Source organism: Gallinula chloropus, assembly GCF_964237585.1.
Source record: "Gallinula chloropus genome assembly, chromosome: 15".
Classification (NCBI taxonomy): domain Eukaryota; kingdom Metazoa; phylum Chordata; class Aves; order Gruiformes; family Rallidae; genus Gallinula; species Gallinula chloropus.
In genome coordinates, this window is record NC_140100.1 from 10,355,399 (window position 1) to 10,581,054 (window position 225,656).

The following is a 225,656-nucleotide window of genomic DNA, read 5'->3' on the forward strand; positions in this document are numbered from 1 at the left end:
GGAAGGAACTCAAGGTTCCCCCTCAGCATTATCTAAGGGGTGAAAAGAACAGAACCTTGCCAAGTATGCACAGCATAGCTAAGTGACACATTAAAGATATCATGTACTTATGTGAAACCCTTCATTCATTCCAGTGCAAAGGATAGCAAAAGGACACTGGATTTTGCTTGCCTGCAGAAGAAAGAAAATTCTGAAATTAAAAGACCAGATGGAATAGCTTTCCAAGGGCAAGATCTTCTAAGCCATAGAAAAGAAGCAGCACATACTTTTTACCTTGAGGCATTTGTTATTTCTCTTGATAAAGTGTAGTATATTACACAGAATTACACAAGTCGGGTGGGAAAGGGTCTGGATGGTCCCATCACTAATTACAACAACAGTGCAATTCAGTTCTGATCGAGCCAAGCATACAGGCAATGATGGTAGCAATTAAAAACCAAACTTTAGTTTTAAACAACTGCAAGATGACAAAACTTCAGGCAAGCAAGCTTTAACAGATTTTCACTGAGTCTTCAGCAGACTGACATTATGCTGCCTAACACAAAACTATTATCCAGTTCAAATCCAGACCAGAAGATTGGCAGAGAACATCCATCCTTGCGAGTTACGTTACATTCCCCTTTCATGTAAAATGGGAAATGGTTAGCACTGGCCCAATTCCAACAGCACAGAAGCTGTCCCGTATCTACTCTTCAGCTGACCAACATGGAAGAGTGAACAGCACCTACAGTTGATGGAAAATGGGTTGGACAAGTGGACTCTGGATAGCTTGAACTAGTGCTGCTGCTGACCAGGATGTGGCTCTGCTCACTGCATAGAGTCAGGATGATTCCCCACGCTCTGCAGAATGACAGGCAACATTTAAACTACTGACAGGAAAGCAAATTCCCCTCTGTCAAGTCCTTTTCCTTTTCAACCAGGACAGGACTCTCTCTCAATAATCCCACTAAGTGTGGAGGAAAAGGAAAGCAGGAATATTCCACCTCCTGCTGGCACACAGCTCCCAGTAGTCCCTGTGAACAACTGGACTAACCACAGATGTCCTGCTGCCAATTTAGGCAGCTTTCAGCCCCAGGATCCTGGCTTCTTGGACCAAGGACCGGACAGCTTCTGAAAGTAGAGAACTTCTTCATCTCTTGGGTGAGGAAGAGCAAAAAGAACATGCTGATCCCTTCAGTTCTCAAAATGTTATGAAAAGGAAAACACAAAGTTGTAGTAATGTGTTTCAGCTTTGGCCATATGAAGCAGCTGTGCTTCCCACAGCACCCCCGTTACTGGGAAATGGTTGGCTGGCGTGTACCTACATTTTTTCCTAGGATAGACCCTGGAAAAAAGACTCAAAAAGCAAACAGAGTAGTAGCAGACATGCCTGTCAGATCCATTTCAAGTAGCAGCATGGAAAATAGAGAGGAATGTCACTGAGCAGCTGCAGGGGGGGTCCCAGAGCCCAGCCCCTGCAGCCACCAGCCCGCAATACCTTCAAATCCTGCTCAAGATTCAGACACAGGTCATCAGACCTACTGTGTTTCCAGAAAACATTTGGGGCTCAGACAGTCTTTCTGTCAGAAATTTCCAGTAACATCTACTCCTGGCAATCAGGGAGATGCTTGCTGTGTACTTCACTCATTAGTGGAAAGCATTAGCCCGTTACTTAGGACTGCTGGCTGTTTCTAAAGCACACAAATCCAATTTTCAGAAAAAGCAAGGCAAAGTTCATCTTTCCCCTTCCCCCATCCCTGCCTGACACAGCTCTAGAGTTAGATTTCAGAAGCAGTATTTATTGCAGAAGCTTTCTATTTATTCTTTTCCAAGATCAGTTGCACACTGAAGGAAGTGGATGGAGCAACTGCTGGATTTGAAAGCAATCTTCATCCTCCAAAGAATGTCTCCAAAAGGCAGCTACAGGACTGCTCACCTATCAAATAACTACTCAAGTAGCATTTACCTTCCCCCAGAACAAGACCAATTCCAGGATGCACAACGTTGTGCACAATGTGATGCCCAACACTGTGAAAGCCTTCCAGTCTCGGCCAAAAAAGTAACCCCGTAACCCCTGTCCCTTCTCTGGAAAGCACTGAGCTTGCAGTACAGTACTTGGGAGAGAAATGCACGATAGGTAATACTGTATTTTGCTTCTTGGCCATCTCAGGCTTGAAATTCTCCAGCTTCTTGTTATTACATCAACAGGGCCACTGGCCATGCTCCCTGGAGACAGAGGAGATGACACTAAGAGAGGTCATGAATTTATTCATAGATTTGTTCGTGAAGGAATAGCAAGGTTTAGTTTAAGACTGTAAAGTGTTTTCAGATTCCTCAGAAAAGCATATATTTAGCTTTTGTGAAGTGTCTGTTGCCATCACACCATGAAACAATTTGCCTGACAGGTCACTAATCCAGATATAAAAGAGCTTTTTATCTGGCCCACTGATAAGTTTACTGGATGGATCCACTTACTGTAAGGTCAAACCCCTGTCTCCCAATCTTTGCTTGGCAAAAGACCATTGGCAGTTCATAGCAAATCTGTCTCACCATACTTCCAAAGCAGGGCACATTCAGCATATGCTTAAATCCCTGTAAGTGCAGACATAAGTTCTAAGTTACAGAAAGAAAGATTTTTCATACTCCACGCAGACCTTCTGGCATTCTGATCAAAAACTCATTTGAATAAATACTTTCTTCCTATTTAAACTTTCCCTGACAGTTTCAGCCAGATTTGCTACAATATTACATTGCCCTTTCTAAGCTGTTTTTTCTGTCCAATACTGGCAAAATCACAGCATTCCTTCCAGAGATCAGTGAAAAATAAGCTGAACACATAATCTTTTGTACTTTATTTTCAAATAATCTTTTTTTCTCAACTAAATACTTAACAAAAAAAAAAATCATATCCGTACAACTTCAAAGATCTAAGCAATTTAGTTCCATTCCTCTCAATGTCTCTCACTTGGAGTATATTGAATTGAGCATTTTCCCTGAAATAAGATTTTAAAACTGTAAGCAACGAACTGGCAATTGACCCTCAACCTCTTTTTAAATCCCCCAGCTTGTGCTGCTCCTAGTAACAAACATTCTTTCTCAGACTTCCACGTCACCCTGCCATGTTCAAATAGGAAACATTTTTGTGGATTGGGAAACAACTTAGTGGGATCAAATGCTTTAGTTCTACTACCCCTCAACATTACAGAAAAGGTAACAATAAAAGATACCACTTTGTGAGTAAAATCTACAGCAAATGATGATTTTTTTTTACCTGCAGATACCAGCTTCATAAATAATACATAGCCTCTGCTAAGCCATTTCCAAGCAGTTAAGTCTCTTCAGAGCAGCACGCTCTACCTGGCATGAGTTTTCACTATGCAAAGACAAACTTTGTATAAGGCTGAAAACACATCTGACTCATATGAATATACTTGCAACAATCCTAAATTTGCCTTAGGGCAACCAGAAACGAAAGCGGACAATACAGCAGTGAGTACAAAACACCTGGAGAACATCATCACAGATAAACACTTCATTGTTTTAAGTAGTTCTCGACCACTGAGAAAATGGCTCATGATAAAAGTGGTGGCACTATTAAGCACAGACTGTTCTCACCAACAGTCGTCTAATCCTGACAGCATACATCTAGACAGGAAGCAGTCTACAGTCCACCTAGAAATTACACAAAAACTAGTTTTAAAAGATCTTTCAATACAGCACCTGTGGTGCCACCTCTGCAACATTTAGTGAACTGGGCCTTAAAACTTTGCTGGGGTATTTGAAGTTTGACCACAACACCCAAGCGCCATACCCAACTGAAGCTGCAAGGATCTCTAAACAGCCAGAAACTGGTCCCCAGAGACTACATTTTGATCCTTTAAAGAAAAAAGGGTCAACAAAAAAAATCACTGCTATACAAGTTCTTAATCAGGCCGTTAGCGTCCATTAGTATTTTGCAAGCATTTTATCACTAAGGTTTCCAACCACTCAAACAAATGGAAGCATCTAATTTTTTCTTTTTCTCTGAATTCTTCCACCTTAAAAAAAACCTCATCATAGGTGAAGAGCCTCAAAGCATAATTAACTACAAATTATCGATGGAAGTCTAGCCATCCTGCATTGTCCTGCCTCCGAACTGCAAATAAAACCTTACCATGAATTTTCCATTTTCAATGCCAGTGTGGTCACTAATGAAACTGAGAAATATTTTCTCCTGATTGAATGATGAAGTACGAGTTTTCACGAAACACACAGCAAGCAACTTTGTATGGCACACATAATGTGCTCATACTACATAGACGACATAGTTTCCATAAGAATTAGTAGCGATGGAAAATGACAACTTATATGGGCCCACAGAATATAATCACAACATTGTTCATTAATGCCTGCCACCACTGCTAGCTCTATTCCAGAAAGTCTCAAGAGGAAGCTAGATATAGTAGCAGAAGCTCATGAACGTCCAGCTGCAAGGGGGTGGGAGGGAAAGGAAGCGGACTGATTAGTTGAATAGATTTATTGTATGCACATATTCTATGTTAAAACCCTGTATCTACTATAACATAAATTTTTTTTGAGTCATTTGACTGTTCACAATTCAAATACAGGAAAATGCTATCAGGCTAACATGTGTTTGTTCAGCAGGAAACTCTTTCTTCAAAATGTAAAACAAGGTAGTGAAAAGCCAAAAGTTTGCTAGATTTGTCATACAATTATTTGTATCAAAAGGACCTTTTGATATTCCCCCGTTACATTAGAAAAAAATCAAAGTCCATATGAGCTCCAGAGAAAAACACAATGCAGTACCAGTTGAAATGCAATGTTGTCTCTCTCAAATATGCAAGACATTATCATACTTTGGTTTTTTTCCAGCCATGAATATTTTCTTCATTTTCCTTATATCATGAATACAGCCAAAGCATTTAAAATCTGTAAGCAAAGTTTCTTATTCCAGTTGCCCTATTTTAAGGGTCTTTGACATTGGCAGAGTCTACATACAGGCAATTTGCAAAATGCACCACAAGCTGATCTGTATTTGAAGATCACAACCCTTAAAAATTGGGAGAAAAGAACTCTGACTACCACTCTCTTGGAGAGAGCCCAGAGGAGGGCTAAGAGGATGATTAAAGGCCTGGAGCATCTCTCCTACGAGGAAAGGCTGAATGAACTGTGGCTGTTCAGCCTTGAGAAGACTAAGAGGGGATCTTATTAATGATTATAAGTATCTTAAATGTGGGAGACAGAGGGAAATAGCCAGCCTCTTTTCAGTTGTCTGTGGAGAGAGGACAAGGGGCGATGGCCTCAAGTTGGAGCACACAAAGTTCCGCACCAACACGCACAACTTTTTCACAATGAGGGTGAGGGAGCCCTGGGACAGGCTGCCCAGGGATGTGTGGAGTCTTCTTCTCTGGAGATATTCCAGACCCGTCTGGACACCGACCTGTGCAATCTGTTCTAGGAAACCTGCTTTGTCAGGGGGGTTTGGCTCAATGTTTTCTGGAGGTCCCTTCCAACCCCTACAGTTCTGTGAATATATGAAAACAAGGCTAAAAAAAAAAAATAGTACTGCTTATTTAATCCCTGCAACCTAAAAAAAAAAAAAACCCAACAAAAAACCAACAAAAAAGGCAAAGCAAATTATTTACCTTGTACTAGTTTATAACACTGTAGTAAAACCCGTAAAATTCAAAAAAATAAAATACACAGAGGAAACAATCCGACCGAAGCTCCAACATAGGTACAAAATACGTATCACCCAGTGCAGTAATAGAGCAAAATAAAGTGCCATCATCTGCTTAATTAAAAAGGAGAAACACACTAATTAAAAATAAATAAATAACTGGTAGCAGGTTTACAACTTTGTCAATTAATTCGGTCACCATGCAAATACTATCAACTGTTATTATCGTAGGCTGCAGCAGTCCTGCCACTGAAACAAGCCTTCCTCGTTCTCACAGCTGGCACTGGTGGCCACGGTCAAGAACTCCAAAAATTATTACATTTTACATTGCTATATGGCCATCACTGACATATTTACATTCTAACTGACTTGTATTGGAAGCGTTCTGTCTTTAAAGCACACTGGTGTCTACATTTCACTTCTACTTTAAAGTCAGAGATCAGCTCCTACAAGCTCAGGAAGGAAAATAAATTGTTGTTGCTGCTCTGTTCTAGCACTGTGGGGCACAATGCCAGACTGTCCCGCAGCCAACAGACCAGCCACAAACCTCCAGTTTCTTTTTTTTTTTTTCCCCCCAATAAAAAACAATTAGGGCACATTAATACTGCCCAGGATTACGCTTAAGACAGTAGTTAAGTTTTAAAATTCCTTTCAGTGTCACTAGTAATGGAAATGACTTATAATATTTCAATTTAGCTCTTCCAGTCAATTAGGATTTGTAACTTGTATATTATTTTTATGAAACTTATTAACTAGACTCACATAATTGCAAAATGATTGAGTAATGACATTCAGAATTAAAGATTCAGAATAATAGTAAAAATTTCTGAAATTCAAGTAGCTATTTGAGGGTCTCCATTGGCAAATTAAGTTTGGAAGGAAGATTTGGAAAGGAAGTGAGTATCTAAAGGACACTGGCATCACTGGTCTCAAGTAAGAAACAAACAGGATGACTGGTACAACTGAAAGTAACTTGGCTTTTTTTAAAAGAAAAAGCCTAAACTGCTTTGAAAGAAAAAAGGATACATTATTTTGATCACCATTCCATATACCTGCTGTATCGCTCACTTATTTTATTTAATCTCAATCCATGGCATCATTTACAGAGTTGGAAGCAGGTAAACCAAACTATTAGTCTTCTCCCCTCCTTACATACTTAGGCTCTGGAAAACAAAGACTAGCAAAACACAGCATAAATGAAGTTAATAAAGTAAAAAACAGTTTGCTATGCTCCACATTGTAGCATTATATACCATACCAATATTTTAAAGAGAGTAAAGAATTTTGTTTCAACTAAAACCTCATACACTGAATGCGAAATTGGTGTCTTCCATAAGGAATGTAAAAGAAGGGCCACTTTCCCACTCGAGTGGGTTAACTTCATTTCTCTTTAAAAAAAAAAAAAAGACAAACTCAGAACTCTTAGATGACTTGAAGTCTACAGCAAAATCCGAAGGCGTTTAAGTATTTCAGGATGGGATTTATGGCTGAGCTCTGAAATGGATACTCCTAGTTCCTGTTGCTTTTACTGGAATATTTTTATAGAGAGTCACTTTTTTCCCACCCTACCCTTTTCCTTTACTGAATTTCCACACAATAACTTAGATTTGACCATCACCGGACATCTGAACAACAATAAAACACGTTACAGCTGGATCCTGTATTAGTCCCAGCTGCACAGGATCTCTGGCTGCCTTCGGAGAACAAGGGAGCCAATAGGAAAACAGTAGGAGAGTTTCTTTTAGCAGCTTACCTTTGAATAAATTGTTTTTCCATATGCTACTACAACAAACTATTTTACTACTCAATGCAAACTGAAGTTATTCTTCCTACTTTTCATCCCTTTTTTTAAAAAAGGAAAAAAAAATCCTTCTTCAAAAACCTTTACTACAAAATGCCAGAAAATAATCATCTCCATATGGTCTTTCAAGTCTAACATACCACAATGGATGTATCTGCCAAGTCCACCCACCCACAGGCTCCATAAACTTTAGAGTATTATTTGTATTTAATTTGGATTACCAATTTTGCCCAACCTTTCCCCTTCGTAACACACGTTACTTTTTCAGTCTTACAAGCCAGGTAGAAGATACAGAAGGAAAACAAGTTTCCAGAAAAATAAGAACATAATATGTATTCTCTTTGCTTTTGATATTGATGAATTCACAGTAGACAGACTTAAGCTAGTCTTTTTATGTTTGCTCTTATAAAATATCACCTAATCTTTTAAAACATTCATGTGATACTATGTCATTTATTGGTACAAGATGAAGACTAAACACTGCAGTCTTTCCAACTTACACTGCACAAAGTGAGAGTGAAGTTACATGTATTTTGATTTAAAAAAATAATTGGGGTGGAGAAGCTTCCTCACAGATTTTTAAAAAAGAAAGTTACTATATTTAATGCACAAAAATCCCCTTCCTATAGCCAAAAAATAATCAACTCCATATGCTCCATTTATCTACCCTCACTAAAACATCTATGGCAATGAAATGTCACAAGCTGCCTAGAAAGGTTGACCTCACGTAGAAGGTAGGCATGCTTAAATCCCAGTCCAAGGTTCCCAGATTACAGAATTAATCAGCAACACCTACATGCAGAACTAACTAGTCACATACCTGAAACCTTTTAATCTCTCCCTTCTGTGACTGCAAACGACACAACAGTCATTTCTCTAAACTTTGCCTCTGACTAACCTTGGCTACCAGTTTCAACTTCCACTTAGGAAACAGTTTCTATACAAACTGCAATTCAGGATTAACAGCCCAGATGATAAGAGATGGTGGGAAAGCAAGCATAGATACTCTCCTTGTCCGCAGATGAATGCTGCATACCACTTAGAAATGTTGCAAGTACGCGAGATATGATTATTTTAACTACTGAAATGGCAGTACAGTAGGACAAAACTGACTTGCAGAACAGCAAGGTAGTAACAGTACAGTTCTATAAAATAAAAAAAAAAGTTACTTTTGAGACTACAAAACATACACTTCCATGATAGGGACTACGCATTTAGGCATTTATGTCACAGATACCACATGCAAAATGAGTATTCCACAATAAGTATATATTGGGGTTACAAAATGCAAGACTTAACCAAGGACTACTTCAGCCTCTTGCAGGTATACACCTGAAATACTACTCGGTTGGGGTGGATCCCAAGCAGACCTCTTTCAGTTAAAGGAAAAAAAAAAACCAACAATGATGTTAGAACCAAAAATAAGAAAAAAGTTAAGTGAGAACCAAAGAGCAACAGATAGATGATGCACATTCACCTACCCCATGCAGTGGCAGTCCACAGACCTACTCTAATGGAACCTCAGCCTGCAGGGTAATACCCAGCAGCTCCTGGATAGGCAATAAGAAAGAGCTGAATGCTTTATATGTACAAAAAAGGCTCAAGTCCATTTAATCTTCTCAAGGAGGACTCAGACCAAGCCCCTGTCCAATACACATTAAGAGTTTCATGACCAGAGAGTGCATTTAACTTCCAAGGTTATTCTCAAGGAAGGGAATTTCTCTGTAACAGCCACCATCTCTTCTGCAGCCACCCGGTTTCTGTCTCAGCCCTTAGCTGCCAGTTATGAGTTACTGAAACAAAAATGTGCAGTTCAAAAACTGCATTTGCAAGTGGTCTGAGTTGTACCCAGACAGAATACAGAGCCTGGTGGGAAAATTCCTCCTCCATGTAGTAGAATGACTGGGCAGGAAGTTCATTAGTCCAAACTTACATGAGCAAGGGAAAAAAAAACCCCAAGAAATGTATTTGGAGTCTGATTACCGAATACAAGAAATACTGCTTCAAGCAACAATAACTCCTTATAATATTCAATGCAATCACAAGTGTCCCTTTAGACAATTCCCCCTCTCTTGTAGTAAGGCAACAGGATCTGTTATGTCAGACTTTGACCCTACAAACACTGCTTATGACATAAACAAGGACTTTATTAAGGAACACGGTATCTACAGTACATGAAAGCAAAAATGTAACAGCAAATAAAGACTCTTGAATACTTGGAATCAAACAAGAAAACAAAACCCTGAATGATAGTTTGTAATATGATTTGGATAGTAATAAATAAATAAATAAAAATAGACGTTTCCATGCTAGAAGTTACACCAACTACTAATGAGGCGGTTGTACAAGAACATAGAGGTGACTCATTAAATGATTACATCTCACAGTTCCTCTTTGGGAAAACAGTAAGAGGCAGTTCCCCTACTTGCACATGCCAATTTTTTCAGCCTTTTTTTGTGCATGCCTGTGTGTGAGAACAGAGAGAGCACAAGAGACACTGGATGCTTTTCTTTTCCTACTCATCAACTCCTTCTGCCAAAGTATGCCTAGTGTAGCACTTGATTTCAATCTGATTTGACTGAGGAGCAGATATTCCTACAGGCTGTGTGAGAACTGGTAGCTGGGTAGAACAGTCACTAAAATTAATTCCCACAGCTATTGTTCAGCCTCTTCCATACCCTGAGAGTCAGCAGACTTGCACTTCATCTTTTTCACACAGTTCTTTTTTTTAAGAAACTCAAAGGTATTTAATCTAAAAGTCAACAACAGTTTCTGCATCTGCAAAGAACAGCAGCAGCTTCTCAAAACCCAACCGAGACCCTGGACATGACCGTGAAAGCCAGACTTTAAATCAGATTCAACTTTCATAAGCGAACAAATAGTCAAATCTTGTTTAAGCATTTTCTTAGGGAGTTCAGAAGACTCAATAAATAGTCTTGCAATAAAATCTATCCTTATTGGTACCATCTCCATTGGGCTGCTAAATAACAGTAGCAGGTCTACGGTTCTTTCACATACCTGGCCTAATAAAACTTTCTCTTTATATAATAAAGAGAACAACTGAAAGTGAGCTTCTTTAGTAAAACCACACCAAGAAATCTGACCTGTTGAAAAATTACATCAAAGATCTTCAGTACTCCATATCCTGCGTAAGATTCCAATATAGATTTCACAGGCTTCCCTCCAGCACACAACATTTCCTGTTAACTCCATGAGATCCTACTGAATTTGTCAAATACTTTTTTTCCCCTAGGAAATACTATCCAATGTTTGTGTTTGCCTTTTACCATGTCAACTTTCACTGGAAAACCTATCCACTTCTATCATACCTACGTGTAAGCAGATACCAAAACTTCAATGAAACTGTGGAAGCAGCTATGCATCACTTTATTTTCCTTAAATAAAACTTTGTATTACCAAATAATGTGTTTAAAGAACCTCAGAAAGTAATGAAATAAATGTGACACAGATGTTAAAAAAAAAAACCCCAACCCCAAGAATGTTTTTACTTCATAGCAACCAAATAGGTCAAGCCATTTCCTTCTTCAGGCAAATCCCAGAGGACTACAAAGCACATGGTTTTCTAGTGGATTTTGTGTGTCTATCCCACTAAGAGGAAACACTGCTGTCCAAAAAATTTGCAATACTAAGTTTTCCCATGAAATCGTTGGAATTAAAAGAAGGAAGTCATATGCAATTAAAAATAATTAGCTAGATGTTAGAGTTATACAAATGACATAATTAAATACACTTTTACTACCTAAGTCACATACCTTTCCTATACTACACGTTGCTATAAATAACAGGCAGTGAAGTCAGAAATGCCAACATTTCAATTTTTCACATTATTTTTCCTTTGTTTCACTAAATCTTGAAGTAAAATATCACATGTTCTTCATGTCCATGGGATTCCTGCCTTACAGTGCTGTAAGTTGACAGGTTTTTCTAATAAACCAGCTGCTAAGAAGTTATTTTTATCCTCAGCAGATGAAGCACATGGTCAATGTGTCCAAACTCTTTACTAAAATAAAAGCAATCCTTCTGTACATACTTAAGTGCTCATGAACTACACGGAGACAAAGTGAAGCAGACATCATTAACTATCACTTTACTTTTTAAAGTAGGGAAAATTTCATATAGATTCATTCAGTCTTCACAAAACACTATCCTGCTGACTAGCTCCATGCAAACTCCACAGAAAAGGTCATGTGTGGCCCCATAACCAGATTAAATCTATTTGTGCATCCAAACAGGATAATTAATATTGCATAGGGAGGACATTACTTATTTCATAACACTGAGATCACAGAAGTGTTCCCATACTTTGGCACTGCCCTTTTACTGCCATTTTTATTACAATTTTTCTCCAGACTACTTGTTAATAAGACTAAATGGCAACGTGGAACTATTTACTTGTCAATAACTACTCAGGATGTCAGCATGTGTCCACAAACATCAAAAAAAGACAGTGGGTGGAAACAACATTAAGGGCTCTGTTTGAGACTCATTAAGCTTAAGATGACAATTACGCAATCTTCAGATGTCAAACAAGCCAACATTTTAGCTGGGACAGATGGTACTGGATCCAGAGCACACAGTATATGCTGTGAGTCATCAGTTTAAATACGATAGTTCAATTTTTATTTGCAAATTTGATTAGCCAGAGAAAAAGACCTGGAGAAGATGAGAGCATTAAACCAAGGTCCTGCAAATCTTCACAAAAAGTTGGAAGCAGAAAGATCACCTTCCAAATGAAAAAATGATTACCAAGACTGGAGGAGAACATGAAGAGAACAGTCAAAGAAGCCAAGAAAGAGCAAGATTTCAAAAGCAAAGCACAGTAAACAGTACTAGATGCAGCTGGCAGGAAAAAGAGGAGGAAGGGAATGTACTGAGTACAAGGGGTCAGGACAAGTGTGGAAAGGACCTAGGATGAACCTGGAGAAGATACTCTTCAGACAGTGACTGCAAACAGCTCGCTCAATGACTTTCAGCATGAGAAAGAGACAGAGTGGCAGTTCAAGAAGTAAATGGGGACGAATATGGAGTGTAAAAAGAAACAGACTAAAGCATGTTTGCATTGGGAAGGAAAGGACAGGAAGAGATAGCAGCAGGTAAGATGGAGCTACAGTGTCAGTGAAACAACTCAAAGCTTTTAAAGCCTTTCTGTTTTAAAAGGAGAGACTTATAGGACAGAGTCGGCAAGCAGAAGAAACCAGGACATCCATGACATTATTTCATTAGTTTTCCCTTGAAAAAGTGTTCAAAACCCTATAAAGAAAGAAGGGGAATTGATAAATGTGATGGGATCAAGAAATTCAATGTGAACTGCAGAATGTATCTGGGAAAACAATGTCTTGCCTCAAGATCTGCAGCCCCTCAACTGGTAAAAGCTCTTAATATTCCATTGATATTAAAACATTGCAATATCCATCCAGCAACAGTAGCACATGGGGAGCCCACTTGCACGTGGGCTCATTACTATGATTCCCAGACACTGTTCTGCAGAGTACACTCTGTTCCCGTAAGTAAATCCTACGGCTTTCTTTCCCAGACCTAACAGCACACACATATGCTATATCACAGGCATACTGTTCCCCTAAACCCATGGCATGCTCACACTGCTGAGTGCAGGTCACTCAATACCATTATATAACAATACAGCAAGTTGGGCAACCGACAACCTCTGGAAAATTTCTCAGCAAAAATGGCATGTTTTCTTTCAAGTCACAGCTAAAAATATTGAACATCAGGCTAAGAAAATCTTAAAGTGTTACTGCAATTAACAAGCTTATTTTTGGTACCACCCAAAAGCTAACATTTACTTAATGATTCTTATGGGGCCCATCCAACTCTGTATATTCAACGATTCTATGATAATTATAAATACTTATGCAATGGCATTTTTTATTATAGTGATAACAGATTAAATGTGGTTTGGGCTAAATTAACATACTACTGAGCTGACAGGTAATCTGTACAAATGTGAGATTAGTTTAGCATGAAGAACTATTTATTCAGCAAAAAGAGACTTAGCATGAAGCTCTGCTGGCTGTTAGCAGTCACATTTATGTCATTTTGGGTTTTGTGTTCTCTGTATCTGCTCTTTGTCTCTCCTTAGAATCAATCTGGGTGGTTAGCCCAACACTCAGATGCATTTTTGTGTTCTTGGCATTTCTTTGGAGCGTTGGTTAAAAGCTACAAGCCCTCCTCTGAAGAGCTTTTGCGACTTTTTAAAACTACCAGTCCAAGTTACCCACTTTGATGAGTATAGAATGAAACACATTTAACATTCTTCAGTGTTAAAATATATTTCTTATGAGGTTCTTTTATTGTAAATAAAACGTGCAGGGTTACTCTTAAATGCAGAGTAAACATCTATACCCACAAGGAGACCACATAGACTCTCCTGTCCTTGAACATCTACCTTTGAAAGTCACTACACTGTGAAAAGAACAGATCAGGTTGCTCACGTCTAAAAGCAATATATGTGTATGTATTTCATCAATTTAAAAACTTTTTTTCTATGAAAATCTGTGGGTTTTGTTATACTTAACAGCTTTTACCTATAAATGGATAACTGCTTTGCCCTGCAAAAGAACAGAAGTCATCTTGCTAAATCTGGTTTGGCAGCAAATCCATTCTTCCAAGCCCTCTGCGAGACGATCTGGTCTCTCAGTCTAGTTTGTCGTGAACGGCTGTCTACATAACAGAATCAACGTGCTACCTGGCACCATCACTTGCAAGTACGGCCAACAACTAACACAGCCTGGCAACTGAACTACTCCCTCACCTTCCAAAAGAGCTTCAAAATTCAGAAATAAAGCCCAGAGTTTGGGGAGCAGTAGGGAAACCTCACTGTCATAATTAGTGCTGTAATTTTGCCTACTTGTCAAGCAGGAGCAGGATTTAAACCTTGTGGCGTGAACTTGGTAAGTACTCAGTCTCACCATCTTTTCTAAGAGACACAGAGCTGACTTTGAGGGACTAGGAAGTCGCTGCATGACTAGACTCAAATTCAGAAAAAAACAAAGAGAAGGATTATTCAATGTTTCTAACACAGAGTGACCCATGCCGACTGTTCATTTATTTCAACGTTATACAGAAAACCGCCTTCTGTTTAGCAGTATGCAACCATACCACCTGCTGCCAACAGCACTACTCAACGTGAGGATCTCAGTTCACTGGCATCACCACCATGTAGTAGTCAGCACGTAAGAAAAGCCTCAGTCAAATGATAAAGGATGCGGCTTTAAACCAAGTGAGGAGAGGGAGGAGGAGAAATTTCCTGGATTAAGCGAACCACGGAGATATTTTAATCAGAACACAAAAGAAGGTTTGAGGCAAACACCAACTGATTTGGATCATATCGCATCAATAATCCAGCCACAGAGCCTTGGCTGGAATCAATGGGAGGCTTGTGCGTAAGTGGATAGTATAATACGAACGCGTGCCCCTATTCAGGGCTCCACATACAAGAGAGAAAGCAGTAGTAAGAACAATTCCCTTAATTAACATTTCTCTTCCATCAAGCGCTTCTAAAATAATAAATCTTAGCCTTACATAGCTCTGTTTTCATTCACAGCTTTTACCAGAGGTGGTAAAACAACTGACCTCATTTAACAAATAAGGGAACTGAAGCATAGGATGCAAATTAAGCCGAAGAGCAGGGCAGCAGGCAGAACTGAGCTGGGAATAGCAGTTTGCCTTCTGAATCACAGTTTAGTGTCCTAGATATTTAGACGCTTATCTAGTTCAAGTCTCTAATTAGGGTGATTCTCTGCAGTCCTCAACTTTGCATACTTCCTTAAGTACCTGTGCACAGCAATATGCTTATCTCTATGAGTTTCCCACTCAAGGATGTCAATTTTTTGAGGCTTGCAAATGCCCTACCAAGGTTCCAAACACTGGACTGTGCTGGTCAGATTCCCTTCATGTCCTACAAGTCTCACTACTCAGTGGCACCAAAGGATTTTAAAACTGACTCTCAAATCCACACTTTCCACATGTTTTCTATTGCTAAAAAAACCCCTCCCACACACACAAAACCCCCCCAAACTACACAAACTTTAAATTAGAAACACCAATTCATTAGCTGGAAATGACCTAACTAATCCACCAATCCTTTCTTCCAAGCTAAGAGTGGTCTATAAGAAAAACTTAGGCTACATCTCTATTCAAGAAAAAAAAGTACAATGCTCACAAGAATCAGTGTAAAGCATCAAGTACACTGAGAGGAAAAAAAAGTATCCAGTCTTGCTAGTCTACAGTTGTTTTACAATGAAACCAAGTAAGGAGGCACACAGACCCCCCCAAAAAAAGCAGTATGTTTATTAATGTGATAGGAAATCATAAATACAAGAATAGTTTCACTTGCATGCTAGGTGAAAATCTGACTTCCCCTGTGCAACCAACCTTTAGCTAAACACAAACCATCTTCTCCTGAGGTCCTGAAAACCCTCCCATGAAAATCCAACCTTGAAATGCTTAACACGTTATGAAAGATTGATTCAGCAAGATGTCCAGTTTACATCTTGCATGTGATCAAGTACAGGAGTTACACTGAGTTAGTGCCAATAACAAGTACGTTCATTTCCCTTTACTACAGATCCAAGTCCATAATACTGTGAAAATAAGCTATTTTGAGTTGAACAAGCTTTCTGCTCTTTCCAAGTAGTCTTCAACTGCTTTGAAAAAGAACTTTTCAGGACCAGCTTGTTTTGTCTTCTGTTTTCCCTTTTCAGACCTGTTTTTTAAAGAGTGAAGCCTGTCACAGATAGAGAAATGCCTGCTGAGAAATGGCCACATTTCCAGACGACTCCTTGAAGAATTATTTTTCTGATTCATCATAGCTATTTTTTTTTCCTTTTCCCAAGTTGTCAAAACAAACACCACACCCACTTGATTTCCGAGTTCTGGGTAATTATATTTAGAATTAGCAAGCACCGTGCAACTACTAATCACACAAGCTCTAGCCCTTACTTTACCTATTTAGAAATAAGCCGGCACATTCAAACGCAGCCTGTTTAGCATTTTATTTAAGAGATAACCTCATCCCTTCTCTCGGTACCAGCACCACAGGCACAGAGAATATAGGGCAGTCCATTCAGTCGATCCCTCTTGCCCCAAGGCAGGATCAGCTGCTCCCCAGCCACCATTATCGCTGATGATACACAAGAACTGGTTATTTCAGGCAGCGTTACACACGCACTCACAAAACACGGTACAAATTAAAGGAGGGACGAGTGTTGCAGTGCCTTAAACCGGGGACGGGTGTACAAGCCGGTCTCACAAAGGCAGGAATTACAAATAAAAGCTCGTCCAAGAAGCGAGTCCGGATTTTCTAAAAGTAGGACCTGGCAACATTAACGCCGCTGCCTTTAAGAACAGTTCACCTTGTTTAAACTGGATAAACCGCCCCGCGATTATCACCGAGCCTCCATTAAGATGACACACACAAACAAGAGCCCTCGCACAGCTTAATTATTCTTTTCACCGCTCGTACACTGCAAGACAAGAGAGTTTCCCCCCCCACCCCCCTTCCCCTCTCCCCAGCCGACGAGCAGCTGCACTCAGGGAGCGCAGCGACGTCGCGGGGCTGTCACCGCAGCGGGGGGACGGGGACCCACCGCCTACCCTGCCCTGCCACCCCCCTTTTGTGCCCAAACCCCGCCGAGCCGGCGCAAACCCGCCTCACACCCCCACACCCCACCTCGCCTGACCCTTTTCCCGGGCGCGGGGGCGCCCGCCGCGGGGCACAGAGCCCCCATTGTGGCCGCCGGCGAAGGGGCCAGCCCCCGCCGCGGCGCTCCCCCGCTCCCGGTACTCGCTGTTACAGTCGCTCCGCTCGGGTTTGCCCCTCAGCACCCGGGGAGACACCGGGCAGGACGGGGGGACGGCACCGGCGGGCAGCTCCGCGCGGCGGGGAAGGGCGCGGCGCGGAGCGACCGCAAGTACCACGGCCTCTGAGGCGGAGGAGCCGCGGGACGGCCCGACCGAGAGCGCGTCTTCCTCACGCCCACGGGAGCCAGGTGAGGGGCCGCGTGTGTCGTGTCCCCCCCTGCGCCGCCCCCGCACAAGCCCCGCCACTCACCGCCGCCACCTCCACCGCCGTCTTCGTCCATGTTGGGGCCGCAGGCAGGGCGCTCCGCAACGGCCGCGGCTCAGGGAGGCCTGGGGATCGCTCCACTCGCTCGGCGTCCTCTGCTCAGCGCCTGGCGCCCGCTTCGCTTTCTCCACCACCGCAGCGCTCTACTGGCGCTCTCCTCTTGCCTCGTCCCTTCCCAACCAGCTCTGCCTCAGCGCAGCACCGGCCTCCGCCTCGGCCCAGCCGCCCGCCCCTTCTCATGTGACCCGCAGAGGGGCGGAGGGGGGAAGGCAGGGCCGCCCGGCCCTGCGCCACCACCCCCGCCGCCACAGGGTCGCCGGACTCCACCGTGCTGCCTCCTCCCCTCAGGGGGCGGCAGCTCTCCGGCCGTGTCCTGAGGCAGAACAGGAGTCCCCCTCCCACTTCTCCTTCCCTTCCTGGCACGTTTCGCACGGCGCGGCCTTGCAGCGTTGAAGCCCCTGAAATGACTTCCCTGTGGGTTGTCAGGAGCCGATAGGGTGGGCAGGGGGTGGCCGTGGCGGGAAATGGGCGAGGGCGGCGGGCTGGGAGCGGGAGGAGCCTCGCCTTCGGGGCACGCGCTGGGGAGCCGCCTGAGGGCGATGGTGGAGGGGCTGAGGCGAGCCGTGAAGTCAGTTGGGTCTCATGTTGGTTGGGCTTGTCTTTTGGGGTCTGCGGTATCCAGAAAACATATGCAGAGCCGCTGACTCTTTTGGAAGGGCTCTAAAGGGAGGTGACAGGAGGACCAGAGTCAACTGGCCTGAAGCCGTATTGTGAAGGGGAACGAGGTGGGTTGAAGTCTCAGAAAAGGGGCCTGAATCATATGGTGTTTATACATGTTTTATGTGGCTGCTTGGTTGCTCCTTGTTCTTGGGTCTGGTCTGGTGCTAGAGAGGTGCTGGGTGCTTCTCCTGTGCAGGGGTCATAAAGACCCTTGAATATAAATGGCACTGTTGCCCATATGCAGTGTAGGGTTTTGCATTGGTGTGTGTTGACTGTGTTGGTGACAGAAGGGATTTGCCTGCTTGCTTCCATAGGAATCAAAGTATCTGTGGGATTTCTTAAATTCTCGGTAAAGATCTTCAGTGAGATATGACGGGAGCTGGGATATCAGCAGCCTCCAAAGTCTGTAAAGGTAAGCAGAAGTGTGCTGGCGCAGACTGCTCTTCCTTCCTTCCTTCCTTCCTTCCTTGGCACCACCCCTCTTTATTTTTTTAAAATGTTTGGTGTCAAAATTTTATTCAGATAGGAAGCTGTGGGAGGAAAGGGTCAGCCAACAGGAAAATATCGGGTTTTTCATTTTCCTCTTCTAAGCTGGCATGGGACAGAGCATCATCAAGGAATCTGTGTTGGGAGTGCTCACCTCCTGACACCACTGTTAGTAGGTGGTCATTACAGCCCATTTTGCTGAGAGCTGAGGTTTGGCTCTGACAGCCGCTCTGGTGATAAAGTGTTTTACCTCATCTAGAAACATAAAAATACTAAACCTTTAAAATACTCCTCTGTATTTGGTACTTTTAAATTAAACATTGTTATAAGTTTAGTAAGTCAGTGTGTAAAAAGGGTATGATTACATAAAACAAACAGAAGCATTACCTTGGTAAGAGATTTCTTTTTAAATGTGTGTCTGTAAAGTATAATTGCAGAGTGGTTTTAAGATAAGTCTGATTGCAGATGAACTGACAGTGGGCTTTGAATATTTTTGCTCACTGAGCAAGCTGTTAATTTACATTAGAGAGGAATCTGGTTCATGAGAAAAATTCTAATTGTGTAATTGGTCACATTGTTTGCTTTCATCTGTGCTGTTTTACACTTTTATATAAAATGTGTACCTTTTGCTGTTTTTGTTTGTCGGTATCCTTTTGCCTTTCCTCCTATATTTCAGTATAACTTCATATACTTTTTATGTAAGGAAAGTTTCAATCGCTAACCTTAATAGCGGTGAAGAGTGACCCATGGAGAACAGCCCTCTTCCCACCAATTTGGGCAGAATTCTCATTGACTTCATGGAAGCCACACTAGGTTTTAAAATTCTTCACATGAATAGCAAAGATTTTGCATATTTGCACTTTTGTGATGCAAGCACGATAGGAAAAAAGTTCTGCCTTAATTATGAGTGATCAGAGGGGATATTTTACATAAACTTTGTGGTGACATCAGACAATTCCAAACTTTTGAGACAAGAAAAATGTTCTTTAGCATAACTTCATTGCCAACTTGAGCAAACAGTTATGTTTTCAGTATTTTGCATTATTGAATATGTAGCTTACTCTGCTCTAGCTGTGAAATAGATGTCATTCCATACCCTCTCAAGGAAAATCTGTTCTTTCCAGTCCCATTTTAGTAGGATGATTTAACTTATTAATGATATATAGTACAAACTACTATTGAAATTCTAGTGTCTTCTTCAAAGCTGTGTATCTCTGAAATTATGACAGATACTCCTTAAAACTCGAATTTTCATACACATTGTGTTTATTATAAACAGACTTATGTTTGCATAGACCTGATTCAAGAAGCTTTCCAGGCATAAAACTTAGTTCTGTGTACAAGGTGCTTACAGGACAAAGCTGTTTAATCTTCAGATGTGATGTGTGATAGCAGCTTTTAAGATGAAACCTTTTACCTCTTTGTCTCTCTAAACCTCACTGGGTCAGGAATAGATTGTTTGAAAATGAACAAAATCAATTAAAAAATTACAGGCATGGTTCTACATCATAGCTGTAAGTACTTCTACCACAGTAGAACTGCTACATAGCTTTGGGCAATTCAGTGATGAACTATTTTCTACTCATGTGAATAATTCTCTTTTGATCATTCCTTTTTGAAATACATACTAATTTTATTTTTCTCTCCATATTAATAAGGGTTTCAATCAACAGTTTTCTAAAGATTGCTTGATCTTTGTTGCAGTCCCTTCTGTAGTCATAGCTCTATTTTTATAACAAGTGTGTTTTGCCAGTTTTATATCCACAAGTCTAACCTTCTGTGTTGGAAGAACTTCATAGTCTGTCATTCATGTAAATAATAGTCTAATAGCTGATCTGTTGAAATTATTTTAGGGGAAAATTGGGCTTTCTCCAAAACCGACTCTTGGCAGCATTGATTCCTTAATGATAAATGAGGTTATTTGCTGAATTTTCAGGTAATACACTTCATCTTTTCTCTTTTTTTTCCCTCTTTGGATAAGTTAGTATCTATTTTAATTCAGTTTCCACTAACTAGTCATTTATCATGCAGTTTTTCATTTAAGGGGTCAGGAGCACATCTCTTACGACCTTTGTCCCTACACAGAGAGTCAGTAAAGACAGCTGAGTCCCTGACATCATTTTTTTGTGGTCTAAATGGCTCATTAAATATTAATCCACTTCTATGGATTTCAGTTTGAACCAGATTCCAAGCAGTAGTGAATGAAAATGAAAATTACTCTTTACCCCCCCTCCTTTTATTTTTTAAATAATCAAATAATTCAGGAGTAGGAAAGCCCTGTTGTTTATCACATCCTTTCCTCAACAAGAGTGGATTCCCTTTTTTGTCTGAAAAACGTTATCATTATTCATCTTAAATTTACTTATAGAGTGAAATACCTTAATCTTACTTTGGTTTCCTCTTTCAGTAATGCAAATGTTTCAGTGATGCAAATTCCCTTTTTATGATGATAGATTTCACAAACTTTTTATTTCTAATTAAAAGCATGAGCTATGATGATGTTCATTACATGGATAGTAATTAGAAAGTAGATAGTAACATTGTATTCCAAGATAAGAAATACAAACCTGAATTTTCTCAATGCAGAAAGAAGTAACTGCCATTGTGCCATCAGACTAGACAGACGTCAGTATCAGACACAGGGAGATGAAATAATGCACCTCACTGCTGGCAGGAAGAAGGGATCTTTGAAATCTTAGTTAGGGAAGTAGTCATCCTGCGTGTGCCAGTATTCCCATTTCATGTCTTCAGTCAGGACCACTAATTTGTAAGTCTGGCTTACTGTGGCTTCTGTTAGATTTGATTAGAAGGATTTTATAGTTACCTTTAAAGAGAACAGTTCATCTTAAAGACACAAATATCTGTACAGTCTAAAGAATGCATTCTTAAAGAATATAAAGAATATAGATACATGTGGAGTGTTGACCCTGACTGCATGCAAACCCAATACAATATATCTTGAAGAATATAGATGTATCTTAAATAGGTGTGCAGCATTTTGTAAACTAGAATTACTTGGTTGATTTTACTACTTGCTCACTTGGATGCTCACATTTTTAGAAAAGTGGTGCAGACAATACATTTCCTAAGGCAATATCTTGTTGGTAGTAAGAATCGTCAGCAATACTCAGCCATTGTATTGGAGAATACTTCTGTTTCAAATCTAAACAATGAAACATTTTTTATTTCTTAAGAAGCATTGCCTAGTAGTTTCCAGACAGGAAGGTCTTAGTCCATCATAATCTCTCCCCCCCCCTCTTTTTTTTCAAATTTATCAGTACTTGAGTAATCTGGTATTCTTAAAACCCTAAGGCAAAATCTTTGACTTCCTCTGTCTGGCAGATGGGTTTTAGCCATGTATTGTTCATTAAAATGTTTATTCTGTCACACATACTGTGTTTGTCTCAGCTGGAAAAATATATTTATTGAAAATCCTGTTTGCTGGTTGGCTTAACCGTTTCAAAAGTGTTTGCACCTTTCATTTAGTCCAAAAAATTTTACATGTATGTATTTTCTATTACTTTGGGGAACATCAAAGCTGAAGCTTGGCAAGTCAGACATTTTGTGTGAACAATGCTTTTTTTTTTATGGGTAGGAAGCTCCTTCCCTTAAAATAGTCAAATCCCTAAGAATTTTGCATGGGCTCTTCTCTAGATGAACTTTCAGGACATATCCTGAATTGTATTTGCAGCTTATTTCGGATTCCAATTCTTGACATATTTGGAGATGGTTGGGATTTTTAAGACTTAAATGATCTTAATCAACGCCCAGTGTCAAATATTACTGGTTTTGGAAGTCAGTGCTTGTTTCCATTGTGTAACACTGATAGGACCACTGGTGAGTCATTGAGTAAAGAACACCAGAATATCCTAGTGAGGATAACCAAATGCATTAAAAATTGTGGAGGTCCACCAACTCTGCAATGCTTATGATCTGAAATATACTTTGCATTAGAACTTGTTCTACCTGTATTAATTATGCACAGGACTAGACACAAACGGGATGCTCTCTAGCATGAAAGCTATGCCTAAAATAACAGGAAAAAAAAGAGTACTTGGATTCAAAGAACATGGGCTGAATCAGATCACAAGTGGAATTTTGCATGAAGCTGGAGAGAGGGCTTTTCTATCTCTGTAAAATGAAAGAGCTTAATGTAAAGTAATTCTCCAAAAGAGAGTGCACTGCTGAAGGCCAGACTCTGTTCCCACCCTGAGAAGTAGCCACAGTCTGTGAATTCACCTCTGCTGGCTAACTCCAGCTTGGGACGGTTAAATGTGTTACTACGTACCTGCTCCAGCCTCACCAAGGTCTGGGAATTTGAAATTCCTAATTCATCCTACACTGGGAGCTGTGGCTGGGCTGCAGAGTATATATGAGTCCTGCTCTAGCTGCGTATGTATGGCAGCAGTTGAAAGATTTATTGTAGTAGTGCTAACGGGGAATGTCCCTGCAGTTCCTTCCTCCTCCCAGCCCAGAGAAGCCTTAAACAGCTCCGCAGTGTAACAGGGCTGGCATCCCACAGCCCATATGGCAGCCAAGTGACAAGCTGGACTCGCTCATGACATACAGTGCTAGAAGGGTTAGACCAGGTGCTCTTGTTGATTCACCCGTGAGCATCTGAAATGCAATTGCATATCTCCACGTGAGCTGGCTGAAACTTTGCTGCTGGCTAGTCAGCAGTGCACAAATCTGGGTTTAATAAATATGGAACCATAAATTTAGACAGGAGCGGGAACTGGCAACTAATGATTGTGACTTTTAGTGCCCTCTCAGCTGTTCATGCAACTGTTTGTAAAGCCATATTGCAAATCAGATCACTCAGCCCAGACTTTAAAAGCTCTGTCTAAAACAATAATTTTTAACCAGAATTATTCCATTTATTAAATTCACATTCTGGTCCCACAAAGAGTCACATTGGCACAATTACAGCATTGGTAGACTGTGCCACACAGATGGTGTGGAAACAAGGAGGGCACGTTGCTGGGTAGTTATTTTGTCAGTGGGGACAATATCCCTGCATAAATCTAACCTTATTCTGAACCACAGACTCTTTGTAATGCCACTTCATGATCCCTCATGCTCAGCCTGTCACCAACTGTGCCCGTAGTCAGACTTACATGCTTGTTAATGTCTGGTCTGTTTAATGCTAGATCATCTAGTGGTAATAAGTTGATCAAGATCAAATATGAGCATGTAGTTGCATTCCTGTCAAGATGAGCCAGCTGTTGAGTTATAGTGTTTAGACAAAGCTTTATCCAGGATTTATACCAGCAGCAGGAAGACAAACGATACCAACTCCATGTAAAATCATCAAGACTAAAACCACTCTCCACTCCTTGTTCTGTGAGGGGTTTGGTTTTTAAATAACTTTTTACTGGTGGGTTGAATTTGTACAAAGAATTTTGTGTTGTGTGACCATCCAAAACCTAAATTTATTGTATCATGAAATTGCAGTTGTGTTCTGGTGAGAGTATGCCTTTAGCTGCTTTGGTAGGTTATTTTCTAATACATCGTTCCATGTTGGAAACCCACAAGGTCTGAGGCAGAAAAATGTCACTTAAATCATTTCCCTCTCATGGATATACATGCTATTTTATTCCCTTCATATCCTCGTGGATGTAAGAGTAATCCCTTCCACTTCTATACCAAACCAAAAAGGTTTTGGTATTGTCTTACAGTAAGAAGTCTACTTTCAATTTAAAAAGCAGATCTTCACCTTAATTGTCTTTCTCCTGCTGTATTTCTCTTTATAGTCTTAAAGAAAGAAAAACCCTCTCCAAGTACAAGGAGATGTTAAGGGAGAGCCAAAGTTAAAACTTGGCAAGCACTAAAACAAGGAATTTTTTCCAAGGAAATGGAGAAGACTGGTCAAATTAATTCCTTATGTAACTCTGTTTACCTCAGTGGAGTTACATGAAAGATGAATTTGGTACCTTATACCTCTGTGGTCAGACCAGATTTTATGCAATTTCAGTCAGCACAGTGTAATAGAATAATTTTTAAAAAACCTGCAATTTAAGTATGATAGAATTGCCCTTGTTATTTTTAGTCTGTTAATATAATTGTAAAAGAACAATAGATCTACAGAACAACAACAAAAATGGATTCATAAAAAGATTAGCACATGATGATTTGCAGCTTACATCCTCAGTAACAGGTTTTTTTGTGGAAAAGAGGAATTCATGATGGATTGCTAAATTGGGCAGTGACATCAGGGATAGTGTCTCTTTCTTCTAAGTCCCAAAAGCTTCTTCCCACTGATCTCATTCTTCTCCCCTGACCACCTCTGATTCAATTCTCCTTTCTCTCAAGTTTCATTGGGTTCTAGTGTGTGTGCAGGGATCTCTGTGGCTTCTTACTGCTGCATTTTCTAGATTTTTCTCTTCAGGCAGAAACATTCAGCAGATAAAGGAGAGATATTTGGCCTCCACCATAATTTCTTCTGAGATTCTAAATTCCAATATGCTTAAATTTGAGCTGCTTTCAAGTAATGCGTTTTCACTGTGAGAACCCAGCCTCCATGTGTCAATCTGTAGTACTCAAATATAGCTGTACCCAGAGATTATTTCCATTTTAAAACCTTGTTATGAAACATCAACCCTTGCCTTCTCACCCCACTCTGAAATTCAGGAAGTGCTTTTAATATCAATATGTTAACATCTTGAAATAGTATAATATAAAAGTACCCGTGTAGTATATCACTGCAGTGAAATGGAAGTCAGCAGTCTGTCTTCTTTATCGTTACCAACTTGCAACTATCAGTTTTAATACAGAGGAAAGGATCTGTGTATACATACATATAAAAGATGTGAAAATACAAAGGCATTTATTGAAAACAGACAAAACCAGGAAGATGATAAAATAGCAGAAGGAAGTGGCCTCAGATATAAAAACTTGCTTTGTATAACAAAATTTATCACTAAAAGCTAAGGTTGGAAAATTGCCATGCTTCAGATAAAACCAGCAATGTAATGTAAAAGAAAAAAATTGACTTAATGTGCAAAATAGACACATTTTGAAAACTAACATATTGCAAAGTAATTCAATGGGACTTTATTAGTGTCCTTTTAAAAAAACTTGGTTATAATTTCAAATACCAGAAATTTCTTGCGGTTGTACAGATGCATGCTCTTTTCTAAGGATGCCTGATCAGATGTGCCATTCAGTTTCCAAATATCCAAAATTAAGGATGGTGGAGATATGTTTTGAACTTTTTTTTTTGCTTCAAAATAGCAGAACTATTGATTAGAAAAGTTATTCACGTATTTAAAATATCTACTGCACAGTTTTAATACTCAGTTAAATATGTATTGCTCAACATCCTTCAAAACAGAGAATATTTTTTAAGCAGAATCTCTTCTCCATTTCTTCACGTGTTTTGGGGGGAAAATCAAAAGCTTTAGGAAGAAACAGTGCATTTATACCTGAAAGACTTTTTACATAAAAGTGAATCCTTCAAGAGCATGAGAATATAGGATATTCCCTTCAGTTACTGTACCAGCTCAGAAGAAATTCATTCTTTTGTGGTGGGACATTTCCCCCTCCCTGGCCTGGTAGGACATGTGTCCTGGTATTCCTGCTAGAACAGAAGCCATTTCAGTAGAAGGTGCATCATGAGCACATCTAAAGTCTCACAACTAAGAAAATCACAGCCCTTGTTCTTAATTCCCATCTGTAAGGCTTTTCCAGAACTCGGTATGTATGGAAGTCTCCTAACCTGAAAAACAAGCTGGCAGGCAATTAATATGGAATTTTTTTTTCAACAACTTCATCACATTTTCAAGATAAATAGATCTGAATACTATGTATATTCCTAAATAATGTCTCATTGTCTCACAGTTAAAAATCTTTTTCAACTTGTTGACAGGAATGGTTTTCTCCTTCATTGATTAAATGATCCCATCAAGTATTTTTAGTAATTTCTTAAATTTTAATCTTTGGTGTCCTGATTGCTTCCATGGAATTTCCTGTTCTTCTTTATGAAGAAGACTAGCCTGGCAGGGTTGGGTTTTTTTCTAGCTGTTGCTTTTTCATTAAATGTTCTGGACTTTCTGCACCATTTGCACAATACAACTTTCTGCACCATTTGTACATATTTCCTTTCTATAAATGTTGCATTTCATTCTGGTCTGGTAAAGCAGAGCTACACAGATAAGTGTTAAAGAGAGATCATTTTTTCTTCAGCTAAAATAATGAAGGGCTATCTTGAAACTATTAGAAAGGAGATAATACAGTTTTTATTAGATTATGAAACTGCAAGTAATGACAGATAAACAGAGATAAAGCAGTCTTCTCAGAAATCTAAACTGCTAATCGGTTAAAGATGTTCCTCCAGAATACTGACCATAGGCAATAGGAGTGAGTAAAGCAGCATCTTTATTACACTGGGATTTCAGAAGACCCATATTAATTCCAGAATAATCTAACAGAAAAGAAAGGTATGCTTTTACCATGCTTAATGTAGCACTTAGAGATATGTTTCCATTCTTAGCTACTGGGCTTCTTGTCATTTATGGAAAGCACATAAGCAGAAATTTATTCTTGAGCTAAAGCAGCAAAGATACTCATGCATGTGTTTGTTTATATGTAAATATTTATATATGGTTATATACATGCAGTCAGAAAACTTCAATTTCATATTTTATGCTAAAGAAATGGTCTTTTATCTCTAGATCACAAGATGAGAGGTATGCTGGGAGTGTGATGAGTAAAAGACTCTCGTAAGGCTCCTACAATGCTGGTACAGATATACGACATTGGTCTTGGTGCAGTTTTGAACAGAGGCATGTCCATGCACATTCAGTAATTAGTTGGATAATGGGAACTCTTTTCTGATTTTCTTACAGAGCCCATTACCAGAAGTTTAGCTGTAGACTGCACCTCTGAGTTTGTCGTCTGCCTCATTAAAATAAACTTCTCCTCCCCTCCTGCTAAAAACCAGAAATTTTTTAACATATCTGTAGCACTTCTTTACTAAAACCACCACTGACAGCATCAGATTAAAAAAAAATCCATATAAAACTATCCATGAATTAATGAATTTACAATTAGTTGTGGTGTCTTCTGTTGTAAGTGGAAATTGCAGGGAGACACTCTACTACTGTGCTGATGCCCGTGTCAGTCCCAACAGCCTATAAAATAGCTGGGAGAAAATGACTGTGGATATTTTATTACAATAATAAGATATTACTACAACATAGCAATGTTTGTCAGATTAATTTGGAAGTGGAATTTGTTGTGTTTCAAACTGTGAAATGAAAAAGAGCTCTGAAGATATTTTTTTCAGATCCCTTTCTTCTAACAACCTGATTTCTTGTAAGGACTTTCTAATTTACTGTGACTTCATTAACTCACCATTTTGAGAAGAAAGTCATATCACAGGTGAAAAATGTACAGTTGAGAAACAAAAAAATTGAACATTTTATACTCTGGGGAAAAAAAAGAATAGTTACTATGCATAAAAAGCTGTAGTAACCTTGATAACTATGACTGTGCGGTTTTTATGAGAATATCTAGATTAAAAAGCAATAGTGAATCAAGTTAGGTAAAAATTCTTAGCAAAAGCTGTTATCAATTTAGTAACTCAAATAAAGTAGCAAATTATATCATTTTATAAACTCGAATTCCTCAGAGTTTCCTCTGTTTCAGAAGGCCATCCAGTATGCTGTAACTTTAGACATTTTATAATTCTCAGCTGGTAAATGCTGACTTTGTTTAAAAATAATACTCTTAGATTTTAAGATTGTTTTTCTACAAGGAGTACATGCAAAGCATGCAATGAATTTCAAAGCACTTCAGGAATATGCTGTTGTCTCCATCCGAATTCCTCTGCGGATTCTCCTTGCTCTACTGTCAGTGGCCTGTACTTTTAACCCGGCTAAAATTTGAGGGCATTCCCATAAAAAACACAAGTCCAGACCTTGCAGTTTGGTTCACGTGAGGAAATCCTCATGCTTACAGAGCTGTGATTAAGTCAACAAGGCTAGACATCAATACTGATCTGGTGTGATTGGATTACAGGATTGGAGCTGTGATTTGTCCTACTAAAACCACTTTAAGTTACTTAAATAGATATATCCGATTTCTTTTCTTATTGATTACACTTTCTGAAATGCAAACCAGACCCAACCCAAACCCTTGCTTACTTTCTCCACGTGTTAAAGGGACTATTTCACCTCCTAGTTCCGCATTACCATAAGCTGTATGTAAGACTGGAAGGACAACAGAAATAACGACTCTGGGAGAAAACAGGAAATATGTGATTTTCCTTTACAGAAAATGCATGGGAAATAGTTGTTCTTTTTTCCTTCTTCTGAGCCCATTTCCAGTCCTTATTTAACCTCACCCCCTCCATGGGATCTGACCTATTCACAGATTTCCTGTTACAAAGAAAAATCAGATGGTGTCTGTGTTGCTCCTCATTTTATGTTGTTATTCACAACTTTTCATCCCATGTTTCTGGCAAAATGACCTGTTGAAATTAAACCACGAATTTGTCCAAAGCATCTTTTTCCCTTGGCTGTTCCCCCACCCAAGTTTATTTGTTGCCTCTCAGGTTTTGAATGTTAGGTGGAGAAGAGTCACTTTGCCGTTACCTGTCACCGCTAGAGTATCTGATAGGAGGCATGAGCGCAGTTCCTTCCCAGGCAGATCAGCTGCTGGATTTAACAAGCACATGCGAGTAACAAAAGTTCACCAGAGGTGTTTTCAGTGATGGAGGTATTCTTTTATAGTGTCTATAGTAGCAAAATATAAAATGGAATCAGTCTTTTGAACAATGCTGTTTCAGTAGGGTCCTTCAGGAAAAAACACTTCCTATGTGGAGGAAAAAGAAACTCCTAAATAATCCCTCCAGGAACACCTAAGATATCTTGTTTGTCACCTTATGAAAATATCTTAGAAATAGTTGTAAATTGAGCAAGTTGCAAAGTAGCTTGATGAGCTGACCACAATAAATCATCCAGTGATTAAAATCTCTACAGACTTGTACTTTGCTGGCACTGACAAATAGTTTAGCTAAATAGAAAAAATCAGAAGGTATAGTTATCAACTGCAAATGAATTATTATAAACCACAAAGAAAATGTGAGGAAGAGCTCTGAAAATCATGTCTGAGTGACAACACAGACCAGACGGCTTTTATTTTAACCAACAGGCTGTTGGGAACACACACTATATATCAAAGCGAAGGACTTCAAACCTGCTGTTGTCTATACAGATGTTCTCACTCAGAAAGCAGCTGGAGGGAACAGAGAAAAAAAAGTCTGTCCAACTCTAAAACAAGTTAAAATTTTCAGTCTGACTTGACAAGTAAATCTAGTTTTTGTGGTAAGGCTCTGATTTACAGCCTGATAGAAAATTCAACATTTACAAACCTGACCTAACATGACAGGCACCTGAAAGTGTACCAGCAAGCCCTTAGAAGGGTGCTATTCAGTATCATTAAAGTATTTTGGGGTGTTTTTGTTTAATCTTAAGTGCTTTTTTATTGAAGGAGGGGAGCAGAGCCCAGAAATTGGACATGTTTTAACTGTTCTAACTCTGGAACAGGTCATACATGCTTGCAGTCAGCGGGCACTCCTTGGAATGCAAGGCTAAAATCTGAAAGGCAATTGAGGAACCTCAATTGTAGAAAAGGGTTTTTTATGATATGAGGCACAACAGGATTCCTGAACTCAGGAGGGTTATTTGTGAATAACTTCCAGCTGAAGGGATTAAGGACTAGCCCAAAAGAAAGAGCCACTCAAAACATCCTGCTTGTCATTGCTGCTGGCTTTTTGTTTAATGAACAAGAGGTGAGCCTTCTGACTTCTGTGTTGGTTTTGGTCCTTTGCCCTTGGGGATATTTTTAACAATGCATAATACTTGAAAGAATTCCAAAATGTGTGGGTTTTTTTTTTCGTTTTCTTTGAACTAAGAAGTTCAAGATAAAGGAGTGTTTTGATATGCCTAGAAAATATTTGTGATAACAAATAGGAATAGAGCTTCCTAACACTCAAGAGACTTCTAACATGCCTTTTACAAGCATACCACAGTTCTTGATAACAACCCCCTTCCGATACTCCCTTTCTTACTGGAAGGTAAGACAGCCCATCCACTTTTTAAAAAAAACAGTCTTTGGTATTTGTGTTTGGTTTGAGGTTTTATTTTAAGTTGCTGTTGTATCTGCCAGAAAAGGGAAGAGCTAAGAATCATACTGAAGGGGTTAATGTTGTGATGGGTCTAAACGGCTAAAAGGTTCCACTGGCAGTCTCAGATTGGCATGGAGCAAAGCTGAGCTCCTCTACAGATAAGCTGCTCTTGCAGAATTCTAGAGTACCAGATGAACAGAGACATGTGAATGTGATAACATCATAATTAAGGCAGATCACATCACTGTCACAGTGGGGTGGCTGGAACATTGTGGGCAGCCAGAAGTTAGAAACTATTACTTGAGTATGTACCATGCTCATTGCAGAAGCAACAAGGAATCTACGCTGAAGCGCAGAAAGCACAGTGATGGCACTTTCTGAACTGATGGGATGTCTGACCACATCCCAACCCTTATTGGATGATTACATTAATTTTCCATTCCCCTCCCTTTCTTCCTCAAAACATACCACTTGTAGCATCAAGGGACCTTCAGATCAAACAAAAACTGCAAGCTAGCAATGGCTTTTGAGTGTAGAACCAAAGTGTCATCTGATACCAGCTTTCAGAAGAGATCTGGAAAGTGAGGGGGTAATGGCTTTGGGCGCTTTTGGTTTTTAATATTCAGCATTAAGTAGATTTATGTTTATTCTACTCCTGTAATGTGAATACTTGATTCAGCAAAAACAAGAGGTCTTATGTACATGAGTACTTAGATGATTTTTAACCCTGAGGAGAAACATCCAGCAAGAGTCACTATGGCTCTTCTAGGTATTTAGTTTCTAAAACTAGACTAGATTGCAAGATTAGAGCTGCTGAGTTAGGCAAGACCTTGGAATTACACAGAATGTAACTGGAGCGTTAAGGTGTGTCATTAAAGGGGAAAAAAAAAGCATGTAAAAAGAATGCCTGTGAATGAGTATTGGTGGTAACATGATTAAGTTAGCCTGGAGCTCAGATACCAGATTTCCAAGGCATAACTGCCCTTTTATTCTCCCACAGGTTTTAAAGTTGTTTGGCATTCAGTAAACACACATATCCAGTTTATCTCTGAAGAAGATACTCGCTGTCTGCCTTCACATTGTCTGGAACATGATCATAGAATCATAGAATTGTAGGGGTTGGAAGGGACCTCGAGAGATCATCGGGTCCAACCCCCCTGCCAAAGCAGCTCCCTAGGACATATCACTCAGATGGGTGTCCAGACGGGTCTTGAATATCTCCAGTGAAGGAGACTCCACCACCTCCCTGGGCAGCCTGTCCCAGGGCTCTGTCACCCTCACTGTGAAAAAGTTCTTCCGCATGTTGGTGTGGAACTTCCTATGCTCCAACTTGCAGCCATTGCCCCTTGTCCTGTCCCCACAGACCACTGAAAGGGGCTGGCTGATTCCCCCTGCATCCCCTGCTTAAGATAACTATAGACTTGAATTAGGTCCCCCCTTAGTCTTCTCTTTTCAAGGCTGAACAGTCCCAACTTACTACTTACTCAGCCTATCCTCATAGGGGAGATGCTCCAGGCCCTTAATCATCTTTGTAGCCCTTCTTTGGACTCTGTCCAGGAGATCCCTGTCCTTTTTATACCAAGGAACCCGGAATTGGACACAATAATCCAGGTGGAGCCTGAGCAGGGCAGAGTAGAGGGGGAGGATCACCTCCTTTGACCTGCTGGCTACACTCCTCCAGATGCAACCCACGATCCCATTGGCTCTCTTAGCCACCGACGCACACTGCTGGCTCATGGCCAACCTGTCATCAACCAGGACCCCCAGGTCCTTCTCCACTGAGTTCTTCTCCAGCAGGTCATGCCCCAGCCTGTACTGATACAAATGGTTGTTCCTTCCCAGGTGCAAGACTTTACACTTGCTTTTGTTGAACTTCATCCGGTTTCTAACTGCCCAGCTCTCCAGCCTGTCCAGGTCTCACTGGATGGCAGCACAGTGTTCCTGCGTGTCAGCCACCCCTCCCAGCTTTGTATCATCGGGTACTTGCTGAGGGTCGATGCTATTCCCTCATCAAGGTCGTCAATGAAGATATTAAACAGGACTGGACCCAACACTGAGCCCTGGGGAACACCACTAGTAACAGGCCTCCAGTCAGATCTAGCTCTTTAAGTACTGTTTTATAAAGAACTAGATGCTGCTAGCCAGGGATGTTTCAGAACAATGGCTGCAGTTGTGGTGTTGATTGCTGAAACCCAGAAAATGACTTTGGGTCAGAAATCAACTGTATATCCTCCCCATCCCTGGAAGAGTTTAAGGCCAGGTTGGATAAGGCTTTGGACAACCTGGTGTGTAGTGAAGGGTGTCCATAACGGGGTTGGAACTAGATGATCTTTGTGTTCCCTTCCAACCCAAAGCATTCTACGATCCCTACAATTTATACAGTGGAAAGGTGGAAGGATCACCAAAGCTAGCCCTTCTGTTGAGCAGAGACAAAGATCATTTTTTAAAAGACTTTTATTTCTGTTTTTAAATAGCTTGATAAAACCCATCAATTGGTATTGAGTTCAGTTGTAAACAGTTACAATGTTACCGCTGTGTATTGGTATTGTACATTAACCTATTTGTAGTGACAATCCATAAGACAAGTCAAAGCATATTTATAAACCAAAAATGCATTGTACTAAAAAAACGATGCCGTAACTGAAAGTATTTAAAAGACTGCTGTTTAACTCCCTCCTGTGGTGTAGGCAAGCAGCATCACAATCAACAGCTTCTGAAGCTTAGATAGCACTCTGTATTATTCAAAGAAAATCTGTATTCACCTCATTAGGACAACAGGTTTCAAGTTTACTATGGAAACTCCTCTCACAAGTTAAAAAGTGTTAAAATAGATTTCTAAAATACATACAAAGTTGTAAACATCTTTCTGTGGAACAAACAGAAGTGGTTTGTGCCAGCTTTCTCTATCTCCCACATGGCAATAAAAAAAAACCCAAAAACCAAACATAAGCCCTAGGACCAAGGCCACAGACTAAAACTGTTCCTCATGGATAACTTCACAGTTAACAGGAAGTGTTGTGTCAGCATTTAAAGTCAGCGTTAGTCACCAGCAGGTAGCAGAACCCATATTCAATAGAATTCCTGGGACACTCGTCAAGTGATGAATCAGGCACTAAGCATCAGAGTTGCCTACCTTTAAGAACAGAAGCTTAAATTACTTCTTGGTATTTTTATATTTGATAATAGGTAAATTGACAACAAGCAGAAACTTACCCGATACAAGTTTGGGTTTTGACCATGTTTGCTATCAGATTTACACAGATCTTCCACAAAGAAGAGAAATTTGCGAAGCAGCCTGTAAATACCTTGTGAGCACAGAAATAAACTGGACTTTTCCAAGGCAGATTTTCTTTCCAGAAATCCTTCAGGCCGCATTCTAAAGTGGTTTTGTTTTAAAATTTATTTCATTATTAATAATCAAATAACCAACTACTCGGTCTGAATCTCATATCACCAGTTCCAAAAAGAAGACAATTAGGATTTTGGAATGCCATGCAGGTATTAATTTCAAAGTACACACCAACAGGATTTCCTTAGTGCAGAGCAGTAAGGGATAGCATCGTTTTAGTACTTCCATATTATTCTTGTTTTCACACCATCTGCAGATTGATCTGTGTCCTATTTACGTATCTGAGTTGATCATAACTATTAATAATTCTGTTGGCAAGAAGTTGCTTATTTGAAAGTTCTGTGGAGTGCAGCTCTTCCTTGGGGATTAGAAGCTTTGTGGTCTGAGACAGCAAAAGAGAATTCATCACAAAGATTTTTGTTTTTAAACCCTAGTTTTTTCCCCTAGTTTTTGTCTCTGCATCACAGAAGCAAGTGTCAGAGCACAGTTTATTCTATACACTCTCAGAAAACAAAAGAACATTTCCAAACAGCAATAGTACGTTCATGATTTTTTCAGAAAGTTAGACTAATGACTTCAAAACCTGAAGAGTAGTAAACCTAGGACATAACTTCAAGTTTTTACTTCAATGTATTTGACAAGCCCCAAACTCTAGCTGACAGAGGTACTACAAATTTAATTAGATACTAATCAAAGCATTCCTTTTGAAGAAATGTCACATTGGCTAGCTGTCAGATACACCCATTTGTCATACACCCTAATGACAGACAGTGAATGCTTACAGCTCTAGATAGTTACTGTCAATTTGTTAAACACAATAAATTAGAGAGAAGTGTTTCTGAAATGTAACAGAAAATCAGCTTACGCTGAGAACTGATGGAGAGAGAAGGAAAATACAGAAAAGACCAGGCCATAAAAACGAAAGGAAGAACCTGACAGTAAGATGATAGATTAGGAGAGTGCATACAGGCTTGCTTCTTCCAGCAATCAAAAGTGTTTATACCTGGGAGGAAAGGAAAGGGAGGAGGAAAGGAGAAGGAAAGCAAACTTTGGCAAAGTTGAAGAAAGTGCAGTCTTTACAGTCCTTAAAAAAAAAAAGAAAAACCAAAAAAACCCCAACAACAAAAAACCCCTTAACATCACCACACTAAACCTCAAACAAACAATGCCCCCCCCCAAACAAAAAAACACACTGAAAACCCCAAAACCCAACACTGAAAAAGCAAAAGGCTAAAAAATGCCTACAGATCAAACTGTCTCACGGTGCGTGGTGATGCACATGGATGAGTTCTAAGATTGCACCAGCTAATACCACACTGAGAAAGAAGTACACAACCACCTCTACTGCATTTTGCACTGTAAGGTCAGAAAGTAAGTAAGCATTTGCATAAGCATTCCAACATCATACCGTGATAAAACACTTTGTATCTACATGCAGAACTCTGTGCACACACATTTAGACGTATATTGTCTTTTTCAAAGCTGTACACTGTATAGTAAATTCCCACTCAAGTGTACGTTTATGGGAAACTACCAGGCAAGTCTCTAAATATTCAATATATTCTTAATTTGTTTTTCTAACAGCAGAAATGGAACTCTCTGCTATGTAGCACAGGAAGGATCTGGACACTGATCAGTCACATTTTAGAAAGCATGAGCTGGTTAGTAGAACCCTGGCATTTTGCTTAGAAATGTATCTTTCCAACACCAACAGAACAGCAAGATGAGAGAGGAACTGGAAATAAGAAGGCAACTCCCGGTTCAGTATAAAGGTCCCTTACCCCTGCTGGAAGGGTTAGTCTCCTGTACTCCAACAACCATCTGTCTCAGCCCCAACAGCACGTTTACTCCAACAAAACTCCATACAAAGCAGTTCTTGTCTGAGACCCTTTCCATCTTTTGAGATGAGTTAATATCAAAACATTTGTAGGCAGAGAACAGTGGCCTAAACCATGTAGCCTTTGATTTGTATATATGGGATCAAAGGATCACCATCTTTCTGGGTCCCCATTCTCCCCTGACAATAAAAGCCACTTGGGCGTTGTCGCTGCCAGTTGAACAGTTCTGTTAGTGCAAGAACAGTGCTTTCAATTTATGGCAAACTTAAAGTGCAGTATATCAGGTGAGATTTTAACATACCAAACTATCCTTTATTTCAATTTCAGAAGGAATGTTCACATAGAAATTTACCTTTTGGGTTTCAAGCAACAAAGTCCAAGGCCAAGTATATAAACTATCTTAAAATGGATTAAATCCACTCACTTAAAACATATTCTTCATACCTTACATTCAATATACATATAATATACAAAGAAATCCATCACTGTATTGTATATGTATTTAAAGTGATCCTGTACCAAGTGATTAAAGGCCACTCAGAGCAAATTTTGCTTAAGATGGAACTGTATTTGCTGGACTGTGATACATAATGACTTCAAGTTCCCCCCTCCTGCACAGGCCTGTCATCAGTAGGGAGACAATGCTTAGCTCTCTACTGTACACACATTTGCACTCTTGATTTACAGCTGGCTTCTCTCATGCTTCATCCCCCCTTACCCCCATTTAAAAATCACCTCAAAGAACTGGAACACTAAAAGCTGGACTAATGCTTTTACCCCTTTAGCTACTCTTCTTCCCCATTCACTGGACACGATCACCTGTGAGTTTCTGTGGTTTGTAAATGGTTCCCTAAAGCCACGGGTCTCCAGTGATGTAGAGCACAGAATCTTCCAGCCAAACTGTTGGGCTGAACAGGGAGGTCTCAAGTAACAGCTACAGGTTTATCTGCGCCAATCGATTCTTCATCTAGAAAGTTCAAGCACTGAGTTGTGGATGCAGGACCATGTGTATGTGCAACTTAACCAAAAAAGCTCACCATAGAGGAAAAGAATATTTCTTTACCTATAAAGCTAGCTAGAGAGATTAAGATGCAGTTACACAATGCTTTCTTTAGCAATCAACCCAGCTTAAACAGGTTCCAACCCCTCCCCACCCCCAGCTCTACCAAATGGCTTTTTGGGTCAAGCTGTATGCAGACAGCAGCCTAACACCATAACTCACAAGCTACAGACTTTGGAAGAAGTGTCTTTTTTTTCTGCTGTTTTGGGGTTTCAGATCCGTATCAGCAATCTTGATCTACACACACTTGTGTTAAGACCACTGCAAGAGTGATAGATTGCAGCAGTGGAGATTGGACTGAAGTATGAGTAAGACATAGCTGTTGCTGTCAAAATAATTACTTGCAATACATAATCCATTCTTATTCTGAGGTAATTTTGTGACAGGTAATCATGTGGTCAAAAGTAGAAGTTAAACGATTATTGAAAGTACACACCAGGGGAACAGTTATTTTCTAATTAAAGTAAATGGCCTTTTCTCTCTTCTAACATCCAGAGGAAATAGCCAACCAATGAGGATAATAAAACACAGCATATATTTTAAACATAAAAAGCGTATCTTACTTCTAGCACTCAAATAGGGTTGCAAAATTCTAAGATTTCTCCCTGTAACACTGATAACCAGCATCTCATCTTCATAACCAAGGACTTCTCCACACAAGTGTGCCAACACCCAAACTCCACTGGCTTTCCAGGTGAATTGGGTTCAAACTAAATGCAACACTTGCTCTGTCTCCAAAATGAGGTAAGCTAGCTGCAAACAGGATGCCTGCTGTGTGAATCACTGGCCTGACGTAACACTGTGCGAAGTCCTCACTTTTAACTTGGAACAAGCTGGAAACGCATCCTACCCAACCACATCAACACCTCCCTCTTCAGGGAAGCCCCCCAAGCTCCCCCCACCTACACCACCTCCCTCGCTGAGAATTTTGGACACCAAGTTCAAACTTTGACTTACTGCACAATGAGTTTCTCCATCCAGATGCCCATGGGAGCATATTCCTGCAAATTCATATCCACAAGCAGCTCCAGCCATTCCAACATGCTCGCTCCATTGCCTGCCCAGCCCTGTTGTCAGGAGTCTGTCCCAAAGCCAAAGGCAACAGGCACAGAAATTGTTACTACGCTTCAGTGATAGTAATCACTTTTTCAAGGAAAGAAAACATTCTTTTAGAAAACTGTTTATAGTGTCTATTGTAGAGCAATAAAGCTCACAAGATACTGTTTAAATTAGAGCAGTACCATCCTTGAAAAAGAAAAATGCTGAGAATTACGCTGTATATTGAAGACCAACCTCCCAACAGCATTCCAGTTCAAAGTGTTTTAAGGCCCAATACATGAGTTACTGTTGGATTTGGAGCAGGAATTCAGTTCTACAGGAAATAGTTTCATTGGAAGTGGTTGTAAACAGTAGCCAGAACACTCACCTAACACAAACCCTAAAGAAAACAAAGGATCTGTCCTAAACAATCAAACTGGACTCTAGTCTAGTGTTAATGGCAGACCTGCAGAAGTCCCAAAGAGTTTCGAGATTAGGAAGTTCCTTCCACTCAGATATTCCTTACAAAAAAAAAAAAGTCCTTCGTATTCCGACAGCCAGTTTTACTAGCAATCACACAAGTATAATCTTTACATTAGCCATCTACGTCTCTCTAAAACCCGAACTGTAACCTTCCCTCCGTTATTTAGTTGTTTCTGTTAGTGTTAAAAATGGTAATTGTTACAATCTTAGTACCCTTTTACTCTCACTACTGCATACCAGAGACCTGTTAGTGCAAAAGCTAGCACAGAAATTACCAGCTGTACGATGTGAAAATTGTTAGTCACACCTTGTATGTTTGAAAGCGTTTTCTCCTCTCCAAGTGTTTGCTCTGAAGATACGAGATTTAAGCAACAAGGAAAAAACCATGGTATCTGGTTGTTTAAGAGTCCCATAGCATATTCATTCAGTGAGGCAGCTGGAACAGAACAGAGATCAGGAAGTCCACCATGCTCCAACTCTTTCAGAAACTCAAGCTGCGATTCACACTCTTTACTCCTGCTCATTTCTAACTCCAGAATCCCAGGGGTTTGATTATATGGGAAATTTCCCTGCCAGATGTGTGCAAAACATAGAGAGCTGTCTTCTAGACAGCATGAACTAAAGTCTCCAGCAAAACTACAAGCTTTCTCCAGCCAGCCCATCACTGCGACACTATTAATGCAGCAAGAAACTTTATCACGACTGTCCTTCCCAGAAGAAAAATGCAGATGAAATGAATCCTTCCTGGGAGCAGCTGCACTTGAGTTCCTCCCTGCTGATTCACTCAAACTCGGAGGCATTTCCTTGCCGACAGAAGGCAGATGTATTACACTATTAAAGAGAGAACAATTCCTCCTGCTAAAAGAAACTAAATCTTGTAAACAGCTACTATGATTTTGAGATCTGTTCAACATGGAATGTACGTGCGCCAGGTGAGCCGCTGCCTTGCGATGATCTGGACCACTGCCACATCTCTGGTTTAACTCTTCTTTCTTCATAGTCCTCACAAAGACCAGCATAGCTTTGCTGTTTCACACCAAGCTGAGTTCGAAGGATGTGATTGACTTGAATTGCAGCACACAGCGCAAGCAGCACACCAAACCACAAGTCAGTGGATCTCAATATGGACCTAGAGAGAAAGAATGCAGAAAAGTTACCACACTAATATGTCACAGCTCCTTTTTCTTAAAGGGGGAAAAAAATTATAAGTACATCTTTAACATAGAGAATAATCCAAGACCAGTATGTAAGAATAGTCCAGGCAGACAGGGGTCCTTCCAGGCACATCTGAAGGGGCAGGAAGTATACCCGAATATAAACTTTATTCTGTAGCTTCAGTTTAACTTGCTACAAACTCTCTTTTGGTAACAGGCATCAAAGTGAGTCAGCAAATGAGCAGCTAGATAGATTTGCTGTGGAACAGCACTGTTTCCCTTAGCCTACACAAATGCACACCATAACTGAGAGAGTCTTAACAGAGAGAAAAATACTAATCTTCCTGTAAACAGGAGTGCATGTGGAAATCAGCCACACAGCGCTGACAGTAACAATGTACTGTGCACAGCCTCCAAAGGGAACTGGTCAGACTGGCTGCACCACTGCTTAGAGGGTATTCCTGATACTGTAGTCAAATGACAAGCTGATGTTGTTACAAGAGAACAATTAGGTACCAACACAGATAATGAGCAAAGGCAAAGCCTTTTTAGCCACCAAAGTTACCAAGCTACGTGTGCAGTGACTCCTGGCTGTGTGGCTCAACTTCAAACTTCAGAACCGTATGACGAGTCCCAAAAATAAAAATGGAAGATGCCACATTTTGACCTTTTCCCATTTCAACTTACCTTGAAGGAGTCACAGCCAGACTTGTCTTTCAGCACCTGGCTGCTAGCCAGATGCTGTGTCTGTGAGAAGCTATGTCTATGAGGAGAAGGTAAGCGTCCCACGCCAGGCTGCAGCAGATGTCCACTGTGACAGCCCACAGCCCGCTTCTGGTGCCAGTTAAGAGCAAAGCTTGCCTTTCATCACAAAACCAGTGAAACGTCAGCCTTACAAAGCCCGAGAGCTCCTACTGTCTTAGTTTAGGGAGCATCAGGCTTTGCAGGAACAGGCTCAAGGCGGGAGAGATGCAAATGACATCTGAGCTGTCATTTCCATGCGATGACGTCATAGCTTAAGCCTACCCCTACATTTTCCCTGCTACAATCGCTCCTAACGTAGGAAAAACAACCCACACCAAACACAGAGCAGAGGAAATGGTTTCGCCGGCTCCTTGCAGAGTGGCAGCACGCAGCGCCAGCCGGCACGGTCACAGCTCACGCCTGTCTCCGAGTTAGCTGCGGCTTCGCAGCACCAACGGACTTGAGGCGAGGAAGTAGCACGTCTGCCATTCGAACCCCGAGCAAGCGGGACTGCGGGCACCGACCCGGGCAGGCAAAGCCGAGCCCGCGAGGAACCGAGCGGCGCTTCCTCCGGCGGCACAAGAGAGCGCGGCGGCCTCCCCTCCCCACCCAGCTCAGCCCAGGAGACGCGTCCGACGGCGCTCACAGCTCGGCTGAGACAGCGACCGCCGAGCCTCCTCCAGCTGCGGGGCCGCCCGGCTGCCACCCGGGAGACAAGCCCTCCCCGAGCCCCGCCCCGCCGCCCACCTGCAGCCGCACGTTGAGCATCATCGAGGCGACGATGTAGAGGTAGGGGAAGTTGATGCGGAGCTTCCAGGCCAGGTCGAAGAAGATGAGGAGGGTCCTGGTCAGCCCCTTGCAGAACACCCCGTAGGACCTGGCCGCGGCCGACTGGGAAAGCCTGGCAGCCAGGGCAGACAGAACCGCCGCCATATACCCTCCGCCCGCGGCCCTGCCGCGCCGCCCGGGCCCCGCAGCCGCCCCCTCCCCGCGCCCGGCGGTGGGTGTCGCCAGCGGGGAGGAGCCCTCACCCGGCGACGTGCGGGCGCGCGTAGCCCTGACGCTGTTACGTCACAGCGGCTCGCGCTGACGCGCAGAACCGCCCCCCCGGGCGCTCCCCCGCTGCGCATGCTCGCGACAAGGGCGGGGCGGCGGGCTCCGCCCCTCCCTATCGGGTGGGGCCGTCCCGGGGCGGGGTGAGGGCGGGAATCAGGTCAGGGATGGGCTGTTACTGCCTCTCACGTCCCTTGGCCCTGCCGCACCCCGGCCCACGGCTGTATCTCGTAGGAGTCCGTGTTGAAACCGCGCCGGGAGCCCCTGGAGAGCCGCTATGGTTCCTAACGCCCGTTTCCGGGCGAGCTAGGCGCTCCCAGCCGGGGAGGAGAAGCCCGAGGGCCCGATCCGGGAGCGCGCTCTGACCCTCGCAGTAAAAGCTGCACAGGCCATCGGTACCGAGACTTGCTTTGCCGGTACGGGAAAGGTACGGAGCCACAGAAGGGTCTGGATTGGAAGGGCCCTCAGAGCCCCCAGTGCCCCTCTGTCATGGGCGGATACACCACCCTCCCAGCCCCGGGTGCTCCAAGCCCCATCCAGCCTGGCCTAGAACCCTGCCAGGGATCCAGGGGCAGACCCAACTTCTCTGAGCACCCTGTGCCAGGGCCTCCCCACCCTCACAGAGAAGTTACTCCTATCTGATACCAATCTCCCCTCCTTCAGGTTAAAGCCATTCCTCTTGTGCTGTCACTACGTGCACAGGACATGGGTGGCTTTCTGGGCTGTAAGCACAGGTTGCTGTGTCATGTTCAGCTCATTAGCCAACACCCCGAACTCGTCCTCAGGGCTGGTCTCAATCCAAAATGCCGCAGAGGATGAACAGATGACCAATACCATTTATAAAGAGGGCCCTTCCTCTTCCCCCCCTCCCCTCCTGAACTCAGTTTCCATTCAAACAACTTCTAATAACTGTAAAATGAAACAGAAAAATCAGTACCTTGGTCTAAACTCCTTGTCAAATTCTATTGTATTGCTACAGAATCACACTGGTGCACAGAGAAAGAGTAATTCCAGAACAGAACCAGACATCTTCCCAGCTTTATCTGCAATCTCTGTCGGTAAGCCATTAGGTACACAACAGAGCGGAAAACCCCTAGAAAACCCTGGTTGTGCCTGGAAACCACTAACAGTTTGATTAAGGAAACAACAGCCACTACCTTGTGTTCTCAGGATTGGGACTGTTTTACAGATACAGGGTGTTTGGAGGGGTTGTTGGTGTTAGGGGTGAGGAGGTACCACAGGCCGCAGCATGATTCCACCACAGTTCCAGTGGCAGAACCAGTGAGTGGAGCTGTCTTTAATGTGATTTTTAACCCTGCCCAGCATCTGAGCACATCTGAAGAACCCATTTTGATCTCAGGCCTTTAGCTACCCCTTCTTGAGAGGAAAACCCTGATTTACTTCCCTCAGACCCAGCTCTCCACCTCCAGACAGCTGCAGGTCACCGCTGTCTCTAAGCAGGTCTGACTGAATTTCAGGCTATGGATTTAAATGATGTCCTAGATCAAAAAGGTCTCAGAGAAAATGTGTCTTAAAACCTAACCTCGGGAACTTGTCTCTTCCAGGGGGCATCCTAGCAGATTCAAAGCTCTTCTGATCCCACTTTAGCCCAGATTTCTGTCAGTTCTCTAATCAAAAATGAACGATCCTCTCTGAGGCCAGAATTGAGCTATGATTTCCTATCTTCTCTGTGCCTGGATAGCTTGATCCTACCTGTACTATTCTGAAGAGAGAAAACTTCAAATGTCTTGTTATCCGCACTGTTTTGATTTTGGAGAACTTGAGATAAAAGCCCTCGCTCTCCCCATCAGCTCAATAAAAGGTACTGTTTGGGTTCATACTGCAGGTCATAAAAAAAACCGCAAGCAGGGGCCTGAAGTTGAGCATGTTACAAAGTTCATGCAATAGCTTCTGATTCCAAAGAGTCTTAACCTCTGTCCTGAAGTCTTCCAAAGACTGGCACGGTGCTTCTGCAAGCAGGAGAGTAATGCACGGAGCAGTGGTTTTATGGCTGCGTGGTGTGGGATACCCCATCCTCCTCCCTTCTATGTCAGCTCAGCACGTCTGGTTAGACAAACCAGTGGTTTATTTTTTTTCCTGCCCCTCTGAAGTTTTGAATAACCTTAGTAGTACTGGCAGCACAAGAACTGGGTTGTGTCCGGCCTTACTCTGGAGTTTCAAGGTAACTCCAATTCCTTTGCCATTGCATGTACTGAGACCACCTTCTCCACAGCTGAGCACAAATGATTTAGCTGCCACAGGATATTTAGCAGTTTTCCGTGATCAAACTGGAACACGATGTGGTACACAAAGGTTAAATCAGGAAGCTGATTAACTTTTATATTTAACAGTTGATATCTGCTGGATTCTCATTAGTTCTAGCTCATATTGCTCACTGAAACATTATTGACTAAAAAATCTTGATTAACTGTAAATTACTTTTTACACTAAAATAGGCAATGCAATTAATAAATTTGTTCATAATAGCAAGTTAACATCAGTATTGATTTGGATCTAATCATTTAATTAATAGTGAGATTGATAAAACACTCTAGCTTTCCAACAAAGAAATGCAGCTGAATACCAATTGAAGAGATTCACAGGATTTTGTCACGTCGAGATTTGGAAATCAGCTAATTATTTTGACAGTGAAACTAAACCTCAAAACCATCCTACACTTCCTCCTTTGATTTCAGTTCTGTCACAGTGGTAAAATCCTTCTCAATTTAGCTCGACCACTGATTCCGTTAATATGCAGAAGTTCAAAACTACTGACATGCAATTTGTGGCTGATGGCTGCATAGATCACTTGCCATCACTGTAATGCCATCCTTTTTGCTTTTTAACTTGTCTTTCTTTCATCTTTCTCTGTTGCATCAGACAAGCACGTCAAGTTTTTTTTCAAGTTTTTTTATCTTTTATTTCATTTTACCTCATATTTTTTCACAGGTATTAAAATACTCCTTTATTCAAAGAAAATTTGTTGTTAGTCAGCATTACTGATTTGTTAATTTTGCAGAATGTCCTGCTATGCTTTCTTAACCTATATCCTTTTTATTTAGAAGTAGTTCCTCATAGGTTTATGCAGAGATTCCTCCATTCTCCTTCAGGGCTTTGAAGTACCCCTATTTCCAAAAGGATGAAAAATCAAGCCCTTGATGTACCTGCCACACAGATCAGTGTTTTCTAATTGCACTCCCCTGGTTAGCTCTGCCTGTCTGCCCCTTGCCTGGGACAGGCTTCTTTTGGGAAGGGACTTCTCTCCACCCTGGAGCGTGATACAGAGCAATCCTCAGGCTTGAGATGAGGCCTCCAGGGCTCTCTATAAGAGCTGATAACAACACAGATAAATGACAGATGCTTAGTACTGAATGAGACAGAATTTGGGGTTATGTATTCTTGCAGTTGGTTCTTTCTGGTGCCTTGTTATATCCATTGCAACATATGCAAAGATTCCATAAAATGATTGATAAAATGACTGCAGAGATCATAATAGAAACTTGAAAGAAAGGGGAAAAGTCAAATATTTTCAACAATAAACTATTTTGTTCTCTTCAGTTCCTGCGATCTTCTGTACTTTTTTGGACTGAAAGTTCAGTTTAAAAAAGCCAGATGGTTCCTAACAAACCCCCTCTTGTGAGTGGGATTTTCAGGACTGCAAGGAAACTTGTCATCAGCTATGGTAGCCTGTCTGCTGACGCCGTGCTTTCCTTCCCCAGCAGTCATCTGCCTTGGCATTCTGGAATCCCAGGGGCCCCTCAGAGAGTTTATTGTCCCTGGTGACAAAAGCGTTCAGTTTACCCTTTTCGTTTGTGATGACATTGAGTTCACTGCCCCCTCTCTCCAAAACCTTTCAGAAAATTAAGTGTACAACACACTGGATTCTAACAACCCAAGTTATAGTTAGACGTGTGGGCGGCTACCGACAATACGAACAACTCTTGCAGAAGCTGTTGTGCTGCAGACAGCTTGCACTGAGGAACACTGGAACTCCACCACAGGCAATACTAAAAAGACAAGACCTCATTGGAATAGGTATTTTCCATCAGTTTAATAAAGGCAGATTCCAAAAGTAAATCAAAATACCCAGCTGCCCAAAGCAAGTAGAGCTACCAGTCACCCAACTGTGCCTCCTGGTAAAGCAGAAAGGTGATTGCCCTATGTCACCATTAACCTTGTTTTGGAAACAGGGCAATATTGTAATTTTTATGTTTAGGAAATGGAGAACAAATGAAACATCATATTTTGGGAAGACTTCCTCTTCACAGGAATTGCTACTTAGCAACTTATGAGTACACAGTCATAGAGGGAAAAAACCTGTAGCTTTTCCATACATTTTTAATGTTCTGTTTATGCTAAAATAAACTATTTTGTACTTAGTTTCATTTTTGGCTTTGCTGTATCTTTGAATCTATCTATTGGTTTGGTTTCCATTCCAAGAGAAGCTGTGCGTTGGGATGTGAGTCATGGCTGTGCGGCACGACAGAGGGAAGTAGGCTTCGCACCACTCCATCTGCCCTCAGGCAAAGTGACCGCAGAATACTTGGTCCTTTTAGGTTCCACCTCTACTAAAGTCTGTAAGAACATCTTCAAGCATGGAGCAGAAAAACACTAAATATTTCTAAGCAAATAAGTGGCCAGGTCAAAGCTTGTAGCCTTTGGTCTTTTATTCATGTGAAAAAGAGCCGGTCAGTGGAAGGCAGGAAAACTAGGAATAGTGAATGGGCTTATGTAACAGTTAAACCTTTATGCTTCTTCTTAGTGTTTTAAGGCTCACTTCTGTGAAATGCTTGATAGCAAGATAGGTGGAGGTTGAGAGGAACTTACAGCTTATACATCTGTGTACTTGAAGGATGCCTCGCCTCCACATGATGTGGTGCTCACAGTTATAAAACGGCCGCTTCCCATCTTTCTGCTAAGGGAGCTGCAGTGATAAAACCTCAAGTGACACAGAGGAGTCTCGGGTCTTTGCTTATAAATATATAATGATGTCTCTATTCCAAAAAGCTTGCAGCCGTACACAAGGGTTACTGTATAGAGTCCCGCTGCCTTCAACAACAGTTCTCACTGTAGCGAGCCCTGTCTGTTACTGCCTGCTAAACCTGAGGGTAGGCATAAGTGAATGCAAAGCCTTATGTGGGTTTTATAACTGAAATTCTTGACAGAAGAGATATTTATCAGAAGCTACCTAAAGAAAATACAGGACTTGTTTCTGTTGTATACATACACCAGCCAAGTCATCTATGCGAACACTGCATGAATGCAATGCATTCATTTTACAATGCTTTGTTATTAATGTAGAGGGTTTTATTCTAACATTTTATTTTCCTGCTCCTTTCATCTGTTCTCTCTGTTGCAGCAAATGCTGACATTTAAAAGTTGTGGTTCCTTTTTTATTTCTGGCTTTAGTTCCTCTAGAGCAGACTGAGTACTATATTTGAACAGTGTACATATCACATGTTAGTACATGGGGTTTTTTTCCAACATTCTGGCAACTAATGATGCCAACAATGTTTGCCTAGAATATGTAGAAATTGTGGACCACTACTTGTGGATTATATTATTTTCTAACATTAATTTTACGTCATGGTATCTCCCCAACTTCAGCGAAGACACTCGGATTTCCCTCTACAGCATCAGTGTCACTTTCCTAATTAAAACTGTGGCTCTGTTAGGGTGAAGATGCACAACTGAAGAATTCAAAGATCATTATTATGCAAAACAAGTCAGGATCTCAGGCAACTGGATGAGGTGTGAATCTTTAAGTGTCTTCAGTATCCATGTCTGTGCATTAAGATGTCTTTCTACCAGTTGCCGTATCCCTAATACTGTATCATCAATCACCTGACTTTTACCACCAACTCAAATTAGGATAGAATCAAGCCTTAAGTACATTTTTAAAAGATAATTATTTTGCTATTTTATGATGAAAGAAGCATCTGGAAATCATGTTTTTCTCCCATAAGAGAACTCTCCCTTCAGTTGGGCGGGGTCTTTACTTCTGCTTTTAATACAAGTGCCTAAAGAGAGGAGAGTGCAATATGATGAAAACCTTATTCTGCCCTCTGAAAATTGGTTCTTGCACATCAGTCCCACCCTTAATTTCAAGTGGCTGTGAACTCCCATTAGAGCTTTTAGCCCCTAAAGCTGTTTTTTAGCTATGGGTAAGGAAGGACAGACTTTGACCTAGGTATTGAAGCGTGCTGTTTCCTGAGGGCAGCCGCACAGCACTGGTGTCAGCAAGAAGTGTCACCCAGGAATAAGAGAATACATTTAAGAATCGCTCTTAGGTGTTCTGTTTGCTTCCCTGGTGTCTTTTCCAGTATGTACAATGTGTATACTGGTGCTTCTCTACTTGTCTGAGCATTTGTTTGTGGCTTTATTAATGAACTAACATGTTAGAGAACACAGTTTGGGATGAAAGATACTACAAAAGTGCAAATAATTATTGTCTCTGTAATGCTGATAGTCTGTGTCATGGTGAGTAGAACTTTCCAGTATTGCATCAGCATGATTATCCTGCCACTCCCCATCCACAAAGGAGAATAATCCTCCTTCAGTGCCAGCACATACACAATACTCACATTCAGAGTATCCGAAACAATTTTAAACAATGATTTCCTCTTGATGTCTAAGAAAAAAAGACTTTTAACAACTGTAATGGATGAGAGAAGATAAGGTGATAGATTGTGGAACAATTTTAGGACTGACCTAAGCCTCAGCTTTATGATTCATGATCTTATCAGAACTATGGAAATATTAATAATTGTTTATTGTTACTGTCATTATTTTCTTTTTAGATGCTCCTCTGTGTAGTGCAGTTGTTACTAGTCTATATACAACTCAGCACTGCAGTCACATATATCCAACTGGTAATTTTTCTGTGAAGTTTGTTGTTACTAACCTCTCAATCTGTTCCCTGTCTTTCATACTGCTCTGTAAGGTTTTTTTTTCTTTTCTTCCCTGGGTTGGTCTCATTCTCAGGGGAAAAAACATGCCTGCAAACAGCATTAAGCATTTGTAGTACCACATTAAGTTACTTGTTCCTCTTTAAAGAGAAATCCACTCATGCTAGTTAAACAAAAAGGATGCATGAGTGAAGTAAAATGTAGCTGTCATGTAGTAAAGTTTAATAATAGAATAATTAACAAATCATGTATTCTAAGGAGCAAACACACAATGATTTGTCTTCCGTGGCAGATAAGGAAAGTTACCTGAAGGGAGATCTCAACTAGGATTTCAAAGGCAAAAGTTTGAACAATTCCAAAAGGCTCCTTTTCATCTTATTTGAGGAAATACAGACTTACAAATGTTTGGGGGAGGGGGTGAGGGGATGTGTCATCCTCTATCCAAACTGTAATATCATTTTAATGACTACCAGTAAATATTTATCTAGGTATTTTCTGATGTTGGCAATTAGATACCCCGTTGGGTATAAAATTGTCAATTTAAAACATATTCAGAGCATCCTCTGTGTTTTAACTTAAGTATTTTTTTGACAGTGCAAAACAATTGATCCCAAAAGAATAGGATGGAGGAGCACCGAAAAGAACACGCATAAAAAGATATTGCTTGTCTCATGACAGGATCATAAAAGCAATTTGTGCTAATGTGTTTTCTCTATTATAGCCTTGATCCTTGTCTTTAAAAGCTATTTTGTAATAATATTGTAAATTTTGTTGTACCTCTTTTTCATGTAAAAACCTCTAATCATCCATCTGTTTTACACTGGATAAAAAAGAACCAGTGGAGGAATAGGTAGGTGGTGGGAAAAGCAGAAGCAGTTTTACATGTCACTTGAATCTTCTCATATTCTGGGCGTCCTCAGGACCATGACATAAATTAGATCATCTTCATGCCTGCTCTATTTCTGTGCGGTATGTCAGCGGTCCCAAAACCTCTTGTAGCAGCCAAGAACAGCAGGAGCACTGCGATACAGCCCACACCTCTCTTCCGCAGCTCCCGGCTGCTGGGTAGAGAACAGTTGCCAGGTCATTGGCAGCAGCAGAGCCTTGGCTCTCAGGGTATCGAGCTCCAGTGACAAGTCATTTCAGCTTCCATCTGTATGAGGGAACATGGACATACAAGTGTCACAAAAATAGCCTTCACAGCAACAGTTCTGATGTCCTCCTCACTCATGTGGGAAGTATCTTTGCTCAGCAAAAGAAAAGTGGAAGAGAGTAAGTACCATGGCTCTGGCCACTGATGAAGTTGCTTTGTGCAGTATCAAAATAATTTAGAAATGTTCCAGAATTAATAGGAAGATCCAATCACTGGAAAACCCATGGTGGTGCACTGCACAGGCTTCAGTGCAGTCATCATCCCTTTGCAGAAGCAGCATGTGCATGAGCCCTTTCCCCGTACTGTGAGGAATGGACGGCGAGGCTAAGGGAGTAGCAGTTGTGTGCATCAGTCCAGCCAGAAGCTTCTCTGCCAAGTAGAATTATGGCAAGAGCCAACTGTAGAAATTGAAAGATTCCCAGGGTCATCAGACCTGCTCCACTTGAATTTTACTTCAGCAGTGCCAAAAAACAACTGGTTTACTTGAGGATGAAAGGGGCCCAGGGACCTGTGGCAGAAGGGACATGTTCTAGGTGTGCACTGCAGAGGTTGCCTGGGGAAAACGGGCACCTACCCTTAGCAGCACATCGGGAAGGTTGTGCGCTGCCTGGTGACTTGCGTTACATCTGCTCAATCAATCTACAGGGCAAACAGTGCTTCTCAATTAACATGCCTCATGAGATGCACAAAATGGGGTTGCTGTGTGTGTGATGTCGTGGTAGCGGATGGCTGCCAGGGCTGTGCTAAGGCTGTCAGGAGTCAAAGACAGGATCCCAAGTGGTGTCCGAAGACAGCTCTTTGTTTGGCAGGGCCTCGTCGGGACGGGACAGCTTGCTACCGGGTCGCTGTGTCACCAAAGAGGCGGTGGACAGGGCTGGTGTGGGATGATGGCCTGACTCGCATCCAGGACTGGTGCTGGCTGGAGAGAGCAGCGCGGCCTCCCCGCAGGGGAGCTGCTCTCTGCGGCCCGCATACCACTGCCAGGCCCCTTGCCTGTCTCAGCAGCGCCAACGCACGGCATCGCGCTTCAATCGGGACCTGACTGATCAAGGGGAAAAAACAAGGATCACCCTGAAGGCTTCCCCGATCCCGAGGCGGGGGGAGCGGGAGAGAGCAGCAGGAGGGCGGGCCCCCTCCCCTGACTGGGTTAGTAGCACAAGCATGGCGGCCGCTCCTGCTCCGAAGTGAGCGAGGCCGAGCGCACCCGAAGCCATCCCGCCGCGACGGAGAAAGCCGAGCGCTGCCGAAGCGGCCCGAAACCCGTTCGGTGCCGCGCGCCGCCCGGCCGAAGAGCCCCGAAGCGGCAGAGCCGAAGCGGCTCCCCGCGAGGGCGGGCTGCTTCCGAGCGGGCTCGAAGGCGGGGCCGCGGGGCCAGGCGCAGCCCGGCCGGATGTGAGCGGGCCCTTTCCTGTTCCCCGCAGTCCTCCTCCTCCTCTCCGCCTTGGGTGGTGGCTGCAGCCTCGTCCCCGCTCCCAGGCACAGGGCGGAGGCGGCCGCGACCCGGTGCGGAGAGCGCCGCCGGCTCCCTTCTTGCGCGGCCCTCCCCACCCCGCTCAGCAGCAGGACCCGCCGCCGCGGCGCAGCCCCGATGCAGGCCATCAAGTGTGTGGTGGTGGGTGACGGGTAAGTCTGAGGAACCCCGCGGCCGGGCCCTCGCTGCAGGGAGCTCCGCCGGCTCCCCGGGGCGGGGGGGAGAGGGAAGGGTGTCCGCCCGCGGGGCGGGGGAACAGCGCGGGCCTCACGGGCCCCGTCGCGAGTTGCGGGCGCCGTCGCCGCCCGGGCGCGGCCCTGCGGCCGCTGCGGGATATGGGGCTTCGCCGGGCCCGGGGGCGTCCCCGCCGAGGCGGCGGGGCGGGCGGGTGGGTGGGTGGCGGCCGCGGCTTCCTGGCGGCGGCGGGGGAGGGGAGGCAAGCGTGGGGCAAGGCGGTGGCTGCTGCGAGCAAATGGTGGCCGCCTCGGGAGCGGGGAGCGAGGTTCCTGCGGGCTGTTCCTCGGCGGTGGGGCTCTCCGGTGCTGCCTTCCTTCCGAGCCGAGCCCCGCGCGGGAAGGCGCTCCGGGGGTCGCTCGCTGCCCGGGTAGGGGAGGGCGTGCGCCAGGCCGCTTCTCCAGGCGCTCTGTGGGGTTCTTGGCATTGCTGCCAGTCGCTCGGCACGCCGAAGTGTACTGAGGGAAAAACACGGTGCTTTTACCTGCCGAGGAATTCAATAGAGGTTTAAAATGCCCCTTGTGAAAGCGGCGCGGTTGTTACTGTGGATGGCTTGAGGTCTGACATCGGGTTCTCACAGTAAAGCTAAGCCAGACGTGCTGAGCTGCGAGCGGCTCGAAGATGCCTGTGAGCAGAGACTCCCTCCGCATGCATGTGTCTGGCCGTGTAACCTCCCGTCTGAAGGAGGCTGACCAACCACTTAAAATACAAATCCTTAAAGAAGGCCTTGCCAGTAAGGAACTGGTACCCCTACAGCATTCTAATATGGTGTTAGTTGTGGGTGGAACAACTCGAGGCCGCTGTTCAGAATTAACTCCCTGAGCTGGGCTGTTGGGTTTCAATTCAGGAATGCTGGAACTGTGGTGGGGAAAGAGTTTGTGCCTTCGCCGCTTGAAAGCAGCGAGCTCTCCATGAGGCTCTTCCCACCGACTCGGAGGCATTCTTTCTTTTACTGGATGTCAGAGCTCAGGGGAGCATCACAGGCCAGCTGGAAAACAAGACTTGTCTTATACAGCTCGAGAGGGCTTTTTTCCCCTTAGGAGAAACAAAAATCCCAGTGTAGGCTGAGCATAATTGGTATCATGGATAACTCCTCTTGATGACAGGGAAGCGAAGTGGAGCTGCATGGTCTTGCCACTGTCTGTAGTATCACGTGGTAGCTTAATTTTCAAGTTATTTGTGTGGTGGGGGTTTTAAAATTTATTTTTAAGATGTAGAATTCTTAAAAAGGCAGATAAGTAGGGCTTAAAGATAAGCTTACTCTGTGTAACAAGTTTCTTTTGACTCGCTGTGTAAGATTTTGAGCAGTTCGAACATAAAAGTGGCATCATAACAAAGGGAGACTTTTCCTACTAATTAGAAGTAATTCTTTGGATAACTATGGACTGTTAATATTGATTGTGAAACCAACAAATACGAGTTTATAGCCGTTTTTTTAAATTCAGCTGAACTGTGTTGTCTGTGTCTGCCATAAAGATGCATCATGTTTGGTTGGAGAGATAATTTCAGCCTGCTTCCTCCACTGGACCTGAGCTCAGCACGAGCTGCATACACTGTTCAGTAATTCATTCCATTAGACTTCCTTTTCCTTATTTGCTTTGTAGACCAGGCAGCTTCTGAGTGTTGCTCTCTATGTGGACAACGAAAGTGGTGTAACTCTACCGCAGTTTTGTACTTACATGTGAACAAGATGCAGTAGCTTGTTTTCCTTCCTCCTTAGCTAGAAACAAATCCCTTCAGCTGCCATTGCTCGGTTTTGGTGGCTTTGCATCCTTCTCCTCTTGGTGTTTTAAAAAGAATGAGCTCCTGTGATTTCTCCATGCTGCTGCTTCAAAGGTTCAGGCAATATAGGTGTGCTAGGAAGCTTGGCTGAGGTAAGGGTAAAGCCTCATGTTTTTATAAAGCAATATAAGTTAAAGATTTGCTTGTGTAATATAAAACTTGGCTATTGTTTTATGTAACCCCTGCAAAGATCTACTGGGAGCAAAACAAATCTCCAGGAATAAGTCAGCTTATTTTTTTTCTTAGTGTGTAAATGAATAGGCTATTCCTCATACCTGACTCACATTTGTTCTTAAAGCTTTGACTAGGCTCTGTTTGGACAGCTAATTTGTCAAGAAAAACACAGCACAACTAGTACATGCCATCGTATTTCCCCTCCCCTTTTATTTTCCTTCACTGTGAGGATTAGGGTTTTTTTAATAAACAACAACTGTTGCTTTGACAACTTGATGATACAGAGCAGGAGGAACGTGCAGGACAGATGAAGAGCCCTCCACTTGAATAACTGCAAGAATGGCTGTTGATTGACACTTGAGGAAAAGCATTGGTGTTGGTTATTTTTAGCAGCTTTTGTTTTCATGCTGAAAAGGCAGCTGTTAAGTGGTATGAAATCTCCAGTGATGTCGGGTGGCGTTAGGGGAAGCTCTGTGTTTGAGAGAAACGATGGCTTAGACACTGCAGGAATGGTCCAACTTGATGTTCTTCTGTAGGCATTCTTAAACTGTAGAAATACTGTTCAGAACAGTAGTAAATTAAGAGGCCCTGTTCAGAATTCTGCTTAATTAGAGACTTTGTCTGCTGAAACCACACTGGATTTGATAGCTTGTTGAGAAGGGGGGTGTAACTGGCTTCTTACTGAGTGTAATGCAATGGTTGTAAGATACTGCACACCTTGGATCTCTCCAGTGGGACCTGTAGGGAGCAAAGTGACTTGGAATGTAGTAACTTGTGCTGAACTTAAAGTTTAAAATATGTGGAAGTATTGTAGGTGCTGAACAGAGTATTTGGGAGAGGGTGTGTCATGGTGAGTAAAACAGCTTATCTGCCGGAGATTTCTGTGACTAAACTGGCTACAGTGAAAATACTGAACTTTAGATCTGAGGATGGTACTAGAGGAATCTCAGCTGCTGTTTCGTGTTTGAGTGAAGCCCTGGGCTGTTGTGCTTCACGTCTGCCAGGGAGGTCCTTCATGTGGATCAGAGGGAGCAAGAAATGGTACAATGAAAGCTTTTTGCGAGGGCTGCCACCTGTTTGAAGATATCAGTGTTTCTGGAACCAAACCAGCCAGTACTTCTGCTGGCCTCTGTTATCATGCCTGCAAATGGGAACTAAATTCTCACAGTTAGTTTTTAGCTGTAGGAAAGCAGGAGACCCTCAACCATCTGTGCAGCTCCAGTGCCTTTGGAGCGAAAGAAAGGCCAGTGCAAGGCCTCCCAATGGGTTTGTCAGCGCGTGCGGCCTGACGTGGCTCCCAGCAGCCCCAGCACGGTGTGGAAACATCACACAACTTGTCAGTGCGAGTAAGACAGGAAGGAGAGGACGTGGTTGGCTTTCAGGAATTAATAAGTGCGTGGTTATTTAAATCCATTGATTCCTGGATGGCACCTGGAAGCAGTAAGGGACTCGGTGCTGTCTTTGCACATATCCACTTATTGTTAAGTGGTTAAAAAGCAGGATTTCTGTAGGCCGTGCTTTTAATTGCAGTCAAATGTTAGTAGTTTCATTTATGTAATAGTGGGTGGACAGAGCTATGATTAAGTAGTTGCTAGAAATCTTGTTATGACTAATCTTGGTTTGGTGTTATTTTAGTTTCTTAGTCTCAGCCTTTATGTGCAAGGATTTATATTTTGCCAAGCAGTCGGAATTCTCTTTAGGGGACTTGCTTTAATACAGAAGTTAGAAGTCGAAAAGAAAAAAGAAAGAATAATGGATAAAGTACTTAGAGGTTGTACTTTATAAATAAAGTGCACATTAGTGTTTATTTTTAAAACTGGGGACCATAAAGACCTGATTCATAGGGCAGTGAGCCAAAAGGCGAGGAAAGCAGGAAACCTGGATGGAGCAAGCCTGAGACAGGGCTGTGGAACATGTTTTTTCGTGTTTCAATGACTCTGGTGGTGCAGAAACACACTGCAGGCACTTGGAAGCCTGGAATGGAAGCTCTCCCCACCTCCTCCCTGCGCTGGGCTGGTTAGCCAGAGCAGACTCACCAGTTTCAGTGCAGAGTGAGCAGAGGAGCTTGGGTGCAGAGACAAGTTCTTGGTGGCCACTGAAATTGTTGAGTTTAATACTAATTTGTTAGAAGCTTAAATTACCTGTTGTGAACTTCCTGGAAAAGGAAGCATCAGACCAAACAGGTTCTAGAAGCGTGCGAACACATGGTGTCTGCACCCCAAGAAGTTCCCCAAGGAATCTGGCTTTTGCTCCTCTCAATACTTTGAAGGTTTGCCTGTTTCTCCTTTATAAACTGGACCTGTGTGATCACCGTATGAGCACCCTGCAGACTGATCTGCCTGATGGCTTGGGGAGCTGAAATAGCAAGTGGCCCTTATGGGTGAGGCAGAACCAAGAGCTTTCCTTGGCTCCTCGTTCTGGCTCATTACAGAGTGAGTGCCAGGGCAAGAGATAAGATGGAATCTCTCCTTTTGACAGCTGTTAAATTAGCTTAGTGGTGTTGTCATACTGCTCCCTGATTCTCTCCCACAGAAGCTTCTGAGTGGTAAATCCCTTTCCTACTTTTGGGTGTATCTCGAGCCTGTTGCTACAGGAAGATGTTCAGAGATTGTGCCTATGAAGAATAGAATTAAATGTCGCCTTTGTTGTTGTAGATTGGTAAGAGAGTGTGTGCTGGAAAAAACCCCAACCCACCCCACCCAACCTTCAGATGGGGCAAGGAGTCTTGTTTCCTTAGAAGCAGGTGTGAAAAGCAGTGTGGGAAACAGCATGATGTGACTGGAGAGTCGTAGCACATGGGGTGTTGTGCTAGGTTAAAAAATGGGCATGTAGGATAAAATCCTCAGTAGTTTTGAACACTGAAGCAACTCTGCCAAAGCTCAGGTGTTTGAGGTAGTGCCAGGTGCTGCTGTCACAAAACTTCTTGTGCTACAGCAGCATGGAGCCACTTAGTGTAATGGAGAGAGTGTTATGGGTTGTACACTGGAGCTTCTGGTTGCAACAAAGCTCACATCTACTTAACCTGCCTTAAACAGTGAGTCACTGGGTAAGGCTGTTTGGTCAGTGCTGAGCGTTAAAGCATCCAAAGTAACATTTTGAATATGGCCTCTGTTAAGTGGGGAGACAGCCCATGTGCTTTCCAATCAAGAGAAGAAATGCAGTGGTTTAAAAGATGCAGCATAAAATCCAGATGCAAGTGCCTCGAGCTGCGTGTGGCTGGGGAGTCAGGAAGCCCTGCACTGAAGGTTGTTTCTGAGAGTTGTTTCGAGGTTCTTTTCTTCTGCAAAAGTTAAAGGATATAGGGTATTTTTAGCAGTAGCATTTGGTTCTCGGGTTGGGTTTGTGGTTTGGTCTTTCAGGTTTTTGGTTTTGGTTTTTTTTTTTAAAATATTAACTGTAGTTCTAGACTAAAACTTCAGTGAGTTCCTTTGGCTTGTGAAAGATCTGGCTCAGGAGGCTCACGAGTCAAACCACAGGCCAAGACTATACATGTGTGTACAGCAAGGTTTCAAAGTTGCTGCAGATTGGCTTTGAGCAAGTCATTGTGCTGATAAAACTTCTGTAAGACAACTTGGTTTTCATTGCATGGAAGTTTTGTGCTGGAGAAGTGATTGGAAAGACTGTAAGGCTGTCTGGGCATTATGGCTTTGAGGAACTGGTTGCACACCTACCTCTGGAACATCATAAAAGAGTTATGCACTAAAAGTGAGGAGCCAGAATGGGAACCAGTCTGCAGCATTGGAAACACTCTCTGCAGAGTCTATTTTAAAAAAGAAATAGGGCCCAATTTAAAGCTTTCCAACCCTTTAGTTGAAATTGTAACAAAAATTCAATGGTGTAATTAATCAAATGTTTGACTCTAGATAAGATGTGGGGAGGAGGGAAAGAGAGGGAAGGAGCTGGTTGCCAGAATTTGGAAGGAAACCTGGGAACAGAACCTTGTCCTGCCCCTGTTTAAGGCTGTTCACAATTAGATTGGGGGGGTGTCTGACATGTAATATTGGAGCACAATTTATCTGTAAATCAGTTCATGAGATGTCTGAATCACTGCTGAATGCATGCTGGGAGTCATTTTGCAATAACAGTAAATATTGTGAGGATTATAATTGTGTTGGGTTTTTTCCTTAAATACTTGAAAGTAACCAAGTGTTGACAAATTACACTGTTCAAGGATTTTCAGACTTTACATGGAAGCATACCATTTTCTGGGAAGGAGTTCTGGTTTAGTGGGAAGAGTACCTGGCAATGCTTTCCAGGGGCTTTTTATATTCCAAGGACTTGGAATAAGGCAATCCTGATGAGTGTTTGGTCAGGTGACTAGCAGATGTTAGTAGTCTTGTTAATGCTTGTGGGTTGTTTTTGTCTCAAAATGAACACAATTTGGTAATTTACCACTTAAGAAAATGGATGTTTACATTAGGGGTGTGTTCATTGCAGTCTTTAGGCTGCAGTCCGCCGGCTTCCCTGCCCAGCATTGGCTACTGGCACTCAGTTGTTCTTAGATGGTTGGGTGTTCTCAGTGTTTTTCCCTAAAAGGACTGTTATTTCTCTTTATTCAAGGTGAACAGTTTTTTACATGTGAACTTTCTCTTTTCACAGTGCTGTAGGTAAAACATGCCTACTCATCAGTTACACAACCAATGCGTTTCCTGGAGAATATATACCCACTGTGTAAGTACTTATAAATCCTCAGAACTCATTTATGTTGACTCCTGTGTGCATACTCAGTCCCAGATTCCTTCCTGGAGTGGTTTGCAGCTTCATCTGAAGTGTTTGAGTTGTGTGTAAGGAGAAGCACGTGGGGCTTAGCGCAGTCGTACCTGCGCTTGTTCATGCTCCATCCATCAGTGCCTCTGCTCACTCAGCATAGCTTATTAGGGACTAATGTGCACTAACATCAGGTGCTGCTCTCTTTCAAATTAAAGTATTATTTCTATCTTTAATATGATTCATAATAAGCAGTCCTAAGGCTGACCAGCTTGTAAACATCAGAAGTAGCTGGTTTACAGGACTGGATGCTGTTTTGGTGGGGGTTGTTCTCTTGTTCCTTCCAGCCAGCCCTGTGCTAGGCCAGCCACAGCTCTGTGGTTCCTCAGGCGGGATTCTGGGGATTCATTTATTTTGGTGCTTCCCATTTTCTTGCATGTAAGGATTTGTCAGTATCCCTGTCAGGGTAGTTCCCTTTCTGAGGCCTGTTGAGGGAGGTGTGCTATGCACGAGCAGCTGCCTTGCCCTTATGGGACGTGTCTGTGATTATCTGCCTATCTTATCTGTTCAGTATTGATGAAGTTTCCAGATAACAAAATACCTCCTGATGTGATTTACAGATGATGTTAGTTACCATTCCTAGACCTTCCTGTCTTTACTCCCATTTCCTCTTTTTGGTCTTAAATTCAGACTTTTGCCTTACAGTATGCCACTGTTCCCAGTGAATGTACTTTAGCCTTAACAAGGCACTAAAACCTTTGCCCCTGCAGTAGTGATGAGACTTGGATATTTCATTGGAGGGGTTTTAGATTAGCAGGATTAATAAAGGGTTTTTTCCTTACTGTTCCATTAAGGCTTCCTTGGTCATTGCTTGTGTATCTTATGTTCGAAATCTCGCAAAGGGAGACAGATTAACTCGCTGAATGTCCCAGTAAGACTGAAAAGTGCTGCCTAAGCACATCACTTGCTTTCCTGTGCTTACTGAGATTAACATGTCCTTCAGAAGAGCAGTGAAAAGATGACTTCTCAACCTGGACTGAGTCTGTTGTGCATTTTTTGCCCCCTTCAATTCTATTTAAGGAACAACTGTACTGTTTCTGGGGAGCAGCAGAATGCAATAAAGATGTTAGTGTAGTGTTCCTAGTTGGGACTCTGTAGGAAAGTCCTTGGGTGCCCTATTTCACTGGGAGCTGATGCAGCTAACTCTGTTTTTTAGTTTCGACAACTACTCTGCCAATGTAATGGTTGATGGAAAACCAGTCAACCTGGGGTTGTGGGATACAGCTGGTCAAGAGGACTACGACAGACTACGTCCGCTCTCCTACCCGCAAACAGTAAGAACCACACTGTCAAATTAGAAATCATTGGTACAGCTTTGCCTAACATAAAGGTGTTTTCTTTTTGAACGTGTAGACAACACTGTCACATCTGGAATTGTGTTTATTAGGAACAGTGACTTGTTGGAAGCTACTTTCCTTCACCCTACATAGCTGTAGTGTTACAACCTTTGATGCATGTACAGTTGTGCAGATGTTAAAACTTGCATGTGTGTGTATCTGTGCTGATACATGTTGGCCTTGTGTAGCCACAGCCTGGGAATAAAGTAGAATGCTTGATTTAAACCAAGAAGAAAACCCAACCCCCCCTTCTTCCCCTCCCCCAAACAAACCAAAAGAACCTCTCTGTACAGAGCCCCATCAGCCTGTCATTGGCCTGCCTGCCAAAAGCAGGGTTTGTTTTGTTTCTGGCATGATGTTTGGCTGCAACCTGACACTGTCACTGCTAAGCACTTGATATTGTTCAGTCTCCTGAAGATGCTCCCACTGTGAAAGAGGTGGTGCTGAATGAAGATACTCTCAGTACTGACAGAGCCTGGGTCAGAGCTTTCCAGCACACTTAAACCCGTGGCTATTTTATTACTTATGGTAGTTTGTGCTACAACATCAGCACGAACGTGCTTGTCTTCTGTGCTTCCAACTGGTTAAGTCCTGTCCCCATGCTGTGTCCTTCCTTGGAGAAGGAGAATGCTGGAGTAATCTGCTCTTTGCAGCACGATGGCAGCTCCGGGTCACCTCAGTGGAGACCAGCTCCCTGGTCTCTTCAGAGCAGTTGCTTTGATCTGCTGGAGCTTGTGCCTTAAGTAACAAAAGGTTGTAATTTGCAGGTGGGTTTGGTGTTGATTACTGTTGTTAACTGTCAAATACATTCAATGCTAATAACTTAAAATGCAAAATTGTTCCAGTTACTCTACAGCATAACTGTTCTCTTGAATGCTGTGTATCTTCCTTAAGGAACGCTGGTGCTTCTTGTTGTAAACTGTCTTAATTCACAGTTTCCCTCAATTCCCTGCTCACTAACTCTCACAGTTGGGCTTCCCATCAGTTACAATAACCAAGACGGATACAGACTGGCAGTTGTAGGCATCTCTAGTAGAAAAGCCGGGAGTATCTGCCTTTTCTAGGGAGGGAGAATGGAAAGCTGTGTTTCACTAATCTTTAGATATTTATAGGATAGTTAGGAGAACAAAAGCTTTGCTTAGGTTGTAAAAATATTTTCAAAAAAGTGTCCCAAGGTAGAAAAAAGTAAGTTGGAAGATCACTTAATAGTGTGAGAAATGTATGGGAGAGTAACGTTCCTCCCCTGTGACAGAGGGACAGAACGTGTGTATCTTCAGCCTGCTGAAATAGCTGTGGATTATGAAACACTGCAGGAGAGTCTCAGCACACCCCTGGGGAAAAATGTCTTCTGTACAAGCATGTGGAACTGTTAAGTAAAGGTTTGAAGTGCTTTTAGTTATTTTGGATGGTGTTTTACAGCAGAAGACGAACCAGGGTGGTAAGTCCTGGACTTCTTATGAAGCAGTCTTTGGATTTTAGACTCGTGCCATGTGTACCTTCATCATCACTTAAGGGACAAAACCCCCATGAAATTATCTGCCACCCAGCAGTTTGAGAGTTAACTACTTCAAATACAGAACCTTGCTGTAGGGGAGGCATTGATTTGTCTTTCTTCCTTGCCCATCCTTTCGTTTTTTCCATTAAAATACCCAGGAATGCAATACCTTCTCCTTAGTGTATCTGGAATCTGCCAGGGTTTAAATATATTTGGGGATGGAAGAAACTGGGACAGAAAGGGTTGTTTCCTCAGGAGACCCACCCAGAAGTTAGGAGGATGCTTTTCATAGAGGTTTTCCCTTGCAAGTCTCCCCTGACACCGCAGCCAAATGTTTACAGGTTTGTGGGGAAGTCTGGTGGTCTGTTCTGGGGGCAGGTAGCTGGCAGTGTCTCTCTGAAGAGGAAGAGCCATGGGTAAATATTTGTGAGCACAAATCGCTGCCTGAGAGAACATTCTCCCTTAAATCCGTTTTAGGGAGTAACTTTATCTCCTACTGTTACTAGGTTGGAGGGACCAATGGTAAGAATATATCTTCCAGTCTGACAGATCAACCCATTGCCGTATGTAAAACTTTAAATAAACTTCAGTTCCAAGTCCTGTCGTCTTGTCCTGCTTACCCTAGTGATAAATTGGCCCCTATTTTTTAAACAACTGCTTTTCTTGGAACTACTGATCCCTGGATCTGAGCTGTTACCAAATCTCTTTATATGAGTTGCAAAGACTAAACCATTCTTGGGAATAAATAGCTTTTCCTCCTCCTTACTAAGATTGGTAGTGTGCAAGGCACCTGAAACCTTCAAATAATTTCTCATGGTTACACCCAATTTTTTTAATTATTATTATTTTTTAATTTCTGGAGTTGGTAAAGGAGAGAGTCTGCATAACATGCAGAACACAGTCACCACAAACCCACAGAATTGGAAATCAGAAGTAGTGGCCATAGTATCACACTGTTCCGTGTTGTTTCTTTCCTCTCCTGGGACGCTGCTATGGAAATTCGTTGGGTGATGCATGGACAACGGGGTTGCAAGTGCTTAGCAGTGCAGATGTCAGATGCTGACCTAACAAAATGCCTTGACATGCAGCACAATCAACTAACACTCTGAAATGCCTGATTCTTTAACACATTTGATACCAGAATAAGTGTGGCTGCCAAGGTAGGTCCGGGGGACCTTGGGCTTGTTTGGGAGATGCTGACTGAGTTTTGGGTCATACAGCCAGAGCACAGTCTTCTTTGGTTAGACTGTGGAAATCAATTTTGTGGTTATTCTGGATGTGTGTAGGCAGTGTGTCGTGTGGAGCTCATTTTGAGGTGTGTACTGTGTGGCAGTTAGTGTAAGCATTAGCTCTCAAATGTTTTTGCTTGCTCTTAGAATCTTGCCTCTGTCTGCAATTGAAAAGCAGAAGGGAGATGTGCAAGATCCCTGAAAACATCCCCGTTCCTCTGCTTCCTCATAACTTAGGAAGGGATGGGAGGGACCTCTGAGGTTTTTAATACCCTGCTCAGCCCCAGTTGGTTATAAATCCTGTAATCTTTGTACCAATGTTCAGTAGCAGTGACAGCTCTCAAAAGAGTCTTCTAACTTGGATAATTGTATAAATGATCATTGCAGGAGTTTTTATTCCATACTGTGCATTTGCAATTTAAGAGTACAGTACAGCAGTGTATTAACAGTGTATTTGTAGTAAAAAAATGGGCGTCAGCAATTAACACATTCCAGCATCCTGTATTTGATGAGTTACATATCTTTCAAGGCTAAAATCACTTCGAGGTGCACAAGAGCATCCCCCCAGTTCAGAATCCAGTCTGACAACTCTTCCTCACGCCCTGTGTCCATCAGGGTCTGAAGTGGGGTGCTTTGCTTTCGCAAACAAGTGATGTTGAGGGGAGGAGCTCGTGCTGTGACAGTACTAGTGTCTGGGTTGCTGGCTACTGCAACAGCTGATTATAAACTTGACTACAATCTCTGTTGTTGGGCCCTTTTGCATCTGCTTGGGACTGCCTGGGAATGGATTTCCCTGGGAAAGCTGCCTGCTGCAGCACTGTCCTTGCCTTTAGCAAGCATGATGCAGGTGACCCTGTGATACAGGTGCCAGTGGTACCGACCTTTACATGGCGTGTTACAGCCACGCTGACTCCTGCCCATTTGTTTTGTAGGATGTCTTCTTAATCTGCTTCTCCCTTGTGAGCCCTGCTTCCTTTGAAAATGTCCGTGCTAAGGTAAGTGCAAACTGCTCTAGTTTTATTCCCAAGCATTCTGTGTGCTGTTCGCCTTGTAGCAGTGCCTGGGAGTAGGGGATGATAGTTTTTTTTTTTTCCTTATTTATTTTTGGCTGGCAATGTGCAACATAGTTTGAAAAGGCAGAAATTCATTTCCCTAACTTGTAGGTCATGGAAGTTCAGGGCAGGAGAAGCACTCCAAGGACACATTGTTCCTCCAGACATTGATGGGATAGTGGTAGCTGGAGAGTGTTCAGTCAGCACGGTGCTGGGACACCACAGGCAGGAACTTTCCTCTTAATAGAAATTAAAGGAGTGCAGAGTGGCGTTTTCTGGTGTGTGGAGAAAATACAGCCCTAAGAGAGGGTGAGCTGAGGTATATGGAGATACCTGTTTGTGGAGACTGGTGATGGGCAACATGCAATTTGATAGGCATTTTAGGTGAAGCCATTTATTGGGTGAACCCACACAGGTTACATACATTTGTTACTGCAAATGTGGCAAGCTAAAAAACTGCTAATTGGTTACATACACTCTTTACACCCCACTGATTGGTTAGTGATTATAACAAGGTCTGATAAACATATCTTATAGCCAAATATCGTTAGTTTACCTTTGATGCCTAAAAGCATCTGCACACCAGCTGTTTGACCATCTTATTATGGCTGGTTCTTAACATGTTCTGTTACAACCAAGTACCTTCCCATAACTGCTTCTTGGTTTAGGGTAGCCTGTACCCCTGTCATCAAGGCCGTTGTTTTGAGAATGATTAAGATCCTCTCAGCATGAGTAACTTTTCCTGTCTCACGGGAACACGAGGATATTGATAGGGCCTGTGTCTTGGGTGAAGAGAACCAGGCCACCGGCAGGCCTGCTGCATTCCCCAACACCTTCTGGCTTCAGTAAAGAGGTTTTATAACTCCTTAACAGGGTCTTGTGTTCTGCCCTTCACTCCCAGACTGACACTTAGGGTATTGTGAGGGACTGTGAGCCTTTCAGTCCTGAAGTTTGAGACCCTCCATGGAAATCTGCCCCCCCCCAACCTAAGCCTCTTTCTCTTTGCAGTGGTACCCAGAGGTGCGGCACCACTGCCCCAACACCCCCATCATCTTAGTGGGGACCAAACTCGATCTCCGGGATGATAAGGACACTATTGAGAAGCTGAAGGAGAAGAAGCTGACTCCTATCACCTACCCACAGGGCCTTGCCATGGCAAAAGAGATCGGTACGACAGCAGTGGGGCTATTGCTGGCCTTATCTAAATCCTGTTTCTGGGAGCTGAGGCACCTGAAGTAAAAGACGTGCCTGGCTTTTCTCCTGGAGGTGTGAAAGTTGCTTTCTAATCACCTTTCTGCTTTCCCCAGGTGCAGTGAAATACCTAGAATGCTCGGCACTTACGCAGCGAGGCCTCAAGACAGTGTTCGATGAAGCTATTCGAGCAGTTCTGTGCCCCCCGCCTGTAAAGAAGAGGAAGAGAAAATGTCTGCTGCTGTAAATGTTGCCCTCCCCCTCCCAGTCCAAGCCCTGTGCTTGTCTTTAGAACAATGGAGCATTCACATTCAATGCCAAGTTTTCCTGTTATAAATTAGCTCTCTTCCATAAATTCTTGAACCAATCAACAATTTCAAGGTTCCCTTTTGTTTAAATCTCAAAGTTACCTTTAATTCTTCTAAAAGCAAACTCCTGAAACGACAAACCTATGTAAAGCCTTATTTTTAAAATCCTATTCTTGCTCAATTAAGTGTTGCCAAACTATCTGCCGAACTAAGTTGCATTGTTGTGCTACGGACACTAAGCTCTAACCTGTTTTTTAAAGATCCTTCTTGAAGATGACTCTAATTTCTGGTAGGAAATGCAAAAACACTTTCTAGTTTTTCACAGTAACAGTACCGTATCGTTAGCAAGATGCCACACTCCAATGTGTTTTACTATTCCATGTTTCCTCGACCCACCGTCACTGCGTAGCGTTGTGTATTGAACCTAAACCTCTGACAACGACTGACACCCGCGAGTCACAGTGTAAAATGCTTTATCGTTGGTAAGGGCTTGGTTGCAATCTAGTTCCTGCTGCTGTGATTTACAAATTAAGTAACTGTTCTTACTGAAGTGTATCTAGTCCTTCTGACAGCACGGTATGGCCATGGAGATGAGGAGTAGGGCCAGGCAGTATTTAACACTGTACGGATGACTGACACTACACTGCCAGGGTAGCGCAGGCTCAAACCGGCAGCCGCTGCCCAGAGGTGGAGCAGGGAGAGAGAGGTTGGTGTTCACAGGGAAATTCCTTGGGCTTTCAGGCGGGGCATTCACGGAGGTACAACTCTCAACCAGTCATTCCCACAACTGCTCTGTAGTAAAACGCTTTTCTTGTAGAACCTTTTTCTTACTGAACAATATAACCTGTATTTTAAAAGTTTTCTGCTGGTATAAATTTTGCTTTTTCTTTTCCTTTTTTGGTAGACTTTGCGAGCATATCCTCCTTCCTTTCCTGTTATTGCTGATCCATTATGTTACGTGCTTTCTGAGGAGCTTTTAGTCTAACTAGGTGTAAAAATCACGTGAAGCAGCTTTATGCATTTTAGTAATTTTTGTATTTTAAAAAAGAAAACCAAACCTCTGGAAAGGTTCCTTCTAAACATCACTGTTGCCAGCTGTCCCACCAGTGTAACATGACTAATGCAGACAAGTGTTCTTTATGTCACTACGTGTGCGCGTGCAGCATAGATTGAGTACCAGTAACTTGGGTCTGTGAGGTTCTGTAATTAGTGCTGATGTTCTGTATGTCCCGAGCAGGCAGGAATCCGACGGTGAACGACACCCTCTCAACCACTAAAGCAGAATTTAAAAATACAAGTTGCAAAATTGTGAAGTTTTTACATTGATGCAATTAGCATTATGTTTTGCATGTACAACTTAATAAATCATTGAATCACACGTTCGAGTTCTCATTCTTGGACCACTCTAAGTTTATGGGAGCGGGTTCTGTTGTCTCGGGGGTGTGTGTGGTGCCCCAGGTTCTTCCAGGGATGCTCTGAGGGCAAGACCCATAATTAAACACTTGGCAACTTCTCTTCAGCAGCTTTGTGGTGGTATCGGCACTGCTGCTCACTCCTGACAACGGGGAGGGGAGGGAAATCGGCATCACTACTGTGTGCAAGCCTGAGTGGCTCTGCTGCAGGAGTGGTTGCCCTCGCCCAGGAGAGGAGGAAGCCCTGCCAGGGCCTTCACCACTTGTGTTCACTTGGGCCCAGCTCTTCCCACAGTTCCAAGCCTGGCCCTTCTGCCTCACCCCCAGCACACCCCAACAGCACGAGGGGGGGACAGCGCATTTTATTTTGTCTCCATATTATGTATCACAGCAAGAACATCCACAGGTTATTCTCAACCACAGGATAAGACATCATTCTATCCTTTTTTAAATAAGAAATGATGCTGAGCCTTAAAAAAAAAACCCACACAACCCAAAACAGTTAAATTAATTACACACCAGAAACAAGGATTTGACTTCTTTAAAATCAGTACAACTGGTTCTGTGTTCTTGGCTGCAGCTGCCTAGTGCTGAGGGGTAAAGCCAACACCTACACAAGGGTTGGGCATGAACAACCTTACACCACCCCCCCACCCCCACCCCCAATTAAGCCAGCCCAGTATTAGTTTAGTTTAAAAAAACAGTAAAAGTAGTCATGTAGCTCAACAGGTAGGAAAGACAGGCAGATGATTGTGTATTGCACATTGTGTATCTCCAAGCAGCATTTACTTTCCCCCCGCACCTCACACCAAGGACAGCCCAAGGCACAATCACTCACCAGGGGCTGATGAAGACCAGCATGGGAGTGGCCTCTCCCTTGCTGCAGCCCGTTCACTTACCCACCTCCTCTCGCACTGTGGCATGGCTGTCCCAGCACTCCCCTTGCCCTTGGTGACAGTGTAGCAGAACAGCTTTTTTAAAATCACTTTTTTCTTCACAGGGCTGGGAGGGCTCTGCTCAAACCCCCCCATGCTGGGCTGGGCTCACGCTCCCTCGGGGCAAGGCTGCAGCGGGTGCCTTGGCTCTCACACCTGCCTGAACCAGGCTGCCTCCTGCCATTCCCGCTCTGGAAGAGCTCAACCTTGTGCATAAAGGGAGCAGCTGTGCTTCCGCCAGCACCCTGGCACTCCAGGTCGCTGCAGCAGCACAGCAGGGCTTTCAGACCCTCGTGTATTGTATGCAATGTGAGAACAGTACTGAAATCCACTCGGGTATGAAAGCAGGAGGGGTGCTGAACACTTGGAACCTGCGATAAAAACCCCCACACCTCATCCTCCAGCCGTGGTTACACCATGTGGGTGTTGTTACATTCCCGTGTTTGACAAGAAATACATGATCCGTGTTCCTGAGACAAACTGTTCAGAGCTTTGAGCACAACATCTGGCATGTGGTCTGTTATCATCTTGGGACTTATTAAAATGCTGCTGAAGACCGTTTCGTTTGACCATCTTGCTGAGTATTTAATGTCTGAAGAGCACAACCTGGAACCAAAAGAAAACACCACTAGAGCAGCTCAGCCTGTCGGAGCTGGTGCTTGGCCCCCAGACAGGCTGGACACAGCTCACAGCGGCCCCTTCCCCCAGCAGGACGTGCTCCCCATGCCACTGCCCTGGGCCTCAGCTGGGAGCACTGCTGTTCCCTGGCCCTCATTACCTCCTTGTGTCACTGCCAAGGCACAGTCAAGCTGCTCAAACCAGCAGAACTGGTGCTGGGCAGAGGGGGGGCAAAGGCTTCAGCACTGCACCGCCAACAAGTTAACACCAAATTTAGGAGAGAGGCCTCAGCGGTACCAGCAGGACACCAGATACGAGATTTAATGCTGGCCCACCAGCACACCAGAGATTGAAGGAGCAGATGAGCTGCAGAGCTGGAAACATGTACTCTGAAAGGCAGAGGGGCCTTTAAGCAGACTCCAAGAAAAGAGCAATACTCGTTATCCTACTTACTGCCTCGAGCTGGATTCTTCCACAATATGGATAATCTTTCCAGGCAGATAGAGGCGAGGATACTGAGGCGGCGAGTTCAGGTGTGGCTCATCCTCAAGGGCATGGTACGAGGGCGACCGATGAACCATCAAACTCTCCTCAGCCAGAAGGGGCTGGGTGAGGGCGTCTTCGTTCCTGCCGTCCAGCTCCGTTGGGAAGTTGTCCGGGTCTCCTCCAAATACTTCGTACCAACACCCACGCAGCAAAATCTGGTACTGAGTTCAGCAAGAACATCAGTCAAACTGAGGGCTGACATCTCTTCACATAACTCATTCTAGCTGCAAGCCTGCACACATGATCTGAAACGATGACTATCAGCTCACAATTCTGGGGAGCATGTGCTCCTCAGACCTCGGTTTAGTAACATCTCTGCACCAAATTTCCCCCCTGTGTATCCAGCTCCCCGATACCCATCCCAAGCCACCACTAACACTACAAAAAACATCACCATGTTTCCCAGCTGAATTATTCTGTGCAGATTCTGCTTTGCAGACAGAAGTTTCCTTGCACCTGTAACTCCAAACTGTTCATTATCTTACTCTGCATTTACCATGTCATCCAGGCCCTCCACTTGACTCCTGATCCTGGGACTAAGTGTACCCCCTCTATCATCTTGCTTGACACCACACTGCACCACACTTTGAAAAACCCTGTTTCCTTTATCAGCAGAACCAGAAAACTGATCTTTTCAGGTCTCAGATGTTGTGCACCAGTATTTTCCAGGTCTTGTTGAATCTTACCGTCCCACAAGGCAGCTTTACAAGATAAAGGACTAACACAGAGGTCACCAAACTAAAACCAAACCCTTTTGTTTCAAAACACCATCATAACTCTGACCACTGAGATTCGAAATACACCCCCACATTGTCACTTCGCTGTGGGCTTAACCCAGCTAACAATCCCACAGACACCTAATCAGAACCGTTTAGCTACCTTGGGTCTGTTGCAGTTTGCCACAATTCTCACTATTCTCCTCTTTAAATCCTCCATGTTGGGCATACTTAACCTGTGCAAACACAGAGAGGACACAGTAAAGCAAAGCCACCTATTCTCCGCAATCTTACACACCCCTGACAGAAGGATGTAGAAGTATTTCTATCTCACCTTGCCACAAGGTCCTTTCCAACAATGACTGAAACAATGAAGTGCTTAGTGTAATCTGCAAGTGATTTGCTTTAAAAAAAAAAGAGGGCAGGCTTTAGATACACTGAAGAGACAGGCACAGTTCAGCTTTATGTTCATTCTCACCCCATAAAAACACAAACACGTGGGACAGCAGCAGCATTTGCAGCCAGCTCTTCAGCAGGCTTTCAGACCACTGCTACCCATGAGAGAGTAATTTCAATGCTGATGATCATGGGATGTGTAGGTGCCAAACAGGCCAAGTGAGACTATTCAGGTGAGCAGCTGATTCTGACCTCCAGTCCTAGCATCGGACAGAACTCACTGTATTTCACTTCGCAACATTCCCCCAGGAACTCGACTGTAACTCAAGATGGAGCAAATCTAATTCTAGTGGAGAACGTATCAACAAACTTAGAGTCAAGCCCAGAGTCATTATCTAACCTCATCCATCAACTACCCTGAGGATTTTTACACCTTAGACACAGCACACAGTAGCAGAAGCCTCTTACCTGAGAAGCCCTCCTGGAGGAGAGAAGGCGTAGCACCGCAACGTCGGGAAGGAGTTCCTGAGCATGATCGCCAAAATAGAAGCTGTTCCACCACCCAAACTGTGACCAACTACCACGAGTTTGTATTCCTACACACAGGAGGAGAAGGCTAAAGCACAGACAGACCCAGAAAAAGCTCTGTGTAATTGTTCCAGCAAAGCAAATCATTCCCAAGGTAACTTACTGGAGCAATTGTGAAGGCCTGGTTTAAAATCCCATCATTAATTAGCTTGCGATAGATGTAATTTGCAGCTTGAGTTATCCCCTACAAGACAGCATTTAGAGTTAGAAGGGTAGAGCTCAGCTGACATGTACTACACATGTAGTTCAGACACAACACCATTACAGAACAACTTCTTTCTGCAAAGCTGGCTGTGGAGGAGTTTAAAAAAGGGCATGAAGTCTGAGAAGAGGATTACAAATTCTACCTTGCAGTTCCAGAGGCAGGATTTGACCTGACAACCAAGTCACTGAAATAATTTGTGCAAGCCACCTCACAAGGAGAACACTTCTGTGTAACTAAGGGATCCCAGGAGCTTACAGCTTCCTTACTGCTGAGTGGAGTTACAAACAGGCACTGACCGCACACACCTTATGCACAAAGCCATTCTCCAGAACATCCTCCAGCGTCAGGTCCTCACAGTCTGCTGACAGATCAGTGAGAATGTCCTGCAAAAAGACAGCTCCTGTCAGATGGTTCGCGCTCTGCTGCTCAGCTCTGTCACCGGGGCATCAACATGCCGACTGCCGAGCGCGTGAGCAACACAACACCCACCACGAACCAACACCCACCCAACAGAACCACAGAATCGTAGGGGTTGGAAGGGACCTCAAGAGATCATGGGGTCCAACCCCCCTGCCAAAGCAGGAGGGCTCACAACTTAAAACTTACACCTCCTGAGTTAGCATAGCATGGAGGAGGAACAATTTCTTCTCCTCCCAGACACCAGAGTTCACCCATTTCTGTACAGCCCATTACTTACTTATACAAGATGGACAATACCTCAAAAGACAAAGTTCCTCTCACTGCGACCACAATAGCTTCTTTTTTGTGATCCAAAGCAACAAAAAATGGAATCTCATAGATCTGGAAGGGGAAAATGTCATCAGTAGACACCAACTTTTTGTAGGTAAGCATTTGTTCTCACCTCCTGAAAGCTCTTGCTGAGCTCTCCATTCTATTATGGAAAGAAGCTGAATGATTTTCTCATCAAGTCATTAAGTGCCTTTTTGTGCAATACTGAGGGAGATTGAAGTGAAGGGGTTTGTGGCTGTTCCTTCAGCTTAGGAAATAAAACCAGACCTGACTGTTTCAGGGCCTGCTTTCAGTGGGCTCTGCATCTGGCACTGAGGGCAAAGCAGAAACTTCACCCCTTGCTTTCACTGAACGAATCACAAAGGTTTGTGGCTGGATGCCTGTCCAGGTTGTTTACCTTGTTGTGAAAACTGATATGAATGAAGTCTCTGTACTGCAGTCCTGTTATTTTTAGGATGGATCCAAAGTGAAAGTTATGACGGTCACTGCCAGTTATATCAGAATCTGTTGGTCTATTTCGGCAACTAACAAACACAGAAGAGAGAAACTTTCATGTTCCCATTTTTTAGGTTTCCTTTCAAGGAATCAAAAGCTTTTCTTTCTCTTTTTTTCCCCCAGTAGTACCAGTAGGCTGATACATGATGTTTCCTCTGCCCACTACACACCACTGCCACAGGACTGTGGGCAGAGCAAACCATGCAGCAAGAACAGAGCTCTGGGGGCTACAGGCCAATGACAGGAAATACAAACAAGCAAAAAGGAAATTCAATATAAAGTCTGTACAGGCTTCTCTCCTGTTTCATCCACTGCACTCTGGGGTAATACTTTCCCAAGTCATTTATATTTCATGCTGTTAATTGTGAAAGTCACAGTTACAATGTTGGCTGTCCCTCAGACACACGGTACTCTGACACGCACTGCTCACACCCCAACACTGACTGTCAACATTTATCTTGGTACAGGGGCCAAAGTGAATAAAACTGAGGCTGTAGGGACAGGCAGCTGGCTAATTCCTTTAAGGCAGGGAAACCTATTGATACTCTCATTTCTATACACACAGACATGCCCAAAAGTCACTCTAAAAAGCCTCATGTTAAACCACATTTGTTTTCATCCCAATCCTTCCTTTGTCTTTTTCCTAGATGAATTTTATTTCTCTCAATCACAAACTGAAGGAAAAACAGGTAATCTGTTTCTGAGGGTGGTTTGTGAAAGATTAGTCAGGCTCCCCTAGTCCCAAGAGTGATGTAATTTAATGCAACAGAAATACTGCTACTGGAACTCCTGCACTACCAATGCTAGTTAAACAGAAAGGAGTTAAGGGGTTTTAAGCTCTTGATCAAAAACCTACCAGTCACCACTGAGCTTACAGAGTGCAGTAAAAGGATTGGTGTATATGTAGTAGGGCCAGCCATAAGCAGCTGCAGCAAACAGCATGTAGTGAGCAGCATTCTCCAGTTCGATGTCCAGATCATCTGTCTGAAAGGCTCAAGGGAAGAAAAAGGAGGAGGGAGAGAGAGAAAAAGGTGTGTCAGGCAGCCCCAGAACAAAACACACACAGAGACTAGGGAAAATCAAGGCATGATGAAGTGCACACTGTCCAAAAGGAAAACCTTGAGGTCTAAGAGGAACTAAAAATAGTCACTCTTCTTCCAGGAAAAAGCCCGTGCTTATTTACAGAGCTACACAGCTCGAGGATCAGTTTCTTACAATACTTAAGCTCAATACCAAACCACCATTCCCTCCAAACAGGTTACTTAAGGATGTCAAAGGAATGGCTGAAGTAGCCAAGACGTAGCAGGTCTCTCCGGTAAAGCCTTTCAAAGCCTGACCTCATCAGACTGGCTGGATTCAGAAGGAAGTTGGTAGAAATGCATTGGTTGAAGAAGAACACAGACAAAAGAAGGTAAAACAATTTACAGGGGCATTTTTCTACATGAGACAAGCAAAAACCAATCAGGCAACTCTAACCCATCATCTGCAAGCATTTACAAGATGCTTTTCTCGCTCTGAGCCTTGTCTGGGTATTTGCAGCAGCCACACTTTAAACAGACCACAATACTAAAAAAGACTGGCTTTTCAGCTCTACACAAACAGGGCTAAATATTAATTTTCCCTCTGTTCCCCTCCTCTCCCAGCTCTTCAACAACAACTGAATGTCCTACATGGTTCCTTTCTCTGCTTAATTCTCCATTCATACACTAATTCTACTTATGCAAACACAGACAAAGGTTTTCACTGCAAACTCATCACAACGTTTTCATTGCATTTATAAAAAATTTAAATAGCTGGGAACTTTTATAGCAGTGTTTAATTTGTTTAAAATTAAAAACCAAACACCACACACACACACAAAGAGCCACATTTGGATGTGCTCTGGCACCATCTCCCAGAGCAACTGCAGCAGGGGCTGCAAGGACCCCGTCTTACCGCAGCGGATGATGGAGAATGACACAGGACTTCTTCAGGCTCTTTGGGGCAGCTTTCCATTTTATCTTGCTCTTGGTGGAGCAGGGTCAAACCAGCTGCTATGTCACTCGGCACCAGGTCTGTGTCCTGTCCAAGGAAAGGAGAGAGAGTGCTTAAAAACATCCCACACTTCAATGCAACGTAACTTTCTCATCAGGAAAGCGCCTAGGGTGTTGGATTGTTGTCAGCTGATATAAATACAACACACTCAGAGACCACAGGCGCTGGAGAAACAGGTCACAGTAGCAGCTAACATCCCACCCCTGAACGGTTTGCTCAGTAAGACCAATGACAGTTCTACACACAACAAAAGTCCTGACAGATGACCTGCTCAGCCACACAGCAAATGATGACCCAGACATTATTGATCGCTGTTCTACACCACTGTGCCCCCTCTACCGAGAGCAACTAAGGAGGATTTTACACAAGAGAAGGCTGAAGGGGATTTACTCAGCCATCCCTCCCTGACTTACACCCTTTATGGACCACCAAGGAGGCTGTAGCTAGGAATCAGCACATCCAAGAACACTTAATAGACAAGAAATAATCATCTGGAAACCATGAACAGAATTCAAACCCAACACTGAACTACGGCTGCCCAAGCAGAAGGTGACATACATTTGAGCTAAGTCACCAATATTCTAACTCCAGTTTGGGAGAGGCTTTCTGTTTCTAAAAAGCAACTCCCTGCATGTGCACAGTCTGGTCTGGTACGTGCTCAGCAGTGGGAAAACTGCCTTAAGATAGCACGGAGCTTGGGTTTTTTTCATACTCAGAAAGTAGTTTGATTCTTTGCTACAGGTATGAGACTTTTCTCATCATCAGGGGGAAAAATGCCTGGATCCTCACATACTGAGGTACAGAAACTCACCCTGGCTAGGTACCCACCTAAGGAGAAAGAACAGTGTTTTCTCACAGTGCTTCACGCTTGTGAAGGGAGAGAAAGCTTTGCAAAATGCAGGGACAAAATCAGGGCTGTATACCTTCTATGAGAATCACCCTTAGCTCTGAAGCTGGCATATTCAAGAACAGATTTCAAGGCACAGGGTGGCAGGGAGCTCTGGCTGAAAAGAGGTACGTGTATGGTTCAGCACCTGCAAACTCAGTCAAAAGAGAACACACACACACACACAGAGCAGCTTTGAGTCTTACTGAGAAGTAGGTGCGGAAAAGCTCTGCGATACTGGTGAAAGCCACGCGGTGGTCATCATCCTGCACAATGCAGCAGCACAGCAGGCGGATTCTCTTCTCCCAGACCCTGGTGGCAGTGCTCTTCACGTTGTACAGCAGCTGCCCTGACTGACTGCTTTCCAGGTTCCGATTCATGCTGTCCGGGAGGTAAAACGTCTTCTTCCCCCCAAGCGGATCGAAGACGATCACAACTCCAATGATGGTAAAGATGATGATGACCCAGCTGCAAAACAGAAGGGAAGTGTGATAAAATTACCATGAAACCAGAGAGTTCTGACAAGCATGCAAGAAAACACAGCTATGGATCTCGACAGACAGGAAACAGTTAGGTATGAAATACATGAACACCATCTGTCACTGTCTTAAGGGTGCTCATTCTGTTATCAGGCTTTTGATCCAGCAGGCACAAGAACAAGACTGTCAGCTCAGTTCACACAAAGCACCAAAGGCACCATCACAGCCCTATGTTGTGGCAATGGCAACCCAGATGCGCCAAGGCTCCCTTTCCACTGCTGGTTAAGTAATCTACTTGCCACCTCCATCACATTTATCCAGTTTTCTACATTTTTATCTATCCCACTTAGCCACTTTTATTTTCACCTCCTTTCCTTTGCTCTGGCACGCGCTCCCTTGAGGCAACTAGCTCAAGCTTGTTCCAGAAAGGACACCCGCTCACTCTAGCTGTCTGGATTTAAGAACTCTCCTTGCACAGTGAAACACCTTCTATGAGAAACCATGATAATTTGTAAGAAATACCAAAGCCTCCAACTGCTGGAAATCCCTGAGTAAACACACACAGAATCCACAGCAGCAGTGTGCTCCATTTCACACACACTACCAAGCTCAGAGTTGGAGGGAGGCACCTTTACCTTGCAATGACTGTCCCGATGATGATATTTATCACAGTCTTCTCGCAGCGCACGCTGCTGTCTGACACCCACACAGCTCCGACAACAGCCCAGAGGAACTCAGGAAAATAGAGAAACAGGCGAGTATAAAGTAGCTTGGGAAGCGATTTCCTTGGGCCTGGATTAGAAATCGTTCCTGAAATCAGAGGGACAAATTAAAACAAGAACTGATGATGAATGCATCTTAAGTACATGAAGTCCTAGCTGGATACATAAGCTTTCTAAGCTTTACAGAAACAAACCAACTTAACTGAACTATGAAGTGTTTTCATACTAACAGAAAGCTATCGCTGAAGCTGAGACAGAGAAACCACAATGGGTTTACAGCTGTGACTGGGAGAACCTACTAAAACCCCAAACCCCTCTCTAGGGAAAGACAGTTCTGCAGTGCAGTTGAGGCTGCAGCGCGGTGCCCAGCGGCACACCAGAGAGCAGGTTCACCTATTGCTTCTGGTGCCTGCTTTTACTGCTATTCTGTTCAGCTTTGAGCTGGCTGCATGTTTCATTTCTGGACACTACTTTGCTGGCTTACAATGGGGTTCCATATGCTGAGTCGCTGAATAATACACTCCTTCAGATTTTTATTTAGGAGAACAAAGTATTGTAGAATAATAGAATGCATCAGGTTAGAAGGGACCTTTAGAGGCCATCTAGTCCCACCCCCTGCAGCGAGCAGGGACATCTTCACTAGATCAGGTTGCTCAGAGCCCCATCAAGCCTGACCTTGAATGTCTCCAGGGATGTGGCCTCCACTACGTCTCTTGGCAACCTGTGCCAGTGATCCACCACCCTCATATTGAAGAATTTTTTCCTAGTAGTCAACCTAAATCTGCCCTTTTCTAGTTTAAAACCATCACCCCTCACCCTATCGCTCCGCGCCCTCAGGAACAGTTCTTCCCCAGCTTTCTTACAAGCACCTTACAGGGACTGGAAGGCTGCTATAAGGTCCCCCCCTAAAGCCTTCTCTTCTCCAGCCTGAACAAGCCCAACTCGTTCAGTAGGACCATCTTAGCACTCTCAGGCAATAAAAAAGGGAGTGATTTTTGGCCAGCCAAGTTCCTCAAACCAGCCTGTTGATGGCAGAGTGATGAAGCGCTGGGGTGGGTGTGCTCATGCGTAGGCAGGACAATTCGTAAGGGCTTAACTTAAACCTTAAGCCAGTACCTCTGGCTTAAGAGCAACAACTTTGGAACCTGCCTTCCAGTTGTACAGCTGCAGATTGCACCCAGTGACAAAGCTGCTCACACTGCAGCGGTGAGGTCACTTACAGACACCACCAGCGGGAACTGTGTGGTTCCCAAAGCCAGCTCCTGCCCTTCCCCAGCACCACAACCCAGTGCACGAGTTCTCCCAGCAGCAACTGCATCTGTTATCACAGATTCCCAACTAAAAGTGGCAACACCACCAGCACAACTGTTAATGCTAGTGGTTCCTCGGGTCTGACCACCGTTGAAGTGCCTGGATGCTTTTACACGCTTTTTGGCGTCACTCCCAGGTACAAGAGCCCCACGTGTACTAACACCGACCAGGCAAACACCAACCGCCGGCGCCCACCTTACCTTGCATGCTGATGTACACCAGGGCGGACAGCGCCAAGATGATGGCAGCCAGGAGGATGATGAGGACGAGCAAGTAGCTGTGCAGCAACGCGCCCCCCGGGCAGGCAAACTGCCCCTTGTGAGCCGCGTAAATCGCCACGATTCCGATCCACCTGAGGGGAACGAGACGTGCGTTTCGGGAGGGCGGAAAGGCAGCGCGCGACGCACCGCGGCCGCCTGACGAGAGGCCTCCCCTGAGGCGCTCCGGCACACGGCCTTGCTCACAGACAACCGGCCCCGCGAACGCCCGCGGCTGGGAGAGCCAACGGCTGCCGGCACGGCGGGGCTCAGGGCCGCAGGTGCCGTCCCGGTAACTCCCCGCCGAAGGACCGCTGCTCAGCCGCGGCGGGGCCGCGCATACGAAGACGGGGCGGTAGCAGCGCCCCCAGGGGCTCAGTCCCTGACCGCCGTGTCTCTCCGCGGGGACGCGACCCTCCCGCCCGTCGTCCGGCAGCAGGAAGCGGCCCGGCCCCGCGCTGAGGGCCCGGCGCGCCGCCTTACCACACGAGCCTGACGAAGAGCTCGAAGGCCCCCGGGAGGACGAAGTCGTCGCTGCCGATGGCCCAGCGCCTGCCGAACACCACCAGCCCCGGCATCCTGCGGGCCCCGCCGCGTCCCGCCGCCCGTTCCTGCCCCCGCGGGCAACACCGCCCACTCGCGCGTAGGCGCTACGTCACGGACCGCGACGTGACGAGGCACCGCGCCCCGTCTCCCCCGGCCCGCCCCGCGCACGCGCGCTGGGTGAGGCGGGAAACGCGCCTGACGCCTGTCAGGGCGCACGCGCGGGCCGGGCCCGTAACGCCGCGCGGCTGCGTAGGAACGCAGCGGGGCGCAGCGCGGCGTGAGTCCGCGGCCTGGTTCCCGCGCCTCGCAGCGCTCCGGCCACTCCGCCGCCGCGGGAGGGCACCGGGCGTGCGGCCAAACCGCCCGACAGCTGCGTCTGAAGGAGGAGTCGGGGGGTGACGTGGCTGCTTCTGTCACAGCAGCCCTTCTCCCGCCGGGCCCTGGCCCCGCAGAGCCGGGAGGACGCTGATTGCCTTAAGGCACAGGGCCAGAGGAGTGCGCCCGTGGTGACGTCACGGAGCTGCATTACATCACAGCGACAGCCGCAGGGCTCGGACCAGCTTAGGGGCACTGGGTGTGGGGTCTGAGCAGCTTCTAACCCCTTACCCTGCAAATAAAAGCACCGTGAGAGTAACACAGGCACAAACACCAACCCCTCACCCCCTCTTACAACACACAGGGCCCACGTCACCACTGCTTCAGTCCGTGGCAATGAAGTAATAACCCCACAGGCCTGACCTGAAGAGCAAGGTCATCCTCATCCTCATGCCTCATCCTCACCCCAACTTCTCAGCAGGTCACAGAAAGCACTAAAGCAGGAATAAACCCCACAATCATAAAAGCAGCTTTCACCATTTCATAAAGTGTTTATTGAGGATGGTAACACAGGATAAATCATGCAACAGCTCAGTAAAAAAAGGGAATCATTTAAAGGATAAAGAATGGTAACTGGTGCTGCTGATTTCGAAAGGTTTATAAAAAAAAGTTAATTGTCCAAAAGTGACATCAAAAACCACTTGAAGCTGAACATGGAAGTTGCTTATGAAGCATTCAGTGAAAAGAAAATGTTGATATCGTTTAAAATGATCACCTACAGATTACTGTAATTGACAACTTGCAAGTGTGACATTCCCAGCGCTGCAACAGCGTCGCAGGGCTGCGCACCCAAGGTGCTGAACCTTCCCCAACAGAGCGTGCCGTCACCACCATCTGCCACCCAGCAACACAAGCACATCCCTTACCCCTCACAGCCTGCACTGCCAAGTGCTTGCATTATTGGGATTACCTTCCCAAAACATCATGGCAAAACAGGAAAGGGCCCATCCCTGCGGCCTCACGAGATTTCCTCGCTGTCCTCTTGCCATCAGCCTGGTTTAGAATGGGAACAACTATGCAAGGTGACTGTTCCCCCTCTGGTACCAATGTGTATTTTAAATAAGGAACTCCATGTCAGCAGATGGCACAAAGACTGGGCACCAGCACATCACATCAAACATTGGTGGTTTCAGATTTAGAGTTGACATATATTCACCTTTTGGAAAAAAAAATAAATATAGTGGAATGAAAATTGAATTGAAGGGAAAGAACAGATGACTACCATCCATCAAGGATGCACATATCTGTGCACTAAAAAAAAATAAAGAAAAAAAATCAGTCATTTCAAAGAAATTCTGGAAAATTAAAAAAAAAAGTTTGCACTTGTTCCTGGTCATAAACAATCTCACAAAAATCTCACTTTTGGAACTATTCCAATTGAAACCATACACTGAATTTATTAATACAGTATAAGTTTCTTTATGTAAAAAATCTTTATACATAGTAATAAAAAAGATAAAGGCAAGATGCATCAAACAGAAATCTGCTGGTTGTTTTTCCTCCGTTCTTACAGAGCCGCTGATGACTACCTGCACTATAAAGAGCTGTGTTCCTGACTTTCTGTCTCAAGCATCTTCGCCTTTGCTTGTGATAAGGATTGTTCTGTCCAAGCATCCCAAAGGACAGATGCTGGTGATGGTGTTTTTGGCACTTACGCTGGCAAACTGAGCTTCTTTCCCTTGAGTACTGTGAGGAAAAACAGGAAAGAAAACAATTAATGAAGGAAAGGCTTGACCCAGCAGAAGCACATGCTGGTAAAACTTCAAGGGGATCAAAAGCTTTCACATGGCATAACTGAGCTACAGACCAGGGGCACTGCAGATAGTTCTGCCCAGCTTGCCTCTTGCTCTTTTACAGTTACTGGTAAAAAGATGATGCAAGAACAACTATTCCAACCCTGCCCTCTTGTGGCACCCTCAATTGGCATCCTCAGGGCACACCAGCCTATGACCACGGTTCCTTAAGTAACAGCCCCACAAAGTTATGTGATGGAGGCTGGGACAGGAGCAAGGGCAGAGCTGCCAACGCATCCAGCAGAGATGACTGCTTCTCCACACTGCATAAGCAGAAGCATCCACAACCCTTTGGACTCTTACAGCACTTAAAACACCCAGAGAGGTGTAAGCATGGGATCTGCACAAAGCAGTGCACGCTGTCATAAGCATCAGGATCACGTTTAGCAACAGAAAGCAAGAGCAATGTGTATTTAACCATACTTATTTCTAATTTGTCAACCAAGTTCATCAGACCATTCACACATTTATATTCCACCCACACTCAAAACAATCCTCACACCAGCAGAAAAAGTACTCAATAAATTTCAACAACAATTTGCACACAGAGTTAATAACCTACTAATGTCACTATAGCAGATCCCTATGAACATGGTGTTACATTCCACAGCCTAAAGCTGGAAGTTATTGCCCTACTCACCTTTTGTAACATACAAATAGAAGAAGTCACAGTAAAGAACGGTCTGGACCACACCAGCAACAACAGCTATGAGGTCAAAAAATCCCTCGAAATAGTAGCGCCAAATCCAGTTGACTAAGTACAAGGCACGGTACAGGCCCAAGAAGAAGAGATAGTGAGTAGTGATGGTCTCTGCTTCCCCAGTTTTGCTGATCATAAAAAGTTGAGGGAGAATAGCAACCGATTCAAGATAGATGGAGAAGGTCCACAGTATCTGGAAGGAAAAAAACAAAACATCCCACAGGTGTATTCAACTGTCTTACTGATAACAGAAGTTTATTTGACTTGGCTGAACTTTTCACTCTCTAACAACGTTATGAACAGGTACAGTATTTTGGCAAACTATCCTTGATAGAGGAAACACTAAGCAAGAGCTTCGTAATCAAGCATGGGATGGGGCAAGGGAACAAACCTCTTGGCAGACACCAGGCTCTCCAAAGCAGCTGTTCTAGAGAGCTGGCAGCCTTAGGTTTGCTCCTGAGGATAAGTCTGTGCATCCAGCAGTTCAGGAGTCACAGTGCCATGAAGTACAGCTTACAGAGCTGGCACTGTGAAGAGCTGCAGGGAAGATGAAGTCCTTCCCCCCCATGTTCTTTTTTTAATCTATTGGTTTAAAGGAGGAGTTAATACAGAGCAAAATTTAAAACACCTCTAGTGCTGCAAAGAGATTCCATTACTCTCTAATAAAATAATTTAACTCCAATAAATATGAAAATGGAGCTCAGTCCACTTAAGCACTTAAATTAATTCTCTATTTTGTGAGAAAAATTGCCTGTTTGAACTCTCTGTAATTACATTTTTAGTAGACTTTTTTCTGATAGAGAAATGCAGAGCTGCATTTCAAACACAAATGCAACTCTTTCTAATACTCAACAAATTCTACAAATTTAAGCTGCATTACAACTACTTTTTTTTTCAACAGGTGGCCCCAGCCATTCACAAAGTGCATTCTGGGGCATTTCTTTAACAAAGATGACAAAAGGAAGGATGCTTTTGAATTAATATAATCATCAGGGTGTACTGGTAAGAAGAGTCTTCTGCTTAATAAAATAATCAATATTGGTAATAATTCTAGTCTCCTGAAGAATCTCAAATTTTCACATAAGTCTACACTGTAAAGGTGCATTAGGGAACCAGGATTAACCTGAACCTACTAAAAACAGGCATTTTCCAAGTGTTCCTCAATCAGCCTAGGATGTGCTCATCTTCATGTTCTAAATATTTCAGAGAAAAAAGATCAACTCACCTCCAGAGGAGAGAAGTCATGATTGACGAGAAAAGAGAGTCCACCAACAGGAACTATCAGAAACTCCACTCTGAACGTATCATGGTTTCCATCATAGGTGGCCTTGAATTTCATGTAGATCAGGTACACAGTGGCATACGAGCAAGCAATGTAGATGAGCTAAAGAGCAAGGAAAGAAAAAAACAAAAAACAGAAGAACCCACAGAGGTTGCAGGATTAGACCAAACTCACTGAAGAGAGATACTCACAGACACTAAGAGGAACAAGCTCTGTCTCTTTGTTGTTTGTATCCTCTGCCTACATGCTTTTGCAGTTTGAGGCTACTTGGTGGCATTTTAACTTCTCTCAGCTAGGCAGTAATTCAAAACAAATGACTCTGGGCTCTACTGGTGGTGTTGCTTTAAAAGCATCCCTCTGGCTGTGGTTGAAGTGAACGTGCAAGGACTCTTTAAAGACCCTTTCCTGAGCGAACTGACTGGAGAAGGAAAACCGCTTCTGCTACTGCAGGGGAAAGCACTGGCCCAAACCACACACCTTACTGCATGTGTGCACGTGCACATTTTTAATGATGGAAGGGGTCTCTTTACACTCAAGGAGCCTGGGAGTGGCATGGCCCATGTGGCAATTGAAAGCCTACTCAAATAGCTGATTTGATTTAGAACTTTAAAGGTAAACCCTACAAAACTACCAGACTGCTGGAAGCACTGAACCAGAATTCAGTTTCAGTTTCAGCTGCTGTCTAAAGTTACCGGTTTTAGTTGTTATGGTACAGCAGACTTTGTAGGCTATTTGCCTATTCTGTGGGGAACAGCTTATTTTACAGATGAGAAAACAGAATCAGAGAGAACACACAGCTTTCTAAAGGTCAGTCTGCATTCATCAGTCCAGAGCTCACATTGTCCTGGAGACAACATAGTACAGTAGACTAGACAAATAGTTTCGCTTCTGCCTCAGCTTCACTGCAAAGATTAAATACTCCAAACCATCTATCACATTAAATACAGGTTCTTTACACCTGAAAAGTAACAGATTTAAAAACTCATTGTTTGTAGATTTAATCACTAAATGCACTGCTCAAAAATGTGGCAAACATTGTATTAAGGAGCTCAGACTCTTCACTACACTACCAACCCATCTGGCTGGAGATGGGAGGACCACAGGACATCAGCACTACAGGTGCAAGCTAACTGTAACTGGTATGGTCACAGAAGACAAGTGAATGAACCACAATTTGGTATTAAATATTTCTTCACAAGAACCATATGGTGTTTTGGGACACTCATGAGTTTTAAAAATTGAAGATCTTTCAATTAAGGAATGATAGAAGAACAACTGCAGAGCACACCAGCCGAAATACATTCAGTGCTCAGACACAGGAACCCAGAACAAGAAACTGAGATACAGAATGGTGCCAATCACACAAATTAAAGTCTGCAGGTCATTAAGGCAGGCAGATAGTGCTGATTTGTGTATTTCTCTATTCCTGGAACACACTAGTTTTCCTAAATACCCAATGATCACTGCCAGACAAATACAGGAAGGTGGCACCTGGGGTTTAATTAATATTTCTTTTTAAATACCAAAGAAAACCCTAACTCTGCAGAAATTAATGACTTCTGGTTTTGACAGCCAATTACAACATTTTCCCCAGATTAGAAAGTTTGTTTAGTTACACTCTGGGTATGCTTATCTGTATAGTAGTTCACGCTCTCTACAACTGTTTAATGTTACTTACTCCCAGATACATGTAGATAGACCAAGAAGCTGTGCTGGGACACTCAAGCAGCTTTGCCCTGGCACTGCAATAACTGGCTGAAAAGCCAGTTACATCTAACAGTCTCTCTAACCTTTGAAACCGCAACAGAAGCTTCCACTTTGCAAGTTAATATTGGATTTGGACAGACAACCACTCTTTCACTACTGGAAAGATCCAGTTCAGTACCACGGCAATGATACAAGTGTCATTTTCCACACTGACTCCTTTTCTGGACGGGCAGGCTGCAGAACAAAGACATGTCCCTGAATCCCAACCAATAAATAAATTGCAAAAAACCTGTCTGCTCCTTTAGGGGCCTCAGCATTAACTTTCGGTAGCCTCTGAAATAACATAGCTAAAATGCTTTCTCACAAATATTTTACTTAAGTCACAGTACTTCATCTAGACTGTTAAGTTACACTATCCTCTGAACAAACGTTGAAAAGCATGAAGAAAACCCAAGAATGAAGGAACTGGATTAAAAAGGTGTCTGCTCTGGTGCCACAAATGCACCAGTCTGTACTGGTGCCACAGACATGCTGCACTCTCCCAGCCCACTGCTTTATTTTACTTCACTCAGAACCAGAAATTACAGGAATAAATAATAAACCCAAGTTCTGGCTCACTAGCATTCAGTGGGCAAGCAAACAGGGTAAATTGGATGGAGCTACATTCCTAAAAGCATACTCCTGTCAACTTCTGACCAGCCTCTGACCAGACACCAGCTACAATTCCAGCAACGCATTCTGAATACTAATTTACCTTGCAGTGGCTAAAGAGATTTACTTAAGCTCTAACATCTCAATTGTGCAATGCAACTTACTTCAACCATTTTTCCAAGAGCTTTTATTTTCAATAACAAACACAGCATTTGTTCCAAACATCACAGTCCCCATACAAACAGGTTTTAAAATTGCATGTAGAGTGTGGAAAGGAGGAGGGTTTGAGTCCATTTCCCACATTCCTTATCCAAAGCCCAGCCAGAACTTATGCTGCAATAGCTATGCAGTGAGCCATTTAGAGGCATTTATTAACACAAGTTATGCACTCTGCATACAACATTACTAGCTCTTCTAACTCTTCAGTATACTCTACCTTCATAGATGTGTTATACAATGAAATGAATGAAGTGAAGAGGTCCAGATAACGGGTAGTGAAGACCAGTGCAAACAGAAGCTGGCTTTTCCCAGAAATACCTAAAGCAATAAAGGAAATAATTAATTATTCAAAAAGTGATGATGCTCTTTAAAACACCCGATGCCAAGGATGAGAAAGGATATATCCTGTATGGCTAAGCAAGTTAATGACAAAATGAGGACCAAATCCAGGCTTCCAGAACTGAGCTGCACAAACAGAACCGTAAGCTCATGTATCTCAGTAGTGTGAACGTAACCTACACACCGTTGTACTGGGAAAGGTGTTAGTGCTACACAAGATTTAGAGTTTACTCAGAGCAGACAGCTTGCAGGTGATATTTTTGGAGACCACGCTATCTGTTCTGCATTATCACTGGGCACTATGCACTCAACTTTCAACTCTCAGGGCACTGTCACATGCCTCAATACGTTCTTCAGACGCTGAGTAGCTGGAAAGGTACAAGAGCAACAGATGCTACAGATGCAGTGATAACCATCAGAAAGCATGCTAGCACTAGCAACGTGATTTTAAAGGAATAAATCCATTTTAAAACATAAGGCAATTCAATTCAGAAGCTTAATTAACCACATGGGGTGAGGGGAACATCAAACAGTCAAACCCAGATACTGTGATGTACCATAACAAAATGAGAGAATCAAGCTAAAATGACAGATGTCCGCAGTACATCTTCAGAGTAACTTTGGATTGTCAGCCAAAGCCCCAACCATCAAACCATTTGCTTGCCCATAACTCCAGCCACCAGAGCAGAGTTAGAAGCATAAAGTCTCTGTGCCATCGGTCACTAAAAGCTTCTGAGAACAGAGGTGAAGCATCTCTCTGTAATACTGACGTGGTGGTGTGTCACAGCAGGGGGACCAAACAACCCAGCCTGTGCCTCTATCTTGTTATTCCAATTACTCTTGTTTTCAGTCATCCAGGGTGAAAATATTTGAATCTGTTCAGCTAAGCATGCGAGTATTGTTCAAAAAACAAGTGGGGAAAATATTCTCTAGGAAAGGGTTATGCTGCAATCCTGAAAATTCTTGTCCCTTTATACAGGGATATTTCTGAGAAGGACTTTTATTAACAGCCTGTCTTCTAATTGCTTTATGGCTCTATCTGCTGTGGTTACTGAGCTCCTTTTTCATTCAGGCTTAAGAAACACTGAACAAACTGCCCCAAATGAAGGGAGTTTATGCTTATACTTCAAGTACAGGAAAGGCTGAAACAGTAACAATTAAAAGGGGATTTGTTTAGGACTTTGACATGTGAAATAACATCTAGGAGGTGAGCCTAAGTACTACTTGCACAACAGTGTAAATGCCCATAAGCAACTGTCCTACAGGCAACAGCAAATGCATCAAAACCTACAGCTGTGTAGACTGCACAGCTATAAAACAAAAGCTTTATTTAAAAAAAGTCCATCAATTAAACAAACAATCCCAATCACACACACAAACCTCTTCCCAAAGGTTGGGGGGGGGAATATAAAAAATTGACATTTCTTGAGCTAGAACTACATAGCCAAGACAGCTGAAGCAGTACTCTCTGCTGCACCTCGGGTGTCCTGGGTGACATCTACCACTCCTCTCACACCAATAAAACCTCTGGGCAAGCAGCACTGTCCTAAGGTCAGAACCTACAGGACAAAGAAACCCACCTGGATGGATTACAGTGCTGCATCCAACTACACCATATAGTTATGTTAAATTATTTTCCATTCTATTTTCTTTTAGTAAATACATGAGAAAAAAGGAAAGAAAATAATCTTTAGCATAGTCTCATGTTTCTGAAACGTATCCTAAAGCCATATTTAAACTAATTTTCAGGTTAGTTAGGCTAGATTAGGCAAAGTGCAAGGTTTAAACCAAAGACCTATGGAGATATGGGCAAGCTTGGAGAAAGTAAGATCTTTACCACTGGGCAAAACACAAGGAGGAAACAGATAACGCTCTGTTGTATGAATCTGATGCATTTCACAACTTCAGGAGGCGTATCAACATACCTGCCACAGTGCTGACCTTGGCTCATGGTTGGCAACTGCAATACATTGCGACTACACTGCCATTATTTCTCATCCTTCTCCCCTTCCTTTAACACCTACAAACATTTCTCAGTTGTTCAGCTAAGCAAACACACTTTTATTTCTTCCCAAGCTCAGGGCTCAAATTTCAAAGGGTCAAAACTCTCATTTTAATTACATCCTCACACCAAAAAACTCCTTCAACTTCTGCACTCCAGCCTGGCTAAAAGCAAGAGGCTGAAACTTTAATTCAAAAGCTCAGCTGATTTTCACAGCTAGGAAGGACAGCAGAGCTGACATTGTAGTACTTTCTCATCCACTTCATTTGGCTGATGAGAGTTGGGTAAGGAGTGACAGTCAGCAGCATTCAGTCAGCCAGGCTGTGGAACGTGCACATGAACCACAAACTGTGTATCACAACCATAAAATCAATGAACAAAAGTTTTTGTAAGGAAAGCCAGTCCATGCCTTCTCATGGCAACTGCACAGACTTTTTGAAGTATTTAATAATAATTTATTAAATTTTTTTTGTGATCAGTATGAAGTCTGCATCAGCCCCCAAACCACAACTTCTATGGTTCTGCTAATAAAACACTGCCATTAAGAATCCTGTACTGTCAGTTATAAAAGCCCAAACCTAGCTCTGAAGACAAATGTGTCAATAGAGAAAGGCAAAGTTTTCCTCCAAAGAGAGAAGAAATCACAAACCTATCTAAAGCGTTGGGGTTTTTTGAGAAAATACCAACAAATTTGCAACAGCCTAAGGCAAAATGCCATCTAAAAGCCTTCAAAGTGAGTGTATGATCTGGTCCATAGTAGATACAGAAACAAAACTGTCAAGACAGCTACATCACTTAACAGAAATATTACGCATTTACTATCTACACTACTTTTTTAGAGCATTCAGCATAAAATTTCACAGCCTCTTCCACTGCAGGTCACCTTTAACACTTGACAAATGACACCAGGAAAAGCAAATCAATTTTCAGGCAGTGCAAACAATCCCATTTGACTTGGAACGGATTAAAAAAATACAGTCTGAGCATGACAGTGTTCGAAAGCACAGGGTTCTTCAAGTCTCATGGATTTCCTAATTATGACATGAAGTCAATAATGGAGTTACCTGCTACATTCTCTCTGGCTCCTAGTAATTATTTCTGAGCTGTTATTTGGAGCAGTGAGTGTTTTTCCAAATTCTAAATTTGGAAACTCAAATAACCAGCCATGCAAAAAAAAAAGTTTCCCTGCCAGCTCTGAAATCACAACTGCATTTGCTTCCCCCTCGTTCTCTTTGTAACATACTGTCTAAATTAGGGAAAAAAAGAAAAAAAGTTTGTCTGAGCTGGAAAACAGATTGCTTCATAACACAGATTATCCCAGCCTCACCTATCTTCCTTAATTAGAGGAGTCTCTTCTCAGGGAAACAAAATGGGGACTGACGTGTCTCCAGAAACAGTAGGTTGCAGCAGAGGTACACAGACTGTCTCCCTCTCTTTTCCAGCTGCTTTTCCAGGCTTGTGAGCTCCTCTTGGAACAAAGGCCTCAGACACACACAGATGCAAGCAGAAGAGAGGAGTCGGCACCATGCGGTTTGCCAGTTCTTCATGGATCACAGCCTACGGGTTCAGCAGCCGGCAAGACGCCTTCGTTTATTTTCTAAGCCTCTACTGCGACAAAAGTGCACCGTTAAAGCTGCTGCTGGTTCCCTGGCATGTCCTTAGTCTCCAAAAACCACGAGGTATAAGTTTATTTAATTTATAAACTGCTCTAATAACCACACAATATAAAGCCCTCTAATAAGCAGCATTTAGCAGCTGTTCAACACTAACTGGCAACTGTTCAGGGCTGGTTATTATTACGTACGGCTTTAAAAAGGTATTTCATGCGAATACATATTGATGAAGTCTTTATTAGCAGAAACCACAACTGACAATAACAAGCTGCTAACAAGGAGCAGGATGGAGCCCCCAAAAATAAAATCTCATACTCCTTGGAGGTGCTCCTCTCTCTCTAGACAAACTCGTTAAGGCCTCAGACACTAATCACAGAGAAGCGACACAGATCTGGATTTACTCCTCAGGGCTCAGGCAGAACTGGAAGACACACAAAAAAACCCTCAATCCCAAACAAACACATCCCTCATTTCATTGTTTTTCCCTCAAGAAATAGAATGAGGCAGACATTTTCTACTGAAAAAGCCCAGGTATATATGTTTGTGTTCAGGACCACTGGCTGATTTGGTGAAGGGAAGAGTAGACAGACCTGTGTAACACAGGCCCACTTACTCTTCTGTGTCAGAGAAAGCAGCACCAGAGGTAGCATTTGCTGTGTCTACATTGTTGTGAATAAATCCCTAGTAACAGAGATCCTCCATCACAACTGGCTTAAAGGAAACAACATCAGATCACTTTTTAAGCACAAACGTGAGACTAGGTTACATGATACGATACTGTGTAAATAACCTCACGTCCAAAGGTCACTTCATCTCCAGGCTAAAAAACCTTACTTGAATTTTAGCCTTGCACTAGAAATTCTCCTTTTCCTTCTTCAGACAGCAAGGGGTATTTAGTTTTTAGACCATTAACTCCATTGCTGTTTGTAATCTTCACTGCACTTCTCCAAGCAGTGAGAGGACCAAACTCTACAGGAGGGCTGGAGAAGGACAGGCCCTCTCCTGCCACATCCACACAGAATTCCTGATCCACTGGAGCTTGAGCCAAGAAAACTCGTTAGGAAGGAGCTCTTGTGCTCCATGACCTCAGAAACAATTTCTGCACTGCCATTGCATTTGGACCATGGAGTCACTTCCTTGAGCTCTTTTGCAAAGTTAAGAACAGTTTTTACTTCATGTGTGTTTAAAACCAAAGCCATTCATCTAACTTTTTTTCTCTTTTGCACTATCAAGTGATTAGCAAAAAAGTGACTTGATGTGAAAACGTACAGAACCTGTACTTCCTCTCACCTGTGGGATGAATCTTTCATTTCCCCATTCTCACCTCTTTCAGGTTGCAGCTTAAACTAACTCTTCCCGCTCTTAGCTGAAGACTTCCCAGAGACATCTGTTCAGCAGTGCTAACTCGGTATTCAAACAGTATTTCACATCAATGCATGGGAAACCGATTTCAAGAATAATCACTCTCACCAACAAAGGAGAAAAGCTCAGCAGAGAGAAGGCAATGTCAAGCTCACAGGCAACCTCAGTCCACCCGGTATTTCTAGGGTCGACAGCTCAATCCACGCAACACAGAGCCCGGCAATGCCCATTTTGAATCGCATCTCCTAGCTTTCTGAGGGCAATCAGCCATGCTGCAGCTCTAACAACCGCTCACAACACACCCCCCCCCCCCCCCCCCCCCCCCCCCAACCACCACACCGGACGCTAGTAGCGAAAAAGCCACCCACGTCACTCGGATTTCGAAGCAGCACGTACAAAACACGGGAGGAGGCACAAGCCTGTCTCAGCCGGGCTGGCAGAGGAGCGGCGGGAGCGGGGCGGCCGGGACACAGCTCCCTCCCCGCCACACCTCTCCCGCTGCCACGTCAGACCAGGCCAGGATCTCGACCGAAAGCCTATTCATGGAGCCTGATGCCTCTCTCTCCTACAGCCTTCCGCTGCGGCCGGCCCCGCAAACACGCCGGGGGTCTTCTAAACGGCACGAACCCGAGTTTAAGTCTTAAACAAAATGGAAGAAAGAGGGCGAGTTAGTCAGCCGCGAATGCGTACCAGGGCGCGGAGGGAAAGGGGAGGGGTGGGGGGAACGAGGGAAACTTCAGGATCTGCAAACTGCAAGTCAGCGACTCCCAGCTCTGCACCAGCACCTCCTTCCGCGCACCGGAGCGGCGCTTAGGGCAGCCGAGCGAAGGCGCAGGCTGTGCGCTGTCAGCAAAGGCGAGGAAAGCAGCCCTGTCTCCCCTCCCGGTAACGGCCGGGCGCGGGGAGGGAGGGATGGATGGAGGGAGGCGGGCTGCCCGCCCCGCGGGGGACGCATTCCTCCCCCCAAACCTGCCTCCCCATTCATTCGCTCGCCGCCGGGCTGTTACATAAGGAAGGCGCGACCCTCCCGGGGACGGCCGAAGCTGCGGTGCTCGGGGATTAACGTACAAATAATGGCAACTGCTAAACCTTTAGCGGCATCACAGCTCCCAGGAGCGCACTCCCCACACCCCCCCGCCCGGAGGGGGGGATGCGGATCCCCCTTCCTCCCCTCCCGGTGCTTCCCCACACCCTGGCTCCAGAGGGGGCCGGTCAGGAGGAGGCCCGAGCCCCCTCCCCTGCGCTGAGCGGAGCCATCGACTCTTTTCACCCGCCCGGGGCGAGCTCTGCCCTCTCACCCTGGGGACGCACCAAGGGGGCACGGTGCCCCTCCCCCGCTTCTCCCGGCTTTCCCACAGCCGCTTCCCAGGCAAGGGGGGCAGGCGAGACTCCCCCCTGGCCCTACCCACCAGCCCCCGCCCGGCTCCAGCTGAGCTTTCCTCAGGGAGCGGTCCCTAAAGGGCAGCAAGGGCAATCGCAGCACCCCCCGCTGCGGCGAAGAGGCGGCCGCCGCACCCAGCCTGCAGCGAGGCTTCCCTCCGGCGCCACGGCCCGGCGCTGCCCGGGCCGGTCCCGCCGCCCTCCCCTGCGCCCGCCCAGCGGCCTTCCGCACGCACCCGCGCAGGAGCGGCTCTTCCAGATCTTGAGCAGCAGGATGATAATGGCCGCCAGGTGGGACAAGTCCCCGGTGAGGCGGAAGATGTTCATGGCGGCGGCAGCAGAGGCGGCAGCGCAGCCCGGAGCCGGGAAGCGAAGATGGCGTAAACTCAGCGGGCACCGAGCGACGTGGCCCGGGGACGTGGCCAGACAGCCACCGCGCCCGGTGCACCCTGGGAAACGGGAGGGAACGGCTCCGCCCCTCCGGCGCCGGGGCCACCCCGCGCCGCCTCCCGGCGGAGGTCGCATAACCGGGAGCGCTGAGGCGAACCTAGGTCCGGGCCTTTGGCCTCCCACCGCGCTCCCAGCCCCGGACCCGTGAAGGGAGCGGCCCGAAATCGGGCCTGGCGCTCGGCTGGGCCCTGAGGAGGGCAGCCCGCCTTCGGGTCCCGCGCAGGGCGGCCGGCGCCCAGGCCAGAGTAGGCCCCGGCGCCTTTTGTTGCCTGAAACGCTTCAGAAGCGCCTTTCAGCTGAATGAACCGGGGTGGTTTGTTAACCGGGAGCCAGTGGAGCTGTGCAGCCCGGAGCGGCTCCCGCCGGCAGCAGGCGCCTGTCCGGGGAACGAGCACCCAGAACGAATAGGGGAGGGACGGGCCCGAGAGGTTCCGCCACAGGCAGCCAGGCCGCGAAATCTAACAGCTATCGCCACGTTCCGTGAAAGCCAGCGATGGGCGGGATGCGTGGGTAGTAGCCCAAGAACCCGCATGTCTTGAGAAGTCATAAGAAGAAGTAATTATTCCTTGCAACGGGAAGTCTTTGGAAGTTGGGCGCTGCCTCCTTGCTGTCCTGAATCCCTAAACCTGAGGGAGGGCATTGCCGCACAGCTGTCTGGCATGTGGTTCGCAGAGGTGTCTCCTCCTAAGCAGTATTCTAATGAAACCTGTCACTCTTCTCTGCAAAAAACCCCACCCAACGATCAAAACAGTAACAAAGGAAAGTAGGAATAGCCCCACAGGACCAGGATTTCCAGTGGCTGTGGAGAAAAGGTGGCAGCTGAACGTGGTTTGCTTTTTTTATAGCATTTTAGAAAGGGTTATTTCTTAAAAATCTCCTGGTTCACATTATTACACAGCCTGTTTGAGGAAATAGTGTAAGGACCTTGCTGTCACAGAACAATGTGGGAATTTCTCACCACAGAAGGGTCTGTATTGTTTGAGAAGTTATTAAAAGGTCCTATCTACAATCTTGCTTCTAGTTTTAAATGGAGCACAAACATTGAAATCTTTTAACTGGCTTATACGTTCCCTGAAAGAAGAGAAAACTGATTAGTAGCTCCCATTTTAATAAGTACCCACAGCATGACAGAAACAAACTTACTTATTTTCAGAGATTAGGAATCAAAGCCTGTCCTCTTAAATCAGTGTGCTTGCAAGTACAATAATCCAACTCTCTGACAAGCTCTGTAGTATCTCTTATCTTGCACTTATAATGCCCTACGAGAAGAAGTTACATGTTACATTTGAAAAGTTTAATAGATTTGAACTTGTAACGAACTAATTAAACAGATACTAAGTAATTTTCAACATCAGATACCATCTGATGTAATAACCAGTAAAGCTGCCTCCTTGGGGACACATTGGGAACCTGAATCTTGTACCTGGAGGAGAATTGATACTGAAGATGACAGTTGACAGAGCTCCTCAGGTCCATGGGATGGACTGCAGCAGTGCAGGAGAAAGTGCAGCTACATAAGCACAGCCTCTGTGGTTGCAGTGCTGTCACACCTCCATTACTACGTACAGGTGTAACGGTACAGGCTGAAAGTACAGTTTATGTCTTGGAGCACTGCCCGAGCTAGCCAGGTTAGCTAGGACTTGATTGAAACATGGGCCTTTAAAGTGTTAGATATAAACACTTATAAAAGCATGAAGACTGAAATAAAAGTAGCAAATAAAAAACAGAGAGGTGCATAACAGGGATCTATTTTAATAGGTACATTAAAGACAGAGAGCTGACATCCCTTCTGCCTCAACCCTCTTCTCAGTTCATGCAGGATATATTCAGAACTTGTTTGTGATCTAAGTTGTTTTCTGATGTCTGATTATTTATTTCAGGCCCCAGTTAAAGATGACTTAGGGCAGCTTTAGCTTGTGCATCAAACCAACATGTGATTTTATCTGTAGCAAGGGCTGTTCTTCGACAAATCAATACAGTTCTTTTCTATAAAGTGGTTAAAATCTCTTGGGGGAAGAGAACAAGGAAATACTACCCTGCTGTATTTGTGACAGATTAGTGTTTTCCACTATTTTCATACTTCTCCTCTAGGAAATTACTCCTGGCTGCTCTTCTTTCCTCCTTGTCCCCCAAAAAGAAGATATTAAGTGAGATGCTGTTAAATATTTGTAAGGCTACTTAAACCAGCTAAAGCATTAGAAGATAAATGTTACCCTGTTGCCAGCAAAGCAAGAAGTCCAGCAGTCACAAGTCTCCCATTTAATGCTGCAGCATATAGTCACTTGGATTGTGAGCTCTGAACATGCCTTGTTGTTCCTGCATCATGAAGGCAAGAAAATCCTCTCATTAATCCGACTGATGCTGAAGAGACAGATGGACATTGGCTGCTTGCTACTCCAAACAAAAACCAAAACAAGTCATATACTTCTATTTCTGGGTACAAGTGAAGAACCAGATGTGAATTTTGATAAAAATATCCTGTGGTACAAAACTGCTAGAGGTCCTGACAGCAGACAAGGTGAGGTGGGGTATTTGAGCTAGTCTCATTGTTTCTCTGAGCAGAGAGATATGGAAAGATAGTATGATAATGGGCCAGTCACTACCAAAACATGACGTTCTGGGTACCTGCCTGTTACACAGATTTTTGGTGTCTGGAAAGTTTGTGGCTAATCTGCACTTTTTAAAGCACACTGCATAACTGCACAAAATATAGTTCCTGAGGGGCAACTTCAGATGTGCTGGATATTGGCAAGAGAAACATAACTTCCATTGGAGCTTCTGTTCATTCTTCACAGACCTGTCCGTTCTATCCAGTTTCCTTCCTGCCTTACTGGAAAGGGAAGTCAGATCCCTGCCCTCAGCTGCAGAGCAGTAACAGTCTGCAGGGCTGTCCCACATCACATGGCCCAGGAGAGAATATTTCACTAAGCAGGACAGTAAGGGTTCTTAGCCTTAGCTCCTTAGGCCACATATGTGCATGCATTTCCCTAAAAATCCCCACAAACCAACAAACCCACACCCTTACTGAAAACATTCTCACTAACATAAAGAGACCTAATTGCTTAAAGTTACATGCCAGCCTGGGACATCAGCCTTGTCTTGAGGGGAAAAAATAGAAAAAATATAAAATACAAAAATACGAAAACAAAGAGGAGAAGGTTATTTGGAATTTGATTTCTGCTTCTAAGGAAAACAGTTCATCAAAAGGGAACAAGGTACCACAGTTGAAGGAGTTCCTCAGCTGGCACACTGTAACTGGCTGCTGTCTGTAAGCACCATGCAGCAAGAGCCACACCACCAGCAATTGCACTATGGCCAGTGCTGTAGGATCACCTGCCCAAGTGACAGGTTCCAGGTGATGTCAGAGCCAGGGTGTGTTTGGCTGGCATGCCTGGGAGGCATGCCTCACATCTGCTTGATGAGGACAGACAGTGGGACTCTGACAAGGTCCTGGTCTGACATGATGGGGCTGCAGTGTGTGTTAGGGGAAAATAAACTGGGTGGTGATGATCCTGATACAAACAGCAGCCAAATGACAAGCTAAATCTGCCATAATGCAATACATAATTGCCTCTGGAGTATCTGAGCAGATTATATTGAGGCAGATTATACAAAGGCATAAAGGGCTGCTTAACTTTAAAATTAAAGGATGCCATTTTTTTCCAAAGCACTATCTTTAGAGCCTCATGCTGATAGGAGTTGGTTAGCTCTGATGTGACAGATTGAGATCACTGGGAGTCAAAGATTCCCTGTACTGTACAAAACCTGACAACAGCCATAATGCCAGCTTTCACAGGGACAGTGTGCAGACACTGTGGATGAGAAGCTGTTTCCTTGTTTTCAGGGAATTAAAGATACCATGAATGTGGCATCTCCCCATTCCCAAGTGGTAGGGATATTTTCTCTCTCAGTGATCCAGAACCTGAAAGCCTTGTCTCTTTTCTAAACACAATTCTGAATATAAAGGTGTCAGGCACTGAAATAATAAGGCAACAAAGTTAACCCTTAAGAATCCGAGATACAATCAAATAAATCCTTGTACACACTGCTGGACAGGGCCACCTGTCAGACATGGTTCACAGCACTCAGAAGATCCAGGCCTACACCAGAGTTATGTCAGACTGTCAACAGTCGGATGTATATCCTGCACTGTGTATGGCAGCACTTAGCAACCGTCAGAGTCATCACAAGAGGAGAGCTGCAATTCCCTCAATATGCAGATAAGAAAATGATGCCATGATATGTATTCTACAGCAAATTTACACATTAATCTGATTTTTTTTTCATTCTCAAATAAAAGTGTTAGAAATAAAAGGACATAGGAAAAATTAAGCTTGGTTTAACAAAGAGGCATTACCCACCTCTACAACACAGAGCAACATTTCTTTAAGGATCAAAGAAATCTTTATACAGAATTTCTCTGTAGTATATTCTTCCCCAAAATCCTGACGGTGTGAGAAGAGAGGGACTGTGAGGCACATTTCCCATGCAGGCATTCCAGGGGAAGTGACTGTGTTTTGTATGGAGCACACATGCAGGGGACAGATGGACAGGCTAGCAGCGCCCCATGGCACGGGTGCCTGCACTGGGGCTTCTGTGGTTTGTTCCACAGGAGCAAAGAGGAAAGCAATATGTGTTTCAGTTTCCTCTTAGCAGGGGAAGTGTGCCAGATTGTGAATGGATAGCAGATCACATACGTGGAGAGCGGATTACATACCATGCATACTAGTGCTCTCCATCTCTCTCTCCTTTCCATCTGCTCTTCCCACAGGAATTCAGTTTCGACAGCTTTGAGGGAGGTATCTCATGAATCGCAGTTTCTGTAGAATGAGGTTCTCCAGCAGAGACCTTTACAAGGGGAACACTAGCAAAAGTAAAACTGTTTTTTCTACAACACTCACCACCCAAGATGTTCACATTGTTTTATGAACCGATGGGACTTACAATCTCCCCACTGAATAAGTACAACATTAAGTGGGTCCTCCACATTTACCCTTCCCTACACTACTCGTGTAAGAGAGAGAGATGTCTTGGACCAAATGGAAATGCAAGGCTAAAGTTATTTAAGTAATTATTAATTTAATAAAACAAATAAACAATCAAGGACTTCAGCTATTTAAAAACACTTGTGTTTGAAAGAAATTACAGCACAGATGGCACAAAACAAAGAGCTCACTCCTGCTCCAATTAAAAGCCAAACCTGACTCACATAATTGCAGATGGAATCACTCCCAGGTACGTTGAGAGGAGAAGATCATTTTCAGCTCATATGGACTTCTGAAGTGTTTGGTATAGCTAAGTCACGTATCTGACTTAAACAGCTGAACTGGAAATGCTGACTGTTGTCTCGACTGTGAAAATACCCTCCTGTACCTCCACTGAGGTGCACACAGAATCCAAGCCAGGCGATTTCCAGAAATCAAACAACCTTTTTTAGTACCTTCACATCTAAATGAGACACAACTTTTTAATGTGAAAAGACAGATTAATCTTTGTAATTTATGTGATCCACTGAAGCATGTATTTGTTTGAGTGGGCATCCACATGTATTTGCTGGGATGAATACAACCTTTTACTTGCCTAATTAAATAAACATTGCAATCTACTGCATGTGATGCAGGGAAGGAAATTCAGCAGGAAGAGCTGGAATCGTGTTGTTAGTGTGACAGAAAAAGGCATGTGGCACTTTGAGGTAATAGTAAGTAGTTCTTTGCTAATGAAATGCAAACCCAGAGCATGTAGGATTACCTGTGACATCAGGGTTAGTTATAGGCAAAGGCAGCTCCTTGAGCAGCTGAGCGCTAAAGGGGGACAGGGAACCAGGAGGGGGTGAACTGCAGCCCCCCGCTCACTGCTCACTTTGCCAGCAACGAAGCCCTGAAAATCAGGTTGGCTCCTGCTGCTGCAGGAATTACGGAATACGTGGGGCTGTGGTGGGAGCTGTTATTCCCAACAGCAGCAAGAGCTAAGGCTCAGCCTTCCCCCAGCAGCAGCAAGAGCAGCAAGCCTCTTCCCTCCAGCTCTCCTTCTTAGCCCCACTCCTATTCCTTCCCCACATACAGCCAAACTTCAGTCCTGTTCTGAGCGCTGGAGCTAGCTACAATGTTTGCCAGAATGAAATGCAAATAAAGGTTTGAAAGGTATTCACTAGAGCACAGCCCTACATGAAAAAGGTAAACTTTCAAGTCTACTCATTGCTTTTTTCAGCTAAAAAAGAGAAAGACTTTTGGACTGGCAAAATGGGAAACTGCACCAGGCATTCTTGGCCTGAAATCAGGTTGAACAACATGAAAATGTATGTTCACATGCAGAGGGGTTTTTAATAGATCTGTTTTTTCCATTGTTTAAAATACCAAGGCGTGGCCTGAAAAACGTTAGACACGTAAGCCATATGTTGATAAAACACAGTCAGATATTTGTGGTTTGTAACGATGAGAAATGTGTTAATACAGAGCTTGGAGAAAGTACTGGATCGACAGTCTTAGTAGTACAAAGAGCCTATTCCCCATGCACACTTCAACCCTGCCTGCAGTGAAGGAAATATTTTGGGATGGTCTGGTGGACATGGCAGTGCTAGATTAACAGGTGGACTCGATAATCTGAAAGGTTTTTTCCAACCTAAACAAGTCCATGATCCTATTTTATAATTCTGTGATGAAATAAGCAGGTTTCCACAGTGCATTTTGTCACACAAAATGCTAACAGTCTTGCCAGTGCCCTCTGTGCCAGCAGCTCTGTGCTGGATACACACAACCATGGGCAGCTACATGTCATACAGGTGCTTAAAGTATACGAACACGTCATCACTTCTTATCTGAGCAGGATTTAAAACAGCAGCCCAGAGATTATGTTATTTTATTGCAACAGCAGTAACTTTTAGCACTGTTTCTACTAGGTCACACAGAAGGACAGCCACTGTCCAGAGGAATGTATGCTCAAAGGCTAAGAATAAAAGTCAGCAGATGGATATGGATACAACAGCATGACCATACCAGCCAATGTAAAAAGCACTGGGTACAACACATCAGCCTACAAGTAACAGTCACCTGCGACCTGTCCCCTAGGTCACTGACGTAAGCAGAGCTCTCTGAGATTTTCTCACTAGACAGATGAGCCATTTCCAGTTTTGAAATCTGTCTGAAGTATTTGGAGGAACCCTGTGTTACTTGTTAAGACAGGCAAAGGGGGATACTTCACATCATGATGGCAGATGAAGGTGTTGCTTTTAAGAAATGAACCACTTTGCACTCAGACATCTCAGAGCCTCTTGATTCTACTGTTCATGCTGAGCTGCAACTCTTTTATCTCTAACATTTCCTTTGTAAGCTCCAGGACACTGAAAATCAAAAAGCAAAGACAAATGTTAGGTCTTTTGACATACCTTGATTTGCAGTCTTAAAGACTAAGTAGAACACTTAAGCATTTAGTTTGCTTAATTGGAATTTATACCTTAAACCCACCAGTGCTCCTGTTAAATTTTAGCCTGTCAAAACAGTAAAATCCAATGGAAGTTATTAGCAACAGTCTTTTACTGGGAGATTATCAAAGCTATTGTGAAATCAAATCTTATCAATAGACTGGAACAGGCAAAATACAGGTTAATACCAACAAGATGTTCCAAATAACGATGCAGTAATGGGCTGGTGTTACATGGAATTTTAAATACATTTTTGTTAAGGTTGGCTTTACAGTAAAGATAAGATAAAGTGCTTTCCCCTTGATTAGATCCACAGATAGTGTAACAGAGGTACAAGACACCTCTGTAATGCAGAAAAAATATTCAGGCAGTGTTATCTCTGTACTGGAAGCAGAAAGGAGTCTCACAGCCCTTCTCCCTGCATTGCTCTGTGCTACAGGTGAACTATGATTCAGTCACAAAGCTTCCTCTCATTGGAAATGACTTACCCAAGCTTAACAATCACTGATTCAGAAAGGCAGGTACAGTGTAAACACAGCACACAGCCCGATGCTGAAGCCACTCAAACATGGAGCACCTGGAAAGCAGAAAGCATTGTATCTTAGTGTCACAGTTCTGGTCTAGTACAGTCTTACCACGGCACCCCAACACGGGGCAGCAAATTCCAACAGCCGCATCTTAACTACAGTCAGCTGCTCAAAAGGCAACACCAGTCAGGATGGCCACCTCCAGTTTAGCACACACAGCGCTCAAGAAACACATTTCCCAGGGGTTGTACTCACTAGAGAGAGGAATCATGAAGGAGTAGCTCAAGAACTGAGGTGATGTTTACCCAGAAAACTCCTCCCTTTGGCACATCTACAGAGGGAACAGGTCACACATGTGAGAGAGCTGGGCTGAGAGCACCACTCCAGTGCTTCTGGCAAGGTCCTCTCTAGTTCCAGCATGGGCATCATAGCCATTTGGTCCCCCTTACTCCTGTTTTAGCACTTCAACATCCCTCTCTCTTCTTCAACAGCTTTTGTCTTGCTGGTGTCACTGGAAGCAACATTTGCTATCTGGCAGGGGTAAATTCTCAATGTTGGCTTGACTGTGTGCACACTCTTACTCATTGTAGAAGGTCCATTAATGTGCCTACCAGCACAACTTGCCCAGTATAAACTGCAATGTGGAGAAGTAAAATGTTAAACCTCCAAAGCATAGGTACTCATAGGTTTTAATTCCAAATAGGATGGGAACAGCAGGAAAAACTGATCAAGGGGTCCTACAGTCTGGATAAAGATGCTAATCCACCCCAATGCTATTTCCTTTCCCGCTTGCAGCTCTGCTGCAGGTAAAGGCCGTGATCTGAAGCTCCAGAGATGGAGAGCCCTGCCTTAAATTTAGGCAAAGAGTATGGGAAAGGAGAGGGAAAAAGCTCACTGTTTCAGACTACATTTTACATAAGGTAGTGCTTAGCATAGTGTGATGCTACTAACAGCATAGAGCTGCCAATGCCAGCTGACACTCTTCCTTCATCATCTCTTGCTCTTTGTCTTGGTCAGGTATTTGATTTGAGGCATGAGTTAAAAAGTTGATTAGAAAATTCACTGTAGCCAACCTTCAAAATACAGCTCTGATGCTGGTGGATGCTGAGGCTGCACACCCCTGAGGTGTGTGTCCTCCTCCAAGCGGGAGGAGGAGGAGACTCTACTCACCGTTTGGAGTTGGGGTTTGCACCTCCTGGGTAGTGCTTGCCCCGTTTTGGGTCTCTGGGGTGCTTGTCCTGGCCCCGTCCAGCGCCAGCTGAAGGCCCTGGAGCTGCACTGCATTCAGCTGCTCTCGCTGTGACCTGGTAACCATGGCGGCGTTTTCAGGGCCCAGGTTTGCTATTTGTTCTGGGGACAATGCCTGGGAGGAATGAAAGCCAGGAAATTTGGTTTAGGCTGTCAATTAGACAAGGCAGGTAAGGAATCAGAAGTCAGCACTGTCTTGCATTTGGAATGAGGGGAAGTAGCCTTCCCCATTGTGTTGCTATAAAAGAGCTCAATAGAGCTTAAAAAAAATCCTCTGCATTCATTTACTTCACTGACCACTCATCTATGTTTCACCCTTCTCTTTGCTGCTGGGATCTGACAGCTCGAGAAGCTTTCTATGCCTACACTGTATTTGACACTTCTTCAATATATTGCTGGAGTTTAATTTTCCAGCCACTTCTTCTCTGATTTGCTCAAAGACTGATGACATTGTGCATCCTCTTCTGTTTTCATTTATTTCCCCTTAAATCTGCTCCCAAGAAACCTCACTTGAACCTATGTTTGACCTTTGATTAGAATTAGCAGTAGAGCAGTGAGATGAAAAAAACACAACCCATGCTTTAATCTCGTTATTCAATTTTCTCTTTTAAATTGAAAGCCTTCCAAGTTTGGTCATAATAAAACTTGCATTTAAAAATGAAACATGGCCATCATAATCTCAGAGTAATTATCTTATATCACATAGCAATTAACCAGTTTGTAAAGCCTGCATGTGTTGGTCACACTTGGATTGCTTTGATTCTAGTTAACATACTGCAGGCACAAGAATTTTAGCCCTCCTACACAACAAGCCTTTACCACAACAATTCTGAATCCAGGATCTACTCCAGAAAGATTAAATTCCCATTCCAAGTAGGTCTGACAATGGAGCAAACTCTTCCCAAATTTTCATTGTCTACCAAGTGGGGTGTTCTTTTAAACTGGGTAAACTCATGTTGATGTCTACCAGTCCAGAAATTTTGATCTGAGCCTCTTCTTAACTCACAGCCCATAATACAATGTCATTTTTCATAAATCAAAAAGCCATAAAATTAAGTTATACAAAACCTGTGCAGAAACAAAATCTGCTTTGTATCTTTCAAATACAGAAAACTCCCCCAAGAAGGTGCCCTGTTACTTAAGCAGATCTTTGCAGTGTCGCTGCTATGATTACTAATAAAAGTGTCTGCCATCCGCGAGAAGTTCTGTAACAGGCCACAGATCTTCAGCTTTGCCTGTTTTATCAAAGAAATAGTTTCACTTAGGACATTTCAGGCTTATCTACACTGTCAGGGGCACTGTGTAGAGCAGTCAGTGTTCAACGAGATTTTCTCTTTTATGGAAGCTGACACATCTGTTTAGCTCATCTGCCCATAAGTACATCCCTTGCCCGAGCATCTGAGGGAGACCAGCCTAGGCAGAAGATTAATCTTGTCACTAAGTCAAATAAAGTCTGGGACAATGATCTCAAGATCCATGTTCTAATTGCTGGTCCGCATTCAGAACTGCAGTAATTAGATGTAATTCCTTTCTGACCCCTATCTGTCTGTACAATCTGTTTTTCAGAGCTAACTGAGAGGAATGTTGCCAGATTTTAGAGTAATAAAAAAGCTCTTACACAGTCAGCAGAGAAATTTTAGCTGTGATAGCATCCTTGCAAATATTAATAAACAGAGAAGAAAACTCCAATACGAATACAGTGATGGAAGGAGAAGAGTCCATTCCCTGCTTTCTGCCCCATGATCCTTGCTGCTTCCTTGAGACACGTTCTGAAGAATAAATAAAGCTTGTCTAGCATATTTTATGGGCATCACAAATACAGATGATATAGCTGAGAGTTAATGTTTTGGATCCTTGACTGCCTCTCATTTAACACACCATAGAAAAAAAAATATTTCTTAAAACCAAACTATAAATCAGTGCTGCAGTTTATTCATACTAGAGTAAAAAAAGATAGAAATTTGGTTACTACTTCAATAATTGAGCTCTTACTTGGAAAATTTCAGGAGGTATACATCTTACTGCTGTTGGCTGGAAATATGGCATCAAGTTTTTATCAAAAGCTTTTAATTCATCCTCATTCAAACCACCTAAAATACCCAAGCAATAGGAAGAGAACTCAGTCAATATTCTTTTTATTAGATTTATTTTTATGCTAATACAAATTCTAAGCATTTATACGAAATAACCAATAAATTATTTACTCTGCATTATTGGGAGAGATACTGGTTCTTTTTTTGGTTTGTTTCTTTCATTATATTCCAACATTACAAATTGTCTGTGCTTAACCACTGGTATGGAATGTACTCTACCTGGAATTACTTTAGCTTGGAAAAGAGTCAAAAAGAGACAGTGATAAAAATCAATAAAATCAAAAGCAGCGTTATTAGGAATGCCAGTTCACAGCCTCTCCTGATGCAAGGTTAGGGGGCATTAGCATGCAATGGGAGTTACTGAGTTACTTCTTCACCCATCAGGTACTTAACAGTGTGGAATCACTGCTGTGACCATCGGGGATGCTGAGGTTTATGAGAGTTCAACGTGCAGTTAAACGGTCGCAGGGGAAATTAAAAAATCAATGTGCAGAATGGCATGTGGGCTCTGGCTCAGGACATCTCCCAGCCTGGGATAGCTCTCTGGAGAAGTACTGCTCCAGGCTAAGCCTGCTATTTTTGCTTTCCCACAGGCAGTCCATTCTTTCCACTGCTGGGAGGCAGGATGCCTGGTCAGCTAGAGCGCTGCTCAGCCCTGCTACAGCCACTCTTGTAGCAGCATGGTTCACAAACAGTGACTGGTTCTAAAGTCCTGGCTGGTTTTGTCCTTGATTTACCCTTTCCAGCTTATGAGACCCAAATGGCTTCAGGCTGTGGTCCCCAAAGTTGCTTTGAGCAGATTCAGAGAACCATATAGAGAATACCCCAACTTTTCCTTAGCACTAATGAAATTACTGGATGTCCATCCCTGTGGGTGCCTCCTCTCTGGAAGAAATGTCTTTTCCCAGTCTAGAAAAATGCCCTGCTTCATGACCCTGTCTCTTAGTGCTGTACCCACAACGCTTCAGAACCATTGCTGTCTGGAACCTGGATGTTGTTACCTGCTATGGTACCGATCTCCTGTAACACAGACCCGTTCCAGCTGGCAGCAGCACCAAACACCGACTCTGTCATCATCTTAAACTGCCTCAGAACAGGGGTGCTACAAACCAACAGGCCAATCCTTGCAACAGCAGCACTGCAAAAGGCAACAAGGGTAACGTCACCCACTGTGATTCCATGCAATACTGGACATGCCTGGAAGAGGCTTGGTGTGCTGGAAGAAGCCTGCAAACTCATTTTCAAGTTACAATACAGGTACACAAATTGCATACAAATGTTGAATGCTTTGAGCAAAAAACCCTGTTTTCCTCAGTGTGATAAACGTTGGGATATAAATGGCAGAGGAAATCTGAAATAGAATGTTTTACACAACTAGTGCATGCCTTCTGTAACAGTTATTGCCTTTCTAAAAGCATTTAAAATGTAAAAAAAGTGTCCTTTTTATTTTTTCCTCCGGAAATCTTGAAGAAAAACAAATTACACAGTAGATTTTATCAATAGAGACATTAATAAATATTTCATTAAGTATCAAATGCAGTACCTGAATTCAGCAGTCTTTATGGACGTGATTTCTGTGGAGTTCAGAGCACAGAGAAGAGCACCTAATCCAACTAAATCAAAGCTTTTTAGTGTACTGATTGTCTGGCCTGAGTCTTCTAGAAACCCCTGCAAAACAGATCTCGCCTACAAAAGCAGTAAGATATTATTGCATGGACAGAGCAAACATAATTGAAGGCTTTATTACTCAAAGCTCAAAACCCCACCAGAAGCTATGGAGCATATATAATCCTGAGCCTCCCCCAGTGTAATTAATTGGAGTTCTGCCATGGCCTTCAGGAGGAGCACTGTCACCACCTATGTGTGACAATTAACTTTACACAACCACTTCCCAGGTGCAAAGGAGTTGAAAGCTCTCTGGACCTCTTCACAAGGAAACACCAGAAGAAACAGGCATTGGAGCAGAGCTGCCCCATTCAATTAACTTGCCAGAACATAAATTACTGAAGGGATCAACATGAAATTTTCAGTTTTTCCAGTACCCAGGTTCTCTAAGTGCCATGTACAGGTGGTGGCCTGTGTTCAGGATTAATTTTCAGATATGAATGGGATACAGGTACCAAAATGCCTTTGCCAGCCTGTCATTTAGGATGGTGCTGATCCTAACCTACCACTTAACCGCCGTGTGTCTAGCATAAGCCTGCCACCAAGGCACCCCTCAAAGCCATCTGCCAAGATTTCCTAATCTAATGCTGAGCCTCAAACAACTAGCTTACACTGGGTGCCTTTCAGACAACCGAAGTTAGGCAGGCTGAACCTCTTTTATCCAGCTATTCTTACTGACAGCAGGAAACCCCCAAAACCAACCAGTGTTGTATAAAACCCTCTCACATGCTTCTTCCTGATAGTGCTCTTCAGAACAAGAACCTATTAACCAGATTTGTGATATTCTGCCATAGCTGGCTGCAACCAGCATCTGTGCAGTTGAGGAGCCCTGATGGTGTGGGTCGCAGTGTCAGACACTTGCTGCCAACTGCACATACAAATAAAAGCTTTTAACTCTTACTGTGAAAGACCCACTGGAGTAACTAGATGCTACTCAAGGAAAGGAAGATGCAAGGAGCATATCTGCTAATAACTAAGGCAATGGATGCTGGGGCCTGGAGGCACGCTACCTCTTCAGCAATTACTCCTAGTTAGGAAGGGCTAGTATCTCCTAGCAGTAGTGCTTACTCAGGCCCAGAGTGAGAGGGGGGCTGGCCTCTTTTTCCAACTTAGTGGGCAAGTGCTAAATAATACTCTCATCCCTACCACAGCTAATACTGATGGATGTCCTCTTGGCCAGTTCTCTGTGCTGACCCACCTGCCCACTTCCACGGGGGTCACGGCTGCAGAGAAGCAGCAGGGAGCAGTGTGGATTGCTTTAGCTGTTTCCTAGGCAATTCCAGGACTTTGGTCCCAAAGGACTTGAGTCCAGAGCCATTCACCAGGAGTACATTCAGTAACATACTTACCTGGGTAAGAGTCCATTCCGTTTGCTGACTAAGGACAGAAATGGTGTCCACAGAATGCAAATCCAGCTCTTCGATCTCATGTTCAGTGAGTGCCAGAGCAATGCGGCCCAGGGAAACAATGTGGTAACTCTTCCACTCTGGCAGCGATCCCCAGACCTTTAGAAGAGATTCATTAATGCCTGTTAAATCTCTATATATGTCATTCCCAAACCCCTTGGTTTTAAGAGTCTGCGACTACAGATTGCCTTTGTGACCAGTCACTGAGCAGCAAAGCAGAAACCGAAGTGGAGGATCAGGTAATACATATAGTCAGTTCCTACAGATGGAATGCCTAGTTTGTGTGCATATAATATTAAAGTAAAATCATTTGAATGTGTGTGTAAAGATACAATTGAATCTGTAAAACTCTGTAAAAAGTATGCAATAAGCAGGGGCTCTTCCATTCCAGTACCAGTGTGTTTAAACCGTCATGTTACACTGCTTTAACCTGTGATACAGTTACAGTGATTCAAAAGCTGTCACAGATCAGCACTAAGAAAAATTTGATTTCAGGAAAAGGTCTGCCTGGCCAAGGAACAGCAAAATCCTTCAAGAGCTGAACCTGCAGAGTCCAGAGCTGTCAATGGCATTTAGTTGGGAACGACAGAAGATGGTAGCCAGTGGCTCAGGATGTGACCAATCATCTTTACAGACGAAAAGACTTTGGGTTTTGGCTGGAGCAAGTGATTTGAACAACACAAGCACACAATGGAAAAACAAAAGGCCCTTCAGAGGTCCCAGGTACTCTAGCAACCTCGGTTATGTTGGTCAATACAGGACAGTTTTCTAGTCCATGATTCTGCTGCTAATTCCACATAGGAAAATAAAACTAAAATCCCATTCCTGTACCAGACCTCTGGGGTAAGACACTCCTTAGGCTGCAGACTTCTGCCACACATCCCAACGTGCACACCCGACACAGCAGTGTCAGGGCCACCAAGGCACTTGTCTGAATTACATCCCTGGGGTTAAGGCTTTATTTAAGAGATGCTTTGCTGGACCTGTACCTCCTGACCAAGTTTCCACCCGACACTTTATGTTGGCTTTATATGTCATAAAGAAACAGGAAAAGGCTCTAAGCCTGAGAAATTTCAATCTTTTCCAAAGAAAATAGATAGTAAAAAGCATTAGCCCAATTTTAAAGCTCTTAATTCTCTAGCTTAAGAGATATGTGAAAAACATACAGCTAAAAATGTCACAAGTCTAGTTCCTGATCTAGGTCATCAACCACAGAATCTGAAGTACCTCATAAATAGCATTATCCTATGGTGCTGGATGAAACCTCAGACATAACGATATAAATAACACAACACATGAAACTGAAACACTCCTTTGTCCTCATTCACCTAGAGACTACAGATCCATACATCTGTTACTACCGCAGAGCTTGGAGACCTTCCCCTCACAAGTGCACTAAGCCTCTTACTTTCGTTAAGACACCATCTGATAACTGGAGTTTTGGAATTAGTTTGGGGCCATAAGTAGCACACTGGTTTTTTTAGGGGGAATGAATCCATTTAGGGGAAATTTGAGATGGCTTAATCACCCTATAATCAAAGATGCCCTTTAGTTAATAACATAACAGCATCTTATGCACCTAATTTCCAGAGCTTTTACCATACTATCTTAATTCTCAGGCTTCACATTCAGTGTGACACCATGTTGCATTGTGCCAATTAATATATAGGAGCTGTGTCTTTGTCTAGCAGCAATCTGTCTTACCACCTCTCACACAGACAGAATATTCTTTCCTTCAGTGTACTACAGAGCTCTGTATCTTTGAATTGAACATGGCTGGGATATGAGTGTATTAACCTTACTGGCAATTCCTCTAGAGCAGACAGAACTCTCTAAGTATACCATTATGTTGCACTACGGGAAAATACTTTAGCTCCCACTATTTCAGATGAGCACTGTTTTTATTTTCTTTCAGGATTATATTCTTTTCCCCTTTTCCTACCCACAGGTCTCCATGCTGACAGAGGGAATCTGTCTTGGGAAGAACACCTTTGGTGCAGTGGGCAGAGACAATTGCAGAGTCACAATCTGCTGTTGAAAATGCAGTTAGTGCCACTTCTCCCTGAGCACCTGGAGTTCAGCAACTGTAAAAGCTGAGCTTCACTGCTACAAACTGCACTGCTACCCAAAAGTCATGGTCACCTCCACTACTTTGGCTGCAGCTTCAGGTTTAAGGAGAAGCTGCCCAGGTCCTTGTCCCCTGATCCTGCATTCCTCCAGAGGTCACAGCCCTCAGATCTCCACACATCTACATTTGTAATACTTGCAACCAACGGCACTTGTAGATGCTTCCTAACCCCATTCTGTCAGAGTGATCTGATGGAGCCTAAAGAGGACTTTTAAAACGTGGGATCATTTTGACAGAATGGGATTACAGAGTAGCTAGCCACTCAGAGATGGGAGTAGAGAGCAGATAACTGCCAGCAGATGCTGGTGACAAGAAGCTGAAGAGAGGCTGAGGACGGTAACCTTGTCACCTCTGGGTCCTCTGTAACCAGAACACCCTGACTGCACCCTAAGGCTTTTCCTTGCTGACACATGTTTAGGGCACCACCTGTTTCCCAGCAGTGCAGGCAGCCACAAAACAGCAAGAGGAGGAGGGCAACACCAACAACAGGAACGGAGAGAGGTCTGACTCCTCTCCCAGCCCACAGCTGGCCAAGGCTGTACTGCTCAGAGCCCAGACACCTTGCTGATGCCATGTCCTGGACACAGCCCGCTGACTGGCACCCAGCACAGCGCTCTGCTCCAGGTTCTGGCACGGACTCTGTGCTGCAGTGCCAGGCAGGGAGAAGCTTTAGTCCTGGCTATAGCATGGACATCATGTATGGGCTTAACCCTGGGGCAGACACCCCTCTGAGGAGCTCAAGAGGAGCTGCCCCCCAAAACAGAGGTGCCAGCAGTGCTGCAGGGAGTGGTGATGAGAATTGAGACTGCAATCCTGCTCCTCTCCATCAACGCACAGCCCAACACAGAGGTCTTTTCTCCACTTCATTTCTATCACTTGCACTCACCAGTAACACCCGAGTAAAAGCAGAGTAAATGAACCTGGTTTGTTTTCTTCCCTAAGGTTTCCCACTGATGGGTTTGTCCCTGCCTGTGATAGGAAGGTGGAAGAAGGAGGTTTATTCAGCTACTAGCAGTCTCTTTCAGTCTGGTTTTACACCATTGTAAACTATATTTAACGTTGATAGACTGTTTAACACTCTGTGTTTAATTGTCAGCAGGCCAATCAACAGCTTGTAGTACTTCATTTATGAAGGAAAAACGAGAAGCAAGCATCTGAAAAGCAATTAAAAAGAAAAAGCACTCACGGACTTCAGCTGCCAATAGCTCAGAACTACCCACTTGTTGACTCTAAAGCAGAGGCAATAGCCTTCTATCACCCTCTCCCATTATTTGTTCCAATAAACAATAGACATTCTTGCAGTGGTAGTGACATTGCCATAGCACAGTTATTTTAGAACCGCATCGTTCAATAACAGCAAATCAAATTATGGATTTAATTTTCCTTCACAGACAGCATAGTTACCTCCTTGGCTTTTTCCTTCAAGGCAATAAGCTGGGATCTGTTGAAACCTGAGACAGTCCCAAGGAGTTCCACGCTTTTGTCAAAAGTCTCTGTGTCAATGCATTTCAGTTCCTGAACTGACCAAAAGGCATTTGCTTCTGCTAATTTGATAATTTCAGCTGAAGAAGGAGCTCTGGTTCCCAGACAATCTGGAAAAAAAAGTCAAATAACATGTTTTCTTCAAGGAGATTGAAGAAATCAAAGCAATGCTGAGATTTAAGAGGGTGACAGACTATGAATTCACTACAGCTGATGTGATATTGATAAATTTATTACCTTGTAATAAAAGAATGTCTTTAAATATTTACATTGCTAACATCCTGGATATAAATCTAGAATTTGCCTAACTTGCAAGAAATTGTTTATATTCTTTGTCCTCCAAAGGCAGTGCATGCTGGAAGAAAAACAGGAGCAGACATCTATTTCGGAACAGTCGCAATACGGGAAGCCACAATAAAACTACAATCTGTGTGTGCAGCAAGAGTAACCAACATCCTGCAAGTTTCTTTCAAGTCTAATTCCCTAAAGGCATCAAAATCCAGGTGAGGGCTTATTCTGAGGTAAACCCACCACTGGCTGGGAGCTTTGCTTGAGTGAGAATGAAACACAAATCTTCAGGGTGACCTCAGTGGAAGGCTCCACACAGCTATGTCATCCTTCACCAACAAATGCTGTGGCTGAATAAACTCCTCCACGTTCAAGCAGCACGTACGTGAATCCAGCTCAAGAGGAAAGGAACAGACATGAGAGGTCCTCTTGCTCTGAAATACCCTGACAGAGATGTATGCCTTGTCAGGCTCGCCTGACATTTAAACGAGGTGAAGACAGAAGCTGGCTGTGTCAGCGACGCACAGGGCTTGTTCTTTATGTCAAGCATGTTGTTAAAATGTCAGGATCTGGAGAGGGCTGTTCACTTACAACAGAACTGTTTGGACAGACAAACTCCATTTAAAAAAAATCTTATTTAGGGTCAGGTTCTGGCCCTATGCATGATCAAACAAGACAGTTTCCATTGTGTGTTTTAGCAAATCCTGGTCTTTGTTGGCGTAATCTCCCTCTAATATTGATGGAAAGCAGAAATTAGAATCCTAATGTAGCTGCTTACTGCTCTCTCTCCTGTCACTAATTTAGGAAAACCTTATTAAATAATTATCTAAACCAAATAATCCCTACATGTCTTCAGATACAGTCATTATGAGTAAAAAGCAAGAATTTCACAGATGCTGTGCCTGAGCTAAGCCCCCCCCCAGATAAATAAATTAAAGCTAGGATGTACAAAGTAGATTTGTACTTTGAAAGGAGGCAGTGGAGGGATTTATTTGCATCAAAGGAAGCTGCAGCAGTGGGTAGAACACTGAAAAGATTGAATCTGTTGAGCAAACGAAAACGTTGTTCAGCTTCCACTGTACCAGCTGATGTTCTGCTCCCCCTTTATGCTGCCCTCTCCAGCAGCTGCATTGTTTCACTTTTCCCTGCTGCAAAAGGTCAGCTTTTCTCATGTAAATACTACCCACCAGACTCAAGGCAGTGCCATTCCCGAGTCCTGAAAACCTAATAATTTGTATTCTTGGAAAAAAGCACTGATTTCATTATTTGAACACACCAGATACATTGGTGTGATTACAGAGGGATGTTCTAATTGGGCTCCTGGCTTTGCTTCCTCTATCCAACAATACGTCACTCTTCCTTCTGCTGTATAATCACATTTAGTTTGATGAAGAACTTATATATATAATATATTACAACATATCAGTTAGTGAGGTACCTAACTTGAATTCTTTTTCCAGCACTGCTGCTGCATTCAGGTAGCATCTTGGACACATGACTCCTGAGTTTTGCCTCATATGCTCCATCTTGCCTTATAAGCACCAGCTTTGTTTTTATCTTGATGCAGACAAAGAAGTAAGGACTCTGTCACTGCTAACTGCCATGTTATTAATAGTAGATCACAAATGGACTGGGAGACATGTAAAGTAGCAGGTCGGTGGCATGAAGAGCATCAGTGTTTTCCTAGAGCCATTTTCATAAACCCCAATTTTCTAGTGATTTACAAACCAGCCATAAAACTTCATTCCTTATTGAAACCACCGTGTGAATTGTGTGGAGTTAAGATGATGTTTGTAACAGAACTTCAATACCACACTTGGACTGCAGAAGGATTTCTTAGACTATAACAAACAATCCTACAATTTTACATCTCCTGGTCTCCAGTTGAGCTCATACACCCCAAGAGAAGAACAAAAAGCCTCCATAGCTGTGGAGCCCCGTTATCCTTTGACAAAGATCATGAGCTTCACTGATAGGTTTATGCTGCTCTTGCAATGCAGGTGAGAGAGCTCTGCAACTGCACTGGACATGAGTTAGTCTGGTTAGAGAAGTCACTGGGATTCACGTTGTTGCAAGCCAGAGGTGTAAAAAAAGCACAGGCAAGGACACAAGCACATGGAAACACCTGATGCTGAGCCTTTAGTTCTACAGCCCATGTCTAAAGAAATAGTTTGTGATCCCATGGCTCGTTGAAGGAAGAGTGAATTTCATACACACAGCCAGAGTAACACTCCTCTATTCTCCCACCTCAAGCCTGCTGTTTTAGAGCACAACAATTGTGTGTTGACTCCTCTGAGCAGCAGAGGTCATGCTATTTTTCCCAGCTATGCAAAAATGCAGCTCTGTAACACGCCCTCTGCCTCTCTGTATATGAACAGAGGATTATCAGGAGCAAGATCATTCCCAAGACATGCAGTCCTCATTCAGAGCCGCTGATGGATTCCCATGGTGGCTCAGGGCTTGCTGAGAGCTTGGATCTCTATTCTCTTCGGCACAGAACCAATGGGGAGACATCCAAAGGCCAAAGCAGACAGTCCTGAACTCCCTGAAATTTTGGGGGTCTAAAATCCTGTCTGTTCTTCCAAAAGCCTCACCCACAGCAGGGATGCTTTCCACAACCTGAAACGTCTGCCTGGGTGAATTTCAAGTCAGCGAAAGAACACAGCTATTGTACCAACAGAATATGGCCAAATATGTGCCTTATATAAAGCAAAAAATCCGTTTGTCACCTGAGATACTCAAAGATTAGCTTGCTAATTAAAATACCTCTTAGATTACAACAAACTGTCCATTTGGACAGACAAAACACAGTGCCACCAATGTCAGATTTAAGAACAGCCAAGTCAACATATGCTCATGTCTGGCAAAGGATTACTACATGCAATCCTTGGACATAGCAGTAACTTGTCACCTTCACGGCTTTTTAATTCAAGGATTTTCAGCTAGATTACAGAGGAAATTAAAAATAAATTACAAGAAAAAGGAAAAATAAAACAAACCCCTCTAATTCTAATAATTCATCTTTTCTTTTGTGCACTCAGGCACATTCCAGGGGATGCTTAAGCATGCAATCCTGTAATGAAATTAAGTGCTGCAGCAACCGGTCAGTACATCAGCCCACAGGCAACAGAATGAAGACACTCAGGTTTTGGGGTTTTTTTGCTAAATGTCTGAACCTCTACATTACTCACTGCTTTACATTTTATTGTCCAGCTTCTCAGAATGTATTTGATGACAAAATGAAACCAAAAGTCTGTTTGAACTGTACTGTCCCGGCCCAACATGGCACCATTGTAACTGTGGCACTTTGCAGAGACAGAGGGTGAAATACTGACCAGGTCTGGTGAGAGGTGGTTCGGTGTTGGCAGTGGACAGAGACTCAAATACAGTTGATAGAAGCTCTTCAGCTGAAGAAATCATCCCAACTGTCTTTGTTATTTGTAAAATGGTATCAGGGAACTTCAAAAGAAAGAAAGAATAAATGACACTTCTCCCTTTTAAAACAAATCAGTTTGCAGAGACGGATTGGTGCAGGCCTCAGCAAAGCAGGGGTTAAGGACAGCTCAGCCTCCTTCCTACCCCTGCAGATGCTTCAGAAGAGGACAGTAAACTGGCTGCTACTGAAAGGTCAACACAGCATATGTTTCAGGGGACAAAAATTAGAAACAAGGCAGTGATATTCTCTCTTGCACGTCCTCCCAGCTTCTGGCACCAGTTGAGCACTGCCTGTCTGGAGGCTGCACCCAGACCCTCCTGTAGCAATGAGTTCCCCCATGTCCATACATGCAGTATGGAAAGCACTTTGTTTCATTTGTTTTATGTTTGCCAGAGAAGTGTAAGAATTGACAATTAAATTATGAGAAATAACTTGAACCTGTTCACCTTTTTTAGGCTTTTTTTTAACCTCCTCCCTGCACCCAGCCAGACACCTTCCCTTCAGTTGAAGGCTCCTGTTCTGTTTGGTCAAGTATAAGCATTATCTCCTGAATGAAAGTTGCTGACTGTGCTCACATATTTCTGCTGAAGAATGAATTCCTCATTCTAGCACATAAAAATATAAAATTATAAGAACTAAAGAGGGCAAAGAAACAACAAAGTGCAATGCTGAGGCTATCAGTTATTGTTATGTGTGCTACGCTGGCCCTAGGGCAAAGGACCACATGAGTAAATGCTAATTTGATCAGTATGATCCCATGATTAACAGGATAAGAAACATAACTTTTATGGTTGGAAGGCAAGGGAATGGAGGAAACGACACTGCAAGGTGTAAAGTACTAAAAAGGTTTGAGTCTGAATCACTATAAATGCAGCTTTTTTTTTTTTCCCAACATGGCAATGCACAATGAACACTGAATGTGTGCAAATAATTGTTTACATTGCATTTACTTTCAAGAAGAAATCTCAGAAATGTTGATGGAGTCAAGAACATGTGAAACATGAACACGTGGATCCTTGCCAAGAGAACTCTTTACCTAGTTTGGCATTGGGGTTACATAATTTAGACTGCATTCTGACATTCACAAATTCAAATTCCTACATTATCTTTCACAAATTAAAAAATTAATTAAAACATACCTTTTCTGCAAGGATGTTTAATTCCCCTTTTGACAGCAGAGCTATGAATGGTCCAACATCTAATGATGTTTCAGCTGTCCAGTTGCTTGGGGAGCTGGAGAAATATTTTGGAAAATTATATTAATGAAGAAAGTTTGCAATCAAAACTACACTAAAACTTCAGAACTTGTCTTATCCTGTATCATACAGGAAACACAAACACTTCTATGCCATTGTGATTGTTCATGCTTATTAGCATTGAATTGGATTTTCTCATCTCCCTGTGATACACCAGGCATTGATGGAATTCTCGGTACATTCAGAGAAAGCCTTTGAACACTGTGGCCAGGGAGATGTCTCTCTCTGTCACCAGTCATTGTTAGCACTCAGTGTTCAAGCAAGGAGAAGTAATTCAGTTTTTAAAAGAAAATTTACCATTTTATATCCGATTCATACCACAGTAGTTGTCTGCAAAGTGATACCACTTGAGAGGAAGAGAAGTTGAAACCTCATGACCAAACCTGAAGCCATCCTTTTTACAAGAATCTTATCCTAAGGACTGGTGTGGCTAATATTTCAAGCAGGCAATGCTTGCCAGTACTTGCTTATACATGTAAAACAAGCTTTCTCTATTCTATTATTTAGCTACTTTCAAGTGCACAGGGGCTGGTTTTCATTGGTCTTGGGCAACTATAACTCTCCCTGGTTTCAGCAGGAGCTGTGAGTGCTCAACACTTCTGAGAAGGGTCCATACACACTTGGGACAGGTTTCCCCTCATTCTGAAAAGATCAGAGTTCACTAAACAACTTCAGAAATAACTCTGTGTGGTACCAGTCTGCTGCTAATGGTGCCTTTTGGAAACTAAAGGTTAGAAAAATAAAACACATAGGTGATGGGCTGAAGATTTAAATCCAATCCAGCTCTGTATTGCTACTGTCTGCTATTTCATTCACCTGCCATGTCAGGAGTTATGGAAGGCAGATCTAATGCCTTGGAGAACCACATCTAATGACACCTCTGTCATTTCTGTATGAGACATCAATTCTATGATAGGTAGCACATCTCCTGAAATCCATTGCTAAATTATTCGCAGGAATTTCAGGTCTTCAAAATTAAATCCAGGTTCAGCTCTGAGTGGTTCTGGTTGTTTCAATGTATGTAGCTGTACTGGCCTGTTTGTTTGACACAAATCTGATAGATGTTGGCCAACCCAGTTTGTGTGGGACAGAAGAAGCACCTGGATAAACCATTTTCAGCCTGAGAGAACCTTAAGGTGATGGTGGTACCAAATCTGTCACTAGTGTATGTTCTTACAGAAAACTTCATTTGGTTTGTTGCTCCACTACAATGACATTTGACTTGACAAATATGTTCTAAATAAAATAAAACAAAATAAAATAAGGTATTCTTTAGCATTGTGTGCCATGATTCAATAAAATGGATCTGTATTAAGATTAATGCAGGGAGAGGATCGGGTGGAAATACATCTATTCCATTACCAGCAAAATGCTGACTAGGAGAGAGCTGAATGAATAACTAAAATGATGAAGTGGATCAAGTGACAGAGTTTGGGGCTGAAGGGATGGTTAGAGACTGAGCAGTGTCCCTTTTCAAACACACCATACTTCTGAGAGACAATGCAAGAGAGAAACAGTATATTCTTGCTAGATAGAGGACAGCTTTGGTTTTTGCATGACTGCTACAGCAATGTGGTTTCAATCAGCCTCCTAATCAGAGTCATTAATGACATCTAACATGCTGTCCGCTTTGCTGCTTCAAGTTGATTGACCTTTATATCCCTCTGCTTCTTTTCCAGCTCTCTCCCATTGCCACAGGTGCTTGCAGTGGTGTTTATCTCCCTTCTCACACCAGCACACTGGGTATCCCATTTACATTTTCCCATTCTTTGCATTCCTGAGCTCTTCTTTACCTATGACACCCTTTGCCACACCAGACAGTCCTCTTGCCTGCCCCTCCTCAAACATAACACTTTCCCTCCTTTTTCTCTGGGACTGGAATCACACAGTGTGTCCCTGGGGTTGTGTTTTGTTCCACTGTTATCACATTACACACAAGAACAGAAATGTCATTCTAGTGGACAGAAAGCCCATGCTCGGCCCCTGACAGAAGCTGCTTTGTGTTTTCCCTTGCAGTTCTGTCTGGGCAAAGCCAACGGGTGGTATTTACATGGCTTCACCGTGAGCACAGGCAAGGAGGTGTATCTAATACCTTACCCATATAACTCGAGGAGTTTGTATTTAATTTCAGTCTTCTGCTCGTGGCTGAGCTGCTGGCAGAGTTTGAGCTGCTGAAGGGCTGAGGCCATTGCCTTCAGGGACACTTTGCCATGTAGAAAGGCTGGAGGTAAGTGGCAGATTAGATTTCCAAGTAGGTCAACATCATATTCATCAGCAATGGAGCCGTTCTGAAGCAAGAAGCATTTACCTTGTTAGCAGAGCTAATCTTGGCTCTTGCCCTGTACCACTCAACTGCATCACAACACATTTAAGCCCTGTGATCCTTCAGGGAACAAAGACTCAACGGTTTGCACTGGCAACTTAATCTTCAGTTTCTGCTGAGACTACCTTATGCTTTTTGCTTTTGCCAATGCAATCAGTGCTATTTGATAAGCACCTGTCAGAGCTTTCAGTGTATTCTTTATTCTATCTTGAAGCACACGTTGAAGAAATAAAAGTCAATCTCCTGCTGCAATCTCTCCATCCAGGTGACCACCCAACACCTGCAGAGGTGGTGCAGTTCTGCCTGGCAGCTCTAGCTGTCAGCAGGCTTAGCTCCGAGGGGTTTCTTGAGCAGCTGCCAAAACACTGGGGATTATAGGGCTGGTTAGTATGTATAAGGACATGAATATTCACAGCTACATCAAACAACTATTTTCCCCTAAAAACTGGTGACTGCTGCAGCTCCCAGACAGCAGAAGTCACAAAATCCTCCTGGTACCACCACCTTTCCCATGGAGCTTCCCGAGCCTCACCCAGCTCTACAGAGCCAGCACCGCTTCAGCAAGGGGGAACAGCTCCAGGTACAGATGGCTGTTGTGGGTTTGACTGGCAAGGCACTCCGTGAGTGTTGTGATGTGTTCTCATGAAATTGCAGCCTTAAAGTACCTGAAGGGAGCTTATAAACAGGAGGGGAATCAACTTTTTAAAAGGGTAGATAATGGCAGGACAAGGGGGATGGATTGAAGGAAGGTTTAAATTAGATATTAGGTGGGAAGTTTTTTACAGAGAGAGTGGTGAGGGGCTGGAACAGGCTGCCCAGAGAGGGGGTGGATGCCCCATTCCTGGGGCTGTTCAAGGCCAGGTTGGATGGGGCCCTGGGCAACCTTGTGTAGCTCCAGGCCTGGAGGTTGGTGGCCCTGCCTGTGGCAGAGGGTTGGAGCTCTGTGATCCTTGGGGTCCCTTCCAACCCAGACCAGTCTGTGATTCTGTGATTCTATGAAATGCCATTGCTGGTCACACTGAACTGACTGGGACAACCTGAGCCTCCCCAGGAAGGAAGACACAGAGCAGGAGAGCTTGTGTCTCAGGTTGCTGTCTGTACAGAAGAGACCACGAGCCTGGGCATGTGGACCAGAGAGTACAAGTAGGCAGGATAACTCTGTGATGCACCACATGACAAAAAAGGAAGAGAAAACTACTCAACCACTCTCACTTAGTTTGGAATTGTCAGTGGCTAATTACAGATTGCTTTTTCTGCAGCTCCCCCTCCCCTGCTGACCCTTTCTAGCCACACATACCAAACACTCCTGTATTTTTTGCAGGACAGCGTTCCTTTTGTGAAGGTTTGGATTCAAAAGGTGCAATTCTGTCTTCCCCAGCCTTTCAATGAAAGGGACACACAAAGGGCCTGAGACATACTCCAGGTACTCAGTCCTGCAGAAAGAATTCAGACAGCCTCAGAATATAAACCTGACCCTCATACACCCATAACCACACCCTTAAAATATGTGTTGATTGAAAAATTTAGAGACAAGTCTGAGCTTGAAAAATTGTGAACCAGACAGGACAGAAAAGCTACAATCAATCCACACCTTACTTGAACATCTTTTCTTCCAGTTCATCAGCACATCAAAAAAACAATGGCTAAGAGTTATAAATAGCTGCAAGTGGGTGAAGGTGCTCTGAGTTGCTCTAATATCATATGAAATAAGACTGTCTACAGTTCAGAAGCTTTCCCTCTTTCTCCTTTTCATTAGGAATAATTCTCTGATGAATGAAGATGTGGTGGGTGAGTTAAGGGCAAGTAGCATTAATGTAGCTTTCCTTTTCATCAAAGCCCAAGACGACCTGACAAATTCACCAAATAATGTTCTTCTCCACCCAGAGTGGCAGGCAGCCTTTGCAAATAGAAATCCCAGAGCTGTGCAAGCCCAGCCTTACTGGGGTTTGTAAGCAGGAGCACTGGCAGCTTCTGATGGCCCTGAACAAACAATGTGCAATTGCTGGCCAAATAACTTAGTGCTGCAGCTTGCAGAAAATCTTGTATTAAGGTCTTTCTATTATTATTTTATTGTTTTTAAGTACAGCAGTGACTTCTCATACTGAATCCTTTTTTTTTTCTTTTTTTCCAGTTTTCCAGGAAAAGACTAGTTCTCATTCCCTTTCATCCCTTTAAGCATGTAGGAAAAAAGAAATAAGGGGAGAAAAGGGGAATTAACAAGTTGCTCAATTCAGGAGTTGCTATCAATGTACAATTTTTTTCTAAGGAAAATATTACTTGGCTATTTATATAATGCAATGTTTTGCTAACTTGAAAAATGTCTTTAAATGCATTGAAGAGTTTGTAACCATGCAGAGCAACATGCTTGGCCAGAACCCAATGGCTTTGTGTTCCATATCCACTCAAAAAAACCCCCCAAATAACCCAAACAAATAAACAAAGCAAATCTCACAACCAAGGGGGAGAGGGAGAAAAAAGAGCAAAAATCCAGCATAAACTACACTAAAGTGGTTTTTGATTTTAAACAATTATGCTCAGTAAAGCCCAACAAATTGAGCCCTTTCCTTTAGATGACTTCAGCAGTAAAAGCTTTTTCATTGCTGCCACATCATTGCACCAAGATTCAGCCTACACACAGAGCGCTTTGAGGGGGCTGATTCCAAGGATGCAAAATACCTGTAATTGTGACCAAAATGGGCTGTCCTGAGACATCAGGTGTTACCAACCTGCACCTGAGACAGATTTTGGGTACAGTCAGTGACTGTTTTTTATAAATTAGCATTTGTTTGAGCCATCAGCTTCCTTAGGACTGAAGAAGTTACTAAAGAAGTGCTCTGAACTGCTACAAACACAGTAACTGAAGCTGTCAGAAGTTGTAACTTACGGGAGCACCAGTAAGAGGAAGGGAGGAATAGAGGCATTGGAGACTTTCCAAAACTTCCAAGCCAGACAATTAACCTAAAAGCAACACAAATCTTTAGACCTTAAGCGTTTGGAAATTTTGAGGCATAATGAAAATATAGTTTCTTTATTACAGTTTATAAATTACCATATATAAAGCTGTGCACATTATCTTCAGAAAACTATTTTCTTTGGCTTTTAAAAGTAGTTTAGAGTTCCTTTGTAGACATTAGAGATGAAATTTTTAAGTGATAAATGAAATTGTCAAAATGCAGTACAGGAACAGATGAATTCACACATAGAAGATTGAAATGGAATATGTTAACAGACAAGCTCACACACAAGATTTTGGGGAAAAAAAAAGATATAAAAAGAAAATAGAATGCACCATCTCTAAGTTACCCACAGTTTGGATATTGGGTAGTATGTTCATGTACACAAAGTCTTTGCTTCTTTGTTTGTTTTTTTTTGTTTTACCTGATAGGGAGAAAGCAGATGAAGATTCTTTTCAAAGAATTTGTAAGTGTTTAAGAAAAGGTCTGTGCCCATACTTTCAATGTGTCGACAAGTTACTCCTTTCACAAGCTGTCCTGTGCTGATAGGGAAAGCAAAGTTCAGTTTCTGAATATTTGAGGAGGTTGTAGTCCTAAACCCCCACTACCACTGGTCTCTCCCTTTCCCTTCTCTTGTAATCCAAAGGAAGGTGAAAGTGAAAATGTAATCACATTGAAAAATATTGACTGAACCTTAAAACCAAAACCTCTGCAATGCTTTAATCCAATTTTTGGATTTGGAGACCCTTTTTAATGAGGAAGGTGAATTATCCTATGGTACCAAGTGAGTAAGTATAAGGCAGTACAAAATAACCACACAGCATTCACGTTTACCCCCACATCACTCTCATCAGAAAACTATACTTAACCTCCCTTTCAAGAGAGACTATTATCCATACCTCAGCAGGTCAACAGGAGAGCTTTTCTTTGACAGTAGTTCATACAGATACAAAGCCTGGAATAAAACCCACCACATTTAAAGTTAAGCTTAGGTAATTCAGCTGTAAGAGCACTCACTACTGTGAGGTTTTTCTATGCTTAAGTCTCTTCTGTATTCTAAAGGTGTTTCTATGGCCCAGTTTGTCCAACCAAAACATTTAGAATCCAGTGCTGAATTTCTTCTTCACAAGACAAGACATCACTGGCTACAGGACAATGTTAAACCTGTTCATGGCACACAGCCACAGAATAATTCAGGTTTGAGGGAACCTCTGGAGATTATCTGGTCCAACGTCACCTCTCTCTGGAAAGAGCCAAAGGGCTGACTGTACCTGCAAATGTCTAGTGTCCAGTACTGGAGAGAGAAAACCTATGTGGCAGAATTCTGAAGGCTTTTAAACTCAGGATATTAATGCCTCCCTTTCTATCTCATAATGCTGCCTAGGCTCTAAGTGACCTTTACATCAGGATATATTTGAGGCAGTTCCTTCCTTTTAACTGTGTTATTTGAAAACATATGCATTACAACCCTTTTCCTATTGTCCCATCATACTAAATTGCAGTGGAATGGGAACTACAAGATAATTTTTACCTGGCTTCTTCTTAGTTCTTTTTCTTTCATCATTGAAGAATTATATCCAGTCTGCTTCCATAAATCAAAAAGAGATATTTCTTTAAAGAAAGCTCCTTGTATATCTTTGACTGATGAAGAAAAATCTCCAGATGCAGCTATCTAAAAAGAGGAACAGATAAATACATGGCATTTCAGAATGGATGCCCAGATTTACAGGATTTGCCCTTCTTTCTGTTCTGTGTAATATTTCTCTTAAGAAGATAAAGGAAAAACATGACAGTATTAAAAATGCCACAGGACTAAGCAAGAGCCAGCCCTCAAAATGTACTTTGTGTTCAGAAAAAACACTGGAGATACTAACCAGTGAGCTACAACACATATCTCAGTGACAACATTTTAAATCACACTCTGTGTAACCAGTTATTGTGCTCTTCTGCAGAAAGAGCCTGCTACACACTCAAGTTAATAATCACCTTCCTGAGGATCCCTTGCTGTTGTGCAGGCAACAAGTCAGGTAAGTATTGGGATGTTGCACCTCGAATAACCTGAGAAAGCTCCTTTGGGTTCATGCTGTAGAGTGACTGGGTGCTGACACCAGTTACCAATGCTCCCATTTGACTAACATTATAAAACGATAGAACCTGTGGAGGAAACAGCACAAACAGAATGGTTTCTGGCTTGACAACAGCAGATACATTTAAAAGCAAAAGATAATAAATAAATCAGAACTATTATTCTTGACTACTTAACACATTTCTTGCCTGGAGATGCACTTTCCTCAGATTTCTTTCAATTCAGACCTGACTGCACAGGGAACAAATGTGACAATTGTCTCAGGCTCCCTGTTCTGTAACTTCAGAGAGGCCCCCGATTCCTTCCATTACATTGTAGAGTAATATATAGCCTGGGCTCTCTGATGATTCAAATTCTGCCTAGGGCAGTGATACAGACCAATTAACATATACAGCTGCCAAATGCAAATAGTCTTTCTATCAGCAGAGAACCATTTCGGGAGGTACAGTCTGGGGTGTTTCTATTTAACTTAAACAACAATTTCAGACTAATAGCAGTACTAAAAAGAAGTTTTGTACTGAACTTTTCAAAATCTATGGTTATCACTGAGAAAAAGCCATTTCACTTTTAAAAACAGAAGGTAGGAGACCTGTTACCAGAGGTACCTTTTCAGAAGAGACATATTTACTGGATAAAATCATAACTTGGCTTTTTGCCCACCCAGAGACTTGGTTTAATGTTGCAATAGCATTATGCACTGCTTCAGGTGACAAAGATTCCAGCTGACTTGAAGTCAGCCCAACCACGGCATCAGACAGAGACCCAAGGATATCATTCAGTGTCTGGTTTTGCATGGCAATGCTCAGGAGTTGAGATTTGAGCTGAAAGGAAAAGAAAAAAAAAGCAGATGGAAAATAAAAATCTGCCAAGAACTAATTCTCATTTTCACCCAAAACTTTAGCTGGAGTTTCTGGAATAGGCATTGGCAAGTATTTATTGACCACACACTTCATAAAAATTCAAAAATAGAACCACAGTTGTCAAAGGAATATGGAACAGGAGGAAACAGAATGAGAAAAGACTTAGCAGTGTGCAACCCCCTCCCCCAGTAGGCTTTTATTCATCACATTATACGATCGAGAACTAGTTTCACTTATTTCCTGGATCCCAGTCATTTTTCACTATTTTCTTTCCAAATTCCAGGAGAAAGTCCCTCCTCCTCTGCTTTCAGGATTAGGTTATGCAAGAAGAACGAGCACTGCACCCACCTTCTGAACCTCAGCCTGGTAACCTCTCAATTGATTGCATTTAATCATTTGATGGAGTAAAGCCCGGGCCACAGCAGCATCCATCTGTTCCATGTCATCATAAAAGCAAACCAATAAACCCAGCCTGGTTGGAGAGAAGACAAGACATTAGGTAACTTCTGACATAAAAGGTGTCGCCCTCAGGAAACTGAAATACAGTATGGCATACCCTGCTTGTGCTCAAAACTCAAGTCATTTCTGTCACTAGTGCCTGAAACTGCAAACTTTAAACCTCCACACGGCCTGAGATGTGGTATGAGACATACACAGTTATCTGTTCTCAGCTGAACTCTACCCAAACTGCTTGTGCTGTCAAAAATTTAACTTTCCTGGTTCTGTTTGTCCATGGCTGGATTTTCCCAGCTAACAGCTCCACTCCCCTTGGCAGAATTTGCAGTATAATCTCTGCCTTGAAAAGGATGGAGGGCCAAGTAAGCCTCTAGAAGTGACTTGCTGAGTTCTTATCTGGATTGATTGGATGTTTTGAACTCTAAATGCTGCTTGGGTTTCACAAGCAACATAACTCATTCACGTGTCAGGGCAGCAGCTAGAGCATTACACAGTCTCTTTAGTTTTTCAGGTTTAAACAAAGCTTGCTGTCATTTCACACCACACACACCACTGGCCCACGGATGGAGACTTGTCCAACTCAAAACTGGCCAGGAGAAACACACTGAGGTTCCTTCACGGCCTTGGTTGAGCCAGCACAGCAGTTTGCAAGGCAGTCAGTGTTGTGAACCAGAGGTGGAGCTCATTTTTCTCCACTTTGTAATATTTAAGTCAGCATTTTCATTACCCTCTGTAGAGCACAGCCAGAGCCATAGCAGAGAGAAGAGCTGTACCCCAAGGGTAAGAGCCTGCTCTGGGTGGCCTTCTGCCTTGTGCTGATTTACTGCCATTCCTGCAGCCCTGCAAAGAAGCTCTGAACCATGTAGAGTTCTCTCTGGACCTTAACTCTATACTGAGGGTGATTAATTTGTTTGTAGGAAGCCTGGATAAGTCCCCTGTCCCTGTAAACTCCTAGCCTTTGCTTTCAAAAGTTACAGAGGACAAGAACCCACACAGATGTGGCCTAAGCCCAGGTTTCTGCTGGGAAGGTCTCAGGCTTTTAGCAATTCAATGATTCAAGCACAGGTAGAGTCCAGGCAATAATGCCCAGATGTGAACTAAATCAACAGTGGACAATGCTGCCCCACTGTCACAAATTCTGTTCCACAGAAAGGCTTAGATTTTAGTTCCTCTATTCCTCAACAACAACCTGCATTGCGTTGTAAGAAAACACTGCTTCAGCAGCCCATCTGAACTCGTGAGACATCACCAAACTAACACACAAATCAAAGAAACATCTATAACTGCATTTTTATAACAAATAATTACCTTCTGATGCATTATTGCATAGCCACTGAGAGCTCTTCCTCTCCTTTGGGATTAGCAGCAATGAATAATACTACTTCTTGAAGTAAAAGTGCATTTAAATCATCAGTATGGTTAAAATGGGTAATATAAAATAAGCGTGTTGTAAAAATGGAATATATTAGGGATTGCAGAGCATGACACTTCTCTCATCTGTGAGAATGTGGCACCTCTCATGAGGAGTAGTAAAATAATTTTTAAGATTTCTGACATTGAAATTTAGAGTGTGGGCATAATTCTCCCCTTGCTTACATCTTTGATGATCAGTGATACTTTATGGAAGTCAGTCAGTTACACTGCAATCATGACAGGAGCTCTGAAGCCATAAAGCATATTCCCCATCAATTTAAAATTCTAGGTATCCCCCAAGGAAACTCCAGACAGCAGTGTCTTGGGACTAAATACATCCATTTACATGACAGTGTAAATGTAAATGTGGAATACAGCACTTTCTTGCAGATACTCACGTTCATGGCATATTTATGAGTGAAAGTGGCTTATTTTGGGCTTTTATTATTTTAAAGTGAGTTTGGTGCTGATTCCACAGCGCTGAAAATGCTGCTTCCAGTGTACACAGATTTAAACGTGGCTCATCTCCACTCTGTGGGACATAAAGAGGGCAGCAGGATGGGCCTTGCACATCTTCCCTTTGCAACCTCCTCAGTGACACCGATGTCAGCTAAGAATCACTTGCAGTCATGGCTGGCATGAGCTAAAATCTCCTCCTTTAACCCCAACTGCAACACGATCTACACAAAACTCCTCCATCTTCTGTGATTTGACCTGTCAAGGCAACTCATGTCTCACTACCCCAAATTTACTTCATTGCTGCACTACACGATGCGGTGGAGCTTTGATTGGGTCCCCCAGATACTGCTGTAATCCTCCTACTAATACTACAGACAACTCCTCATTGCTGAGCAGGACACAAAGCATTAGCTAATTAGGCACACCTCCAAAAATTAATGAAGTAGCAATTCTTCACTGCTGCTAACCAGGGTTGGATTCCAGCCTAGATTTTTTCTCATGGAAGGAAATATGCTACATCAACAACCTCATCAGCTGCTTCTTGCTCCTCTCTTTCTCCTTGCTTCCTTCTTCTCTCCATACACAACCAGGAAAGAAAAAGAAAAGCAGTTTTACCTGTAGATTGTTGAAGTGTTTCTCATATCAAATCCTGAGGAGTTTATTCTTTCCAGGAAAGCTTGTGCAAGCTCTGGTGTGATATCATACACTGTGTCCAACTGCTTTGTTGTGTTGTCAAAGCTAATGAACAGTCTTATCTGATCAGGGCAAAATCATGTGTCAGGATTATGAAACAGTTACAACCAATATGTTTGACATTCTAAATTAATTCACTCCATTCATGTTATAGTGAAGAAGATAGATAGGATAACACAAGTCTTTTTGAAGGCAAAGCTGAGTAAGCAGAGTTTAAGGATCTTCTTTCAAGTACAAGGCACAGGAGTCTGATACAGATTGATAACTACACATTAATGATAGGCACTTCCAAATTCCAAAAAAGAAGAATATTTTGTTGACAAAGGATTTGGATTCACTTTATATTTAAGCAATTAAAATATATAAGCTCTTTTTCATGTTCAAGTATGCATTTGTGTTTATATTGCTTGTGGCTGACATCACTTGACAATGATCCAATCACATTTTGGTACTTACTTCATGAAGACTAATTCTGAGAATTTCTTCCAATGAGAGATGGACCATGTATCTTCCCAAAATCCGTAAGTTTTCTGCACTGACCCAAGAAGTTGATTCATTGAACTCTGTTTTGTACAAAAAAAAAACAATCACAACATTAAGAAAGTAATTATTTTTCAAATATATTGTACCCAGTGCATTGTTATTGGCAAATAATAAGAGTCACCAGCAAATCAGAAAAACCCTTAGCAGTGAGAGTCAGGTTCCCTCCATTAGCTACATTTTAGCCCGACTTCTTATGAGCCCATAGATTTTTTAATGAAAATGAAACTGTGCTTCAAATGTCTCAAATTTTCTCATAGATAAAATGATTCATGTTTTATCTTGTTGAAATAGAAAATGGATAGAGCATGATACAGGGAAAATTAAACCAATAGTATTAAATATGGAGCAGGATTTTTTTCTATTCAGTTTTCCTAATCAAACATATTATTTAAGGACACCAGGAAGGCATGATACTTTGCAACATGTTTTATGTCTTATCTATTATAATGGAGAAAACAAGGAATCATACCTACATGGGAACAGGTTAGCAAAACCCAGCAAGTACTGCAACCAGTAAAAAACGTCAGTCCTTTAAAATTCTCACAAGGATTGAAAAGGAAATCAAGATCCAAATACCCCTGAGAAAAAAGTATTTTGGGGGCGACTTTGAGCCATGGAGATGGTGTTTGCTCCAAAGTGTCATAATGAGGATGCTCAATGTGTGATACCACTGAACACACTCCATAGCAGTGCTGATACTCCCAAGGGTTAAAATCAAGCCATCTGGGGGTTTTGCCCCACTTTGCTCCCTATAAACACCAGGAGCTGAAGAACCTCATTTACACTAAGTGATTTTTTTGAGAACACAGATCTGCTCCCATCAGACCTGCCTGTCAAGCCTCCATTTTCTGAAGGGATCAAGTATGAATGACTATCAAGAGTCCTGAAGGTTATGACAGAAGAGTTAAACAAAAACTATCATAGTGTAAGGATGTTGCTTGTGGCCTTTAGCAAACAGACTCACAGTTACCAACCATGGTGATCCCCAGAACCTGCTGTGTTATTTTTAATTAAGGTACAAAGTTCAGAAGTTAGAGCTCCTTGTCTCTGCAAGGGCATGTGTCACCTCTGAATACCTTGGCATTTTTAATATAGGAAAAGGGATCATTGGCTGAGTGGCAAAGACACTTCTTGAAAGGTTTGACCCTTAATCCACATGTCATCTCCTGCTCAGCCAGTGGTCCAGCTGCAGGGGCTGCCTGACACAGCGAGGAGATGTGGTACAATGCAACAGCCCTCTGTTTCTGCAGGCACAACAGAGGCACAGCAATGAGCTTTGTCACCAAAACCAGCAAGAACACTTCAAAGGTAGCACCACAAATATGAGGTTTCTTCCAAGTTTCTTTCTTGCTGAGCTTCAGCGAGGAAGATGCTGCTTCTGCAGAGGGCTTATCCCTTCCCCAGGTGGTCCCAGTGCTACCCACAATGTTCAAGCGAGTAGATCAGACTACTGCAAGACTCTTCTGTTGTTTCACCCTCTGTGCTGTGACCTGCAGTGTGCAGATGCACCTGGGTGAGCTTTAGACTTCCCAACACGGATGTTGGTAACAGTCCAACACCTGCTCAGGGCTGCTGGGCTCTGCAGCACGTACTACCAGACCGAGCTGGTGAGCAAACCACATCCAGTGCCTTCAGGAGTGGATCTGTTGTATCTGTATGGCTTTGTGTTTGAAGCAGCAAGCAGGACATAAGAAAGGCACAGTAAAAATGGCTGAATTTTTACAAACTGGGGGTTCACTAACATTTCAGACACAACCCAAGATGTCTGATGCCCTGTGATTTTCCCAGGACTGCTGAGTACCACCAGACAAGGGCTGCATCTTTGCTTCCCCTCTGATGCACCAGCAGTAACACCACCTCACAGCAGTGTCATGAACTTCCTCCCCATGACTTCATGGGTTACTCTCATATTTTGAAACAGAAGTTCCAAGAGCCAAATTTAGCTCCAGTAAAGCAAGTGAGTATTTTTCCTTTGGTTTCCAGGAAAAGAGGAAGATCATATGCATCTAGAAGTCTAAAACGGTCCCATGACAGGGCTTCTGGGATGCTGGGTGCAACCAGCTCTGATGTTTCGGTGCCGCTGCCGCTGGACAGCCCCCTCGTGGAGCCTGTCCTGCACTGTCCCAGCTGTGCCACATCTGCTTAAGACATACTGACAAGGCAAACGGATGTGGTAAAATGCATAAAGTCTGAACCAAGTAACTTTGTTGTTACCTTGTCTCTTTTCTGAACGAGTCAGTGCCATGAGCAGTAGAACTGTCACAATGCCCTGCAGATCTTTTGTATTTTTAAACAGTGCCCACGCTGGGCAGTGTATCCTGAGACACAGCTGTGTGCCCAGACTGAAGAGTTCAAGAACACACAGAGTACCTGACAGCTGTATCCTATTTAAGTCTCAGAAAAAAGGACTCGACTACAGAGACTTTGTGTATAGGTCTGTACAGAAGAGGTGAAGAACAAGCACCTTTGGAGAACTACTTCCTGTGAATAACAAATACATCATGTTTACTCTGTTGTGAAGCAAAGTTATTGAAGACAGCTATGCTTAAACACACCTGTGTTAAATCTGAGAAACAATTTCATACCATGGATAGACCTTTAGCTGACTGTTTCTTTCTTATGATAAGAAAGAAGAAAATACTCTGTACATACCAGTCATGTTAGAGGAGTTTTGAAGAACCTGCTTCATCCAGCCATACAGAGCTCTCTGTGTATTTGCTGAGGTTTTGTCATAGAGGTCCTTGAATATGGTTGATCTAAGTGATAAGGGCATATTAGTTCACTAATGAATTAACTGGAAAATAGACTGAGAACACATAGTAATCTCTTTTTAAAAATATATACAGTAAGCAAATGCTACTCAGTAGTAATTGTGTCTGGGAAAGAAATGGCTTACAAGTTTCTGAAAGCATCTCCCTGCAGAAGGTTTGGGAGGCTCCCAACTATGTCAGGTTGGAGATAGTTCACTGTGGACACACGCAAAACCTGGCTTAGGATATCCACGCAGTCCAAGGCACTCAGAGCCAGAAAGCATTTATCCAGTGTTACAAGGAACAAGGTCCTGTTTACTCCTGGGCTTTGAAAAATTCTCTCTCTAGTCTTGTCCCAATCAAGAACAATACTTCCCATTTCCTGCAAGCAAAAAAGGTTAAAACAAATATTCCTTTGGTTAATTTAATATATTGTTCATTGTGAGGCCTGACAAATACACTCCACAAAACCCATGGTGCAAAACGCTGTCTGGTTGCATTACTTGGGATATTTCCTTTCTGGCACTGGCCAGAGATCAGCCTGAATCTTTTGACAAAATCAGAATGAAAACCAGACACACAATTCAAATGGCTGAGGCTATAATGTGTGCTCTCATGGAAGAATTCCTTACTTGGAAAATGAAAGAATACTGGGATTGAGTGGGTGTTATTTCATACATGACACAATACCTAGACACCTCTAGAATAGACCTTTCCCATGCAGCATACTTCTTGCAGCCATTACTGCAAACATCCCCCCAGAAGATGGGGCAGTATCAAAGAATTAAACTCAGGGAATAAAGTCAGCCTGGCTGGAGAGGGAGTACAAGGTTCTGTCTCACAAGCTGACGTGTCCAGGACAGCCTGGTGATTTGTTCACACAGCATTATCAGTCCTGGAAGACCAGGATAGGCCCTTTGAGAAGGCAAAATGTGCAGTTTATTGGAAGAGCTTATGCTCTACTGCTCTGCCCCCCAGTGTGTGCTGCACACTTATCCTGTGTGCTTTGGCAGCAGGAGCTGCACCACCATTGTTTGAAGAGTGGATTATACAGTGTTTGTTCTGGGCAGTCACCTCATGTGTCTGGGGAAACGTTCTCCCTTTCTCCCGGATTCACATCCTGCAGCAGCCTGCAATCCCATCCCTGCACTAGAGATCCCCAGTGAGTGAGACTTTTAACATGGGGTATACAGGGAACACACCACAGAGGCAAGGAAATGATGTGATGCTGCCACCCCTCCAAATCGCGTAACAATTTGCTTGCACGCTCCCACAAATAATTAACAAGATAGCTAATTTCACCTTCTTTAAGTCATGTTGGCGCTCTCAGCTACTGAAGAGAAGCAGATAAACCCTGAGAAAACTGGTCCTATCAACCTTAGATGCTTGCTTTGGAAGGTGAGTCATTCTCTGGAGATGGGTTTCCCTCCACTCATTACAGAGAAAATCCAGACAACTGACTTGGAACCAAACTTTTAGAGAAAAATTAAACTAAGTGAGTCCAACCTACAGCCAGGGGGCTCCTGGAATCTGATCAGCACACAGCTAAGTAACTGCATGGTGTGTGCTGCAAGACCTCCAGCCTGGCCCTCTCCCCTTTATCTACATCACCCAGAGCTGCTTTTCTTTCTCACAAGTGCAAAGTGACTTACAAGACGGTCTTTTCTGCTGTTGAAGAGATACTTCATGGCAGTTTGGAACTGCTGCTGATCAAGCTGCTGAAATTCGGACAGTAGTTGCCTAGGCTGGTATAAGAGATTCTTCAGGTAACTTTTAATGGACATCTGAAGAATAGAAAAATATGTGTAATATATGTAAAACTCATCCTCTTGTACTAGGGGCATCTTTTACACCCTGAAAATCTTTGCTTAAGAAGAGATAAGTACTTAGCTCCTGGATTGTCTGCATTGTCAAGAACCTGAATAACTAAACACACATTGTAAACAACACTGATCCAAATGCAATACTGAAAGACAATAATTTTAAAATCCTATTTTTGGCTTCATATGGGTGAGTCCTCTCCAGTGAGCCCTTTAACAAAAATGCCTCAGTTTCTCACTTCATAAAACAAGGGTAATAATGCTTTAATGCTTCACACAGCAGAGCTGTGAGAACGAGCCTTTTAAAGAGCTCAAAAAAACCCCACCAGGCACTGTGTGCACATTAATATTAATTTTAAAAAGGCAGGAAATGTACAATTAGGTGGGAGGAAAAAATCTATATTGGGTTGCAAGACAAAAATATTCTTTCTCACATCAAGCTGCATTACCAGTTAACAATCTCGTGCCTGTTTCAAAAATCTAAGGGGAATTCTAACACTGGCACAGGAAGCACTGCAAGGCTCATTAGCACCAAACTGGGGTAAAATCCCCTCTAATTGCTGACAGAATTATTTCAGAATTGGTTTGGAATTTGAGTCAAAACTGTGCTTTGTTATCTCTGCTTAGCTTGCAGTGCCACTAACAGATATTAATGCCTTTGTTGTCTGTGGGTCCAGGCCTGGTGACAGCCCTAAAGTGTTACTAGATCTAATGAAGTGGGAAGAGGCAGTGTTAGCCCCCTCTGGGTTTGGATGAGCTGTGACAGTGAAAGGGAGCTTGGGAGAAGGTTTGAGCGCTGCAAAGCTGCATGGCCCTGGGCTTTTGGGAATGCCTGAGGCTCAGAGATCGCACATTTTGACACTTTCCTTTTACAGAGTATGCTTAAGGAGGAGGGAGCAGGTCAGGTTTTGATTAGCAGGCTACAGCTCCACTTAAACCAGCTCATAATTAATCCTAACGACCAGGGATAAAGAACAATGGCTTTTTCCCCCGTATCACTTTCACACTGACAATTCATGAAAACCAGAGTTCTGAGGAACTTTGAAAGGTGGATGTGTTTTGCTAGGATGCTCTGGAGCCTCTCGTGCCATCAGCAGCCGTGCAAACTACAGCCACAGTCAAAACCTGGGAGGATCCTGCCATTTTGTGGAGAAAGAGCATGTGTATACACTCGATTAAGAAACAATCACTGACCCTGAAAACTCTTTAATTTCTGCTTTCTGTCAGAAGAAAAGCAAAAAGGGGCCTCTTTCTGATTATTTCTGCCTTGCATAGTCCTGCCACCTCAGTGGAAAAATCAACCCAAACCCCCTTTTCTGATTTCCTCCTTATCTGCTACACTGTGGATCTGTTAGTTACCTTTATTAACGATAACCTAGTCTTGCTTACAGACATAGGTTGCTTTTTTCATGCCTTCTTAAGTAAGAATTTCCATGCATTTTAGATGGCACAAACCTGTAGGCTGCTAAGAGTAAACGTAACTTCCTGGGCATGAAAATATGCCATGACTTTTGTTAGCATATCTGCTGTCCAGACATTGTCACTGCAACAGAAAAACAGGACCAAAAATGCCATAAAATAATGTGGCATGTAAACTAGCAGATTAGATGAAAAACAAGAAGAAAAACAAACACTGTTATACCATAATGACATGAGCATTCAGCTTTTTGGCCTAACAAGACTAACAGTCGACTCATTTAATGCAATGAAATTCTGGTGTTCAGTGAGGAGTGGAGAGAATTTGTGGGGTTTTTAATCTAAATCCTCAACCAGGCACAAGAATGCCTATTTTCCAACACACTGCCATTAGTAACATCTCCAGGCACAAGACAAGCTGCACTGTAGCTAGTCCAGGGCTATAGGTGTGTTTCCTGGCTCCCCATTATGCCTGTTCTGATCTGCTTGTAGGAAGTACGTACAGCAACTGATGTTTGCTGTCCCCCAGCAGAGGCATTAATTGCACTGTGTCGTCTTCACACAGCCACTGATTTCCTCAAAATATGTAGGAGTGGAATTGTCTTTGAGGCTTACATTGCTCTTTCAAATCTAAACAAAATTAGCAAGTAATTCAAAAGTTGCCAGGAGCTAGAGGAAGTGGGATGGATGGGGATGGTGCAGAAGGAAATGGACAGAAAGCTGGAACTGCTCATGTCCTTAGGAAGCCATTCTGTAGCATATGAACAAAGCTAGTTATCAAAGCCTTTAAAAACTGTGGCAGGTATTTATCCTCAGCCTCATTCTATGCATGTTTTTGCTTTATTGTGAAAAATGTCTTCTTCCTTGTTAAGAGGAAATAGTCCTCACAGGAGAGCTAGATCAAAGCAACCCTATGTGCCAATCTCATTCTATCCACAATGTTCCAGTGTCTGTGGAAATGAAACAGATCGTATCAGACATGCAAGATAATACCAAAAAATCGAGTTGGGGAGAGTAATACATTACCTCTGAAAATGAAGTATATCAAGTAGGGCTACACATGGAAAATGGAATATAAAAAGTTATGGTGAGATACTGGGGTTTAATTCTTTTTAGAAACATGACTGGAAACAATTTTGTACATTACCATTCAGGTATTTCCCAGTTATTACCTCCTCCTAAGGAAAAAATGGTAAATATATGTAATAAATTATTATTTTTAGATTATAATATGAAATGTTAGTAGAGAGATCAAATAAAAATACTAACCACAGCTTTGTGTAATAATGGAGGCAAATCTGTAAAAGATTATCCCGTTACTAAAGTTGATTTAACACTTTGCCATTTAACTGTGTCATACAAAAGTAAATGTATCACATACAGTGATCAAAGCGATATAAACACATTTAATTTATTTATAAGCATTAAATGCAGCTTTGATTAAACATATTTACAGAAAACCAGCAAAAAATAAAAGGCTATTAAATAATAAAAATCTTGGTTAAACTCTTTTATAGCATAGCTCCATGAAGTCAAGAGAGCAAAGAATATGGACATAGTTACTAAGCAGTGCTGTGTCTATTTTACTACATACAGCTCTTGCTATCCACACACAATCAATGCCTCATACAGGAGTTCTGGTCTTACCTTCAGGGGTCTGACTGTGCATAATCTCAGCGTGATTCATTATTAGCAATAACAAACATATCTTCAAAAGCCCGGGCATTTCTCCTGGTGTTTTATCAGAATGAAAAGATATTGGGATTGAAAAGGAAAATAAAAAGAACAGAGTCAAAAGGCAATATTCACCCAAACTTCCATAGCTATAAATCGGAGACAGCCTCAGCTATGGTGTACAGATAGAGATCGGAATGATTTAGAAGTGCTTGCTCCCAAGTTTTTAATTTAGATCTTTTCCCGGAATATAGATTCAATGCAAATACAAGTGTGTATGTGCAGCCAGATTTAACCAAGCAGCTCTTTAATTCTCTTCCTGGTAGTGCTGTTTATTTACTAAGCCACATTCTACCTAAACACGACTTAAAGGCAGTTTTGTTAAAGCAAGCAAACCAAGGTTTTTAAGCTCCAGTAGTAAAAAAGAAACAGAGGGAGTGAAAAAGGAAATAGTAAAGAAGCTCCACATGAACCCAAATCTGTTTCTAGCTCATTAATTGCTGCGCAATTACTGCATTCCAGGTCTGGGAGCCTCCACTTGCAGATCTCTGAACTCAAGCCAGCTCTCTCGCTCGCCCCCGTGTCGGTGCAGTGTGCTCCAGGTAGGGGGTGTGTGGGAATGCTCCCTTCCCTGCTGCCCTCACTCCGTGGGAAGAGGGAATTAAATGTCCTTGTGCCCTTCTGAAACAGTGGGAAAGTAATACGTCTGAGAAATGGGGCTCAAGACCATGCCACTTCATTCAGATGGATCGTTGTACTCATGAGAAGTACACCATCAATTCATCACCATCGGATGTGACAGCTTCTATGGAAATCTGTGTTTCAGTAGCTTTTGCTATCCCTGCTGCCCCGTGCTATGTGGTGTAAAGACAGAGGAAAGATACATTAGCTGGAAGGGCAGCAATGAGATACCCAGAGCTTTTCACCAGGCTGTCGCTGATTCTCATCGGTAAAGTGTCGGTCTCACAGCTGTCCTGTATGAAACGAATTAGTTGTCTTTGCTCTGGCTCCTGAAGGACGAGGATACCCAGGGCAGTGAAGCACTGGGATGGAAAGGAAGCTGAGACTGAGCAGGTCTCGCCCACAGAGGTGTTTCTGCAGCCACATCCCCTCACAGCACCGGGAGCCATCAGATGATTTAATCCCCGTTGCACCGTGTTTACTGCAGAGAGGATTTTCTGCCTCTGTACCCGCAGCCTGGCCCTCTGCCCTGAGAGTCACCGTCCCCACAGGCAAAACCAGCAGTTAATCTGAGATATTAGATGATGCTCTGCTCTACAGATTACAGCTTCTTATACTGGAATTAGGCCTTCATTTTATCAAACAACAGGGACGGCCCCGTCAGCCAAATTTGCTCTGCCCCTGAGATGACTTTGTTAGGCTTTCTCTCCCTTCCTTAAATTCAAGGGTCTGTCTGCAGCCACACTTAATTCCTGCAGTCACTGAACTTGGATTCTCTTTTTGTTGTTTCAGGGGGTTCTTCAGGTTCTCTGCCACAGCTTGAGTTACAGATCTGAACACCTGATCAATACAAACACCTTTTCCAGATGGTTTAATCTCATGTATCACTCTTTTAGGAAAACATCTTTCAGCAGACTCTGGCAATACTTCACTCTATCACAAATCCTTAACTCCAGGCTTGCCACGGGAGTGACTTAAACTGATGGATGCTGAAAAATTTAAGCACTGACTTTAAGAAGCTATGGCCTCAGTCCTGTTCTCACACAGACTGAAACCCTTTTCATCGGCTGTTCTTTTGGGAGCGCCACAGTACATGTCTCTCATTCAGACATATCTGGTTTCCTAGACAATGAACTTTGTGTTTGTTTCTGCCTCTGCCCTATTAATTTTGCAGTAAGGTTTGATTACCCTGCAAAGCTTAAATCATGCTACCAATGTCAATCCTGATTTGTTTATTCCAACTCATTCGCTTTGATCAGGGAGCGTGTTTTAATTAAAGCATGCTGAATTAATGTATAAGGAGATTAAATGCTAAGGGAAGTGCTGTTTTACCCTGACTAACTCCTGTGGACAGCCAGCAGGTGCAGAAAAAGTCTGCTGTGCAACAGCCCTGCCTGATAAAACAATTCTCAGGATGAAATAGTTCCTCTAGTCAGCAAAACTAGTCTGTTTGCAGAAGTTCACTCCAGCTTTCAGACAACCCCAGATCACCCTGTGGGGATCTCTGCAGATCCCATACAGCATCTCACCAGAGACTGATCCCTGCATCACGGCAGCATAGGCTGCAATCAGATCTCTGAGATGTCACCCTAGCAGGACTCCCTGGTTATGAGGAGCTCCCAGATTACCTTCTCCCCTTGCTCCCCTAACAGCCACTCTTCCGTGTGAAGAAACCCTAGACTTATTATCACTCCCTCCAACGCAGCTGCTGCCTAATCTGAAGCTGGATAACCAGAAAACTAACCTCTTAATCAGAAGTCTTGCTGATAAGCCCACACACTGCCAGTGCCCATCCTCCCCCCCTGCAACCAGGCTCTGTGGTGAGGGAACCCTCAAGTTCAGACTGGCAAGGGAAGGGGGGAGAACAGAAGAGAAGCTATGTGGGGTTCTTGGGGCAGCCAAGAGAGACAGGACCCCACAGCACTTTACCTGCCTCTGCAGCGTGCGACTCCTTCCCCGCGCTCCGGTGCAATGAGCTGGGCGGCTCCAGCCAGGGACCCCGAGAGCCAGGGGCAGGGACTGGGGCCAGCACCGCCTCGCAGCGCAGGTGTCTGCCCAGCAGCACTGGTCCTCAGCCAGAGGGGAGGGGAAAATCTCCTCTCCTGGGGGGGCTCAGAGAGCACAGGCAGAAGAGGATGCTGACCCTCTGGAGGTGAAGAGCTCAACCTCTTGCATAGGGGAAACACGCAGGCCAAGTTGATGCTGACAGCACCCTGTCCCACTCCCCTGCTTCCCACCCCCAGCATAGGCAGGTGTCCCTGGGCTCCTCAGAGCAGAATACGAACTGACTGTACCTGGGGTCACCCAGCAAGAGGAGGCTGCGGTTTCTGCAAGATGAAGTTGTTCCAACTTTGCGTTGCAAGTTCCCGATTAAATCGTGCCCTCGCACAGCACCTTTTCCTGCGATGCAACACAGCCAGTGCCACCTTGACAGAACAGACAGGGGAGTTACTCTCTGGGGCAAAACACGCTACTGAGACCACCGAGGTGTGACTTGCACACCGTCACCTAAAGCAGGACAGGCAGGGACAGTGGAGGAACGAGGTAGGTTCCCCAAGCCCGGGAGGAATTAATTGGGACATCAGGCTTGCAATAAACACTTGTTCCCTTGGATGAGTTCTTAAAGGTATTTCAGGCAATTAATCAACTACTGGAATTAAGAGCTTCTTCACACAGGATGTGTGAGCGGACATTAACTGCACACAAACACGCTCTCAAGGTCTGGAAAGACGTCCCTTCCCCGACCCAATGAGCCATGCCAGCCCCACTCTGATTTTAGAAGTATGAGTCTAGGTACAGCCCCTCAGGGCTACTCTGCACATTCAGCAGGACAAAGCAGGGTTCTGACCCCATCAAACACAATCCATTAGGATTTAAATTTACTCCATTGTCAGGTTTTCCTCTACTGTTCATGTTTTAATAAGTATTTTAATCCCCTTATCTCAAGTGCAAAAATACTTGTTTAAATATATGGCACAAAATAGGTAATCACAACAAAAAATACCCCCAATTATTATTTATGTTGCACCTTCTGTCCCCAAAACCTCTCAAACCTATCACAAACCAATGTCCTAAGTGACAGGAGTAACAGATAGGAGAGGTGTGAAATGCAGTGTCTATTGTGTGATTTTTAACCTGTGGGATTAAAACACTTCTGTTCCTTTGGAGAATTCTGCTTTCAGGTGTATTTGCTACATGAAGCTAAATTCATTTTGCATTAAGAAACAAGTTTTCCCACTGCTAGATGAGTACAAATAAAGGTAACAAAATAAAAGTGAATGGATTCAGGCCAAAGCATACACAGCTCATTTTTCCAACAAACAAATTTGATTGTGCCAAAATTCAACAGCACACACTGAAAAGATAATTAACACTGAACCTCAAGTACTGTTGAGACCGACCCATCAGTCAACCCCCTCTCCATATACTACAGAATACTTAATATTTAACAAAGATGACTGAGAATAAAAGGCCATTAAATTAGGAAGAGAAATCATTAACCATCATGCAAAGCAAGTCCAAAATAGCCTAGAAAGACATGCTCAAACATCCCACCTGGTGTAAGATCACTAAGCATTAAAAACACACCACCCCAAACAGTGCAACACACAGTTTTTTACGTAGAAAGTAAAAGGTAAGTCAGTTGTTGCTTTACTTACCAACTGAGACACAGGCTGAGGTTTCTTTGCTCTCCCATAACACTTACATCACAAGCAACGTACGACACACGCCTGCCAGTTCTGTACTACTTATGATGCCGCTCGTTGTTTTAAAGGAAGGTTATATCCCAACTGCCAGAAATTATCCATTTTAAACAGAGTTTTTAAAACAAGACATGTTAAAATAAATAGTTTTTTTTTTTAAATGCTCCCAGAGAAAAGAAAATGTCCCAAGTTAGCAAAACCTGCAAAATCAGGCCCCCAGAGCTTGATCCTCACAGGCAGTTTGCCTTGCAAAATGTGCAAGAAACAGCCTGCAAGTTTTGATGCTGAAAACTTTTGGGAACAGCTTGCTTAGAAAGTTTGTTACTAAACCCCACCAGTTTAAAGTGCTGTTTTGGCAAGTTCTACCATACCCTTTCAGCTGGAAAATGGCATATGCAAAAGCAATGAGATTTATGAGGCTTTGAGAGGAACATGAAGGAAACCCAACCAAAAGTGATAGGTTTTTTTTGTGGACTGTTATCCCTTTAAGCAATACTTAAATGCTGCTTAAATAAACACAAGGCTGTGTTACTACTGAGAGCTTGATTCTCAACACAAAGAGCAGTTGCTGCGGACAAGCATGGCTATGGTCACAAAAATGAACACAAAAGTTAATGCAAAAAGTCATCTCAAAAAAAGTTTATTAGCATGATTAAAAACATATGAAGAATGACAGCAAGAGAGAAAGTAACTTAGCATGGAAGAATATCCATTTCAACAGTTTAGAGTCAACAAGGCTTGAACTGAATGGATAACTTTATTGCCAGATTTCGCTTGATTCCTTTAACAACAGTTCACATTGTATCAGTTTCACCATCATTAGGACTATTGCTTTTGTTTGGATCTGATCCCTGTTGCATGTAAGTATAAAAAAATAATATCCCCCATTACTGCTGGATGGCAGAATGCATTTGTTGATTTGAGAGCTGGTAAAAAAAGAAATTCTCAACTGAAAAGTCTTATTAAAAAACAACCTTTTTTTTTTTCCTAATCCCACTACAAAGAAATACATTAGTATTTTGGCCTTTAAATTTCTTACACAGTATTTATTTAGCATGGCAATCCACAAATTCCCTCCCTTTAAGTAACCATAAATCAAACCGCTCTTTCAGAGGCTGCTTCTTGGATTAGATTGGGAGATTTACGTCAAACACGCTTACACTGGCTTGAGGACGAAGACAGCATCATCTAGCACATAGTAGTCATTATACATGTCACCTTCACATAGGTATGGCAGTCTGGTGAAAGCCTCTATGGCAAAACCAGCTCTACTGAAAACTTCTGGCAGGCTGTTCACCTGTTCTTCCCAAGTGTGCCCTTTGATTTCCAAAACTTCTGAGGGCTTTTCCCACTTGCCACCTACTGAAGAAACAAAAGAGTTTTGTTTAAATTATCGAGAAAGCTTTCTCATGCGTTGTATTTTCTCACAGAAAGCACATTACACAGATGATATTCCATTCCACTCCACACCAGATGTTGACAAGCCATTTTTGGAGCTGTTGCAAGATCAGTTCAACATTTTGCTATTGTTCACAAGCGGCTACTTCTTAAGGTTATCTTCTGTTACATGGTTAACTAGCAGTCCCAAGAGTGGCTGAGAAGTAGCTTCCATTAGCAAGGCTGGCATTCAGCAGACAAGGACACACAACTTATATTATAAAATTCTTTATACCCACTGTCTGGCAACTTGAAAATTAGGATTTGCTGTTAAGCTTCCATCAGTTCACCTGCACTTTACAATGGATGGCTACCAAATCGGTTTCTCCAGTGGCACCTACTAGCTGATACAGTAATGACTCCTTAGCATTGTATAAAATTAAGAAGCCCAACACTTGAGGCATGCTGGAAAACCTGGTGGTATTTGTTACATCCAATGAAATAATCTTAAGGGTTACAGACACGACTCTTGGAAGTTCAAAATTACCCAGATCTGGAAGGGACCCATATGGACCATTGAGTCCAACTTGTGAAACTCTTCACTCATGTTCCAGGTCACATCATCTAAAATTGTTTTCTGGTTTGCTCTGTACCTTTAACAAGCTTGCTAAACGCAACAGTAAACGCCCTTCTAAACAGGAAGTTCTAAATCTTGTGATTCAGAGAATTCTGCAACTCCAAAGCTTTCCTAAGTTCCTCTTCCTTCAAGTAGAACTATTTCCAGAGATACAAGAAATGGCATCTTTCAACAGATTAAAAAACGTACTAATGCTGGCATTTGACTGGATTCTGTACAGTGCTGGTAAGACCTTTTTTAAAAATATTCTTGTATTTTCCCATGTAATAGCAGCTAAAAAAGACTGACAATGTTGTAGTTATGATTTGCAATATAATTTCAAAATACCAACAGTAAGAAGTCCTGCTGATAATCTACCTAATTTCTGCTGCCTTCATACAACTTCTAAATTAAGCAACTGGGAAGAAAAAGCATTTGCTAACAAATTCAGAAATCATAGATTACAAGTGGGTTTCTGGGTGAAATCCTACTGCACTTCCCTGCAAAGGACACTCCAGCAGCAGCAGCAGCATGGTTTCAGGGCAGCTGTGCTTGTTTGTAAGGAGGTTTTGGGATACAACAGTCAGTATTTAGATGAACCGAAGACACAGAGTTCTGCTCTGCAAGGCCAGGCAGAGCCCCAGAGCAACCTTGAAATGATGAGAAGATCACAAGCTACTCCCTTTCTCCACACAAGGTGCAAGTACCCTAACAAAGGGTATTACTACAACTGCTGTTGCTGCTACAGAATGGCTCTGGTGTTGATGTGATACAGAAGTAGAGTTTCACTTTATTCCTGTAGAAGTCACAGGCACTGAATCTGCTTGGATTTGGTCCATGACACTCAGTGAGAAAAATCATCAACGGGCAATGCTGGTTTTCTGCCACAGACAAGCTTATCAAGTGTGTATCAGCAGTAGATTAACAGACTTAACTTTATTTATCTTCTAGGTTGTTGTTTTTTAAGAAGTAGGAAAGGATGTGGTTAAGCTACTACCTTAATTTTCACTGCAATACCCTCAATTCCATTATTTAAATAATTAAGCAATTTATTTCAATAAAATTATATATACTAAAACAGTATTTAAATTATGGATCTCAATAAGTACTTAAGAAAAGTATCTCCCAGGCCAGTTACATTAAAATTTACATTTCAGTTCCTTAATTAGAATTCTCTTCTTTGATTATCTTCCTGTTTTTCCAGCATGCATCTTTAAATGTCAGAATTAACAAGGAATATTATTATCCTTAGAAACCCAGAGTCAAGATATCTGATGAAGTGGAAGAATGTCTAGGAACTATTATGAATTGTAATCAATGATATAAAATTGCTAAATTATAAATGTCTCCATTTATGACATTTCCACTGTCTGCCATCAGGCTCACAGACCAGGCACGGAGAAAAAGCCTTGCAGAACTACGCCACTGAGCATCTAGAATTGTTGCACAACACCCAGTATCCCATCCAAAGCACTCAGGGCTAAATCTGAGGCAGGGAACTACACAGAATACTCTTTTGGTCTTCTCTTGGGCCAAAGGAGACATTCACATTATTTTAGATATATGAATCTTCTCTACACTTTTCCCAGAAGAGAAAGCTAAGTATACTACCACACATGTAAAACACTACCACACAGGTAAAACATGGGCAGGCTGCGAGTTTTCTACAAGAAAAGCTTGCTGAAAATAACCTTTCAAAAATTCAAGTCTGAAACAGATCATTTCCTTCCTTTCCTCCTACCTTTTCTCAAATTAACCAGAAGTAACTTATTTTCTTTTTTAGATAGTGACTTACTTTGTAACTGTCCCTCACATTACCATTTTTTTTTTCTCAACAGGTGCTACAGATACCTGCAAAGTCACAGTAACTCAACCTGGATTTCAGGAAGCTGGCTACTCCGTGCAAACCATATTCCTATCATGTACCTTCTCTGCCTCTGGATGCTCCTCATCCCCACCTCAAGTCCTGTGGTTCCGCTTTTTAACTAACAAACACGAGGATCTGTGTACTCCTGAATGCAAAAAGCAGGATAAGTTCAAAGTGCATTTCTTATCAGAAAAAACCATTTCACTTCAGATCAACAACCTGACTGTAGATGACAATGCTGTTTATATCTGTGGAGTATCATTTTCAAGTTCACATTCACCACACGCTAAGCAAACAGGAGGTGGAACCGTACTAAGGAAAACAGGTCAGTTCATAATTCCCTCTTAATGCAGCATCTTAGAAATAAGTTCTCTTTCCTAAATACTCCCTTTATTTACACTTTCAAGAACAGCATTTAAGATGAAAACACCAACAAAGCCATTAGGAATAGTGTAACTACATTAAAATATTAACAGTAAACCCATGGGGTAAAGGGGATTCTACAAATAAGCATCTTAACCTCATTTACTAATTAGACTGTTCTGTCAGATGGTGCAAAACCCAATAAAATTCTACAAAAGAAATAAGTTTGTACTCTGTGTTATCTAACCATACTCTACATCCTCTTCATAAAGACTTAAATGGCTGCCAGAAAGGAAGTATCAACAGAAAAATGGGAAGTGGAGAAACTCACTTTTAGTGGAACTCCACGCAACTGAGTACACAGGGTGTCAGAGCTGGGGCTTCACTCTGCCAACCTGAGCAGAAGGTTCTAGTCCTGGACCTTTGATTCATTCATCTTCTAGTTAAGAAAGCAATGAGACTTCTTTAACCACATTTCAGTTTGACATGCCTAAAAATAGAAAGAAACACCCAAACAAACCCTAGCTGGATTATTATTTCCCTATATTCCTCCCTTCCTGTGTATCTGTGTTTCTGAACAAAAATCTCTAAGTTTTATTCAGATATTCCTTTATGAGAGTAGAAAACTGGATTCTCTTCTGTCTTCCCCTAAAGGATGGGTTCATAATCCAAAATAACAAGTCCCTACTGCCCTTATAAACTTTCAGGGAAATAAAAGTCTTTAAGGAATTTAGACTGAAAATGAACCAGAAAATACTGATAGGTATAAGGTTTTTTTAATTTCTCAGAGGAAGGGGCCTGAAATGCAGAATCTTAAGAAAATTATGTGAACTGGAAGAACTGTCCTTTATTCTAACACTCACTTTTAATAAAGGAGAAGAGAAGCAACACAGCAATGGAAAATTCATCTCCGTGATCATCGCCTTATCCTTAATGCTTCTGTACAACACTGCTGTAATACTCTTTGTACTCTACAAGGTAGGCTTAAAGTGAGTTTTCTGCTTTTGTTAATTTTGTAAATCTGAGCAGTTTTAACATCTCCATAAGGAGAATGAAGAGGCATTCCCAGACTTCCATAACTTTTATGATTAAGTTTGCAAGCTATGATTAAATTTGGTTGAAGTTTTTATACTGCACACATCTGCAAACTCCTGTGTGGCACATACCTGTACTCTCAGGAACAACCTCATTTGCTTTTTTCAGTAAAGCATCTAAAGGAGAAAGTATTTTAAAGTTAAAGTTACTCTGAGAGTATTAATCAGCATCTTGGAGATGACTGACCAAGGCACACTAGAAAAGCAAAAGTATAAATTACCATATTAACTCTCTGGATTGGTTTCACGTAAAATAATTTAAATTTCATGTCAAAGCTCTTGTGAGCTGCAGTGACTTTACCACAGATTGTGTTTACATGTGTAACGAAGTTCTATTCATACATACACACAAGAGAGTCCTTGGCTTTTAAGTGTCAGCAGCTGGGAAGAAGTTTTATGCTTACAGGAAAGGAACACACCAGGAGGCACTTGGTTAGAAATTACAGAAATACTGGACCTTTTTTTTTTTTTTTTAAACTTAGAACAACTTTTGTGTTTAGTTAAAAACAAACACCCAAAGCTGCAACTGGAATTTTTACATAATCAGACTGATGTGAGAATCTACTACCAGAAGCTGGAAAATGCCTTACAGCCATGAAAACTGCTCAATGAAGGTTTTTATCTACAAAGTATTGGACCCTTTTAACTACTGAATTACTTTAGCAGTAGGTTTCTCATCTTGTATTTTAATCTTTTTTTATTTTATTATCCCTCCCTCCAGTTAAAGCCAAAGCTGCTAAAGAAAAGTGGGAATGAAGACCAAAGAAGAGAGAACTGTGTATGTTATCGCTTTGTTTGCTTTGTCTAAGTCAGAGCTATTCCCCCCCCCGTCATTTCAAAGTATCAATTCTGTAATTAATGATTCAAAGACATTCAGAGTTGCTAAGACTTTACTTCAGATTTGTAAAAAATAAAGCCAAGGTATGTAAAGGCCATCACTAATAGAGAGCTTAGTTTAGGTAAGTGAATGTTGCTCAAACTTCTAAAAAAATAACAGAATTTCCTAATGATTTTTGTTTGTTTAAATGGGGCATTCAGGTAAGCCCTGCTGTATTTAAGATTAGCCTAGGAAGCCTCTATCATCATATATCCTTGACTAAAAAAATGTCAAGAGATGTAATATTAATGTCATTAAAAATCATTCTTCCTGTTAAACTGTATGATCTTAAAGTGTTAACTAATCACACTCCCAAAGATGTGTAGAGGGAAAAAGCCAGAATTACAAAAGGGTTAAAAGGATGCTTCCCCCTGGCTTAACATGCAGCACTGACCTAAAATATTTTAAATCATTTACAGAAAATCAATAGCGGACGAAAGATTTTTCAAGCGATTGCCCAAGAACTTCAAAAGCAGAAGTATGCTGAGCGCTGCAGGCAGCCTGTAAGTGTCTGGGTACCAAACCTGAAATTCATGGGGAAAACAAAGAACCTAGGGTTTTCTAGAGTATCCCATTTCCATTTCCTCTGGAAATGACCTTTTTAAAGGTCTAAAAAAGTGTATTCTGCACAACAAAGCCACTATAAAGCATTCTAAATGACAATGGATATACAATTGTCTACATGTCAGGATATACCTTATATATTGCATGCACATACATTTAAAAATGAAGCTTGCATACTTTTATATTTTGCCAAGTAGAGTCTCAACAAGGGGTTCTGGGCTCTTTAGTAAAACACAAAGCTATTAAGAGTTCATTCTTGAAAAATATGTATATTGTAGTTGTTCTTGCTGCCTTAGCCCAGAGTAACTAGGTGACAGAAACATAACTTCAACCTACAAAGCCTAAGCAAAGTATTCAGCATCACTGGGTAAAGCCACACAACTCCTCTCATCAATCCAAATTTGAGCCAAAGTCTTGTGTGGCCACACATCAGTAATTTTGCACTTGCCATGTAAGTTACAGAAAAGCCCTTTAGATGTATTTGCAAGCAAAGAAAAAGGTTTCCAAATCCTGCTTCAAAAATGTTGCTTCTCTTCTTTTCCTATTCTGAGCATGGACACCACTTCAGAGAAACCAAAACAAACATAGAACACAAGAGTCAAACATTTGTCCTCTATACATTTTTACTACCTTTATTTCCATACAACCCCACTGGTTTTCCTCTGGAACTAAGACCTTAAAGATGTCAAGTCCCTGCTTATGTGACCTGTTTTGAGCATCAGATACGAAAGCAGCGACAACAGGAGGTGTGTTTCACTGCCTCTGTATTCCCTAGGGATTAGGAAAAGCCCAGAGGAAAAGAAAGATGTTTTGGTTACTGTAGATGCCAGATGGACAAAAAAAATTGGGCAAGTGGGGAGAAAGGAGTTTACTGAAACAGCAAAGGGATGGAGTTTGCTTCAAGAAGGAAGTTCTGCCTTTTTTTAAAAAAAAAAAAAGTTCACATCAGTAATGAAATACTGTATTTTTCTCCTAGGATGATTTGGAAGATGACAATGTTTATCAGAACAGATGAGCATATGAAGCAGTTCAGATTTGTTCAACATTTCTCATGCAAGCAAAAGGGCAGATGAAGAACTTCAGCTTCTTCAACAGGCTTCCTTTGCTTTAAAGGGAGAGGAGAAAACCTTGCAGGGCAGTGTTCTTCCTGAGTATTTTCTAACCAGATACCAAAACCAAGTGCATTGTATTTTACATCTATGTTATATATTACTTCCTTTTTCCAATCTGGAAGAATAAGAACCATGGGAAAAGACTTCATCATTCATCAGATAACAGTTCATGCTCCATGAAAGTTTCCTTTTTCAGTTTAGGTCTAATGCTCTGTCTTTTTTCCTAAGTTTCATATGTATTCCTTTTACATAAATTGAGCATTTGTGAAAGATGTATGATAATTGACAGTAACAGAAAATAAACTCATTTCATAAGTGAAATTCTGGATTTAGCCCTGTTAATATGACAGTTGTTGATCTGTGTATCTGTTGCATCAATAATTACTGAGTCTTAACTTAAACATAGCAAAATCTATGTACTCTGTAGACAGGCAAGCAGAATAAAAAAAAGAGGCAATACAAATGTATGTACTATCATGGTAAAGCTTGTTTGGGATGGGACCTCCTTCCCAGGTTGTTTAGGAAAGTAGAGGTCACAGTGAGAAGGTTGCTCCTGCAATGCTAAGATTGCTAGAGAGATAAGCCCCATCTTCCAGCCCTATCATCCAAAGTCAGGATTACCTGGAGCACCAAGTTTTGTCTGTTCAACGTGGATACAGGCATGAACACAGAAGTAAACCACCTGGGCAAGGTAGTTTGTTTTTTTTTAAAGTACATAGACAATATACAAAACCAGGTGTTCTCCCCGCTAAAGAACAGCTGCATCTTTTATCATCATTTAAATAAAGCAAGGCTTTAACAAATGAAAAGGTATTTCTCACTTCAGTGAGATGAGAGCTGACATCTGAGACAAAGCAAGAGGCCATCTAGCGCAGTAATGTGTTTCCAGCTCAATTTAGTACCAAGCAGAAGATGGAAAATGCGTATTTGTCTTGTTATGCCTGTCAATCAATCACAAGGACGATCATGTGTTCAACAAGAAAATTCCACAATCCCAGGCTGCTAGTGTTAACTCCTTCTGAAGTATGGTGTCTCTGACATTATTGTTTTAGAGAAGCCTAAACCAGTCCAGCCATACATTATCTAATAATGCCTTTCTGTGAACATGACATCTGTATTGGGAAATACAACATATTTTTATATGACTCTTTGGGATATCTATTAAAAAAACAAAGCTAAAATAATACATGCTCTTGTGTGACTAGTCTAATACTTTATAATTCATCCAGTTCATCGCACATGTCTAAATTAGGCAAGTATAGTGCTTTACTTGTTGTCCTCTATGTTGAAAATACATCTTTGAAAAGCCCCAGAAAGACTTTATGATTAAACTACTTTGGACTCTAGGTGTCACTGCAATTCCAGAAACACTAAGCACAGAAATATGTTTTACCTCCTCCTCCACCTTGCTTTGTTCTCTTAAAGCAAGTTTTATGTTATTCATGGAGACAGTTTCCACAACTACACTCCCATTACAATACCCAAAATAACCCAAATATCTCATTTTGATTCAATTAATTTCTCCATTTCAAGAAAATTATCTATACACTAATCAAACACCTTGCCTGCCTCATTTCTTCTCCATTTGTTCCTCCCTCTAAAATGCAAAAGTTCCTCTAGATGGGTCCAAATTGTTTTTAATTAGCTCATACAAGAAGTCACTTGGGCCATGAAATATTCTTCTCTTTGAATGTTCTAAGTTGTTTGGGTGTTGGGTTCTTTTTTAAATACATGGCAAAAGTACACTTTTAATGTTTTTTAAAATACATACAACAGTCAAATGAAAACACTGAAACTCTAAAATAATTTGTACATCATGTGGCAGTTTGCCTGCTTCTTTCAACTACACTTATATAGATCTTAAGCAGGAAAGTCACAGTGGAATGACAGTGACTTTTGTGTGCACTAACTTGCATTGTCTAAAGAAGTTTGTATGGGGCCATATTCGTGAGAGCAGTAAAGAGACAAAATAATTATTAAGGAAACAGAACCACCTTATGCAAAGGGACTAATCTGCTTTAAGTCACCACCATAAACAAAAGTATGAACTTGGTTTAAAAAAACCACCTTGCAACAGATTTCAACTTCCCACAAGTAGGAATGAACAAGTTCAACAATCACAGAACAGGTTTCCAGTCCCTTGGGATTTATAAATTTAACATGCTACTCTTCTCCCAGGATACTGTAGGAGATTAATGATGAAAGACAAGAGGACTTAGAGCAGTTTCTTCCTTAATTTATCTGCCTCTTGTTGAGCCAGGAAGTTGCATGTGGTCTGTCATGTTGTTACCCAACAACACACAGAAAAGTAGATGCTAGGTGCAACAGCAATTGCAAAACATAATGGCACATGGTTGTGAAGGCACTCAAACAAAAAAGTCACCCAAATAACCTCTCAGTTTTCTCAGTTCTTCTAATATGTCATCGAAAGACCAGAGAGACACTGCTGTTATTTGGAATTTTAAAGAATTTTTAAAAGAGGAAGCCATGTTGTTCCACCTTAAAAGAACCATAAATTGTAACTGAATATGCTTGAGATACTGTACAGATGTGGAAGTCAATCCATATGCTCAAATACTGTATTTTAAGCAATTCTTCATTACTATGGCATTATTTTTCATACTTAAAACTTTTTGTCTCCCTCCACCAAAACGCCACTGACATAGAAAAACAGATTCAGTTTGATGCATCTGTGATTACCAGAACGTTGTTAGTTCTACATTTTCTGGGAATACATGCCTTTCCACAGACCAGTCTTAAAATTCAAGAAGAGCCAGTATCCAAATGATGCCGGGTGAACACCAGCCTTCCAGAATTCAAACCACTTTCAGGGTGTCTCAACCCAAATCCACAATCAGAGGCATGTAAAAAAAAAAGATTTCTAATCTCTTGGACAGATTAATTTGAAAATCTCTCACGTGTTTCTTTAAAATGCAACTAAAGGAAAGAATGGAATTTTAGCACTTTCTTATTTCAGTTACTAATACAATGTAAATAGTAGGGGTCGATATTCTCCTTTGGGAGTTCATGTTGGGAAGTGAACATTATCTCTCTATGAATTTTTAGTTGTAGTTGATCTGGAACACTTGAAACAGTTTGACCTGAACTGCTCTACTCAGCATTGCTGACGGTTTTGATGGTTTTGCTCCATGGTTGCTACAGATAACTAGGGTGACCTGTGTGACAGCAGCAGAGAGCCCTAATCAGAGATCAGTTTTCCCATGTTGCTCCAACACAGCTCAAATGTGGCAACCTGCAGAGCAGGATGTGTGACTTCAATATTTGAGCTTTTTGTTGGTACCAACAATGTGTGTTGGGGAATAAAAAAAACAGCTTACATCATGTGGCCTGTTTACCTATGATTTCATACTTCTGAACATACAAGTTATTTGGAAAAATCAAACACAACCATGCTGATTAAACATTTCATTCAGCACACTATAACCTACAAACGTTTTCTTTACCTGCCTAAATAGCTGTTTATCTGTGTACTTACCATTTTCCACATAGGGGTGAAATGGCAGAACTAATGCTAGAATGACTCTGCCTCTGGTTGGCTCCAGTACACTTCTAATATCTTTTAATACAGTCAGCGGTTGATCACAGCGATCAAGCAAATTCAAACAGCTGATAACATCATACTGAAATCCTGTGTTTTGCCATTCATTTACACCAAGCACCCTACAAAAGGAAGGAGAAAGAGATACAGTATGTTAAACAAACACAGGCTGAGTTCAGAGAGAACCACTGAAATTCGCTATGGATGCAATGATAGTGCAGTTAAGGTCAGCCACCTATGCAATGAGAAGAGAGGCATGTCTTTTGGAAAACTAAAGTAACAATGGACATGGGTATATGTCCAGCCATACAGACCATTATACTGCCTTACAATCATCAGGCAATAAAGGGAGATGAAACCCAAGCTACCAGGTGTTAAAAAAGGTGTTGTCTTAGAATAAAACTGAAGATATTTCTCAAGGAACAACAAAGCTGAAACATGATTAATGGCTTGCAGCATTCTATCCACTCTGATTTACCAGCATGCAAACCTGCCAAGTACCTGCTACATTTCCACTCAAAGACAGCTGAAGAAGAGAAATCCACAATTCCTTCAGGCTTTGGGCTGAAGTCTGGGGCTACAGCGCCTGAAATACTAACTATTACTCAACAAGACTGGATCCGATGGCTGTGAGAAACTCCAGGAGCTGTGACAAGTGCATGAAGTAAGTTCTGAAAGTGCTGAAGATTTTGTAACCAACTATTATTCAACCTCAGTAGCAGGAGCTAAGCATAGCAAGAATAAAAGAATCTTTACAGAGTCATGTACATTGTGGGATTAGGTAGACAGAGTCATTGAGGTATCCCTATTATCACGGTTCAGTTTGCTTTCTCTGCAGTACCAGTGTCTTTCTTTTGCAATTTTGGACTGTGCATATGAATTTCATCTTCCTGACTCTCTTCATTAAGATAATTTACACAAACTATGAAGAAAGAGACTTCAAAATGGTTGCAGGGTATTTTTTCTTAGCTGGTAAGAGGGAACATCCAAATAACAAAAGTGCAGGTAAGAGGGAACATCAGATGTGTTTATCTTCCTGCTTTTGTACAGCTTAGCCTTTTCCATAACCATCAAACAATAGAGGAATTGACTGAAAATACTGAACATTCATTAAATTGTAGTATTTAATAGACTACTTGGCTGTAATGCCCAATATAAAGGGTGTAGGCAGTGTTCACTACAATACCTGTATTTCTTCTTCTGAAGCTGCCATATCATAGTTTCAGACAATTCGGTGGCATAGATTTCTTCAAAGTGAGGACTCATGACTTTAGTGACTTCTCCATCCCCAGCCCCTAAGTCGAGAAGTCTGTGGGATTTCCATTCTGGATTTATTTTAAGCAGTCTTTGAAACTGTTCTGGGGAAAACACAAACATCGAGCCCCTGCCCAGCAGCCTGAAACGTAAAAACAAGAAATGATCAATTTTGCACAGACTTTACCAGGAAGGACAATGAAGTAATTTAGAATGTGCTTTGGCAGCAACTAGTCACACATAAGGAGACAAGGTCACTCCTCAGATAAATTTTAAATCCAGTTCAACTTGCCTTGCACTTGTCAGAGATCAAACACGCAGCCGCGTGCAGTTACAGCGGTTACGACTTCAGGAGGAATTTGATTAGGTAAAGGAAGAGCTCATGGGGTGCAGCTCAAGAAAATGATCACATAAGAAAACCAAAACAAAAGAGGAAGGAGAGAAAGAGAAGGAAAGATAAAGGCTGAGCTGTATTTATCATATCAGAGTAAGTAAGATGGCTGCAGAGAGAGAAGTGTGCACAACCATCGAGGAACCGGAGCTGGAACTAGGAGGGAAGCCAGGGAACAGATGTAAAGAAAGGATGGGGGTAAACGGTTAATGGATGTAAAGCCAGGGAAAGGATGGGGGTAACAGTGCTGGACTGGCAAAAGGTGTTTTTTAATTGTGCGTTACAATGCCTTTTGCTGCTATCTGCAGATCCTGCATTCAACATGAAAAGCCCTGGAACAGAAAACAGGCTACTCATTAGGGAACTGGGTAGAGGTGACAGTTGGATTCCTCATGGATCAAGTCAATGACATACCTGCCTGTAACTGTTTGAAGACTACACAGTGACTGATTTCAGCTGCCATAGCAGAATTCAGAAGATAAAAGAGTTAGGAGAGCAAGCACAGGAAAAAGAACTGGTCAGTAATAGACTGAAGGTAGATAAATACAGTTATTTAAAGTAATGTTGAATAGCAGGTTAAACATAAAGACAATGAACAGAAATACCTTATATTCAAGGGGGGGAAAAGGTAAACAAAGAGAAAAAGAATCAAATTTTTAAAAAACGCGTAAGGAGGTGGCATAGGAAAGATTGACTGTACTAAAACCAAAGAAACAAGCAAACAAAAAGGACAGAATATACAAAGTCATACAGAAGAAACTAAAACAGGATATGAAATGTATAAACAGCACACAGCCAATTTGAGTAGATCCCCCTTGCAGCACACTTGTGTCAGTCCACATTGTATAATTGGCTCACAGCTATTATTCCTAACAGCACTGTGAGGTGTTATTCAAAGCACTGGAGATCCTTTGAAGAAAAAAAATGGAAGAGAAAGGAAAAAGAGGAGACCAAAGGAACCTTTATATGAAGCTACAAGTAACTAAGAACACCACAGGGAAGCTCATAAAGTCATCTGGTTAGAAAATAAAGAAAAAGATTATTTTTTTGAGCCTTAGCAGACAGCTACTATCCTTCCTAACAGCCTGTGCAGAATCATGCAGTAGGTGCAGAGGTGGGGAGGGTGAAGCAATCAGGTAAATAAAACAAAATTCGTTCTTCATAAGGTCAAAACTGATGAGCTGTTAAACAGATCTCTGAACATGATGACGTGAGTAAAAAAAAAACAACATACTTTTTTTGAAAAAAATATTAAAGCACCCACAAACAGCTGAACTCCCCTGCAGCCACAGAAGAAACCAATGCAGTAAGACTAGGAGAGTATCGTTTTATAAACTCTTTTCCTGCCTTCCTGATGTTTCATCAGTCACACATGCTACATCAGAAGTTACCTGTTTAGGTACTGCTTACACTCAAATTGATGTGAAATTAAGTTTTACAGAATAAGGGAAAGGACAAAATTCTATCTCACATCATCCCCAGACACAACACTCAGCCAACTTCTGCACTGTTTAGAAGTCTGCCTGCGTTTGCAGTGGGTACACACACACTCTCTGCCAGAAAGAGTTTTAGATGCCACACACAACACCTTCAGCAAGGACAATCACAACAGTAATATGGCAGCAAGTGAAGTAACATGCAAGGAGGGCAGGGGGGAAGAAAACAGAGGGGTGAAAAATAAATTGGCTAACAAAAAGAGAACACTCACTTATTCAGAAGGAAATTAACACAAGTAATGGTTATAAAATACAGTTAGAGTTCTCCAATTTTCTGTTATTAATTGCAATTACCTCATCTATCTCCCCATACTGGAAACAGTGTTCTTCAATTAAGAGGGCAGGGCAAGAAGAGCACAGTAGGGCATTTCAGATGTGTTACATTAGTAAAGGGAAAACTACACATTTAGGAAAAGCTCACAGATCAAGAGCTACAGCTGAACACTGAATCCAAACTGTATTTAGACTGACTTTCACTTACCCGTTGATAGATGTTCTAGACATGAAGAGGCTAAAAATTGAGGACACAAAAGAGTGATAGAGCTGGATAAATAGCCAGCCTGATTTCTCAATGCTGTTGTTTAAGAACATCTGAGTTCCTTGGTCAAGATAACTCTGGACAAAAATAGGCTGAAGGGATTCAGACAGCTGTTCTGTGTTGCAGACATACCACTAGAGAAAGAGATAAAGGATCATTAAAAAGTTCATCAATTAAAAAGAAACCAACAGTAGTAAAACCCTGAATACAGAGAAGACTATTATCAATTTCCATAAATATACAAATTAGGTTTTCCTACAGACTTTTCAACACACTTCAGGGTTGACTTAGATGTGAACTGCAACTACTAAGAAAATTTTGTCTTAATCATTACCCTGTACTTTGAAGAATTTTACAAAGTAACAGGTCCTCTATGGAACAGCACCAGGCTGATAAAATGTTATAACATTGTTTTCCATCTTCTAACTCATTCTCAGCTTTTCCATCAGCAGCCTCTGAAAAGAAATCAGCAATTGCATTTGCAGTATTTTCCCAGGACAGGAGAGAAGAATCCACTCAATACTTTAAGACAACAGCTCACCTGTCTTACAGCATTTGCTGGACTATGCTGCTTCTCTTACTAGTACTAACAAGCAGGTCTGCCAGTCTTTCGAAACAATGACATCTATGAAGCTGCCTCCCAGATTCTCAACTGAACAAAGAAGCAGGTTCCCACATTTAGGGTCAACAGTATCAGCTGAAAGGCAGTTCTAGACTTTTAAACTGGTAAACAACAAAGCCCAAGCTAAAATGGGCCAAGGATCCTTTCTGCCTTGTGTTATCTGGTAGGAACCACTCCTATACAAACTACAATACCTGTGACACACAAGCTATTGTTCAATTAGCTGTAAAAAAAAAAAAAATTATGCCATTTTTTGATTCAAACCTATCTGGGAAAGTAACAAACTATGCAATATCCTAATATTTTACTATCCACATGTAAGGCATATTCAAGCTGCTTCTTCAATACCTGCTTTACATTTTAAATGCAAAAAAACCTTGTGCACAACAAAGCAAATATATAAAAATTCTGAAATTTTTGGGCCCTCAATGGCCACCTTCTGCCCCTCCAGCAAATCCCTCTAATGCTGCAGCATTCTGGAGTATCAGCACTGGTAGTAAAATTAAAAAGGTTGCTTAATGCTAGGTGGCAATTCCTAGCCAACCCCCGTCCCCCAACACTCAATATGCAGAAGTCACAAGAAAAGTTTTAAATGCAATTTAAATTAAGAATGCTGCTATTATTTTTCACTCTCCTACGCTTATGCAGAGTTATTGTCAGCCCTTCTCAGAATCTCTAATGCCATTGTGTCTGTTTTCTAATATCAAGAATTATTCCCTACAGCTAACACTTATCTCTCCCTTAGATCTTGCAGTAACATTCCCTAATCTGGCTGCATGTGTTTGCTGTGCAGATAGGGACTCACAGGTATCTTAGCAATAAATGGAGAGAATCTAGTAAAAATGCACGTAAGACAGTGAACAGTTACCTGGGATAACTCCCCAAGTGATTTAAGACCTAAGACTGTGTCTATAGCCACACTATGCAAAAATGTATGTTCATATCCTGATCTGGGATCTGTCAGTGCCTTGTTCAGAGAGGAACAGTCACTTAACACATTTACACAGGGACTTCCAATCACTACTGTAACACAAATAGTAATGGGACAGGATCTTTGTTCCAGTGTCCTGCTGCTTCACAGTAATACTGCCAGTAAGCAGAGGGGACCAGACATCTGCACAAAGATCACTGTGCCAGGTCCATAAACAGAGACTCCATCAAACACTGACCCAGCGTAGCAAGGGATGCCAACTCCCTTCAGCCAAGAAGCAAACACATGCCTACTCAGACTTACTTTGAAAACCACTTGCATAATGGGTACATTTCTGGCAGAATCAGGCTCTTGACTGTATTTTCAAACACACCTGTAGGTACTACAGGTGATCCTTTCCTCTAAAAACCAGACATTGACCAAGTCTGTACCCCAGGACAGAGACTGGCACAGGGATCCCCAAGAATGATGATTCACCAGTTTATGTCTCTTCTCACTGCAGTACAGTGCCACCTGAATGACATCAGCACAGGCCAGTGATCCCACTAGAGAAGCAGCCTGGGCACTTTGTCCATCCACCTTCAGAAGCCAATTTCAGGATCCTGGTAGGAGCAAGCAGCCTTATGGAGCTGAGGATCAGGCTGGGATATGCAGCAGGTTCATTCACAAGGCTGCTGCCTCACTACAAAGGACAGGTTTGGAGGGACTTTATTTGTTGTGTTGCCATTTTCAATCCAGAACAATGTGTATCCATTTGGGAAACACAGGCTTTGCTCCACAAGCAGTATGACTACCTATGCACTGTACCTGAGCATTGTTGGTTCCACACTGAACTCTGTCACCTGTTGTTCCAAAATCTGACCATGGAAACCATCAGTCCTGCAATTCCTGTCTTCTAAATATTGGTATATATTGACACAAGCATTGGCAGAATGATGGTGGTGACAGCTGTGAGAAGAGAAGCTTGTTTCCAGAAATTAGGCTTTGTTCTCAGACCGCCCTTAATTTCTTCTTCATAGTTAATCTTGCCAATAAGGTTATTGGCAACTACCCATGTAACACCAGTGAATAATAGAAATTATATCAAACTATACAAAGAGGAGGGGGAAAAAAAAAAACCCAAAAAACACAAGATAAACCAAATCCAAATTTCATATAAAAGAACTGGTGAAAGACAGTTTAATTCTGGAACTACTTCAACACAACAAAAACTGCTCTTCCTTTTCCTCCATGTACCAATATACAAAGAGCCTTTTTCAGGCCACTATTTTCCATGACAGAAATCTCTTACAGCAACGTAGTAGAAAAGTTACAGCACAAAAATCTGAAAAATTATCTCAAGATCTTTGTTATAATAAAAATCATTATTCCTGATAACTTTTTCCTAACATTAGGGAAAGGAAGAAACTGTTCTTTTAGCTAACTTAGGTAAAACTAACATATTAAGTAAAATTGGAGACAATTATGGGGCCTCAACAAGCAATCTTTACTTATGAGTAAACCCACAAACTTGATTGCAAATCTTTCTAAACTTGCTAAATAATCTCCTTTAGGTTTAAAATCTAGATCCCATAAATTAGATATGGAGAGTATCCACTGCAACCCTATGAATGACAATCACTTCCAGAACACATTTCTTTGGTTGACTTGTCTTTCTTGCATACTTTGTAGCACCACAAAAGACTTTCAGATTTTCTTTGTCCACCAGGATGTTTTTTCTGTCTATCTAAATTCTGCTTCTCTTTGTCATCCTACTTATGCAGCAAATGATCCCAACGGCACCCCATATTCATTAAACCCCAGTAACACATGCATTCATTCAGTAGCAAGACTCTGGGTGTCAGTGCCCACCCAGAATACTCCAGTAAAGGATCAGATTGAAGAATCCCAACACAAATTATATTCCTCCTTTGTCTTCAAGTATTTATGCTGTCTTCTTCATTAGCTCAGCTCTCTATATTTTACTTAGAATAACTCATTATCTTCCTTCAACTTTTTATTCGCCTGTCTGAATGCCTGTCAGGTTTTCAGCAGCATTTTGGTAAAACATAGTGCAGATCTGAACACATTCCAAATGCAATCGTATCACGTAGCCGCTGTGTAGAAAGGGTACAGTGCCTAACATCTCCACAAGGTACTGATCCATCTGGCTATGCTGCCCAAATATAGCGCTAACCTTTTAGTGCAGTCGTATCACATTGAAAACTCTTTTCTAGTTTGCCAGCTCCTACCGTTCCAAGGCCTCTGCGAGCTCTGCAGTTTCCCAGTTGTTCACTTTTAAAAAATTTTCCTCTAGATACACCGGTATTAATTAAAACATCTCTGTGATTACAAACCCACCTCGTTCAACAACACCTGCAAACTTCATTCAAGTGGTGTTTACTCAGCGCTCACCAGGAAGAACACACGACTACGGCTGAAAGCTCTCAGGAGCAGCTCTGACGCCCCACCGATGCATTGCCATTCCCGGGACATCGCGCTGGCTCCCCTGGACTCGCCCCGAAGACCCTCCCGCGGCGAACCCCGAGTGCACTGCACCCTCCGGCAGCACCCAGCCCCGACTACCTTCTCCCCGCGGTTCTTCAGCCCCCGCACTTCCTTACCTCCCCAACATGCTCCCGGACGTATTGCACACTGAGCGCACACGTCAACTTTCTCACCGGGAGGACCGAGCCGTTCCCTCTCTTTGTCTGGCGCTGCCCGGCCCCGTGCCCCCCTCAACCCGCACCAGGGTCCCCGCTCCCCCTCCCCGGGAGGCGGCCGGTACCTCAGGGCGTCCCGGAAGACGAGGACACCCCCCCAACACGTCGCCCGCCACCCCCGGCGGAGCTCCCCAGCTTTCCCAGCACCGGCGGGAGGGAAGGAGGGAGAGAAAGAGGGAGAGAGGGAGGCCCCTGTGCCTGCCGGCGCCGGGGAGCCCCCCGCCCAGTCCGGCCCCGCCAGGCACCGGGAGAGAAGGCGGTGTGGGGGAGGGGAGGGGCGGGAAGGGCGGCTGCCTCTGGGGCTGTACCTGGTGGTTCTCCCTGGCGCCCGGGGCTGGCTGGCTGTGGCTGCCCATCATATTCACGTAGAGGGACCTGGATAAAGGGCTCCTCAGGTACCTGGCAGGGCCAGAGCACATCCTCCTCCTCAGCACCCACAGGAACAGGGTGTAGCAGCACAGCCAGCCCAGCCACAGTCTCATCGGGGGACGGATCGCGGAGTCACCCCCTCTCGCTGCCGCCGCCTCCCCTCTCCATGGCAGCGGCGGCGCCGGCAGCACGCAACTCGACCGGCTCGGCTCCCCTCCGGGGCCCGCACAGACGCTCCGGGCGGAACGCGCGGAGCCGCGGCAGCGGGGGCCGGCCGGACGGCTTCGCTGCGACACGCCGGGGCCTGGCGCGCACCCGCTCCCTCCCCTCTCTCGCCAATCACGGGGCGGGCGGGGCTGTGTCGCGGTGCGGGCCGCCCTGCTGGGCGCCGCTTTCAAACCGGAGCGGGGCCGGATGGTGGCGGCAGCGGCTCGTCCGTACCCGCCTCTCCCTCCGCTCCGGTCACCAGCCGCAACAGGCGGCCAACTGCCCCTCACAGGCGCTCGCGCCAGCTTCCTCAGGCGTGCACGTGCTTGGCACCGCCCTGTCACCCGGGCTAGGCATGCGCAGAGCGCTTTGGGCGGGAGACGCTGTGGCGGGTGGGCACTGGGCTGAGGGGAGAGGTGGCTGCCGTTGTCCCTTTGCTGTCCCCTGGCTGTCTTTGCCGCGCTCTCTGGCCCTGAGCTTACCGCCACATCGCCCACATGCTGCCTTGATAGTTCAGTTGAATGACCTCTCTGAAATTAGCACCTTTTTTTCATTGAGGTTCGAGGTTTTGGTTCATCAGTTCGAGAAATTCTCGGCTGCTACCACAGTGAATGCCAAAGGATGGAAGTGGTGGTACCTCGTGTCCAGTGTCCATTGTATTAGGTTTTTCCTGCAGAAATCTGAGCTCAACAGGCACAGAGGTGATGGGTTTCCTAAAAACCCATGGCATTTAAAGATAAAACGGTAGTGAGAGGATTTGCTCTTCAAAAGGGCCTTCTATTTGCAGGTGAAAGGCTACTGCTATTTGAAATACGAAATTTGGCTTTACATCCTCAGACATCGCAATTTTCTGTGTTAATAACTACTTCACAATGGCTCAGAGTAAACCACCTTGCTCATGTGGAACTTCTGCAACATTTTGTTTGCTAAAGGCTCCTTTGCAAAGCCTGTGCTCTGCAGTAGGAGCACGGTTCACTACATGGGAGGATCTAAGGCCCTCGATCCAGGAAGTTTTTTTCCTGAAGCTATAGGATGTGTGTGCAGAGGATGGAGAAGTCATTGCATAAGCAGGGAAGCAAGAATTTAAGAGCCAGGCCCTGTTTTAATCTGCAAAAGGTCAAGCTGGATAACAATTCTGTTTTTTCATACAGTAGTACAAGCCATTGGTAGAACAAAAGCCATCGGGGTGCTGTGGGTTTGCATTAGGCACTGCTGTTCTCACTGATGCACTAATAAACAGGTTATTTGTGATAATAGCATAATAGGTGAGGAATACTGTATCCAATTAAAACAAAGATCTAGACACACCAGATCTCACAATTCAAATTCCAGCTGAGTAAGGCATGAGGGCAGATGGCATTGTTAATCTCAGAAAAATGTTTCTCGACAATCACAAGCAATATCTTCCCTTTGATCAGATTTGAAGTCTAGCCCCTTCATTTCTTGGGAAGGGTGACATGGGAAGTCAAGTGACCACAGGATCCTGGCTTCTACCTGGAAGAACCTGTGATCAAAGTACTAATCACATCCAACCTCACTTACCCAGGCAAATCAGCAAAACCAGAGCAACAAGAAGATATATTGCCAGAGGATTTTTCTGTTCAGTTCATGTTCACTGATGTTTAACCTCCTTGAGGAAAGTTTTTGACATGAGAGCTTTAGACAGTTTTCCACATGAAGATTTTTTTTTCTCCGATAGCTAGATGGGCTAAGATGCCTTTTTTGGTCTATTTCTTTATTTGGTTTGGGATTAAGGACTCTCCTTTCTGTGTTCTTGTTTGTAAAGACAGCTTAGCTTATTTTTTCCCTCCAGGAGTAAACCCACTTTATAATGAAAATCCAAAATGACAAAAGCTAAATTTGTTGCTTTCTAAATAGACATCTGCTCACAGTGTGTAGACCAATAAATAAAAAAGCTTCAGGTTAATTACATGTTGCTCACAGGGAAACATATCTTAATTTTATTACATGCAAAATACAGATAATAAATAAATAACTACGATAGCTTTTTTCTTTGTATTGTTAGTATACAACCTGGGTATGTTTTAATGAGATTTTTCAGAGTTCCTACCCAGTGTTACATTTGCCATTAACATTCCGCTGCAGTAGTTGTATACTAAGCATATCTTTTCTCTTGACAGGCTATAAAGAACACACTATTCATGCATATTTAGGTAATAATTTTGATGTATTGTCATTGGAATATAGGCTGGTGGAATTGTAACCAATTGCTGGACAATCTCAGAAAACTATTTGTTGTGTAAGTGTATATGTATGTCATTCAACACAATTAGTGTGCCAGGAGAGGATCTCCAGAAAAAAACCAAAACTAACCACCTTTTTTTTTTTTTTTTATGTTGTCCTCAGTTATTTAGGTAGCATTCCTTCATTTAGTGGAAAATTTCTCTAAAAAATGGGAGTCCAAAAGGTTTAAAACACACCCAAAGGAGTCTAATTTACCTAGGAAGGAGGATTTTAAAGATGAACTGCCTTTGCAGGGATCACAAAGAGCCCAGTATTCTGGTGCAGGATTTGGCACAGCCTCATGCATTCTAGCAACGAAACCTCTCTCCCGTCTATTATTTAAACAATAGTGAGATAGGGATTACCAGAAAGCAGTCTTTAGGTCAAAGTAAGCTGGGTATCCTAAATCCACTCTTCCAAAGGTAACCCAGACAGCCCAGCTGTGGGTTTGTCCAGCTCTCCAAGACAAGTCCCCTCAGCCTGGGTTTACAAAACCAGCTAGGATTCTTTTGACTGGCTGAGCTTTTTTCCCTGTGCTGGCTTCATTCTGTAAGAAAGAGCTCAGGAGCATCTGTGGAGATGTGGCTTATCTTAACCGCTCCTTCCCCTTCCTGCCTGCCTTTCCTGACAGCACCCATTAAGCTGTAGAACCATCCTCAAATGTAAACATCCTACTGGCCATGTCAACATATGTCTATGCACGAATTACTGAGCAGTTCCAAAATGAGCACAGCAGGAGACCAAGAAGGTCATTTCGTACCAGAGGAGAACAGAGGCAGGCCTGTAAGCTCTGCAAAACATAAATCTCTTTTTTTCCTACTTAAAAATTAAACATGCTTTGCAGTCATTTATTCAATGTCTTCACTCTATCACTAACCATGTATTATATTACTACTGCATTAGGCTAACATCCTTTTGTATCTGTTAGGTAACATCCTTGTAAATCTAGTAGACACTCTCACCTATTGATTTTCAATAAATAATATTAATTCAGTGTACTGAGATCCAAATTCTAAGAATTTATAGAGAAACTCTAAGAATGGGATTCAAGCACCAAATTTCTCATTCCCCAAAGTTATCACAGCATTTCCTATTTTATATTATACACACTTAAATCCTCTTCATCAGTTATGAGACTATTTTAGATGCTCTTAAATTCCCAAGATTAAATTGGGGCACTTTTCCAGCAGCAGGACTTCAAGCTGGGATACTAATAGCTAATAAGGAGAGAAAGCAGATGAACCAGCTGTTACAAGACACTCAACTTTTCCCTTTGATCATCCTATACTTGATTCATGGCCAAACCCAATCACGGAGGTTTAGCAGAGGGTAACAAAGTTTAGCGGGTGACCAGGAAATGGTGAATAAGCGATGTCAATCATAACATACCCCCAACCCTCTAGTAAGACTATTGCCTGAATTTAAAGTAGTTTTCCAGTCCTCTCTTGGTTTGACTGTTGGTGTGATGAAAGACACTTTTCCCCTGCCCTTATAGTAAGAGAAGAGACAAATGGGAGACTGCTAAATTCTATTAATTTGCAAAATTTTTGATATCTTACATATTAAATATTTTTATTCTATTTCTCAGATTTGTTTTCTAAACTAGTTTATTCTACACAGTTACTCTCTTGTTGTAGGTTGTAGTTTATGGAGGCTATTCAAACTTCACCTTCAATCATATCCCCCCTTGCTCCTCTCTTATTTCAGTAAATAAAATGTTTTTTTACTAACCATTTTCCAGAAAAAATTTTCAAAGAATTCTTGATCTAATTTTGACTCCTAAAACCACTTACTAATGCTTTTACTAATCTTTAGCACAGTACTCTCACAGTTGTACACTATGTTCAAGCAATTTAATGCTAAAGCTATGTGATGAACACAGTCCTCTGAGAAACCTGCATTTGTGGAACAGTAAGATTTTCACCTATCAAAATATGTATTCTAGGATGAACATAGGAAATTTAGGAAACATAGAAACAGTAAAGAAAAATCTTATTACAGTTTCAAAGGAACTATCAGGGAGAAAATGGTTTCATATAATGAATCAGAGATTATATGAATTTAAATTCCTTCACATTTTTGTCCTTTGGCTTTTTCTCCTTCCGCCTTTCAGGCAGAAAATTCATACACACAATGCAGTAAATCTTTTAAGATTTGGAATCTAAACACAGAGTCGATATCTGCTCTGGTATTTGTTTAAATATTCTTTGGATATGTAAATACCAGTGACAGTAGTATGTGTACATAGTGCTATTAGCATGTCCAATGCAAATGAATAATGATACCTCTGACAAGAGAGAGATAAAAAACAGATAACGCAACTTAAAACATCATCACACTTCTTGCTTCTTACATTTTAACATAAATCTTCATATTCCTATCAAAGGGTTCATTTGGATTTCTAAATATTTAACAATGCTATCCTGCTTTTTCACTCGTCACTTTGAAAGCACTTTGCACTTCAAAAAAGGCAAAACATTTCTCCTCTGCAAATGTAAAAACCAAGGTACAAAAGACTCTTTTCTTCAACAGTGGTATTTGGAATCTCAAATCTCTCCATGAAATAATGCTAGTGTCCACCAAAATGCAGGGCAACTTCTTACATTCCTTTCTTTTCCAAGTTACCTAGCACAGTAAATATAGAGTCTTAGAAATTACCTGGCTCAGCACTTTAAAATCAGGACACACACATTGCATCTTCCTGTATTTTCAAGTGAATGGGGTTCATAAGAAAGGTGCTTTGAAGATTCTGTTTGCACAGGCAAAGCAAAGAACAAAAATGAAGAGATTATATTATACTTAAGCTATCTATCATGGCACATTTACACGTTGGATGCACTGGAGGAAAAAGTGTATTTCTTAAACAGAAGTATTGTAAATGTGCTAATGTCTCTTGTCTCTACTGATGCCCCAGTACTGATTATACTGTACTTGAGTAGAACATGTGTGAAATAAAGACAGGATTCAGTGTTTCTGAAATAGTCAAAACCCCCCTTTATTTTATAAAAATCACAAGATCAATTTAAAAGCTTAACTGAAAAGATTTTTCATAAGAATTAATGAGAAATTAACTTCAGCTGTCAGCACATCAATGAATTTGCCAGTGTAACACTGCTACGCAGGTAGAGTTTGATCAGTATGTGTGTGCTTAGATGTGTCCAGCTAACTGAACATCCATGCACTGACCTTTTTCTTATGACATTGTGTATGAAGTACTAAGTGTACTACCTTCAAAACAATTTTTCCATTTAAAGCCAGAAAACTGCATCTACCTACCACCCAGCCGTCGGGGAAGCCAGTGAGGAAGTACAGAGCCAACATCCAGTGTCACTTTATTGAAGAGCATTTCAATCTTTTTCTCTGTTAATGTTGCACAGACTTTTATAGGGTCGTTAATTAGTCTTGGCTCTTCCTGTGGTAGCTGTCAGATCTGTCTTGATACTGGTCAGCTACACACTAAGTTTGTCTCTTCATCTCCCTGACATCCATGAGGGACATGCAACAGGTTCATCCAGATTAACTTCAGAGATCTGCCATCCTACCCGGATGGCAGAATTCAGCTACCATCTTTCAGTAAGCTGAAGAAAATACAGTCACTGTGAATTCCAGGTGCTAGGATGAAGTTCCTTTACCTGATCTGCCATATCCATTCTTCAAAGGAATTAACAGTGATGAGTATATACCAGAAATTACTTTAGAAATTAAGGATAAAGCCCATTAAAGGCAAACAACTGAACTAGAAGAAGCTCTGTGCCGGCTCCACATTAAGGCCAGATGGGATCTGTGTTATAGTCTACATAGACTGAAGAATGCGGCTTTACTGGAATGGCTCAAACTGTCTTTGCTGTAACAGTCCCATTAATGCATTTTGTTTTTTCACATTTAAAACACACAGTTCAGCAGAAGATTTACTGACCCACTCTTAAATATTTAGCGTACAGCTGTCATGTGAGTGTTCTGGATTGAAAAGGGAGTCCAGGTCAGGATCTGTACGACTGCGATGCAGAGCGGAACCAGACAGATCAAATAGAACATGGCATCATGGAGACCTAGAAACAGACTGGTGAAAAAGATGGAAACAGCTTTCAAGATAAAGAAGATCACTTTCATGGTGAATACACCATAAATTATATGTAAAGCTTTCACATTATACACACATACAGCATATACATGTTACTGTGCACAACTGATTCTATATAAAAGAAATATAAATCTCAGGTACCAGATGACTTCAGTTATATTTTCTAATTCTGCATACAAGTATGTATTTTGTGTTGTTTGTTCCTTTCGTAACAGCTGTGAGAAAAGTAAGTAATTAGCACACAAAGAGTTAATTTTAATACATGTAGGCAACCTAAGAAATCCTGTTCACTACACATCTGTATTATGTAAGAGAGAAAGCAATATAATCCAATTACAGAACACAGCATCTACAAAGGTTTAATAAGACTTAAAATACCTGAAAGAGAAAGAAAAGCAGAAAATGGAAGCAAACATTTTAATATGAAATTATTTTAAGTTCAAATCTGTGCTACTGGCTATCCACAGTGTGGTGTTACAGCTGCTGAGTGCTAGATGGAAGTCACAATTGATGTATCAATGGTCTAAAGGGCTGTATTTAATTTTGTTTTAAAATAAATGATTACAAGATAATATATATCATAAACAAAATACATGTGAAATGAACACTCATGCTCATTTATTCTCATGGATGCATTGTTGTTCCTCACCTAAATCTTCTCTGAGGAATAAAAGTATCAGCAAATATAAATCAAAAAAAGGAAATACAGGAGCTAAATGAGTCCCCTTTTATGAACAGTATGGTTTCTGACAGCTCAAAGTATACATTTAGACATTCATCTAGTAGCTAGAATCATTATCTACTGGCATTCTGTTAATTATTGGATTGCAATTACTTAAATATCAGGAAAGTCAACTCAAGCTGAGAAACAGCCCCTAAATGAACTTTCTCTCCATGAGGTAGTTGATGTTATTTTCTTTTTTTTTTTTTCCTTAGCATCCAGGGATGAGATAGGAGACTCACAGAACAGCTATGGACACGATCCAAAAACCCTAAAATCCATGAAAAAACTCCTCTCATTAACTTGAGCAGGCTTTTGAATAAAACCTAAGAGTTCCTCTGAATCATAAAAGAATCAACTCATGTCTCACCGCATTTAACAGAAAAAATGCTTGCAGCCTTCAACATAGCCCAGATTTATTCCTTAGCACACACTCACACAGCAACCATAATTTCTCTCAAGTCATGTACATGCTTCCATGACACAAAATACCCTAAAACCACAGGCTTACAACTGAATTACTTAATCACTTGGGCAATTGCATTTAAGACTGGAAGTGTTCGCTAGCAGGTCACTGGTCCACAGCCAATGTTTATTGGCAGTGACAATAATTTACCATTTACATGTTGTTTACTGGCCTGTGTTCAGTTGCTTTTGCAGGCCACTTACAAGTAAACAAGGGCCTGCACCATGCACACCCAGAGTTAACTGTGTGAGCGGTGTCAGCAGGGACACTGCTGACAAGTATCTAGAGACTCACCTATCTAGAGACAAAAAGTAAGGACAAAAAAAGAAAGAACATCTGCCAAATCACTTGCACTGGTGCAATCCTGATTTGATTTCACTGGAACAATATTTGTTCAAGAAAATAGTATTGCCTATGGTACTATAAAACTTTAAGTTACTGCAGAAATGATTAATATCTGTAGCATGCAGAACATGAAATGGGACACTATTCGTTCAGGGACTGGGAAGAATCAAGAGCTGAACCAGCAACAGAAATTTCCATGTCTACACTTTTGCACAAGCAGAAATACAACATACCATCTTTCACTAAACAGCCCTAGGATCACTCTGAATAGTACTCCAGTAATTCAGTATGAAAGCATCAACCGTTTAGAGTGCCTCCAAGAAGTAACGGAGCTTTGCTGATAAGTAACTTCCTTCCTAAGTACGACTCTGAGAAGTCAGCTGTAGCTGCAGCCGCACTCCAGAAGAGGGAGTTTTAAAACTAGGGAACTCTTCCATGGCAAAAAAAAAAAAAAAAAAAAAAAAATCATAAAAATTTAAAAACCCAGTCCAACCAACCGCAAAACCCCAAGCCATGTGGGAGAGGTGATGCTGTGCTGCCCTGATGGACCAAAATTTCTGATGAATCTTAAGATACCTCACAGATGAAAAAAAAAGGTGACTGAATTTTCCTTTCCTCTAAACTTGCACTGTCTGTGTAAAACCTCTTTGCTGTTTTGCCAGCTTGAGTGCCGTGCAGTATACACCGGTAACACCGAGAGGATAATGAGCTATGCTCTCAAAAAGGCTTTGGGATAAGAATTTCACTTGTAACGTACCAGTTGTCTTGATAAACTGCTCAAGAATGTGGTCTCTACTGAGGCAGAGAACACGCATGTGAATTCCAAACAGTGTGATGGCAATAAAAGACAGACAAAGCTTAAGAATCAGCAAACTGTAGTTGGCTGGTACTTTCAATGGCATTTGGATACTTTAGTGAAGCAGAGAAGGATCACATCCTTTGACCTGCTGGCAATATTTTTGTCTAATGCAGCCCAAGATAACATTTGCCACCCTTGCCACAAGAGCATGTTCCTGGGTCATGTCCAGTTTGCTGACCACCAGGACCCCCGAGTCCTTTTCTCCCAAGCTGCTTTCCAGTTGGGTGGCCCACAGCACCCACTGGTTCATCGGGCTGTTCCACCCTAGGTGCAGGACTTGGCATTTCTCCTTGCTGAACTCCACGAGGTTCCTGTCATCCCATTTCTCCAGCCTGCTGAGATTCCTCTGGATGGCAGCATGGCCCTCTAATGTATCAGCCACACCTCCCAGTTCTGTGTCATCACCAGACTTCCTCAGGTTACATCGTGCCCCATCATTCAGATGAAGATGTTAAACAGGACAGGTACTGGACCCAGTAGGTCCTCCTCTAGTTACTGGTCTCCAGCTAGACTTCAAGACACTGATGACAATCCTCTGGGCCTGGCCATTCAGTTTCCTACCCATCTCACTGTCTGCTCATCTAGCCCATACGTCAACACCTTGTCTATGAGGATCTTGTGGGAGACAGTGTCAAAGACCTTACTGAAGTCCAGGTAGCAATATCCACTGCTCTTCCCCTGTCTGCCAGGCTAGTCATCTCATTGAGTAAGTTTATCAGGTTGGTCAAGCATGACTTCCCCCTGGTGAAGCCATGCTACTACTGATGGTTTTATTGTCCTTAATGTGCCTGGAAATGGTTTCCAGGTTTAGCTGCTCCATCATTGTTGCTACTGTTAAACTTTCATCTAAAGAAGAAAATGAATCATTTAGAATTCAGCAAACAGTTTATGGTTTTGGACTGCATCTTCTCTCTCCTCCCAGTAAACAACATTGCTGGAAACTCTTAAGACATACTTACTCAGGGACCAAACATTTTGTTAACACAGAATAAGGGTCCTCAGTGCTATCTTCACAATTTACTATCACTGTATCTAATAATGTAAATGCTTTCCAGAACATTAAATAGATATTTCCAGCTTTGGAGAAGGAGGAAGGACACAGCTGAGACTACCAGCATCACACTTCATTACATATAATTCACATGTGAAATTATTTTGGGTTTTTTCCAAATAGTTTGAGCATATTTTAAGCAATCTCCTATATTAATTTTCTATTCCCAAACAACTTTGTCCTGAGGTGAGTGTATTTTAGCTGTCTGCCTATGGCTAAAATCTGAGAAGAGCTGACAGGGTTCTAATATGTGTGAGTAGTTTTAGCTCAGTCAATGGGCTGAGGAAATCATGGGCAAATTGAGTCTTAGAATCAGTCTGGAGTAGCCTGGTCTTTGCTGACTGTATGGCCACACTGCAGTCCATTTGCAAAGCAAAGGGCATGAACATTCACACACACAGACACACATTATTTTTGAAGGGATGTGTGAGACAAAACCAGTATATTTCAGGTGCTCTTTGATTTACTGATCTCAGCTGTGTATGTTTATGCTGTTCCTCACCTCAGTGAAATAAATCAAATTTCAGGATGCCTCAGGTGAAGATAGAGGTTTTAGAAATTGAGCAGTCAAAGCATTTCAACTCTATATACAAGAAATTTAGTGTTGCTATAGTCCAGAGGCTACTTACTAGGGAAAAAAGAGATTTGTAGCTACTGTGATTTAAAATCCATCCACAAAGGGATCATTTCTGTGATTGAGAGGGATCAGAAGTGCAGCTTTTATGCTTCAAACCCGAATTTCTCTGAATCATCAAGATGAATATATTCAGCCCTCTTATATCCACATCCAGTTCAACCTACTGCTCTTCGGCAAAAATCACTCATCTTATTTGACATGATAATGAGGTTCATGTCCTCTCCACATCATCTCACTGGCTGGCTATCTACAGAATGCATTAAAATTAACTGTTCTCTCACACAGCCTCAAACTTCTTTGCTCATGTCAGGATGCTTTTATGAAGACCACCTGTTGTCTTTTCATGTCACGCTTTTCCTCATACATGGTTCTAGAAAATTCCCCAAATACAACATATTCTCCTAACATTAGGTGACACATAACAGGTTGTTGCTCTTTCAAGACTGATCTCTGCACAAGTTCATATATAATTGTTTTCAATGTGTTTTTTTAAGGCTGCTGCTCAAAACTGAGGAGAGCTATCGATTTCTCAGGATACTTACATTGCTCTCTCTCGAGCAAATCCTAACCAGGACTGATTTTTGACTTTTAGTTTTGACTTGAGTTACTCCTTATATTGCCACTTCCCCCTGTTGGTCATAAAAAGCTGCCTATGACCCTTTCAGTGTACAGACTCCCTCTTAATTTGTTTTTCTAAGAGCCCATGCATTTCCTATGTGCTAACTAGCAACCACAGCTTTATGCTGTGTGTTAAGGTCTCCGGGGACTGCAATGAAATCATTAGCATTAAAATGATTAGTATTGAAGTCAAAATTATACTCCTAGTTGAGCCAAATTCCCTCCCTCCAGTGATTATACTGCTTTCTCTCAAGCAAAAAACTCATTATGCTTATATATTTAAGGAAAGAGGTTTAAAAGATAAATAAAACAGAAGCCAGGACAACATGCAGCTTGGTAAGAGGTACTAGGTGACCTCAAACATTTTCTTTTTCTTTTTTGCAATAGAACATGAGATGGTCAGCCACTGAAATCTATTCTTTGTGTTTCAAAATTAGGTAAATATCCTCATGTCCATTGTTAACAAATGATGAATTCTTTACAATTTCCAGAAAACACTTCTATTTCTGTAGAGATAAAACGCAGCTGGAAAATATTTGTAAAGCAGCTATATTTTTGAAGTACAGTTGATGCAAATTAATTGCTGATTAATTTGTGTTTTAGATGACAGTATTATTTCAAATTAGTTTCTACAATTTAAAGTGTCCCTTCTGAACTCACCTTGGATCAGGTTGAGCAACTTTATTATTCAGGTTCTCATATCCAAATTGATTTAGTATTGTAACCACAAGCATTGGAGCCAAAGATTGGGCAGGCTTGGTAAATAAAGCATTGGTCCCAAAAACCATAGAGGAAAGTGGAGATCTAAAATGTTTGGGGAAAAAAAATGAATGCACAACACAAATTTATTAGTATATTAATTTCAATAGCAATTTTTAAATCCTGTTAATATGCAAATGGTAACTCTCACACATTATAGCAAACCAATCAGCTATCATAATGTAATTTAATTTTCTTTGGAAATGTGCAGTAATAAACCTCTGGGGTATATATACAGCTTGACCCCAATTCTGAAATGGCTTGCACTTGAGTTCAACTTGGTGCACTTTGAGTAATCACTGAAGTTAAGTTAGTCTGAGCAGTGCATGGAGAATTTATTATAACTTAATACTTTACATTCATGAAGCTAGAAAAGGAGGTGGTTGTTTTTTTCTTCATGAAAGCAATACCTCTCACCTTTGAGGGGCAAGTCCTTTAATACAGTGACCAGGATTCAATCTGCATTTATATAAACGTGGATGGAACCAACAGGAAGTAATCTGCTCTTTGATAAAACTCCACGTCACAGCAGGCTTTATCAATCAGCTTAGACTTTGAAATTTGCACTTTAAGTAGCATAGGCAGAGCTTTCTGAATGGTTTTTCCATATTAAAAAGGCCTTACTCAGAAAATTCCTTAAGTGAAAATAGATGTCTATGGTTAGAAAATAATTCAACAAAAATAAAACATAAAAAGTTAAGGAGTTTGCTTATACTATAGTATAATAATCTGTTTAAATTACTGAAGCACCTGCTGGAAACTTTATTCAAGTTCTTATCTTTACTTGGCTCTTATAGTAAGTACTTCTGTGTCAAGGATCCAAGATCACTTACTGTCTTTAACATAATCTAAGTAATCAAAGAGAAACATGGCTAAAAGACAGCGTTTAAAGAAAAGCAGGTGACTGACATACCTCCGCTTGTGTTTTATTAAATCTGCATCAACGATATCTGCCAGAGGCAAATTGAACAAACTAAATGAAGCTTGTACAATTACCCTAAAAAAGACAAAATATTTAAGATGTTCATACTTCTTACATATACATCTTTATATATATATACACATTTAAACACACACACACAGAGCCAACTCTTAACCAAATGCTAACTGAAACCATAAACTCAAATGCTAAGACGTCTATGCCTCACTAAATTTTAGGTATGATTAGCTTTTACTTATGAGAGGCTCTGAACAACTAGCACTTTAAATATACAGTCTTCAGGTACCTTAGAATTTTCTCCTGGGGGAATCAAAATATATCTTCATTATTTAAAGTATGCAGGTAATGAAATTCACTTTATTGCTCAAACAGCTCAGTGTTACACTAGCCTGCAACTGAAACCCTGAAAATAGGAATTAAAACAGGAAGGAAGAGAAAGAAGATAAAGAAAAGGGGGTAGGAAAGAACATGTAGAAAGAAAGCAGTGAAATAGAAAACAAAATATAAACAAACTGCTGTAACAATATTCTGATATAAAGAGGTCTTTATTTTTAAATAAGGTTTTACATGTATCATAATATACAACTATTGTAAAGATACAACTTCCTGGCATCATACTTACCCAGTACCAGTGAAAATGTGACTTAGTATTAGTTACCTAAGATACCTGACATACTGAAACTTGTTTTGCAGTGCAGCACACAAGTGTTCACGCAACACCAAACAAGGTCTGAGCTTTCCTAGCAGTCTCTGAAGAGTTCCCCTACTGAGACCTTCTTTGTCTGTGTGGATGAGATGTTCTGCTTCCCTTCAGTTTTACATTACAGCAGGTACATGGCTGGAAACCTTAATTATTGTTCATTTTTAAGGCTTTTTTATTTTGATATTTGTAATCAAAAATTAAAAGCTGAAGCTGAGTGAAATGTAAGTTGAAAAAAGTTGTAGCTAGAGTTTCAATTTTCCTGATAAGTGAAACAGAACAGAAAGAAGACCATAGAGCAGTGGCAGATAAAAATAAGTGTCCACTCTGTTAGAATTCTTTAAGCCACATCTATGAATAGCAAAGTGCATTTACTTACATGTTTGCTGTGAGATAAAATGCCAACAGATAATAGTGTTCTGGCCCTAGAACAAACATGAGAGCAGCAGCTACTCCTTCAAAGTAAAAGGAAAACAAGATGATTCTGTAATAACCAAATTTCTTCAGCGAAGCATGACTGAGAAGAACAAGGCACTGCAAAGATAATATATACACATATATGATAAAAAGTTATAGTGTGCTATCTCAGCTTTAGGAGAGTTATAAAGCACAGACAGACCAGACAAATTATTATTACCCACTAAAGAAAAAATACTCTGAAACAAACCTTTATAAAAATCTTATTAGGAAAAAAAAATGAGAAAAAAATTTAATATAATGAACTATCTCCTGGCTCAATCTATGCTACCTCTATGAGGTAAGAAGAGTCTTCTTTCCAGAAGGATCTTCTTTCCCTCAAAAACAGCCTGCTGAGAATGACTGTATCCTGAGGAAAATACTGTTTCCCACATTACCTAACTATTATTTAATGTTCATGACCTTTACGTTTGATATCCCTTAAATAATTAATTTTGCAATACGTTAAATGCAACCCAAGCATCTTGCCATTTGAATTTTAACTGATCAAAAATACTTTCAGTAATTGTGTCTTTCACTGATATTAACAGAAATTAAGCACAACTTTTAAGTTGATTAAGCAAGTTCTCCAACTCAGTTGATACAAGGAAGTTACAGACCTTATTAGCAAGTAGAGAAAGGCAGATGGCAGTAGATATGTCTGGTTGCATTTTAATTTCACCAGTTTTAGGGAGCAGTAATCCACACAAGAAGCTAGTGACAGGCAAACTCATGAAAATGGCATTAAGTGCTGCTTATAGAATGAACAAAGTATAAGCTCTTCTATATTGTCCCACACTTTCCCATTTAAATAGGACATTTTCTAATGCATTATGTTCCTTTTATTATAGATGCCTATGACACATCTACATGGTCCTCATCACCGCCACAAAAATTCTCACAAACTCTGTAACGATACACATTTTCTCCCTCCTTCTGTGTTACAGATGTAATACTCAGATGAAGAACAGGAAAGAATTCTCCTTGTACATTTGCTCCCACGTTTAAATCACATTCTTTACCATAACAAAGAAAACTAGGATGACACAGTCAGAGATTACTGTGGGAAATGCTGTTTTAAAGCAGCTCAGGTTTTCTACTTAAACCAGTGATCAAGGAGGTAGAACAAATCTAGAAAGTTGGTGTAGGAAGAAAATCTGTTTGTAAGAAACTTTAAACATACTTTTTCCCTGGTTGTTTTCAAGCATTTTGCAGAAAAGTGTTTACACTCAAAATGGCAAGAGATTATGTAATGCCTGTTACTGCAAAACTATGACCTTGTCTCCCTATAGCTGAGAAATAACTCAGGAAGCACTGATGATTTAAAAAATTCCTTATTACCTGCCTGTTTCTAAGCCTGCATATTTCTAATAAAACACTAACTCAGGGATGCAGATGACTCTGCTCCAGCAACAGGGTTTCCCCTGTAGGCAGGTTTTATCCTTCACACCCAGTACTAAAAGGAACCCCAAACAGAAGCTGAATTTTAGTTTAGTACAGGCCACTGCAGCACAGTTCATAAGAAGGTGCCTGATTTTCCATGGGTTGGGTGCTTTTCCAGTAAGTGAAGTTTAGGACATTGTCACCAGAGAATTCTCTTATTATATCTTGAGCTCAAAGGGACAAAACCTGAGAAAAATAAGGTCACAGCAAACTCTCTACGGTTCAGTGACCTTCCAGACAAAGAGTCTCTAGGGAGCAGAGAGAGAGATGCATTTTCTGACAGATTCCTCGTTTCACACTGTCACGCTGATTTTATCAACAGCAGTGATTGCTATATATTGAGTGTAAAATTATTTAAGCTTTCCTAACTTCTGTAGTTTATGATTTATTTCCAAAGTTCATCAGCTGTTTGGATTGCAGGGGGAAAAAAACCCCAACATTAAACCTGTGGTAAGGAATAAAGTTGAAATTATATTTAGGAGTTATGGAACAGAGAAAGTAGGTCTAGGATTTGTTTGTTATATATGCAAAAGCAGAAATGATAACTGAAATTGAGCTGTAAATTCCAGTTGCACTTCCATGTATGTTCTTTTAGATTCTACTGTTACAACTTGAACATAACAGCCTGATTTTCAGAAATTCTGAACATCATCAGCACTTATGATGAAAGTCAGAATACCCAGTTTTTGACAATCCAACAAGTAAACACAGTGAAAGTTTTAAAAGATGCACTGAAAGAAGTTAGAAGGGAATGAACAGTTTTATTTTTAATTCACTGCAGTCAAGTATATTACACTGTGGGATGTATATTTGCTGCTTTTCTTGTTCTCACACATTACTTGTTCAGAGTTCTATTCCAGTTCATTACTTCTCCCCCCATCCCTAATTAAGGGCTTGAAAGTCTCTCTCCCCAGTAAATGTAACTGACCAAGGCATTAAACAGCAAAATAAATGGGAACATATTATTCTCCAAAAGCAGCTATTTTTGTTGGGTTCCCATGATTGAGATAGTACATATTTCAAAAATGCTTTTAATATCTAATAGTTTTCCTGTTCTTTTGTTTGGTTTATCTCAGAAACTTCCTGAAGAAGAGATTATTCTTTGATCATGTATTACAAACCAAACCCAAAGAGAATTCAGAATTGTGTAGATTTTTCTTTAAGAAAGTTTTTATCCTGACCATGTTGTTTTCATTCCTTTATCCTTAGGTATTATAAACCCTGTAGGATACAAAACATTCCCTCCTGGCATACTCACATCACACATTCTTGTACAGATACTCTACCAGCCTGCCAGCCTGTCCTTTCTCACTACTCTGCCCTTACTTTTGGTTAGCCTGTACAGAGAGATACTGATGAATTAGGTTTGTCTCTTGGCATAACCAATGGCTTCTGCTAGCTACAGCAGTTTTCCAACAGTGTAAATGGACACTTTACACTAATGAAAACTACTAAAACACTGTGTTTTCATATTTTGAAATAAAAAAGTATAACAGCCTACCTGAGGACAAATAAAGCCTGCTCCATACATGATACTTCTTACTGAAGAAGAAAGCACATCCTTAGGAATAAGATTATCCGCAAAGATCATCATAAAATTGTTGCAGAAGGCTAGGTGAAACACTTGGAAGAAGTTCATTGTGACAAAAAATACAAAGTTTTTCTCTGTTATAATCTGTTTGGTCAATGAAATTACAGAGGACCAGGAGAGAGCTCCATCGTTTTCCATGTTAGTATTCTCTGTGCAGATTTCTCTCCACTCATATTGGCTGGTGCTGTATTTGCCTGTGTAACACATACAAGCTGTTGCTAACACTGCAACCAAAACAGCAAATGCCTGAAAAGAGGCAAAATTTTCCATGTTTTGTGATATGAGACCGCAGAAGAGAACGCTTGTTGATCCAATTAAGGTTGCTACCTGGTTGTATTTAATAAGCTGCAGCCTGCTTTCATGTTTTGTTGAAATCTCTGCGAAGAGCGCGCACTGTGCCAGAAGCACAAACGTGAGCAAGCCATCAAAGGCACACAGAGCAACGATGAGGTGAAGGCCACTTAGCCAGTCACCTTCTTCATAATGTTTCCAAGGAAACCAAGGAAGCAGAAAGGCTAAGGCATATAAAGGAGCACCGTATAAAATGGAAAACTGGCGGCTTGAGCAGCACACAAACTTGGAGTTATCTTGGATATAGCCAAAAAGTGGATCGTTAATGGCATTCCATATCATAAATACCACCTGTGACAAAACAAGTAATAAACACAACAGAAATTATCATTAGGGTGATTTTTTTGCAGAGGTTATACTAACACAGAAGTAATACACACCACAGTTATTGAAAACAAGTCTCTGTTCAAAGAATAGAGAAAGATGAAAGCTTCTCAGGACAAAAGAGACTCCAGAACAAGTTCTCAAAGGTGTTCAGAGGTTTACAGTACTTCTGAAAAACAAGTAGGCAGGCAGGTGCCCAACTGCATGAAATAAACCTAAGACTTTACTCCTTCAAAAGCTCCTGTATCTGGGTTTTTCATCTTGTAAAGCCCTGATACTACTCTCACATCAAGCAATTCAAAACACAAGCTGGCCCATTAATTTCAGGAGACTTTATGACAGGAGTTGCTCAGTGGATAATGACTTGCAGAATAAAGGCTGTATTCAAGCACTTAAACGGTCCATAGGAAAGCTGTCAGGTCAAACATATCCATGGAGCTGAGGTGCAAGTTTACTTTGTAACACTACTTCATGCTATCAAAAAGTAAAAATCTTGCCACCAATTAAATTCTGGAGAATTTTAGTCTGGAGCCCATAAACAGTGTGCTTTATGTGTACTCTCAATTGCTTATGGATTAATTAAATTTAAAATTATGTATAACTATTTTCAATGCTTCCAAAAATAATCTTTAATTTAAATAAAGGACTTTGTTAGGGTAACACAGACACGTAGCACAACACAGTAATCAAAACATTCCACTGTACAATACCTGGGCTTGATGAAATGCTACTTCTGAAATTTTATATCGATTTAGGAAAAGCTTAACGTAGTAGAAATTAAAGATGCTGTTCATCATTCCAGCCCCTAACGTAGTCATGGAGTATGCCAGGGCATTAGGATGAATTCCCAAAACAAACTTCATCTTCCACAGCTCTCTTCTTCCTCAAGAGTTACAAAAAAGAATTACAACAGTTGGTAGAATAATTTTCCAAACAAAGATGACATAGGGTACTTGCTTGTTTCAGAGGTGTAGAACTGGATTCTCAGAGGAAATTTTCCCCATTCTTACTGATTTTTCTTTAAAATGAGAAACACATTTGACTGACCTGCATGGCACTGAGCACCAAACTGATGTGACATATTGAGAAGCAAGTGACATTTCTAAATATAATCAGTGCTTAAAAATCCACAGAACACATAGACAAAAATTTAAAAGAATGCCTTCTCAACTGGTGCACTGAGTCAATATAAAAATCTGCTACTGCCAGCATTAATCTTGGTGCAGAGTTCAAAGTAATTGCATGCATTTTACATCTTTCTTGCTAGCTATGTAGTTTTTAAAATTATGGACTGTGTAGGAATGAAGTGACTCAACTGGTAGCATTACATATTCCACTGCTACCAGTGTCAAATGCAGCATGCACTTGCATGAACACTTATTTCTAAACAAATACCCAGCTTTGTATTTCTAAATGGTCATCGTTAAGAAGCCATTGAAGTGATACTTTCACCTAATAAACTAACCATATGAATAGAAACCATAAACCAATCAAAACACCTTCTAAAAGTTTAAATGTTTTTAATGCTTTACATAAGACTGTATGTAAATGAGACCTAGCAAGTAGCACATGCATAGCATTTTAAGTATGCCCCAATAACAGAGTCAGCTCAAGAATCTGAAGTTCTTATATATCAAACAGATCTTCAGCCAACAATTTTTTAAGGTGCTGACATTTTCCATCTATCTAGCAATTAATTGAAGTATGCTTGGTATAAAGTATCCTATGAAAATTGCTAGCTCCAGGGAACAGCTACATTTTGAAGCAAAACAGTGACTACCTGAAGGGAGTCCCTGACCAGATTTGATTCTGTGAACCCAATACAAAAATACTTCTCCTGGGGAACCCTTTTTAACTGGAGCTTTATTCATCTGTCTATCTATTTGAAAGAAACTGCCTGCCATGAATTTGGAGATACTTCAGGTTCAAATTTCAACCTTACAATGCACTCTTAACTCCAGAGCTGTACAACCTGCTCTCTGCTGCCAGTCCACACTTCACTCCTCTGCACAATAACAGTTTAAACGCAAATGTGATTTTCAAACATCCATCAAAATACTGAGTTTGAATATCTGCTTGTTCAGCTCGATAGGCAGATCTGTAAGCAGCTCCCTGAGCTCATAAAAATGACCATGAAAGAAACAGGAAATGAAACCCAGGGTTGTTTCCAACCTTCCTGCCTCCTGTGGTTTACAAAGTGGCTGAAGGCTCAACTTCCTAATCTCCAGGCAAGAGCCAGGCAAAAGCCACAGGTCAGGGAGGGCCAGGAGAAGGGTCTGTGCTGGTTACAGCAAAGGATGGAACAGTTTTTCCACCCCAACACAGAAAATGAACTGTTGAAGGGCAAATAAAATGTGGATGCATTTTTGCATATATATTTAAGATGCTCCAACATGAGACAAGACACAAAGAGTAGATCACTTTACAGGTAACAAAAAAAAATTGACAACTTGAAATAAGTCTGTGGGTTTTTTTATTCCTACTACCAATGCATTTGTAAGAACATGACTGAATTTTTAAGATACTTGAGGATGATTGTGAAGTATATTTTCAAATTTTCACAGAGCTGCAACTGTAGAGACACTTCCATTTGCTGGTGATAAAATGTTGGTTTTTATAAACAAGTTCAGTTTCACAAACTTTTACTGAGAAGCTTAAAATGAAGAGTAAGGTTAGTGAAAAGATGCCCATTTGAAATGTTTATTTTTAAAAATAAACTTGATATTGCTATGAAAGTCATTACAGTAAGTATGTTATTGATAAGTGTCTGGGTTTTTTTCAAGTAGTACATGTTTAAGCCTTCACAAAGATACTTAATGGGTTTATGTAACGGGTATCAGAGCTTTTAGAAAGCTAGACACTGCATCTCTGTTCCTTCCTGGAGCCCTCTGCATGGGTCTTCAACTGGAGAACTGGGAGACTCTCCTTCAAATATGAGCACCAAGAATAAAAGCACTTCACACTAGCATTACCAGAACTGCCATTCCTCAAATCATATTTGACTCGATTCCTTCCTACACACAAATAAAAAGTCCCCTCAGATCCACAAAATATGAAAGCAATCAGAAATTTGAAGTTTCTTCAACAAAAACCTTCCAACAATGCACAAAAAATGCCTCACTGCCATGACTAATCATAATATGCAGGATCTGACACAACTCTTTACGCTAATTGGTACATCTGGCCCCATACCTTGTTCATGAAATAGGTTCAATTAGAAGTTGAGGTACCACACTTCCTTTCCCAGAAGAAGTGCTCTTTAATTGTACTACAATGAAATCACCCATGAGTATCCCCTCCCTCAACAGTCAGCCTTTATACCGAGCAGGTTAAAGGACAGGTGTTGACATTTTGTGACTCACACAAGGCAAATCAGTTTTGAGAAATGTTTCATGGTTACAACTGTGTTGATACAGATGGGCCAGAGGAACAGGCTGTTTTAAACCAGCGAGACATGGGACAACTTTACTTGTATTGCTCCCAGAGCTGGCTGACAATCACTGGAAGAAACTAAAGCCTTTGTCTAAAGTGGATTCCCAAGCAATACAAAACAGACTGAAGCACACCAGCTGACATCACGCTCTGCCCAACTGGGTCCCGCAAACTGCAGCGCAGCGCTCACAGCCCTGACAAACTGGTTGGACGCAAGGACCTTCCTCATCTTTCCTCCATGACCTGAACCACATTAAGAGAGAACTAAGAACAAACACTTTCCTAGTCCCGAGGGGTTAGCACTCGGGAGCAACGCTGCCGAAGCTGAGGAGCCGCAAACAGAAAGCGCTGGGAGCAGGAGGGCAAGTGAAACTCGGCGAGTGCCGCTGCTCTTCCCAGCCCGCGATGCCATGGCTGCCCCAGCGATGCGATCTGCGACTCCTGAAGGCACAGAGCTCTGGAAATCTGGCCGGGCTGAAGTTTTGGAGGCGTTCGCCTGTTAGAACTAAGCAAATCAAACCACCTCCTCCTCAGCGTCTCCCCAGAGCGGTGACCGCCAGCAGACACGCGAGACGTGGGGAAGGAGACGGCCGAATGCAGATGTGACAACAGCCGCCCCGGCTGCACACTCCAGCGGGGCCGTGCTCCCCCACGCTCCGGCACGAAGGCTCCCCGGGAGGCGGCGGGAACGCGACCCGCACCTGAGCGCGACAGCGGCGAGGGGACGCGGCCCGCGGGCTGAGCCTCTCCTCACGGGCTCTTCCCTCACCAGCGGCTCCCAGCACGGGAAGACAAGGAGCCGGAGCCTTCCCAACATCCAGTCGCACCACCCTAGCCCGGGCTCCACCAGCTCTGCTCCGCCGCCCGCCCACCCACCGGGCTATACCCCGGCAACCGCTCCCCGCCATTAACCCTTCACAGGCCAACAACCGCCGCCCCGTGCCTCGGGCGCTAACCCACCTCCTCTGACTGGAGGCTGCGCAGCCGGCTGCTGGGGCGGGATGTAACAAGCCTGAGCCAGCCCCCCCTTCCTTCTCATTTGGCAGCCTGTCGCAAACTCGCCTTTCAATCAATCCTGGGAGAGGCTTCCCATTGGTTTCCCGCAGGGGAGGTGGGGGCGTTGTGTTTGAATCGCGGGGAGACGGTGGGCGGGCGGTTGTAGCTTGCCACGTTGCCGCCGGCAGCTTCGCGTACTCGACCAGAAGGGGGAGAGGTTCGGCAAAGTCCGGAAACGCTCGGGAATGGCCGGAGGCGGCTTTTAAGGAGGGGGGCGGCTGCCGGCTTGCCCTGCCTCGCCTTCGCGAGGGGACTTGTTCTGTACCGCGCCGCTTCCTCCTCGTCCTCCCGCCGCGAGGGGAAGGCAGGGGCGCGATGCTGGCCGACAGTTTGGTGGAGGAGTTCGAGATCCGTGAGGATGAGCCCTGGTACGACCAGCAGGACCTCCAGCAAGGTGAGCCGGGGCGGGGAAGAGGGAGCGGCGGACGGTGGGGAGCCGCCGCGGGGGGCGTGTGAGGGAAGGGGCTGGGGCCAGGGGGGCGTGTGGCGGGAGAGGCTGTGGCCAGGGGGGCGTGTGAGGGGAGAGGCTGTGGCCGGGGGGCATGTGAGGGAAGGGGCCGTGGGGAGCCGCCGCGGGGGTCGTGTGAGGGAAGGGGCTGCGGCGAGGAAGGCGTGTGAGGGAAGGGGGCGGCGGGCGGGCGCGGTGTACCGCCACAGCGGCAATGGGCATCCCGGAGGGACGCTGGGCTCTCGAGCGGAGCTGTGGGAAGGGCGTGAGGCGGCCGAAGCCGCCGGCGAGGGTGGTGGGGCAGAGGGAGTGGGGCTTGTGCCGCCTGGCGCAGCCGGCAGCCCGGGCTCCCCTCACGGCCCTGCTTCCCGCCGCCTCGGGCGTGGAGGCAGAGGGATCGCTGCTACCGCTAAAGATTGCGGCCGTCTTTGTTTGATGGGAGAGGTTGCTGCAGCGGAGTTTAAATGTGCCCGGGAGGAGGGGGGGGAAGGAAAGCGGCTCCCCGAAAAGTTGCGCCTTGACAGGACGTGAAGCAGCAGCTCTTGGGGCTGGGCACTGGAAGCATCGGGCTGGGTTGCCGTGTTGTGCCCTGTTGAGCCTTTTTCTCAGGGCTGACGGGCGATGAAGTTGTAGCTGTAGCTGTGCTCGACCAGCTGCAGCTCCGTTATTGAAAACTTACTGAGCTTTTGTCTTAAAATAGACGAATGGCTCCGTTATGTGTTGGAATTGCACGTATCTAGCTCCCGTATGCCATTGTCAGGAGGTCTTAGAACGCTACAGGCGAGAGGTAACTGCTGTCTGTCCTCGTGGCCGGGTGAGGCGGGAGCCGCAGGAGCACACCGAGTGTCACGGCACTGCAAGTCGTCTACAGGCGTGATGTGGAAAGAACGTGCAGTTTCCGTGAGGGATCGGTGGCATTTATGACTGGCACTTGTGTACTTCTAGTTTTTGGTATTAGTCCCGAGTTAGAAGGCCGGCTCAAAGCTGTGAAGTGGCAAACCTACTCCAGCCTTAAGGTTTTGGCTTCTACAGTGAAGTTTGTTAATCCTTGGGATTCATAGGTGCTACTGTACTGTAAGCCATAAAAAAAAACCCTCTACCTTTGGAAAGCTCTTCCTAGCTAAGCAGCTTTCATGCTGAGATCAAGGCATCTCACAGCAGAAACTTTTGAGACAAGAATAGGTCTCAATTACATGCTTCGACTATAAAATAGCTACTTGAAAGCTGTATTTAGGTACTCTTTCGTCAAAGTAGGTGATTTCATGGCTCTGGGATATATCAATTTAAGTAAGACCCTGAAACTGTAGTTTGCTGTTGAAGGGAAGAGTGCTGAAAAGTTGGAGTTGTGATTGAGCAATGTTTTTACCATAGCGGTGTCTGTGGGGTGGAGGACCTACAGAGACTTAGCAGTGAATAGCAGCTGGCTTCTTACCTTATTGATGTTTCTTTAATTTCTTTTTTTTTTATTTTTCTTTTTTTTTTTAGTGAAATAATCACCATTTGGCTATCAGCTTGAGCTTTTAAGCAGCAGTATTCCATTCTAGGGGTTAGTGCGTTTTGAGGGTTGGTTAATACTCACAACATTTGAATGATCTTTTTCTGGGGATTCTCTCTTTACAAACCTTAACAGAAGTGCCTAATAGCCTTGCCAAAAGGGAAAGGAGGAAGATAAACTCATGGGTGGGTTGAAGTATAAAGAAGAAATTCCTTATAGGAATGTTTTTAAAATACTCTGTTCTCCTTTATTCCTGGGTACTGAAAGATACTCTCTCATCCTCCTAAGACTAAGCAATACCAGTGTATGTAAACAGAGTAGTGAGATTGCTTATCAAGATCTCTTTAAACTTTTCACAATCCAAACAATCAGTTCATGTTTAAAAACTGAGGAGTAGGTTTATGAGAACACCTAGGTTGTAAAACATTAGGAAGCACCCTGAAACAAGCTTGTAGTCCTTGTCAGCTACTCTTTACAACTTAAAGTTAGTTGGAAGAACACCAGCAGTCTTTGTATGTGCCCAAAGTTAGTTGGAAGAACTCCAACAGTCTTTGTATGTGCCCAAAGCTTTTTGCCTTGACAGTGGAGGTGGGCTTTTCTGGCATGCTGTTCATGAAAACTGAATGCTCAGGGAATTCCTTAAGGATGGAAACAGCCATCCTTCCTTCTGCAACATCCATGTTGAACTACAGCATGCTGACCTTTGAAAAGGAATTTTTATGACTGCTCTTTTCACGGAACAGAGAGTAACTGGAAGATGTAAAAAGTGAGTAATATGAACACAGAGTAGGAAACGTGAAGCTAAGTAAAAAAAACCAAAGACTTCAGCTAAGTAAACTTCTGCCAGGCTTTCCTGCACTACTGGTGCCTTTGCACTTGAAAAGGACAGTCTTATTTTAGAGAGTTCTCTGAATCATTGCTGGGTGGGTTATAAAAAAGTAGAAGCATATTTTGGTATTATGTTTTGTTTTCCTTCAAATGCAGTAGCGCTGACAGAAGAGATTGTGAAGTGCAGGTAGGTAAGGGCTGCTTAACATCACAGAAGACCTGTGACTGAAGTCTTGCTTTTTGTTTAACAGCTTCATCAGAAATCTCTAAATACCAGTACAACTGATCAGATTACTAAAATGAAGATCTGAAGATCTGTGTGTGAGCAGTTTGCATTATTAAAAACCTCTCTGCTTACATCTTCATGGTGAGCAGGAAAAGTGTGTGTCTGACAGAACTTGACTTACTTTACATAAATTTACAACAGGAAATGCAGTGTGCCCCTAGTATTGTAGAATAACTAAGAGAAATGTAAGTTATCTTTTCCCCTTCTGTATCTGGGGGACGCTTACATCACACATCTTGCTTAAAATTTGTTCTTTATAGGGCTTACAGGTACCCCATGGAGAAAAATGGATGCAAACCAAATTCTTAAAAGAGATCAAATTGTTTTGGTTCTTGCTTTATCTAAGGGTAGGAGTTAAGGTTTTATTGCATGTTCCTGAGCTCTTCTACTTGTCTTCTTCCCCTCAGGAACAAATTGCCCTAATTACAAAATAGCATGCTTCTCCCATAGTATAACAACATGAATTGTATTACTCACATTGTATTGGAAATACTGTGTGGTATGTGCTACTTGATTTAGTAGATAAGGGGGCATTTAAGAAGGAAACTATGAACTCCTGAATGTACTTAAACACCAAAACAAACTTTCACTTTGGGAAGGGAAATGGCAGCAACTAATTCCATTATGCATTACATCTTGAACATAATCCTAAATCCTCTCTAAAGCTCTTATTCTACTCTATTAAAATAAAAGAATGGGCTATTTGGTCTTTGCCTTGAGTGATGCCAGTATTGTTGGCTAGCTTTAAAGGTTGTGGCTCCTAGGAAAGATTTGTGTTGATGAGAACTTGTGAATTTGGATTCCATCTTATATAGGATGATAGATTCACCATATTTGAACCTAGAGTGTTCAGCAGTGTGACAGAACAAACAGCTTGGTGTCTGACTGGGAGTTATTCTGTCCATGGTAAATCATGTCCAATCTATGATTAAAAATGGGAAAAAATTAAGCAGGGTGCCTTGAGGTTTCCTTATCCAAATACTTTAAACCCCAGCTCTGAAACAGGCTGTGTTTCTTAACAAAGTGGTGGTACAATGAAAAAGCTACATGAGGATAAACTCCTAAGTAAAGATCAGTATGCCATGTGGCTCCTAATCATGCATCTTCTGGAACCAAAGAACTGTGCAATATGATTGTTTTAAATAACTTCTGTGGCATTTCTTCTGACCTTAAGGTAGGAGACAGTGCACTGCAGCTGTACAGAACACAACAGCTGTTGTTTTGCAGAGCTGGACATCTACAGCTTCACAAACAAATGCTTCTACTCAGTTGTCCTTGCAAGTCTGAGTTTGGTCTTTGGCTTACATACACAGATGGAGTAATTGTTTTGGACAGGCTGCCAAACTGAAGGTTAGCACAAAACAGTCTTGGAATGGTGTTCAAGCTCTGAGGGAGAGTAGCTGATAAGATTATTGGGGAAGGTAACACGTTAAAACAAGGAATCTTAATCACATTAAAATGGAATGTGTTTTCTTGCCCAACTACAGCTACTGACTACACAGTGCATGTCCCTTGTGTGTTAATTTAAGTCTTCTTGAAGGGAATCTGAGTTGTTCTCATTTTCTGTCTCTTTCCCACTAGTGATGGTAGTTCTGTGTGAAAACTGACAGTGTTGCATTGCACACATGCAGGAGACAACCCAGACATGGTCGAGGTGATGGGGAAGAGGTGGAAAACTAGTGATTTTTAGACATCTACTGTACTCTAAATGTATGATCCCTGCACAGAGTAATTACAATTTTAGCAATAACACTAAAAATTCCTCTTCTGCATTACATTAGCTTTATATTGCATGTCTTTAAACGTCATAATACAGATTATCCAGCACTACTGATGCTGTTGAACAAATACCAAGCTTCTCTCTAGAAAGGAACTGTGTTCAGATGACTTATTTCTTAATTTGAAACAACTACAGTCAGTGCACCCTGGAGGTGATTGAAGATGACTGAAGTGAAATTGAGATTAAGTGCCTGAGAACAAGTGACATTTAACGGGATGTTTTGGAGCACATAAACCAATTCTTGTCTCCTAGGTTTATGAGCCTGAGAAGCAGAACAGCTACATTTCTTTACCAGTTTTATGTCTTTTTGATATTATTGTTTCACCATATAAAAAGCATTTGAAACTTTGATTTAGCACATTGGTCCTTTACGACCTGAGCACCTTGGTGAAGGGGTAATGCAGAAGAGCAGCAAAGTAAATAGTGCAGTCAGCTTTGGGCTGGGTCTAGTCTGATAAACCTTTAGAGGGTCTTTTATGCTTACTCTTCTAGAAGATGAGTGCTGTAAATGTGGTGTAGCTAATAGACCTTGGGTAGAGGTGCTGGGGCAGTACTAGGCAGAGGATGGGAAGTAAAGAGAAGATGTCTGTAGGCTTTTGACCTGTGGCTGAAGGACCAAAGGAAGAACAAAGGAAGCTTTGTGAAGTCAGAGTGTCTTCTAGGCTTCAGGACTGACTTAGACTTGTGTTAGAGTGTATGAATGCTCTACTGGAGTATAAGCTAAGCTTCTTTTTGGGTGCTGGAAATAACTTGGAGCTGTTACAACAACAACAAACCCCCCTGATTGAAATACTTTAAAATTAGGTTATATTATTGGTTCTAACTTACATGCAGACATAATTTCTTTGTTTAGATCTTCACCTTGCTGCTGAGCTTGGGAAGACACTACTGGACCGTAACACTGAACTAGAAGAATCTTTACAGCAAATGTATGCAACAAATCAAGAGCAACTGCAGGAGATAGAAGTAAGTATTTAAGGGATCAGAGTGTTAAAGCATCTATGCCTGCAACATAAAAGCTTGTAAATTGCTATCTGAATGTCTTGATATCTGATGGACACTTTAAAGAAAAACACTGAATATCTTAACCAGTTCTGTTCCTTTGTGTATTCAAGACCCTGCATAGTACTGGTCACAGTTAGACCTGTTTGATTACCAGAAGCTTTGTGCCATTACATTCCATGTTGGATTTGGCTTGTTCACAAGTGACCAGTGTTTTCCTTTTTCTATGGAAAAATTACTTCAGATACTATTGCTAAACTCTGCTGCTCTGTAAAATGACACAAAATTATATGATGAATAAGGTAAATGATTTAAAGATGTTGTTACTGCATTGAAATTTTAATGGTGGCTAGTGCAGAAGAGTGACTCAAGTAAATTCTGAGGATACACACTTCTACTGAACTATCTGTGGTAAAGGGAACTAAACGAGTTCAGCTTAAAAGAAAACAAGCAAACAAAAAAACCCAGCAAAACCAAGCACACAAATAGTATCTAAGTACAGAACATAGTGGATATTCTGTATTTTCTGGGGAGGGAAGAGAAAATTATAACCACTCTTTCACAACTACTCATCTTTGTCCAGGTTTCTCCCCAAGTATACATTTACTTCTTTCACTGTTGCTCACGTTCTTGCAGACTTAGCACTTGTCAGCATAGGTTTCTGGGTTTTTTCAGCTATTAGAGGGCAATACATGATGTCTGGTAATTATTAAATATTCAGCACTCTGCTGACTGACAACATGTTGGAAACACAGCATTTCAGCTTGGCTTTGGTGTGAATCACAGGGGACAGGCTGTGACTGGTGTACACGAGTTTGTATAAAATCTGAGTTCCTTTGCACAAGCAGTACTGATGTGGCTACAGATGGTGTCTGGGTTCTGTACAGCTGCAGCTTAAACCACTCATCATTGTAATGGTCACAGGTAGCAAAGAATCCTGTGCTTAAAAATACACAGGTGTCTTTAAGGTAGTAGTGTTAATACAATATAGTGTTTTTATTAGGTGAGACAACTTCTGGGTGCAGGGTTTTTTATAAGATACTGCTGGCTTATACCCCATACTTTGGCTTTTTATGTGCTCAATGTCATCTTTATCCTGGTCATTCTGCAATATTGAATGGCTGCTATTTATCAGAGCCACAGCATTAGAAAAAGTATATTCACTTACATAGAGACTTAAAATAAACTCATCAACATGAACAGTTTTTATAAAAAGATTAATTCTTTCTGTCTAGAGAGGACCAGCACTCAAGGTGCTATACAAATATTGTTCTACTTAAGGTTCAATACCTGTATGAACAGCCATGTGTAAGGAAGTGCTCAACATACCTTTTGAAATAACACAGTGTGACTTTGGGATTGATAACTAACCTGGCTCATTAAGTGTAGCTACTTAATAAGTAGCTGTACTTTAACACTATCTTGAAATATGGAGAATCCATGTTACTGCTAAGCTGCATTCATTTATACAAATAGTTTAGCACCATTAAGGATGTAAAATCCTGCTGGCTTAAGCCAGTTTATTTGCTTAAGCTTTTTTTGTGGGTTAGTGCTTAATGACTACAAGGAGACCTTGGAAGTGGTCAGAGGTGTCCTTCTGGTGGTGATCTACAGCTGGGGTGTTGCAGGGTCAAGTACTTGTATGTTCAGGCAGCCCCAGGGAGTGCCAGACTAATTTATTCTTTTGCTATCTTGCATTGCTTAGGCAATTAAAAAAAAACCCCAACAAATCAAGACTTGTGCAATGCTGTTTTTTAAGGCTTTTACCTCTTTCTCATCTTCCCCCCCCAACATGGGTAGCAGTATACACTGGCTTGTCCCATTAGCCCCCTCCATGTTTAATAACACGCTGTTTCTCCATCCCACCTCCTGTCTTCTGTCTTTTCCCACTGCAGTTTGACAGTGCATTAGCAACTCCCAAACACTTCCTTTCTTCAAAAAACTCTTGCATCTGGATTTCTAGTAGAAAAGGCAAAATCTAATTTACCCCTTTTTCAGATACCCAGTGAGAACCTCAAGGTGGAAGAACGGAATACAGTAGCTCAGTAGCACAAGGACTTGTTTCAAGAATTCACTGAAACAGAGGGGGGTAAAGTTAGCATACACAAGGTGCAGTACTTCTTAGCTGGTAAAAGAAGTTCAGTCAGCAATTTTCATACCTATATTTCCAGCTTTTTGGGATGTACCCCACTGCACAGGATGTATGTGCATCCAGTCTCTAGGCTTGATTATTTTTTCTAATTTTCAAGTGCCTGTCTCTGGCTTAAAGGTGAGCTGTCAGCTGTTCCTGTAACTACCCTGCTGTATTTTTATTAGCTTTTTCAGTGCAGTGTATAAGTGTAAATCTTTGGGGTTTTTTCCTATTAATTCACATCTTACAGGTAGCAAAGCCTAGAAGAGGCTAAGAAATCATTCTGAAATACAGTACTGCCTTGTCTGCACTGAAAAGGAAGGGTCAGCGGCTTTGGGATGCTTAAAATCACATCTAATATATTAAATGCTAACATATTAAACATTTTACAGCCTTGGATCGTTACATCTGACCTCTGTGCTGACACGCATGCCTCTAAATAATCATTGTAGGTGTAATAAACGTGGGATTGAAAGGGCAACTGTATTCCTGCCTGAGTCTGTTCTCAGCACTCAGGCTTCAGAAATACTGACGCTCTCCTGTCACGTGGGAGAAAGCAAGAGAACCTCAACTGCAGGGAGGTGGAATAAATGTGGACTTCTGAAGTATTGATTACCACATCTAGACTTTGTTTTGGTCCCAGTGATGAAGATACTGGAGATGTGAGGTGTAGAAAAAGGTGCTTTGCCTCTTCCATTCACCTAAAACTTCTGCAAGAGCCCACTGTAGTAAGTGGCAGCATTTAATTCTGGCACTGAAGCCTTGACTTCTGTGCTTGGCCATGCTTGTGTTGCTGAAGGGAATCTGAAGATCTGCAGTTCCTCCTGAGAGCAGCAGTAGGGAAAGTTAATCTGAAATGGGTCACATCAAGATGCTGCTGCTAATCCAGGAGCTATTCTGGGGTAAATCCTCTGTCGTGTGCGCACAGGCTGCAGAAGGATCGAACCAACTGCTACCACGTTGATCTTCTGAGTCTGTGTGGAGCAGTTACTAGTCCTAGATTAACTTATTATCTCTTCTTAAATTGCCTAAAATGTAAACCCATCAATCTTCTAATGAGGTAAAAGGTTAAGTAGCATATTAGTTTGGAGTATGTAACAGGCCTATGTAAAGAGATGTAATTCTGCCTAGAAGTCTGCTGGATGTTTCTACCCAAGGTTTACTAATGCTGCTTACTGAAAAGTAATACAGAATATATTGCAAGAAATAAATTCTATGTAAGGACAAAGTATCGGTGATTTAAAGGAGCAGTTCCTTGTTGGAGTCTGATGTAAACTCTCACACGGATTTTCAGGACTGCACTCTGTCCAGGGTGGGACAATGAAAGACACTTGTTTTAAGAGCCTTGGGCGATTGCTGACTGTTCTTAAACTGAGATTTCCAAGCTTTCTGACACTGTTCAAGAAAATGAGAAGTCCCATGTAGTTAACTAAAACTAAAGAGGATTAAAATGAGAATACTTTGTGTGGAGCTTTTATTATCTTTTTAAAAAAGGCCAGAGACTTTTATTTGGGATTACAGTAACTGGAATAGCTCCCTGTGGGTAACTAAAGATTGAATCTAATAATTTGATTATAATTCCTGATACATAGTAGCCCACATGCTGCCTTAAGTGCGACAACCTACATTCTGTTCTGCTGAACCTAATGCTGCTTCAGACAAGAAAAACTTAGATCAGTTGAAAAGAGATTTAATTTTGGATGGTGACACCCAGTATTTCAGTTCTAATGCTAAGATTATCAGGTCACCACTGCTAGAATGTTTAGTTGGAGCCCACTGCAGCTGTTCCAAGGATAACAAAGGGTGCTGTTTAAGTCTGGACTCATGGCTGTAGTGGTGACGACTGCTGTACAGACAAACCTCCTGGCACAGGAGGGTGGGTATTGGCAAAAGCCAACTGCAGCCAGGATAGATGAGCCAAACCCTGCTCCTCAGGGTAAAGTGCTGGTTAACCAGCCTGGGTCTAGCTCCATGCCAAAGCTGTGGACTGATGGTGCCTTTTCAGCCAAGCACTTGCCAGAAGATCCACCAGAAACTGCATCTCTGGTACCTCCTCATGTCTCTGAATGTAAATGAGGATGGAGAATCTTGGTGTTTCCAGTAGAAGCTACTAACAGCAGCCCTGTCTTGCAGTACCTCACAAAGCAGGTGGAGCTCCTGCGTCAGATGAATGATCAGCATGCAAAAGTCTATGAGCAGCTGGATGTGACAGCAAGAGAACTGGAAGACACTAATCAAAAACTAGTTGCAGAGAGTAGAGCTTCACAACAAAAGATACTAAGGTAACAAACTTACACTAGACCTTTCCTCCACTCCCCCCATTTGATAATAAGAGCAGTCCCTGTGTATTTGTGTAGTTACTGTGTGTCTGTCTTGTGGTGTCTGCAATGCTGTTAAACTGAAAGGAGAGATTTATTTAGAGGTGTCTGACCCCCAAAGAAAAGAGACTGCAGTGTGAGGGGATGGGAAAACGCTCATGCCTGTGACTAAATGCTCTAATGTTTTAACAGCAGTCCTTCACATTTTAGCTTGACAGAGACTATTGAAAACCTGCAAACCCACATAGATGACCTGCAACAACAAGTAGAAGAACTGAAGAAGTCTGGACGAGGCCGGATGAGCCATGAGAGATCTGACCAGCCAAGATCAATGCATAGCTTCTCCTGTTTGAAGGAGCTCTATGACCTTCGCCAGTAAGACTTTTTACCGTGCATAGCAAAGAGAATACTGAATTACTTAAAAGCTACAAGGAAAAAGAATCTCCTGTCACAACTAGCAAAACACCTGCATAGTCCTGCCCTGTGTGGTGTTGCTACTATTGCTGTATGCTATTAGACCCACTCTAGTCTGTGCAAGGGGAACTGCAGGTTCTGCTTTGTGTCTTAAGAGGTTCTCTTCCGAAGTCTCCAACCACATCAAACTAGCCTAGAAAGCTTACAGGGGTTTGCTCCCTACTTTCTTCAGTCAGATAAAAGTGTACAGAGAGAATCTGAAAAACATCTAAAGGCAAAATATTGTTTTTAACTTACCCCTTTCCTTGGGTGTCTGTGGATGTCTCCTTTGCCAAGGAAGGCAGGGTTCCTGCAACAGCTTTCCTGAACTTAAGCTGGTTAAAATGATGGTTAAGCTGGTAAAATGGTGTCTGGAGCTCTGGGCTGCTTTTAAATGGTGAGAGTCTCAGCCAGCTTAGCTGTGTTAGAGAACCCATCAGGGCCATCACCTGGGGTAAAACTCCAACTAGCTCCAGTCCTGGAAGGTGCTTTCATAAGTGAAGCACCTCCACTGACAGGTGGGATGGGGTTTTTGTGTCTGGGCTTCAGCACTAGGTAAAGTAAGACTATAGAGTAAATTTGTACATCTAAAAAGAAGTTATTTCTTGGCAATTCAAAAGATAAGGGGATTCCTTCAACTGCCAAAGGCTTGTGGAAACACCAGCCTACAGAATTGCCCTGTCAATTTTGGAGCTTGTTTCTGTAGTGATGAAGATTACAAGAGTGGGGTGCTGCAGGAAAAACTCAAGTGTCATAAGACATTGTATAATACCCAGAGACCATGTTTATTGTTACTTAAGCTGTAAGTCTGTTACTCAATGAGCTTCTCTGTAACTCAGAACTGTGAATGAGCTGCCATTGTGCTCAAGCTGGGAGGCTTGATTTGATGCCACACCAGCATTTACAAACTCTTTTCTGATTATGAAATGGACTGATAAGTTAGCACCACATCCACTATGTACACTGCGGGATGTGTTAGCACAGTTTCCATCTGCCATTAGTTACCCAGGCCAGGAAAGCATTGGCAGGCGTGGTCAGCTGTGCCTCCTCATCTGATAATACTTCCTTCTGTTTCTGCAGGTATTTTGTTTACGATCATGTGTTTGCAGAAAAGATTGCCTCCATGGATAGTCAGCTAAGTCCTCTGGAAGAAGAAAATGAGAACCTAAAAAAGGCAGTTACAGTTCTGCAAGCCCAGCTTAACCTAGAGAAAGAGAAGAGGGTAACAATGGAAGAGGAATATAGCCTAATGGTGAAAGAAAACTGCGACCTTGAACAGAGGCTTGTTGATATAGACTTGTATCGAGCTCGTGCAGAGGAGTTGGAAGCAGAAGTAGCTGAAATGCGACAGATACTTCAGTCTGAAAACACGTTCCACAATGCGGAGAAGTTGGTGCCAGAATCCTTCTTCATTTCATTCAAGGAGTCTTTAGAAAGGGATCTTGGTCAGAGCCTGGCAGATGATGGACTCCTGACTGTGTCAGAGCTTGAGAAGAAGGCGCTGAAACGGAGCAGCAGCGAAACCTTCCTCAGCAGTGCTGTGGGAGCAGACATCCTACGGGGCCACGAAGAAACCTGCATCCGGAGAGCTGAAGCTGTGAAGCAGCGAGGGATCTCTGTGCTTAATGAAGTTGATGCTCAGTACAATGCGCTGAAAGTGAAGTACGAGGAACTTCTGAAGAAGTGTCAAATGGATGAAGATTCCTTGAAGCACAAGGCTGTACAGACCCTGAAACAGTATTCCAAAGACCTGCCTGTGGGGAACTCCCAGGATGATCTCCCAGCTACCAATCAAGAATGCACAAATGTGGAGCTAAGTGACTCTCCCACAAATGCTCTCCCCGAATATAAAGCACTCTTCAAGGAAATTTTTAGCTGTATCAGAAAAACAAAGGAAGAAATAGATGAACACAGAGCTAAGTACAAGTCCCTGTCCTCCCAGCCGTGACACTGGACACGCTGATGCCCCGTTTCCTGTTATAACTAATCTTCTGGGGGGGGGGGGAAGCTTTACACAAATGTCAGAAGACCCCTTACACTGAGGTGTTTCCTCAGCACTCAGATTGAATGTTTTGAATTGGCTTGTAGACCTGTAGTTAATGAACTAGTTAGTTAACAGCTAGTCTCCCTGTACTGATGTAGCAATAGGTTTAGTGTTGTTTAGCACTGTCACAGACTAGTAGTTGTAAAGCAGGCAAACATCGTAGCATAATATTACACTTAATCTCTGGCTGGAGCAGTAATTGACACATTTCCTTAGCCTGCTTGAGAAGCAGGAGATAAGTCTGTACTGTGTTTCTCATAAGGCCCCAGGCTAAAGCTTTCCTTTGGCTCGCAGGCAGTGACCTAGCCCGGGACTAGGTCTGTGTAGAAGATGAACCAAAAAGGCCCTGACCATGTCACGGGCAGCCTCTCCTCAATTCTTGAGCATGAAGTTAGCAGTGTAGCTGAACTGGCTTTGGCAGGGAGGTGGAGAGCTGGCACAGCAGCCTGCACTGTGCTCGGTTGAAGCTCACCCCACGTTTTTCACGTGCACTAAGCTCTCCCACAGGTTAGTATAAACGTCTTCCTACTAAGAAAGGGTTTGATGTAAAGTTTGTGTGGCTTTTTAGGTATGGTTTCTTACGTAGGGCACTTTGTCTTAAGGCAAGATACTGTGAATTGGTTATGGATGTTATTTGGGACCTGCTGTTCTGTGGTGGAATGTCTGCAAAGTAAATTTTATGTGTATTTGGTAAGGTAGAAAGTTGCAGTTTAGCTATTTAACTCTAGTAGTAGCGTTGGCATAGCGGAATAGCTTTTAAATCTTCCATACCACAAACTTCAAGGGCTTGAAGGAGAAGGGCTAGGTTAAACCTTATCTTGTTCTGTGTATTGCTTCCAGTGTCCACTGTTCCATGCTGCCTGGGGGGTGGGAGGATGGCCACACCGCTGCTGGAACACAGCTTTGGGACACGGGGACTCCGCTCTCATCCTTCCTCACCTCCAGCCCCTAACAGTAACTCCTGTGTATTCAGACTCTGAAAAACAAACAATGGGGACAAGAATGTTCTGTAAAACTGCTTCAAAGCCTGCTGAAAACTAAAGATCACAGGGGAAGGCACAGTGAAAGGTGATGTCCTCCTCCTCACAAAGGGCCTGGCAGTGAGGTGAGCTGGTGCCTGCCTGTTTGCTGCCAGACCCCAGCAGCTGGCACACAGCAGGGGCTGTGCCTCGACTTTAGTTCAGCTGCTGCTGTTGGGGTTCTGTGCCGGTACCACTGCCCCTGGCTGTCCCTCAGCTGCAGTATTAAGACTGAGTCATACTGTGGGAATTCCCCCAGACACGTACTGCGTTCTGCGACTACTTAAAAATGAGACTCTGCATTCTTGCGACTATTTTTCTAAGCAAATAAATAATCCAGTCCAGCGACCTGTGTAACTAGTAATTACACCGCTCTGTGCCAGCCAGCAGCCTCGTGCGGGTGGCACCTGCCTTACCATCCACCTTTCCTGTGTGGCTCCCTGGGAGTTCCTGACATGCTGGGATCAAAAAGGTTACAAAGGATAGGGAAGGACAAGCCTGGCTGGGGAGGAAACCCTGAGGGAGCGAAGCAGCTGCTCCTGGCTGTTCAAAAAGGAAGGTGGGAGCAAGGCAGCAGAGCTGCTGTTCTGCCATGGAGGTAATGGTAGAGTCATGTTTCACCCATGCTGGGTATTTGCCCCAGCTCAGGTACGGACTAGAAAATGGTCACGGTATGTGAGAGTGGCAGGAGGCCCTCAGTCACAAGTGATTTCCTGTACCTGCTCCCTGCCATGCTAGGGGAAGGGGGTATCTGTGCTGTCAGGCCTGAGAACTATGGGACAGCAGCTCAGAATTCCTGTTTGGATAGGTAACTGTCAATGGTTTGTTACAGTTGGCAGAGTTTGAGCACTGCCACATGCATGATTTTTATGTTTTAAAAATACCATGAACAGTCCAATTTCCACAGCCCAACCTGCTGTGCCTGGGTCACCTCCCCGGGGCTGCCTGTGCTGCTGCCACACTCGGACTGTACTGAGCAAACCCTGAGGCTGGGCTGTGTTCTCCTGCTGCAGCTTTAGAGCTGTAGGCAGTGCCAGCCCTGACTGCATGCAGCCCACCACAACAAAGGCTGCAGAAGCAGGCTAAACTTCAACCACCTCCCCATTACATTTGTGTAGTTAGTAACCTCCATGACCATGTTAATTAAGGTAGAGTTTTAGCAGTTTAAAGATAGCTATTTCCCACAGAAATGTGAAATACCCTAAGTATGGTAATAATATTCTTAGCCCATCTTAATCTGGATTACCTACCTTAATCTGCTTATTTTGGTCAACAACGCAAGTCAGCCTTTTCTGAGTGTAAGCAGATGAAATGAACAGAATCTCCTTGGCCTTCCCACATGAGGGAAGCTGCAGCAAAGACCATGAAGTGTGCAGAGTGGGATATTCCTCCAGCAGCAGGTAGGCTTCAGCGAGCAGCACCCCTGACCATGGGTTATGGCACCTTGTGCCACAGTCCCACAGCCACCCCAAACAGGCACGATGCCAGCAGAGTGATGCAAAGCAGTTTAAGAGGCAGGTTACTATCTACCTCTAACCCCTCCTGCCCTGTCTTTCCTCCAAAGCCTCCTGGCTACGAAAGGAGTGGGTGCAGCTTCTGCTGCTCCTTGGACAAACCCCAGGTGGGGTAGAATTGAGATAGAAATTTATTTTGAAAAAATTACTCAAAGGAGAAGTTTTACGTTGTTGCTGTGGGTAACTGCAGCCAGCTGCCTCCCCGAGGGTGCGCTCGGTTACTCACCTCACTGTATCCATGTGCAGTAATGCAAGAGCGCCTCAGACAAAGCCCGCAGCAGTAGAAGACGCCCTGCAGCTCTTCATCTGCTCTGACTGCGGGTGCTGCTCCAACTGACTGGTCCCAGACAGCGGGTGTGAGGAACCCTGCTGGAGCGCAGAGTTCATGCCCAGGGGCTGCGCTCCCGCTGTGCTCTTCTCAGGCTGGGAGGGCTGCAGGGGCTGCGTCCCTGCTCAGGCCGACCCCTGAGCACCCAGGTATTTAACAAAAACTGGGATGTTTGTAAACAAATGTAATTTATTGGCATTACTTACAAAATAAAGTATTGGACCATGATTTTCCATCACGCCTGTGTCAGTATACCGTTTTTATTTTAATAACGAAACAGAACGAGAATTGAAATACATTAGAAATCCCAGATTAATCAGGGTGCAGCCAGGGTCCCACATTGCCCTCCCAGCTGCTTGTGCGGCCATGCAAACGCACGTGTGGGCAGGTGGCCCTGCCCCTCCTGCCCCACGCTCCCGAGGCCGCGGCCTCGCACTGTCTGTGCCGCCCGCCGCACCGTTCCTCTCGCGCCCCGGAGAGCGCTTGACGTAAAGAAACCGCTCCCACCGCTGTCAAGACTGCACCGTCCCCTTAAGATACCACATCCCACCGTAGCTCACGCAGCAGTCCTGGGGAGAAAGGGAGAGGGTGTAAGGGCTGGAAGGACCGTACAGCTTAAGTGAGCTGGCACAGAAGCCAGGGTAAGGACAGAGCTGGAAGGGAACAAAGGGCTGGTGTGGGAAGGCAGCTGCCAGAGCAGAAGCCTTTTAAGAAACCAGGTTGTGATAATGAACTGCCAAACCTCAGCACTGCTTTGCTGTTCTGACCTCACCCCAGACAAGCACAAAGCAGGTAAGCACTGCAGTGAGGTGGCCCCGCAAGCGGGGCTTTCTGGGGGCTCCTTTTCTCATTACTCTTTGACGAGCACCAAGTCTCTGGAGCTCCCAGCTAATGGCTTCTCTCCCACTCTCCAGGTTAGGTAATCCAACAGAGGCTTAAGTGCTGCTACACAACTGATGCTGTGCAGCTTAAAGGGAAAAAAGTATCTGTTTCTGGAGCCCTGGGACTCAGACACCACGAAACCAAGGCAGAAATGAAGCGTGGAGGCTAGAGAGAGGGTGTGCAGACTTGATCTGTCAGGCTGGTCCTCTGCGTATAAAAAAGGAGCACACACAGATGGGGAAACAGGAGTCAGCAAACCCAATTTCCTTCGAAGAGGAATGTAATTGCCTGTGGCTTAAAGCAGCCAGAGAATCTTCCTAATTCATTAAACTGCACTTCTCCATTTCAGAAACAAAGACAATTCTGTGACAGTGGATTCAAGGCAAAGGAGCCCGAGCACAAGGCTGGCAGCACGATGACTTGGTGACTTACATAAAGAGAGCAGCACCCAGCTTTTAAGGGAACGTATCTTTTCCTAGAAGGAGGTTATCTGTTAAAGAGCAACAGCCGCAAGAAAAGCTGATGGCACTGCAGTGTTTGGATGTTCCAGGAAGAGCTGGTGTTTGAGCTCATCTGGTCGCCCAACAAACCTCCCAGCACAGGCCAGCTGCCAATATCCTGCCTAGCAGAGACGCCTGAGCTTAGCTCTGTGCTAAGACTGCTGGGTTCTTTCAAGCAAGACCAGTTTGCTCATTACCACAGCAACAGATCATCATCTTTCAGAGATGCAATTACTCCATGTGCAGATCCCAATGCAACAAAGGACTTGAGCCTTGTGTTACTGGATCAGATGAAAGCGAGCAAAGGCCCAGTAAGGATTCATGTATTGCATTAGTTGGCAACTTTCTACTTGGCCATCCTGTAAAGCCTGTCAGTCAATGCCCGCGTGGTCCCTACTTTACACCTTAAACTTCTTCAGCAAGTAAGTGGTGTGCCTTCAAAGCCAGAGATGAAAGGACTCAAATAAATGCTCACCACAAGCAGCCCAAGTGTTAACTACCACTCTGCCAGAGTGTTTTGGCTGGGGTTCTGCTCCCCACACTGCTGCACGTCCTGCTTCGGGGTGAGACGTGTTTCCCTCTGAGCTCCTGGACCTCTTGCTCTGGGCAGCTGGTGAACCCAGGACACTGCAGAACCTTCCCACCTCCTTCATGTTTAACTCATGATGTTTAGCAGTGACTCTGAAGAATCCCATTTCCTACACTATTCTCTGCTGGTCCAAGATGACAAAGATTTATGGTGATAAACCAAAGGAACAGGAGAGTCAGAGAAGGCAGAATAAGACAAGTGCATTTTTAAGAACACAAGCTGAAAAACAGGCTTTCTCCACATTCCAACAACAATCATTTCATCACCCTTCGCATTTGTCAACCCAGCACTGAAAATTCATGTGTCGCTTGGATCAAACCCAGAGTGGAGCAGAAATTTACCTTTAACACTCTATCCACCTCCTGCTTGTTTAGATCTTCTCCACATTGTTGACTCAGCTGGTTCTGGATGACATTCCTGCGCACTCGGTAATTTTTCGAGAAGATTTCAAGCAAAACTTGGCGATGCTTTGAAGGGAAACATATTATAAACTATTAATCCCACCTTTCTATCTGTCAAAGCCACATGTGCCTTAGTCCGCACCAAACATTCACTGATCTATGCCAGAGGATTCTTGCTTCGTTATCCTGAAACCATCCCAGGTAGGTCCGAGGCCTCCGAGGGCCCCAGAGGGATCTCTCCAAGCCTAGAGCTGTGACCTGGGGCAGCTCAAAGGTACAAGATGATGAACAAGGGGCCACAACACACTCCTCTCAAATGCTCCCATGGGAGTTCCCGTGTTTCACTCCAGCCAGGAAGATGGATACTACTGAGTCTTCCCTATAAAAATTTATTTTGCTCATGGACACAGGAGTTACACTGTCCATCCACGTTTTGCCAGGTGCCTTCCCTTTCACATCCTTTACTCTGATCACAGTTAAGATTCAGGAGATGTTCACATCTGCTGTAATCATCTCCTATTCCAAGGGCAGGTAGATGCATTTCAGCTCTGATTCACACTGCACTACCGTCAAATAGAAATAAATTGGATTGGGTCCCAATGTGAGGCCTGAATCCTCTCTCCTCACAGGTTCAGAATGCTTTGTGTCCCACTGAGACAGTTACTGACACGTATTCTCAGCATTTTACGTTGTTTCTGCCTGCACCACCTTGTTGTGACACAGCAGTGACCACCCGGCGAGCTAAGAGCTTTTTCCTGGCTGGAAACTGGTTGGTACTGAAACCTGGACACTTCACTATTGGAAGAGAAATACCACCAGCTGTACCAGTTCCAAAACCACCAATTCAAACAGTGCCAAACACTCAATACACATGTACATGGGAACATCACTGATTTCTATCTTTACCTGATCATAAGTGTCACCGGCTTCCCAAAGTGCATAGACCTTTAGTTCATCTGGTGAAGCAGCAGTCTGTGGAGGAAACTGAGAACAAGAGGCTGTTAAAAATAGCCATCTATTTAATGAGTTCTGCCTAATGATTCTATGAGGCAGCATCCCTGGACACCAGCTACTGATTCGAAGGTGTCACTGCCATGTAATGAGAACTGCCGACACAACAGAAGCTCCTCTCCCATTCCACAGCCCTGCAGCCCCTGTGCCTGCTCAGCTCAGGCAGGGCCCATCCTGCAACCACAGGGAGACATCTTCCCACAGGCTGACAACTTCCATTGATACATGATCTGTATCAAACCTGCCCGGCTGGGCCATCCTGCAGCACCCAGACCCTCCCATTAATGAGAGGTTGACTGGGATGAGCACCACAGCACCCCTGTGTGTGCCTTGATATGCCCAAGCCACGCCTGAGCGATGCTTCTGGTCAACCACCACGTACCAGAATGATCCCAGGGCTTGGACCTCAGCTGGAATCGCATGGCCAGATGTCTCTGTTTTTACTGTCAGCAGCATTGCCTTCCAGAATGCCCAAAGCAGCATTCAACTGGAGCACCAAGAGCATTGCAGGTTCTTTGTGGAGATTTTTGCATTTACAGGGGCAGGTTGTAGAGATTCAGACACCATCCCACACTGATCTGCTTCACCAGTCCCCAGTCAGCGTTATTGTGCCCCTGCAGGTGTGTTTGTCACCTCCATGAGGCAGACTACAGCCCTCCAAAGGTTGAATGCTGAGGGACAGTGAATTATTTCAGGCTCCAAAAATCAAGCAGGTTTGTTTGCTGGTTTTGTTTATTCATGTGACAAGCTAGAGAAACACATTTGGTTTTTCTGAGGCAAGGACCTCACACCCCTGCACACAGGAAGGAACACAACTGCCTCCCCTCTGTGCCCCAAACTCCTGGAAGAACTAAAATATCATCCACTGGCCTTAACATTTCCCCTCGGAGCAGTGACACGAGCAGTGCTGGAACATGCCTTCACTCCTGACATGTCCCTTCCTATCTGTCACTGACAATGTGTATTCCTTGCTAACTGCCGAGGCGACCTCAATCAATCATCTCTGAAAAGCCAACCAGCCAGTCCCGACTGCTCTGGTGTCCCTCAACCCTGGCTCCTGCTACAAACCAAACCTTTCCTCCAAGCCTCCCTCACACTACGCTGGAAGAGTCTTGTCCCATGGGAGCTGCCTGGTGGGATCAGCAGCTTTGGCTCCCACATTGGTCCCACCAGCTGTTGCACAGCAAGGTTTTACACTTGGTTTAGAGCCAGGACTCGGGTTCATCAGGCTCGTAACACCTGACATGGTTCTCTTCTTGTAAGGCCACTCGCTTTTGAGGAATAATATCTCCTGTATGCTTTCAGCACAGATAAAATCTAACACTCCAGCTTCCCTCAAGAAAAGAGCTGCTTCAGGAAAGGGAAAGCACAGGGCGCTGGCAATGCCCAGCTGCCTTCCTCTGACAAAGTCCCTCAACACAGACCTGGAGAGCCACATGCCTGAAATGCAGCTGTGTTTATCTGGCTGTCCTGTGGGGAAACGGCCTCCAAACCAACACAGTACTTATCTGGGAAGAAAAGCCCCCAGAATCTCTTCCTCTCATCCAGCCTTACTCTGCAAACTGCTGAACACAGACACAGAGTGGGAAATGCCACCAGTGACTCTTCAGAGACATGATGCTCCATCCCAGCAGCCTCACCTCGAAACAGCTCTCCACAGTATTTACCCTGTGCCCCATCCTGCCCTGTGTCCCCAGATAAACCAGACTGGAAGGGGCTGAGTCTGCCAGGAAAAAAACAGTATCAGCTGGAATAATCCTGAGGTAAACTGTTGAGCTTATCTCTCCGGGAGCCTGGTGTGGCACTAGCCCAAAAGGTTCACCGTAAGCAGCGCTGCATTCCTCTCCTGTTACGCTGGCCAGGAAGGATGCCGCCATGGTTACATCATTTCCTGACGCCTCAAAAATATCCTCAAGATTTGGGCAGAACGTGGCCACTGCAGGGACGGCAGGAAAGGAGCTGGCAGGAGCCAGCCAGCCCCAGCACCCCTTGACTGCAGGACAGGGGTGCAGGTACTGGGGAGCAAGGTTCCAGCTCAAACAGTTCCCGTGGGGCTGGAGAGAGGCTCCAGCGAGCTCCAGACACACACACAGTGCCCCTGTCTGCCGAGGATGCCTCGGCTCGGCCCCACTCTGATGGCAGCAGCCGCTCAGCACGAAGAGGCAACTCCTGGGTGCCTCTGCCCAGCAGCTGGGATTCCTTTATGGGTGCTTTACCCCCCCGGTCAAGGACACAGCAAGGCACAGCACCCTGTGGGCACTCCCACGGCCTCAGCCCAAGTGCCATCTCTTCTGGCTCCCCACAAACACTGTTTATCTCATACCCTGGGTGCAGTCGATCAGCTTTATAACCCTGGTAAGGTTTCAATTGCCGTTTTCAGCAACATGTTTTCTGTAATAGGGCAGCATGCAAGCCAAGAATGTCTTCACCCCCCACAGAACATCATTTTAATTACCTCAGATCATTGATTTTTATCACCAAAGCGCTTTCAATTACAGAAAACTAATGAGCAGCTATGAAATCCCACACTAAACAACCCTCCAGGCTTTCCCCGAGCTCAGGCGCCCTTGTTGGGCTCTGACAAAACCGTCCTGGGGAGTGCTCAAGAAAGGCCCAAATGAGCCCATGTGAAGAGTAAAACCAGCCCTGGCACCTCTGTCATCTGCACAGAGCATCTGGGCAGGCTCAGGGTAACGATTTACACTGCTGGTACCAGTACAGGCTTATACAGGCTCCTGTATGAGATCTCAAGTGTTGCCAGTAAATTCTGGGCCAGTGAAACTAAAACTTGGAGCAGGTCTCCAGCATGAGATGTTCCAGTGGCTGCTTCCACACCTCTGCAGGTCTCTGTGCACAGGTTTTCCAGACAGGAGGAAGTTACCAACCATCTCTCCTCAGGAAGATTTTGGTTGTTTTTTTGAAAACTAAAACTACCCCACTTGCACCCACAAAGCAAAGAGGGGACGGAATAATTTCCAAAATCCTCCAATTTCCAAAGCAAACAAGCCCCAGGTAACAGAGCAGCCGTAACTCGGGCTGTTTGCCATCAGCACAGCAAACACACACACTGCACCGCACACCCAGGAGAGCCCAGCCAGCACCAAGAGGTGGTTCCAGGCAAACATTACCCCAGGACTTGGACGCTGTCAAGAGAGAAAGCAGAATTACTGCAATTGGTGGTCTCCCTAGTGGCATTTCGAGTCTGCTGCTCGGTTCCCAGGTGCCACAACACGTACTTTGCACACGACTGAACACGTTATTTCTGCCCCTCCATAGCTGCCCTTATTCCCCAGCTGGGTTTCACCTCCCATGCTCCAGGCTCTCAGCCTGCCTGCTTCCTCCTCTTTCCGCCTTGCCTGCTCCTTCACGCATCTCTCTTCCTCTCTCCCCAAAGGCAGCTGACTCCCAAGCTCTTTCTGTTTGCAACCCAATCAGCACTGCCAGATGTCTTGTAAAATTAATTTCCTTTTAGGCTCTTTCCCATGATTCCAAATTCCTTTTCCTTTCCTAAGCAACCTACCCTCACACAAACCTGGCTGTGTCTCACGCAATCACACGTGTCACTTCCATAAAGACAAAGAAACAAAACCACCTCTGCAGTCTAGGAGGAAAAGGACTGAGCAAAGACACCTGCTGTAGACAGGGTCTGTCGCTTCCCAGAGGGGTCTGCCTTGCCGCTCCCCGCAGTCGTTGCCACTTCTCCTCCCTCAGCTGCATCCCTGTCCCCAAGAGAAGGAGCCTGTGGAACTCCAGGAGAGCCAGTGGGAACCTGGGACCGTCTTGGGTCATGTTGACAGGGGCGAGTTGAGACAATGAGTGACTGCAGCCCAACAGCTGGGACGTGGCAGCAGAGCCCCAAGGACAACTAAGCCACAGAGCAAAGAAAGCAGAGCACAGGGCCTGCCAGCAGCAGGACGCCAGACAAACCTCCAGCCGCTCCAACATATCTGATACGGACAGTTAACTGGGAGCACATCTGTTCTGTGCTCCACCAGCACAGCTCAGGCGTTTAACTATCCCCCATCCCTTCTCCCCAGGTACACCAAGGGAAAAACATACTTACAGGCACCAAAATCTGTTTGCAGCCAGTGTCCAACACCATGTCCTGTAACATTTTGTCCGAAATGCCACTGAACAACATATGTCCTGGAGGCAGACTGGCTAAGTGAAGGTTAAATAACCGTTTAAGCTCACTCAGGGTGAGTACAAATTGTTTCTTAAATGTCGACGAGACAAAAGCCTTCAGTTCTTGGGCTACTCGGTCAATGCAGCCTCCAGGCAAGTGGCCGTTTATAGAGTCTGTGGGGTCCTCCTCTGCGTGGAGCCCGTTGACAATGCCGTTGTTCATGCCCTCGTAAGCAGAGGTGTCCATTGGCTCCTCGTCACTCACAGGCTCCTCTTTGATGCGGATATTGGAAACATCCATCTTGGCTGAGGTGTCGTTCAATTTCATCTCTGCCTTTTGCTTCTGGAGCTCCTTCTCCAGCTGCCCATAGTTCTGCTTGACTTTTGCTTTAGCCATGTTGACCCTTTGCTCCCCAGAAACCAGCAATGGATGAGCTAGAGAGAAAGAAATGATACCATAAACCTCACCATAACCAGGCCTCCATACAGCCCCCTGTCAAACACCTTCGTCATTAACTGCTCAGCCCCCAACCACACCACAGAGCCCAGTGCCTATCAGGGGAAATAAAAATCACCTCATGCACATTAGCTTGCAAACCTAGAGGTGGGAATTACTGTGCGCTGGCCTTGTCCTCTCTTTGGGAGCTGCTTGCACCCTCACACCACACAAGCTGCCTTGAACAAAGGAGTGGGTAACAGCCCCAGCTGATTTTGTACTGTGAAATAGCCCAGTGCCAAGGGAATTCTCCCTGCTCTGCTATAAGGACGCTGCAGTAAGCTTGTGTCACCCCAGTATCATTGTTGCTAGTACAGACCAATATCTGTCTCAAATAAGCCAGAGGAAATCACAAGGAAGGAAGAATATTAAATGAAACAAGACCAGTCCTCAGCACATTCAAAGCCAGAGGCATTCATAAACAGCACCCACGAATGGGGAGGGATGCATGTGCTTCAAGATTATCCAAATGCAACTCCAGTTACCTGATTGTGCCTCTTGTTTCTTTGGTGTCAAGTGCTCCTTTAAGAGATTATAGACCTTTTCCAGTCTGAAACACAAAGATAAGACATACCATGACAGTTCCAGTTGTTATCCCTGCACACAGCCGTGCCAGCTTCAGCCATTAGCTGGAACACTCAGCTTCTCCAGGGAGCCAAGAGAACAGGAATGACCTGATACAGTGACAGCCCCCACCATACCACTGCCTGTAGACTGCAGGGGGAAACCTTTGAGGTGATACAGATCCAATTATCTCTCAATGTCTACAGAAACTTGGTACAGAGAGTACTCTTGTTTTAGCTTATTCCCCAAAATAAAACAAGTCATTTACTTGGCCTGAATGCCCATCCACAGCATATGTTGCCTCTGAACTATATCTGGATGCTTCTTAACAAAGTCTTCATCATAAGGGAGCATGAACTCCCAACCTTTGTTTATTCTTGCCACAGACATGTGCTCGAGGAAGTCTTTCACATCTTCTGGGCAAAGCTAAAAGAAAAAGCATAAATCACATGGAAGTCAATTTAGAGAGGACATCTGCAGCCATGCAGCAGCGGGCACCAGTCCATGAGACAAGAAAAGCTGGACTGAGCTGGGGCACCTCCACGTATACACGCCCAGCCAAGCCATGGACACTCATCCTTTGTGGCAGCCCCACCACTTTCACCCCAAGTTAAATGCACGGGACTTCAGAGAGCAGTAGTGATTCATCACCCCAGAGTCAAACTGCTCGTGGCAAGTTTGGTGAAGAAAAGGGAGTTTACAAACTGAGATGAAAAGACTCCATTGTGAAGAGCAGCATATTCTGTAATGTTACTCTTACTTTAGAGCTGCAGGTCAGATGTGCTGCACCTACACACACAGAGGTTTTAGGCAGCACTTGACCTCACGTTCCAAAAACAAATGGTCTCTGCATAAACTGACTCATGTTTTACCATTTTACTGCATTTTAAGGACATGATTTTTTGTCCTCTTTACTTAGTGTTTCTCATTCACTTGCCAATTTTAACAGCATATTGAGATGCCTGAGAAGCTTTAAAGTTTTTATTCAATATTGATAACTGGCAAAGGCTGAGAGAAGAGTTTTGTAGCACACCCAAAGCAGAGCAGCTGGTGGGGGCTGCACAAGCACCCATCTGCTTTGGTGCACGATCCATCAGCTTAATTCAAACCATGTCCAGCTTTCCACTGAAACAGGTGAGAGGACAAGATGCACTCCATGGCTCAAGTACACGGGCCTGTGGACTTGTAACAACTGCAGGAGCTGCTCAACATATTTCTAAGAAGGGTATGTACCTGTACCTGTTCCAAAGTGAAGGCACACCAGGCGAGCAACACTGCAAGTCAGCTGGGACGCAGATGCTGTGAACCTAAGTAAAGGCCTGCAGCAGCACCCACTAGCCACCCACACACAATGGCCAACATTATCACAAGCTTCTGATTTAGGAAGAAAGAAAGAAAACAATAAAAATCACTCACTTTTGTAACTGCTGCCACTTCCTTTCTCACCACCCAGCGGTCCTGTGTGAACTTCCACATCTAGGAAGGGAACAAAAGAGAAAAACTTAGCAACTGCATTTAGCATTTAGCAATTGCTTTACACAAGTTGTAGCAATGACCCTGTTCAGTGATGTTACCAAAAAACCAAAACCCTATTCCTTTTGAGAATGTGGAAGTAGGTAGTGGGAAAACACTTTCTGGCCTCAAATGACCACAGACACGGTACCAAAAAGCTTTGAGAGTCCATGGTTTGCCATGGTGAATCTGTGACTACAAAGCGATGAAGAATCTTTAGAACTCAAACTCCATTTAACTTCCAAAATAAAATAAAAGATCCCCTGCAGTGGGAGTCCAGAAGTCACACCTAAAGCTCAGTCAGTTTCTCACGTACCCAGTCAATGACCTAAAGAAACTCTTCATCCACCTCTGTTAACGTAGAAGCCTGCGGAGGCTGATGACTGTTGCCTTTCCACAGCACAAAGCCCCCCTCAGAAAGTGCCCGTTCATTTCTTCAGTGCACATCACAGCCACTTACAGCTATGCTGAGATGACCTGTCACACTCACACTTGTCCCCAGTCTATGAAAAAGCTGGGTGCTCTGAGAAGCAGCTCCTAAGGTCTAACATCCCAAGAGGCTGCTGCCGAGAGCAAACTAACAAGGTACAGAAGGGCCTGGGCAGAACATATTCTGAACATGACCTCTGATTTCTTCCTGTCTCCATGTAAACAGGCTACAACCTCTCTCAGCCTGTATTCATAATCTTGTGAAGAATTCAAAATCTCATTACTGCCAATTTCTTCCTGCCTTATGATGTCATCTATGCATCCTTCTCTCTGATTCAGCTTCTCTCTGCCTGTAAACACACAAAACCACCACGCTTATTTAGGGCACAGGGCATTTCTGTTTGGAAGCACAGGAAGCTGCTGCCCAGAGGAAGCAGATCCATCAGCTCTCTTTGCACACCACTCTCAGGCAACCACTTCTCGTTTGGAATACATGGTGTGGGGAAAAACAGAGCAGCTTTCAGGAAAGAAACAAATTACTTTGTCTCTTCCCCAAAGTACAGCATTGAGCAGGTGGACACCAAAAGTCACTACTGGCCCTAAGTAGTTTTTAACCTTATTAATTAACTTTACAAATATATTCAGGGAAATAAAGTTCGCTCTCTAAGCCACGATGCATCATCTCCAGAGATGCAATACAGCATTACACTTTATTTCCAAGCCTTATGACCAGAGGTTTCGCTTTATCTGAAAGCCAGAAATGTTGACACTTTTTATTTTCTAACATTTTAACTCTTCCCATCGCAGGGTTAATCAGCAAATGACCCGCCTTAAAGATCAACACAGATCCATTTCTCATGCATAGTGTATTTGACATAATTCAAGTGGAAATAATTTATCTTTACATCTTAATCGCTAGAACACCATGGCTTACTTAATGGAGCATAATAATTTCTGGCCTCTAGAACTTTACACACGACACGTCACCTAATCTGCTGTGTCCTAAAGACTACTGGCAGTGGGTAACACCTGAATCCAGGTCTCCATATGGCAGCGTCCTGGGCAGACATCCCGGCACGATAAAAAGTCACTTTCAATCACCGTCAGTTTTTCCTCACACTAGTACTGTCATGTCCTTAAAGTCTCTTGCATGGCATGCTGCTGTTCAGAGCTACATCTCAAATGAACGTTGCAAACAAGGGCAACAGTCAGGTCTAACTGAAAACAATCACAGCAATGCACTTGTCAGCGTCTCTCTGATGGGGCGGAAGCTGTAAACTGCGTATGAACTTAAGAACCACTTAGGAGCTTCATTCTTTCCATGGTTAGTGAAAATAAACACAATGCAGAGGTTGTTCCTTTCTGCTGTGGTTACGTGTGTGTTTACAAAACCTGTATTCATTTCAACTTCCATGTGCAGCTACGGCTCACAAAAGGTGCCTGGGAACAAAGTCCTTTCGCTGATTAGCAGCTCTGGGGAATAAAGTCCTTTTTAAAGATCAACAGTGCATGCTCAGGGAGTGCAAGGCTTACCCACACTGCCCTCCTGAGACCTCACAGTCCTGAGCCCACAGAAATCTATCTGGAGAAACAAGGAGTTTATTATCCAGTCCTGGCTTTTCTGTAAGCCCTGCATTGTGGGGGCTACGTGATAGTGGCTCTACAGCATGTACCAGAAAGGGATGAATGCTGGTAATGACAGATGATCTGAACCTGCCAGCCAGCTACAATGTCAGTGTACACCAACGCTCCCTGGACAGACTTGTACCAAAGCCAGCAGGACTGAAGCACAATGAATTTCTCTGGAGGAAACACCTCATTGCAGTAGAGCAGCAGAGTTTTGCGAGGCCACAAGCTCTCAGGAAAACTTCAGCAGGGTTTTCCTTTAAAAACACCACCACATTTATACTTACAACAAAGTCTCTGCCTCTACAGAGCACTTCTGCAGGGACTCCACTATGAGGACTGGAAGTATCTTTCGGGTACAGGACATCACTGTTAATTAAAAAGATGGATTAGTTTCTAGGTACTCCAGAAACATGGCACTGGTGAAGATTAACATAACAAACATATCCTCCCTGTTCTGCAGTCAAATTATACCTTTATTCAAAGCATAGTTTTCATTAAATGAATTAATATTGGCGTAATTACACTACTGCAATTACACTAGAGCAAAAAGGCTTACACCAGCAGATGTGTGCAACAGAGGTACAAGCCCTGCTTTGTTCTTGCAAAGCCTATCCTGCCTTGGGTCGTGTAAACAAGACCAGAGCAGTCCTAAGAAATGCTTAGGCTAACCTGGCACGCAGCCTTGATGGCAGGACTTAGCCAAAATGCTGATGGATGAACATAAGGGGTTTTTATTTCCTTCCCAACAATCAAGGGCTTAAGAATACAATGTCATGCTCGAACCAAACAGCCCTGAGACCAACACTACCCTGTGTCTCTACCCTGTGTCTCACCTGTTTGCAAGACCAACTGGATGACACATGTTAGCAAGCTCCCCAAAGCCTCAAGGCACCCCAGGTTCAAGATCTGGATCCTACCCAGGCCCAGGAAATGGGTCCCTGCTCCGACACGTGCAGCACTGCCCCACCATTCCAACTACCATAACTACTAGAGATACACACATCCTCCTCAGACTAGTAGCAAGGAATCAGCTATAGCAAAACCTACCCAAATGCTAACACACCACCTTTTAACTTGCTCCCAGCTTCCTTCTGGAATGGCTGGAGGGACAGCAAGGGTTGCTGTTAACTCTGTCCTCATTGCTAATACAGGCCTGTATCAAGACAGCTGAAACACATCCTGCTAACAGACTTGGATTTGTAGCTGGTGCCTCTCATCTTAACACAGAGAGCAATTCCAGAGACTGTAATTCTCTGCAGGCAGTGCTCCACCCAGGTAAAAAGAAAATAAATTAAAAATCATACTGTACTTCAGACTTCAATTCCCAGTAGGATGCTTTATCCTAATAAACAGGAGGAGGATACAGAATCCATTTCATGTGACACACTCAGTATTCCATGCTTGATTTATTAAGTGGGCAATGCCTTCTAGAGGGCAGCTTTTAGCTGACAAGAGCAGCATCCACTGATGAACAGCAAGGTAACCACACAAAGATCTTTCCTGGACTGAATTTAGCTGGGAAATACTATAGCTGACACTGGTTTCATTTTCTGTGTTTGTTTTTGATGCTAATCTCTGGAAGAATTCAGGGAAGTGCTCCCACAAAAGTAACAATACCAAAACCTGACATAACTCAAATGCAACTACAGATTACATCAACCATCATTTCAGCTGCACTGAAAGGTTAGTGCATAGGGCTATGCACTAAGGTACTATGCTTTAGCAGCAACCCTGTATATTGTGAGTATCTGACTGCACTAAAAGCACCAAACATTCAATCGAGATTTCAGTGTCCTGCGAGTGAAGAACAGGGCTGCTTTGGGACACAAGGAAGATGAGTGTATAAAATCCATTGTTCTGATCCTCTCCTGAAAGCAGAAAACCACATCCCAGTAACAAAGACGAGCCATACCTCTTCACCACCCAGTTTCCCTGGACCAGCATTGCCACCTGCTGTATGCAGCGGAGAACTGCCGTGGAGTCAGTGCCGGAGCCTAGCAAACTCATCAGATTTGCAAACGGCATGACCTTCACTGAAAGGCAAAACACCCACCAGATCAAGGGGTTAAGATTTAAAGATTAACACACGATACACACACTGATTTATAAATCTACCATACTCTGATTTACATGAAGTCCATGGTCAAAGCTTTATCTTAGGAAAAAAACCCCAACAAAACCCTAAGTTCTACTATGTCCCCCCTGTACTACAGTCATCATATGCCCTGTAACTGGTCACAAATTAACAATTAAAAAATACTAACCTATGCCTCTGGCAATTGTTTGGAAACAGTGATACCTGACAATGCAGGAAGCTCCTGAGCCAAAGGCCTCAGGATTTTTGCTCTCATCAGACAGTAACTCAGAAGAGACAAACACATCTCCTGGATGACACTCCTGAGCCTGTATTACTGGAAACTTCCCAGAAAATGTCAAAGTACAGCTTCTTGCCTTAACCTTCAACTTACGACTCAGACTCTACATTCCAGGAGATACCTGCTGAACTAGATGTATCCAGAAAGCTAGCATCAGGTTAGAAATCAGAAAGAGTAAGTTGGCTGCAAACATACAAATGAGCTGTCAAATCTGCTGCTACTGCTCTTTGCTGTGCAGCAGGTCTTAGGCTTTTCACAGAATCAGGGTGCCAGACCAGATTGCCTGGAGGGGGGGGTGTGACAGGACTGGTACCTTATCTGAGACAGTCAGAAGTCACAAAGTAAAGTTCAAATGTATTACAAAAGCTACAAACCGTTCTTCATCAGGATCTTAATCTGATCAGCAAGGGGTAAAGTTCTCAGCTGGGCCATAGAAAGCACATTGCTTGGAGCCACTGGCTTGTCACTGCAGATAAACAAGCAGATTTGCAGCCCATGAGAAAGAGCATCCAGCCAACATGGACTCTGAACATTCTGTACAAACACTTACTTCTCTTCCTCTACGCTTGGAGGCATCAGCATCATTAAATATTCACTAGAAGAAAAGAAAACATCTCCTTAAACTGCTTGTCTTGGGACTTCCCAGGTGTAAGTATGGTTATTTCTTGCTTAGGACACTCCTACTTGTGTGAATCGACAAAACAAACATCAGCTTGCAAGGAGAGCTCTCCCCTCTCCTCTCCCATCCTCCTCTGTAAATTAAGTACCAGCAAAAGCTACTGTCATTCATCTGCCCAAAGAGAAGGTGTGAAATAAACGGGAGTCTGAATCTCAGCTCTTCTGTACAGAAGAGGTGTCCAAAGAGGAACTGCAAGAGTAAATACGTAAGGGCCACACGAAGTCCTGTAGACAATCAGACCAGCAACAAGCAGTCTTTGCCACCCGTGCAATTACCTGGGTCTGTGAGGAATCAGATGCAAGAGACTTCTCAGAACACCCAGCAGGGTTCCATTGAGGTGTTAAGAAAAAACCCACCCACACCATGAAACAGTCTGCTGCTTCCCTGCTCCTTGGGCCATGGTTGTATCAGGTCACAGCAACATTAGTACCAACTGCCCCATGGGAAGAAGATTCCTGTGTAACTCTAGTCACCAAGAAACAAAGCCAAACAAGTTTTAAGTAGTTTCAGGTGTTTCCCACAAATCACAAAGGAAAGTTTTGTAAGATTTGCTAACAACAGTGTTACTGGCTTCAAAGTTTTCATTTATTTTAACCAGAAGGAGCTCCTGTTTTACTTCTCCTTTACAGTATCTGCAGTCTAAGTAAGGCAGGGTTGCAGTAACATATAAGAGGCTACAATCCCAAGCGAAAACAACTAGTTTTAATCTCAGAGTAGACTGAAAAAAAGAAAGCAACCTGAATAAATCGAAGGCTAGTTTCTGTATTTTTTAAACAATTCCATTCTTTAAATGGATAGAATGATCAAAGAGCAGACTTTTAAAGAATATACCTGCTTACTACTCTGAAAACAACCCCAACAAGCTACTGCAATTTCTTTAGGAAACCATCAAGCCATTACCTGGGAGATTTAATTAATTCCGTGTTCTCAGCAAGCCCGTGACCTTGACTGAATAAATACTGGCGCTCGTGTTCAGAGCGGCTATCCTGGAAACGTGGAAAAAACAAGAGTGAAAACACACAAAATATGCCAGAGCTGGACTCCTCACTCCAAACTGTGACCGCCCCCCCCATCCTGACTGCACCACTCAAGTGTTCCACCTCACCAGCTGATGTTCTGCTTTCACTTTCCTGAATGATGTCCACATGATGTGAGGTATTTCTCTTGCTACGACACAGAAATCTCCCAACAGACACGCAGGTGGGTCACACAAACAGGACTGCTGACCCCCAACTGAGTGGGTACCCCAAGTCTTTCATGAAGTCCAGTTCACAGTCCAAGACCTGAGTAATTCTTGTACCCATGACAACCCCCCTTATGTTCATCCATCTATCAGCTTTAAACCTTTCCCAGCATGGACACCCCAAAGCATCATCCAGCAGAGGAGGTACTGAGTGCTGCAGGGTGTGTTCAAACGTACAGATGATTCCCATGAGCCCAGATTAAAACCAGCTCCAGTCTTGGCTGAGCCTTCAGGCCCAAGCAGTCTCCTCAGCAGCACACACCTACCTTCAAGCCATAATAATGTAGATGAACCCAGTGCTCTTCTGCTTGTCTCTTCTGCAGGAACTCATAGGACTGAACACGCCGTTGACGAGCTTGTTCGGTCTCAGGGCGGGAGAATCGGACCTGGAAGATTTGGGCATCATTAAACACAACCCCAAAACCCTTGAAACAAAACGTGTATCATTTATCTGGTGCATATGTAACAGAAGCTGGGGGGGAGGCTAGTTCAAATCAATCACCCCCTGCTGTCAGTGCCACCTTTATGCTTGTGCAATGAGGGCAAGTCCATCTTGCTTCCCATCCCCCCCCAAGCCCAAGGTCACCAGGACTAGCTGAGGTTTCCTGTCCTTGTTTTTGGGTGTGAATTGTCATGCTTTTTTGTGAACTGTTGCCTGAACTACCATAAAAAGGAAATTTGGACATACAGTGATTTGCTTAACATCATCTTCAGCTTCATCTTGGGACGAATCACCACCTGCCAAAAACCACAACAGAGTAAACACATAACTGCAGTGAATGAGCCAAAGCCAATCTGTAACTGTTTGGGGTCCATACAGGAAGAAACTGGTAGTAGGAACTCCATAGCCACGGGCTCCATCCCAGTTTGCCAAACTATCCAACGTATGACAGCACCACACTGCTCCCATGACGGGAGATACTGTTCCCATGAGGTCTGCAGCGCAACTTTTCAGTGGCAGTGGTGACACACTCCCTGCTGCTGCCCTTTGACACCACTTACCACCCCCCATCCCTCTGCTGAGCCCCCGCACTGTGCCCTCATTTCTGCAGCTGCACTGAAACAATCTGAGAAATGGCCTTATAATCAGCATGTGGTTACAATAAACACCTTCAGAATAGAATGGCTCTTATCAGTAAAATTACATCCACAAACTCTATCTCACCTGCCAAAAGGTAACACAACGAGGTGAGGGAGCACATACCTTCATTAGCAGCTTCTCTTTCACGGTGTTTTGCATCAGCCTTGTCCAAGTAGGTGAAGCTTGGCCTCAGCTGAAGAATTCCATGTAGTGGAGTCAAGTGAAGTTCACCTGAAAAAGAGAATTAATGTGGGATAAAGTTGTTATTTTCCACTGCCCAATGACAGCACTTTCCATCATCTCCCTATCTCTGTAAGGGCACAGCTTCAATTGAACACTGGAGTGAAAAACAGAAAAGGGCACTGGCATGAAAAATTAATCCATTGCTCAGGATTTCAAAGGAATATGAAAGACCAGCCTCTATCTCCATTATTTTCCTTTCTGTGCTGAAACCAGATGTTGTGAAGAGCCACATTCTGGCTTCACCTGTAGTGAAGGAGATCCCTAGTAAAACAGTCATCACTGAAGACAACCTACAGATTTTCATCTCAAATCATCATCAGATCAAAACACTGTGTTGGCATGAGGAGACAAGAGGGGTAAAACGAAACAGACACAGTAAGATGGAGATAGTAATATAAATTAAAATGATAAATTTATGCTGCAAATACGTATTATTTCAGGCCACCATGCACTGTTACAATCTTGGAGGCACCTACAAACCCACAGTGTTCTTATAATATTTACAATTTTGCTAGACTTTCTCAAGGACTTTGGAGGCATTGATGAGCAAAAGTTTTCCTTTCTTTGAAGACACATCAAAATTAAAAGTTAGGCTGGAGGGAGGGAAAAAAGAGCAAAGAACACACAGGTCTTACCTGAACCCTGAAACGAGCATGTTTTACTGATCTGAGGGGTGAGCAAAAGAACCTTACCTTTTTTATAAACAGCAGCTGCATAGCGGGAAACGTTACTGGCAGCCTGGGAAGAGCAGAAAGTCTGTTTGTCCATCAGCTTCCTGCAGACAGACAAACGCTGTGAGATCGTGTTCAAGGGGCAATGAGGCACAGAGATGTTACAGGCCTGAAATCATTGACTCTCAAAATGGAGTATCAACAACTGCAGCAGATCTATACACTCATCCTGCTGTCTGCAGTTCAGAAGTCATGCAGCACACCACAAAATGTAGGTTACTTCCAAGAACACTCACTATACTGCAGCGTTCACAGCACCCCCAGAGACTGCACAGCCACTCACCATCCCCTGAAGCCCTGGGACACACACACACACACATCTCTATGCTCACCACAACAAAGAAACGAAGGCAAAGAGGACACCTACGAGGAATAGGTACTTGTTTCATCTGTACACGTGCCATCTACGTTGAGAGCAATCTGTTCTCCCTTGCTCCGACAGTAGTTAGGATTCAAAGTATCAATGGCCATTTCAAGTTCAACCTATGAAAGCACACACAGTTAATTACCATGGCAGATGTATCAATTAAAATTCCATCCCACACTTGCTCACGTTTCCATAGGTTTACAGCAAATTTAAACACATCAACAGCATCATTCAAATCCACAGGGCAAATCTCATGCATGAAGTTGAGCATATATATGGGGGTTTTTTTGTAGGATGGGGCCATTCCCACAATAAGCTAGACACAGATAAACTCCCACATAAAGGAACGGGAGCAGAGAAACCAGAGACTGCAGCACTTAGCACTGACTTCATAGTTATTCCTCATTTACACTGGCTGAAGCACAGAAACAAGCTCCAAGCTTTTCGTCACAAGGAGAACTAGTTCCCCCTTCAAACTTTAAATTTCCAACGTATGCCCAAAAAGAAGGATTTCCCCACACACCATTTCTCTGTATGTAACACATAAATCCTTACTCAAGGCAGGCCAAAGGCCTTATAAATTTATCACAGCTGTTACCTCATTTTTTCCTCCCCTTCACAAACTGAACTAGTTAGAGGTCGCTGGATGAGCCAGCAGATTCACAAGCCTGCACAGGGCTTACAATGAAATGTTTGCTGATTTTAATGGAAGACTTCCTGAACAAGCTTCACAAAAACATTCTCTTTAATCATTTCCCAGAATAAAATCCTATTATCACAGGTATCTATCTCTGCACTTTTAAAAAAAGGCATTTTAACATTATGGGCACTGTTCTGGAATACATTTGCAAGCAAGTGCATTCTGGCTGAGGCTACACTTTCACTACCTATACAACCCCACTGATTTCACAAGGACTGATGATGACTGACAGCAAGGCAAGAGGGAAAACAAGACCCTCTGATCTGACCTGCACCAACACTGAAAGACAGGGCATGCTTCCAAAGCATGCTGAATATTGTAAAGCCCTTTAAAATCAAGCTGTATTAGCACAAGCACCTACAGACCTAATTAGCATTAGTAACTATGTTTCCCAGGGTGACTATTTCATATTGGAGTGGCTTTTCCAACATGACTTACATTCCTTTCTTTATAAACTACTGGTATTCTAAACTTTACAGACACAGTGAAAGGCTCCCCATACCTCCAAGCACAGAGATCTGGAACTGCAAGTAGTCGCATAGTTACAGCAGATTAACACCACAACAGGCTGTTCTTACATTGCACACTACACAAAACAACTTTTACAGACTGGACCCAAATGATGACCAACCTTTTGCTGCTTTGGTTTTATCTTGGCTGATAAATGGGTAACATCATCGTAGGTCATGGAGGCCGGACGAATAGGATACTGGAAAACAAATTAATTTCATAAAACCCTCTTCGTTTAAAGATCAGAGTAATTTCTGTGTTCTCTTGTCTTCCCTGTCCCCTCACTTGTAGATCCACTTGCCAAATGGATACAAGAAATCAAGAAAATAAATTGCTTGACCCATTTGGGAGTCAGCAGGGAATATGACCTAGAAAGCCTGTTGCTTTCCTCCCTTGTGCCCTGCTTTTGTCACGACAACCCCCTTCCTGCCCCTCACATCACAGTAACTGTTTAGCCTGTGAGAACACAGGAAAAGGGAGCCACACATTAGCCCAGCAGAAGGAGGAAAAGTTAGAAGCTATTAAAACCCAGCATTAACTCTCTGAAGAGGTATTACCTAAAAGTAAGATACTTGTGGCTTTACACAAGAGATGTTGGCTTATAGGACATGGGCCACACGTAGCTTGTCAGGACACTCAGCCCAGGCTGAGACCAACAGGGCTCATACTCCAGCCATGCTCTGCCAGCCCAAGCCATGCAGAGCATCTGTACAGGATGGAGTGGGCCTGTCAGCAGGCATTGCTGGTTTATAAAGAACATTTAACCCAAGAGTCTTAAAAGACTTCCCATTTTTCAGATGGGAAAAGCGAGTCACAAGGATGAAACAGGTAAAGAAATTCAGTGGTAGAATGGAAAACAGACCTCCACTGTCCTGACATACTTGCACCTTCCTTCACTACTTGGTTTTCTCCCCACAATGTAAGGGGTCTCTTCTGATAACTCACACTGATTGATGAACTCTGATCACGTTTTAAATAGGAGCAGCCCCATAGAAATGTTTGTTTGGTCAAGATGGCAGAAATCAGTGATGTCAGAAGAGGGCTAAGAGACTGCAGATTTACCCAAACCACAATAAAAAGACATCATCTGCTGCTCCTTAGGGCAGTTAGTGATTTAATCACAAATCCATGCCATAAATGACCACTCCTGTCTTGGCAATGACTTAGTATTAAGTATTTCAACTGACTGAGACCCAAACAGCCTTGCCTATATCCAAGATCTTGGCAGGCTGAAGCAGTAAAGAAAAGTATGCCCTTTGAATTGATTTTAAACAAACTATCACTGTATAAAAGCTAACTGAAATACCTGAAACAGATACAGCTTCTCCAGTAGACTTCTAGCCAGGAACACATCAATCTGAAAACAAAACAACCAACTTTCATCAGATGCCAGGTGTAAACCATGGAGTCTCAGATAAAACTACAATCTCTAGAGTTCAAATACCAACAATTTTAACTTCCCATTACAAACCCTAACATAAAACACATTCATGACTCTCTTGTCAAATCTCTGATGATTTTGACATGCAATTCTGCAGCTGGCCTTTAAAGAAAAAAAACCCACTACAAAGAAGCAGCAGCAGCTCCAGCTGTGCTGCTTCTCTCTGAGGAAACCTGGCAAACAAATCTGGTATGAAAAAGGATATTTGTTTGGAAGGGCTGAAGCGAATCTGTTATTGCAATTATAGAAGGAGGCAGAAGATCTCTCTTTGGCAGTATGACCAAAAGGTACCTTCCTCACAAGTATTTTATCATAAAATCTTTCTAAATTAGAGAAACCCCCCACATCCCCAATCTGATTCAGTATTTACTTTTTCCCACCAGCATCAAAAATCCACAGATGTTTCATGACTTTCACAAACAGGAGCTGCCATTTTAGACACCTTTACATTCATTCCTTTTCTCATGGCTTTTCTCCTTATGAGCTCACCCTTCCTTGGACTTCTGGTGTGGAAATTCAGCTCTTTGGGACATACCAGTCCTTTAAAGAAGTCCAAATCAGAATACAACTGCTTGTTTTAGCAGAAGGCATGAAATAGGTTACCTTCATATTTGATAGGTATCAACTCATTGAAGTCATTCCAATTTTTTACAGCTCTTAAGAGACATGAAATAAAGTCACTGGGAACACATAGTGGTAGAACCAAGTTCCCCACCTCTGCTCCTCCTCTGAAAGGCTACAAAGGGTGAAAAACCTGAGCTGAATCTGCCCACATGGACAGTGTTATTTTAGCAAAATCTAACGACATAGTTCCAGTCATTTAAGAACACTGGTGTCCTGGTTTCGGTCAGGATGGAGTTAGCTTCTTTTGTAGCAGCGGATGCAATGCTGTGCTTGAGTGTTAAAATAGGAGCAGTGCTGATAACACCCTGATGTTTCTAGTTGCTGTCAGACATTCAAGGACTTTCTCAGTTCTTCATATTTCTCTACTCATGAGAAAGGAGGGGAGAAGCCAGGACAGGTGACCCAAACGGGCCAAAGAGAGTATTCCATGCCAATTACGTTCTGCTCAGTATAAAGGGGGGCTGATGGGAGGAGGAGCAGGGGCGGCTCCAGGACGTGCGGTTTTTGGGGGACGGTCGGGTTTCGGGACGGCTCTGGGTGGCACGGCCTGAGCTGTGGGTTCGGTGAGAAACTGCATCCTGTACCAACAGCTTCATAGATTTTTGCTCTAAAGTCCTGTTAGCATTGTTATATTTTATCTTTCTGCTATTTTAGTAAACTATCCTTATCCCAACACACAGGCTTTTGGTTTCTTGGTTTTGGGGGTTGTTATTTGCCCCTTCCTTTTCCCTTCCCTTGCCTCACACCCCCTCCCTTTTCTTCTCCCCCTGCCCTTTTCCTTTAAAGAGCAGGCAGCTGCGTGGATCTCAGCTCTCAGCCGGGGTAAAACCACGACAACTGGGAACTGTAACAGTAATTATTTTTAAAAAAGCTTCATGTACAATCACTGCTGCCACAATGCACTTTTACCTCTTGTATAATTGGGTCATCTTCTTCATTTGCCATGCTAGGACACAAAAAACGTCTTCTTGGCTTATTTCTTGACACGACCTGAAAGAAAACAGAGATGTCACACAGGTCATTACATCTGCACCATGAACCACACATCACCTGGAGTAGTATCCTCTCAGTGGTCATCTCTTTGGCCTGGTTTTGGAAGAAACACGAGAGTTTGCACGATCAGGTCCCTGATACTCCACAAATTTAGAGACAAGCAAAGTTTTCCAAAACAGGTAAGTTCCTGTAACTTTTGTGAAAGCTGGCAGTTATGAAGAAAGGGAGCACTAAGTCAATGCTCCACAGAAGGAAGGACAGGCCTTTTATCCTCACATTAAGCATATCTTTTATACACTGCTTAACTATACTACAGTTAGCAGCTGGTTTTGCAGCCAGTAGTACAGTGCAGTGCTGGTCAGTCAGCATGAGTGAGCTCTTAAACTGCCACTGTGGCCATCACTGTCACCAACGGCAGTGCCAAACGGCTCACCAGCTTCCCTTCTAGAAAAATTCCTTGAAAGTGGATACTGGAGAAAGCTCCCAGCTAAAGAGCTGGGAGAAGGAAAAAAACCTGTGCAAACCCTGCGCACGGGACCAGACAATACTCTCCTCTGTAAATGTGCTGACCTTGATTTCGTCCACTTGACACGTTGCAGCCTTGTCTCTTGACCTACCACCCTTCAGACTGTATTGCTAAACATGAGCTCCAAAATACACTCAGCGGCTCCTCTTGGAGTCCTCTGAAATCATCAGAACAGATTTTACATCGTAATTACACCATTTCCAAAGAAAATAAGACTCTGATGTGAACTGGGGACTGAGTGCTCTGGAACAAAGAGTTGGCATGTTCAATCCAGCGCTGGAGTCAGTGTCATGCCTGGTTCAGACCACTGAATAAAAAAATGATCCCTCAGCTAAAGCAAGAATAGTTTCCCCCTGCTGAAATCAAACAAAAGGATTTACAAATTATTTAGGATGCCATTGCCACAATGTGAATCAGTCCAGTGACACCACTGATCTGCCAGCACGGGTCAAAGGTAGGCATAGAAAAATAAAACCAAGAAAAGTTTTGACAAAAAAAGATGATCAGGCAAAGAATGAAGATCTATGTCCAGGAACTGTGCTGCACTGTCCTCTCCTCCTTGATGCCAGCCTGCTTCTTTGCTGGACCTCCCACAGAGAAAGAGGCAGCGTCCAGCATCAGCAGGCACTAGAGAGGTGGCAAGGGAAGGAAGGCAACACAGCATCCATCCTGCAGCCAAGGTGGTAGCTTATTTCTTTTTTTCCCCCCTTTTCCTCCAAATACACAAGTCACTGCACAACATAAGCGGCTCAGTACATTTCAACAGAGGTGCAGGCTTCTCAGAACACCATGGTAATGTACAGGCAGTTATCTAAGGAACCTTTCAGACAGGCTGGGGAGGCATTCTGGGTACCAGCGTTACATCACCACACGGGCAAACCTCCATTCAGGCAACACCTCTGGTTTATTTACACTGTTTCTGCCATTCCACCTAGAAATATGACTCTGCATTTTTCACTTACAGGTTCTCTACTACCGTCAAAAGTGCCCCTTCGAGTGCTTCACTGGAATTTTCCATTTCCTTATGGACCGGCATGTCCCTGGCTTTACCCCCACACCTCTGTCTCTGAACATTTACCACTTACTAATTCAGATTCATATTTAAAATTATTTTGCAGAAATGCAAAGCTTTCCCAGCAAAAGGCCACTATCCTAACTGCAGGCTGGGGCTGTGAACACGCGATACGTGACCGATATCCGAATGCTTTCTGTGCTCAGGCATTCGCTCAGCTCTTCCCAGAAACACACACACATGGATATGTTGTTTTGAAGAAATGAGATTTGTCAGCTCCAATTTTGCTTTCTCTGCTCATGTCCCCTGATACAGCAGGCTCACATGAAGCCAGCCTGAGTGCTCGGCATGAAATGGCACAACTGCAGTTTTCATTCGGCTCAGAGCTGATGACAAGGTGTGAGAGAACATGCAATGACACCCAGGTGAGGGACCTGGGTCCAGACCCTCCTCCTTCACACCCCCAACAGCACTGGGAACCTTTCTTGACAGTCTGTGTGCTGAGGACCTACTAGCTTGTTCTCTATTTCCTATGAGAGTTATTCCACTTTCCAGAAGAGAAATTAAGATTCCCTGGGCTAAAGACAGAAAGAGAGATCTAGCCCAAAGGACCTGGTCTCTGTGCGGCCCCTCATCTAACACACAAAATCTCTTTGTGCATCCAGCTGCCAGTGCTCAAGGAAAATGTTGTATCACAGAGATAAGACATTTTTTCTTATTCATTTAAGGATGAAGAATGACTACAGGTCCTTATATTGGGGAATCGCAATGACAGGACCATAAATAGCAAGGAGTGTGCCCCAGCACAATTTGTAACACTCATGCAACTTGAATCTTCTGAATCAGAACGACACTTTCACTGAAGGCATGCAGATGGAATTCTATGTCTACAGTCTGAGTACAGTGATATATATATGGTGGTGATCATATCTGCATTTGTTATTATGTCATATATAAAGTTTACACATGACACCATGAGTTATAGAAGTCAATTAAACACGAGGAGACAGAAACACAGTCAGCAGTTTCAAGTTTCCTTTAGGCAGAACTGTTATCTTTTAAAAGGGACTTTCCTTTAAGGTACAAATCAAAACATAATGCAAGTTTTGGTATCAATCACTAAATCTCTGACCAGCTTGCAGGAGGGCAAGAGATATAAATCTGTTTCCCCTGCAACGTGACCAATGCTAGGCCCAACAAAAGTGCTCATCAGCCACCTGTAACATCATCAATTTAGAGCTAATGAAGAGAACTACTGTGGTTAAAGAACTGTAAAAAATCAGTGAGGAAGCAACTGAAGTCTGCCTCTAAGTTTGAGCTTAGAAGGACATTTGGGCGCTACAGCAATCTTCTTTGGTAATAAAAATTAGAAAACCTTTAATACAGCTAAGACAGGAAACTTGCAAATCTGCACGTGACCTCACACACATGTTCAGCCAGGCCTGCATGTCATGCTCCAGCACTTCATGGATACCTAAATCTGTCAGCAGTAATGGAGCCCCCAAGGTGCCCACACTGAAACTTGAAATAAAATGATGCAGTGCAGGAAAGGCCAGGAGCTCCTGCCACATAAGTGCCTTGAAGTATGGATAATGACACAGGGAAGTGGGAAAAGTGCCATCTCCTGAATCACTACTATAACCTCCTCTGGCAGCCAGACTTTCTTCTGCAGGTGGTCTCTCAGTCCAGCCCTAGGAGCAATCCTCTAGCTTTGGGCAGCCCACAGCATACAGCAAAACAAAGGCCTCAAAAAAAAGCTGAAGCACCTTCCAAACTTTTATGATAATTAAAATTTTGACCCAATTATTTGCTTAGTGTTCTCCTCCCTTCGCTCATCTGCAAAGCAGCTTTGCAGAGTCATCTTCTGGTTGCAAACCCAGAGAGGGCTCCTCCTGCTCAGGACCTCTCTTTGGTGGTGCTGTCTCTGAGGCGTACCATCAGGATTTAAGCTATTACACATTAAGTGTGACCTCTTTTTTTTTTTAACACCTCAACATTTATGGAGCCAAATGCCAGGCCTGTTCTGCCAGGCACTGGGATTAAGCTGCTTGCTCGCTGCCGTGCAGTAACTCTGGCCGGGACAGGCCGTGGTGCCAAGCCCCATCTTCCACGCAGGCACATCCTCCACCTGGCAGCGGCTCAGCCGCGGGCCCTGCGCACCCCTGCGCTCCCGGCTGACCACAGCTTCGTTACTCCGGGCAAGTGGCAAGCCTACTTTGTGCTGAGGCTGCAGCCTGGAAGCGGAGGGGGAGAGCGGGGAAAGGGGGACGCGACGGGGGAGGACAGGGTCAGCCTCGTCCCCCGGCGGGGCAGGGCGCTGGTGCGGTCCCCGCAGAGCCGATGCTCAGGCCGGGTCAGCCGGATGCGTCTTTTGGGGAGAGACGCGCCCTTCCAGAGCGGGAGGCGCTGAGCTGCCGGCCTGGGTGAGGGGAAGGCCCCGTGCCGGCCGGTGCCGCCGCTTTACAGCCTCAAGAGGCACCCCTCGGCCCGCCGGTGAGGGGAACCGAGGGGCCGCGGCCTGCGACCGGGCCCCCGCTCGCTCCCACTGAGGGTCCCGAGCGGTTCCTGACAGGGTCCCAGCCAGGCGGCTGCAGCCCCGCGCTCCCGGGGCTCGCCGCGCTGCCGAGACCTCAGAGTCTCGCCTCCGCCGCCCTCCCCGGACAGGCAAAGCCCACCTCAGCCCAGGCCGCGCTCCTCCTCCCCACAGCCCGCAGAATCCCCATCGCCTCCATGTCCCCGGGAGGGCCAAAAACGGCGCCGCAACATCCTACCTGGCGGAGGGCCGGCGCGGGCGGCGGGGCCGCCGGCTCCCCGGTGTCGGTGCGCGGCGCGGCGGGCGGCGCTCAGGCAGCGGCCATGTTGGTGTCACTCGTGCCGGCACGTGGGGACGCGGCCCTCCTCCTTCCCACAATGCTCTCCCGGGCAGCGCGGCCGCCAGAGGGCGCTGCAGGGGCTCGTAGCAAGATAAAATGGAGAGAAAAAAACACACCCTGGCAGCGGTGGGATTCGAACCCACGCCCCCGAAGAGACTGGAGCCTTAATCCAGCGCCTTAGACCGCTCGGCCACGCTACCTGCGTGTGAAGGCCTCCTTCGCCGCCCAGTCTATTCTTTTTTTCCCGCCCTTTTCCCCTCAGCAGCTGCGGCGGCGACTTTTGCCACACACTCCTCCTTCCCTCAAAGTAGAACACTGTGGGGGCTATTTTTAATTCCCGCCTCCCAGCAGGCGCCGTTGCAGCGGTGCGATGCAGCCAGGGACTGACTAGGAGGGAGCAGCGCCGCACTGCCACGTGGAAGCCACGGCGGCTTTGGGGGCAGCGCCTGTGCGCAGCACCCATCCCCCCCGAGAGTCGAAAACCAAGCAAAACCAGTTCTGAAAATCTTTGTTCTTTAAGAATATCCCTTCTTATTTTCTGCTGCAAAGCTACAGCTCACTGAATCAGCAAAGCAAAAGGTTATCAGGCTTTACGACTGGGGGGGGAACCAGCATGCAGGCTGGAGTAGCCGCAGCAGTCAGTGCAACTCTTGTGGAACGCAGTAGTAACACATCTTAGGGGCTTGCTGTCCCACGAAGTTGCCCTTGGGAGCCTCTGTTCATATCCTGCCTGGAAGTCTGCTAAGTTTTCTTGAGGAATTAATGTTATTCTCACCACTTAATTTGAGCTGAAGGGTTGCGTTTGGAGAAAAATTCCAACTGCTCTAGGGTAAGGCTACAAAACCTTAATGGAGCTTGAGTTCATTCTGTTCTAGCAGTCTGCTTAAACGGCATAGAGAAAATAAACCTGTGTGAGCACTCCCACGATCATAAACCCTTCACTCACCTGCCCCACCCACACCCTGGGGTCCCAGCTCCCTTTCTGGGGTGCTGCCCAGGTGCTTCTGCCACGAGGCTGCACCTTTGCACACAGCCTTGCCAAAAATTTCATTCACTGCCTAGGAGTACTGAGAAACAACTGCACACATATAAGCATGAATGTGATCCCTCGTTGCTGCTGCAGCTTCCCACCCAAACTTCTGTGCCTTTCCAGAAGGGTATAGGTTTTTTGGAGAACAGTTGACATTCTTCCAATGGCCCTAGCTTTGCAAAAAAGAGGAGGGGAGAAGGTCGGTGGGCCTGAATGGGCTTCACACAGCAAAGCTCCTGTGATCTGTTCAGGCAGGAAAGTTTAGGGAAAATAAAGTCTGATGTAGCAATCTCAGCAGTGGACATGGGGTGCTGTCCCCAGCACTGCACATTCAGTGTGTGGGAGGGAAGACATGGCACACACGCTGCACACGAGCACATCTTAGAGGTGGTTTTCTCATTCCAAGGACTGCTCAGCCCCGCAGGAGCTTTTGCCTTGCAGGGAGAGGTAGCAGCGCCCCTAACAAGTGCTCTTCTGCCCTGAGCTGCACCAGGTTTCTCATTTTACCAGGTAAAATGGTAATTATGGGACCTCTTCCAAATAAAATGAGTGAACTTGCAGAACTCAAAACACACATGAGCTACCAGCTCCATTTTATATCTTTCCTGGCACAGGAATTACCCAGAGAAGAGCAAGGACCCAACACTTGCATCAATAACATCCAGACTAAGGACTGGACCTGATGGTTCCAAACCCATGAGCTGTCCCCACAAAGTGTTCAGGTCCCCAGCATGGACAGCACACGAGAAATGCCCTGTGGGGAAACATAAAAGGTGAAACAGCCTGACTCACCCCCAGAAGCACTGGTCCTGAATCCAACCTGAGGCTCAAGCAAAATCTTCTCTCAAAATTCAGTCAAGATTTGGCCCATCTAACCTAAACCTGTGCCTGTCAGCAGCCACTCTACTGTGTCACATTGGAATTATACCTGTGGGGAAGGAAGTAAGATTCAAATCAGCACCACAGACCAGTAGTTAAGAAACAGGCAATATTCTTACTGACACTTTCTAAGCTATAAGCTTGGCCATCTCTTTGCTTTCTGACAGATGGTAACCCCAGTTGTGTGTTACACTTGCCAAACACTCCAGCTCTCAGTGACAGCAGCTATAGCTCAAGACAAGAGGCACAGTGACATGTTTCATCTTTTTTTTTTTTCATCA

The 225,656-nt window shown here is 43.2% G+C and overlaps 10 protein-coding genes across 10 annotated transcripts; 3 read left to right on the top strand and 7 right to left on the bottom strand.

Moving 5' to 3' along the window:
- Positions 1-39,728: 39,728 nt before the first annotated feature.
- Positions 39,729-41,503, bottom strand: SMIM10L3 (small integral membrane protein 10 like 3; the record flags this gene model as incomplete). The annotated part of the gene is made up of 2 exons (XM_084271287.1): positions 39,729-39,801; positions 41,318-41,503. The coding sequence occupies 2 exons, from the start codon at positions 41,501-41,503 to the stop codon at positions 39,781-39,783; spliced, it is 207 nt and encodes a 68-aa protein (XP_084127413.1). The 3' UTR covers positions 39,729-39,780.
- A 9,607-nt stretch (positions 41,504-51,110) lies between these two features.
- On the top strand, positions 51,111-66,769 carry RAC1 (Rac family small GTPase 1). The gene is made up of 6 exons (XM_084270963.1): positions 51,111-51,307; positions 57,945-58,016; positions 59,269-59,386; positions 63,106-63,168; positions 64,234-64,393; positions 64,533-66,769. The coding sequence occupies exons 1-6, from the start codon at positions 51,273-51,275 to the stop codon at positions 64,661-64,663; spliced, it is 579 nt and encodes a 192-aa protein (XP_084127089.1). The 5' UTR covers positions 51,111-51,272; the 3' UTR covers positions 64,664-66,769.
- Positions 66,770-66,802: 33 nt separating this feature from the next.
- DAGLB (diacylglycerol lipase beta) lies at positions 66,803-77,684 on the bottom strand. The gene is made up of 15 exons (XM_084271201.1): positions 77,558-77,684; positions 77,018-77,169; positions 75,420-75,594; positions 74,512-74,773; positions 73,321-73,446; positions 72,242-72,369; positions 71,288-71,414; positions 70,858-70,941; positions 70,446-70,523; positions 70,039-70,119; positions 69,816-69,943; positions 69,286-69,354; positions 69,115-69,187; positions 68,143-68,396; positions 66,803-67,677 (listed from the first exon to the last, which is right to left on the bottom strand). The coding sequence occupies exons 1-15, from the start codon at positions 77,650-77,652 to the stop codon at positions 67,482-67,484; spliced, it is 2,028 nt and encodes a 675-aa protein (XP_084127327.1). The 5' UTR covers positions 77,653-77,684; the 3' UTR covers positions 66,803-67,481.
- Positions 77,685-78,466: 782 nt separating this feature from the next.
- On the bottom strand, positions 78,467-91,370 carry KDELR2 (KDEL endoplasmic reticulum protein retention receptor 2; the record flags this gene model as incomplete). The annotated part of the gene is made up of 5 exons (XM_084271152.1): positions 78,467-79,681; positions 80,429-80,681; positions 81,714-81,872; positions 84,565-84,665; positions 91,280-91,370. The coding sequence occupies 5 exons, from the start codon at positions 91,368-91,370 to the stop codon at positions 79,647-79,649; spliced, it is 639 nt and encodes a 212-aa protein (XP_084127278.1). The 3' UTR covers positions 78,467-79,646.
- A 59-nt stretch (positions 91,371-91,429) lies between these two features.
- OTOA (otoancorin) lies at positions 91,430-133,881 on the bottom strand (the record flags this gene model as incomplete). Its single annotated transcript, XM_084270940.1, has 28 exons — positions 91,430-91,869; positions 100,608-100,800; positions 102,678-102,775; positions 103,780-103,916; positions 104,322-104,464; positions 105,793-105,948; positions 109,382-109,569; positions 113,083-113,206; positions 114,323-114,416; positions 116,537-116,727; positions 118,060-118,195; positions 119,647-119,720; positions 120,141-120,258; positions 120,616-120,671; positions 121,248-121,388; positions 121,703-121,870; positions 122,408-122,623; positions 123,011-123,134; positions 125,606-125,745; positions 126,140-126,246; positions 128,879-128,982; positions 129,123-129,358; positions 130,629-130,760; positions 132,252-132,339; positions 133,239-133,266; positions 133,360-133,390; positions 133,482-133,510; positions 133,860-133,881. The coding sequence occupies 28 exons, from the start codon at positions 133,879-133,881 to the stop codon at positions 91,430-91,432; spliced, it is 3,714 nt and encodes a 1,237-aa protein (XP_084127066.1).
- A 5,014-nt stretch (positions 133,882-138,895) lies between these two features.
- METTL9 (methyltransferase 9, His-X-His N1(pi)-histidine) lies at positions 138,896-158,116 on the bottom strand (the record flags this gene model as incomplete). The annotated part of the gene is made up of 5 exons (XM_084271212.1): positions 138,896-139,633; positions 149,638-149,822; positions 150,887-151,096; positions 153,323-153,513; positions 157,943-158,116. 5 exons carry the CDS (start codon positions 158,114-158,116, stop codon positions 139,428-139,430), a joined length of 966 nt encoding a protein of 321 aa, XP_084127338.1. The 3' UTR covers positions 138,896-139,427.
- On the top strand, positions 140,444-146,456 carry IGSF6 (immunoglobulin superfamily member 6; the record flags this gene model as incomplete). Its single annotated transcript, XM_084270863.1, has 6 exons — positions 140,444-140,510; positions 142,103-142,456; positions 143,369-143,472; positions 144,310-144,366; positions 144,885-144,968; positions 146,006-146,456. The coding sequence occupies 6 exons, from the start codon at positions 140,444-140,446 to the stop codon at positions 146,042-146,044; spliced, it is 705 nt and encodes a 234-aa protein (XP_084126989.1). The 3' UTR covers positions 146,045-146,456.
- Positions 158,117-163,800: 5,684 nt separating the features above from the next.
- On the bottom strand, positions 163,801-176,659 carry LOC311197343 (transmembrane protein 180-like; the record flags this gene model as incomplete). Its single annotated transcript, XM_084271093.1, has 6 exons — positions 163,801-164,514; positions 169,893-170,036; positions 170,905-170,988; positions 172,011-172,165; positions 175,032-175,763; positions 176,507-176,659. The coding sequence occupies 6 exons, from the start codon at positions 176,657-176,659 to the stop codon at positions 164,385-164,387; spliced, it is 1,398 nt and encodes a 465-aa protein (XP_084127219.1). The 3' UTR covers positions 163,801-164,384.
- A 3,940-nt stretch (positions 176,660-180,599) lies between these two features.
- Positions 180,600-192,973, top strand: CDR2 (cerebellar degeneration related protein 2; the record flags this gene model as incomplete). Its single annotated transcript, XM_084271033.1, has 5 exons — positions 180,600-180,678; positions 185,975-186,087; positions 190,388-190,536; positions 190,783-190,947; positions 192,106-192,973. 5 exons carry the CDS (start codon positions 180,600-180,602, stop codon positions 192,971-192,973), a joined length of 1,374 nt encoding a protein of 457 aa, XP_084127159.1.
- A 3,201-nt stretch (positions 192,974-196,174) lies between these two features.
- Positions 196,175-219,007, bottom strand: POLR3E (RNA polymerase III subunit E; the record flags this gene model as incomplete). The annotated part of the gene is made up of 20 exons (XM_084271151.1): positions 196,175-196,499; positions 198,243-198,368; positions 199,209-199,286; positions 203,377-203,873; positions 204,420-204,484; positions 204,767-204,924; positions 205,915-205,974; positions 208,353-208,434; positions 209,981-210,101; positions 210,818-210,909; positions 210,994-211,038; positions 212,023-212,108; positions 212,632-212,751; positions 213,054-213,103; positions 213,570-213,677; positions 214,382-214,464; positions 214,788-214,903; positions 216,119-216,196; positions 217,304-217,354; positions 218,972-219,007. The coding sequence occupies 20 exons, from the start codon at positions 219,005-219,007 to the stop codon at positions 196,443-196,445; spliced, it is 2,109 nt and encodes a 702-aa protein (XP_084127277.1). The 3' UTR covers positions 196,175-196,442.
- Positions 219,008-225,656: the final 6,649 nt, after the last annotated feature.

Coding starts and splice junctions, on each gene's coding strand:
- RAC1 (XM_084270963.1), top strand. CDS start 51,273: ATGCAGGCCATCAAGTGTGTGGTGGTGGGTGACGG. Junction 59,387..63,105: donor CGCTCTCCTACCCGCAAACA/GTAAGAACCACA, acceptor TTTGTTTTGTAG/GATGTCTTCTTAATCTGCTT. Junction 64,394..64,532: donor TGCCATGGCAAAAGAGATCG/GTACGACAGCAG, acceptor TGCTTTCCCCAG/GTGCAGTGAAATACCTAGAA.
- DAGLB (XM_084271201.1), bottom strand. CDS start 77,652: ATGCCGGGGCTGGTGGTGTTCGGCAGGCGCTGGGCCATCGGCAGCGAC. Junction 77,170..77,557: donor CTCTTCGTCAGGCTCGTGTG/GTAAGGCGGCGC, acceptor CGTTCCCCTCAG/GTGGATCGGAATCGTGGCGA. Junction 68,397..69,114: donor CAAACTGCAACAGACCCAAG/GTAGCTAAACGG, acceptor TGCTGAACTCAG/TACCAGATTTTGCTGCGTGG.